This window comes from Asterias amurensis, chromosome 20 (genome assembly GCF_032118995.1).
Source record: "Asterias amurensis chromosome 20, ASM3211899v1".
Classification (NCBI taxonomy): Eukaryota; Metazoa; Echinodermata; class Asteroidea; order Forcipulatida; family Asteriidae; genus Asterias; species Asterias amurensis.
The window spans coordinates 8,628,724-8,885,117 of record NC_092667.1 but is presented as its reverse complement, the minus strand read 5'-3'; the positions used below and the strand labels follow the sequence as shown (position 1 = coordinate 8,885,117).

At 37.9% G+C, this 256,394-nt stretch overlaps 6 protein-coding genes across 9 annotated transcripts; 2 read left to right on the top strand and 4 right to left on the bottom strand.

The window, feature by feature from the left end:
• Positions 1-4,343: 4,343 nt before the first annotated feature.
• On the top strand, positions 4,344-13,514 carry LOC139952253 (coiled-coil domain-containing protein 25-like). The gene is made up of 7 exons (XM_071951328.1): positions 4,344-4,606; positions 9,583-9,618; positions 9,801-9,840; positions 10,325-10,452; positions 11,494-11,597; positions 12,127-12,329; positions 12,725-13,514. The coding sequence occupies exons 1-7, from the start codon at positions 4,582-4,584 to the stop codon at positions 12,804-12,806; spliced, it is 618 nt and encodes a 205-aa protein (XP_071807429.1). The 5' UTR covers positions 4,344-4,581; the 3' UTR covers positions 12,807-13,514.
• A 3,775-nt stretch (positions 13,515-17,289) lies between these two features.
• LOC139952290 (peptidyl-prolyl cis-trans isomerase FKBP1A-like) lies at positions 17,290-24,802 on the bottom strand. Its single transcript, XM_071951376.1, has 5 exons — positions 24,644-24,802; positions 22,896-22,943; positions 22,039-22,151; positions 21,656-21,729; positions 17,290-20,437 (listed from the first exon to the last, which is right to left on the bottom strand). Exons 1-5 carry the CDS (start codon positions 24,678-24,680, stop codon positions 20,383-20,385), a joined length of 327 nt encoding a protein of 108 aa, XP_071807477.1. The 5' UTR covers positions 24,681-24,802; the 3' UTR covers positions 17,290-20,382.
• Positions 24,803-30,085: 5,283 nt separating this feature from the next.
• Positions 30,086-64,840, top strand: LOC139952427 (probable ATP-dependent RNA helicase DDX43). The gene is made up of 20 exons (XM_071951553.1): positions 30,086-30,283; positions 35,825-35,880; positions 36,996-37,137; positions 37,911-37,935; positions 39,073-39,137; positions 40,821-40,902; positions 42,119-42,216; positions 48,573-48,628; positions 49,293-49,411; positions 49,910-50,020; positions 50,969-51,042; positions 51,418-51,485; positions 52,804-52,904; positions 53,750-53,837; positions 55,983-56,042; positions 57,374-57,441; positions 57,908-58,017; positions 58,541-58,679; positions 59,270-59,357; positions 61,083-64,840. The coding sequence occupies exons 1-20, from the start codon at positions 30,103-30,105 to the stop codon at positions 61,422-61,424; spliced, it is 2,073 nt and encodes a 690-aa protein (XP_071807654.1). The 5' UTR covers positions 30,086-30,102; the 3' UTR covers positions 61,425-64,840.
• A 5,851-nt stretch (positions 64,841-70,691) lies between these two features.
• LOC139952232 (E3 ubiquitin-protein ligase MIB1-like) lies at positions 70,692-213,296 on the bottom strand. 2 transcript variants are annotated; one of them, XM_071951296.1, is made up of 21 exons: positions 212,925-213,296; positions 209,443-209,614; positions 208,396-208,630; positions 207,620-207,686; positions 206,076-206,209; positions 205,128-205,204; positions 204,079-204,265; positions 202,666-202,807; positions 201,296-201,429; positions 196,674-196,781; positions 195,450-195,647; positions 180,740-180,891; positions 84,461-84,593; positions 80,294-80,380; positions 78,741-78,899; positions 76,750-76,931; positions 74,493-74,682; positions 73,511-73,589; positions 72,367-72,453; positions 71,462-71,565; positions 70,692-70,844 (listed from the first exon to the last, which is right to left on the bottom strand). In XM_071951296.1, exons 1-21 carry the CDS (start codon positions 213,175-213,177, stop codon positions 70,704-70,706), a joined length of 3,021 nt encoding a protein of 1,006 aa, XP_071807397.1. In that variant the 5' UTR covers positions 213,178-213,296; the 3' UTR covers positions 70,692-70,703. The 2 variants fall into 2 exon arrangements, with proteins under 2 accessions (XP_071807397.1, XP_071807398.1); XM_071951297.1 differs by having other exon boundaries at positions 78,771-78,899.
• A 3,471-nt stretch (positions 213,297-216,767) lies between these two features.
• LOC139952485 (uridylate-specific endoribonuclease B-like) lies at positions 216,768-229,070 on the bottom strand. 2 transcript variants are annotated; one of them, XM_071951625.1, is made up of 8 exons: positions 229,052-229,070; positions 225,662-225,746; positions 225,051-225,259; positions 224,081-224,193; positions 223,348-223,481; positions 222,155-222,302; positions 221,085-221,201; positions 216,768-220,378 (listed from the first exon to the last, which is right to left on the bottom strand). In XM_071951625.1, the coding sequence occupies exons 2-8, from the start codon at positions 225,673-225,675 to the stop codon at positions 220,226-220,228; spliced, it is 888 nt and encodes a 295-aa protein (XP_071807726.1). In that variant the 5' UTR covers positions 225,676-225,746; positions 229,052-229,070; the 3' UTR covers positions 216,768-220,225. The 2 variants fall into 2 exon arrangements, with proteins under 2 accessions (XP_071807726.1, XP_071807725.1); XM_071951624.1 differs by lacking the exon at positions 229,052-229,070 and adding an exon at positions 227,303-227,387.
• Positions 229,071-232,722: 3,652 nt separating this feature from the next.
• Positions 232,723-255,043, bottom strand: LOC139952314 (CDK5 and ABL1 enzyme substrate 1-like). 2 transcript variants are annotated; one of them, XM_071951411.1, is made up of 10 exons: positions 254,628-255,043; positions 251,955-252,230; positions 248,962-249,048; positions 248,241-248,355; positions 246,239-246,383; positions 244,190-244,314; positions 241,136-241,242; positions 239,902-240,038; positions 238,503-238,570; positions 232,723-237,467 (listed from the first exon to the last, which is right to left on the bottom strand). In XM_071951411.1, the coding sequence occupies exons 1-10, from the start codon at positions 255,041-255,043 to the stop codon at positions 237,327-237,329; spliced, it is 1,617 nt and encodes a 538-aa protein (XP_071807512.1). In that variant the 3' UTR covers positions 232,723-237,326. The 2 variants fall into 2 exon arrangements, with proteins under 2 accessions (XP_071807512.1, XP_071807514.1); XM_071951413.1 differs by lacking the exon at positions 251,955-252,230 and having other exon boundaries at positions 254,628-255,040.
• Positions 255,044-256,394: the final 1,351 nt, after the last annotated feature.

Here is a 256,394-nt window from a genome sequence, read left to right as displayed (position 1 = left end):
CTGCAAGACTTATATCAATTTGGCAACACTATTATTCTTTCCAGCTTTTCAACTGTTCAAAGATTTGCTAAAGATTGTATTTAATACCTAATTTCATAATATTGGTTAAAAAAGTTTACCATGTAGAAGTTTCATTGAAACACAGTTTAATAGGGAGACACAGACACATGAAAGAACTCAAATTTAGACAAATTAATAAGTTTTAATTCCATAACAAGAAAGCATCGGCTTTATTGAAAAATAACCAAAGGCACCCTACATTTTAATTTAAGAATAATGTTACAATAATTACAAAAAATGTACAGCATTTAAATAATGTAGAATCACCAAAATCAGAGCACACAGATTACAGAGTCAAGAACAATAGGAATTTGGTAAGGATCATGTTCATTAGGCATGGAATTGGGGGAGGGGGTGGTACAAACTTGTTATTTTTTTCCACTGCATGTTTCGAACACCACATCTATGCCCACAAATGCATGAAGTTCCTAAAGTTGGGCCTGCTCACATTAACAGAGCCTGCCGGATGACATTTGTATTGCTCCCGACTGTAACATGAACTGACCAATATTTATAATTGTAACTGTAAAGTTTAGTTGCCCTGATTTGAGCACTAACATTTGGAGGATTTGTGCTGTCAAAAAAGCTGGCAGAATGGCTGAACAGCTAGCTGGTGTGTTAAAGTTATTGTAACATGTATTGACACAATTAACTTCCCTTTTTTGGTTACATTATTAGTAGTTCACAACTTGTTTTAAAATCCTTGCTACTCTAATGCTTAAAGCTTTCTTTTGCAAACTTTTATCAAAACCCTTTAACTGTTCCTCTTGATCTTTTTATATTATGATATGAAAATTCTGTCTGCACTTTTCTCTAAAATTTGAAATAAAACCGCCACAATGGAGTTAAACAGTTAATTTAACATTTTTTTTCTTTTTTTCTGGTGTCCAATTTGTCAAAATTATGTAAAAATTATGTACACAAAAGCAGTTTCAAATTAAAAATGTTATTTTTTGTTTACCTTTTGTTTTTGCTGAATTTGTGCAATCTGAATGCAGTGAAATCGGTGTTGTCCCAACTCGGTCTGGTTTGATTTCAAGTTTCTGAATCTAGATTGTAGTGTTCGCTTGTTGCACGGGCCGAATATACATTTGTGTACAGTACACAATGTGGTTTCTGACAAGTAATTTAAATCCATCGGGACACATACATCACTTTGTAAAAAAAAAATTAAAAACCCTTAATTGGAAACATACTGTAAAGTATTTGTGCAAAAAGTGCTATTTAAGGTAAATTCACATTAAAGCCATTGGACACTTTCGGTACAGAAAAAGAAAAAAAAAGTTCACAGATTTACAAATAATTGACAGGGTTTACAGAAGGTAATGGTGAAAGACTTCTTTTGAAATATTATTCCATGAAATGCTTTACTTTTTGTGAAAACATTAAAACAATATCAATTCTCAATAGCGAGAATTTTATGTTGTGATACACGAAGTGTGGGACTTGGACAATAATAATGTTAATAATATTTGAGTTTATATAGCGCTTTTTCACTCCCACATGGGTGTCTCAAAGCACTTCAAATTATTACCCCTGGTCACTGGGCCTTAATTCACTCCTTAAACCATCTCAGCTCCCTGGGGAGTATACAGCCTTGTGCAACAAATGCGCTACTCGGCTAAATCAATCACAAGAACCATCTCTGCCCTCACAGGTCCCCATTTACCCCTGGGTGGAGAGAAGCAATAATAGTTAAGTGTCTTGCTTAGGGACACAAGTGTCGCGACCGGGATTCGAACCCACACACTGCTGAACAGAATCAGCAGAGCGTGAATTTGCTGCTCTTAACCGCTCGGCCACGACACCCCACAATACTATTTACCGAAAGTGTCCAATGGCTTTAAGGAAGGTGATCAAAAACTGTCTTAATTAACGGATAGTGCAACCAAACAAAAAACCCTTCTTTCTACATTAACTCTTGGGAAAATGGTGGCAAGTCGTCTTTAGGTATAAGGTGGCTATACTGTATCTTTCATACTCATACTAAAAGCTTGTAAAAAAATTCTGAAGTTAATTTTGAGAAATAATCACATCCTTTTTAAACAAGCAAGCCCTGAAACAAAATGAACGATTACACATAATGGAGCTATTCCTTCAAAAATCGATCCAAGATCTGGATTTGCACTTTGAAAACTGATCTACTTCATGGGAGTTATCCGACATAATTATACAGAATATGGACGCAACTAAAGCTGAAAATTTCTCATGATAAAGAGTCTCTTTCAGCATCTGCTTCATCAAACATGTCAAAGGCAACTGTACTGATGGGTTGGGTGGTGGGGACTGAGGGGAGATACATAAAATATACAAGTAAAAGAATTACTGAATAAAGAAATCTTATTTATGATCCAGGTCAGTAGATCAGCATATGTAGGATGTACATGTAGACGGCGGTTGTTCAAAAATCTTGGGATAAGGTATAATTCTACATGTTTACACAATCAAGCAGCATCCACTGACAGTGATACATTTGTACATGTGATACTAAGGGCCCAATTTCATAAAGCTGTTAAGCAGAAATGCTGCTTAGCAAATGTCTTGACTGAGAAAGAAATGGCTGTGGTACATGTACCAGTCGTAGCAAAGGTAGCTGTGTGGAATATATTTTTGCTAAGCAAGTGTTTTTGGTGCTAAGCAAAAATTATTTTGGTGCTAAGCAAGTGTTTGTGCTTGTAAACAGAGTTTATGAAATTTGGCCCAGGCAATCAAGTTCTACATCATGTATTTAACAAGTGAAGAGCCACTTGGTCTCAGTTCACATCATCTCCTGAGGCCATACTTCACTATTTTGTCCCCAAAAGGATGATATGGATGAATCAAGTTTGCTTGCTTCAGTCCTGAAATGTTTCTTGCTTCTTGAGATTTGCAGAAAATAAGATGTAGCGTTTCTTGGTAGCACAAATTCCCAGCATTATAGACACAATTAAAATGGTTATCTCACACTTGTGTCCAAACTGTCAGCTTGGGCTGCAGCTACTGCTCTGAGAAACATCCTTAGCAACACCAACACCAACAACCACGAATGAAGTTGATGAATCACAACAATCACAATATATTAGCCTATTTTTTGTCCTTTTCATTCAACTCATTAGAAGTACTGAGCTTTGATTCCTTGAAGAACTACAACTTCAATCAAGTGCAGCGTAACACCAACTTTGTCCAATTTGGTAGGTTGTTTGGCAATGTTCCATTATGGTGGATAGGTAAATTATAGTGAGATAAAGTGTTTTAGCTCCGAAGATGACAGGAAATCGAATTGCAAATGCATCCTAAAAGTTGATCCAATGCAACTTAATTTGAGGCAATAAAATGTATACTCTCTCAACTCATTTGTTATTTGATACAAGAATGATGCGTGATGATGCGTGAAGAAACGCCACGAGAATCACATTGCTAGTCAGTGCGAGGCAAATATACCCTCATTAGTCATACTCATTTATCTCATATATGGCAATGAGATAGTCAAGTCTAGTTTGAAAATGGGAAATGCAAGGATGTTTTTGTTGCCATGGTTGCATGTTTTCTTCTTTTCCGAACGGCGAAGATAACAAAAGTCAACTGTGGTTTTTAAGAGTTAGACTCGAAGAGAAAACCATTCCCGTTCCAAAACTTGTCGTCTCCAAACAGAAACAATCAATCACATGTGTCTCCACAGGAGTAAAAAATGCAATTTCCCGTACAGTTGTAGCAGATAAGAGTGAGTGCTACGAAGAACATGGCGCTACAAATGGTGCACGGTTTCCTTTCAAGAAAGAATCCCGCCAGATACAAAATCATGAACATGCTGTAATTGTGCAGCAGGCCCATGTTCATTGCTGACCGGGGTATTGGCATCAGCAACACCGGTAACAGCCACTGCAGACAGTACATGATGGCAGCTTGGAGGCAAGTAGGTAGCTTACAGAAGAAATTCACATGTTTGGTAGACACAATTCCAAACTCGTCTGGATTAGACCATCTTAGAACAGACGAACTTCACTCACTTCTTCAACTTGTTTTATGGCTACACAATCTGCTTAATCTGTTCTGCCGTCGTCACATTAATTTTAGTCTGACTTAGTGTTTTCATTGTTTACAAAAACCGTGCAACAACTTGTACAGAATTGTTGTGTGGAGTCTTGGTACCATTCTTGGCCCATAAAAGCAGAAAAGCAATGTAAAAATATCGTTTCATTGAGCAAATTGACATCGCATTTTTATACAAAATTTAACTTTTGTTTCTCCTTAGGTCAAGTGAGTTCGGAAATCACGTTTAATTGTGAATTTTAACCACTTTTTAGAGGATCAAAAATAATGTAGAACACAAAAACTGCCCTCAAGTAGAGGGCGCCCTCAAGTGTAGGAGATGTGACCACTTGCACTCTCGGAGATATCAGCCCGGCATCGCGACACGCGACACTTGACCGACGACACCTCTGATCGTCCTACATGTCGAAAACTGAACCTGACTGTGAGATAGATTGAAACGAAGAAGGGCAGTGCGTGTTGTGTGTGTTGGGTTTTTTTAAGAATCGCGAAATGGTTTTCTACTTCAAAACTGAAGGTAAATTGTGGCTTCTAGCCTTTGTTTGTCGAGTCTACTACACTTACACTACACATGGCCGGTTAGTTGCGATAACGTAACCCTCCTGCCGACGGCTACCGGCAGGAGGGTTACGTTATCATGGTTATCGCAACTAATGACCGGTCTAAGTACTACCTAGTACTAGTCTAGGGCTTAGCCCCACTTGTTTGTGTGGCTAAGGATAGCTTAGTTGCGATAATCGTAACCCTCCTCCCGACGGCCGCCCAGGCCGGAGGGTTACGAGACTCGTTCGAGCGTAAACGGTTGATCTGGTCCAACACGTACAATTTGGACAGCTAGTCACCAGATTTGCCCCATTTTTACCACTTTTAAAAATCATGACACAAATTCTGAGGGTACTACCTTAATCCGCAACGTCTAATGCAGCCTGCCATAATACTCAAAACACCATTGAGGAAATATTTCGAAGAAAAATGGACAAAAACTTACCAGAATCGGAGCGAATTCACAGGTTCAAATGTCGAACCTGCGTGGGGCGGAGCTTCGGCTGTATGTGTGGGATGTGTGGTTCAAAAGGTCGTGGCAGTGCGTGGGGTGCGTTGTGTAGCCCGGCAACTGTGCACATATGTGCGGTCCGAGGCTATTCCCGCTTGCGGACTCACATCACTACACGGGCGGACGGGATGTTATACTTATCAGCAACAACACAGTACATGTGTATGTACATTTACATGGTGTACAGTACTGTGGTGCATATCATATACATGTACAGTGCATTGTCCTATTTTATATACGGGCCCTGATGACATGTCTTTTGATTTCCTTTTTTTTTTCATCTGTATTTTCATCAATTATTTATTCGTTTGTCCAGTTCCATTTTAATCTTTTTGGATTTTATATAGTGTCTTTTTTTATTTAAGAAAGTGTTGTGAATACACCATGAACAGACCGATTGCGATACCAATGTTTACGTATGATCACGTGACCTACATGCCTTTCGATTTCATAATTGTTTTTATCATTTGTATTTTCATTAATATTTCTGCTTCGTTTGTCCAGTTCAATTTGTTCTTTTTGTAATTTATATAGTGCCCCTTTTTTATATAATATTTTTTAAAGAAAGTGTTGTGAACTGCCTGTTTGTTTATTTCTAATCGAGGCCTACTTTTGTAAATGTAAAGCGCCGTGAGCACGTGAGTAATAATAATACAATGTAAAAAGTACATCGGAAGAATAAATAAGGAATAGTAAACTTGCGGCAAGAACCGTAAGCCGACGCCATGGTTTCGAAATAAGGACCTCTAAGTTTCTGTGCTCGCTTTACTTTTAAAAAAGCTTCCTCGCTCTATGTCTATAGATATGAAAATGACCCGCTAAAACAATTGTATTATACAATCTTGTATTTTAAACTTATCTGTGTATATTTATGACATTTTTAAAGTCTGTGCTTGATCTCCGACAAGCTTATTTTTTTCTTGAGTGATTTCGTTTGACCATCCCAGGTACATGTATTGGGGTTGTGATCGAGTGCGTTGTAGAAGCTCTGTTTATTTAGGGTTTTAAAATATCGTTAAACGTCTACCAACCTAAGGTTGTTTTAATCAGTTTGGAGCCACTATAAACAACTAAATTTACATGCAATGATATGCAAGCAAGTATGTAGCAAAACGAAATCACAGCTATTGTTCCAGTCACTGCAGCATGGTTACCGAAAATTAAAATGGAAGCGGCATATGACAAGTTAAAAAAACAGTATCCCTTGACCCCTACTATCCTTTAAAAAAATAATATTAATGTGTGCATAACACCGTTGAATAAATATATGGAATTCTGGCTTTCCTTCCCTCCTTAGTTTTTGAAATGATCTTCCAATAGGGAATGTGCGACCGGCCTTACGGATAATGTATTTTTGTCGCAAAACAGGATACGCGATGTTGTCCAAAACCCTGGCCGTGGTGTAAAAACAATTCCGCCCGCTTATTGTTAGTTGTACAACGAAGATAATTAATACTGGTAGGACACTTATTTCGCGCACAGTTCCCTGTGCTCAAGGCGCTTTACAAAATAGGCCTAAATTATAAATAGTGAACCAATAATATAGACCAATTGCGCGCAACGTCACGTGACCTGTAAGAAAGTGTAATTTCTTAAAATCACTGAAGAATATTCAGGGCTTTGTAACATGCGACCTTACCGCGGTGGCTGAACAGTGATGGGTAAACACATTTTTCCACCAAGCTAGGAAATTCCACGAGAATGTTCACACGGTGTCAAGTGTTACCCTCATTGTAAAGAATTTGCTGCCAATACTTTCAATAAAATTCCTCTCCCGAAAAAGCTGCCAATCCCTTTATTTTAATCCTCATTTTTTTTTTTTAGAAGGGATAGCTTTCATCTAGAGTCGGACAACTTCGCTCACGGCACAGCCCGACTTCAGCCGTGCACAGCGCAAAATCTACGGCGCGTGAGCTTGCTCAAACATCAGTAGCTCACGTAGTTTATAATCTCAAAAGAAACCTATTTTTTAATAGAATACTGGAAATATAGAACAGCAAGTGTGATTTAAATTTATGTTACAACATTCAACTTTACAAAAAGGGTTTCGTTTTTAGCTAGACAAAGTTATATACGGCCGATTTCTTGTCCATTGGTACGAGTCTTCCCATCCTCCCGTGTCTTTGCTGTGTATCTGTCCTTTTCTTTGGGTACTGTAGGTCACGTGATCATACGTAAACATTGGTATCGCAATCGGTCTATTCATGGTGTATTCACAACACTTTCTTAAATAAAAAAAGACACTATATAAAATCCAAAAAGATTACAAATGGAACTGGACAAACGAATAAATAATTGATGAAAATACAGATGAAAAAAAAAAGGAAATCAAAAGACATGTCATCAGGGCCCGTTTGTAAAATAGGACAATGCACTGTACATGTATATGATATGCACCACAGTACTGTACACCATGTAAATGTACATACACGTGTACTGTGTTGTTGCTGATAAGTATAACATCCCGTCCGCCCGTGTAGTGATGTGAGTCCGCAAGCGGGAATAGCCTCGGACCGCACATATGTGCACAGTTTGCCGGGCTACACAACGCACCCCACGCACTGCCACGACCTTTTGAACCACACATCCCACACATACAGCCGAAGCTCCGCCCCACGCAGGTTCGACATTTGAACCTGTGAATTCGCTCCGATTCTGGTAAGTTTTTGTCCATTTTTCTTCGAAATATTTCCTCAATGGTGTTTTGAGTATTATGGCAGGCTGCATTAGACGTTGCGGATTAAGGTAGTACCCTCAGAATTTGTGTCATGATTTTTAAAAGTGGTAAAAATGGGGCAAATCTGGTGACTAGCTGTCCAAATTGTACGTGTTGGACCAGATCAACCGTTTACGCTCGAACGAGTCTCGTAACCCTCCGGCCTGGGCCGTCGGGAGGAGGGTTACGATTATCGCAACTAAGGATAGCTGACCTTGGCCACTCAAGTGGGGCTACTCTAGGGCTAGTAGGCTCTTTTTATATAAATAAAAAAAACCTGGAAAATGGCTGACATTATTCTTTACTAATTTGCTTTGCCCATCAATTATGCCCATGATGATGGAGCTATCCTTTTTATAGCTCCATCTGCTTTGGCATTTGTTGTGTGTGATTTTCATTCCAAATGCATCTATATTTTGTTTTTGTTTTTTTCCACTGACCTGAGCGCGCAAACTTGATGGCCTGATTTAAATTTGTGCACGCAGGTTTAAAGCCTGCGCACCAAAATATTCTCCGCAAATTTCGATCCTTGCGCAAATTTGGTGCTGTCAAAAACATTTTTTGGGGACCGGCATTTGCTGCATGTCCATTAGTTGTCATAACGTAACCCTCCTCCCGATGGCCGCTGCGGCCGTCGGGAGGAGGGTTACGTTATCGCAACTACATGTCCATTAATTAAGTGTTGAACCACGAATCAAAAGTAATTCCTGCGACTTTTATTCAACATCATACTTTTTCAAAAAGATTCCTTGAGAATTTAAATTAAAAAGGGTTCTTTATTAATAAAGACCGTAGTTGCGATAACGTAACCCTCCTCTCGAGCGCTTCGCCATCGGGAGGGGGCACGATATCGCAACTATAAAGGCCGAAACTAAAGTCCAAATGGCGATGTCCAGGATTTGGGCAAGCAAGCGTACATTACGCGGCACCCTATGGGATGGGTCATTTTATGCCATGCAGTTCATGACGAGCTTGACAAAATGTAGCGCGCAAACTTCATCCGCATGCACTTATTTGCTGCATGCAAATTTCACTCCCCAAAACATAAAGTTTGCATGGTCCATCTTGAAGATTGCACGTGCAAGCTTCAAGCTTGCACGGGCGGCTTGTTGGCGCCCACCACAGCTCTAGTCTTAGTCTAGCTAGCCCAGGTTGGACTTAGTCTAGACCAGGTTAGAGGTCTGTTACCGGGGCACTGCCTTTACTCCTTTTTTCGAAACTTGTCATCAGTCAGGCTAGTATGACAGATAATGACAAATATATTTTTTTTAAGGAGTACAGCGATCCATTAACTAGGTCTAGTCTAAGTCTTAACAATTGTACATTAACAACAAGTGAACAATTTACTAGAGTGTGATTTGAACGTGTGACCTCCCGATTAACGTACCAACTGAGCCATGTACCCCAATGTCGTTGGTCTCGCTATTCTGTCAAAATTATTGTTTGGAGTGCCAATCAGAAGCCATCCTGTAACCAAACTGCGGTATAACTAGGGATTGAATCACACCAAAGTTGACGATACAACCTGGTAATTAAGCGGCAACAGAAGGGTCACAAGACAAGGTCATACCTCTCCTGCTGCTTAAATCCGGAGGTCGTAGGTACAAATCAAGCTCTTGTCAAAAAATGTCTTTGTTCAACCCAAAATTAAATTAAATCTACCCAGTCATCAGGTGATTACTTTGCGACAATAATAAGTGTTCATGATTCTTTCACTTTTCAGGTTATGTCATCTATGTTGGACTGGACAAATATGAAAGTAAGTTCAGGCATGAAATATTATCAACTTTTGTAGTGGATTGAGAAGGCAAGGCTGACAGGGAATGTTAAATAAATAAAGACAAAAACTCTAACACTAACAACAGTGATGATTCTTATTGAACCTGGCAACAAAAACGATTGGTTGTTTAAAAAATGTTTGGTTAAATTTTGTGTTCACAGATGAAGAATTATTGAAGTATGGATTCCCTGAAGACATATGGTAAGTATTGTTGTGAAATTATTTTCAGTACAAATTTGTTATAGATTTATCAGCAGAAGGTAGAGATGCACGATGTAAAGAACATCGCGCACCTGTACATTCCGCGTGCACCCTCTGTTGATAAGTTACGTCCTGTGTTGTTATTAAAGGAACGTTACAGAATCGGTAAGAAAACAAATTGTAAAGATCACAGATTTACATAAAACTTACCTGGACTAATATGATGATAGTAGAAAACATCCCTCGAAATATTTCGGTCTGAAATGTCATATTTGATGAGAAATAAATAATCTAATCTTATGTTTTTTAAACCCACCATATGCTCAGTACAGTGTTGTCTATGCATCCCAATAACAACGATACCCTCAATCAGAAGCAGTAATAGTGTTTGAATTTAAGCCCAACTTGAAGCCTGGATTTCAACTATCCCTGAGTCTAAGTTATAAAGTTGTTCCTTTTTAACAAGATTCATGATTCTCCCCAGGTTCCATGTTGATAAGCATTCCTCAGCTCACGTGTACCTGAGACTACCTAAAGGTGAAAACATCAAAACAATCCCTGCTACTGTATTAGAGGATTGTGCTCAGCTGGTAAAGGCTAACAGCATTACAGGTCAGTAAGGGTTTTTATTATGTCTTTGCTTTCACAGTTTTATTCTCAAAGATATTAACCTGTTTTTAATTTTTTTTTAATTATTTTTATTGAATTGAAAGATAACGAAGGATTCCAAATGCATAACATGTTGACCAGGAACTAATTTTAAGGCTCTGCTTACCGCAATGTATGTGCTTATGGTAAGTAGAGCCATAAAATTGGGCCCAGAAGTCACCTATAATGGTGCTCTGACTAAAACTATGTACCTAAGTATGTCTGCAAACCACTGAGTGTACTTTGTAAGTTATGCAAGTGCTGAACAGAACTGTAGTTCAGTTTATATTTCGTTGTAAAAAGTCAACAACTAAAAAACAAGTGTTAGAAACAAACACTTCTGAATTTTGTCTATCAATTGTTGACACTGATAATTGTTTTTCTTCCTTGAATTATTTTTTTCTCCTAGGGCCAACTTTTTGCTCCATAGTATTCACCCTATACTTTATTGGGAGTCTTGTTACAAAATCATACTACTCAGTTAGCTCAGTTGGTAGAGCGCCGGCACGTTAATCTGGAGGTCGATGGTTCGAATCCCACTCTGGTCAATTCTTTGTTCAACCCCAAAAATCATTTCAAAATTTACCCAGTCAGTTTCCCTTGTGGTTTATATTGATATCTGAATGAAAAAGTCGCATCCCCTTAAGGTGATCCCCTGGCTGCCGCTTCCCAGGTTGTATCGTAATTTGGGTGTGATCCCTGGCTACACTGCAGTTAACGGTTGTATGGTTTCTGACTGGCACCCCCGAACAAAGATATTGACAAAATAGGGACACCGCCAATATAGGGCTAGATAGCTCAGTTGGTAGAGCGCCGGCATACTAATCCGGAATCCCACTCTAGTCAATTCTTTGTTCAACCTCCAAAACTTTACTACATGTAATAGTATACAGTGTTAACAGCAATGCCAGATGCAAACATATATCCAATGTAAAACCTTTCAAGGAGTTACTTATAAAATGGGTTTCATAATTCAACAAATCAGACTGTTTTCTTTGTGTTAAGGTAATAAAACAAATAACATCAACGTTGTATACACACCATGGAGCAACCTCAAGAAAACAGGGGACATGGATGTCGGCCAAGTAGGATTCCACAAACACAGGGAGGTATGTAGACAGGGCTCAAATGTTAACAGTGGACTGCAGGCCTGAGACCAATGACTCTAGCATCAGGACAGTAAACTCATGACTGGACAAGTCCAGAGTTCTTGTAGTAGCGGTGAATGTTGACTTTCAGTCTGATAAAAATAATTCTGTGGATCGTGGAAGAATCTACCCATATAAGTTGTAAAATTTGATTATAAATTTTTTTTTTTATTCATGTTGACTGGACAAACCTCAGTGTTCCTGATAATATGCAAAAATTTTCTGCGCTAACCATGTCTGTAAAACCCATTGAATTTGAGATTATCAATTTACAAGATTTTCTTACTTAGAAGTGGAAGAATATACCCATATAAATTGTAGAATTTGATTATAAAATATAAAGTTAATGTTGACTGGAAAAACCTTAGTGTTCCTGATATATGCAACATTTTTCTGTGCTTACCATGTCTGTAAAACCCTTTGAATTTGAGATAATTAATTTACAAGATTTTCTTTGTGTCATCCCTATTTTATTCTATTGTATAACCAGGTACTGAATGTCAAAGTTGATAAGAGAATCAATGAGATAGTAAATAGACTGAACAAGACGAAAGAAGAAAGGATGCCAGACCTACAGGCAGAGCGGGAAGAGAGGGACAGGGCAGAGCGAGAAGCAGCCAAGAAAGTCGCAAGAGAAAAGAAAGAGAATGAAAGGGAGGAAGCGCAGAGGAGGCGGAAAGAAGCAGAGGAAAAGTGAGGCTCAGTTGCAAATTTCTAAAGAATTACAAGACTTTTGTCACTTTGTCACAATTTTGGTTTATCTTTCTTCAATCGATATAGAACCACAGAGCCTGGAAGGAAATGAACAAACTTTCACTTATGTTTTTAATTTGATCATTGTTTTAAATTTGATCATTGTGGTATGAAAATCCATCGTTGACATATGAAAAATATCGTTGTCATATGAAATCTATTGTAATCACAACCACTGCCATTCAGAGAACCTGACAAAGGTTTTGAGAAAAACTGTGAAAAAGTTGTCCTTGTCTTATGATGGTTTTTGTCTGTGTGAGTACCAACATATACCAAGTGAGCTTTCATTTTAATAATTGTGTTGTGTCTCTTAATTTTTTTCATTTTTTTTTCAGGAGTTACTCTTCCTTGATGTCATCAGAGAACATGACATCTAATGCTGATATGGATTCAGATGCGTCGGATGACTTTATGTAGACAATGTAGTCCCATCTTAAAAAGAGCTTGAGAAAAGACTAACAAGATGGTACTGTTTAGTTAATCTCAAGATCTTCAGACTTTCTCCCTTCACTGATGTATGAAGAACTAGCAAAACATACTGATTATGTTTTTGTGATTTAGAAAAGATACCATATCTATCTATGTTAAGAGAACTTTGGCCCACAAAGCTTGGAAAGATGATGTGTATTGTCAGACTTTTGATTGCATGGTTTGGAATGCCGACTGGAATCTTCAAGGAAATTTGCCCTTGCCTGGAATGTCGGTCTCTGAAGGGTGTTGGAAAATTATCATTATTTTTTATAGAAAATAACCAATCAACTGCATCATTATGTGAATATCTAAAATATCTTCATTCTACTCACTGGTTTCACTGTGACTCTTATCAGCTGCTATCAGTGAAGTAGTTGTAATATCCATGGAACCCACTTCCCTAAAGCCAGTGATCCTGACCCACAAGCCTACTGCTGTTGTCAAATATCAACCAAAATGCTAAAAAGCAGAGAGAAAGTCCACTGTTTCTTATTCGATTACTCATGATATATTTGGTAGATTTTTATGATTCAAAGTCATTTTCATAGTAACATTTAACACTGTTTTCCAATATTTCACATTATAATAAACAAGCACCTGTAAAACTTTGTAGATAAATTGTGTCATTAAACTCTCATGCATTAACACCCTAAACCACATGTCTACGCCTCATAAACTTTTGATCAGATAAGAAAGATCCATTGAGAACTGCTTATTTTCACGGTGAGTACCAACCCGAGTTTGTCTTAAATAAACTTTGGTTTGCTTTTAATGGGTGGTTCACGTAAGGATAACCAGGTAGACTTGTTCTATCTGGTTGCTAAATGAAAGTCATCATGGAGATACATGTATATTCTTGTCTAAGCGTTCTTCCGTGATGTATACATTTAGTTATATGATTCTGGTTACACCTTCCGGAAAGGAAAGGGCAAGCTCCAATTGAAAAAAACAAGCTAAAATTAAACAGTTTGAAGTTGAACATATAAGACGAGTTGATTTGAGTGGAATTTAAACCAAGGACCTGCAGATTAGTGCGCCAGCACTCTACCAACCAAGCTATCTAGCTTTTATGTTAGGGTCTCCCTAAAATATCCTCGTTTAGGGGCGCCAGTCAGAAGCCATACAACCTTTAAGCGCTGAAACAAAGGGACCACCAGCAAAGGGCTAGATAGCTCAGTTTGCAGAGCGCCAGCACGCTAATCTAGGGGTCGTTATTAGTCTGTAGTGAAAGCTTTTCTTTCATTAACGGACCCCAAATTATTTTAAGATGTACCTATTGGGTATGTTCAGACAGCGTACTAACTTTTAGACCCGAACCGGTCTAACTTTTACGAGCAGCGGGGGGTGGTCGTAAAAATAAAAACCCATTGCGTTCAGACAGCACAGAGTTAAACCCGATCCGGTTTATCTTCGGTTTTAAGAGGTCAAAGTAGACGCGACCCCGTTGCTCTAACATCCGGTTTTATTCATCAGATTCACGCACCGAGTATGCCGATATACTGAGTGCCCCATACCCTGGATGATACAAATGGCTCAATCGAACGCGGTAACAGTTTTACCGTTAGGAGGATATGGGCACTTAAAACAAACATGAACACGACTCGAAATTATTTTTTTAAACAAACAAAATATTGATACAAACCGCCGAAAAAACTCACCAAAATATTGTCCATATTCCATGAAACAGAACACGTTTCATTTTTGTGTTTTGTTTTATACCACTGTTTCCGATTTAATAAATACTTTTAGTTTGTACTTCAATCGATTGGAAGTTGCGATCTCTCAAAAGCTGGTGCCGCGATTTTTATTCCGATTCGTTCATAAACACAACTACACACGTGCAAGTTACGACATGTACTTTGCAGTATTTTCCCAACTTCCCAACAACGTGGTGATATTGCTGGCGTAGGGAATTTCCCCTACACACAGCCTCGCGCCCACTGCAGTTCATTCTCCTAGATTGAAAGTACAGCACGCTAGTAACGGTGACGGCAATAGAAAGGCACATCCACGGGATCGGTGATGATAACTATGGGATATCAGAGAGTGATCACTATGGGATGGCAGCACTGTACATGTGAGAAGCAATACAAATAATATGCTTCTTCGCTGCGCTTGTAGTATACGCATGAAAAACAGTTTCAATATTGCAGGACACTCAACAAAAAAAGCTTGGGAAAATATAATTTTGTTTCAGAATTTAATAAATCATGGGCGTGGGCCTGTGTTAAACTGCATACACCGATGCGATCGAGAGGGTTTCGCCAACTCGGTAAGCGGCAAGAAAGTAATATAAATACTCGGTGCTTTTCAGCATCAGAGGCAACAGAAACCGTATACAAGCACTCCGGGTCCTGGGCGTGTGCATTGAACCACACAATGGGTCGTCCGTTGTGAGTTAAAACCGGATGTCATTCTGTCCACACGCAGTGTTAAAAGATAAACCCGAACCGGTTTAGACTTAGACCGCCTCGCTGGACGGTTTAAGTTTTGGGGTTTAAACCCGATCCGGTCTAACTTTATTTGCGTTCACACGCACAAAAGTTGAACCCGAACCGGTCTAAGTGGACTTAGTCGGTTTACTTTGTGGGTTATTACTTGATATTTGAAAGTAACCAAAATGTTTTTCTGGCGGGCAATGAAACCAAGGATGCCCTAAACGTAATCTTGAGAGCTTTAGGTTGCGTAAGGAAACTTGTAGACAAAGGTGCTAGCTATCTGTTAAAGCCATTGGACACTTCCGGTAAACAGTATTGTCCAAAGGCCCACACTTCGTGTATCACAACTTATATATAAAATAACAAACCTGTGAAAATTTAGGCTCAATCGGTCATCGGAGTCGGGAGAAAATAACGAGAAACCCACCCTTGTTTCTGCACATTTCGCCGTGTCATGACATGTGTTTACTATAATCCGTATTTACTCGATGTCGAGAATTGATAATTGTTTTAATGTTTTCTCAAAAAGTAAAGCATTTCATGGAATAATATTTAAAGAGAAGTCTTTTACCATTACCTTCTGTAAACCCTGTAAGTTATTTGTAAATCTGTGAACTTTTTTTTTCCTGTTCCGAAAGTGTATAATGGCTATTTTTAACCTGAAACAACTTTCTAACAAGAGCTGGTTAATAAACTGTCAATATTTGAGAAATACATTTCACGTCAGTGGTTTTTCAATCAAGTTATTCAATCTGTTTCTAAAAAATTAATGATAAAGGTTTACCCCCCATCATGCCAATACAGAAATTTATCCACAATTCGGATTTAGCAGGTGTGACAACGGTGTTTTTTCTTTCATTATATCTTGCAATTTTGACGACCAATTGAGCTCAAATTTCCACAGGTTTATTTTATGTATAATGTTGAGGTACACCCAAGCGAGAAGACTGGTCTTTGACAAGCGCTAATAGTGTCAAGTGTCTTTGAACTGATAAATACAAATATCTTCCATCAAGTATTTTAGTATTTACACCCACAAAATGATCAATCTTGTCTTAGTCTTTTAGTGCTTGATCAAAAAATGGGTCAATTATGCAATTGTGTAGATAGTGTTCTTCTCTTTTTTTTATTCCAGTCTTGAAACAAATTCCCTGGTCCATAACAGTTTGAAGCTACATGCCCTGCAGTCTTATGGATTTTCCCCCAAAAATCAAGCCCTGTATGTTTATAATACATTATAGAATCATTGAACTGCAGTTTGTACATGGACATGTATGTTTGAGAAGGTCCAAGACCAGGGCCAAATTTCATCTATGACATAGACCTGCTAAGCACAAAAGTTTGCTCAGCAAGTGATTTCTTCCTTGGTAAAAACAGGATTACCAACCAAATTTTAATTTGTTGCGTATTGATTGTTATTCTGTTATTCAGCTGTTTGCTTTCCTGAAAATCACGTGAAAATTTGGTGGGTAATCCTGTTTTTATCAAGGCAAACATAACATGCTAAGCAAATTTTTATGCTTAGCAGCTCTATGAAATTATACAGCCTGTAAGCACAAAAATTTGCTCAGCATGAAATTTCTTCCTTGATAAAAACAAGACTACCAACCAAATGTTAATTTGTTGCATATTGCTTGTTACTGGCATTCAGCTGTTGTTTGCTTATCCTGAAAATCACATGGAAATCTGGTTGGTAAAGCCTGGTTCATACTTCCTGCGAATGCGATTGTGATACAAATGTTGATGTCACAAATTCGCAACAAAATTCGCACTGAGTTGAGTTGTGCTAAACTCTCTTGCGAATATCGCAGCGAAAGAAGGGTTGTGACGTCAAATTCACATCAAATTCGATTCGCATTCGCAGGAAGTATGAACCTGGCTTAATTCTGTTTTTATCAATGAAGAAATTTCATGCTAAGCAATTTTTGTTGCTTACAGGCTTCATGAAATGGGGCCCAGTGGGGAGAATGAGAACACTAGTACTAACACTGCCATGCCTACATATCTTACTTTTATTGAACGTGCAGTTACTTTCTGTGAACTTCTGTGAATGACACTAGGAATAATTGACACTACACAAATTACACTTTGAGTTTCGAGTGTACTTGGTACAATGTACATGTGTATTACCAATTAAATTCTGGTGTAAACCAGATCACATAGGCACATGCTACTACCGTGCAAAAGTGTCTTGAATATAATTTGTACACCCGTTCTTTTGATTACACACAAAACAGAAACTAAAACATTTATTATGGTTTCTTACAAAAAATTCCACTACCAAACTACTCAATACATGTGTTTTACAAGGATTTATTGTTTTTAAGGTAACTGTAATAAAAACCAAGAATTATTTTGAAATCTTTATATTATTTCATGATGGCTTATGACAACTGTTTTTAGTTCATGTGTAACTAAACATACAAAGGAATTGATGTAATGCTTGCTATGATTACAAATCATTCTTAGATTAAGTTTTTTTCTGGTGGGTCGATTGTGAAAATAAATCAGTTCATTTAAATCATAGTTTTTTATGCACCATGGCAAGTTACATTTTCATTCACGATTCAGATTCTGTTGGCATAGCATTTAACCAAGACTGCATCGTGGTAATGAGGTTTGCAGTAGCACCAAGTGATTACCAGGGCCCAATTTCATAGAGCTGCTTAAGCGGCTAAACACAACAAAATTATGCTTACCAGAATAAGGTTACCAGTCAAACTACCATGTCACATATACAATTTGTGGCTGGTACCCTGCTCATTTCTGCTTAGCAGAAATGTGTCAAGCAACATTTTCTGTTTAATCAGCTCTATGAAATGGGGCCATGAATAATGCTGGCTTCTGGTGGAGATAATCAGAGCACGCTAGTTGAAACATTGAAGAAAACAACCAACTCTCCCAAGAGCCAGTATATACAGAGAATATCACAACGTGCTACTAAAAACCTTTACTCGGCATTTAAACAAGTATGTTCTACAGGACGGAGCCCAAACCAGATGTGAGGTGCAGGGATGGATGAATATTTATTCATAGTTTATTAAATACTCAAGTAGACCACAGTGACTAGAGCAGGAATTGAACTTACAACCTCCAGGTATACTACCAACTCACAGGGTTCAATATTTCCATGACAAATGCAGCCAAGACAAAGATACTGAAACAATCGAAAGATAAAGTACAGCTGCGTAGCGGACTCGTTAGACCTAAAACATCTTGACCTTGACTAGATAATCATGAATAATCCATGGTTGCAAACGATAAAACGTTTTCAGTCGCGCCTTATTGATGGTTGAAAGTGAAGCATTTCTGGCGATACGCTGAATACATCAATGAAAAGACCTACAGCTCCAATAGTTAAACAACACTATTCAGTCCTGACATAAAGACTAAAGACTCTTTCTTTAATTCACCAAAAACATTGACATTATGAAAGTGAAGTTTCTTTTACAAACGGGCAAAACATAATCTGGTTACCAATTATGAGCATTTAAAAAATCTTTGTGAACAGGGAACAATTCTAAGATTGTAAAGATGAGAATAAGGTGTATCATCATAATGACAACACTGAAACTTGAAAGATACATGTACTTTATATCAAAGCATACTACATATTAATTATCAATATTTATGTATTCAACATTCATGGTTACATTGCTTGCATTGCTTAACATATTGGAGTTAACCTTTCAACCATGTAAAACACAAGCAGCAATTAGAGAGTGGTATTTGATACAATGTTTTAACCTGCCATGCTCAGTCATGTCAATTTACAATCTTGAATTTGTCATCGAAACTGAGCTATAAAGAAACACTATTTATTCTCTACGGTTCCACATCATGTCGTATTTCTTGTCCACATGATCGTTAACTATAAACTTATGAAAATAAAGCATGATCTTTTCTGAGTGGCCATTAATTTGTTACATTATGTAAATGTTACACAAAGAACAAGAGCATTTAAGGGTAAGGAATTTCACACCACATATTAACCAGTTACTTGGTTATGTAATATAAATTGCATTTTAATAATTCCTTAAAACCCCAAATCTAACTATAACGTGCATCTGACTGAAACCTTGAAAAACCAACACCGAGTACTGAACAATCCTCATTGAATGTTCTGCAGAATTTGTAAACTCAAATATTTGTTTCGGTGACAATACACATACAAACCAGATGTCTATTCCAAGACAATAGAACTTGATTCCAAGACAATAGAACCATAAACCAAGAAGTCTACAACACAACTCAAAGACATGTTCTAAACGTTACAAAACACTTTTTGATTCGTTAAACAGGGGGGGGGAAATGAAAATAAAAAAATAAAGGAACAGTCGCTGTGGAATTTTTGGTTCAACAAAATACCTCAACTAACAGAGAAATAAATATTTCCACAGTGCAGATATTATGAGCTGACAAATACCATCCAGAATTCTGGTTTTGTATTCACTTTGATTTTGCTAAAACCTTGGACCAAACTACTGAAAGGTGTTAAGCATAAATAGCTACCAAGCCCAAATCCTTTATGGGAACCAGTCAATATAGTGTACATTCATTGACATTGTGGCTGGTAACCTTTTGTGCTTAGCAAGTTTATGTGCTTATCAGCTTAAAGCAATGGGACCCAGGGTTCACATCCATGACCCTGCTTAAAATGAGCAACTGCTTGAGGCATAATCATCGCCTTGTGGGCAATGATTGCAAACAAGGGATGGCTAAATGTCAGTATAACAAAAGCAACAACCAACACAGCGATTGATTACTGTGTCAATACAACATGGGTAGAAAACAGACTGCACACACTCGCATAGTCCTTCACGACCAATATTTTAAGATAGCAGTGTTACTGAATAATTGCTAACATGCCCATGGTAAGCATAAGTCATGATGGTTAGCCTCAACTGGGTTATAAAAGACAGAGATTGATCAAGAAAGAACAGAGAAGTATCAGACAAAGTGTATTTTGGTATTAACTATTAAATCTTGCTTTTAACTGCAATAACTACTTTTATTTGTCTATGTGTGAAGAGTTACGAAGCTGGGGTATGGGGGCAGTTAACTGTCGCCAGGAAAGAAACGTCTTACTCGATGCTGAGAAGCTCCACGTCAAAGACCAAAGTTGCATTGGGTGGGATAGTGCAAAGGAGTTAAGGAAACAACCATTAAGCAGTTATTTCAAATCATTATTTTGTACCATAAAATAAACTAAAAACAGAATTTAGAGACATTTCGTTATACCTATTGATGTTTAACAGTGGGCTACGTGGTCAAATTCATTTTTTTTCAAGTCTCTAACCTGGTCGTAAAATGGTGGGAAATGTCATTTTAAATGATATGCTTCGGAGCTAAATTATAAATATGACGTTATCTGACAGCATAAACAAATAGGTCTGTACATTCCAAAGAAGGAAATTGTGACAGTAAAAAAATCAAACTCCATGCTACATGAATTTTATTGAAAATCATCAAATTTCAGAGCTAAACAAAAAATTAATAGACCATAATTAAATAATTTTGTTAATCTAAAGTCATCGAACATATTTTAACCTTGACCAAAAACACACTTGAAGGGTATCAAACACAGTGGCATTTCACAATGAGGTGTTACTCGTTCCCCCCCCCCCCACCCCCATTTTTATGTAAAATGAGTGGATCACAAAAACTTAAGATTGAAGGGATGCTATACATTTGGAATTTACTCAAAAAAATCCATGACCACAAAAATTGACTTGGTAAGAAGCACTGCAGCTGTTGATTATGTATTGTGAGAAACAATCTCCCTCTAAGGAATCTGGTTTCGGAGAGAGGGATTCAAGATCATTTCAATCTGAGAAATGTTTCTGCATAAAACGTTTTTCAAATTGCGGTTTCCAATTACGGATCAGTCTTCCTCTTGTATCTTAAAAATATCTAAATATTTTTGTAGGTGCTGTGATTTAGTTTTCTAAGAAAGAAGAGCGTATTTAAAATGCCGTTTTTAATTATTGATTTTGGGTTGAACAAAGAATAAGTTTCCCTTGTGGTTTTTAATTATTATTAAAAACTCTACCACCTTTTGAAATAAAACTTTCACAGGTTAGTTTTCTAAGGGTAAAAAGGGCACCAAGGCATTTTCTCATTGGTAAAGGGCATCCTAGGCGGAAATTGTAAATTCCACTGGAGCAGTTTAAGGGCACCAGAGCAATGACCAGGGGTCACGGAGGCAATCGCCTTTGTTGCCTCCGTTAAGGAAATTCATGTATAATTAGAACAACCGCACCGTTTCAAAAACCAAAGGTATACTTGGCCTTCAGGTCATTTTAATGAAATACAAAGCAGAAAACTTCACATTAAGATTTTGATTTGAAAGGATATACTCCAGGATGTCCCTGAGCCCCATAGGCGAAGTCAGGAGAGCATGTCAACTTTGCTCGCTGTCCAATGCTCATCTGTAAAAGTTTATAACAAGAGCAAATTAGGTCAAACAAATTTAGCTAAAAAAGACATTGTAAATGAAACTTTCTAAGTACATTGTAATATACCACCACAAGGGAAACTGACGTGGTAAATTTGAAATCAACTCATAACTCATAAACAGGTTCTAGAAAAGGAGTTACACTTTAACTTTAAGTTTTTGTCTAATTTTAAAAAAATTGCCTAATGGCGATTCAAGTAAGGAGCGATGACACAAACAATTTTACTCTCAAAAGTGGGGGAGGGTATGAGGGTGAAACAAAATCTATTTTTCTTAAACTCACTTGTGCTACTCCTTCATCCCATCCACGAATGACTTGCCCCTTTCCGACAATGAACTTAAAAGGCTTCCCTCGATCCCTGGATGAGTCAAACTTCTTGCCATTTGTGAGAGTTCCTATCAAATAAAAGACAATTTTTCAATTTGTTTTATATGTTTAATAAAAACAAAAGTCAACATCAATTAGGGAGGTTTCACATGCGAATGGATACAGTTAGTGTGATGGATACGTCATCATTATGACGACATACGCTACTTGCTATCCGCTATACGTGCAAACGACACTGATATCCTGCGCTACAAGTAAGTAGGTTATGGATAGCTAAACGTATGCGTATCCGTTTGCGGGTGAAACCTCCCTATTATCACCTTACTACAACTCATCTTTGTATATAAATGACAACCTAAGAATCTTTTTAAAAAGCATGCGCACCTTCCAAAATTTTAACACTTCGGACAAGAGTGTACTACTTTTCCAAAAGTCATAATTATTTTGGGTATATAGACAGTTGATATTCTGAGGTAGAAAGACGAACAGACTGAATTTTCAAGACTCTCCAGAGTATCCTGTTCCAAGACCAGGAATAAACTAATTGTGCGCTCCATCATAGGCTGTGTTCCAACTTCCAGAGAGGCAAGACAGTTCTTTTCAGAACTGAGAAGTCTCCCGAGTTTCAGAAATCTACTCCAAGGTAGAATATTGAGCAATACAGGATCTCAAAAGAACATCTACATGTATGTACCTAGCAAGTACATGTACATGCACACACATGGTGTTACCACAAAAGAAATATATATCAATACCTTAGGATGCAATACCTAAAATCCCTAGTTTTAAACTGTAAATGAAGAATGTTCTACCTGTATAATGCACAACAGCTGTTTGACCTTTCTTAGGGAACGTCACACCTGTGGTACAAAAAAGAATAGTATAACAGCGTATAAAACAAAATTAAATTTCAAATTCTACATCATCGTGTATGCCTATTCTTTATTTTTATATATTTGTTTAATACTGACTGTCTGATAAAATATGTCTCAACACAACCAACTTCTTAAAATATATCAGAAAAAGAGTCACAAAGCTGATTAACTACGTATACTAGTTGTGATATTGAAACCCTCCTCCTGACGGTGAAGTCAAGAGGAGGGTTATGCACATACTTTGTTGTGGCATGAAGGGAGGAAGGAACATGATAGGGTGAGTTGAAATACATGTTTCTTTACTTGTAATATTACTAAATACTAGCCCATAGTATTATTATTAACTGTGATCAACAATTGTTGTTTGAGATGTCAAAGAAAGAGATTGAAACAACAAAAACTACAAGAGTTCAATTTTAACTGCAAAGTGATCCAGCCCAAGAACTGGTTTATGAAATGATTGTTCCATCCTACCCAAAAAAAGAAATTCAACCCAATTTAAAAAAAATCAATCAAACGAGACAGCCTCAAAAAATCTGAAGTGAAAGTGGGTGGTTGGGTTTTATAATACAAATAAACAAGACTATTCTGAAGAATGCTTCATCTCTATCTAATAATAAAAAACAATAAAAACTTATTATTAAAAGCAGACAAATCCATAAAAGTGCTCATGGCGCTAAATACACACAATCACATTAAAATTATATATCGTAGGACAATCTGTTTTCAAGGTGTCCCTAAAATCAAGGCAAATCTTGTACCTCTCTGCGCGCGGTGTAAACAGTCCCAAGATAAAATTTGTGTGGTTTGACTTGACAAGCAAAGAGTCTCCTCTCCCTTGACCAAAATTTAGAAACACGTAAGGCTCCACTGGTTACTTGCACTTGTAAATGCAAAAAAGTTTTGATATTTTAGGCATTTCTTCAAGGTACAAAAATATGTCATAATGTTGGGGCCATATAAAACAAAATTGCCCACCAAAAGAGTTTCACCAACAATTTTTTTAATTCACAATTCACGATGATCAAATGTGAACTGACTGAACATTCTGCTGAGCATTCTGAAAAAAATACAGAGGTTTTGAGAAGCCATGTGCCTTATATCATTTTCTAATAATCTGAAGATTTTTGTGGGTAACCCTCAATTATTAATATTAAAATTTAAACATCGGCTTGGTGGTTCAATTATCACTGTTTATTTATACGCTTTATTCTAAATGTTAAGAAAAACAAAGAGACACAAAACTAAATAAAAATCAGATTTGAAAGCCAATGAATATTTACACTTTTTTTAAATACTTTTTTTGCAAATTACCGTAGTAATTTTTAAAATTAAAATGTCATACAAAATATTTTGGATAAAATGAAGAAAACTGCTGGCTAGATATTAAGGCGCTGGAATGTTTTTATTTCTTAGCTGCATGACGAAATGGTGTGGACGTGTGGCTAAGCTATCCTTGGCCACACAAGTGGGGCTATAATCCGCCAAGCTTTACACCAAACAGAAAATCCACAACCCTCCCCTTGTGACAACTCGACCTGAACTAAATGGCCTGCCGACCGAGTTTGTGACTGTGAACATGGTGAATGTGTGACTGACTGTGTGATGAGTGAGGATATTGTTATCAATCATTACATTCACGATTAATTATATTCTTGAAAATAAAAATAGTCTGGAAATCTTACCGTCACCAGGAACTGTTGTCTCAACTTCTACACCCATTTTATTTTGCAGATTACTAAAAATACTACGTTTTAAACGATAAACACGATCTTTGGCGTTGTCGTTGAGATCGTAATGTGTGTTTGAGTGGACCTTGGCTGTGGTGTGTGACGTCAAAGATCGCGCATTATTCGACAAGGGAGGGCGCAATTGGACAGAGCCGTTTAGACCTTTTCGCAAATACTGGGGCGCGCGCGTAAAGCTTGGAATTAGGTGCATTGTGGTCTAGCTGATTACAAATTTGATTCATATATATCCCACAATGCACCTCATTCAACAGTCTGCGCTTGCGCATTGGCATTTGCGATAAGGTCTATGAGCTTCAAAGTCACCCCACAGAGACCGACCGTCACTGATGTGGGTTTTAATCAAAAAGCTATTTTGCTAATTATTCAAGTTCTCAGCCTGTTGAAATAAACCAGGTATATTTTCTGACAACTGAACTTCATTTTTCTGTTGAATTTCGGTATAGGTTAGCCTAGCCGATCGGCTTTTTACCCCCCCCCCCAACCCCAACCCCAACCCCCCCCCCAAAAAAAAAAAAAATAGATGGCATGTTTTTAGCGAAAGGGTACACCTAATTATTTTAAAAATACTTCAGGCCTTTTATTAGGCATCTGAAAGTTGTGCAACAAGGCCGTTTTTCTTCCATTATTCTCTTGCAACTTCGATCAACAATTGAGTCAAATTTTCACAAATTTTGCAAGGGCGTAATTGATAGGTGAGGACGCCACCCCCCCCCCCCCCCCCCCCATTTTTTAGACTGCAGAACACAGCATCAGACGTGCTCTCCACTTGTTGATGGACTGATCACTAGAAATATGCAACTGAGTACAATTTTGTACACACCATCATTTTCTGGAAAAGTCGGTTAAACTAATTATGACGTTATTCGAAAATATACTTTTTTTAGGTCGTGGATGGCAAACCATGGGCGTCAATCTGTCTTGAAAGATTTACGGCGTGGGGTCCAGGGCCCGCTTTTTAGCGGCCCGGGAACATTTGTGGCCGTATATGCTCTCCAGTGCAATCTAGGGAGTCTTAGGGGTGATGTGCCCCCTCTCAGATCAAGTTTTGATGCACCATTTGTTTTGCTATAAATCTTTAGCAAAAAAAAAAATGGTGCATCAAAAAACCAACTCAATTATAGTTTGCAATGCTCAGACGGCGCTTCATCCCAATCATCACCAGTATCATCGTCAAGGATGAATCCAGACAAGAAGTTTTAGGGGGTCTTTTAATAATAATAATATCGAAGTCTTATATAGCGCACGTATCTACCAAACAAGGTACTCAAGGCGCTGAGTAATTATACAAACTTTCAGAAAGATGAGGTTATTGCAGTGATTAATTTTGAGACCCAATAAGTTAGCACATTGGGTCGTATGAATAAAAAGTAGTATTTACTGACAAGTACTAGCAAAAAGTAAAAGCATAAACTTCCAAGTAGAAGCATTCAGTAAAAGCATCTTCTGAATTCCGTAAGAATAATCCTATTATTTTACTGCAAAGTATTCACTTAATACTTTCGAGTAAATACTTCTGATAAACCATGGCTGAATGGCTCTTAACAAAAGGTTTCCTTTGTATTACAACTCCCATTCGCGTCTACGTACGCGCTCACACACACAGCCAAAGCAGCATTTGATTTAATAGAAACATAGAAATCTTCAAGTCAGCCATGAGGTTTTTATTCTGACAACATTTTGATGAAGACGACTCATCTGGACACACAGAATAAAAACGTTTTTGTTAAGCTTTTGAAACTTGGAGTGCATGACAGCGCTGTATAGAGAAGATGAGAGCTGGATATGAGCATAGCTATTTAAATTAAACTTACAAGTTTAATAATAACACGAACAACATTCTATTGAAATGCATTTAATTGTTTAAAAAATTACTTCTTCTGATTTTATGAACAATAAGCCTTAATGATCGAGGCATTCATTTCTGAGTTGAAAAAATGCTTTATATCTTTTTAAAAAGCTTTTACTGTAATGATACAAAACGTTTTTTTTTTTACAAACGGTTTTATTTTATCCTCAGCATAATATATAAACAAGTTTGATTAAAAGCAGTTTGAGTCTGTGTGTATTGTTTCTGTTGTGAAACACTGTTTATGTGTCTATTTAATATTTCAGTGAAGTCTTTCCTTTGGACTAAAACAATTATCCTGTGAGGAACATTCATAAACACTGTCATTTCTTCGGACGAGCCTTTTACTTCTGTGCCCAAGGTAGCTGTGTAGCTACCTTGAAAAATCACTAGTATTTACTTGCATTTTGTAGTATATTCTCCGTTTTATTCATATGGAAGTAAGTAAGTGCTAAAATTAACTAAGAATTTACTTTTTGGTAAAAGTAGATACTTTTAGCATTTTAGTAAATACTTTTAAGTAACAGTTTTTACTTCCTTTTATTCATATGGATGGTAGTAAATACTTCAAATTTTCAAGTAAAAGTAAGTACTACTTTTTATTCATACGACCCAATGTAAGGGTTTACGAGGTGCTACGGCGCATACAGCAGCCACAACCAGAAACACCGGGGCGAACCCCGTCTCTTTTCGATAAGTGCACTGGGTTCTTTTCATGCGTTACACAACACATTGGACCAACGGCTTTACGTCCCATCCGAAGGACGAAGCAATGGTTAAGTGTCTTGCTTATAAAGGACACAAGTGTCACGGCACGGTCACTAACAGGCACAATGAATGCAACAGAAAGCCTCAAATATGTGCAACAATAGAACCTTTTGGATTAACAGCATTTTCACATGGTGTTGATGACTATGACTCGAATTTTAGGGGCAAATCTGTCAGAGTGAGTATGCGAGTGTAGAGCCTTACGGCGTGGGTCCGGGCCCGCATAAGGGCCGGGAAAGTTTTGCGTTCTACACTGCTCTGCGTAGTGCAATCTTGGGCCATTTATAGGCCAAATTGGAGAACAATAAGCCTTCAAAATTTGAGAAGAAGAATTAATTAGGCTATGGCAGACAGAGCTGCGCGTCACACAGTATGCAGTATAAACTAAACTAAAAAAAAGTATGGAAAGGACACGCACGTGCCCGTTAACACAAATTGGGGGAACACCCCACCCCAGGATTGACGCCAATGGCGGCAATTGGTACAGTGCAAAACTTGAGCCTCTAAAGATGGGCAAAAACAAGGACATTTGATATTCTGTCCGACAGCACCTCAAAAATGTACTATAGATTATTTATACACGGGACGCAGGGTTTGGTCTCTCTCTCTCTCTCTCTCTGGTCGACCGAGGTCGGAATCATGCTAAGTTTTGCCCATCCCTGTCGATCTCTCATTAAGTTGGGAAGATCTTCAGCTGGAAGCAACCCGATGTCCCTAGCAACTACATCTGTATAACTGAGCCATTGTCTTCCCCTGTTTCTCCTTCCATGTTTCGGTGACCAGGTGATTAGCTGAGAGACAGGTTCTTTTGTGCTTCTGTATGAATGCCATGCTAGGTCTCAGACGATGATGTTGTATTTTGGTGTAGTTTGGTCTCAATCACAGTGCAATACTTGAATTTCATGATAAAGATCCGTGGTCAGAGACAGAGACATGGGGGGGGGGGACACACATAGTGATATTGTGTCTCCCATCCCACCCTTCAAAAAGGGGGGGGGGGGGGGTTGGGATACTTGTCCCTCCCACTCTTAGGGGAGGTGCTCTGTGAACGTCGGATATTTGGCCGGTAGCTTTACGGTGCAATCTTCGGCCCGGCCAATTTTGAGGGGGCCATTTTGATAGTGTCCCTCACCCTTCAGCGGGTGTCCGTTTCCCCCAGGATTAATGCCCATGGCGGGACACAGTGCATAGTTGAGCTGGTCAACACTGCATGGGAGGGGTGGGGGCACTTGATATTGTGTCCCTCTGTGTCCCCCCCTTATTTGACGCCTATTAGTATGCAAACACTACGAATATATTAAGGCCTATCTCCATCTCCATCTCCATTGGTTCAGTCAGCAAAATATCCTGCCGGATACATCTACGCTATTTAAACTTGCGCACTGCGTGTGGAAACAGACTACAGCCGACGAGAGTGAGTTCCAGAGTTTAACAGTGTTGATACGAAGAATGAATCTTTGAAGGCCCGAGCTTTATGGCTGACTTGAGTGAATTTTTGGTTGTTTCCCCTTGTATCCCTGGTATTGTAGAGCATACATAATTTCTGTTGGTTTCTTCTGTGCTGTATAGTGTGTCCCATCCCAAGTCAGCTAGAAGTTTAGTAACAGTTCCCGTATCCATTTTGTAGTTTCCTGTGCAAAACCTCGCTGCTTGGCGTTGGACTCTTTCAAATGAGTTTATGTTCTGTTTTAAGAATGGTCTCACTAAGCTCAAATAAGCAGTTGATTTCACTTCACTGTTACAGCTCCACAAATTCCTGCGGATAACATTCTACACTCTTTGAGCTTTCTTGATGGACTCCTGAACATGGATGTTCCAGCTAAGGGTATTATGATATATGAACACCAATGTATTTTGAGATGAGACGCTGTCCAAAACTTGCTTGCACAATTTGTATTCATGCTGGGGTGGGTTTGGCCTTGCCTATGGTCATGGTGCAGCACTTGCTTGGATTAAAGTTCATTAACCAAGTGTCTTGCCAGGTTTCCAGGAGTTTCAGGTCATTCTGTAAAGTGCTGGTGTCCCCGTTGGTAGGAATTGGGGTGTAGAAGCAAGCAGTCATCTGCGAAAAGCCTGTTCTTGTGTTTGGCAGGTCGTTCATGTACAACAAAAACAAAAGTGGACCAGTGATAGTGCCTTGTGACACACCAGAAGTGACGGTTGCTGGGAGTGATGTATGTCCATTATTTACGACTTGTTGGGTGCGCCCTGTTGGCCTATAGGCCCTAGACCCAGTGACTATATGGGCGCTAGATTCCTTTTTTCGAAATTTTGACATTATCGGTCATAAATGTCAAAATTTCGAAAAAAGGAATGACCGATAATGTCAAAATTTCGAAAAATGGAATCTAGCGCCCCAGTCACTGGGTCTACCAGGCCCCATGAAGCACCTTTGAAAGGGGTTAGTACGTTTTGTAGCACACCACTTTATTATAAATCTGTACTACAAAAAGTACCCAAACCCTCTCAAAAGTGAAAATCTGTGGTCATTGTGTTTTATGCTACAAAAAGTACCCAGACCTTTTTTTATTATTATTTCGACTAGCCTCAACTTTTTGACTCTACTATAAAGAGTCCAAGTAATTAGAACTTATCTTATTAGCGGAAATCGGCCACTGAAAATCAACATCGTGTTTAGTCTGCGGCTCCTTTCCATTTCTCCCCTCATTATTGCACATCAGTAGATATCTGGTACCTAGAATCACCAAGTCCACGTGTTAGAAGCAACGTGATTGTTCAATCACACGATCACGTATCAACAGCAACACACGCAGCAAGCATGCAGCACACTGTCAATGTTCATGCGGCAAGCAAGATGTCGAACTTTGAAAGAAATGGATTTGAAAATCGCTTTCAAACTCAAGAATACCGGAGTAATGGCAGCGGCAGGAGTAGGACGGGATGGAATTCCAACACAGAGTCGATACCCGTTGACTCGAGGGATGTTGGTAGAATAATCGGTGAGACTGAGAGATAGAAACAAATTAATAGAAAATAGGGGTTTCCAAAAAGTTACCGAAAGATAATTTGGATAACTTTCCGTATGGCGCCACCACTTTTTCACTCATTTTTACAAAAAGGGATATATCAATCAGGTAAATTAGATACTATATTATTTTATTTCGAATGAAAAAGTGGTGGCGCCATACGGAAACTTTTCCCTGCCTGTAAGAATGTACCAAATTAGAGTGATACACCATCATACCAAACGAATAAATCCAAAATTTTAGTTTGCTGACGCTTTTGGTTTGGGAGTTATCAGTTATCAAAGTTTCGGCCAAAAAAACCTCGAGAAACGAATAGTACATTCCCTGTAAACACAAAAATGTGCGCCAAGGTCATCCCAACAAAAGTAAAACATTTTTTGAAACCTCCAGTTGGACTTATAACAAAAGTAAAAGAAAAATTTGGGATCTCGTTGGCGTGTCATGTTACGCGCACCTGAACCTTTGACGAACAGTGCCCTCGTATCATTTTCAACGCCTCATAACTCAACGCGCCTATAAGATCCCATGAATTAAACAAGTTCACATGAAAGAGCTTGCATCCCTAAAACAAATTGAAGTGCAAAGTGCATGGGATCTCGTTGGCGCAGAGAAATAATAGAGGTCAAAGTTCAAATTTTACCAATATACTGCGTTTTCGCACCTCCGTAACCTCGCGCGCCAACATCAAATTTTTTTTTAATGACAACCGGATGTTGGAACAGCTTTCATCTAATGACAAATGAAAAAAAGAATCTAGGGATCTCTGCAACTTGCATGTCAAAAGATTTTTTGAAAGTTTTCTAAAGTATTGCCATTCCACACATTTTGGCCTAAATTGGCGCAACAATCGCTTTTCTCATCACTGTAAGTATCTGTGCCAACAAGATCCCATCAATGTTTTCTTGTATTTGGTTAAGTTAAGTGTTCCTTAACAGATTTCAATTGAAAAATAATTGGGATCATGTTGGCCCACCAATATAACAAAGGTCAAAGGTCATATGAAACCACACTACTGCCTTATTCATGCGATTTTGCGTCGTCTAGAAATCCACGCGCCAATATGATCCCATTAAATTGTCTGCGTTTTATGGTTATATAGATTCTCAGCAACACATAAAAAGCAAAAACCAAATGGGATTTGAGTGGCGTTAAGAAATATTACAGACCAAAGGTCACAATATGTGCCTGCATGTCATTGCATTGCTGTGGCAACTGAAAGTGAGAAATATCCCCCAATTTCAAAATGTTGGCAAACCATTAAAGGGACACACCGGCTGAATTTGGCTATTTGGGCTACAAAATAGACTAAGAAATGTATTCAACGGGTTTCCAGGAATGAAGAAGAACAGTCCTTAAAATAAACCATCAAATTTGGCCGTTTTTGAGCATTTTAAAACAAAAACGAAGGTCTCGTGATTGTTCTAACCAAAAAGTGGTACAAACAATCACGTGACCTTCCGGGCTAGTTTTACTTCCAGCCGTCTAAAAGTAACTTACCAAACCAAATTTAAATCTTTTTTTTACAAAATTATTAACGAGTATTTGACGAAAAAGATCATGTATTCAAATTATCGCTACAAAATGTAAATAATGGTGAAAAATCTAACGTAAGATTCTCATTCAAAGAGTCCGCACATGCCGTGTCTCGTGGGGGGCTGGAGGTGTAATCCCGGGCGCTATGAACTCCCAGCTTGCGGGTCTCGCCGTGAGCTTGGAAGGGGTTGGGAGCCAGACATCAGAGTACATGTTTGTCATCGTGGGTTTGTCAGTCGGTACACCTCGTCTCAAATCCGTTATTTCTTATGATCGCAACGTTCCAATATTATACTCTGTTTTGTTTCATGGCTCCTAATTTCTTTTTGCTAGAAGTTTTCAGGAAACATTAAAAAAAGATTGACGATGTCAAAACGTAGGAATACCGCATTTTGTTATATTGACAGTGTTATGTGTCAGTAGCTCAAAAAATGTTTTATGAAGAAGAAAAAAAGGATTAAAAAAACCGGAGCCCCCGATCGAAAAAAGAACAGGTGAAAAATAATTTTGTATAAAAGGTTGAACAAAATATGATACAAAAATTTCCCTCAAAGCATAATTTTGTCAAATTTTTTTTTTTTAATTCTGTGAGTGAAGTGTTATTTTTGAGATTGTTGAGGTATTGTTTGGTTACGTTCCAAGCTACGCAGCTACTCAGCTACGCTTACGTTCCTTTAAGTTACGCTATAATATAAAAAGGTACGTTTTTCAAGCCCGAGTCAAGCTACGCTTACGTTCCATATGCAGCTACGTTTACATTCCAAGATATCCAGCTACGCTTATACCTTCCAAAATATGACGTTCCAAGCTACGCTTACATTCCAAGTTTTGCTTACGTTCCTTCTCAAGTTACGCTATATATACTGAGCCAATCCTGAGTCTATATACGCTTTCAATCCTGAGTCAAGTTACGCTTACGTTCCATACGCAGCTATGTTTACGTTCCAAGATACCCAGCTACGCTTACGTTCCAAGATATGCTTACGTTCCAAAAGATAAGATTACGTTCTAAGCTACACAGCGTCTCAGCTATGCTTACGATCCATACGCAGCTACGTTTACGTTCCAAGATACCCATCTATGCTTACGTTCCAAGATATGCTTACGTTCCAAAAGATGGTTACGTTCCAAGCTACGCAGCTACTCCATATCCATACAAGCCATATACATCATTTAAGTTTGTTACGCTAAAATCAAAAATTACGCTTTTAATCCCGAGTCAAGCTAGGCTTACGTTACAAGATTTGCAGCTACGCTTACATTTCAAAATACATTCTCACAAGGACGCTTTTGAATCCCTCACGATTCCCTCCCCCCCCAACACCCCCCAACCCCCATCCCCATACCCCCCCCCCCTGAGATTATAAAATGTTTCACTGTGAATAACAGGGCCCCTCAGTTTCATCTGTTTAACAGAAAATACTGCTCACAAAATTTCTTTACTATTCAAAAATTTAGTCGGCCACCAGCCACAAGTTCACCAGGAAGTTGGTGCCAGGAATGCTTTATTTACTTGTCACTTTCCCATCATATTCTGGGTTAGTTTTTTGTGTTCTTTGTGACGATCTTTGGATGTACGTCGAAGCACGACTACCTCCATCGTGGAAGGATTTGCCTGATCCGTATATGCTGGTTGTTTATACTTTATGGATAGACTGGATCCTTATGCTGCGTCGTAGTAAAACGTTGCTATAAACAAAGCACCAGTCTACTTGCAATATTGTGCGACGATGTCACGAAGACTTGACAGTTGCAACGGCTGGAAACACGTTTACGCCGGCCTTTTACCGCTTTTGGGTTTTTTAATCATTTTTCGCTAATTACGTGACATTTTGATGATTTCTTTTTACAGCAACCATCTATAAAAACATTTATGATTCTACAGCCCTAAACTGCGTACACGGTGAGCCGGTGTGTCCCTTTAAGGGGATGGGTCTCCAAAACAAATTTTGGTCAAGATATAGATTGGACTTGCTTTTACAAATGGTGTTAGTTTAATGTTGGATGGTAACTGTTGCCAAGGTCAAAGGTCACAAAGAACATGGGTGTTTTTGATATTTTCTGTCAAGAACCAACTTCAGAGCCTTTTTAAGATTTTATTTAAAGAACAAGGGCTCTATCCTTTCAGTTTGGGACAGCCACTTATAATACCTAGGCACATATGGTTGTCCCAAATTAATTATAGAGCCCTTGTTCATTTGATAAAATGTTGACAGGGCTTCGAGGTTGGTTCTTGACAGAAAATGTATTACAAAACACCAATATTTTCTGTAGAGACCCAACTTTGAAGTCGTGTGCCAATTTAGGCCAAAATGTGTGGAATGGCAATACTTTAGAAAACTTTCAAAAAATCTTTTGACATGCAAGTTGCAGTGATCCCAAGATTCTTTTTTCATTTGTCATTAGATGAAAACTGTTCCAACACCCGGTTGTCATTAAAAAAAATTTTTGATGTTGGCGCGTGAGGTTACGGAGGTGCGAAAACGCAGTATATTGGTAAAATTTGAACTTTGACCTCTATTATTTTTCTGCGCCAACGAGATTTCACGCACTTTGCACTTCAATTTGTTTTAGGGATGCAAGCTCTTTCATGTGAACTTGTTTAATTCATGGGATCTTATAGGCGCGTTGAGTTATGAGGCGTTGAAAATGGTTACGAGGGCACTGTTCGTCAAAGGTTCAGGTGCGCGTAACATGACACGCCAACGAGAAGCCCAACTGGTGGTTTCAAAAAATGTTTTAGTTTTGTTGGGATGACCTTGGCACACATTTTTGTGTTTACAGGGAATGTACTATTCATTTCACGAAGGCTTTTAGGCCGAAACTTTGATAACTGATAACTCCCAAACCGAAAGCGTCAGCAAACTAATATTTTGGATTTATTCGTTTGGTATGATAATGTATCACTCTAATTTTTTAGAAGAAGATCTGAGAACCCATGAATCACCACTTGGTACATTCTTACAGGCAGGGACTCTGAAGAAGCAAGGAGCCTAAGACCCATCAAACGTGCGAATAGCAGGACTCCCTTCGGGTCGCATTGGCACTGTTGATGGGGCTACATGGATCCTAGTCCTACTTGTGTAGTGGGGCTACATGGATCCTACCTGTCTCCATGGATGAAAGTTGTTGTAACATGGAGCTATAGACCACCCACAAGCTTTACTCCTTTAAAAAAGGTTGACATCTGCAAATACAATTTACAAAAAAACCCAAATGCAGACACCAACATTTTTTTTTAATAATGGGGGAAGGAGAATCCTTCTCCTTGATCTTGGTTATTCTGGAGAAGTATCCAAAAGAGTTTCAATTCTGGGCCATTTATTATTAAGCAACTGTAAAAAAACACCTACAAGCTTTGTTGATTTTGTACAATACTGATTGCAGACTGGCAGAAGGCGGTTAAGTGTAGAGTTCGTTTAGTTAGATTAACATTTCTTATTCTTTAAATATAAAAGGGAGGGGGGCTGCATTGTGGGAGCAACTTTGCGCTGATGGGGGGGGGGGGTGAGATTGAGATGAGATGACTGGCAAGGCAATCTGTCAGAGCATTGAGCTAGGACCAAGTTACTCCTAGAAATTATTATCATGAAACATTTCTTGATTACGAGTAACAGGGAGAGGTTGATAGTATTAAACATTGTGATAAACAGCTCCCTCTGAAGTGAAGTAGTTTTCGGGAACGAAGTAATTTTCCACAAATTTGATTTCGAGACCTCGGATTTAGAATTTGAGGTCTCAAAATCAAGCATCTGAAAGCACACAACTTCATGTGACCATGGTGCGACAAGGGTGTTTTTTTCTTTAATTTACATCCCTCAACTTCGCAATCGATTGAGCTAAAATTTTCACAGGTTTGTTATTTTATGCATATGTTGAGATACACCATGTGTGAAGACTAGTCTTTGACAATTACCAATAGTGTCCAGTGTCTGTAAGACACCTAATTAGAACATTTATCATGTTTATTATGAATTACAGGTAGACAGGGCAGCAAGATCCATGAGCTTCAAGATGAGAGTGGTGCTATGATCAAGGTGAGTAATTTCAACCCAGCCATGGGGTGCCTTCTTTCATCTTAACCACAAGTGTCAGATAATGTGTTTTCTGGACTGACCTCATCGTGGACCCAAACAACTCCGGAGCACCCTAATTTTTTTGCTGGCAGCGGTATGGCTGACAGAAATATCCACCCATTACATTGTGTAATGTAATAATAATACAATAATAAACAACGCTTGTAAAGCGCCTTACATCCATGACTGGAACCCAAGGCGCTGTACACATTAAAAATAGCTGCAAACGAGAGCAAAAATTACAAAAGAGCATAAACGATTTCTAAAAATATAAACCACAAAAATGGACTAGCCAATAATTAAAACCACAAACCGCGAAATGTACACCTTATCAGGTACTGGTAATCATGCCTTGTACATGTATTATCCCTTTATAAATTTGGGAATTGTAGTGCATTCTGCTTAACCAGCCAGGCTCCAAGTGGATAATACCCATGCCTACATCCTTACAGAATGTGAAGGGGGTAACCCTGTTCCAGCCTAAGGAGTAGGTGTCAACGTGCCCCTGGCATGCCTGGTGGCAGTGGATTTGGGTGGATAACCTAAATCAGTTAAAGGAACACGTTGCCTTGGATCGGTCGAGTTGGTCTTTGAAAAGCATCCTGTAACCGTTTGTTATAAAATCGATATGGTTAGAAAGATGTAAAAGTAGAAAAAAATGATCTACACAAATATGCCTCGAAATTGCGTGGTTTTCGTTTTACCTCAGCGACAAACACGGTCGGCCATTTATGGGAGTCAAAACTTTGACTCTCATAAATGACCGTGTTAGTTCGCGACGTAAAATGAAAACCGTGCAATTTTGAGTGATACTTGTGTGGATCATTATATTCTACTTTTAAAACATCTTTCTAACCAATGCATTTCATAACAAATGGTTTCACATGCTTTTCGTAGACCAACTCGTCCGATCCAAGGCAACTTGTTCCTTTAAGTGTAGTCAACACATTAAAGTGGCTGGCCGGCCTTGTCATAATAGGTGATATCCCTTAAAATAAAAACAATTGAGGTTGAAGGGAATTCCTTAGGGCTCTAAATCCAAACAACTTGATTTTTTTCCCCCCTTGTGAATACAGGTGACAAGAGATGTTACAAATGATGATGGGACAATCCCTGTGGAGCTACGAGGGACAGAGGAAGCTATCGAGAAAGCTAGATTAATGATTGAGGAGCTTCTAAAACCACCGGACAATTATCAACCGCCCATCGCCTTATCAGGTGCACCATTCAACTATAAATTCCTTCCATTCTAGTTTTATACTCACAGCTTAACTAATAAGGTGTACACAAAGTTGTATCAGTTTCACGATTAGTAATGATCCAAAGTATGAACTCATTTTAAGTCAAATCTGAGTTTTTATAAAAAATTTGAAACAGATATTCGCAATGCTTTAGTTGCTCTCTGCAATGGTGGGTCATATTGCAAAGATATGATGTAGTGCGTCTAACCTTGCAAGTATCGCCTTGAATACACACTGCCAACAGAGCTATGATATGTTTTTGACAATTTCTACAAGATTGATGCAGGGCTTGTAGAATATTAAGTGGACCAGAGTTTATTTTGCAAGACCAGATTAAAAATGAGTTGAGCAAGCACTAAGAGATGATCTATATCAAGCATTCATTGATACTCAACATGGATCATATACATTCATTGATGATATTTTGTTCATAAAGATTTTACACAATGAGTTTACTATTATCTTTCAATTCAAAAACACACGGATATCCGGATTTGTCCGGTCACAAGTCTGCTGGGTTGACACTAAAAACACTGGCTTCGGGCCTGCGGACCAGTGTTAATTTCAAGCCCTATGTACAGTTTATAAATAAGGAATCTGACATCTGACTCCAAATTAATGTCATAGCTAATATCCATTAAGATTGGTGATGATGTCCGGTGAATTGGTACTAACAGTTTGTTGATTCCATCAACTTGAAACTTGTAATTTTTAGCTAATTTATTTTTTTCTTCTTCTTTTAATATTCAGCTCCACCGGAAAACAAAGTGCGAAGGTAAGAAAGGTGTAACTAGGTTCATCCATGAATGGAGCAATTCCATTGGAACTCCCATCTTGACAATTTCGTGACGACAGACACCAGAAAGGTGGTTTTCAATGAATTTCAATTCGGTTTGAAAATTAGCTCAGAACTCTATAGATTGTTGATATCTGTGGCTAAGATAACGAGTACAGTCTTTGTAAATGTATCTTTTTTTAGGGTCAAGGTAATGTTTTCTTTGAAAAGGGAACTTTCACTGGAAGCACTTGCACTGGAAAGTCTTAAAGACAGTGTACACTATTGGTAATTGTCAAAGACCAGCCTTCACAGTTGGTGTATCTCAACATATGCATAAAATAACTAACCTGTGAAAATTTGAGCTCAATCGGTCATCGAATTTGCGAGATAATAATGAAAGAAAAAAACACCCTTGTCACACGAAGTTGTGTGCATTTAGATGGTTGATTTCGAGACCTCAAGTTCTAAATCTGAGGTCTTGAAATCAAATTCGTGGAAAATTACTTCTTTCTCGAAAACTATGGCACTTCAGAGGGAGCCATTTCTCACAATGTTTTATACCATCAACCTCTCCCCATTACTCGTCACCAAGAAAGGTTTTATGCTAATAATTATTTTGAGTAATTACCAATAGTGTCCACTGCCTTTAAAGCGCATTAGAATATCTGGGAGAGGCAATCAAGGCTATGGCCCTCTAGAACCTCAGTGTAATTTCAGGCCTTGAGTCATCATGAACTTGCCTAAAGATGGATTGCACATAGCATCATTGTCCACCATGTTTGATGATAAACATTAGAAAAGTTCACGCAAGTACGCAGTGCGCACAACTCTCGGCCAATGATAGCCTCTCAATGGTATTACGTTTAATCAAAGATGTGGTCAATTACGTTATGTGCAATCCACTTATTTACAGGAGTTCCTCCTAGAACCACAGTCGGCCCTTATTACCTATACTATAAACTATGGCAATATTTTAAAATAGTTGTGAGTATTCTGAATGTAGTTCATTCTGATGTCTTTCATACCGATGATAAACTGGCAAACAGCTTGTGCTATAAACTATGCCAATATTGTAAAATAGTTGTGAGTATTCTGAATGTAGTTCACCCTGATGATTCTATTGTTGTCTTTCAGACCGATGATAAACTGGCAAACAGCTTGTGCTAATGCTGCAATGAATGAAATGGAGAAATGGAAAGGTAACTAGAGGTTTGAGAGTCTAGTGCTACATGTAAACTGCTCACAAAAAGTAAGGAAACTTTTTTCAATCCAGTATATTTGTTATTATTTAATACTCTCTTTGTATATGGTATATATCAATGCAAAGCTGAACTGTTCCTCTTTAAAATGATACCACATTTGCAATGATTACATGTTGCTGGACTTGTCTACATGAACAACAATGAGGCAAAGTCACAAAATCAAATGTGCCAAAATTACCGTTGTCTGTGAATGGTGAATAGGTAATGCTCATTAATCAAACCGATCAAGCTTTTCAGAACCATTACACAGTGATTTTCACCAGTGAACTCATCAGACACAATTTACCCTCATTTCATGAAAAACACCTTGTTTGATGGGTATTTGCAAGACGATATTCTACAGCCGGATGCAGTCCCATACTTGCAGACTTTGGACCAAACTCCATCTTTCAAGATTACAACGCTCGCCCCTCTCGATCCCGACTGGTGACTGACTACCTGAAAAATGTTGGGGTGCACCGGATGGATTGGCCCGCTAACAGTCCAGACCTGGATCCCATGGAACATCTGTGGGACCAGCTTGGCCTCGCTGTCCGCGCCAGAACCACCAACACATCAACTGTGGCTGACCTAACCAGGTTCCTTAATAAAGAATGGAACGCCATCCCTCATCATCAGCGCATCACAAGACTTGTGTGCAGCATGAGAAGAAGGTGCCATGCTGTCATCAATGCTTCGGATCATCCACTCGTTACTGAACTTTTTTTTATAAATAAAGTGTATTAAGATCAGTAAGTTGTCTTGCTCTATACCAAATTTCTTGTCTCAATCAAGTGGATTAAGATCAGTAAGTTGTCTTGCTTGTTTGAATTACAGTGTCAATTCAATTCATACAGTAACACAAAAATATTGCTAATTTTGGCACATTTGATTTGTGACTTTGTCTCATTCTCATTAACGTGGTCAAGTCCAGCAACATGAAATCATTGCAATTGTGGTATCATTTTAAAGAGGAAGAGTTCAGCTTTGCAATGATACATACCATATACAAAAGGAGTATTAAATAATAACAAATATACCGGATTGAAAAAAGTTTCCTTACTTTTTGTGAGCAGTTTACATTGGTGTATCAGATTCTGGGTTTGAATCCTGGGGCCAATTTCACATAGAGCTAAGATTGATCGTAACTGCAATTATCAATCAGAGTTGCTAAGAAAATTGTGATGGCACAATACTGATCACTATTGTAATACTGACAATTTGTCTAATTGCGATGAATTGCTTTGTGAAATCAGCCCCTGGGCCCCAAGTTCCAAAGTTGGCTTCAAAATGGTTTATTGTTTGGAGTACAGATTTGTGACAGGGGAACAATTAGGCATGTAACTCATTTCATTTTTTGATTCAATTTGTTTGATCTAATGTATAATTTAAAAAAAGTTGTTTGATGATTTGCATAGAAAATGTGGGACACATAACACTATTTAGTATTGCTACAAACAAGTTGCCAACGATTTTGACTTGGTGTTTATGGCTTTCTATCTAATCAATGCACCCCCATCTAATCATTCTTATCCTGATGTGTTTTTAATAACTCTTCCCCTTTTTCATTTTCATTCTGTCATCTCAAATCAGTTTCTTTGTACCAACATTAATTTTGGATCGTTTATTTTTCTTCACCAGATTATCCAAAGCTCACCAAAGATTTTTACATTGAATCACCTGCTATAAGAAACATGAGCGAGAGTGAAGCGCAAGAAATTAGGTGAATAAGGGACTTTAACAATCTCAAGCACAGAATAATGTAGTTGAGGATATTCAAGTAGAATTTTGTTTCTTTCAAATGCTTCGAAAGACTTGAGATGCTGACATCTTGATTTGATTGTTTCTATTCAGTAGTCTGACTCATATTTAGTACAATGAGAATTAGTGTTTATCATTGGTATTGAAGACAAAGTGTATACCACTGGTCGAGCGGTTAAGAGCACCAGACTCAAGCTCATGTTGTTTCTGATCAGTAGATTGTGGGTTCGAGTCCCGTTTGTGACCTTGTGTCCTTGTGCAACACACTTCACCATTATTGCTGCATCCTTCAATTAGGACGTTGGTCCCACGTGTTGTGTAATGCATGTTCAAGAACCAAGTGCACTTATCGTAAAGAGAAGGGGTTCACCCCAGTGTTTCTGGTTTTATCGGTTGCATATTGCGCAAGAGCACTTTGTAAACCATTAGATGGTGCTATGTAAATTAATATTCATAAATACCTCAAGACAGTTTCGCTATTCCTATTGCTGGAGAGCGTGTCATGTGGGTGTGTATAAACCTTTGTTTATGACTGGTAAAGAGTGTTAATTCATGGGCGTGACACGCGACCTTGCACCTGTTCTTTTAAGACAGTTTCTTCATTCCTATTGGTCGAGAGCAACGGCTGAAACAGTTGTGCCACATCACGCGATACGCGCAACGCGCAAAGCATTCTCTTATAAGGAGTTGTTTACCCGAGGGCGACGGAGGGCTTTACCATTTCATAGCTGGAGGGGTGTTGTGTTGAAAGAAATCATTTAACAATTATAATTTTTGCATTTACTTTACTTTTTGACCAAAAAGTGATGATTTTTTTGACCGAAAAGGTTAATATGAATGGGAATCAAAGTGTGTTGAATCGGTTTTCAACTAGTGGTTTAATACCGCCAAGGCCTGGTTCTTGATAACTTACCTCGACTTCGTCTCGGTAAAATTATCAAGAACCAGGCCTCGTTGGGATTAAACCACTAGTTGAAAACCTCTTCACCACACATTGATTCCCTTAGTTCTCATATTTAAAAATTAGATACACAAACCTTGCAGGAAAAAAGGTGCTGTGATATGCCCATCGGGTGTGATAAAGCACTATTAGACGTGGTAATATAATAATATATACAATATTACTGGTTGGTGCATTATTTCTGATAAAGTAATGAAGGTTTCTTTTGTCATTTTAGAGAGATCATGGGTGTGACCATAACAGACGATTGTAAAGATAACTCCAGACCAGTCCCAAAACCTGTCAGAACATTTGAGGAAGCATTCCAGGACTATCGTAAGTGAACTGTTAATGAGCATCACGGCAGAGCAGTCTGGCCAAATTAATTTTGGTTTGGTTGATCTAAGAATACAAGCTCCATCCTTATGGGATGTTGGTCTTGTGTTCTTGAGCAAAAAAATCCATCATTGATTTGCCATATGGATAGAATTTAAAAAAAGTGAAGTTGTTGCGTTTCATGTTTGGCATGTCAAGACTGACCAGTCTGTTTTATTTGACCCAAGCTCTTGTTATATCAGCATCAGAGTGTGGGCTCAATTTTCAGTCATTTTCATGCTCCTTCGCTTCGCTCATACGCATGAAAAACAGTTTAATTCTATTGGAAGACCAATAATCACACTTGAAGACACAGGTTTATGATTCTAAGAAATTTAATGTTAGATGTATAGCATGGGAGAGGGCCGGCATTAGGCTGCTCTGTATTTTTACAACATTACAAATATTATTAATGTTAACTGTTATTATCTTTAAATGTAGAATCATCATTCTTAGAAAATGAAAATTTGGCACAATAATCTTTTCTCGTAACTTTCTATTGTTAACCACTCAGGGCTATTATCTTTAAATACAGAATCATCATTCTTAGAAAAGGAAAATTTGGCACAATAATCTTTTCTTGTAACTTTCTCTTGTTAACCTAACCGCTCTGGGTTATTATCTTGAAATACAGAATCATCATTCTGAGAAAAGGAAAACTTGGCACAATCTTTTCTCGTAACTTTCTCTTTAGTAATGGAGTGAAACAACAACTGAGAGATAATAGAAGCATCTTGCCCATCAAAACTAATACCACACTGACACGTATCCCTGAAGTGTACCCCGGTCACACATAGACGTCGCTTCTACTGCGATGGAAAAATGGCCAAAAGCGTGGCCAATCGCCCACCAATCGTGGACCAAACGTGGGAGGATCTCCATGAGCGGGGTGGGATCCCCTAGATCGAGAAGCTGCAAGCTCCCCCAAGGCTTATTTTGAACATGTTCAAAATAAGCGTAGCTGGGTCGTGCCCAAAAAATAAGCGGGGCAAAGTCTTTAGTAAGAACGTAGTGGGAACGCCATTATCGTACAAGCAGCGTGGTAGCAGCGTGGTAACATCTCTATGGTCGTAATAAAAACACAGCACCGTCGGCAACTATTTTGAGCCAACTCTTTGGAGCCTTCTGTCTTCAGCCAGCTACGGTCGTACCCTCCTCCTCCTCCTCCACCTCCTCCTTCTCTGTACTACCTCTTCCATCTGGATTTCAACCAGCATCTGTTCTTGTTGGAGCAGAGCCAGTTGAATCAAAAAATAAGCGGGGCAAAGTCTTTGGTAAGAACGTAGTGGGAACGCCATTATCGTACAAGCAGCGTGGTAGCAGCTTGGTAATATCTCTATGGTCGTAATAAAAACACAGCACCGTCGGCAACTATTTTGAGCCAACTCTTTGGAGCAGCTCGTCAAACATCTCTGGTTGCCTCCTCAAGATGTTAAAAAAGGAGGTGGTGTCTACCATTCTGAGTTCTTTCAGCAGTCTGTCATAGTGCCCAAACATGGAGCCTTCTGTCTTCAGCCAGCCGCGGTCGTACCCTCCTCCTCCTCCTCCACCTCCTCCTCCTCTGTACTACTTCTTCCATCTGGATTTCAACCAGCATCTGTTCTTGTTGGAGCAGAGCCAGTTGAATCATATCGGCATCAGGTCCATTAATTTTCGAAGTAGGGGAAGAACTGAACCAATGCTTGAACACACCCCCGACTTATTTCCCCGTTCACACATCGCTTCTACTACGATGGAAAAGTGGCTGAGAGCGTGACCAATCGCGGCCCAATCATGGGCCAAACGTGGGAGTATCTCCATGAGCGTGGTTTGTTCAGGGTGGGATCTTCTAGGGAAGCTGCAAGCTCTCTCTACGCTTATTTTGAACATGTTCAAAATAAGCATAGCCGGGTCTTGGCCAACAATAAGCGGGGCAAAGTTATCGTACCAGCAGCGTGGTAGCATCGTGGTGAGATCTCTGTGGTTGTAATATGAACGCAGCACCGTCTACAACAATTTCAAAGTAGACAACCGCTAGGTCGCCATTGGTATTGTTGTTTTCTTCAGTAATTGTAGTGACAGCGAGTCAGAAACACTTTTTACGTAGAAGCAGTCAAGTTGGGCGGAGTCTTCAATTTTCCAAATTGCTTGATTTTGACGGCGATCATACCCTGACTTTATAATTTTTTTTAGATCTCTATGGTCGTAATAAAAACACAGCACCGTCGGCAACTATTTTGAGCCAACTCTTTGGAGCCTTCTGTCTTCAGCCAGCTACGGTCGTACCCTCCTCCTCCTCCTCCACCTCCTCCTTCTCTGTACTACCTCTTCCATCTGGATTTCAACCAGCATCTGTTCTTGTTGGAGCAGAGCCAGTTGAATCAAAAAATAAGCGGGGCAAAGTCTTTGGTAAGAACGTAGTGGGAACGCCATTATCGTACAACCAGCGTGGTAGCAGCTTGGTAATATCTCTATGGTCGTAATAAAAACACAGCACCGTCGGCAACTATTTTGAGCCAACTCTTTGGAGCAGCTCGTCAAACATCTCTGGTTGCCTCCTCAAGATGTTAAAAAAGGAGGTGGTGTCTACCATTCTGAGTTCTTTCAGCAGTCTGTCATAGTGCCCAAACATGGAGCCTTCTGTCTTCAGCCAGCCACGGTCGTACCCTCCTCCTCCTCCTCCACCTCCTCCTCCTCCTCTGTACTACCTCTTCCATCTGGATTTCAACCAGCATCTGTTCTTGTTGGAGCAGAGCCAGTTGAATCATATCGGCATCAGGTCCATTAATTTTCGAAGTAGGGGAAGAACTGAACCAATGCTTGAACACACCCCCGACTTATTTCCCCGTTCACACGTCGCTTCTACTACGATGGAAAAGTGGCTGAGAGCGTGACCAATCGCGGCCCAATCATGGGCCAAACGTGGGAGTATCTCCATGAGCGTGGTTTGTTCAGGGTGGGATCTTCTAGGGAAGCTGCAAGCTCTCTCTACGCTTATTTTGAACATGTTCAAAATAAGCATAGCCGGGTCTTGGCCAACAATAAGCGGGGCAAAGTTATCGTACCAGCAGCGTGGTAGCATCGTGGTGAGATCTCTGTGGTTGTAATATGAACGCAGCACCGTCTACAACAATTTCAAAGTAGACAACCGCTAGGTCGCCATTGGTATTGTTGTTTTCTTCAGTAATTGTAGTGACAGCGAGTCAGAAACACTTTTTACGTAGAAGCAGTCAAGTTGGGCGGAGTCTTCAATTTTCCAAATTGCTTGATTTTGACGGCGATCATACCCTGACTTTATAATTTTTTTTAGATCGGGGTGATTGGCATGACCATCTCAAGGTCATAGTGCTGTGCAAATGAGGTAATAGACATCGCCACAAGTCGTTCTAGAAGCGTACTAGAGACGTATTATGGTCAGCACCAGCGTAGTGGTATCGTCCTACAGTCTTCTAGGTTTGTTTAACAACGTAGTATGATCCTGTACGTCGCAGCGGCAACGAAGTAGAAACGACTGCTTGGTCGGCATTGCTCTAAGTGTAACCGTAGTAGCATCGAGTCAGGAGCACTTTTGATGTAGAAGCATCGCAGTACAGTCTTGATTTAGTCTGTAATCTGCAAAATTGCTGGATTTTGACGGCGATTGTGCTCCGATGTGATAATTTTTTCAGATTGGGGTGATCGGCATGATCTTCGTAAGGTCGTAGTGCTGTGTGAACGGGGTACAAGAATGAATTATTTGTCCCGCCCTTGTTACAATGCTGTTGGATCTCTAACGTAAAGGAAACCAGTCATACTGTACATGGCTTGTAACATGACCTTAACAATGGCCAGAACACTGAAGAAGGCTACCAATAAAAAACAAGGGTTTCTTTTTCCCTTTGCATTTAATGGAGATGCCTAAGAACTCCAGGGATCAGGACAACTGGTGGACCTAACAAACAGTTTTCTCCTGGCCAGTTTTGCAAAAAGCATCAACCCTTAAGGTCCCCGATGAAGAAAGACGAGGTAGTTGTGAGTTATAGAAACAAGAAAAACAAAGAATGCTGTATTAGGGGACCCAAGTGTCACTACTTGTACTGAAAAGCGTTTGTGAAATCTTCCAGCCATCAGTGTCTATTAATCTACTAATCAAATCGGCCTGCTAGTTTTCATTACTCAGGATCCAGTGGACATCCAATCTAATGAATTTGTGTATGCAAGATGATTTGTTCTAGTGGTGCGTACTACCAACGTCTACAAGTCTCTCTGCAGGCTGTCAGTAAATACCTTGACCTCAGAGTCTTTAACAAAAGGCAGAAAGGAATTTAGTGCAAATAGAATTGTATTAAGTTCTCTCCAAGTGGAGCTTTCCAAACACTCTTCTGTTGTCCATAGTTTATGGGCAAAGTAAATATCATTACATACAACTGGCCCTAAAAACCCAGCTGTGCTTGTGTCGCAACATATGATTTTGTTTACATTAGGGGTGGAAAGAGCTTGACGCTTACTTAAAGCCATTATGCACTTTCGAGCAGAAAAATAAACTTCAAATGCTTTACTTTTTGAGAAAACATTAAAACAATTATCAATTCTCGACAACGAGAATTACGGATTAATAGTAAACACATGTCATGACACGGCGAAACGTGCGGAAACAAGGGTGGGTTTTCCCGTTATTTTCTCCCGACTTTGATGACCGTTTGAGCCTAAATTTTCACAGGTTTGGTATTTTATCTAAAGTTGTGATACACGAAGTGTGGGCTTTTGGACAATACTGTTTACCGAAAGTGTCCAATGGCTTTAAGAAACTACAGTATCTTACCAAAACATTAATTTAGATTTACATTGATTCTATTGCATCATCTTCGTCGACTGATTCAGCAATTCTAATCTGCCACTTCTGGTCATGAGTCTAGTTATATTACCACTGGCAGGCTGAGAGAGATTATTTGACCTACGAATGAGGGCAACATCCTGAAAGGCGAGAGCTGAATTACAGATATAGTTTTGTTGACTTAAACAATTGTTCTTTCTAGAACCTGAAGAGTACCTGCCTACTTGTCCCACGTCATACCTATAAACTAGCCCAGCAATAAGAATATCCATTCTGACTTATTTGGCTATAGTTTGAGCTACACGTAAGACATGAGACATAAGAAAAACTTAAATGATCTCCAAAAAGAAGAAATGGCATTGCAATGCATCGCATAAGTTCTAAAAAGCACCACAAACATCAAAAATAACAACAGGCAGATTTTATACAATGCACAAAGAGCTTTTACAAGGTTTGACTTTGTGTCGTTTGTTGACTTTGGAACAAAAATGAACCATCATCAAAATACAATGCTACTAAGATACCAGAGGTTCACCGATGTTTGATGAGAGGCTTCAGCATCTTCGTGAAAAGCAATGGGGCTTATTAATATTGGAACAAAAAGTGATCAAACAAAGTGATCAGTAAATTTGAAATATCTAAGGAATCCATCGATTATCCATGAGAAACCTATATATTGTTGATATTTGGGGGAATTATCGATATGATGATAACCTGATTTCAAGTCAAACGAAAACAAAAGGGCGTCTTGGAAACAGTATGGAGACCTCTTTTCTAGTCGTCCATTTTGAAATGTACTTTGTTTATGAATTTGTTGAGTTTACTTAGATCATGAATCAGTCTCTTCTGCCCAGGGGATTGGTAGGCTACATACAATGGACTAGATACAAAAAGATGGCGATTATGTTACAACGATTCTATCAGATGAATGCAGTCTAAAATAGATTCGGTAACAAAGGCACACTCTAACAATGCATTTTTTTGTTGTTATACCTTGGGGAGGCTCGATTTCAAATGGTATTTTGTACCCCTCATTTACAACAGACCTCACCCTTGGTGAGGCTCCAATGTCATATCAAAACTGAACGTTTCTTGTGTACACATTGCCATACCCAATAGCTGGACGAGCTCTCGGGCTAGGACTAAATTTGGGAAGTTAGTGCATTCTGCTCTAACAGCCAAGCTCCTAGTGGATGATACCCATGCTTACATCATTAAACCCTGTTTCAGCCCCAGGAAATTGCCCTTAATATGCCCCTGGTGGCAGTTGATTTGGGTCGACTTGAAGTACATGTTGCCCTCACCTTGAAGTAGCCGCCCATGGCATTGTGATATTAGTCGATCCCGCATTAAATAAAATAAATATTGTGTATGGAACTATTCTATTTAATTTGGTTGGTTGTTTTCCTCATTAACTGTGTCAAATAAAAATAAGGTTGTAGAATTGTAGAACAATGTCCCCAAAAGGAGGAAAAATTCCAATTATTTCTTAGTGTGGGATTGATTTTGCTCTGTTTTGTTTCAGCTGAAATCCTTCGTGAGATCCGCAAACAGAAATTCACAAAACCTTCAGTCATACAGGTAATTATTAGCAAAGAAATTATGTAATCTGTTTACAATGTACAAACTGACATGATTTTTTTTACATACAAACAATGTGATCTGTTTACAAATACATAATGTAATATGTTTACTTTGCTTATAGACCGCGTTCCCACTGGATCCACAATTGCGAGATCAGGATTCCGCAACAAGATTAGTTGCAGGCGTAAAATTGCGGTCGCGTTCCCTCTTGAGTATGATCGCATATTGATCCCCCTTTTTGGGAACAGAAGTGGGTTCAAAAGAACACTGTTTTGCTAGCAAATTGCGGGGTCTGATCGCCGTTTGCGTTCCCACTAGACTTTTGATCGCCCATTAATCCACAAGGGCGATCAGATCCCGCTTTAATCCTACTTCCGAGGAGGATCAAATGCATGGTCAGATCCTGATCACCCTCGCGTTCCCACTGGAGCTTATTTCTCTTTGATCGCCCTTTGATCGCCCTTTCGGGGTCTTGATTGGGAGATCAATGCGGGGTCCAGTGGGAACGGGGTCTTACTCAAAAAATTCTCAAATTCTCAATCAACTATTTGTTGAACTGGAAATTTAGTTTACACCACAATGCAGGGACTTGCACCATCTATGTCTGTAAGGTATTGTTGTTTGATTTTAAAATGTTGACCTTTTTGCTCTATATGAACAGTCTCAAGGATGGCCAGTAGCATTAAAGGGTCATGATCTGATTGGTATAGCTCAGACTGGAAGTGGTAAGACCCTCGCCTTCTTGCTTCCAGCTCTCATCCACACTGACCTTCAAGAAACGTAAGTCACTTTCACAACTGACACTCAAGTACATGTAAAGAAGATACGAGCCCTGCGAAAGTAATGGTTATGAAGCATGTATATTTCATTGCATCAATGCAACAATGTCTTGTTAAAGGGTTTGGGTACTTTCTGTTCGAAACAGGTTTACAGATTTACATTAAACTTACATGGTTTGAAGACAATTAGCCTTTTTGAGTAGGAGTGCACTGTTTGGTATGGGTGTACACTGGAAAATTTACCCAACCTTATTGTGTTGTAGCATTGTGTCCGCCATATCTCAAAAAGGCTTATGATGGTAGATTGCTTCTCTCAAAATATTACTTGCTGATGAGATGCTGTAGTTTTTTAGATATGAAAAAAAAATCGGGAAAAAAATCAAGAAAATAATTTTAGTCTCAGAGAGACATAAAATGTTCACCACTGACTTTCTCTTTGCTGTAGCTGCTGGATAATTGCAGGCATATGTTTTACTAAAAAAATTGTCTCCTTTTTCAGACCAAGAGAGCAGCGTGGAGGGCCAAATGTGTTGGTTCTCTCCCCAACTAGAGAGTTGGCCTTACAGATTAAAGAAGAAGTCAGCAAGTATTCATACAAGGGTATTAAAAGGTGAGTTGGCTCCACAGTTAACATTTGTTCTTATCTTAATTGGGTGTCGTGTGCCAATCTGGGCTTAATTTCATATAGCTGCTTAAGCAGACCATTTTGCTTACAAATTTTGTGCTTAGCAGAAATGTCTTCTGTTTTTGAAGACAAGACAACATCCATCTAAATCCATACCCTGGTTTTGCTGGAATTTGATCGATTCAGTAGTGCATACACAACCAAACTGATTCCAATCAACCATGTCGATGTTGAGTTCCCGTAGCCTGCAATACTTCAAATGGTTTATTAAAGGAACACGTTGCCTTGGATCGGTCAAGTGGGTCTTTGAAAATCGTTCTGTAACCGTTTGTTGTAAAATGTATATGGTTAGAAAGATATTGTAAAAGTAGAATACAATGATCTACACAAATATGCTTCGAAATTGCGTGGTTTTCTTTTAACCCTGTCGACTAACACGGTCGGGCATTTACATGTATGGGAGTCAAAATTTTGACTCCCATTTTGACTCCCATAAATGGCCGACCGTGATAGTTCGCGACGTAAAAGGAAAACCGTGCAATTTCGAGTGATACTTGTGTGGATCATTATATTCTACTTTTAAAACATCTTTCTAACCATATGCATTTCATAACAAACGGTTTCAAACGCTTTTAATAGACCAACTCGTCCGATCCAAGGCAACGTGTTCCTTTAAAGACAGCTCAATGACAAAAATGACTTATACAGAAGCAGAACATACTAAGTTGACGTTAATGTTTTGCACAGAGGGCTAGCTAGTGGGTGCTTTTGACTTCTCTGCTAATGCAGTAATTCTGGATGTACTCCTGTAAAATAAGGACAGACTGATGATTTTGTGTTGTGCACAAAACAATGCATTCAAAATTATGTCTATGAATGCTGTAATGTCGCCCTTTATAAATCTACCTTCATGTCTTTTATGCCATTTTTTAGTGTGTGTATATACGGTGGAGGCAGCAGAAAAGATCAGATAAATATTGTCCAGAAAGGAGTGGAGATAGTGATTGGTGAGTGCTGACAATTTATATTCTAAACGAAAAACATACAAAGTAAATAACCACAAGGGAAACTAACTGGGTAAATTTTAAAATAATTTATGGTTGAACAAAGTACATGTACCAACTAATTCCCAGATTGTATCAAAAAACTTGAGTGTGATCCCTCGCTTTGTGGCAGTTACAAGTTGAATGGCTGCTTACTGCCCCCCCAACAAAGATACTAACATAATATGGAGACCGATAAAAATTATTTTGATATCGTAAAAAAAAAACCTGATTTATGGCCTCTTATCCACATTTATCCTAATCCAAGATGGCTGCTACAGGAAAATAGAAATGATATTAAAATCTCAACCAATTTGTCTTCTTATTACTATTTTGTAGCAACTCCTGGCAGATTAAATGACCTCATCATGAATGGTATCATTGATGTGAAATCAGTCACATTTCTGGTAAGTTACATGTATGCAAGGACTTACTTGACTCAAACCAATTCAATTCAATTCAATGCCCATTTAGTGTTCATGTTGACAATAACAATTTAGCATACAGTTGAAACAAATAACAATGAGTATAATAATGAAATATGCAAGCCAGATAGTTTAACAGCAATACAATGTATAGATATTTCAAAGATAATAACGAGAGAAATTAACGTGCTACACTGTGGTCTACATGCAGGGAAAAAGGTTAACCATAATGCTTTTGTGCATTTCCCTGAGACAGGCAAAGACTTGGACACAACAAGGACAAGAAAACAACACAAAACAAAGAAAAAAAAACAAACAACAATGATACTGACCACACTAATCAATATAAATAATTATCAACACAACAGTCTTTGTACAATAAGTGTATATACTACAATTATCTACAAATACATCCTCAAGAGGTGCTGTTTCAATTTCTTTGAGAATGAATTAAGTGAACAAGACTTTTTAATATCAGAGTTGAGGTTGTTCCAGAAAAGGGTACCACAAGATACAATGTCATTTTTTAAAAACGTTATTCTGTCTTGTTTGTACATGTAACTCAGAACATCATGCAGGTGCAATATTGCTGCATGCACAATGGTCATGCTGTTTTTATCTTAAAAAGGTCGCATATGGTTGTGTATAATTTAACTCTTGATCATGTAGGATGTCATGGCCAAGTGGTTACTTTGTATGACTCTTAGTGTTATGTAACAATGAAAATCACTGGTACTGACAACAAAACTAAGATCTTAGTTTGGTCCCTTGCACATAATGCCTTAAAGCCATTATACACTTTCGGTACAGAAAAAAAATATAAAAGTTCACAGATTTACAAATAATTTACAGGGTTTACAGAAGGTAATGGTGAAAAACTTCTCTTGAAATATTATTCCATGAAATGCTTTACTTTTTGAGAAAACATTAAAACAACATCGATTCTCGATAGCGAGAATTACGGATTTATAGTACACATGTCATGACACAGCGAAACGCACGAAAACAAGAGTGGGTTTTCCTGTTATTTTCTCCCGACTCCATTGACCGATTGAGCCCAAACTTTCACAGGATTGTTATTTTATATATAAGTTGTGATACACGAAGTGTTGGACTTGGACAATACTGTTTACCGAAAGTGTATAATGGCTTTAACACGTGAATGAAACAAACTTGTACACTTTAGCGAGTCTCAATGTTCAAATACGTGCAAGACTTGCATGGGGTTGAATTTAGTCTTAAAGTTTTTGTTTGACAAAGAGTTAACCCAGTAAGGTGTCTTTGGAATTTGTTGTTGTAGATTTTGGATGAAGCAGATCGAATGTTGGACATGGGATTCGAACCTCAGATCATGAAGATTCTTCTAGATGTACGACCAGACAGGCAAACAATCATGACAAGGTACAGTAAGAAAAATAGCAACAGTGCAAAGTTACACACTGAAAATAACATTCCTATCTGGAACTAATATTTATTAAGGAACACTCAAATTGAAACTAAGTTGAAAACCCAGAAACCAATATTACACATATGCTTCATTAAAACTATATCTTAAGCTGACAAGTGATGGAAGTTTATTCCATAGACCTAGTAGAGCATGATTAAAAGATCAGCACCCCATCAGATTTAGTCTCGATGAGGATGGTTGGCCGTGTCCGAATTGGCGACTTTGGCTACAGCTACGGCTAGATCAGCGCGTCTGTCAGTGTTGAAGAATAGCAGACACGCGCGCCCTAGCAGTAGCTGTAGTCGAAGTTGCCAATTCGGACACGGCCTTAGAATTGCAAGAATGGAGTTTTGGAGGAGGATTGAAAAGTTCAAGGCAAATCATTAATATATGCAGGAGCACTGTTTGTGAGAGATTTAAACACAAAGAGCAATAGTTTGTACTTAGTCCTGCCACTAACTTGTATTGTAACTAGTGCAACTCCAGTGTGTAACACTGTAGATAATAATTATGATAATAGTAACAACTAATAATAATACAGTACATATACAGTACAAACATTCTTGAAAAAACAAGCTGTAAGGTGCTTCACACAAACTAACAAGTAAAGAATTCCATCCAAAAAGTACTGTTAAAAGCCACTCTTGGAACAATTTCAAATACCTCTATAGATATCTAAATATCTCCTATGTTGGCATAAAGTAGTTCCACCCAGGGACAATCGGGGCGTAATGTGTCGCTATTTTTGCTACCATGAAACATGTTGCTGATGGATAAGTCCGTCTGTTTTGGTTTACAGTGCAACGTGGCCAGATGGAGTACAAAGACTGGCTAGAAAATACATGAAGGATCCATTTCATGTTAATGTGGGATCACTAGACCTATCTGTAAGTATGCACAGACTCACTTTAATCATCAAATATTATAGTAATATAAACTGCTCACAAAAAGTAAGGAAACTTTTTCAATCCAGTATATTTGTTATTATTTAATACTCTCTTTGTATATGGTATATATCAATGCAAAGCTGAACTGTTCCTCTTTAAAATGATACCACATTTGCAAAGATTACATGTTGCTGAACTTGGCTACACAAATAACAATGAGGCAAAGTCACAAATCAAATGTGCCAAAATTACCGTTATCTGTGCTAAATGGTCAATGAGGTAAGCTCAATAATCAAACCGATCAAGCTTTCCAGAACAATTAATGGTTCACACAAAGATTTGCACCAGTGGGCTCACCAGACACAATTAACCCTCATCTCTTGAAAAACACCTTGTTTGATGGGTATATTTGCAAGACTGCGTTAACAATGACTCCAGATCAAGAAGGTAAGTGATGAAAGGTTCAGGCCTTGCTACAACTTGTCATTTTCCTGAAGCACGGTATAAGGCTTTTACAGTTTCAATATGCCGCGTTTAACAGATTTGGAGAGAGCCCGTGCCATTGGTCAACTTGAAGCTGGGGTACCTCAACATCAAGTTGCAACTGCTTTTGGAGATGCAAAAAGTTCCATCTCTAAATTAATGGCAAAGTACAGAGCCACCGGGTATGTCAAAGATCGACCTTGAATTGGACGTCCCAAGAAGACCACTCCCCGGGAGGACCGGTTTCTTGTCAGCATCGCTCTAAGAAATCGGCGTCTTTCTGCAACGATTCTTCAAGACGTTTCCGGAGAGATGTTTCTGTCCAGACAATCAGAAATCGGTTACATGCAGTAAATCTACAGGCACGGATGGCAGCTCGAAAGCTCGCTATGACAGCCCTGTATCGTGTCCATCGTCTTCGTTGGTGCCGCCAACATTGGCCATGGAACTTAAGAAGTTTGAGAAACGTTGTCTTCTCAGATGAATCTCGCTTTTGTTTGCTTGATTTGGATGTTCGGGTTAAAGTTTGGAGAAGACCTGGGGAACGGTATGTTGATTGTTGCATTGATAGAGTCACATCATTTGGAGGTGGAAGCGTGATGGTGTGGGGAGGCACATCCATGTTAGGGAAAACAAGACTTGTGGTCGTCGCTGGAAACCTGAAGGGTACCAAGTACAGAGACGATATTCTACAGCCGATTGCAGTCCCATACCTGCAGACTCTTGGACCCAATGCCATCTTTCAAGATGACAACGCTCGCCCCCATCAAGCCCGACTGGTGACTGATTACCTGAACAATGTTGGGGTGCACCGGATGGATTGGCCCACTAACAGTCCAGACCTGAATCCAATGGAACATCCAGCTTGGCTGTCTGCGCCAGAACCACCAACACATCAACTGTGGCTGACCTAAGAATGGAACGCCATCCCTCAGCAGCGCATCACCAGACTTGTTAGCAGTATGAGAAGAAGGTGCCAGGCTGTCATCAACGCCTTCGGATCAACTGTTCGTTACTGAACTTCTTGTATCAATTAAGTGTATTAAGATCAGTAAGTTGCCTTGCTTGTTTGAATTACAGTGTCAATTTTAGTGTCACACAGTAACACAAAATTGCTAATTATGGCTCATTTGATTTGTGACTTTGTCTCACCCTACAAGGCTGTCGGCCTGATGGCCGATGCATGCGGATAGTGTACGGGGGCATCTTGTCGTGTGATGTTACGCACAGTGCATACGGGTGGGTTTTTATACAGCGTCGGTCTTTTTTACATTCTACTTAATGTGGTCAAGTTCAGCAACATGTCATCATTGCAAATGTGGTATATATTTAAAGAGAAACAGTTCAGCTTTGTATTGATATATATACCATATACAAAGAGAGTATTAAATTATAACAAATATACTGGACCGAAAAAAAATGTACTTACTTTTTGTGAGCAGTTTAGTTGGGATTTTCCACGTTTTTTTTCACAGAACTCAGTATACAGTCTGAATATAAATCGGTGTTCGGTTAAGATGCAAAATTAATGATGCAAAATTAACATATATTGAATAATTAAGTGTTTTCATAGAAAAGTACTTTTTTCCTACATGTACATACTAAAAGATTACTTCAGAAATATGCTAACTCCTATCTCATGTTTTCTCTCTCATTGTGCAGGCTTGCCACAGTGTGACTCAGTTAATTGAGGTCATTGATGAAGAATACAAGAAAGAAAGGGTGAGATTAGAAAGTGTAGAATATTCTTATTACCTCTTAGCCATACCCAAGGGCACACTCCTTAATCCTCACTACTGAGGCACACCCCTAAGGCAATGAGGCACACCTCTGAGGGCACACCCTTAATCCACACTACTGAGGCACACCCTAAGGCAATGAGGCACACCTCTGAGGGCACACCCTTAATCCACACTACTGAGGCACACCCCTAAGGCAATGAGGCACACCTCTGAGGGCACACCCTTAATCCACACTACTGAGGCACACCCCTAAGGCAATGAGGCACACCTCTGAGGGCACACCCTTAATCCACACTACTGAGGCACACCCCTAAGCAATGAGGCACACCTCTGAGGGCACACCCTTAATCCACACTACTGAGGCACACCCCTAAGCATTGAGGCACACCTCTGAGGGCACACCCTTAATCCACACTACTGAGGCACACCCCTAAGCAAAACAACCGATGTAGAATATATGATCCTGCCCCAAGATCAGGGCTTGACCATCGGATCGCTGGCCTGAGACCAGCGATTTTTGCCTTTTGAGAAATCAGACAAAATGTGATTAAATATTATGTTAAATGCTGATTGACTGGTTCGCACAGTATTGTAATTTGAATCTTGGAACTCGAACCCCTGACCCTTACAATTCCAGAGCAGTGTCTTACCAAGTACACCACCGAGATTGCCAGGTAGCTAGGGAAGGTATAGACTTGGTTCAAGACTCTCCTGGATTTGTAACAAGAGAGCGCGCTATCGCCCCCAACGCGCTATCAACCACGAACCGCTATCACAGAAGAGTCTTGGCACATTAGTTAAATCTCCCCCCAAAATCGGGGGGGAACATAATGCGCGTGCGTAGGTTTCCCGCAGAGCCCGCCCCTTTTTTGGGGGGAGATTTAACGAATGTGCCAAGACTCTCCTGTGATAGCGGTTCTCGGGTGATAGCGGTTCGTGGTTGATAGCGCGTTGGGGGTGATAGCGCGCCCTGTTGTGACAAATCCAGGAGAGTCTTGAACCAAGACTAGGGAAGGTACTGAGAATGTAGTTACACATCGGTGTAAGGGTAAACCAAAATTAAAATTCTTTATCCCTGATGCAAATTGAACATCTAATATCTGATTAAATAGCCTGAGAAATCTATTAAAGTTGTCATCATGTGTACAGGTCAGCCCTTGTACTTGATAAAATGTTCCTTCTTTTGTTGCCAAGGGCCAGGTATCATGCCTCATATAATTTACAGCACATAATCTGAATTTTTCAACTCTTCCTTTTATCGTTTGTACCAATTATAACCATTTGTATTTGATGTTTCTGATCTTCTTGTAGCTGATTGAATTTATCGAGTGTCTGAGAGAGGATGAGAAATTACTTGTGTTTGTTGGACGGAAGTCAACGTAAGTCTTAGCTGATTCTTGTATTTATTCTTGACAATTAGAAATGGTTAACTATAGTCAGAGATATTCTGCAATTATAAAGTCAACACTATTTTGCTAGTGAAATCAAAGATATTCGATAGTTATAAAGTTAATGATGTTCTGCAGTTATAACCAACAATATTCTAGATTTATTTATAACAATCAAAGCTATTTTGTAGTTATATTCAAAGATATTTTGTAGTTATCAAGTCAACGATATTCTATAGTAATTTTCAAAGCTATTCATTCTGTATAGTCAACGATATTCTGCAGTTGTAATCAAAGATATTCTGTTTTTAAAATTGTTGTTTTCGTAGCAATTTATTGCCTGTAATTGTTTTTACAGATCTCTGGTAAAGTACTGAGTATACAGTACTAACACACATTGGTGTATAAGGTTAAAACCAAAATTAATATTATTTATTGTTTCTTCCGCAAAACACAGAGCAGATGAGATGTCGTCTGAGATGTCACTCTTAAATATATCTGTGCAGTGTATTCACGGTGGCAGAGAACAGTTTGACAGGGAACAAGCACTCAGCGATTTCAAAGAAGGTAATCTAAACCTGACCATCTCAACAACAACAAAATTGTCAATATACACAAACAAGCGTTTTTCAGTTGTCATTCAGAATAATCAGTGTTCAAAACTAACTAAAAATCAAATTCAGTTTTCAAAAACAAATAACAAATAAAAAAAAATTAAAGCCTGGTGAGCACAAAAACTTGTCAAGCATAGACAAGTATTGCTTAACAAAAACAGGTTACCAGCCCAAATTATATTAAGATTACACTGATGTGTAACATCGGCTTTATTTGAGAGGTTGTGAAGATGCAAAATGAGAGAAAGAGTGTGTGTGTAGCCAATTTGTATATACAATTGCATGGATTGAGTGAAGTTGATGAAAATTAGAATGCATGAGAGCCACCTGAGCAATTTAATGGAACAAAGAAAATTACTTAAAGTTTTACTACACAATGTTTTTCTCTATGGAACATTTTGTTCAAGTTTAGCTCTTTTGGTCCACTTTGTTCACTGGATGCTGGATAGTTCATTAAATCTTTCTATCATCAACAGGTATTGTGAGAATCCTTATAGCTACTGATGTAGCATCTCGTGGTCTGGATATTAAAGACATAACTCATGTACTCAACTATGACTGCCCAAGCCATATTGAAGAGTATGTTCACAGAGTCGGACGAACTGGACGAGCAGGGTAAGTGAGAGTTCATGTATACCTAACTTGGCACTTCATATGAAGTGACATATCTCTTTAAACCCTGCTGCCCATTTCATAATAACTAGCTGTACCGACTTGAACAATATTTTAGACAAGATTTGTCAGAGTTTATGCAAAATTCTGTAAAGTTCTTAACTTGCCTTTAAATTATGTTGTGCAAAGACTTGAGAATACTTTAAACATTAAAACATTTTTCTGGGACCACACATGGGATGATTAATCTTCTGAAAGTTGAAGCAAATGAGAATATCACTGTCAAAATAAAACAATGACTATCAAATAAAGACAACAATGACACCCGCCAAAAGATTTGTGTTCACAATCGCCAGGCTGGACCCTAACCATAAGCCACGGCTTACAATCAACCATGGCATACTGGAAGCTTAGACTTGTCTCATTGCTGAAAACAATTGGAAGCAAACGTTGCAGCCTAACAATCTGCTGTAGTGCTTGCTACTTTCATGCCTAGACGAACATTATCATGCATTGCGGAATGCCCATTTTATAGTGACTATTTTGAAAGTGCATATCTTGGATGGTCTAAAGAAACACTATTTTTTAAACAGGCGAACAGGTACATCATTGACCCTGATGACCCGTAGAGATTGGAGATGGGCTGCTGAAATTATGCACATCATGAATGAGGCTGGACAGGTAAGGAAACTCCCCTGTAATAGTTACTTCATTCATTAAAGCAGACATGCCAACTAGTACGTTTTTCCCGTATTTCGTACGGGTTTTTGTAAAAAATACGGGTGTACGGGTTTTGCAAAAATAATACGGTTTGAGCATCGCCACCGCAAAAATACAATTTTATCCCAGTTGGCCGTCGTGCTCTTTTTTAACTTAAGTTCAATATTTTTGTATTGACACAAATAAGTTTTCGGCCGACTACTTACGGCCGATAATGATTATCCAGTGAACTCTATTATTCCACGGGGGTATTCCTTATTCAACTTTCACCACACATTGAGCGAGCGCAACGGAGATTCCCTCGCATCCATCATTGCACGCACGCTAGTAGCACAAACCTGCATTGCTTACTACACGCCAGTTTATCTGACGTCCCGATTTCACAGGGAACCCGTCTAACACAATTCATTGAACAACAGAGGGCGCTGTTGTCTAATGCCCTTATATGGTATCGGTCGTTTTGTGAACAGACGAATCGAGTTTGCAAAAGAATTTTTTGCCAAAATAAAGACACAAAAGATATTGAGCGCCTGAAGCGAGATTTTTATAAGATAAATTTAAGAACTATGCCCCCAAATACAACAAACGAAACTTTTTGGGATGATTTGTGTTTTTTTTTGTCTTCTTCATTGAAATTAAATTGGTTTTGTTTTGTACTTGTCTTCTTTTGACAAAGGAAATGATATTTAATTAATTGACAAGGGTTTCTATATGAAATAGGATATGATTAATCAATGTCTTTAAGATATGATTTATCAATATCTTTTTTTCATACAAAACCTGTTCCATTGGGTTAACCACCCGTAGGGAAACCTCTGCCCAATTTAAAAAAAAATATGTATTTTTTTTTATTTTAATTTTTTTTATTCAAGTTTTAATTAACTGGTTTAATAAGGCTGTTTGATAACTTAATGGCCTTCACACCTTCTCTATTTTGCCTGTCTCGGGGCTTAAAACTACGGTTACGCGTGTTTAAAAAAAAAATACAGGTTTTTGATGCAAAATACAGGTTTTGGGGTTTCAGAATACAGTTTTGTGATCCCAGAGGTTGGCATGTCTGTCAAAGGCACTGGACACCCTGTATCCAAACATGCATAAAATAACAAATTTTTGAAATCGTCGACTAAGCTTGGGCGATATTGATTTATTTTATTCACGACATATCGCCGACAATATATCGCGATATTCGATATAATCGCGATTAATTAAATTTGACATCAGTCTTCAAACTCCAAGTGAAAGTTGTAGAAGAGACAGTCATAGCATAAGAGAGGTGTTCTAATGACCTATTCTTCTGGTTTTACTCCAAACCTATGGGGTGCGAGATGTCTCAGCTAGCAAATACATCGCGATATTTAATCGATATCGCGATATATCGCGATTATCGATATATCGATATTTCGATTAAAACCAAATCCATCCGATATCGAAATTGTTTCCAAATTAATATCGCGATATTCGATAATATCGTGATATCGCCCAAGCTTATCGTCAACTAAATTGGCCATCGAAGTTGCAAGAGAATGTTGAAAGAAAAAACACCATTGTTGCACCAGTTTGTGTGCTTTCAGATGCCTAAAAGATGCCTACAGAGTGAGAAGTGACCTCTTTATCAAAAACTATGTTGCTTCAGAGCCATTTCTCACAATCCATCATAAATTCTCTATTTTTTAAACACTCTTTCAGGAAATTCCAGAGGACTTGATTGAAATGTCTGAGAGATTTGAGCGCCATAAGGAGAAGAAAGAACAAGAGCGCTTGCAAGATCAAAAAGATGGCTTCAGGCAGGATCGAGGAAGGGGCAGGGGAGGTGGTGGAGGGCGAGGGAGAGGGGGCTCTGGTGGGGGTTATGGTGGAGGATATGGTGGGGGGTCTGTTGGGGGATTTGGTGGGGGGTCTGGTGGGGGATTCGGTGGGGGGTCTGGTGGGGGATTCGGTGGAGGGCGAGGAGGTAGGCGGGGTGGTGGGCGAGGTGGAAGGAAAGGCGGAAGTAGTTATGATGATTTTCAGGGTTTTTACCTCTCTTAGAGGTAGCCATTACTCATACCAAGGTTTGTATTCATCAAGTGCTTTACAAGTAAATGAAAAAAGCAGCAAAGGGTTTTGAACTGAGTCCCCAAAGATGAAAAGATGTCGGCTGTTATGACATTATTCATAGTAATAGGATTTGGGAAATGAGGCTTTTGATCAAGTTGACTGTGGCATAGTTTATCACATGTTTATCACATGATACCCACATGTGCCAAAATACTTACATGTACATGTAACTTCCCTTGTTAACATTCCATGGCTGTATATGTTTTATGCCACCAAGTTTCTTTCATTTTCACAGAATATTCCAGCACTTAATATTGAAGATTAAAAAAAAGAAATTAAAAATGGTTCGTCATCCAAGCGTGTTACACAATGCATAGTGGTTTTTCCAAGAAGCTGTGGTGAACATACATGTATGGCCATTTTAAAAACAGTTTCAACATCTGGGCCCAAATTCATAGCACAAAATTATGCTTACCAGAGTAAGCTTACCATCCAAAGTCTATTTAATCTGTACAATTTAAGACTGGTATCCTGCTCATTTCTGCTGAGCAGATAATTTGTAGCAATATTTTCTGCTTAAAGGCAGTGGACACTATTGGTAATTACTCAAAATAATTTTTAGCATAAAAACTTAACTTGGTAACAAGCAATGGTGAGCTGTTGATAGTATAAAACATTGTGAGAAACGGCTCCCCCTGAAGTCACATAGTGTTTGAGAAAGAGGTAATTTTCCACAAATTTGATTTTGAGATGGCCAGAATAAGGGAAAGTTCTGAGCATGAATTCCAGCAACCTTTGTCCCTCTGTGTCGCAGGAAAAATAAAGCCCAACACAGTGCGTGCAGGCACTGTTCACTTTTCCCGCTACACAATGGAAAGTCCAGGTGTGTTAACATGTCTACCAGTAAAATTCCCAGACATTTCTGGAAAATAGGTTTATCAGACTTCCAGTTGTGGGTTAATAAAAAATTTGTAAAAGTAAAACTATCTTTTGACATTAACTGGATAAACCTAACTACAACATGAAGTCAAAGTTGAAGGGAGTTTCTGCCTTTTGATATTTTGATACTGTTTTTTTTAAAGAAACATATTAACCAAAGATCACAAAACGGGTAAATTGATACAATTTTCTATATTTGTTTATTTTTGTCTTTATGCCTTATGTCTTCTTTTTATATTCCTTTTAAGTCTCTGTAACTAATGTAAAGTGTTTAAAGTTGTTTTGTAATGTATTTATTTGAAAGGCAGCACCAGTTGAACAATTCAATGACACTTAAATTGGGCAGGAAGTGGCTAGTAGTGATATAAGGGATTTTCCTCATACTTTGGTTATCTGTTACTTTTTATTGTGTTGTGTTCATGCAATAAAAGCATGAAGACCTCCGGGGTTTCTCTGGTTTTCCTCCTTCTGCCCAAATTTTCCCTACAGCATAACTCAAGATGCACGGGCCTGCTGCTATGAATTCACGAACTGCATCCAGATACTATACTGCACGGTACATAACAGTTAATGATACTGTGGGGTCGAAGCATGGTTTTTTAAGGTTGTTGTACCTCATACAACGAGGCCGCAAACTAACCTTGTTGATACCTCAAAAAAACCATGCTTCGACCCCACAGTATCAAGCACTGTTATGTTCAGTGCGGTATAGTATCTAGGCAGTTTGTGAATTCAGAGCGGGCCGGTGCTTGTGTAAAGAGGCTTGGACAAGGCTAAACTTGGCCTTGAAACTCATCAGACATTTGAACCTCAATATGAAGACTTCACAATGACGTCAACTTGTGTCAAATTACATTAAATCTTTTTGTAGCATTTGAAAGGTCTTCAAAAACTCAATAAATGCCACAGAGTGTGACCTCATTTGACCTTGGTTCTCACTGGAAGTTGAAAATTTGTCAATATTGAATCTCACGAAGAACTGATGATTTAATCTGTGGATGTTGAATGACATGTTGGCGTCATTATGGTATTGAATGACATTAAGACAAATTTAAATATTTGAAAAGAATCCTAACTCCTGAACCACACCTTGGATTTTTACAATCTATACTTCACCTGAAAAGTCTTAAGCAATTGAACAAATGCCACAAATATATAACCCCAATTCAAACTTTTCTTCCGGTTCACGATTTGATGAGTTGTTAAATGATGTCATTCTCGAACACTTTAATTTTTTGTAATGTAACAAAAACTGACTAGTATATTTTTCAGGATAAAAATTGGTGCTACCTACATTATTACTCATGTGCCATATGATTTGCCAGAGCTTTCATCAACCAAGTATGTATACATTGATGGTTAAATTTATCTATTTTATTATTGTTATGTTTGTCTTATTATTGTTACGTTTGTTATGTAAACAGTGGTTACTGAGTCTGTAAATTAACTATGGTGGAGTTAAATAGGAGACCAGTGCTCACATGATGTCAGGAACATTGACTTGTTTTGTCACAAGTGAATGCTGAGTATGATTTACTTAAACTCGCCCTTCAGTGTAGTCTGAATATCTGATGTCACACTTCAAGGCTCATGAATTATGCAAGAGATCTGCCTCAAGCCTGCATCAATCCCCGTCCATAATCACCTTCCACCTACATTCATTTCACATGGAGTCAAATCCAAGTACATGTGCTGTACCTAATACATAGTGTACACTACATGCAGCAGACGACCGAAAATAAGCTTTCCATCTCTGTGTTTTGATTGGTCCGAGATGATGTTTGTCAGCTGTATCCCCATCGCCTCGGACCAATCAGAACACAGATTTGGAAAGCTTATGTCACTGCTCATTTATCCAATGAAATCATTGTATCCAAGTATCCAATGAAATCACTGGTTCTGTTAAAGCAATACCTGTCTTTGCGGATAAAGACGGGGGCCAGTCTACATCCAGTGTTGATATGTCACAAGCTTTTGCAAAGTTACATAAGGAAAAAAGAATGGTCATTGCATTATAATGAACTGTGGTAAAAATGCAAACATGGTCATTGTCCGACGGTTGGAACCCTAGATGAGTTTGCCAGTAGAAAATGTAGCTAAGCAAATGTCTGCTAAGCAGCAACTTACAGGGGACCAGTCTCAATACATAAACACTTGGCATTGTGGCTGGTAACCCTTTTCATGTAAGCAAGGTGGGGTGTTCATGTTGTGCTATTTTTGTGGTTTAGACAGCTTAGGAAATTGGCCCATGGTACCTTCGGCTACTACTTTGGTTATTTTAAGTCAATATTTCCCAGTCGTGTGTAATTTACTTGGTATGAAAAGCTGTATCTTGCAATAAGTGACCATGTGCATGCAGCTGATGTATTATACAAAAGTGGTTATTATTACAAGTTACAAAGTGCTTATTATTGATTTTTGTTATTTTGTTTCATGAACAAATGTTTTGTATTTCATTAAAAACAATAAAGCGATTAAAGTTGAATAAATTGTTGTGTACTTTACTTGTGTGATACAATGAACTTATAAAGTGTCAGTTATTATATAAAAAACAGCAGTGAAATATCAACTGAAAAAGATGGACATGTTAAAGGGTCTGGGTGCTTTTTGTAGGGAAAACACAATGTCCACAGATTTGCATTAAACTCAAACAGTTGGAAGATAATGATGGTGGAAAGCTTCCCTTAAAATAATGTTACTTGCTGGGGTGCTGTAGTTTTTGAGAAATGAGTAAAACAAGTCACAACAATTATTTTAGCATTTAAAACATTTTTGTGACATTGTTTTACCCATTTCTCAAAACTATAGCACCTTAGCTAGTAAAGCGTACCACCATACCAACACAAACACATTTTTGTGGGCCACCAACACATCTTTAATAGTTTTTTTAAAACTCTGAATTTGTACATTCCGCTGGACAAAGAACATAGATTCACTTTGTTATAAAATATGATAAATGTGACCCGCTCTGTGAAAATGAGTCAGATGTAGGCAATTTCAGGAGTTGAGTTATATGCATGGCTGGAAAGAACACATCAGCAGCAGTAATTTGGTATGTGTCTAAGCTTTGGGGTGTATCGCGTTGCTGAGTTATTCCTGTTTGAAATTAGCCACTACACCATTTTTTTTTTAACGAATTACAAGTAAAATGATATTTTAAACTACTATTGTGTGCAAAAGGATACAAATTAGACATAAGTATGATCACAAAATTGTTGTATTCATAGCTTTATTGCCTAGAAGTAAGTGTTCTAAAGGTTAACCATGCAACTAAAGATCTTAAAAAGAAAAACAGATTTTTATATTTTTGTATTATTTTTTTAAAACATTTTCCACATTAAACTGTCCACAACTTAATATTGTATTGGGCGACATGTGACTCATTTTCACAGAGTGGGTCACAAATTTTGCACTGTATAATATAAGTATACAGGTATAATGCTCGGTGTCTTACAAACTACCATGCACAGAGGTTCCTATATTTTAGCAGCAAGTACACTAACGTTTTTAGTATGTGTAGATGTTAAATTTGCATCGGGCTAAATATTAAGTTCACTTTGTTAGCTACATATGTACATGTACATGAGACTCTGAAAGTCTTGCATATCTACATGTACATACATGTAGTACATATATATTGGAAAGCGTGCAGTAGGCTTCAATCGTGCAAAGCCTCATGTAGGCCTACATGTATGTATATACACATTTTTAAAGTCACAAAAGCGTACACACTTCAGTCTAGCGAAGTCATGTTATCGTGTTGATTCAGCTGAAGTTGTAATTGCAAACAGCTTTTATAGTCACGGGGAAGTCTCAAATCCTAAATAAAATTGTCAGAGGCTTATTCCCAGACTTTAACTGATCAGAAACTGACTGTAGACTAACCAAGAGTCTGCCTATAGATGGATTGCACATATAGCGTCATCGAATGCCATAATGGATGATAAACAATGGAAAAGTGCACGTGTGTGGGTGAGTGCGCACAACTCTCGGCCAATAATTGGGGAGGTTAATTGTGCTTTCTGCTCTACCTACAGCCAGGCTTCTGATGAGTGATACCCAAGCTTACATCCGTATGGACTGTAAAGGGGGTAACCCCTTTTCAGCCCCAGGAGTAGGTGGCAACAGCCCCCAAAAAAATAGTTGTAGCCCACACCTAGAAGTGGCCTTCAGGACTTGTGTGTCTGGCGACTTCAGAAAAATAGATAGCCTTTCACGAGTGCACATTTCACCGAAGATGGTGGTCAATGACGTCATGTGCAATCAACAAAACACATAAAATGTTACCAATATCAACAGTCAATTGACATCAAATACACAATGCATTGTGAATCATGAATTTTATTTTCAAATTACAAGAACTAAACCAAAATACAGATACATGTACTTGCTGCCATATTATGCAAATAATACTGAAATGCTTCGATAGGCTATTTTAACATTACAAGGGTCAATTTCATAAAACTACAAAGCATAACAAAATATATGCTAGTACATAAATATCTTTCTTTGGGGTTTATAAAACAAACTACTCTCATCACACTGTTGTAATTAACCCTTTTCTATATTGGTGCTACTAGTTTTGTTGAAGGAACACGTTGCCTTGGATCGGACGAGTTGGTCATTGAAAAGCGTTTGAGCCATTTATGGAGTCAAAAATTTGACTCAATAAATGGCCTACCTTGTTAGTGGCGAGGTAAAAAGAAAACCACAGAATTTCAAGGCATATTTGTGTAGATCATTGTATTCTACTTTTACAACATCTTTCTACTCATATGCATTTATAACAAATGGTTACTGAACGCTTTTCAAAGACCAACTTGACCGATCCAAGGCAACGTGTTTCTTTAACAGCTTGATGAAATTGGGCCGAGCTTCTATTAGTTTAATAAACATTCCTCGTGTTCCTAGACTTATTTCTGTAGAATTCAACTACAAGAACACTTCTTTACATTATTTTGTGGGAAAGGTTACGGACCAAACATGTAGGATGGTTACAGGGACATGATTAGGTCAAAGGTCATGATGAATTTGTCACTCCCTAGAATCTAGTACTATTGTTGAACCTGGGTAACAACTTGAGATGAAAGAACATTGGTTAGTTCCTTACATTTTGACGTTATCGCTCCCAGTGTATTACAAAGAAGTCATTTGAGTACCAGTTCGGCTTTTGATGTCACAAATTCGCAAAGAACAATTCGGAGGTTGGTTTGTAACAAGCATCTATTTAACTACTTTCTGCTAGCAAAAAAAGCAGAGTACCAGTTACATGTATTGTACGTAATATTGTGTTTTGGCTGTTAACCTTATTCTGGTAGGCAATATTTTGTTGTGCTTATGTACTTCTTTTGCTTAATGTAAAAGGTGATGATTCATAAATATATTAATTTTTTCGTGGAGGGTTCTTCCACAGAGTTGTGCCCCGCAATAGCAAAAACTTATAAAGTGACGAACACACTATCAACATTCTTTTTTATTAATTTTCAATACATGTGTTTTTCAATGCATTTGTTTTTAAAACTTAACCAAACCCTGGCCATTTTTCTTTTTCTAAGACACATGATGAAAATGATATAGTGATGGTGAAAGTTTTTATTACTAAACTGAAAAACAAAACAAAATCTGCTAAATTAAAAATGGCGGCATAAACGAAGGGTCAGAGTTCATAATACATTAGAGGTGTCTAAATACATATTTATAATTCTATGTACCTATACAAATGTTCAAAACATTCTATCATACATGTACATGCAATATTTGGTGGAGAGTTGACATATGATTTGGAGTCGTTTTCCCATAGTTTGTATTGACAATAGTTTGCTTGTTTTCGTTTGTACAAGTTTCAAAATTCAAATTGAGGATTTACAAGTTGAGGGAAAAATACCACAGTAGAGATAGATCTACCCTCATCTGCCACCACAATAGAGGTTGACAATAGGAAATCGTTGGTTTAACATCAAGAACAAAGTTTTGTGTGTTTAAAGGCCTGGACACTATTGGTAATTACTCAAAATAATTGTTAGCATAAAAATTTGAATTTGATTTCGAGACTTCAAAATTAGATTCTGAGGTCTCGAATTTAAGCATCTGAAAGCACACAACTTCGTGTTAAAGGGTGTTTTTTCTTCCATAACTCGCAACTTTGACGACCAATTGAGTTCATATTTTCACATGTTTGTTATTTTGTGCATTTATGAGGAGATACACCAAGTGAGAAGACTGGTCTTTGACAATTACCAATAGTGTCCAGTGTCTTTAAGGCTTTTACAAAAATCAAGCCGTTTTGTCACATCCTTTGAAACTTTTTGATGCAAAAGTGATCAATGAATACAATTTGCATAAATTCTGTGTTTGTAGCCCCCTTTTTACACTTTACGATTTGCTTTCACAACTTTCATATGTACAATTTCACATATAAAAAACCATCACAATTCTCCTTTCATAATTTTTTATAAAGTTTAAATATTTATTCACAGCCCCAGTCCATGCAATCTTGACTGATGTCCAAGGATTAAATTCAGCTATTTTACCTGTTAGAACATCCATAAAACATAAAATTTTGCTTTTCATCAAACTGCTCTTAGTTTATAAAAGATAATTTCTCCTGCTCATGATTTGAATAAAGAATCCTCTATCATTATGAAGGTGTACAATCAAGAGCATGGACATTAATTTTGCAAGAATGATAAATCTGAATACTTTTAAACGAATGTTGTAACGTACAGAAAACATTGAACATTGGTTTAGAAGCTTCCAAGAAAATAACACATTTCTTAGTAACATTATTAATTACTCATAAGTGTGTTTCCTATGATAACATTACTAGTTATCACAATAAGGAGAAATATAACGCTTCCGCATCTAATATCCAATAAGACCAAAGGACAAGTTAAATATGCGACGCGCAAGAGTGCGATAACAAATTTATCTTAAAGCAAACTTGACGCACAGATAAACCTAAATACATTGTTTTGGAACAGCTCTACAATTTGCAGATACTAAGCTTCTGATCGACCAATCAGAACTGAGGATTCAAGTTTGCTTGAAGATAAGTGAGGAGGGTGCACTGTAGCAATTTACAACTGAGCGTAGTACACTATCCACTGTTGATCACTGATGTCTTGGGCCAAGACTATGTGTTGACATGAATTGATGCATAGGCTGCACTTACCAACACCCTCAGCATTAGTTGCAACAATAGCCGTTGCTGCTAAAGCGAATAGTTTGCGACTTGAAAGTAATGAAAGTAATGACACAATTTGCAGACCAAGCACAAATGCAGGGCACCTTTTCAAACAACTGTCAGTACATGTACTCTGCAATTTATTTAATACATTACATAATTTATAAATTATAAATCCTACCTAAACAAAATTAAAATTCTATCGCTGATTATAAACAATTCCCTCTCAAACATTTTGATAAACTGAATCAAATAAAGCCTAGCCCATCATGCATGACAGAGCCCTTGTTGTCATTCAGTGACTCGTACGTGTAAATACAATAAATATAAATTGGAATCCCCTTCGATGTACAAACTCTGGAACAATTTAAACGCCTTATCACCCCCCCCCCTGTTAAAACTTTGACTAAATGTTTCTTTTGACTCTATTGATTGTGTAAAGCGCATTGGGATTCAGTGTAAGAATTATTTTGCTTGTCATATGTTTGCTTGTGCGCATGTGAACTCTATAGTACAAAGCATTCTTCGATAACGTAACACAGCTAGTGCAGATATTTTGCGCTTGCACATAGTACAGTAGTAAGCAGAAAATGGTGATAACTTCATTCAGTTTATCATGAGCTGAGAATGTTACTGCCAGATGTAACTGATGGGAACCGTGACATCACTTAATTACAAAAGAGTCGAATGGGTCAAATACTGACAGGCACAAAGTGTATGGAAGAAAATATAACATCTTAACATCTTGCATGAGAATCAAATGCCAGTGTACATTATCACATTTTCAGTATGAAATAAGGGCAAATCTCAAATCATATTCAGATGTTATTTTACAATATTGTAATAAAACAATAACAGCAGTTAAAGGGCATTTGTATAAAAGCGCAACTTACTATTATCACCCAATATGTTGTGGAAATCGGTGTAAAACAAATGTGCAAACTCCAATGCAATACACAGAAGTTTGCCTGCCACAAAATAAACAGGTCACCCTTTTTGCATCTGCATCTGTTTGCTACTGTGCAACCTGCAATAGGCTGGATATCTCTCGAACAAGGATGAACAGTGTGGACTGCCTTTAGTACAGTAAGATTCATTTCTCTATATCCCTGGAACAGGGAAACGCTGCGGTGTACTGTGGACTACCTTTAGTAAAGTAAGATTCGTTTCTCTACAGACTTTCTACATATGGGACATTCAGACATTCTATCTCCACACAGCTGGCATGTTCCATGGCCGCACAGGAAGATCATGTTCTTGATTCGATCCAAACACACAGGACAAATAGTCTGCAAAAAGAAAAAGCAGGAAATAATGAGTAAGGCATTCCTGCATGGATAAAGTACAATTTGACTGATGTTTAACAAAGAACTTAGACCTGTGGACAAGTCATTAATGGTCTGCCGCGGTGAGATAGTCGAGTTGTGGCGATGCTCTCGCGAGATCACTGCTCTCGCGGGAACTGCTGGTTGCCGACTTCTACAGCCCGTAAATGGGACCCTAGTCGTGAGAGCAGTAGTCTTGCTGACCAGCAGTCTCGCAAGAATACCGCGGGAATCATGGGGAGATACGAAATAGAGTCAGAACGCTATCGCCGCGACAGACATTTAATGAGTTGTCCACAAGTCTACAAAGAACTGTGTACTCGAAGCTTTCACAGTCCTGCAAGGATGGAAACAACAATCGGAGTAGTCACTGCTCATTCTATAAATCAGCCAGCAGGTTTGGGTGTCACAACCTACATAGGGTACACACCCATGACATAGGCCATTTTAGAAATGTACATGTAGGATACATACATTAAATGACCTGTATCAGATACAATCCCATGACCTCTGGATAACGATGAGTAACTTATTGAGATAGCGATGAGTAAGTAAAAGAGATGAGTTACATGTACACTCACCTGCTCTTTGATATCCTGCAGTTGCTGCTCAAGTTTGTTAACTTCACTGTTAGCATTATTCATTTTCTGTGGTTTGGCTGTGTTGTTAGAGGCCACAGTAGGAGCTGGAAATAAAAAATATATAAAAGGGTTACCACAAATCTCATGGAAAATACAATTATTATAACAAAATAAAATGTATATATTTGGTTTGCGGTAACATAATGTGTGTATCTTATTGCTACATGTACATGTACATGTAGGTAAATTATGCTCTTTTGAGAACTTGTCTTGCGTTATATTCTACTACAGAGTAGATAAAATAAAATGTCACAGCAGTTTGACAACAATAGGGCCAAGATACCTTCACATACTGAGGCAGCCTTAATTGATGACATTTTCTGGTAATAATTTGGGAGAGCCATATTGAATCACAATATGTGCACAAAATAGTAATAGTAGATGTAAGTAGGTATTGTTTGAAGCTTTGCATGGTGTGGAGAAATAAGAAGAAACTATAAATGAATAGTAAACTTGCGGGTACAACCATGTGTAAATCTGTTTTGTGGGAGTATTGGCTCTGAGAAGAGTCGGTTTGGTCTCGACGTTTCGAACAGTACATGTATACTCTGCTCGTCTCACTTCTCCTGAAGACGAGTAGAGTATACTGTTCCAAACGTCAACATCGAACCGGCTCTTTTCGGAGCCAACACTCACACAAAAGAGATTTACAAATGGTTGTACCCGCAAGTTTACTATTTATTTATAGTTTCTTGCAAGCAGATGTAGTGTTTTAACATTGGCAAAACTCATTGCTGAGCGTTGCTACAAACACTCAATCTCCAACTTGTCAGTTTTATATCGTTATTCACGACATAGTGCTATAAAAGAAGTCAAAATAGAAAGGTTGAATGGTTATCCCTCACCTTTTCCTCCGCAGCAAACAACAAAGGGGATCAATTTATCAATCTGGCATCTACACTGTACACACTTCTTCATTAGGCTGGCACAACCTGTCAACAACAACAACAACATGAAGATAGAAATTTATAGCATTCGTTTTGAATGTGAGACTTCAAGTAACAAACCTTAAAACCAACCAATGTGTTTGCTAAAAACCAGCAGCACCAAGACTGTTGTTGGGATTCAGGGTGGTTACAGTGCTAAGTCAATATCTATGAGATGTCAGGTTTTTTTTCAGTTCAGTACAACATTTATTTCCAATTCCTCAATCAATATAAATACAATGTTAGCAAAGTATTCAATCCAACTTAAAGGCACTGTAGCCGATTTCACGAAATGCTAGGATTAATCATATCTCGAGTTAGGGCGAGTAACTCGTCCTAACTTAGGATGGGTTCAATGCTTCCTAACATCTTCGGATACGAAACTGAACCCGTCCTAAGTCCTAAGATTAATCCTAAGTCAGGAAGAGTTTGGTGAAACCGATGGCTGGACACCTTTGGTAATTGTCAAAGATGCGAGATTATAATAGAAGGAAAAACACCCTTTTCACAAGTTGTGTGCTTTCAGATGCTTGATTTCGGGACCTCAAAATCTAAATCTGAGGTCTTGAAATCAAATTCAAATATTGTAGTTGTAAACTACTTCTTTCTCAAAAACTACGTTAAAAAACTACGTTACTTCAGAGGGAGCCATTTCTCACTTGCTTGTTACCAAGTAAGTTTTTATGTTAACAATTATTTTGAGTAATAACCAATAGTGTCCAGTGCCTTTAACTGAAATAGAGTTTTCTGTTAGACTCTGGGCCCAATTTCATAGCGCTGCTTAACGGTAAGCAAATTTGCGTGCTTACTGTAGCAGAAAAACTTGCAAAAGCCTCACTGGTTAGCAGAAAAATTGGGCGACCATATTGCGTGTTTACCGTGGATTTGCATTGTGACGTCATGTATTTTCGTGCGGTAAGCACCGGAAGGTTAGCATGCCTTTTAGTGTGCTTAGGGTCAGCAGCGCTATGAAATAGAAATCGCACAGTGAGCAAAAAATTGGCCGCTAAGCAGCGCTATGGAATTGGGCCCTGGTTGACTTGTTAAAGTGAGAGTTACTTACCATCACATGCACACATGTGACCACAAGGCTGAAATAACGTAGAAGCCTTCTTGTCTGAACAGACTACACATTCCTCAATCTAAAAGAAAACCAACAAACACACGATTGTTATAATGTCACAGAGAAATTCTCCCGCAACAAATTTCACTACTCTTATCATCAATGAGCGGTCGCATCGAGATTCCATGCACAACGTCACGCCAGAGGTGGTTATTCATCATCATGTTTGGAAGGTCCACGATTTCACTACTCAACAAATCATTGATAAAATATAAATGTAAGACAGACTTAAAGCTTAAACCTTAAAGAAAATGCAGGACTAGTCCTTGCTTTCTAGTTGAATACTTGTAATTGTTTGAGTCTTACAAATGTTGCTTCTCATTCCAATGTTATATTTTAGGTTTGTGAAACACCATGTGTGTATCTACCTGCTGGGTAGATTTTGTTCTCTTGAGAAATTGTCTTGCTTAATATTCTACAACCGTGGAGTAGATTTTTCAGAATTGGGGAGACTTCTCAGTTCTAAACTGAAATGTCCTACCTTAGTGAAAGGTAGGATAAGCGGTCGGGACTACTACTTTAGCTTTAGTGGATCGAGGGGACTTTTCGTTATTTACTTCACTATTACAGAGTGAGTTCTTAATTGGTCTCAACATTTCGACTAGTTTGCTCTAAGTCATTGTCAGGAGATGCTCCATTGTTGTTTACAAGTGTATACTCAAACAATGAAGATCTGGGCCCAATTTCATGAATAAAAACAAATCAATGCTTAGGTTTATGGATACAGAAATATCATCGTTTCCGAAATTACATTTTTCATGTGACAGATATTGCTTTTTGCAATGAGAATTTGCTTGCACACTACACATTTCTAAAGCCAGATCTAGGACTCCAGGCCTCCAGAGTGAAAATCAGAAGCACAAAAATACCACAGGAAGACGCATCCTGTTTGAGGCATATCTGTTGGTTTTGCTGAACTTACCTTAGTCCTGGACTGCACCTGGTCTTTACATATCAAACACTTCTTAACCCTTGGTGAGCAGAGAGAACAGGTAGCAATGTGACCACAGGGTCCAAATAAAGTATCTCTCTTCATATCGGAACAAACCATGCATTCCTCCAGAGATTCTTGCTCCATGGTTGGTATGATTCGGAGGTTAGAGTTCATTTGACTATGGAGAAGAACAATGAGATTTTCAGAAGTGCTGTTTGCTTGTTCAATTTTAATTAAGTCTGGAACAATTATTTCATTAGGGATACGGTTGGTGCGATGGATACGTCATCATTTTTACGTCATACGCTACTCGCTATCCGCTATAGATGCAGACGACACTGATATCCTGCTTGCTACATAAAAAACACGCAGGAAACTCAAACTTCTAGTAATTCTCCTGTTTTTGTTTTCAAATATGTATGAATAGTATCAAAATAAATGAATCACTAAACATGTTACATATGTGTCATTTTGTTGAGTACCAGTACCGGATTTGAGTAAACAATGCACGGTTTCTTCGTCATTTTCCTCTAAAACTATGAACATAATCTCATCTATGGAGGCGCCATTATGAACAGCGCCAGCAAGTGCTGTGCTTGAACAGCAAACTGCACCACCAAAACGCTGGGATTGCAAAACAACAGAAAGGCTGCTAAAGGTTAAAGATAGCTTAACATTTGCGTATGCGTATCCGTTCCAGTTGTTTCAAGTTGCTTGTCTGATCGGCAGCATTACGCTACAGCACCTTGTAAACCATATTACATGATGCTATAAAGGAATAGGTCTAATGCGTAGATTCACAAACCTTGCAGGAAGAAATATTGAGCTCTTTGATATGCCCCTAGGGGTGTGATAAAGTGCTATATAACAACTCAGTGTTATTATTATTATTTTTATTTAATCATCTGCTTACCAACTTAATAAGATTGAGCCCTAATGTTTATGAAACATGTTTACTGTAGCAACAATGTGTACAATGTAGCAATTACATGTATGTCAAAGCTTGTTAAAAAAAAACCAAAAACTGAAGATATACATGTAAGAAGATGTTTTTATCATATAATGAAATATACTAAATCTAATGTGTACAAGGTTTGGGTTTTGAGTGCCTAATTGATACATTGAACCTATAATGAAATGATGCATGGTTAATATAATCAGATCATGAATGCAATTATCAAGCAATCAACTTGTTTAGCTACTTGCCGCACACAAGGTTCCTTTCTGGGAAAAACCTTACTAGAGTCAAATTGAAATGACAAGCGAACAACCTACAGGTTTTAAATGGACTGTTTATGTTTAGCATTGGGATTTATCCAAAATGTTTTATGCCTTGACAACTCAGAAAATGATACCAAATTTCAACAAGATCTTGATGTAATTGGTGCTTTGAAAATTATCACCATCAGGCTAGCGATTTTATTTAACCATTTCACATTGAGTTTTCGAGAAACATATTCTTGAACAAACTTTCAATAAATATTAACAGACGGTTAAATTCAAATCTGATGTAATACATAAACAGCGCTTCTTTGATGAGATGTCCTAGCCCATGATACTGAAATGCCGATGGCTTAATCATCAGAGTTTGGGATTGATGCCAAGTCATGGCACTTAATAATAATAATACTAGGTTCTTAGAGCACTTTATCACAACCCTAAGGGGCGTATCAAAGCACTCAGTATAATGTCCTGTAAGGTTTATGGAGCAATGTTTGAAGTATGGATGAGGTCTATTCCTTTTAAGCATCCTGTAATGGTTTACAAGGTGCTGTGGTGCACTATGCAGCCAATCAAACCAGGAACACCAGGGTGAACCCCTTCTCTTTTTGATAAACGTACTTAGTTCTTTTACATGCGTTTTATACACAACACACAGCTGCTCTCAGCTTAAAATGTTAGAAGAAAAACAACCAAAAACCACAAACCCCAAACCCCTCTATTTTAGTACCAGTGTGTAACACAGGTACCTGATCATTATGCAAAGCTGGTTTGTGTTATTAACAAAATGCTGTGCATAAATAGCCTATTGACTCCTTGCACATACGTCATACGCGGCGACTGTGCAATGCTCACTATTTTGGTGGGCAATGGGTTTACATGTAAACGATGCATCGCCTAAAATGTGCACTTCACTGAATAACGCACAGTGACATCGCCCACCAGTATGGCGCATCCAAGATTATTCTGATGATGACGTCAGGTGAATTGGGTCAATAATTATTATCTTCAACCTAAAACTTACCAGTTGTTGTCTGAGTGGCATTTAGCTAAAACTCTGCAGAGGTTGGGATCAGGGCATAGGTCCATCGGTGATTGACCCTTCTTATTCTTAGCATTAAGGTCAGCTCCATTTGCAGCTAGGAAGCACGCTATGGAGGCGCTACTCTTCTTATCTCCTGATTGGTTGCCTAGACCCATCAGCAGCTGGTGGTTTCAATGAGAGAGAGAAAGTAATCAACTGTAATAATAACAATAATAATAGATAAATCTTATATAGCGCAAAACATAACTGGGAAAAATCTCGATGCTTTTGAAAAAACTGAAAATTACAAAGAACAAGAGAAAGAAATGGTGGAGTTTTGTGGTTGGATTTGTACGGTGTGTTTTGAATGTCCCGTAGGTCAGATAACTATTGTATATTTCCAGGCAGGAGGCTCTAAGTCCCATTCATTCTAGTTGATGGTCATGAGCAATAAATTGGTTTTCCAAATGATGGTCAATATCATAAGGGCATCTTGTACAAAGACTACCACGGATACCTGGTTGATTTTCTTCTGCTGGACACCCAACAACAACCCCAAAAGAAGTGTCATCACACTAATTAGAGAACATTTTGATTGCTGGACCCAATTTCATGAATCTGCTTACGTAAGCACAGAATCGGCGCTTACGGAAACAGGTAATTCTGTGCTTACGGCACAGCGGCAAATTTTGGCTTCTGCGTGTGTATAATCCGCGTTACTAGGCATTCTACGCTAACAAGGCTACTGCAGAAATTCGGGATCGTATGCGCAGAATTCGGTGGTAAGCAGAGCCATGAAATTGGGCCCAGGTTGTGTCATGTTTGAGATTTGTGGCTTAGCAAAATTTTCTGCTCAGCAAGCTCTTTTAGTTTGACTCACAAACACCTGTTGATTCAATGACTCACTTATAAACAATGACTCAATACACAGATTGTACAAACATTGGCTTGATACTCTCTTACCATGACTTGTGGCTCACTTACAGAGTACCAACAACTACAATACTCACTTATCAATACTAATACTAATAATAATAATAATAATAATAATAATAAGACTTGTAATGCGCACATATCCACCCTGCTGGGTGTTCAAGGCGCAGTAAAACCAAAAACAAAACAAAAACAAAACATAGAAAAACAGACACAACAAAATTAGTCCTTGAAAACCTGTGACATAAGATAATTTTTGAGAAGAAATTTGAATTTTGTGGTACAAAGACAAGATCTAAAATTAAGTGGTAGAGAGTTCCAGATGCGTGGCGCGGCTGAAGAAAAAGACCTGTCACCCCATGAGTGTCGAGTGTCGGTTCAATGAGGAGAAGCATGGAACTTGATCGAAGATTCCTTGATGAAGTGTAAACTTGAAGCAGTTCAGAAATATAATGGGAAGCCTTGCCATTAAGAGCTTTGTGGACAATGAGCATCAGCTTGAAGATTATTCATAGAGAGAGAGGGAGCCAGTGTAGTTGTTACTGACTTAAAGGAACACGTTGCCTTGGATCGGACGAGTTGGTCAAAACAAAAGCGTTTGTAACCGTTTTTTATAAAATGCATATGATTGGAAAGATGTTTTAAAAGTAGAATACAATGATCCAAACAAGTTTGCCTCGAAATTGCGTGGTTTTCCTTCTACTGTGCGAACTAACATGGTCGGCCATTTATGGGAGTCAAAATTTTGACCCCCATAAATGGCCGACGTGTTAGTCGACGAGGTAAAAGGAAAACCATGCAATTTCGAGGCATGTTTGTGTGGATCATTGTATTCTACTTTTACAACATCTTTCTACCCATATGCATTTTATAAAAAACGGTTACAAACGCTTTTCAAAGACCAACTCGACCGATCCAAGGCAACGTGTTCCTTTAATACTCACTCACCTACAATGGTTCAATATTCAATTATCAACAATGACTCACTACTCATTTGTCATAAATGACTCAATACTCACTTATGAACAATGACTCAATACTAACTAATCAACACTCACTTGGTTCTTTTTAACAATCCTTGTGCTCACCTTGCCAACATCTTGCATGTCCTGCAGTTGACGCAGTTGTGACAAGGTGTGATGCCTAAGAGCCTCATGTAGTGGTGTGTCGCCATCCTTGTCTGGGATGTCTAGTTTAGCACCAGCCCTCACTAACAACTGCGGCAGAACAAACAGAGGAATGGAGTTAGTAAGTTTGCTATTTCTAAAAGCCTAGCCCCTGTCCTCATGGTCCTACACATTTGAACTAAAGCCTAGCTATTTGAAATGAACACTCATTCATTTCCTTCAAGCTCATTGCAATGCTGAAGAAGCTTCATTTTTCAATTATGATAGAAAAACAAAATTCGTTGTTTTTTTATATATAGACCTTATGCGTTGACGTCATCAAGCTGCCCTCTTGGAGGTAAAACAATGACAGAACAATCGCAACACACAGATTTGTACGCGCAGCGCACAGGATTGGCCAATGATCAACCTTCTTTTGACCTCAAATGACATCATGTGCATAAGGTCTATACACTCAGTTCTCAACTCAGTTCTAAAGGCTACCCTGGGATTCCCACCGTTGAGGCTGTTGCCAAAAGGACTGACAAAGACGATAGTTGGGTTTAGGGCTGAGAAAGACTATTTGAGGCCTCGGATACAAATATTAATCTTTACCCATACATGCCTCTTTGAGGCACAATTTGGTTGAGGGTTGCCTTTTAGTACAAAGCCAAACCCAACAGCACCCTCCTACTGGTCCATCAGTGGCTATAGTCTGATAGTGCAGAGTCAGTCTAGTGCATGCAAACTGGTGGTGAGGCACTGTACTGTTCACTCAAATTGCAGTTGGATTCAATGTGCATCTGTGTAGTGCCTAAGTTTTGCAGGTTGGTCAATTTCTTTTTTAATAACCACTTTCACTTCACCACACTGCTCAAGTCACCAGCCAGTGACAATAACGCCTTTTAGTTTGTGAGATGAACTGATTAAGCTCCACCCTCCCCCTAAATACATTGTTGGGATGACAACCAAAACAGCATGCCCAAACGTCCGACAATGACTGACAGGTGGATTGTGGATTGCTGCTATGTGCATTATTTACTGAGGCGTAGTGCACCAGAATGTTACAGAAAAAGATGCACAAGTTGTCTGCACTGACTGTGCATAAAGGCACCACTGACACAAAGTTGCTTTGGTGGGCGGGGCTTAATCTACTACTTTTGGTGTTTTGTTTTTCCCTCAGATTTGCTAACACATCTGTTCGAATTTGTGTCTGTCAGAGGTCTTAACACTGTAATTGGCTGACCTTATTTACAACTAAGTTTCCCAGCATACGAAGGAAGTGAGCCCTCTAGAGTTTGACAATATTTTAATCTTCCTACAGAGACTGAGTGTTTTATGTACATGGGGAAGGGGTTAAGCATTTCCAACAAGAACACCAATGGTTTGTTTTGGAAGGTTAAGATGGAGGGAAGGGTGATGGAAAGGGGTTCATTCTGATTAGCTACATGTATAGGCATATAGGTAGACTAACTCCATGCTATAGGTAAGAGTCTGCTACTCACCCTAACAATCTGAGTATGTTGTCTCTCCACAGCTAGATGCAAAGCTGTCTGTTGATTCACATTCTGAATGTCCAGGTTAGCATGACCCTGTTATAATAAAGCAATCCAATACATCAGTACATTGCACTACAACAATCACTTTCTGGTTATAAGAACCACAAATCCTGATCAAAACACTGTGCTTAGAGGTGTGAGGAGAACTCATAAAGCTGTTAAGCAGAAAATACTGCTTAGTAAATACTTTGCTAAGCAAAACCTTAGTGGTGCATTAGTTGCAACAACTTAAACTTTATGGAGTTTTAGCTGGTAACCAGTTTCTGTGGCAAGATTTGTCTGTGTTGCTTACCAATTTTTTTTTTTTAATGCTTACAGGCTTTATGAAATTGAGCCCAGAAGACAAGTTTTTAGTATGCAACCAGAAACACTACAATAATATACCTCTGCTCCTTCAAGATCGTTGTTTTACCTGGCAGTGTCTTACCCAACGACAACAGTACCTCAAATAGTCACACCAGAATTCCAGCCCTCATTCTATGACAGAACATGAACACATCACACTAGACCATTCCACTACAAAATTAACTTATCTTTCTGCAAAAACTGTGTCCTGGTTTCTGATTGGCCAACTGTCTTGGAATACAAACCAATCATACATGTAGCTTCAAATCGCACAGTGAAAATTTGATGCTTTATTCACATAAATCAACACAAACACCCTGCAAATCAACGTCTTGGATGTCAAAGTACATTTCTGATTGATAATTTGAGCTTCATACACAACATGAACAATTCTTCACAATAAGACCCCGACAATAAACATGTTTCAAAAATTCTACTAGAGGTTCAATGAAACTTGGTTGTTACATTATATGGATGCATTTTGAGGTATTTGACCAGAGTTCTTAAACTGGATATTCATGTATGCATCAGTATCGGACTATCAACAGTCATTTGTATTCAGGCTGAGCTAGAATGGTCTGCATGTAAAGGTGTTAGGATGATGTGGTGTCATCGTCAGGAGTTTGACTTTGCCTTATATTTATGTTTTTTTTCTTGTTTCTTCTCAGGGTTCCCTTGCAATCCCCTCCGGGCTGTCTTGTAGTTACATCAGACAGGCAGACTATACTTGGGATCATCTTACCATTCCTTTTTAATGATACAATGATAGCTGAATTTGTTGTGTGTTACTTTTGCCGAAGGCAGTACATGTATGTTATTCATGGTGTGAAGATCAAGTTCAAAGTTCACACAGCTGCTAACCAGTTAACATTGCCTTACAAATTTGCTTTCTGCAGTAGTTAAGCAGGAAACCAGTCATATACAATAATACTAAGAATAATAATACCAAGCAATTATAAGGCGCAATACAAAATACAGACCGCCTAACAAAGGGAGGGAAACAAAAGAAGAAAACAATCAAAAAAGGAAGCAAGTTAGGAAGGTTGTTGAAACAAAAAATGTTGTTAACTGTGTGTGAACATAGAAACACACCAAACTGTAATATTAAAGACTGTCTTAAAGGCAGTGGACACTATTGGTCATTCCCTCAAAATAAATATTAGCATAAAACCTTACTTGGTAACGAGTAATGGGGAGAGGTTGGTAGTATAAAACATTGTGAGAAACAGCTCCCTCTGAAGTGACGTAGTTTTTGAGAAAGAAGTATTTTTCCACCAATTTGATTTCGAGACCTCAGATTTACAATTTGAGGTCTCGAAATCAAGCATCTGAAAGCACAGAACTTCGTGTGACAAGGGTGTTTTTTCTTTTGAAGTTATCTTGCAACTATTGAGCTAAAATTTTTATAGGTTTGTTATTTTATGCAGATGTTGAGATACACCAAGTGAGAAGACTGGTCTTTGACTATTACCAATAGTGTCCACTGTCTTTAAAGCTAGAAAGATGAATACAGGGAACCCAGTTAAGGCCCAGCTCTACTGAAGGAAAACTGTGCCACCACTACCTTCAAAGTTCAAGGCTTGGAATACAGGGAACCCAGTTTAGGCCCAGCTTTACTGAAGGAAAACTGTGCCACCACTACCTACAAAGTTCAAGGCTTGGAATACAAGGAACCCAGTTTAGGCCCAGCTCTACTGAAGGAAAACTGTGCCACCACTACCTACAAAGTTCAAGGCTTGGAATACAGGGAACCCAGTTCAGGCCCAGCTCTACTGAAGGAAAACTGTGCCACCACTACCTTCAAAGTTCAAGGCTTGGAATACAGGGAACCCAGTTTAGGCCCTGAGCTCAACTGAAGGAAATCTCTGCCACCACTACCTACAAAGTTCAAGGCTTGGAATACAGGGAACCCAGTTTAGGCCCTGAGCTCAACTGAAGGAAAACTCTGCCACCACTACCTACAAAGTTCAAGGCTTGGAATACAGGGAACCCAGTTTAGGCCCTGAGCTCAACTGAAGGAAAACTCTGCCACCACTACCTACAAAGTTCAAGGCTTGGAATACAGGGAACTCAGTTTAGGCCCTGAGCTCAACTGAAGGAAAACTCTGCCACCACTACCTACAAAGTTCAAGGCTTGGAATACAGGGAACCCAGTTTAGGCCCTGAGCTCAACTGAAGGAAAATTCTGCCACCAGTACCTTCAAAGTTCAAGGCTTGGAATACAGGGAACCCAGTTTAGGCCCTGAGCTCAACTGAAGGAAAACTCTGCCACCACTACCTACAAAGTTCAAGGCTTGGAATACAGGGAACCCAGTTTAGGCCCTGAGCTCAACTGAAGGAAAACTCTGCCACCACTACCTACAAAGTTCAAGGCTTGGAATACAGGGAACCCAGTTTAGGCCCTGAGCTCAACTGAAGGAAAACTCTGCCACCACTACCTACAAAGTTCAAGGCTTGGAATACAGGGAACCCAGTTTAGGCCCTGAGTTCAACTGAAGGAAAACTCTTCCACCAGTACCTTCAAAGTTCAAGGCTTGGATTACATTTTCATGTATTTGATAATTTCATTACAGCTTCTACTATCCCAGTAAAATGACTTCCAACTTAAAGGACATGAGAAATTATTACATTAAGTTGATCAGCAATTTGTGACAACGTCAACCATTCTGTTTTGATTAGTATTGGATTCTTGGAAGAACATGGGGTCTTGACTCATGTTAACAACGCCCCTTTCCTTAGAACTGTGACTTAATATAAAATCACCTGCATAAAAGGTAGTAGAAATCATTTTCTTTTCCAATCAGCAAACATTACATTTCTGATAGACCTCTTGCACAACATGAAACACGTGAACAATACACATCAACCATTTCTGTCTTTTTGGGAGTCAATTCCTTTGTGCACATATTGACTCACAAATTGACTCCCAAAAAGGCAAAGAGGATGAGCGCATGCATGTGGATGCGTTGTGAGTTATGCAAGGGGTCTAAAAACACACCAGAAAGAGACCCCAATCCAGTAGCGTTAATCCTAAGAATCAATGTGCTTCCCGACTGCACATTATCTTAGTAGGGTTCTCCAAACAAGGATATTAAAACGGTTCATCATCTTGACACTCTTAGGTAATTCACCAACTGACTGCCATCGTTGAGGTCAAACAATGGAAACATGCACTTGCAGCGCAATCTCAATTGGAATAAAATTTTACCCTGATCCTGATCGGAACCCATTCTTCCAAAACATTTATGAACTGTTACTAATCAAGACCCTTTTTGAGTGACAATCGCTTGTCATGTTCGCTTTATGTCGCTGTCTTAATGGCACTCATAGTTCTTCAAAATGTTTCATTTTTTTGTCAATGAATTTCCTGCAATTAGGAATGTACATCCAGCAGAGACAATGCTGCAGTAGCATTGAGGTATGAATGCTTGATTCAAACTAGCCAAATCAGAATACAACAGAATAGGTGCTAAAATGCAGCAACTGTCTCAAATCTGTACATTATTCATAGCAGATGAGTAAATATAAAAACACTGAGGTTCCAAGAGGGTAGAGCCGACAGGCTGGTATACTTTACAATGTACGCCAACGCAACCGCCGAGTGAATAATGACGCAAAACCTAGAGATTACCATATCAATATTTTGTCACAGTTGAACCACGGATCCAACCTACACAAAATTGTTGACGTCAAATTTCCCCCTCCACATTTGCGTAAAAGTATAAATCATACAAGATGGTGATGTAATGTGTGGTATTTGGGACCCACCTGGTTCACTAATAGCTCAGCCACCTCTACATGGTTGTTTAAGGCAGCCAGGTGAAGCGCCGTGTACCCATCATCTTTCTTCTCATCCACAATCCATGGTCTCGGCAAACAGGTCAGCAGGATTTTCATAGCACTAAACAAAAGAGAAGAAGCAAAAAGATAAACAAGTGAATGACATGACAAGATTGGATAAAAAAGCTGAAGTTGGTACAGGTCAATATTTGGATCTGAGACGACTTTTGAGAATAATCTGCTCTTGAAGGCCTCTCGCATAAATGTTTTTTTGACGATGATATCATGAGCATAAGAGAGTATACTAAAAAACTCCTAAAAGGCGGTGGCTCTGTTTTGAGCCATCCTTCTACCCCCCCTCCCCCCACCCCCGACAAAAGGTCTTTACACAGTGCACTTTTTAAAATTTTAACCAAAATATCTATCTCACTTATTCAAAAGGTCTCACTCCATCAAGCAACAAAACTAAAATGGCTTACTTCTTGTTATTTCTTCAAAAACAAGGAGTTATTTTGGTACAAATTGTCATAAATTTCCTTTTTAAAACCATACGATTTAATCACACATCTATATGCTTTACTTTTTCTTTATGGTATATGAAGTAAATTCAGTTCACATTACAGTTCAGATAGTTATTCTCATTCTTTTTAAAGTAAGACTGTAAAATGGATTTTCAAATTCTCAATGAAAGATGGCCAAAAAAGGACAACAACAAAACGTCAAAACAAATTTATCAGAAAAAGAAAGATTTACATGTACAATAATAACTGGGCATGATTGTCAGACAGCCAAAGCTGGTAAGAAATTGCACAAGATCACATCACAGTGACAAAATATGTTCCTAAGACACTTTTAGAGCAGAATATCGTTTCTGTTGGAATAAAAACTCCAGTCTTAAAATTTCAGGAGAATTTCTTTTCACAATTTTTTTTTCAATTATGTTATTTTCTTTCATCTTGCATGCTTCAATTTGGTGTGTGTTACATGTACATTGTAGCTATTACATTAGAAAACACTTCAACCAATAAACATCTGTAGTAAGTAAAATGAAAAAGTACATAGTTCTTAATAGTATAGTTTCAATATAATACTGACTCTCTGCACTCAAAACAAAACCTTCTACAGGGTACAAGTGAGACACACACTACCCACAGCAAGCTATACACCAGGTACGACAGTGCTCCTCGATGGAGAAAAAATGTGAAGGAAAAAAAAGAAAGAAAAAAAACCCCGTCACAATCCAATGGCAATTTCCTTCATACAAATCCGACTGAATTTCCCATTAACACGACAACAAAAGTCCACTCAGGGGAAATTTATTCTCACAAGAGAAAGAGACAAGCCTTGGAGGCCTTGAACTAGCATTTATATGGAGATAATAACACAACATCGGTTTGGACTGATTGTAAGCGCTAAGAACGTAAATGCAAGACAATATTACTGTAGGAACTGAATGTGACAGCAAAGGGGGATATTGAACCAGGCTGAATATTCAATTCAAGATACTGATTTTCTAGACATGTACATACTACACTGACATTCTCTACTTTCATCCTAAGCTTTCTTCAAAATTATGGCTTCAAAAAGCAATTCTCATGAAACTATTTTGGGTGATCTCGGTGTGAGTTTTATGACTGCCATTCTAAGTCAGAGGAAACTGGAAGTGGAGAGGCAGTTTATTTTGAGGCCACAAATCCGACGTCGTTAATTAATTTAAGATGGAATTTCTAAATTAGAAAATGTAATTTTAGAATGTCTGATTGCAGACATTTCTGAGATCTAAAATGTTAATGATGTCTAGATGGTATGCCGAGTGTTAATAAGATGCACAACGTGCTCTAATAACCCCCCCCCCTGCATTGTTCTGTACTGTATGTACGCGCGAAGTTACTGGACGCGTGAAGTTACTGGACTGTGACATCACAAAGGACGCCTGCACTCAATCACAAAGTCACTACACGCTCGCGCTTTGAACGTGACGTCACAAACAACACATGCCCCAACCCATGGGTACCCCAAAATTTACCCCAGGATGCATCATTTTAGCAGGGTGCGGGCACCACTTGCCAAACAACAATGGCGGCACCCATGTGATTTAAGCGCTTTTATAATATAGATGTCTAGATGGTATGCCGAGTGTTAATAAGATGCACAAAATCAATCCAACAATAAAGCATAACTCATTGTTCAAAAAGCCATTTTTTCCTTCAACAAACAAACATTTCACATCAAGATTCTTCTAAGACTTCTTCAGAGACATAAATTAATAAAGAATTCATAACTGACTGGAATTCACAATCTTTATAATTGATGAATAGTGAAGGTAAAATATAAAAAAAAACTGTGTGCTTTGCCATGGAAACCAAACACAATAAAACACATAATTGAATTATGGTAGAAAATATTTTGTTAAACAAAATCTATATTTATATATATATAGTGGTGGTGATGGGGTTGTGGACTATGACGACAATGAAACCAACGCACAACTCAACTCACATATGGCCCCGACCGGGAATCGAAGCGGGGTCACCTTAGTGAGAGGCGAGCGCTTTACGCACAAGCCAACCGTGCCACCCAAAATAATCACACAGGGTATCCTGTGGCTTCTTCAACCCATTTAATAATTTAGTACAATAAGGACTTATAAGAATTTTAAAAACTTGATCAGTACTTTAAAATTAGACCTTCTATCAAATTATCAACATCAAAGGTATCCCTGTGTGATTATTTTGTTTAAAGACACTGGACACTATTGGTAATTGTCAAAAACTAGTCTTCGCAGTTGGTGTATCTCAACATATGCATAAAATAACAAACCTGTAAAAATTTGAGCTCAATCGGTCGTCGAAAGTTGCGAGATATTAACAAAAGAAAAAACACCCTTGTCGCACCATGGTCATGCGAAGTTGTGTGCTTTCAGATGCTTGATTTCGAGACCTCAATTTGTAAACTTGAGGTCTCGAAATCAAATTCATGGAAAATTACTTCTTTCTCAAAAACTATGTCACTTCAGAGGGAGCTGTTTCGCACAATGTTTTATACCATCAACCTCTTCCAATTACTCGTAATCAGGAAAGGTTTTATGATAATAATTATTTTGAGTAATTACCAATAGTGTCCACTTCCTTTAACATATGTGGGCACATGCCTGGATTCTGTGGTAGCTTAAACACACAAACAGTCAAATACCATCTCGCATTGACATTTACGTCATCAAGCGTTGGGTAAATACTATGTTTGGTATCGTATAGAATATCTACATTAAAGAGCTGGATGGGTATGAATGGCTAACTTGCAATAACTTGTTGTGATGAAATGGATAAAAACACAGCCATGGCGGGAAATAACATCTCTCCCATGAAATCACTGTTGCTTTATTTCAAATAAACAAAATAAGCCCATATGGCACACACAAAACATTGACTATTTTGAGTTTGTTTTGACCAAAACAACTGGGCCCATTTCATAGACCTGATTCAGCATAAAAGAAGCTAAGCACAACAAACTATGCTTACCAGAATAAGGTTACCAGGTAAACTACCACGCCACATGCACAAGTTGTGACTGGTATCCTGCTAACTTTTGCTAAGCAAAACATGTAGTAAGCAATAGTTTCTGCTTCAGCAGCTGTATGAAGTAGGGCACAGGTTTGATGCACGGTTTGTTTATTAACTAGAGGATATTAATTAATTGTGAGAGATGGTGGAGTTCTTTGACTAATTACCAATGTACCAACCATATCTTAAAAAGGCTTTTGAACTGTCTGTGTTTGTACAGCATTCATGTAAATGGATGTCCAGGTGTATGCTTGCTTGCTTTCTTACATGGTGTAGAAGATAATGAAATATCTTTGGTTAATCCATAAGGGTGTTTCAACATGTCAATAACAATATGACATGAAAGTGCTTTAAAGAGTCAATCACTTAGCTGAAAAATTTGAAGTTCAAAAGGTTGCTTGATTGTGCATATATTGCTTGACAGGCATCAAACCCTTCTCGTTTAATGGTTAGCAAGTATCGGAATAAACAAAAACAAATTAGACTTAACTGTTAACCGCAGACAAACTGTTAATTTTGAGTAAAAATGAGTACCCATACACCATAAAACAAACTTTTTACAAGGTTGATTTCAATACATATTGATGACACAATCTTTTTGAAAGTTTGAATCACTGTGTAATTGTGTTGAACAGTTCACATAACTAGATACGGCCAATCTGCCATCAACTAATTTCATAGCTTTTTTTTAAAGAGGGTCGTCCATTAAAAGGCCAATAAAAGTAAAAGGCTTCAAGAAAGATGGAGGGAGAGCAATAGGAATATTATAAAAGATTAAAAACTAAACATTGAAACTTGCTGGAATAAACTGAAGATGAGGTTGTGTGTTAAAGAGTAGAGAAGCAAAAACACTAAATTCAAGGTTACAAATCAATATATCATGAAGCATTTTATTCTGACTGATCCAATGGTTATATGTGAAATATTTGAATATAGACTTGGCAGCAGTTCACAAAATGCCATGTACTAATATGGCACTGTCTCACACTGTGCGTAGGGCAGGCATGGGATGAAACAGGGCTTTAGAGAAAACAGCTATATTTAGTCCCAACAATCCTTTAAGAGAAGCTTTGGTCGGTGAAGGGACACGATATACATGACCTCAGGAAATATTCAATTTTACACAAAGAGTAAAACATTGCAGATGGAGAGGGCTGTAAGTGCTATAAAGTACAATCTCATGTAATATATTTGACTGTGTGTGGTTTATGTGTGTAATTTTGTCCACTACACAAATCTGTTCTTCAAATCTCTAATTGCAAATTTCATGAAGATGTAGCTTATGCTCAAACCCGTTATATTTTTGACATTTGAGGCTTACATCAAACGGGGCAGCCTACAAGTGATTTTATTTCTAGATAAATCTTTCAAAATATTCTTACTATTCTTTCGTTCATTTGTCTTATATTAAAAAACAAAATATTCTTGAATAGTTAGCATTGAATGTTATTAGCTATATGTTGGTACCTGGGTTTGTGGTTGTAATAGTAGTAATTACCAAAAATGCTAATTGTTTTTACGCCATAAATGACAATGAAATTAATTATCAGCAGAAATTATTCTAATTGCCAACAGTGTCAATTAACATGCATAGTATACATGTTATTGCACTGTTACCAAACTTGTTATAGTCCATAATAAGTAACACTGGCCAGTAGCAGAAACAGTAGGCTTATGATGTGTAGTAACATTTGAAGAAAACAATTGGATTCACAGATGAGCCTTATTTAAATTGTAACGTCTGGTGTACAACGACTTTCTTGATTAAAAGTGACTGTTTTGATTGGGAAGCTTTTTAAACTTTGAATCGTTCACAATCAGACCACAATAAAGACAGTAGTGCTGCCCTGAACATGTATTTTTGGTATGGGACAAGCAACCTTCAGATTGTGGAAAAATCAAGTGTTTTTTTGTCACATGCCTTGTGACAAAGCAAAATAATCTTAAGAAAGAGAAATTCAAATTTATCTTGGATTTGTCTCAATAAATAACAGTACCGTTCTTGTTAAAATATTGATCGCTTACAACTCAATCTTGAAAATAACATAAAATATAGCAAATTGCGCCACAGCATCTTGTAAAGCATTACATGGTGCTATCAGAATTAGGTCTCATAATTCAAATGTAGTCCCACATCTGGCAGGAAATACTGTATGTTACAGCGCCAGGAGAGCCACTGGGTGACGTTCATGTGCGCTTTATAAGAAGCCAAAATTATTATTAAAACTTCCCCCATCTCTGGACATACATGTAGCTTCCCACGTAGGAAAACACATGTTAATTTGACAATTGTATGTCTATCTTCCAACTAATCTGCATGAAACAACATTATCCATCAGGAAAAAAATTTGATCCAAATTGCCAAACTATGAATGTCAAACTAGAAAACAGTTTTTAAAAAACCCTCAAATGTTTGATTGCAGTGATCAGGATGTTTTGAACATGCACAAATTCTATAGCGAAATATAAACCGCTTGTTTTTGTTTATTGCTAAAATGTGACCATATGTTTGTTGACGACAGACGGATATAAATGTTTGCTTCAATGCTTCCAAATTAATGTATTATCCCTTTAAGTAAGTCAACTCATGTGAAATGAAAAAGACATAAATTATGACTCTGGAGGATTGGTTTAGTATGATCGTGAGCTTTCAGATTGAAACTAATAATTTCTCTCCCCTCTGCGATTCACAATCCTATCATTCCTCTTCATAGACGCTATTCTTAAGGTCAACATGAATGTATTGACAACTATAACATAAAGGCACATGCATGTCTAATGTAAAGGAAGACACTAAAACTTGTTTAAAGCTAAATTGTAACACAATTGTGTGCAATGACTTGCTTGTTTTGGTGTGAATGTTTATTAGGTATTATAAATACCTAATAATTGGCAGATAATAATTGGCGATAATAATTGGCGATTTATTAGGTATTATAAATCATCTCAGTTGCTTCTCCTTTGAGTTTTGTGTAAAGTCATTGCTGCCCTTACCTTTGACATTAACTCATTCTCATGGATCTTCACGAGTTCCAATCTTTTAAAATTTTGCTTTTTAAATTTTCAGTATACTTTTATCATGTGTTAATGTATTCTTCTGCTCGGTAACCTACTTTAAAAACAGCAATTCTGTCTTGTAGAATATTTCTAAGCAATAAACTTCGTACAAGGCATAAGTTGCTAGAATTACTCTCAAGTTTACAATGTTTATGCTGAAACTACATTTCATACTGTCTGATAATTCTTTTCACCACTTGACAATTTCAAAACACAATTTTGCACCATTGGAGATTGCAATGACCTTCTCTCAGCTACTCAATGATGTACATTTATCATTGTCGGTATGACTATCAAAAATAAGTATTAAGACACACTGATCACATCCACTTCTCTATGTAATTTTTAGTAGCACTTGAATTCACACAGAAAACAGTTTGTTACACTTTCTCATTCCATCCAGAGCCAAGAACCCCCAATATGCACAGAAGTTGGGAAGGACGTGAGCTATTTATATGGCTGTTGCCTATATTTAGCCAACACCGAGAGCGTTGACTGGCCTAATTTTATGCAGGGTCCCTAGTAAGGTATTGGTATTATGCTGATGGGACCCTTATGTGAGCGAACTTCTGGAATGCATGGTATTAATGATAAACCAATTTAAGACGGCTCCTTGTTGGGTCTGCCATCAGGTCTGGAAAATAATTCAGACTTTCACTTTTTGATTCAGATTTTGAAATGATCACGTTAAGTATGGATGTTTCAAAATAATGCTTTAGCTATTGTGATGAAATATTATTAAATTACAAGTAATAAAGAAGAGGACATTTTAAAGACAATAGTTATTAATTGATACATTAGGAAGACTGCCAACAAGGGGCTAGATAGCTCAGTTGGTAGAGCGCCAGCACGTTAATCCAGAGGTCGTTATTCAAATCCCGCTCTAGTAACATTTTCTTTGTTCAACCCCAAATTATTTACAATTTACCCATTAAGTTTCCCTTTTTGGATATCTGAAATAAAAACTTGCATCTCTTTAAAGTAACCACCTGGATGCCCCTTCCCAGGTTGCATAGGAAACTTGGATATGACCCCTGGCTACACAGCAGCTCATGATTGTAAGGCTTCTGACTGGCTCTCGAACAAACCCTGTTCGCCAATGTCAAACGTGAAATTACATTTACATCATAAGTTTAATAATATGGCATAAATTTTATAATTGCATGGTAAAATGTCCCACAGGATCACAGCTAAAAAGATGAAACAAAAAGAAACCCCATCTAAACAGACCCTTCAAATTTGAGATTGAGAAAAAAAGTTTGTTTATTATTTATTTTAATTCTTCAGACAAAAAAATAAAACAAGCACAGGCCGTCCAGGGAAGGGCAAAAGTAAACAAAACAACTGTCATCAAAAAAGATGTGCCCTCCAAGTTAAGATTTTTGGCCTGAAGGTTTACACAATTCTTACATCCTTACATTATATCATTGCAGAACTGGATAACAAACATATTTCAATCCTGACAAAATAAAAAAATAAACAAAAAGACACAAAGCAAAATGGGGTTTCTCCATTAACAAAATGGTGGTTGACTTGCCTTAGCCATACACCTTATCTTGCATTTAGCCGTGTATGGAATGAACATGTCTTAGACGCTACAAGATGCTGAGTGCAAGGATGAATCAAGCGAGGTTGTCTCTGGTTGGACTTCATTAACAGCAGCAATTATACAGCTCCTCAATATAGCTCTAGACAATGACATAACAACATGCCAACAATCACCTGCTAGGTCGCTACCCCCATTTGTTAATATATGCCAAGGCTTTAACACCGAACCCGCCTCATTAATAACACCGACCAATCACAGCCATGAAACCCTGGCTGCGCTATAAATAGACCGCTCGCGAGGCAATCAAGTGCTCTGTGCCCTGGGCCCGGCTATATATAGCAACTGGATGTCTATTTTAGGATGAGTAGATACACGCCTATCTGGCTTGTATACGTGCATGTGTGGCTAGGTCTTCAGGTACAAGGGTTGTGTGTTAGACCACTAGGTGGTTGCCGTGGTATTTAAAGAAGGGGGGGGGGGTTAGACTAGGGTTACCATCGGGTACCACCACCACCACGTGTGAGAGGATGTCACCGATGGAATAGAAGAAACACAATGGCAATAACTACATCTATCATGGAGCGCTAATTGACAGTGAGTGAATTGAAGCTGCAATCCCCTTGTTTGGGGGATGGTGAGTGTGAGCGGGGAGGAAGGGTGCGGTTTATCAATGCATCGCTGCCCGTTTATTTAACAGGATGATTTGATCACAGTCCACAGACTATCACACTGCATACTATGACATATACACACGTAGCGTATGCATAGGTAAGTTAAACGCATATTCTCCTGTGAGTTGTTAAAGCTACATTGAAATTACTTTCTTTGTTTCTTTGAATAATATTTTATTTAAAAAAAGAAATCCAACTATTTGTTGCAGTTTAAAATCACAAATGTTGGTTATTAAGTTATTAATTTTATTATGAAATCTTGCTATTTCATTATATTTAAAGTCTCTGTAATTAATAAGAAAACATAAAATTTCAATCATCTTAATGGAAGACATAAAGCTAACATATTGCCAAGCTTGACAAATCAACTGCTCTTCAAATCTTGCAATATGTTCCCATCCATATATGGGTTTTTTTCATTTCAATTAGCTTTAATCATTAAATTTTCAGCAATGAAAAAGGCTCATAAAATAAAATTAAATGAATAAAATATATAATTTATATCAGATAGATGTATTAAGAATAAAGTACAATATTATTTTCCCTGCACCATAATATTTTGTTTTTAAATTGGAAATTAAAATAACAGGTTGTTTTGTTTGATAACATCTTCAAGTGTTAAGGGAAACACACTTTAATTAGTGTCAAAGATTTACATTTGTTGTTTTCAACTATTTGTTCAGCGCCTTGATCCTAGTGCCTAGGATATGTGCGCTTTATAACAACTTTGTTTAATTATTTTTATTATTATAATTATCAATAACACAAATGATTAATTTTTAATAATTCTTCCTAGAAAATTCACACTTAAGATCAAATGTAACTCCACCATCACATGAAAGATTGTTATGTTATACCAAAATTCCAAGGTTTTAGTTGTAGTCAGTTGAATAAAAATGCTGTAATATTATTCATCTCGCCTCTTTCAAACTTGAACAAAGCAAATTTAAACAGAGCTGCTCAGAGAGTGAGATTATAACTTAATTGACTTAATTTGATGATGAAAACTCCATGTATAAGTAAAAAAATATATCACAAGGATTGGTGGCTTTTCAGTTCTTGATATAAATAAAGATTAAAAGAACAATACAGAATTGGTTTTGCTAACAAAACAATTGCTGGCAGTGTACGCACCCTATGTAATCCACCATATACATAAACTGACAAACCTGTAAAAGTTTGAGATCGATCGGCCATCTGGGTCACGAGAGAATAGTGAAAACCGATTACAAATTTTGCATTGCATCAATGCCAAAACAAAAACAAATAAAACGCTCACTGAGCGATGAACTCCAAATGCAAAGTTAAATTATATATTTCTCATCAAATATGACATTTCAGACAGAAATATTTCAAGGGATGTTTTCTATCATCATCATTAGACCTTCTAAGCTTGATGTAAATCTGAGATCATCACGATTTTGTTTTCTTAACAATTCTGTAACGTTCTTTTAAAGGATTTGGGTACTTTTTCAAAAGATTTACATTAAACTTACAGGGTTTGAAGATAATGATAGTGGAAAGCTTCCCTTCAAATATTACTTACTGAGGTGCTGTAGTTTTTGAGAAATGAGTAAAAGAATGTCATGAAAATACTATGAATTTCATATTTGTGTGGTAGGACATTGATACCATATTGAGGTAAATATTGAGACCTGTAGCCACAGTTCTAGTCACAGCCAATCTTCATCATCAGATGATTGTCCTAATATTAAACTGATTGCAAAGCCCTCTGTACTTGGCTACCCGAACATCTGACGTAATCACTTTGTGAGCCTTCCAAACCCACGTCCAAACTTGCTTATCTTCAATGATAACATTCCAAGTGCGCACACATGTGTGTGTAGTACGCTCAACGTTTTTTAAAAGACGTCATTGGTGCATTATGCAACACTTGCACATGCGTGTGCAAGCAATAATATCTCACCATATGAAACTATTGAACCTATCCTGACAGATAAAATCTATGTACTCAGTTGACTATTGTTTACCAATAGAGGGCCACAGTCTGTACACACTCTATCAAGTCCATTCTACACCCACCCTTCTTATTTATAGCAAATCTCCCCAGGGTCCAGATATGAAAGGCTGTCCTTTACACCCTTCTAGCAAACATGTTCTTAAGCAATACAAAAATTCTGGCCGATCTCTCATAAGCATAAATATTCCACCCAAAATATACCAAGCAACTATTTGGAATATGTGTTATTATTGGAAAGAGCAAGAAAGCACAGGATGCAGGAGTTCATCTGTGCCTTGCCATACATATAAGGGATTAAAAGCCCTGACTGCATCATCAGCAGATGGTCTTTCCCCCTTACTGGAATAAACAGAAGAGTGAACCATTTATCATTCTTCTAACGTGATGCGTTCCAAGTCTTGTACATGTACATACACGCTAAAGTGACAATCTGCACTTTTTTTAACCTGGCCAAACCATCACATTGAATCCAATGCTTGTTTCTTTAGAAGTGTATTTAAATAATTGTACCTTCACCACACAGATAGTACTCTGGGCTGCCATTTTTGTTTTCTCCAATTAAGGTTAATGAGAACAAGACAAGAAACCAAGATAAGAAGGGTTAAAATAGTCAGATCCCTCTTTAGTGTGACGACAATCAGCATTCATTATTGTTAAAGAACAGAGGAAGCATGACAGAGGTGTAGTATAAGAACAAGATAACAAGTAATTGTTTTGAGAACAAATAAAACCGGCGGTAAAAAATTATTTTTACTTTTTATGTTTGGTAAGGTTTAGAAATCATGATCTTCAGCGTAGTCTAAAACAAAAACTGAAATCCTTTGCAAAACATCTCACCAACCGCAAAGTCAATATTACGGGGGAAGTCAGCGGACAAGCTGACGTTAAGTTTTGTCCCATCCCAGACCGTATAACACTCTAAATTCCAAGCAGTGCTAAGACTTGCTCTGGAATTTTCCTGTAAAATAAATTGTAAAAGAGCAGCAGACTGGAGACACGGCTCGCTTGAGCGGGTAGCTATATTAATGTGGCATTATGAATACATATGCATTAATATAATCATATGGTGTGTGTGGTGTGACTAATGATGGACTGCCATGGTCCACAATCTGGGAGTTCGGAAAAGTAAATTTATGGAAAATGAGTACATTATGAATGGGAATTATATGAATGTTAACTTATCTTGGCAATTAATTTTTTTTCAAAGATCATCAAGAACCTGAATTATGTTGATCAACAAATTAAAAGGGACCGTTGTTTCATGTCCCACTATATTCTTACAAATGTAGCGAAACCCGCCAAAGCTACGTGCATGTCTCTGTGTGTGCAGTATCAGTGTGCGCGTGCTTGTGTGAGCTGTGTACGTGTCCACTGGTTGTCGGTCCCCGTATGCGGACAGTTATATGAGTGCGGATAACCTGCGCACACAAGTAGTACGAGCGTGCGCACACAAGTAGTACGAGCGTGCGCACACAAGTAGTACGAGCGTGCGCACACAAGTAGTACGAGCGTGCGCACACAAGTAGTACGAGCGTGCGCACACAAGTAGTACGAGCGTGCGCACACAAGTAGTACGAGCGTGCGCACACAAGTAGTACGAGCGTGCGCACACAAGTAGTACGAGCGTGCGCACACAAGTAGTACGAGCGTGCGCACACAAGTAGTACGAGCGTGCGCACACAAGTAGTACGAGCGTGCGCGCACAAGTAGTACGAGCGTGCGCACACAAGTAGTACGAGCGTGCGCGCACAAGTAGTACGAGCGTGCGCGCACAAGTAGTACGAGCGTGCGCGCACAAGTAGTACGAGCGTGCGCACACAAGTAGTACGAGCGTGCGCACACAAGTAGTACGAGCGTGCGCACACAAGTAGTACGAGCGTGCGCGCACAAGTAGTACGAGCGTGCGCGCACAAGTAGTACGAGCGTGCGCACACAAGTAGTACGAGCGTGCGCACACAAGTAGTACGAGCGTGCGCACACAAGTAGTACGAGCGTGCGCACACAAGTAGTACGAGCGTGCGCACACAAGTAGTACGAGCGTGCGCACACAAGTAGTACGAGCGTGCGCACACAAGTAGTACGAGCGTGCGCGCACAAGTAGTACGAGCGTGCGCGCACAAGTAGTACGAGCGTGCGCACACAAGTAGTACGAGCGTGCGCACACAAGTAGTACGAGCGTGCGCACACAAGTAGTACGAGCGTGCGCGCACAAGTAGTACGAGCGTGCGCGCACAAGTAGTACGAGCGTGCGCACACAAGTAGTACGAGCGTGCGCACACAAGAAGTACGAGGGTGCGCACACAAGAAGTACAAGGGTTGTGCGGTGTGATACACACTACACAAGGATGCATCCAAATGTGAAAATAGAAGCAATAATGACAACACATTCCAGAATCAAAAACATTCTTGTTAAAATTTATATTCCTGAATAATTCACAATATAGCAATCCTGGGGATCAGTACTACAATACTCTGAATTTCATTAACGGTAATTTCGCCTTTTTAATTTAGTTCATGGTGGGCAAAGCTCAGTGATGCACGACGCAGGACACTGGGAGTTGAATAATAAATGCCACGGTCCAACGATCATGTGGGGTATCTTGATTTTTATTACATGGAAATATTCTCCACCATCTTATTAGCAATATAGCAGGGTAAAGGGTCTCAACATGAGTGCTGTTTCTTCACAGGCCTGTTTAGTTCATTTTTAAAAGGGTAAGGGCACCGAAGGCATTTTTCTCTACGGTAGAGGTAATTGTAAAAGTTCTACCATAGCATTTCAAGGGCATCGAGGCAATGACCAGGGGCACAGAGGCAATTGCCTATCAGGTCTGTCTCATTCACACTCATATGAATGTCATTCTGCTTCCTTTTTATTACAAACTTGGGAGAGTTCTGACATTTGGGAACTTCTTATCATCTAAGTTATCATAGAGGGATGGCACATGATTGGTGGGGAAAAGTACATTCCTCACATTTTATTTTTATATTTCATAAAATGTATATCATTGCAATCCTCAAGTTTTAAAGAATAACAGAGGATGGGACCTCAAAGGGCTACAATATTGCAAGACTAGCAAGACATTTCAAACAAACTTTGTATGGTGTTTCCATAGGCCTAGCCTTTTTACAAAAGTGAAAACATTTGGCTACACTACCAGACGTAGTGACTATGGGTAAATCCATCAGTGTTAAATTAATCTAGTAATCGTTTTTTAAAAAACATTTTCCCCCCAAATATTTCCAAGTTCTGTTTTACCCCCACAGTTTACCCTTAAATAGTGCCCTCTTGTGTTGGTGCAGGTCCACTCAGGTTCAATGAAGTCACATCCATCTCCAAGTATGGAATGATTTCATCCAGCAGTTTTGCACAGCAATTTTACAGTGAACATGTTTGGTTTTGCTTAGAATAGTGAATAGCAAATGATGATTTTTTAGCAGCAACTAAGATGTGTAGAATTTTGCTTTGCTGTACAAGACTAATCACTTACTGAATGTTTATAGGATTTGAGGCATTGCATGGTGAGGTATCAATGTATATTTGGTTTGCGGCAACACCATGTGTGTATCTACTTGCCAGGTAGAGTTGTTCTTAGGGAACTGTCTCCTGACGATGACTAGAGCAAGCTAGTCGAAACGTTGAGACTAATTCAGAACTGACTCCGCGGCAGTACAGTTAATTACGATCATATAAGCTAAAGTAGTAGTCCAGTCTAATTTCTATACCATCCGCCCTGGTAATAGTTAAAAAGCAGGACAGTTCTTTTCAGAACTGAGAAGTCTCCCGAACCTCCGTTTATCTACTCCGCGGCAGTAGAATAAAGCAAGACAGTTCCCTAAGAACAACTCTACCTGGCAAGTAGATACACACATGGTGTTACCGCAAACCAAATATACATTACTGAATGTTATTCCTTCCTCTATGGTTATTCTCAGCTAATAAATAATGGACACTACAGCTCATTAGTGGTTGGTTGACCTATTTCTATGCATGCATTGTATTCTTATGCAAGGTTACCATAATGGAAAGGCAGACGTACCTGTGATAATTGGCACTCAAAGCGTACCTAGGGACAAATTTGATGGTGCCAGCTTAGAATATTTAGCCATGATTTTCCGTACAATAATACAGATTTAGTTCTCATTAAGCAAACTATGTCTGACCACTAAATTCTCACTTTTATCCATAAGTGTACCTTGCACTAGACACTATTGGTAATTACTCTAAATAATTGTTGGATAAAAGCAAGCAAATTTAGCTCTTGATAGGATAATACAGTGTGGGAAACGTAGATTTTGAGAAAAAGTCATATTGAAAGACTTCAGGCCTGAAGCCTTTTTTAAGGCATCTGAAAGCACACATATTTGTGCCACAAGGTTTATTATTCTCTTGCAACGTTGAGTGCAAATTTTCACAGTTTTTTTATTTGATGCATATGTTGGGATTCACCAAGTGAGAATACTAGTCTTTGACAACTATCAAAGGTGTCCAGTTTAACACTTTCAGGGTTACACAAAATGGGCACAAAATGACAAAAGTGCCCTCTGGAGGAAGTTTTGGGAAAATTCCTATTATTACACCGAAAGACAGTTTTCATGAAAATCGGCAATTAACTTCATTAAGTACAAACAAAAGCATAATTGCCCAAATGGTTTCCAACAAACTGTAACTAAATCACCACAGCCTCCAATCATTCATAAATCTATAAAGTTGTAAAACTCACACAATCTGTAAATACCCTACACAACCAGCTGCAGTGACCTATAACTTTAAATGCTCTATTTATTATTACTGAATGATAACATGGATCAGAGTTTCCCTGTCTCCATTCAAACGTGAAGGAGGCCCAGATACTAATTTCAACAGAAAACTATAAAATAGATTTAAAGTAACATAATAAACACCAAACTGCTAAAAATATTCCATTAAAAATGACAAAATTTACTTTCAATAGGCACTTATATGGGTGTTGTGTTACAGTTAAGAGATAACCTTGTTGCAATCACTTAACAATTCATGAAGGTCGAATCTTTTAAAATGCCATAAAATTCAGCCATCAGTGATAATGACAAAATACGGTTGTACCTTGACATACATGATATCATGAAAATTCTTGTATGAATGTATACAGGGCTAGGAGGCAGACTTGTAAATCCATTGTTCTGTTGACAATGGATAATTACCCTGTATATCTGCCACTCCATTTCACCCATTTCATATTGGCAAGTGTAAAATTAGGCCCAAACCAAGCTAGACAGGGTTAAAGGCATTACCGGTATTAAACAGCTATCTTGAGTGCATATCTTTGTACCAGGAATACTATTTAAATTTGTTTATAGTGCTTGCTGGCCATTCGTTGTAATTTTAATATTCGTACACATCAATATTTTCGTTATATTATCGATAACAAAATTAGGCTCCAACCTCGCAGTTTTGAAAAAAAAAAGCTTCAGTTCTGCCGTTGACGGCGTGCATTAAAATGACAATACTTTGCCGTCATTTGTGGGAGGTTGCTTTGCTATACTCTAAAAGCAGTATAATTGGAATACACAATCCGAGAAACGTTTCATACAGAAACATTTCTCATTTGAGGTGTTTTTGAATCTAAAACCACACTCCTTACAAGGGAATTGATCCTCAAATAGATTACCAAGAACAAGTGCTTCTTACCAAGTACGTTTTTATGGACATTATGCCATTGACTAATTACCAAAGGTATACACTCCCTTCAAGACTTGTAAATTTGAAATGAAATATTCCTTGCTTTCTTTCTTTGCATTCCTGCAAACATCCCAGTGAAGTGTCATAGATTAACCTTCACTTAACCTCACCAAGAATCAAAGACCACTGACCTGTCTCGAGAGTCTTCTGAACTTTCAGGCTAATAAAAGACCTATAACTCTTTGAATGGTGCATGCCTTTACCACCCTGAACCCAAGGTGAACTCAAAGTGGGACACACAAATATAACAACTTCAACTGGGTGGTTTAAAGGGATTATGCATCATTGGTCTTAAGAGTAACCTCAATCCAAATCTCCAGTTTTCAATAATGCTCTAACAACTCTATGAAACAACCAACCCTGTGAAAAGTTCATCATGCTTATTTGGAAATAATGAGAAACAGTTTCAGCGTGAGCAAAGCTGGTTCCTAAATATCTGCATTGCTGGAATCAAACTACAACTTTGATTTTCAAGGTTTTCAGATTTTCTTTTTTTTAAAGAGATTTTTTTAGATTGAAAGTATTTCTCTGGAGGAATTCATGGTTCCCATATGAAATGTCTAATCATAGGCCTCCGACATTGAAAATAATCTTGTTTTGGTGATTATCAATACTCAATTCCTACCCCCATGGTTCTACCTTTAAACCAATAGAGCTATATATAAACCATGGCTGCCCATAGTTTGTTCCCAAAGGGCACTCCATACTTTAAGGCTGTGGGAACTGGTTACCATACCTTTGGAATGGTAAGAATGCAGGGGTAACATAATGACTGGCAATTGTGTGGCCATGGTGGTGGTTTGTGAAAAAAAAGTGAACAGAAATTGAGATAAGAACAGAAAGTGAAAGAGAGGTGGTTGGGTCCATATACCTACATAGCTTTTTGTCATGACCACTGACACTGTGGGTGGTAGCTATGTATTATGCAGTGAGGTGGTGGTTGCAGCATTCTGGTCTGTGAGGTTTCTCTGCAAGTGCAGTTAGTTGCACATGCTGTTGGAGTTTCTAGTACAGTGGTTCAATGAACATGAGTATGATCTTTAAAAACACCACTCTTTCAAGACTGTGAAAGTTACTGAGTGAGAAACTTTGCATGAGTTGCTGACCAATCCAGGAGCCGGATACTTCTTTGTGAAGCAAGTTCCATCAGCAAAACTTGTTCACTGGAAGTAGATCTCCAAGCGAGCTTAGTGGTTCTTCAGAAAAAGGCAGGAAACATAAGTATGTATTGATGTGCTGGAAGCCCCATTAGCTGTGGATTGTGGAATGTGTAGACTGCCACTCCATATAAATATTACTTGTGCATTTTTCCCCAATAATTTGACAGGATTGTGTTTGCGAGTTTTACCAATGTTTCCTAACAGATGTGATATTGCTTGCATTTTTTTACTCTTGCAAATGGGCTGTTTGTAATTTCCGATAAATGATTCCACCAAAACATTATAGAAAAAAGCTGACTTTCCACATGCAAATTTTGCTGCTGTACAAAATCGTTTAATCTTTCTTTGTTCTTAACATAAAAAGGGAGCAATTTGCTTTTCATATTAACTTTTAAATATTTTAAAAGTGAAATAGGAAGATTTCAACAACTTTATCCTTTGATAGTAATGAAACTTGAGATTAGTTATAAATGAGCGTTACAAAAAGACTTTTATTTGACAGGTAGACTTGAACCTTATTCTACTAAATGTGCGTTAACCCTTGTTTGAGGTTTTTAAATGCACGATTGTAAAACAGTTTTCTATTTTTTTTTGCTTTAGGCTCAGCTCAAACTAAATTTTAACAAGATTACTTACACCTAATCAAAATAACACAATTCCAGTTTGTTTTGAGTTTAGTTCCTATACATTACTGTTGCTAAACGGTAAAAGCTAAAGAAAACCTCCCGAGTGTCATCTTACCAGAGGTTAGTATAAATAGTGGTGGTCTAGCGTGGCCTTGCATAAGTGTCTAAACTACATGGTGGTTCTTTGTGTTGAAGGTAACATGTAGGCTACTGTGCCAAGTTCACATGTGTTCACCTTGTAGACAAGTGGGTAGAATCAATCCAGTTTAAGAATCTTAGTTGATGAGTGACAAGTCAGTCAGGTGCTTAATTAAAAAAAAAAACTTGAAAACGCACAGAAGTTCACCCATAAAGAAGCACCTTTTTGTAAGATAACAAGCTGAACGTAATCTACATTGTAATTTTCACCCATGAACAGAAATCTTACCAACTTATCTTACAAATTTCCCTGGTAAAATTCTTAATTATGAAAGTCCCTTTGGTTCCAACGGGAGACATATTGAGACGCTGGCGGCACCAGACTACAGTCCTTTTGCGCGTACATGCTCAGTATTGCACGCATATAGGTCTGAACACGTGCACTACTGGTGAGAACTGTTAAAAAAGGATCGTCCAAAAGTTTCCCATTCCACACCCTCTCCCACCATAGGACTACGGGTACTAGTCCTTGCTCTTAGTACCCTTAAAGGGCCCACTTTATTGCCCCTCTTTTCTCAATCTCAGGGACTCACTCTACATTCCCACTCCCAGGGCTGGTAAGTTTCCTATAGCCTGACCTCCACAGCTCTTACAGCCTTTTGTTGCTAGTTACACTGGGACCTTTATGACTAGGTATAATCCCTGCAGTATTTAGCCAACAATGCTCCATTTCCTTTCCTGACTCTTACTTTTGTTCAGTGGTTTCTTTACAGGTTGAAAGCTCTGATTTACTCCAGTAGTTCTCTCACACAAAAATGTGGCTATTACAAGTAAAATTTCTGTAGTTTCAGTTTTCCTTCAACAGTGGGTAGAGTACAGTGTAGTCTGCTAGGCTGTACACTATAGTAAACCTATACGTGATGACTGAAGTCATGCTGAAGCAGTGACAATTTAAATGCTGTGTTTTGTATTTTACTAGTAACTCACGGAAAAATATTAATTTTGTCCCACATTCCTTTAACTCAGACCCAGACAAACAAACAAGACTTTATTTCCATGTGGCCTGATGACCTTGTGTGACCTGGCATGGGTAAGCAACCCGAGGCAATGGGATTGGCCCAAAGTTGTCCCTGCACTAACCACAGGGTCATGGGAAAGGCTTAGTTGAGACATTAGTTTGGATACACCACATGGAGGAAGGAAATACTTAAACATGTACATGTGCACTATGTAGACTATGCATAATCTACATCATGGATAACACACCTTATGTACACTGTACATGTATGTATGTACACCACATGTTACACAGGCCTAGAAATAACCCACAGCACCCACAGCAACTGCGGTGCTCTTTGTAAGGTTTCAATATAAATACAAAATTTCATCATAGAAGCGCCTCTTACCACAGTAAAATTGCTGTGCCCCTTTTAAGTTCAAGGCCTACATGTACATGTACATGTAACCTTATGTACATGTAGCCTACATTTGGGTTGTGTAACATGTTACAGCCCCCCAAAAGGTCTTGTAACCTTACATGCTGCTAATGCTAGACTTGTTTTAGTAATAATAAAAATGAACATTGATTATGTGCCGTATATCCATCCAGAGATGATCAGAGAGTAGTGTTTGTATCAATCAGTAATTAAGAGCGAAGTTTGGAGTGAAGCCACTGATGTAGAAAGTTAATATGTTGTGGCAATTTGTTCCTTGATGAAAGAGCGGCAGATGCAGATGATCTTTTTCCCCATGATGTATTGGATTAGGTTTCCTCGCATGATGCTTCAAGTACTGGATTGGTAATCATCAGGTAAAAGCTTGTTGGCTATAGTTCGTACCAGTAAAGATAGTCCTGAAAATATCTGTCCAATATTATGCTGTCAAAGACAACAACATATTAATAAGACAAAATACATTTGTAGTAACCCTCCCCCAAAAAGAATTACCAAATAAATAAAATCACCTCAGTTAATACATGACATAATTAATTTAACACAATCAAATAACACTGTCAAAGGTTGTTTGGATGCTGTGTTTATTGAAAAAGAATTGTCTCGTCAAAAAAAAAGCCAAAGATATATAATATACAATGTATATTAGACATTTATTATTAGTTTAGCAGGAAACAGGTTACCTGGCAAATTTTAACGTTGTTTGGATGACCATACATTTGTAATTTGTTGATGTATCAATAAGCCATGATACATGATTTCCTGAATGACAAACTTTCACTTTTCGAGGAAAATGGCAGACTTACAAGGACACTTGGTGGCAGCAGACTGGCCAGGTAAATCTTTATGGCCCATTTCCGAATTGGCAGTTTCGGCTACAGCTATTACTGTTGCCAAGGATGTTGCTAAGGATGTCCTATACTACATATGATGTGGCAACCCAGCCACAGCCGCTCATTCGGACTCGGCTTATCTTAAAACATTTTCAGCTCTTCATAAGATTCATTTTACCTTATTTATCTATCTAGATAATGAATAAATTATTTATTTTGTTTGTTTTATTTTACCTACGCTCATTTTGTTGTTTTAGTAAAATATATATTTTCTCAATGTTTTATTGATTTATAAATGTATGTATTTTACTGAAGTTTGAATGAGCAGACTTTTGAGTCGCTGTGTCCGAGTACACTTTTGCTAATCCTGGCCAACCTTTTCTTTTTCTTTCTTTTTCAAACAGATTGTTTATACACTAGGTCCTTAATTGTCTTAAATGACAAAATGGGTATTTATAATAAATAAAGATTAACAAATGTATTTTCTACAGGGGGAACCGGTCACATGATCATCCAAATCACATAAGTAGTTAAAGTATGACAGGTAACCTGTTTCCGGATAAGCTAAGTGATAATGTTCAACTGGCCTATTTAATTGATCCCCTGATGAGGGTGTGTGTATTACACAAACTTAGTTTGAATGCTATGGCTGACAAAGGACAATCACATGCAACACTCAATTTGTACCTAGCCCCAACAAAAAATGGTTTCAATTTTCAAATTGCCTTGACTACAGCCAACTGGAACTTTAGGCTGGGTTTGGAGATACAGAAGATTTGGGTTCAATTTCATGGTAACCATAGCAACACATAATTAGGTCAATGTTTTGTGTGAACTTGAGACAGGCTGGCCAGGCAGTGGGCGGTAGGTATTTGTGGGGGTCAGTGAAAGGTTGTCAGTTGGCTAAGTTTATGTTGAGGGAAATGGGTAGGCCTATATCTTTGTACTGCTTAAAGGGTTATTTAAATTTCAGAAATCCTTGCTCTATAATTTACTTTTATACACCTATGTTCCGACACACCTAGTGTATTTTCCTATTCCTAACTCTAACCCTAACCCTAAATCCCAACCCTAGCATGTAAACTACATGGTGGACTAGGGATAGGGTTGTCGGAACAAAGGGGTGTCAGAATATAGAGCAGTCACCATAATTTACCACGAAGGAGCATCTTGGGAGATGTAACATCTAAAAGTTGCCGTGGTTTAGGGTAGTGTTGGTATTCAGCCAGATATGATAAATGGACAATTTGAAGAAAACATGGAACATGGAGAAGAGCAAAATGTGTTTAACAAAAAAGAAAAGATAATGTTGTCATTCATTGGAAATAGATAAGAATTAGAAAAGCTGAAATTTGAAACATTTGATCAAAGATATGCCAACTTACCAAATTAAGTCACATAACATAGGAACTGTACGTCAACCTTTGTCAGTTCTTGCATAGGAGTCAACTTAATTAGCTTATTTAAGTTTAACATTAGCCTAATCAGTACAATGGTAGTCAAATCATTCTAAAAGAAACACAAGTTTGTTTTCATCTTTGAGTAGATAACAGCTGTACTAATATATTGATTACCACCCATTTAAAGCTACACCTCAGCTTTTCTCTTAAATCTGTCACTCATTGTGAAGAAATTGTTGCAGTTTGATTAAGGTGAAAACACCCCCCCCCAAAAAAAAAAAAACAACAAAAAAACAAAACAATAATAATCAATTTGATTACTCCTTTAAGAATGAAAATGAGCCACACATAAATTGAATACCATTTAAAGACATCTATCTATAATGTGTTGTAAGATCACAGATGACTTTCTTATAGAACGCTTCCTTCATAAATACTTGCATAATGGGATTCACTGATACCCAAGCTGATTTTGACATCTGACTAAATTAAATAGTTCCCATGGTCACCGACTGCCTCCTCTGTCCTAAGACAGACAACCCAAGATGCAAGCCAATGCCTTATTTGAATATGCAAGCTCATATACCTAAAATTCCTCTAATATTGAGAACACATGAACCAAGGAAGGGCTTTCCATGGGCTGACCCCGATGCCTGGTCCATGAAGCACCATATTAGGGTGTGACGTTCAACGACCTGGGCCTTGCATACATGCCAAGCAACACTCATTATAAAAACGCTATGTAGGGATCCAGCCTCAATCCAAACTGACCAGTCTCCTTTATCAAAGCCCAAATATGAACATACAACCCTTCAGATGCAACAAGAATTTCTCAGGAAGTAAAAAATAGTTTATTTTAAGGTTAAAGTATAAACATTTCTTAAAATTAACAAAGTGATTTTTTTTTCCACTCGGACCGTTTAAGAAAACATACTGACCAAGAGACCATCCTTCTTTATCAAAGACCAAATATGAACATATCCGCACTTCAATAATTGATAGGGGGAAAATGATATTAAACCATTTCTTATGATTTTAAGGCTTAGGCTTCAAAAAAGAAACACCTTTTCAAGATTCTTGTGAACTTTACTTGCCAAAGAACAGCTAAAACTGTTCAGCTAAAACTAAATATAGACCAAACTGACCATGCAAAGAAAATTGACACTTAATGCATCATAAATGACTTTTAGAAAGTGAAAATAGAAATGATGATTTCAAGGTTGAGGAAAATTGTTAAAGATACCCAAGTTATATTAGCCTAGCATGAGCTATTTTGATAGGCGTACATAATGTGCTTGTGTATTTTATGAAGATGAAAAATATAAATATTAAATATAAAATAAACCCCATTCCGTGCCCATTTACACCATATGTCTTTTGATATTTTGAAGAACTTATTTTGGGAAATTTTCTTTTAAAGTACTCAAAGGTTCTTATTCAATTTGTATGAATTTCCTAAAATAAAGTTTGCATATTTAAAAGCTCCCTTTAAATCAAATTTATTACACCAGTGACAGTTTGTTTGGCAAAAAGAAACTTACATTTTATAAAAGGAAAACTGTTGTATTTTTATCTCCTAATTTGTAAATATTTGTGGTTCAAGGCCCGAGTGTTCAATGCAATATAGTCTGGTACCTCTTACTGTAATGAGAATCATTACCATTTTATACACAGGGTACCAGATGCATGCAAAATCTAAGAATAATCTTATTAGCAGAGATATAATATGTTTGTTAACGCACGTTATCTGTTACACTTGGGTATCAATGTAGTAGGACTTTCATTCTTAATCACAAATATGTCATGGCCATCGAGATGGCTCTACTGCAAAAAATATCAGAAAACATCCTCCAAGCAGTCGCTTTAGCTTGATAAATATCATCTGCATTGTAATTGAAGTGTAAATTGTCAATGGTCCTTGAAAGTCTCATGCAAATATCTGGGACCATTGTGGTCCCAACCAGAAGATTTTGTTTTTAGCTAACGTAGTTTGTGACAATAAAAATTATTTGTTGGGAATGTAATAACATTCAATAGAATAATATAGGCCAGAATTTGTTTTTAGAAGTAAATTCATCAAATGTCAGCTTATTTTATTTCACAATTTTCTACAAAGATAACTGATGACAAGTATTTTTTTTAAAACGTGTTTACAAGTTGACATGGAAGTTCAACTTATTGTTCATTTTAGATTTAGTACACATACATTGTTCGCTTTGTTTTGATTGCAAAACAACAAATCAGAACAAACTGTCATATTGCATATTAAGTAGAGTAGGTTAACAAAGAAAACGTGTACTTTGCATTTTAGACAAAAACTTGCTAGGTTAAAAATGTTTGGCAAGTAAAAATTTATCTTTGAATGGTGTACCCAAGTATAGTGTTTGTATCACACTTTTTTGTAATTTTGATCAGTTTGAAAGTTCAGCGTATTCTTGATATTTTTTTACAATCAAAGTTGCACACTAACTGAGAATTCAATTTGAAAAAATTTACAAGTTAAATGCTTCATTGATATCAAATAATAAATCACAAGGAAAAAAATTACTTCATTGGGTCAGAATTTCTGACGATGCCAGTAATGTTTCTCTGGATGGAAAGAGAAAATGAATCTACACAAAAGTTCCAGGTTTTGATTGATCTCCAAGGGCAACATAAAAAGCAAGGATTTGAGTTTTTATTGGTGTAGTTATTTGCGTAGTCATGAGCACTGTGTTATAAACTGTGTTATACCATTACCAGGATTTACTGCATACCATATATGTCTCAAAGCATATCATAAACGAAATAGAAAAAATGCATTGAGGTCTTGACTGCTATGTCTAAAATAAGTTCCCACTTTGGAAACCTAGGGTTGCTGTCTGAATGTGTGAAGAGTTTCACTACTGGATTTACATGTATATTGCACTGTTGTGAGATGCATGGGCTATAAGTATAGCATATGGAAGTTGCACTGCAATGAGTGATAGGGCCCCTGTGAATATTCCATATAAGTCCACTCCCACTGTGAATGGGGCCCATGCAAGAGGAGAGGTTTGCACTCAGGAATTCCAGAGTTGTGACATCATCACAACCTCAGCAGGCCCCTCACTGCATTCTACACATAACATGGTGTACTGCCAATCATGAAATGACCCTATGGCCAGCCATGGGCCAGCCCACTAGAGGGGGAAAAACCAATACCACACTAGTCTTTTTAAGGCCACATTCCATAGGAATGTCCCTTCCATCAGCATCACTGTCTGGCGGCTTGGGGCTTTGTGTTACTAAAAAGGGCAAAAGGGAGGCATTGGTAAGGGGGAGAATTGGGCCTTTAAGAGACCCAGCAGTTGTGGATCAGTGGTCAGTTTTCATCAGGTTAGCCCACAGTTGACACTGCTGGGACCATGGTTTAGGGGATGTACTTGGTGAATGGGTATATAGGACCAGATAATGTGTATCACTCTGTGTTTACCCAGCAGTAGACACCTCATCACAGAGCCTGGGTGTGCACCACTTCTCAGCGAACTCATAAGTTCAACTTGAACAACCCTTTGAGTGGTACCATCGGCATACATCACTACCAAGAAGTGAACAACAACATCGTATTCCGTATAACAGTATTCCTACCACAGCATTGGCAGGCTTAACCAACTCAACTTCAGAGAGACATCCAGTGTGGGAACATTTATTATCCCAACTCTGTAAGAAGCCGGTACCCTGGAATGACTGTATACTCACAGAGGCCTGTATTCACCCAGATTCACCCAACCCAGTTTTGCCATTGTAAGTACATGTAGCAGTTGTGTAGTAGGGGCTTAGTGGTCCACAGGAAACAAGGTGCAGTATTATGAATATAGACTAAAATTGTGTGTTCAAAACCGAATAGATATTTACTCTTCCAAATGAACAAACTTTTACTGACTAAGACCTCAGTGGGAATGCCCCTCACTGAATTGATTAACTTACTGAAGAATGTGTCACACAGAGTATGGAGGTAGAAATAGAGTTTAAAGTTTGAATTGTATGCAAGTTACATCATATGGCATAGGCCTAACGACCTAAAAAACTTCTCACATTGATGTCGAGGAAACCCTTTTTCTAGTCTTAACGTTTCTTGTACATTCTGTAATACAATACTTGCTGCAACTTACATTGCACATGAAAATTTACAGACAAAATCTCTGAAAACTTATATTTGTGAATGTTGTGCTTGTTCTTGTTTTCTAAATTCTTACCAAGATATATTTCAAGCATTTATGTAGCGTATGAAAGGCAAAACTTTTGTTTGTTTGATGGACAATAAGTTGCAGTACAGTGTAAGTGCACTAACCATGATTACATACAAATGTTAAAATACAGCAGCAACAGAAAACTAAGCAAGGCTTAATGGAAATGTTACTCGCCAAATGACAGTATCGTTCACAATGTTTGGCTTTGTACCCATGTTTTTCATGTTTTTTTTTTTTGCCAAGCTGCATTTCTGCATCATCATAGTTTGTTCAAATTGGGTCCAGACTATGTAGTTTTCATGGCACCCAAATTCAACACTGCATTGTTAAAATGTGAATGAGAAATATGTGCAAATTTTGCAAAGAGGATCACACAAAACCTTGATTACAATTATAGTGCAAAATAACCATGCTCAATGAAAAGACCATGTTAAGTTAATCTGCTTGACATAATGTACTTTGGAAAGAAACATGCATCACGCCAAGGGAACCGTTTCAACGAGAGAATGTGCACAAACCAATGGTGTTGTTTTTTTCACCGAAAAAATTGTACAATGACATGAGCTTAAATTTTAACAGTTATTGCTTCTTGCATTTTAAGTATTATGAGGTATAAATGAATACCCAGACATCTTACTAAGGAGGTAAACTCCCTTTAAGTTCCTAGAGACCATTCCACACATGCTAATGTACACATCAGTCTTGGTGTGGTATGCACTTCCCAATATGTCCATGAATCTATACTCTGGTATGCTGGGCTGGGCCATAGGCCACATCTACATGGGCTGGTAGTTATATAAACCTGCACTGATAATCTTACAATATTTGGTATTCTGTGGATATAGCACATGCTGGTATCAATGCTGGAGTGGCTAAAACTAGTGCGGGACTTGTGCTGGGATTTCATTCATCAAGGTAAACAAAACTCATTTTTAAATTTCTTTAGATTTTTTTGTAGATGTTGTTTGGTGTCAATGAATAGATTACAAGTGATGATACTGCTAACTCTGAGTGAGATATTTCAATGGACATTACATAAACAAAAAGGTATTTTGGTTTAGTGTCTAGTTTTTTTCCCCCATCAAGTTTTTCCGAAAAACTTCCATAAAGATTCGCAGTCAATGAATGTGTTACACAATGTTTATCTGTAAAATGTGACATGAATTTAGTATTTCTTTGATTCATTGTAAACGCACTGTAAACGCTATGTTATTGGCAGAGATACACCAATATTCTGGTTACATATTTCAACCATACTTTGTACAGGATATCTTTACCATTCCTGTTGTTTCCAATGAATGGGGTTGCTTGATTGGATGCAATTCTTCAAATACTTTTGGATAATTCTAAAACTTTTTAATTTAAGTTCTTGGACATACAATCTCAACAATAACAAATTATCTGTACTATGCATAAAATACAATTTCATAAATTCAAAAAAGTCAGTTGAGAATAGAGGGGGGGGGGTAAATTACTGGACATGCACAGCTTTTCCCATGACATGTCTGCATAGGATATTGGAGACTAATGAACAGTAATCAATGGTCCCAACTCCTGCATGAGTACCAAGGAAGTGTTGAGGGGCTGATAGTGAAGGGGTTATATCCCGATCGCTTCAGACGTGACGTTAGTCCTGGGGAAACTTGCTAATTCTTGGTTTCGTTTGCCAATTAAGGTATAATTAGGGGTCTACTGCAAGCTTGGGTGTCTAGGGAGGTTACTGATTATAAAGGTACAGCAGTTTTATTAAAAGCTCTGTGGAGACTGGATCCACGAGCTGTTGATAATACAAACTGTTTCTACTCATCCATCCATATAGGAGAATACATTACGCCTAAAATTAAAGCACTCGTCTACAGAGATATAAGATTAGGTTAATAACTGTCCTGGAAAAGGAGTTTAAAATACATGCTTACTGAAAATGAGACCACATAGACTATTGGAGTAAACGCAAATTACAAATGATTGACAAATTTCACTCTGCCTTTGTTAAATAGTAACCAGATGACTCCAAACTTTTACTCTCATCTAACTCTGAAGGCTTGAGCTGATGCTACCAATGTCATGTTCCCTGTCTATTGACAGGACATATAAATATGTACAACTATAGGGGGACAGACTAATGTCCCTCTCGGCCTCAGTATGGTGACAGCAATTTAATTGGACAAAGCAACAACAACAACAACCAAAGATAACTGAACCAAGTCTGAGAAGTCCCTACTCACTCATGAGGGTTTCCCTTGAAAAATTACCCAAATCTGCTTACACTGGCAAGAGCCATTGTTCGCTGTGAACCTGTAAAAAGGAACACATGTTCTCTTTTTTTTTCTCATGACCTCTGGGTCAGAAACTGGTGACTGCTAATAAGGGTAGTCCAGATTTGCAGATCAGGGGGATATGTTTTGTTAACAATGTAGGCTTTGTTGTGTCTAAAGCAAGGCATGAATGTGAAGGGTTTTCCCACATGGGTAAGGCATGGGATCAGTTTTAAATAATGGGTACCTTATTGGGCATCTTCCGGGATACTGGGTTCTTTTAAATAACCCCAACAAACTTAGGTGAAAACAAAGTGTTGTAATCTAAACATTTTAACTCTTGCTGAAATCTTTGTAAAATCTCTGCAGTTGGAGTTTAATTTCAGAATATTTTGTCTTCCTCATTCGGTTATCCGAGTAAGTTATCCACTTGGGTTTATTGACATGAATCTCTACAATGGAGTAGTATTCCTGAAAACTACCCTTACAGAGGTAGCATCAATATGGCACAACGCATTTTTTTTTGAAATTCTGTGGCTGCTGAAGCCATAAACCGAAGTCCTAACTGAAGACCATTGCTAGTAGCGTAAATGACAATGAGAATGTCCAGATTATTACAAACTACTGAACTATTCCTTCCATTAATGACAGATGTCACCCTGACTGCCGTTTAAAGAAAGGAAGTCAAAATAATGACTAGCAGCGCTTTGGTGTAATAGCTCTGATTTCACCAAATGAGCCAATAATCTAAGATGTCACATTTGCCTAACATGAGGAAGACTCAGGGCTAGGAGTATGGTGTTGATTTGCTGAGTTACATTACCTCAGGCGATCCCTGTCCCTGTCAGCCACAGGGGGTTGGCCAGGGGGGAAATCAGCAGCCAAGAGACAGTTGTACTGATGGGAAGGCTCCAACAACCAATAACCACTTATTGTCATTTCCCGCCAAATTTCTCTCCTCCGCTTTGGCTTAGCAACCACCAGCAAAAGATGGCTGCTGCGATGGGGGCAAAAGTGTCAAGGTGTGCGTGGTGGGGACACGCTCAGGGGTTACTAAGTAAACCGGGGGTAGGGGGGGATGAGAAGCCAGGATGGGTGGAGGGGGAAGACAGGACTAAAAGTAGACCGACACAACGCTTCCCTGGGTGTGGGTTTTTTTCTCTTCATCTATAACAGGTTGCACCGATGTTTGAGTCATTTGGGATTGATCGGCTTGTCATTCTGGATGGTTGCTGGCGCTCTATCACTGAGGCTGGGTTAATACTCAAGGGAGTAACAAGTAATTGGCACTGGGAATGGGGAAGGTGTCGCTTAAGGTGAGTGTTGCAAACAATAATCCCTCGGCTTGTTCTTGTAATAGAAACAGCTTGAGCATTATACCCCTGAGATTTTCTCAAATGTTCCCTATTTCCATATGATGTCAAGAATCATTCGATTGTTGAATAAATCTTAAGCCAATTTGGGCATGCGCATTTTGTTATAAGCATTTTACCTCGAGCGAGCTTAAAAAAGAATGGTTTGTGGAAGTTTTTTACTTGGAATTTGTATGGAAAATTGCAAAAGAATTTGACAACCCTTGTTCATGCTCAAATCACATTGTTACTTTTGTAGATTTCTAACTATTTTTAACTGCCTTTTGATCTTGTTTCTAACAGAATATTTCAGCATCTTGCAACATAAGATGTATTTCTATCTTTGCATACTAATTCTTGTAGACACCAAGCAGCATGGAGGCAACTTCTTCGTTTAAAGTGCAATTTGGGTTTATCACCAGTAAACTTCCTCGATAACTGGTCCTTTTCAACAAGACATGCTTCCCTACTATTCCATAGTCAAGTTTAGATACTTTATGGAATGTAAAGAAGTATGTATTGTTACTGGGATGATAACATCTATACCAGCAACAAGAAATCCACCAAGAAACCTGAAACAGAGCTCTTACACCATGTGTCAACCAGCCTACAAGCAAACAATAACTAGGGTTTCATGCACTTCACAGCAAACCAACAAGTCAGAGCGTGTTTCTATTACTGCCCCTTATCATTCGGCCATACACATTCCTGAGCCCATCTTAACTTCTCGTGCAGCACTGGTAACATCTTGACTCATACACTTGTACATATACATGTACACATTGTATGAAGCAACATCTACACAGCTTCCAATTGACACAAATTTATTTAGCGATTTGTACAGCTAAGTGTGTCACTCGCAGGCACAAGTTTCTTGAGTGGGATTCGAACCCACAGTGTCCTGTACGCATCCAGCAGAACTCAGTCTGACGTATTACACAGCTTAGCAGTGCACTCAGCAGTGCACTCAGAATGGCAGTTGAGAATTAGCATGCCATTTAAATCCCCAAAACAGTTACTGCTGCATCTGACAATCCCTTATAGCAAAAATGAATAACTACTGCATACTAGTGTGTGGTTGTTTCCTTTTCAAGCTTGCCCTGACCCAGCCTTGAAATGTGGCACTCCTAATCTCAAGAATTTACTCAACACTTTTATTGATACCGAACAAAAATCCTGCTTATATTTTAGCAAAAGCTAATTACTGAAAAGTAAATACTTTTAGATTCGGCAATGTTTTTTCTAGTGAAAGCAATTGCTAGAAAAATTCTAGCTATAATTCTATTTATACAGATCCGATTAAATGATTGGGAATTTGTAATAAAGCAAATGCTATAGTTTGTCTCCATATATTCGACCCAATGTCCACTATTAAAAACCAGAGTTTCTAACACAACAATCTAATTTTGATTGATGACTTTTCAACAGAGTACAAATTTTGAGGGTTCAAAACATGATGTTTTGAGATTTACTTATTGACCAGAAGAAACACAATGTGGGAAGCAAAAATAGTTTCCCATGATGAGTAAAATAAAAAAACAGTAAACAGATTGAACAAGACAAAGAGCCGTTTCAGCAAGCTGTTTTACTATTCATATTTTACTTAATTCTCTCATGCTTGTTACATACTTTCAATTATTGGACTTGTTCACGATGAGACGTTAAACAAATGGTTTTTTTTTTCAATGAGTACATGTTATACTTGTAAAATGTATGCCTTCACGCCAACAGACAGTCAGTTATCCAATAAAACAATAATTTGGCAATTGTCTCTAACAACCCATCATCTTCCAACTTGAATGACCATGACTTAAAGTCATGCTCTCCATGCCTGATGTAAACAACTCTTTCACAATGCATATTTTTTAAAGGTTCAAAATACACACAAAATTCCCCATGATGAAAAAAAGAGTTCAAGTGGGCCATTCACAGCTATCAACATTTTCACAAGCGTACAAACCGTATGCTGCACTGTTAGATAAGTGTTTTTTGAGCTACCTTTTAAAAGTCAGGAAATTACGGCCTGTATTATACATCTGTTTAAGATGGGTAAAATAATAATAATATAGGTATTTATATAGGGCCTTTAACACAGATCAAAGCGCTGGGTACATTCTTTTTAAAAAAAATTTTATATATATTTCTTATATCTGTGCTCCTAATAAACAGATTTGCATGTAATTCACATTCAAGTATCTCTTTGTTGAACAGTGTGAAGAAAAAAACCCTTCTTCAGGCACTTTTGGGGGGAGGGAGGGAGGCATTGAATAGGTGTGCAGTTTGTACGCTTGCTAAAATGTTGATATTTATGAGCAGCCCCTAAGAAATGTGTACCCAGTAGTATTACATCGTACTTCTTTAGATGTGCAAAATTGGGTTTCAAGTGACAAAGTTTGATTGCTTTTAAGTCACTATAGGAAAGTTATTGCAGACATGGAAAATGCATGGCTTGGGAGATATGCACTGACAATTATTATTATTATTTTATTTATTATTTATAAGGTCACCCTTACGAATATTCACACAACAACCATATGGCTGATTTACATACCAAATCACCACAGGCTGTCCAACCAACCAAACATCAACCAATCAACCAGCCAACCACCATAAACCAAGCAACCATCAACCAGAACCAACCAACCCATCAACTCATCAGGTTCACTATCATATTTCTCCCAAATATGGTTGTAATTTCACAGAGACAAATTCCAAAAGTTGTCAGCAGGTCTCGGTCTTACCCTAAGCGGGAGGATCAAGCCACTTTGGTCCCAACATGAACCTTCTGGATGTAACATTACAGCAGATTTAAAGACAACATACATCACCACAAAATGGTTGGTTCGTGTCTTCCTTTAGGCAAGAGGATGAAACCCCTGTTGATGTTACATTTCATAGGATTTTACAGACTCGTTAAACAGTGCTGAAAACATCCAACCAACAAACATCCAAACATGCCAAAACAATCTTTGAGAAACACAGGTCTTGAAAGACCGAGTCAAAACAGAAAATCATTTCTGAAATCAAACTAAAGAGCTTTTCCAATGCAACCAGAGTCAACCCTGCCAGAGATTCAATTGACACATCATTGATAATAAGAGTGAGCCCTCTTTTGACCAAAATCAAGAAGTTCTCAAAATAAAAAATAAAATGAAAAAGTTTCAATGATGAAAATGTCATTGTAAAACTATAACACATATTTATGTGTTTGTACAAATTATGAGTAATTCTGTTTGATAAAAAGGGAAAAAAGGTTCAGAGGTGAGAATGTTTCAAATAAAAACAGTTCTCTTGATACTTCAAACTAGCAGAAGACTTTAGATGTAGAAGATGTTGATAGAAAAAAGATAATCTTTTTGGTCTTGAACTTCAATCCCAAATGTTTTAATGAAGTATGTTACACTGTATTTATGCCTGATAGAAACAGTAATTTAATTCTATTTTTAGTTCATGTCATCAGTTAGTGTGTCTCGTATTGTTTGTTTCTTGTTTTGTATTGTTATGATGACCAGTAAATATCAATAAAAGTAATAATAATAATACAAATAATAATAATAGTGAAACTAGTAAGCCTTTTAGTCGTAAACTTTCAATTACTGCAATCCAACCTTTTATAGTAGATGAAACCCCAATTAGCAAAGTCAAGTTGTTATTCATTATAGAAATTGTTCACATGTCATTGGCAGTGGCTGTTTATGACTTTGTGTTCTTTATGGTTACTATGGTAACAAACTGAATATCAATGATTTGAATTTATGTCTATAAATAGCCAAAAAGGCTGTGTAATAAGTCCTCACAAAATGTCAAACTGGCAAAAGACTCACTGAGTACTCAAGTACTCAAATCAATTTCATAGAGTCACTTGTATAAACATACTGTAATATAAATTTACTGATAACCATAGACCAATGTCCTAGCTCTATCAATAACCATAGAGCAAGGACCTATGTAATAACCAGTAGTAATAATCAGTAGTATGAATATATACATGTACTACTAACCTAGTATCAGTAGTATTATTGTACTTTAAATGTAGTATAACAATATGAGTGTATCATAAATATATTAGAATCACAGTATGAACTGATGAATGTACTATGACCGTAACACATGCAGTATCACTAATTAATCTGCTATGAAAAATATTATGTATAAACATTGTAGTATGAATGTACTAGTATAAAACATATAAAAAAAAACTCAAAACACACACAAAAAGAGTCCACAGTATTATTGCTGATAGAAGCTTTCTCCCTAATATTATATATGTTTGGTTTTAACTGAAAGGGATCTCCAAAGAGAGCCCTCTATTGGTCAAATTGTGCCAATGTTTTGGAAAACCCACGTAGATTTGGATGACGTAGTAGCCAACACAAAAGGCCTACAACGTGTCAAGTGGATTTATGCATGATGAATGGCTCACGCTGAATGTTAAGTCGCTGTCGTCATATTCAGAAGGATTTCCATGTGTATTGATTACACACTCGTTACAATGGTGAGCCAGAAGCTTCTTTTGAGTTGGAGTCACAATGCCTGAGCCAAGACGTAATCAGCGCTGGGCCCCCGTGTTTACATGTACACAAGATATGCCAGAATGATGACGTTATCTACCAGGGACTCCCTCCATCTCTTGCAAATAACAATAATATTTAAACTAAAATTATGTAGTTAACACATGTTTGTAAATATGTGTGGCCAATGAAAGAAGAAAAGCGAAACTTGATCAACCACTTTCTCTATGCTGAAAAGTTTTGTTATGATGACAGAACAAGTCAATATTAACCATCCTAGTTGTGGAGAACCTTTCATGATGTAATCGCTGAACTTTTATGACATCGATAACAACAAAGAATCAAAGTTCGAGATTTACAAGAAGTTTTCATTCGATTTTAAAACACTCAAATGAAACCTGGGGAAGGACTGTAAAGCAAAAAAAAGTCAATAACATTTTCTAAACCTCCAAACATAAAACAAGCAACACAAATCTAACTAACATGGTTTTTCAGAAAACGTCATTGCTTGTACTTCTCTGTCCTTGCATATATGCTTGTACACACCCTGATAGTTTCCACGTGATGAAAACAACAAGCTGTCTTTCATTTTCATAACTGAATGGCACAATGGTGATATAACTATAACTTCAAAGTATCATCTTGTGCAATAAAGTGTGTAATTCATTCACCAAACTCCATCTGATGTTTCATCACCATTAATGACTGACATTAAATATAACGCTTGTAATATGTAATTATTACACACACCTACCAAAAGCAAACAAGTCCTTGCCCAAACCCCTCATCCTCTCATTAATTGAAGGGATATCAATTCTTGAAAACCGCCCACAGAGGGCTTCAGTTTCAGCACTCTCGCATCTCGCAGGAGAAATCTTTCACAATTGCTAATTAACTTCACACAGTACATTTAACACTAAACATAGTTATAACATTCAGGAAACTACATTGTAAACCCCTGTTACATGTAAGTAAGATTTGAATCTCTGCATGGTGAAAGTGTAACTACAGAGGTTTGCAGTAACACCATGTGATTATCTCTTTTTGAGAAGTGTTGCTTCTGAGTGTCTTCACTACTCTGTTACAGCAAAACTCTTTAACTCTCTTAGTTTAACCGCAGTTAACCAACCTACAATGTGACACATAAACTCAAATAAATGACATTTTCAAAGGGATTAAAAAAAAAAAAATCCTTTTTCTATTTAAGTTTTTAAAAACAGACAGTTTTTGTTTTAGTGGGTTCTGTCCGTTTTTTTTGTTAAGGGAAGGGGGAGGGAGTTTTATGTTTACACACAGCTATAAAAAGCAAGTGGTTCATTTAATTTGTGAAACCATGTGTTCGTTTTGCATTGTGTGGGATTTTGTTCCCAGTTACTGGAGTCAACCATATGGTCCCCACCCACAAGGGGGTGGGATGGGGGTGGATGTTGTACGTGTACTGTAACGATATCAGCCAATATGTTGTCCCCATTTCTTTCAGTATGGATTTAAATGCAGTATCAGGCACAGTATTCGACTTCTAAAAACTGGGAGGGGGAGGGGACACACCTTCTATGGTATATAGACTTTTCAAGCCACTTAATTACAATTCTATTGGTTTTATTCAGGAAACACAATCGGAAAACAGATTGGGAAAATTAATGTCATGCCTGGGTATCCAACTCCAATGTTATGGCGGAAGGTGGGTTATGGTTGGTTTGTTATTACTAACACCACCAGTCAATGGAAGTGAGTAAACATGGCATGATTAGTAGAACTTGGTAGAAACCATTGGCTGAAAAATACTTAAATAGTATGACAGAGTTGGAAAAGAGTTAGTGGTGTCCCAACATTACATTACGGATGGTAAAGGCCTAGTTGGGGCAAAATTAATCAACATTATGGAGAGCAGCTTGCTAAGTGCTATGACATTTCGTCAGCGGTTTCACGAAGTAGCACTTACTGCTAAACCAGCAACAAATAACAATCACAGAAAACGGCCTCTGAAGTTGAACACTTTTTAGAAATCCGCCTCCCTTCAAAACTTCAAAGTATTTCCATTTAAATTTCTCAATGTAGTTACTTGACGACTTGAACTTAACAATTAATCTAATTTAGACTCATTTGCATATTAAATTATGAAACTACACACGACAGAAGATCCGTGCTACTTCAAGAAACAAAAAAAGTGCGAAATATGTCTTTTTGCATTTTCACGAAGTAGCACTCGCCTATAGTACAACACAGCATTTTGTATTACTTTATGAAACTAGGTCAGCGCGCGCACGCTCACAAAACTTACGTGCTACTTCGAGAAAAATGTTTTTACCTCACTTTGACTTGAGTGTGTGCAATGCATTACAACGGTAAAAAGAGGTTCGGGTGCTAAGGGCATGAACTGAGGGCATGATACAAGTGGTGTTCACAACCTTATTGATACACAGTGAAGAATGAATCACCATTGAAGTAATTGTACACTGAATGCCTGTCATTGGACAATTAAAACAAATCATTGGTTCCAACTATTGACAACTACAACCATCTGTGCATGTTCACATGATACCAGCACTTCCGTTTCCGGTTTGGATTCATAACAACAAAGTGTTTTCAACGTGACAAATTAATAATGTGAGAAATAAACAATTCAGAAAAGTTTTAGCCTTGTGAAAGATGTTATTCATTTGGTGAGTTTTAAAGCAGTTTGATTGCAATTATTTGACACCTTTTCAAGATCATTTATTTCTGATCCTTTTGTTTGGAAATGCTAATCACAGAACAGTTTTCAACAATGACAACATGTTTTATGAGTTAAATAGTTTTTACAAATAATTCAAATTTAATAGAAAAGTTTAACTCTTTCTTTTATGCAGTAATTTGTTTTGAAGTATATCTTGTTTTGTGTTCACCAATTCCAATATTCTAACCACTGAATTACTATGTTATATGTTATAATTGTGTGTGCTGTTATTATTTTGAAAATATTTCAAAACATTTGTATTACCTTACAATTAATTTGGTAAAATTTACATCAGAATGATCAACTAATACCAGAATACAGCTGGTTTAAATATCATTTTTTAATTTTGTGAATTTTATGTGTAAAAATTAAAAAAGTATGTATAAATTCTTTTTGAGGTGATATTCAAAAGTTTACATAATAGTTACCTTGAAGCGTTGAAAATGCTAATATTAACAAATGAGGCTATCAGTAAAATGTGGCAATTTTACATTTTGTTTTGTTTTTTACATTAATTTTTTGTTATCTTGTTAAAGCAAGATAATTTTTGTCAAATTTGACACACTGAAGATGTTAAAACACATTTCTAGAATTGATGATTAAGCCATGTTTGGCATGGGAGTCGCTGAGGCAATAGATATGAAACCCTGATATGAATTGGTTAATTATGCTCCAACCATCGTAACACATACAAACATACCCGGCCTACATCTGGAGATTCTACACACATGATATAGCCAACAACCAGTGCTATACCTCTTATGTAAATTTATACAGTCCCACTACTGTGATGTCATCCACCAAGCCGTGACATCACAGCACGTCAAACGAATACTAACGTTTGGTCGCTCAGAAACAATTATGATATGGGTGCTGTTTTTTTATGTATTTTCAGTCTGACTGTGCTGAACGCAGTGGTTGTGAACAACACAGTTGGCTGAATTCATGGTGGAAGGGTTGAAACCATGGGGGTGGGGAAACTGGACATTTTTGAGGGAAAGAAAGCTGGAAATATTGGAGGGAAAGAAATCTGGAATTTGAGATTTTGTTGTGGGAAAATTTTAAGAAGAATACTGGAGTTAAGGGGGGGGGGAGCATGCCACAAATGTCAGGGATTTTGTGGATCACAAAAAGCACTTGTTGTTCATCTATTAATTTGCTTGTGCATTATCAAATTTCCAGTGGATTTTCATATAGGCGACAACGAATATATTTTGACAAAAGGGCAACCTCTGTATCGTGTCTGACTTAGGGAAGGTGCGGTGTGCAAGCAAAGGTGGGCACAAGTAGGATTAGTTGCTACTACAAAAACAAATTGTTTTGTCATCATGAAGTGTCATTATCATAACTAAAAAACAATGTTGGTAATCTTGAAATGAAGTGACTTTCTTTTGACTGCTGTATTTAAGACAAAAATACAAAGTGACGTTTCCGGGAATCAGCAGATTTTGTGTTGACAACAATTGACACAAACAACCAGAAAGCGTGGAAATTCCACTGAATGTAGGCTTATCAATAATAAGGCAATTACCACATTGTAACTTTTGGTCATATATGTAGTGTAAACAAAAGTAAATGTTTAGCTACAGGCAAAAGCTGGCAGGGTATTATCCTTTGGTAAAAACAAAATGTAAAACCTTCCTGTTGTTGCCCTTCCACAAGTTACAGGGAAGGTCCAAATAGAGGTTATTACATGGGTGATGGGAAAAGGGGTGAGGGGCTAGGGGGAAGGGGGGAGGGGGAAGGGGGAAGGGCACAATGAGGGGTTGGAGTGAGGGTTGTGAGATAATTAAGAAAAGGTATGGGCTGAGGGTTGTGAGGGGTACATGTAAGTATTGCCCTGTGGGTGTGTCATAGGGGCCAATATCAGAACTTCTCTACCATGCACATACGTGCTACAGAAATGTCCTATGTTCCAGCCAATTAAAGCGAAATTTGAATTGTTTATAACTGGATTCCATTAAATTGTAATTAAAGAGAACAAAATGTGTTTGATTCAAATAAAAGTTAACTTTAAACAACAATGTCTACGGCTATACGCTCCTCACCATTAAGTCACACAACAAAAACCAGTTTATTCTTGCAATTTAAAGTCATCGTTTTGAAGGGATATCTTGGTGGACCTTTTTCCAAACCTGGAGAAATATTTTCCAAGATTATATCGACTTTCTCATCACCATTAGTTTTTCAGATATATAATGAAAAGTCACACACTCAGGTCTCATAAATTAACATGGAGAGAATTAAGACATAAATTAATGGAGCGAATACTTATAATTACTAAGTCACCCTCCATCCTCAAAGCAAACACCCCTTTTGGGCACCAATGGTATAACCCATACCCTTGTGATACATGTACGTTTCCCTACTAGTTCCTTGTGCAAATTGGTAGCGTGAATTATTTTACTACATCATGGTGGTTGGGGGGGGGGGGGGTGTCCTGACGGCCACAGGGCCGAGGTGTTGAATTGAAACACAGCAAGAAGACGGTACAGCCACACGGCTGAATATAATCAAATGACTACAACCGAATGACGTAGGTACTATGTCAATTGTCCTGATAGAGGTCAACCAAGGTGACTAGCGGGGGAAACCCAGATGACTTGTTCAAAGGATGCTACAGAATTGATTACTCATGAATAAAAAAGGTTGCGCAAAAAACACTCAAGCATGGATAAAATTTATGCAAAACTGAAGAGGTTTCAATGAAAAAGATGGGAAATTTTTTACAAAATATGTAAAAAGTTGAAATACATATATTGTAAGTGTTTTTAAATTATTAAACATGTAGGCCTATATCGTAGATATTCCGGTAATGTTTTAACATTTTGTTTCATGAAATACACATTGTAAGTGTTTTTAAATTATAAAACATGTAGGCCTATATCGTAGGATGCACTCCAACAATGGCATATACCCTGAAAATCAGAAAATTTGAATTAATGTGACCTTAAAAACATTTAATGACAATGCTGTATCATGCTTTTATAAACTAACAACTTCAAAACTGGAGAATATGTTTCCTACTAGCACAATGACATACATAGTACCAGTCCACCAAAATGCTTCTCCTTACAAAACAAGAGGTTTGCAATTAATGTACATGTACTCTTTGACAATATAGCGCCCCCTTTATTTAAAGATAAAAACAAGAGCCCATCTGATTATAATAATAATAATAATAATAATAATAATAATAATAATAATAATAATAATAATAATAATAATAATAATGATAATGATAATGATAATGATATTGATATTGATATTGATATTGATATTGATATTGATATTGATATTGATATTGATATTGATATTGATATTGATATTGATATTGATATTGATATTGATATTGATATTGATATTGATATTGATATTGATATTGATATTGATGATGATGATGATGATGATGATGATGATGATGATGATGATGATGATGATGATGATGATGATGATGATGATGATGATGATGATGATGATGATGATGATGATAATGATAATGATAATGATAATGATAATGATAATGATAATGATAATGATAATGATAATGATAATGATAATGATGATAATAATAATAATAATAATAATAATAATAATAACTATGATGGGGTCCCTTTAACCTTTGGACAATCCAGCTGCTAAATTTTCTATGTTTATGAATGAAACCTTTGCGATTAATTGCGTCATTGTTTCCCATGAATGGGATGGCCCACACTCTTTATGAATGAAGCTGGTAGCTACGCCACGTGGTATAACCCACTGTTATTAATAAATATTTTATTGATGTAAAAGCGGATGTTGTGGGATGCATGGTTTAAAGTCCAATTTGTCAAGTATTTTGATTATTACAGATAATGGCGCTCCTTCACAAATGCTTATCATTGAACCTACATGTACATGTGGCATCATCTTGTGGTAGGCAAACTTATACGTATTGAGGTGAGCAAACGTATGTACTGCGTAAGTCTGTATTTTTCCACAGAGTAACTGCCAACCATCAGAAACAATCTGATAAAAAAACAACAACATGATTTTGAGGTTTTTTTTTCATACCACAAAGGAGTTTGTTTTTCCTGAACTTTGACCTGGTCCACAAGTGATGTCAACAATTCAATCACAGAGCCTCCATCAAGTACTGTTTAAATTAGTTTATTTAATTTCAATCGTCATTTGGACTTTTTAAAAATTTGCTCTTAGATATTGTGCAAAATTGTGAGGTTGTTGGTATAAGACAATAAATGCAGTGCTATCATTACCATTTAAATGGCATATACACCCTCTTAATGCACCAATTATCATTCAGAATGACTATATTGTCAGCATGAATTAATTTTCATTCAAGTCATGATTGACCATGTACAAAATGACCATCAATGTGTTCCCAACACACCACACACAAATGAATATGAGCAATTGTTTCCTAAGATCATGTATTTCCAGATTTGAAGATTATCTAAAGATTACCAGACAGAGTTTTCATCAGACTGTATTCTAAAAAAACATTGATGAATTGTCTGACAATTAAAATTGGTAAACAATACCTATTCTGACTAACAAGCATGATAGGTGGAAAAAATAACAAGCACATGCATATTGGCACATGTTCTGTACCTCTTTAATGTTACAAAAGCTACATTATTATAAACACCTTTGATGAACGTCTAAAATGGGTGCAAGAGCACAAAGTTTAAAAACACAAGGTCAATTCCCAAGACTCGAATATGCTGACCAAAATTTGTAAAAATCAAAATGCTTTCAAAAAAGACAATTCAAGATTCATTAACAGGATATAATAAAAATACATTAATGTCACATGTTCAGATTCCTGAAGGGGAATCCCCTCTCCCGAATGACAACAAGGAAGATTCAAAACACGCTAAGATTTCCTTCTTATCATTCTATAAATACATATAGGGGTCATGTGGTTAGATTCAATTTACAAAATACGATCCTCTTCAAATTGAACATTTGGGAACTAATTTCAAATTCTCAACAAGAATTTCTCTTGTTCACCTCTCTCCCTAGTAATGTTTTCTTGGGTTTGGACATCCCCCTCCTCACTACCTAAGCAATTCATTTGACATTTTCTCCACACCCCGGCAGACTGGACAATTACTCTTGGTATTCGGTTTATAATTTCATTTATCAAATGTAATTCAAGAATGAATTAGATGAAGTATTAAGGATGATACAAGTTATATGCATTTCCTTAAATTTGCTCACTCGACCCGTGGTTACCAATGTGTTTCAACACTACTCTATAAACACAACAAAAGTCAAAAGTTTAGAATAAAAAGGGAATTTTCTGTAACACAACAGGTGGTTTTCCCTCCTTTGTACATTATCCCAAAGTTGTTTTATTGGCAATGGGATATGAGATGTTTTTCTTCAAGATGAGACAGTTTCAACAGGACATGAATATTTCTACTTCTCCGCTCTCATTGTTTCAAAATAAGGATGTTGAGATAAATCTGGTTTTACATTTGCAATGTCACAATCATGTGAGACAACTTCAAAAACCATCACTTGATAACTACGTTACTTCCTCCTAAAATATGTAATCATGTATTAATAGGCATTACAGTCACGCTCATCATGAGGAATTAAACACAATCATCACTTGAAAAGAAAACAGGGGGAGGGAAGGGGGTGCTTGTACACTATGGTTGGATGTATTAAGCAGTAGGCATACACAGAGTAGCTTTGCAGTGCCCGCCAAGCTGTGATGAAGTAAGCCAGCCAGTAGCAAACAAGTGAGTGGGCGTATGGCAGCTGAAAGCAGTATATACAGTCAACCAGGTAGAGTCCACCTATATAACAGTAGTCAGGGATACAGCTAGGTAGATGGGAAGAGCCCACAGCCCAGCGAATACATCGCACATGTTATGGCTCGTTTTTTTTTTCTTCTCCAGATTTTCGGGGGGATGGGTGATGTTGCAAATTTGCCGCCCCCATATGATTTGTTTCGGCTTTTTTTCCCAGTTTTTTTTAGCTTCTCTTGATAAAACTGATTAATAAATTATTGCGGCTCGGTCGGTGCTTGCAGTCACTTGGTCATCCACCAGCCACCTTGCTATCAGTACAGTCAGTAGTCACTCCACTACGCCCACACACTTTTTTTGCCTCTTTTTTTTTGACGATATTGCTGAAACGCATGCCATGGTCTTCTCATTTGGCATGAGGAGAGCTCGTCGGGAAAGTTCACACCACGCAGTCCTCAAGAAGTCTCATTTGTTCACAATGAGCAACCAATTTTTTCCAGCTTCAGGCTTTTGTAGGACAACATGGCGACTGGATGGATCATACACCTTGGTGGCTGCCATGATGCTTCATATACTACAACATGGTGGATCAAGCAGTACATTGGACCCCATTCCTGTACACAGGTATGCTTCAAACTTATGCCTATATCTATCTATCCATACCATAATGTATAAGGGTTAATGGTTTAGCGTTCATTCAGTAGAACCTAACCTTTCCAGCAAAATATAATCGCTTGAAAGGTATAGCAAGCATACAGGGGTGAACTTAGAAATTGTACACTACAATTGAACATCAAGCAGCTCCACTGTACCATATGTAGGTTTAACACGTAGATATTCTCTAATATGAACGGGTTTGATTCAACACATACGGGATGTGCTGCCTACTGCAACACAACGGCACTCACATGTAAAGCTTCTTCTACGATAACGATCAACCAGCAGTAGCCATACAAACCAGCTGTCTGCAAAATGCATACATATCAGTGCTTGTGATTAGCGGGACAGTCGAAAAACCTTTCATTTAGTCCAAAATATTCCTCAGATTGTCATAAAAGTGAGTTCCAGCTGTGGAGTGTAATGTCACGCAGCTGACGTGTCACAGTTTTGTAAATAAATTTAGAAGCAAGAATAAGGAAAACAAGTGTACTGTTGGGTGTTGATCTACAGTGTCAGCACTTTGTTATTATATCATAACACTGTTGTCTTGTTGAAACAAAAAGTAATTTTAAATTGAACATTTTTCTAAATGAGATAAATGAATGAGATAGATGAATGATGCAAAATAACAAGTATCTGCTACTGTATGAAGGAAAGGCTCATAAAAACAAACATTCTACCAGGATAAAAAAAACATACCTATATTTTACAGGATAATTTGTATTGTTATTTTCTACTGGGAGAGCATGTAGGCAACTGAAAACTGGTTTAAAATAATATCACTCATAATACTTCAGTCTTACATAGTGTATGTATCAATCATTTATAAGTGATCAAGGCACTTTAATTGAGAGAAACACTTTAAAGACAGGTTTTTGACAATTTGAAGTATGCGACCGATTTATATAGTATTTTATAAGGGTTTACAAGGTTCTGCGGTGCATTTAGCAACCACTGCCAGAAACACCAAGCAAACCCCTTCTCTTATTAGCAATAATAAGTGTACTGGGTTCTTTTACATGCATTACACAACACATGGGACCTACGACTTTACGTCCCATATGTAGGACGAAGCAATAATAAAGGTTGAGTGTCTTGCCTAAGGACACAAGTGTCACAACCGGGACTCGAACCCACAATCTAATGATCAGAACCGCCAGAACTTGAGTTCAGTGCACTTGACTGCTCAACCACAACACGATTTACGACTGAGCACCATTGTAAATGAAAGAACAGATGATGTAATGTGATTTGTGTCCAACTAATGACATAACAGACTCCGAGATAGACTATAGCTTTATATACCGTTACCAAACAAAGTTGCATAATGCAGTGTACCTTGTGGAGTGCAGTTTGCATCGAATGCAGAGACATCCAAACCCAATCAAAAAATAATGCCAAGGATTTGCTGGATTTAAACAATGAATAATTAGAATACAGGTAAATATACCGGTAATGAATATCACTGTCCAACAACAATTACTATTTAAATTACAAAAATCAATGTAACATGGTTTTAAGCATCCTTATTTTCTGCTTAGCATAAATTTTGGCTTAGCCGAATTTATGTTGTGAAGTAAAAAATTAGCAGCAAACCACTCGCAAACAGTTTCTCAATGTGATTTGGTTGATAACCCGTTAGATGTTGTCATTTAGGCTGAGCTTGACATAGTCGGTAATACTTTCGTTGAATTCAGCTAAGTCTCCAACATTGCAGTTCTGTTACAGCTGAAATCAAGGATTGCTTCGTAAAATACAACATTAGCAATGTGCAGTTAACTTGCTTATAAATCTCAAATTCAAATAAAGGTGCTTAAAACCAAGGCTTGAAGGGAAAACAGTCTGGTCCCTTTTTAGTGTAATGAGAATCATTATTCATTAATGTGTACTTGCATCCAAGGTACATGCTAAAGATGGTGGTAGCATGATAAAGGTGTATTAACATGAACCATATGCATTCTCGATTTGGAGAACATGACAAAAATACACACATAAATAAAATGTTTGGATAATTTGGGCAAAAAACTTGTCCCACACCCTATTAGGTTGCAGACAACAGGTTGCAGTTATTAATGCAAGAAGTAATGTAAAAAAAATATTTTAATGACTTCAAAATGTGCTTTTATATAAAAATAAAAAATACAAAAATAAATAAAAAAAACCTCACGAGAATCACTTCAATGAACAGCTAAAACTAAAATAAAGGATGATATCACATTTTTGTGTACAATGGAGGGACAAAATTGTTGTAAAAGTGTTGTCTGTACCTGCTCAACGTATCAACATCATCTATAATATAAACAATGGTACCTGCTGAATTCACAGCCTAATCCTTTTTTAAAGTGTTTCCACCTGGGTACTTAATCAAAGAGACACCCACTAGTTGCCCGTACCACACACCCACCAGGACCAGCACAAGCAAATATCAAGCAGCACCCTGTATATCAAACTGCCTGGGGTGTGGTCACTATTACCAGCCCACTCAGTTTGCTGCCTCAGTGGGCTCAACTTGTACAACCTTGACTTTGCCTTATCCATCCACCAAGTAGAAAAATACTTGAAGGTGAAGAAAAAGTGTTGAAGTGATGGGTAAAGAGGTTTACTGTGAAGCATGACGTCAAACTGTGTTTGTTTTAAACAGAATGGTACGCTACATGTACAGCATCATGATTTGAGATAAATTTGATGAATCTCAAATCATGATGCTGTTCTTATAGTGACAAGCTTATAACAATTTAACAAACAATATTCACTGACTGGTAAACCCAGAGTATGTTTGAAGATAAATAATATTAATAGATAGATAATGATGGAAGTGGAATCAGAAATGGGCACATAGAGGGCTTACGTTCTGAAGTTTAAAAACCCACACACCCAAAGTACAATATTCAGGCGAGTCAACAAGAAATTTAACAGAAAATATTGGCAATCAAGTTGAGCAATCTCCCACCATTTAATAGGAACCTGTTACAAATAAATAGCATAAACATAATATATTTGCTGGTAACAGGGTTCTGCTGAGCAAAACTTCTCTGTGTTAAGGTTAGTTGATGGTGGAGAGCCTACAGTTGTATTACTTTACAATTGTCTTAGATGTGAAAGACAGAATACTCCAGGAGGATGCCTGGCAGTGCAAATAACATTAAGGCCCGAGTCCCTAGTGGACTTTTCTGTATACAGTGCTCACTGCTCCTGATAAATAATTACAATGATTTACGTCGTGTCCTGCTTGTTTTTACCTGGGGATCGCTCCTGCCAGGTCTTTGTTTCTAAGAAATCTCAAAAAGGAAATTCAAATAGTCTCCACAATGAAACTCAAGTAGCCTCCGTAAGTAAAATCAAATAGAGTCCAGAAGGAAACTCAAATAGTCTCAAAGAAACTCAAATAGAGTCCAGAAGGAAACTCATACAGATTCCAGAGGGAAACTCAAATAGCCTTAACAAGGGAACTCAGAAAGCCTGCAAAAGGAAAATCAATAGCCTCCGCAAGGAAACTCAAATAGTCTCCACAAGGAAACTCAAAATCTCAAATACTCTCCACAAGGAAACTCAAATAGCCTTAGTAAAGAAACTCAAATAGCCTTAATAAGGAAACTCAAAAAGCCTTCGCAAGCAAACTGAGATAGCCTCAATGGGGCGGGACCTTTTGGGAAATAAAAAGCGTAACGTGGAACAGGCTTAGGTAGTGCTTTTAAGGCTTAAAGGAGTGTTTAAGATTATGTACTACACAACATGAAGGGATCCTGAAAACTGATTAAGAATGAATGCCCTTGGCAGCACTGCAAAGCCAACATTTCTAGGGGAACTGATCGCAAAAAGTATAAGGCCATGTCTGAAACAGTGACTTCGGCTACAGCTACGGCTAGATCAGCGCGTCTGCCAGTGTTAAAGATTAGGCAGAAGCGCGCGATCTAGCCGGCCGAAGCTGTAACCGAAAATTGCTTTTCGGATATGGCCTTAAGTACCTCAAGGAACAAATGTATTTTGATTTATAAATTTGAGTAGTTAAGCAGCTGGGGTGGCAATATATTTTTTCTCTTTTTGGGGACATTCTAGTTTTCTGTTTTGTTCCCAAAGTATACACTCTTTACTGTTATTAACAAGGCAGAGAATTGTGGTGTAGCATGATGTATGAGCAGACTCTGTATGGCAAAACCTTGTAATGGTATACTTGTAACACTAGCTAGTAAATTATGAAAAAGACAGTTAACCTTTACAGTACTGACAATTGAACACTCAGTGTGTACATGTGTATATAGAAAACACTATGACAATAACTCTACACAATTAAAGTGTAATTCCTCAGTAGTTCTTCTTTTTATCTGCTCTAAAAGACAATACGTCTTCTTCCTCTCAAAACAGCTTCTTAAAGACACTGAACACTATAGGTAACTGTCAAAGACCAGTCTTCTCACTTGGTGTATTGAAACATATGCATAAAATAACAAACCCAAGAAAATTTGAGCTCAATTGGTGGTTGAAGTTGCGAGATAATAATGAAAGAAAAAACACCCTTGTCACATGAAGTTGTGTGCTTTCAGATGCTTGATTTCGTGACCTCAAGGTCTTGAAATCAAATTCGTGGAAAACTACTTCTTTCTCGAAAAACTAGTTACTTCAGAGGGAGCCATCTCTCACATTGTTCTATACTATCCACAGCTCCCAATTACTCGTTACTAAGTAAGGTTTTATGCTAATAATGTCCACTAGAGTGTTCACTGCATTTAACTTTTAAAGCGGAAAGGCACTGCCTAGGACCTGAACCTCTTTTAAAACTGATTTAAAGTAGCCTCTAACAGAGAAAGGAGGACAGGGGTTCGAATCCCATCCAAGGTGCCTGTAGGTTTTTTAAACCTGATTTGGAAAGCAATATGTATATATAGTGCTCAATACACATAAATAAAAGAAACCTTGTAGGAAACAACTAAAAGTGGAAACAACCTCCTGACAAATATTTATGTTGAAAATGCGGTCACGTGTCAACCAAATAGTGTTGAGTATAATACGACAAATGTTCAAAGATAATGTATTTGGCATAAAGACTTAAACACACAAACAAAAACTACATATCCTTTCCATACTTCACTTTCAAAAAAATGTATAACATGTTTCGGGTGAAAGAAATGAAAAAATACTTTGTAGAAATAAAATGTTACATCAAATTACAAAACAAAACTGTTTAACGGCAATCCAACAAAATCATTTAACTGTTTTAAAAAGGTGTACATCCGAACTGCTTCAGGATAAAAAATAATAATTAAAAAAACAGTTTTGGAAAAAGTAGGACGATTAAAAATCGTCTTTAAAGAAAAGTGTTATAATGGCAACGTCTTTTTGAAATGCACTTTCCCATGAAATAGAGAGAAAAGGAAATAAAGCGGATGTTACAAAAATTCTTCCCAGTGGTCCGGAGAAACTCTTGAGATACGACTCTTCAGGCATGATCACTGCTAGCTTCTAAGAAACAGGGAAGCATTACAATGATATAAATATACACAGACAAGAAGGAGGAAGGTAAAAGAAAAAAAACCTTTTCTTCTTGTTCACCGTATCTTTGGAGTTTGCAGGAACCGACTTTGTCAAGTAAATTATGAGTTGGATGACGTTATTGCCGGAGAGCAGTATGTTCAACAAGGGACTAACCCCCTTCCGACCGAGATTCAATCATAGTAGGAAAAAACACCTGTTTTCTCTATTAGATCATAAAGAGTTTTTTTTTTTCCCCACAGGAATACAAATGGACCTTGAGTTAGAGTCAGTTATATTGAAACCATAATGCTGGCCTCTCTTTGAGATAAACTCAACATAAGTTTGTCTACTTCCGGAAATGTTCAACAGGCTGGGGGTATCTGTAGCGAATCATATTGTCCTAGCTATAGAACATGTAGAAACTTATTCATTAGTTATATGCTGCTTTGTACATGTAGCAAGGCAATAAGATTTTGAGACTTTTCTTTCAAGTGGCAGACAAATTTGCTGACCTGAAATACTTTAAAAGTCTTGCATTGAAATAAAATAAAATCTTGTGGTTAATGCCAGGCTGGTCTCGGCCTTGGTTGCCCCTTCAAATGTTTCCTATTCACTTAAAGATTTTCCAATGGAAGTGCCCCTTGCAAAATGAAAATGACCTTGCCTTGTCCAAGATGAAATTCCATATCTGTTGTTCAAAGTACTTTTCAAAGTCTGGTCAGGTACAAATACTAGCATTTCTGACCTCGTTTTGTACAGGCATGATACTTCATGCATGTACTTGCGGCCCTTAGAAAAAGGTAGAACAATTTTGGGGCTGACCTACATATCATGGCATACAAGAGATTTCTCGGTTATTTCAGAAGGAAGAGTATCATGTGTACTTCTTACCATGAAAAGAGAAGAAATTTTATGTCAAAAAAAAAAATTGATAGCCGATGAATGTCATAATTAAAAGAACATATAAGGTTTGTTCAATTTTGTTGATGGTTTAGGTAGGATTCAGGCTGTTATTTTAACAAAATTGCAAGCAAAGTTTATTATGAATGTTGACAATCTTTAAAGTGAATATTCACGCGACAGTAATGAACTTCAACATGGAGAAACAATAAAAGGAGAAGTCACTTGTCATAAACTTAAATCTTGACTTGAAACTCTCCTCAATGGGTCAAAACTTGACTTGGGAAATGTCTTTCAAAGCTTGAGATTAAGTTAAGACTTTCTTAAAGACTTTCTTAAAATAAATATCGCTGGGATATCCAAATACCATGGGTATTAATTCTTTGATTTTTTAAAAATTTAAATTGTGCATTATTGAGAGTTGCAAACAGATAATTTGTTAAATACGTTGGGACAACGTAGCACAGATTTGAAACCTTGAAGTTCATCAAAGTTGGAGAGGTGTAGTATAGACATCATTGGAATCAGTGATTACATAATACCAGTCAATCACATGATCTATTGGTACCAGTTTATGAAGCTCCTATCTCTATACACAAATCTTAAGGGACTTGAAGCTCTAAGGGATCCTTCTACACAGGTCTGCTTTAAAATAAGAAAGTAAAGAAATACCTAACAAGGAGAGAAGAGGGGGGGGGGGAAGTAGACAATTTTTGCCAGCAGAGCAATAGTAAGAAGCCACCCACGCATTATTTGCAGGCAACGTTGTCTGAGGCGTAGGGCCATTCACACATGATGCACGTGTATGTGTATGTATATGAGCCGGTTGAGAATGCACACTATGGTTAATCTGTCTCCATCCATATGGTCTGTTGCCGTGGCAACCCAGGATTGCGTCATCAACTCCTGTCACATGGGTACTCTCTCCGGTCGACGAAATGGGGACAAAATGTGACAAGTCCGTTTCAGGATCGGCAAACACATGGACATATATGGAATGAATTTATGTGCTGTGAAAATGTAAAAGAGGTCTACAACGTGACATGTGACACTGTAGCATTGGGCCATGAGAATATATTGTGCACTATTAAAATATAGCTTCTTTAGGAATCTTATTGCTTTATAAATGTTATCATTTGAAGTACATTCAATTTAATTGAAAGATTCCAGATCACATTAATTCACCCTAAAGACTAAAATGGTACTACATGTAGTTCATAATTTGTTGATATCTCTTAAGAAGTGAAATGACTTTAAGGTCAACTCCTTTTTCGGAAGCTGATCAGAGCATACTGATCGAAACGTCAAGTTGAAACCAACGGTTTTCCTCAGAACCGGCCCTACTCATTTAGAGAGTATCATTACATGGTGTTACCGCAATCCTTTCTTACAAGTACTATTGATGCATATTAAAGACAGTGTACACTATTGGTAATTACTCAAAATAATTATTAGCATAAAACCTTACTTGGTAACGAGTAATGGGGAGAGGTTGATGGTATAAAACATTGTGAGAAACGGCTCCCTCTGAAGTGACGTAGTTTTCGAGAAAGAAGTCAGTTTCAACGTATTTGATTTCGAGACCTCAAGTTTAGAATTTGAGGTCTCGAAATCAAGCATGGAAGCACACAACTTCGTGTGACAATGGGTTGTTTCCTTTCATTATTATCTTGCAACTTTGACGACCGATTGAGCTCAAATTTCTACAGGTTGGTTATTTTATGTATATGTTGAGATACACCAAGTGAGAAGATTGGTCTTTGACAATTACCAATAGTGTCCACTGTCTTTAAGCACTGTACCCTCCCAGTACTTTCCCAATGCAAAATTAAAGGATCACGTTGCCTTAGATCGGTCGAGTTGGTCTTTGAAAAGCGTTCTGTAACTATTTGTTATAAAAATGCATATGAGTAGAAAGATGTTGTAAAAGTACAATACAATGATCTACACAAAATAATATGCCACGAAATTGCGTGGTTTTCTTTTTACCTCATCGACTAACACGGTTGGCCATTAATGGGAGTCAAATTTTTGACTCCCATAAAGGGCCAACCGTGTTAGTTCGCGACGTAAAAGGAAAACCGTGCATTTGTGAGTGATACTTGTGTGGATCATTATATTCTAATTTTAAAACATCTTTCTAACCATATGCGTTTCATAACAAATGGTTTCAAACGCTTTTTATAGACCAACTCGTCCGATCCAAGGCAACGTGTTCCTTTAACGTCTATTAAAAAGTAACTTTTTTCTTGATTCAATATACAAATATTTTTACAAATATTGAAATTGTATTTCAAGTTGCAAAGCTGAATATAACTATGTAACTATGCACAGTTACACAACATACTACCAAGAAAACTAAGAGAAATGTGTGCATCTGCAAAAAAGTTGATATCAATAAATTACATTGATAAATACCTGGAAACGCAAGAGTAATCTTGAGCCATGGCACTAGATTCTATGTACTGGCAACATTGGACAACCCCTAATAGTGAGTTCTTTTTACCATATATTACCTTAACATAAAAATGAGACAGGAGCAGACATTCCAGTTTTAGCAGATTTGTTTCTTTATCCCCAATGCAAACTTAACATCTATTAAATCGTTTGCAGTACCCGCAGCTAAAACATAAGATTCGAACTGCCAAAGGAATTTCCCTTGCAGGGACAATAAAGGTTTATTGTATTGTATTGTATTGTATAGCTACGGGGCAATCTCAGTGGTCTAGTTGGTATGACACTGCTCTAGAATTGCAAAGGTCGTGGGTTTGAATCCCACCAGAGTAATTGCTGTGATTTTTTTTCACAGAACTCGGGTAAGTACTGAGTAGACATGCAGTGCTAACACACATCGGTGTATATGGGTAAAAACCAAAATGAATGTTTCTGTTGTGCGTACACAGCACAGAAATACCAATTGACATTACCAATTGTCTAATTCCTGTTCATCTTTGGGGAGCTAAATTTCTAAATTATATTGTTTAAATTGTATTTCAATCATTCTTGTTGCACCTTTGTAATTTATACAAAATTTAACAGTTTATTTACTTAAGGTGTGATTCAACAGGCTAGTCTGAGCTTGTAATATGACCTTGCTCTGTGTGTTATTTCCTATAAAATCTGTATTAAAAAAAACTTTCAATAGGCCAGATTTGGCTCTCCTAGATTGCAACTGGGAACGCCAACAGCACTTAGCAATTCAACTCACTTTACCCACAGGTGACGTAGAACAGGTCAACTCTAGTGAAATGCACGTGGACAATAAACAAGCAACCACGTGCTTTGTGTTGAGCTTTGTAAAAGGGTAGACACATTACAAGGGTGAAGCTAGGGACAAGGAGAACTATAAACGATAAATTTGTTTAATTTACTTTTAAAAGGGGTTTGACCATCACAGAAATAAACGACTGCTTGAGATCGAGTGAGCAACCAAATTACAATGGGTTCCATAGTCACTTAAATACCCAAGAGAAATGCCAAACCAAAAGAAAATGTGGCAATTATACCTATGACCAAAATGCCCCCCCCCCCCACTTCACTCCTACATGTACATTGTAGCTTGTCCAAAGGTACCATGGCAACTAACCTCATGTACCAAAATGGTCCCCCTCCTCTCACAGCTACAAATAGCTTGGACTGTCGTACTATAAAAGTAGCACGATAACTCTCTAGGAGTAAAAATAGCTCCTCCAATTACAGCTACATTAAGCTTTGCTTCTAATAAGTCGTGAATGCTTGAGTTTTCAATGCCATATGTAGAGTTGAAATCTGAGATATCATTTGACTTATACTAAAAAGGAAACATCAAATGAATTAATATATGCTCGATAATGTATAGCCATTGAATATTCTCATACATCAAACTTAACTAATGCCCATACATCTAGCTGAACTGTCAAGACCAACAAAACTACCAAGTACCATGTTCAAACCCCATGGCAGATGGTCCAAGATTTTCCACTAAAAAGGGAGGGATTTTTTTTCTCAAGCAAATTCAGTCGCCCACACATGAAACTTCAACTACACCCCCAAAAGGCAAAGCTCAACCCTGTCTTAAGCCTAACCTTTATGAGCAACCAAAAGTCCAAACAACCCCATCCTAACCTTCAGCCACCTCCCCAAGTAAAAGATTACGCAGAAAATAGCCTCAGGATTTGAACAGTTTATGTAACACTCCAGTTGGTGTAACCTGTGCCCTGCAACTGTTTCATTCACTCTCTTTCTTCTTCTGTTATTGAATACACCCAAAGTTTTTCTTGGAGTGGGTGGCCGGGTCAGGCCGGTGGAAAGGCCAACTTTTAAAGTCTTTTTCTGGCCCAGGTTATCCCTTGTTCGACTAACAATAGGTGCCCTAGAATCAGTAGAAAAACAAGCCTCCATTCAGGGACAATTTCAGCTGAGCCAGGCCCCTATTTTTCTCAGGCATAATGTCAAGTAATGTCAGAGCTGTACGGTGAATTCTGTGGCGCAAAGGGTGTTGGAGGACAACTGTTGTGATCTTTGCCCCTTTTGTACCTATGAACGTTGGCCGTGTTAAACTACGCTTACATCGTTCACCACATTCTGCTAAGCACCATTGTCTATACTCAACATGGCAATAATATAAAGCCACACATGTAGTCCTGTGAGGTTTTCAATGAAGACATGCCCTCCGACATTTTGCAATAAGAAAACATGACACATGCACCGCACTGGATTGAATAGAAGCGGTTGCCAGTTGGGACGAGGTATTCATTATGTCCCTTTGATGACACTACTTAATACAGGGACAAGAAGCTCTGAATAGCACGGCGTCCAGGGTAGCCGTAACGAAACCTCCACGCCAGTGATCTGGCTATAGTTTCTCTGATCCAGGATTTAGAATTGGAGATTGCCAAGATGATGACGTTATTCTTGACAACCTTCAACAGGGCTGAATTAAACGATCCGCTAAGTAAAGTATTGGTTAGTAACAGAGGCCTTATTACAAAATCTTTGTGTCACTTGACCACCGCCCCCCCTTAAAAAAATTTTAAAAATTGAAAGAACAAAGGAAGAAAAGCTAAGAAACAATGATTAAATATTTTGAGAAAAAAGGAACAAAAACACTCCAGCAACATAAACCACAACAACACAATAGCCCAAAACTTGTTAAGACTAACAACACAATGATAACAACAAGTTTGAATACAACGACAAGGAGCAGTTGACTGCATATGTTACAAAATATTATAAAGATAGATGCCCATTGGATGGGTGCTTATAGGCTAACAATGCTGATTTGTCAATGTTTAAATATTGCAAATTGTTTTAAAATTGTGGGTGTGAAAAATTTAATTTCAGTTTTTATTAAAATTATATATATAAAAGCAACGCAAAAGAAAAAAAGAGCTGACCAAGATTGTCAATAGCATACCTGATTTATTTACAAAGTATTATTGTAAACTACTGATGTTAGAGACCTCTGATCTCGAATATCTGGTTCGGTTGGGGCATTACCGTGTTTTTCAGCTTCAAGATAATATCATTTATATTATGACGCCATACAATATTTAAAAATAAAAATTTATAGGGGATGAGTCAGTCAAAACAATTTAAAACTAATATTTTTGTATCAACATTTTTTATATTTTGAAAGGCCCCCTACATTGGCATGTAACTATATCAGTTCAGAAAACTAAATTAGAGTTAAATGGTCAAAGTCGTGGGTCGAGCAACAAACTGACGTATGGGACACCAGGGCCAAAACTGTGTTTAGAGAAAATCGCATTGACAACTAAATACTTGGTACTCTCTCAAACTTTGACTAGGATACCTTTTTGGTGGTTCACTTTTCCCGCCATGTTTCTGTTCATGCTTTGCACATTATTCTCCCATAATATTTCCTTACTGTTTACGGGGGACCTTGTGATGGCTCACCCAATGGGAAATTCATTAAGGTTCACGCTTGAACACCAGCAAGCCATTATGATTGTACCAACGACGAGACACAATCACGTCATCCGTAGCTACAGCCGCTTTCCCCTCCATAGGGGTCAATGCACTTTGGTTGCTATGACGTCAATTGCCATTAGTGAGATGGGCGAGCGACCCAATCTCTATTTGAGGTGCATTGAGGGTGCATTATGTGAGAGGCATCTACACATGAGGATGGTCTTTATCAATGAGTGCTAGCTGCTTCTATAAGGAGAATCATCCATGGCCAATAAATTAATACATTTCCCATTAAATTTCACTTCTTAAAGATGTGTGTTGGGCGGTGGCAGTCAGGCAGGGGGTAGTTAACATACCCACCATAGATAATCCAGGGTCCTTTCTCTATAGGTGATACAATATAAGCAGGTCAGGATTGCATAGAAAATTTCTGATGGCTTGACATTTAGTTCTGTAGTTATCTTTCACTCAAATCAAATCATCTGCTGATGAACAGAGAGCCCAATTTCATAAAGCTGGCTAGTATTCAAAATAGATAGTTTGCTTAGCAGAAACAAAAGCCCCGTCAAAATTCTATGTGCGTGCAGAGTTTGCTTTATAGTGAGTACATTTTTAAGCAGCATTTCCTGCTGGTCACTTCTAATAAAGAACAATCTCCTTAACAAACAAGTAAACTGTTTACATATTTTTGAATTCAGCTTACCTATATTTTTTTAACTTAAAACTGGCAGAATCAAGCCTTGTATTCTTAGGAACTCGGCCACAAACATGCCCCGACAAAACACACAGAAGAAAGCCCTGAATGTTCTTGGAAAATAAGGTACCTTGATAAGAAATGGAAACAGAGATGCTTACCAGCCCCTGGTTATAAACACTGTGTTTCTTACTACACATAAACATGGGACGAGCAATTGTTCACACTGCCAGCTCAATCCTCCAAAGTATCTCCAAAAAGGTCATGCTTGGTTTGAAAAAAGAGACAGGCCGAAAAACAAGGAGCTGGAAAATTTCAATAATAACAAACGAGGGATTGCCTATTGATGTAGTGCCTGGCTGCTATTGTTATGAAAGATGTACATAATGAGTCTAGCATAGAGAAGTAGCTGTTATTAAGGGTGAATTTTAAATGCCACTATGAGGTGGTATGGCAAACTTTAAAGACTGTGTGATTACCACAGGGTAGATCAACAAGAGGGAAAACAGTGTGTCCCCCCCCCCCCTCAGCTCAATCACTTGGGGAGGGAGGGTGAAGAGTGTTTTTCTGTATTGGATATACATCATAACAGCAAAGCATGACGTATTGTACTTTACACTATTTGTGTGATTAGAATTCTGAGGGAACATTGTACATTTTTTGTATGGGATTGATGGTCCTGTGATGCATGCAGGCTTCTGCATGTGCCTAGTGTACAACTCTATGAAGTTTGTCGACCAATGTACGCATGCATGAATGTAACTTGCATGTTTGATTGGAAGGGCTAACTATCTGAGACAGTATCAATACTGTCTTGTCTTGAATATCAGTATTGAATTATAATCAAACATTCTAACCCTCCTGTTTCTCTAAGGAAGAAAACTTTTATTAAATCATCTAGATTCTAAGAAATGTATCATAGGCTAACAGGGGTGGTACACCGTTGATTTTTAGGAAAGTACATGTACATTCATTCCAGAATAGTTTCCAGGAATTCTGTCATAAAGGGATTGTGCCTGTCTGTAATTGGCTTCTTGAAATAGTGTTCATTCCTTCAGTTTCAAAGAAACATATATAAATAAATTGTGTAAAATGTCACTGGAAAAAAATCCATATATATACATGCTCTGTTATATTTCTCTAGCGTCAACTTAAATTAAAGTGAATTCTAGCACATGATCTCAAACTGTACCACCATCTCAGAATGGTCATTCAAGTTAGGAAGTTAGATCACTTTAGTCTGTCTAACCATCCCAAATCACGAACTGATTTTGATGTGTTGTGAGAGACACTAGCCTGAACACCTGACGCCAAACTTCTAATGAACAAGGCCAGAGAGTGGCCTCTAGCCTTCGTCAGTCCCTGTCCATATTCACCTTTCACCTACATTCATTTCACATTTAGATAAGTAGTCAAATCCTAAATACCAACATAACATGCATGTACAACTATGCCTTATACACATGTGGACTCTGCATGCAGACAACCGAAAGTACATTACGTGTAAGCTTTCCATATCTGTGTCCTGATTGGTCTGAGGTGATGTTTGTCAGCTGCACACACATCACCTTAGACCAATCAAAACACAGATATGGATTGCTTACCTCACTGCACGTTTATCCAATGGATATTGTGTCCAATGAAATCACTGGTCCTGAAAAGCAAGTACCTGTCTTTATCCTTGCAGATAAAGACAAGGGAGTAGTAAAACTAAGCAGCATTTTTTCACAAGAGGGCCCCCTTTGTGTCCACCATAAAAATAGTAGGTAGTTGGTATGTTTGACATATCTCTTACAGTATTGAGTATATTGTGTATTAAGTAATCAGCAGAGGGAAAACCAGAGTAACCCACAATGCCCATGTATTGAATCTGTAGTCGGCTCTTATTGTTCGATCGGACAGAGAAGTTGATGTCCACATTCTTGAAGGGAACATCACGGCCATAAAGCAAAAGGGTCATTTCAAAAGGCAAAGTTAACAGGGTCATTTTCTGTGGGCAAAAAGGCCAAGGCCAAGACCAGGGCCCAATTTCATGGCTCTGCTTACCGCCGAATTCTGCGCTTATGATCACAATTCCCCGCTTACGTGCAAGCACCGAATTTCTGCGCTAGCCTTGTAAGCCTAGAATGCCTAGTAACGGGGAGTACGCATGCGCAGAAGCCCAAATTCGCCGCTAACCTGTGAAATACGCTTGCCTTAAGCACATAATTCCCTGCTTTCGTAAGCGCCGATTCTGTGCTTACAGTAAGCAGAGCCATGAAATTGGGCCCTGGGCAACAACAGATGAGGGGTGATGGCCTCTGTGTAACAGAGTCATATTACAGAATCTTTAGAACTTGTTAAGAGGAGAAAACTGGCGAGGCTCTATTTATATTAGTCAAAATGCAATGTAAAGATGCCAAAAGCACTGTAGGTAATAGCTACCACCAAAGTGCACTACACAGTCTTTGAACATGTTGCAACAAACTGCACCTATTGAGTTGAGAGTGTGCTCATTAGTAAGAACACTTTAGGTGTTTAATCATGTGTACAATATGAAGTGGGCATGCAAACATCTCACTAAGGTGTTAATGTTTTTAGTGTTTATTTTGAGAGCCTCTTGATCTAGTTGGTTTGATGTCTCAATCAATTGGAAGACTAAAGTTCAAGATACTGACTGAAAACATTTAGTTTGGCCACTCCCTATTCCTTGTTGCCGCTTCCTTGCCCTCCCCCAACCAATCAAAAAAGAAAAGAAAAAGAAAAAAGGGCTGTGCAATGAATGCAATACAACAGAACAAGCCGTGGGTTAATGTGGCAAAGTGACTAAGCATTCAGCCCAATATTACTGCCTTTCGAAAATCACAAGGATAGAAAATACTGAATGGTTAGAGCAAAATAAGGTAAATTTTTCTTGCTGTGCTTTTACCCAAAATCCCAAAAGGGACGCCCAATGTTACCTCAGAAATAAACCTGAAACTGACATCTTGGACTTCACACAGAAAATATATCTGAAGGTTATGGCCCCAGGTTAGTAATAGAAATAGAGTTTTAAAATTCTCCAATAATTGCCACTACCCTTGATGTAAGACACAAGAATACTCTGTATGTAAATGTTTTCATCAAAGCCGAAAGTCGCTCGTGTGAAGTGTTAATTACTAATCAAGTTCCTAGATCAATGTTTGACTTCAACTCTTTCTGACGTAGATAGGAATTCCCCTGCTGCCCACTCACTGTACAGCTATTGCATTTTTTCCAATGGAATAGTAAGTTGAGCGAGTGAATTGAAGCTGGATTGAAAAGGGGGGCATTGGGAGGTCATCTGGATGAGACGGGGCAGTTGGCTTGCCCCGGCAGCCTGTAGCCAACCAGCCCCAGCCCACCAGTGGATCCAGCAGACACCATTCCTATTTATATTGCTCCGATGTAAATCACTGGTAAATTGGCCCAGGGATGACGTTATTAAGGTACTAATTGGGTGTGTGCTCCACGGGTTGGAGACTGCTTGCTGGGGAAGAAATGCATTTTGTCCCGCCCTGTTACAAGATGATGCTACTCTGCTAATGGGTTACTGATTTAAATAGGATTGGTAAAGATCAGTTTAAGGGTCAGAGAGAGGGCAGAATATGGCGCAAAAAAACTTAATTTCATTGTCACTCCCTTAAAAAATCCTACACAACAAAACCAGAAACCAAAGATGGTACTTAAATAATGAAAGAGTTATAATCAAAGTAGAACTAGTGCAATAAAAAGGAATGAAACTTAAAACAGAAATTAGTAATCTTGGCAAAAGTATTTTGGGCATAGAATCATGGAATCCTACCCAACAAAACCAGAAAACCAAAGATAGTAACTAAACAGAGAAAGAAATGTAAGAGTTATGATCAAAGCAGAATTAGTGCAATAAAAAGTAATGAAACTTGCAACAGAAACCAGTAATCTTGGCAAAAAAGTTAAGTTTTGGGGCATTACACACTTCTACTACTTCTTGTCTTCTCCAATACCCTATTAACAACCAAATTCTTTATACTGATCACCTACCATGTATATAGATTTGATGCACGGATCCCATAGGCTTACCAGCTCTAAAAACAATGTTGTCTCAGCAATAATTTTTTACATTTCATTCTGTCAAATAAAAATATTCAACACTCAAGAGGACCCATCGCTTATACTTGAACTTCCCAACCTTGTGATATTTTCCCTCGCCAAAAAAAGGAGAGAAAATAAATAAATAAATAAATAAATACAAATTCAAAACCCCTTAAATTCAAACAAAGAAATGAAGAATCAAATTCAAAAAGTATTTGACTCAAGATTCAGAGTAAATTGGATGAATTCTCAAGGGCTGATCATATGACGTCACAAAGCAAGCAATACTGACTGTGATGACGTACATATTCAGCAGCAATAAAGACTAGAGGTACACACTGTAGTTCTCTTTTCTAATCAAATTGGGCATCATTTTGGAGAGTTGTTACAACTCCTTGTTGAATGGGTGACTATTAACCTCAAGCCATGCAGGCCATAGTGAACACTAACTGACCATTTAATGAGATAGAGAACGTGTAAGCATGCTGTACTATTGATAAGCAACGAGGGCCCCATCACCCGTAGTCTATCCTTTTACAGCGGGGGGTGGGGGGGGGGTGACTACAATTATACATGTACATGTAAGATGAGCGGCCAACATGGGCCAAGGTGGCAGCAGTGTAAACAACCTTTTTACTGAATCAAAATATTTGTATAGAAATTGTAAGCTAATAATATTTACTTCACTATCAGAAGAGAGGGGCCTATAGCACCCATTTACGTAGTGCCCCTCCGTTTACACTGGATAACAGACAGGGCACTTTTAGGCTTACATAAATTTGCCCAAAATGGAGAGCCATAATGTATAATATTGAGTTTCCTTAAACCAAATTAATAAAAGGCAATATATATGTAATGTTGACCAGCAACTTCTGATTTAAACAGAGAGAGGGCAATATAATATAACCAGCAAAGAGTGCACTAGGCTAGGGACAGCACTTTCCCTAAATAGTCAATACTAAAAATTTACCATAGTTTTAAAAAGGATTTACATTGGTAACTGACTGTGTCATAAGTCATTATGACATATTTATGGAGCTGTGGTCTAGTGGTAAGACATCTGCTCTAATGCAAAGGTTGGGGTTTGAATCCCACCTGAGTAATTTGCCTGTGGATTTTGTTTCACACAACTTGGGAATGTACCGAGTATACAGTGTTTCATACATGTACACATCGATGTAAAGGTAAAAACCAAATTAGACAATATTTCACTGTAACCATGGGAAATATTTCCACCTCCTTGTGTAACAAACAACATAACGAATAACGGAATAGAGGGAGGGGAGGCAGGGGGTCATGATGGCAGTTAGGAGGGGTATTAGAGGACAGGGGTATACATGGTTCTTACTCTAGTCACACTCAGTTGAACTTGAACCCTGACCCTTTCATTTAAACATTAAAGTTTACCCCAAGGTACTGCTCTAGCAATGTCAATTGCTGTAACATACATAGTTCATGTTCTTTGGTATTTTGGGGTTGTGTTTTGGTTTGGTTATTGGCATATTCACTCATTACTCTACTAAGCAATACACTAACTAAACCATGATTCAAGAATGAATATAAATGGTTTGTGTGACAACAGTCAAGTCAGCCTGCCAATCCAAAAATTAACGAACTTGACCGTCAAGCTGATACCAATCATACATCCTCCCTTTAAATAATGTCACCATAACTAGGCCAGACACCAAACCGTGATTTTCAGTTTTCCAATTTGAGGGAAGGGTGGCAGAGACGCAACTGATTGCAGCTGGTTTAAAATAACCCTGGACTAATCAACTGCTGAGTAGTCCCACAGAGAGGCACGTGCCTTCAATGATTCCACTTATCCTGAGGGATGGTGCTGCTTTAGCAATGAGCAATGTGTAACAGAACAAAGACAATGTTACATCGAATTGTGATTTGGGCCTTTTTTATTTAGATATTCATTCCACACTTGAATATGTTTAAAGGCGCTGTACATGTTTGGTAATTGTCAAAGACCAGTTTTCTCAATTGGTGTATTCCATCATAAGCATAAAATAACAAGCCTGTGAAAATTTGGGCTCAATTGGTCATCGTAGTTGCGAGAAAATGATGGGGGGGGGGAACACCCTTTTTATGAATTTGTGTGCTTTCACATAGGATAAAAGACTTCTAGCTAGAAGTCTTTTAATATTTTAGTGAGAAATTACCTCTTTCTCAAAAACTATGTTACTTCACAGGAAGTCGTTTCCCACAATGTTTTATACTATTAACAGCTCTCCATTGCTTGTTATCAAGTCAGTTTTTAAGTTAATATTTGTTTTGAGTAATTACCAAACGTGTACCTTCCCTTTAAAGGCAAAGTATACCTTTGGTTTTTGGAACCGTTCGATTGTTTTTAATCCTATAGAAATGTAGATACATGTGTATACATGTATACAAGAAAACTAACTAAATTTCATTCTGAAAGGTGGAAGCATTTTTGCGATATCGCTGAAAATCTGAGGTAATTATGTCCGCTTAGGAAGAATAATCCATACATGTGGACCCAGAAAACACAATTTGAGAAACAATTCATGCAAAAACACTTCTCATATTGAAATCTGTTTGAATCTTTTCTCTGTAAAACTACATTCCTTTTGAGGGAATTGCCTCTCAAAATGTTATACATTATTAGCAGCTGCATTGCTTCTTTATCAAGTCAGCTTTTAAGGTCATTACTTTTTAGAGTAATTATCAAAAGTAAATCCCCCTTTAACATTGTGCAATTAAAACAGTCTGTAAATGTCAAAGGCAGCTAAATTCTATTTTGAACTAGATATTAAAAGGTAAACTGTTTTTTAAATAGTTACACATTTTTAACAGTTAACAGTTTTGAATAGCTATAGTTCTTGAATCAAAGTTTTGATTACGATCCTAATATGATATGGAAAGGTTTACGGTAACAAACCGTAAACCTTTCATATCGTATTTCCACCATGTAAGGTTTCAAATCCTACTGATCTTGATGTGGGTAATTTTGATTGGATTCAATGGGTCTGAATAGTAGTTAACCTCAGTTTTTGAAACCTTAAAGAAAGATGGGAACAGGAACTCAATGCATAAAGCTTTGAACAGGAATTTAATCTGCAAAGCGAGATCAGCAAGAAACCAGCCAAAAACAATACACAATACTGTATGTGGTGAGCTGGCAGGTAACCTCATTCTGCTAAGCAATTTGAGTCCAAGCCGCTAGATTTAAATGCATTTACTATACTGTACTAATAAGGTGCAGTAAGCTCTGATAGAGCCATTGCAATCTTTAGAAAGAAGTACTTTATTCCATCAGAAATTCTTCATTGTGTTTACTAACATGTACTCGACACGCAGGACGCATGCCAAGTAACACTAAATGAAAGAATTGACATGAACTGCACGTACACAAGAATCACAAGAATAGCCTCAAAAGTCTTAGACAAAGTTATTGGGAAAGCTCTTTCCATTTGATACAACCCAAACATATTGAAGACAAATTTGGCGATTCAATCAGATATCGGTGCAGTTTGGTCTCCAAGCAGCCGGTCACTTTCTATACCGTAATGCTTCTACTCAAGAGTCCTTATAAAACCACTCCACAAAGTCGGTCCGAGTATCAGACCTTTGTGGCCCCTCTGTCAGATCATCCGCAATTCGCTTCGCCTTTGTACGACTCGGGTGTTACGCAAGGGGCCTTGACGTTTAAGACTTTCTTCGAAATCCTGACGGCACTGCTCTCTCAGGCAGGCATGGTTAAACAATGACGTATTTTTAGCATGTGCTCGATGAGCCGTAGCCTAGTCAATGGGCAGCCATCTTGAGGACGAGGAGGGTTGTGATTCTGGGAAGGAGCATTGCTATGGCAACCAAGGGATGTTTGAGGGATGAAATGTTGTTAAAGAGACTTTCGAGAGAGTAAAGTGTATTCAGAGATGTTAAATTCAACTGGTCATCAAGACAAAGGAACAACGTCACAAATGAAACAGGAAACCAGATAAAATATGACAGTGCGTAAAGGATTGGAATTTACTGTTTGAAATGTAAATTATTGATTTTTATTTTATTCTGAGAGCTTACTTGGTAAAAAAGTCGGCATTAACTTCACTTATTATCACGTGATATACTTTTGTCTGCCACAACTGTAAAATAACCCGCTAGTTCTTAAGTTAGAATTAAGTTTATAAAAACGGTAAAATAAAACATTTTATCATTTGTTGCTGTTTCCTTGAACTTCAAGAAAACTCAACATATCAATGGAAACATGTTTTGTAGGCACCTTTTAAATGAAATTCATTTTGCAAGTTATTAATTTCCTTCTTGAAAAGTAAATGAAAACCAGAGAATAGGAATGAATAAACTCTTTCAAAACCAATAATGTTCCACACTTCACATGTTTTTCACAGGACTCGGGAAAGTACTGAGTATACAGTGCTAACACACATGGTGTATGGGTAAAAACCAAAATTAATATACTTCACATGTTTCTTGAGTAATGGAGAACAGATTCTTCTAAAAATCCATGCTATTGATGTAGAGATCTTAATTTTCAAAGTTGTTAATGAGATTAACAAAAGATTCAATTCCAAATGACCCCTTGTTGATAACACTGTCATTTTTTTTTCTTCACCTGAGGCCATTCCAATTAATAAATGTTGGGTCAACTCAATAGAGGGCGCCGTCCAATCTGTTGAGTTTTATTTTCTGATGGTTCACACCTGTGATGCAATGTGGAAGTTGCTGCAATTTGTCTGTGGTTTCTAGGGACTTTAATATTGTGTCGAAGGATATAAAATATTTCAATATTGGTTTGGAAGGGAGGTGTGACCTAGTGGGAACAAGAATGTTAACAAGCTGTGATTGACAATACTTGGTGTTTACATGTTTCTTGCTCAATATTGTGGGTCTATGGTTACCACCCTTTCCTTTAACCCTAAAAGAAAAATAATTTAATAAAAAGTTTTTTGAAGAAAGCAGTTCCCATCTCTTATATTATAACAAAATGCAAAGAAAATCTTGGTTGTTGTCTCCCCACATCTTTGTTTCATTATTTTCAGTGACTGCTTCACCCACTTTCACTGATATCTTGCTTTTGCTTCTGGGATTCACCTTTGATAAATAACACTTGAAAGTAAAGGTTAATTTGTAATAATAATAATAATAATAATAATAATAATAATAATAATAATAATAATGGCTTCTTATATAGTGCTCATATTGGTCATAGTGATGCTCAAAGCATTTCAACATTCAGTATTTTCCTGCAAGGTATTGTGGAGCTACACTTTTGAAGTATAAGACATTCCTTTAGATACATTAGAACCATGTAAAGGTTTACAAGGTGCTGTGGGGCAATATGCAGCCAATTAAACCAGGAACACCTTACGACAATTAGTGCACTAGGTTCTTTTACAAGCTTAAAGGAACACGTTGCCTTGGATTGGTCGAGTTGGTCTTTGAAAAGCGTCTGTAACCGTTTTTTTATAAACTGCATATGGGTAGAAAGATGTTGCAAAAGTATATTTAAAACATATTTCCAACCATATGCATTATATACAAAACGGTTACAAACGCTTTTGTTTTGACCAACTCGTCCGATCCAAGGCAACGTGTTCCTTTAATACGACAGGACCGACAGATTTATGCCAATAGGAGGGATGAAACAATGGCTAAGTGTCTTGCTTAAGACACAAGTGTTGCAATCGGGACTCAAACCCACACTCTGCTGATCAGAAACACTAGAGCTTGGTGCTCTCATCCGCTCAGCCACAAAAAAACACCAGAGTTTATGTATGATATGTTTTGTGAATGATTGAATGAAAGCTGAGTGTTCCGGGGGACAATGTTTACGGTCAGGGCCAATTGGTTGTGGTAGTATGTTTATGCAAACTCAGTTTTGAGAAAAAAATGAATCAAATTGTTTTTATTAAATACATTTAAACAGAGTGTACTGATGTTAAATAATACAATTGCAGTTTTGAATTTAAAGACCAACAGTTATGTTATCCATTACAAAAATAAATAGATTCCATTTGACATTTCAATGCCATTTAAGGAGTGAAATCAACAAAGTGTGGATTGAGACTCAACTACTGTACGTGTAGGCTACATTGTACATGTTACACCAGTATTGGTTTCATTTGTGTTATATTTAATTTTCATTCAGTCATTTCTCATGGGTGTTGTTTCCAAATCATCTGATTTTATTCTTACTTTCTTACACATCTTATATCAGAAATCCATTTCAACACCATTTATGGACTCAAACCAAACAAAGATTTAAACTATTCCAAACCATGACCACGAAACATCGGAGTATGATCTTCCTGTTTCGCAATTCGCCCAATCTGACAGCGTCTTGATCGAACACTACATCTGCAGCCCAATCCAAGATAGCAGTGACGCAATGCTCAAGTTAGTTTGTCATAACATATGTATGATTTAATTGCTACATGTCCAGGTGAGACTAGGCATAGTTGGTGAACCCGAGGAGACCAAACTTAATCACAAACCAATTTCTACTTTCACTTTGAAGACTATTATAGTACAAGACTAACCAGTCAAATATTGAGACCACAACATACATCAGCAGGGCTCAAATTTAAGGGAAAAATCTACAAGACCACAGGGCTTACAGTTTTTACTAGACCAGCTTTTATTTTTCAAGACCGGAATGTAATGAGACAGAACTTTCTACACAGTGTAAAATGTACATGATATAAACTATTTTAATATAAACAGGCATTAAAGGCTGTGGACACTATTGGTAGTTTTTAAAGACCAGTCTTCTCACTTGCTGTATCTTAACATTTGCATAAAATAACAAACCTGTGAAAATTTGAGCTTAATCGGTCATCGAAGTTGCGAGATATTAATGAAAGAAAAACCAAAACACCCTTGTCGCGCCATGGTCACACAAAGTTGTGTGCTTTCAGATGCTTGATTTCGAGACCTCAAATTCTAAATCTGAGGTCTCAAAATCAAACTCTTGAAAAATTACTTCTTTCTCTAAACACTACGTTGTTTTATACTACCAACCTCTCCCCATGACTTGTAACCAAGTAAGGTTTTATGAATATCTCATTAATGTGGTCTTAATAAATTAAGTAAATGTTTTAACAATATACATATAAATAAAAACAAAACAAATAATATATAGATTTTTTTCCAATTATACTATAATAATAATTATATTATAATTGAAAGATATTTACCATGCTCAAAGGCAACATTGCACATAATTTTCTTATTTATTGTTACACAGTGAAGTACTTTGGTCAATGAAAAACACAAGACCACCAGACTTTGCTAGCCCAAGGCTAAAATCACTGGCCTCCTGCCTGTGTTCCAGTGTTAAATTTGAGCCCTGCATCAATATTTTAAGCCTTGATGGCAAAACCTATCATGTAAATAATGCCACTGTGTGTGACCTCTAAGAAACTCTTAGAGAAAAAAATGGGAAAAGGTTTTTCTGTCAGTAATGAGGAAAAAGCACAGTTCTAAAAGTAGAAACGAAATATGTCATTTGGTATAAACAAACACTGTTCTTGTATACTAGAGATGTTTGAACATATTGCTTCATGGATGAACTTCTGTTCACATTTGAAAAAATGCTTCTCACTACGCAAAGGTCCTGGAAAGAGTGATGAAATCATGACTCATAATTTCATATTTTAATATCAGTTAGTATATTTTGTTAATATGTGATTAAAAAAAAAAAACTAATGAACGAACCACACCTCAAGAAATTCCAAGCCCAAAACATTTGAAATGAGATTTGAAGAAAATTTTGTTATGCAAAGTTGTGTTACAGAAGCCACTATGAGCAGTTTATCACAAATGGCCCTCCCTCTTAGAGGAGTGCTCAGCTGGTTACCAAAATCTCACCCATGATGGTATTCATTATAGTTACGAAAGAGGAAACATGGATGATAGGGAACCAGTAGAATTAAGAATTCAGTCAATAGTTAGGATTATTGAATGCATGAGACCTTTGTGTATGAAAGGAACATTTCCTGCCATAAATATGGGAAACGGTTGTGCAAAAAAACTGGACAAAACCAAGAAATGTAAAGAAACATGTTGGGTATCTCTACGTCTGAGTCATCTGTCATCACATTCAAAGTAAGCAATAACTGAATTACAATAAACAAGGTTCCAGCCTCACAACTGTCTATTTCACTGACCAACTCTTAAATAAATTATTTGAAGTTTGCGTGTATGCCAAACAATGTCGTACATTATTTCAGATGGGGCACATGTTGTTTGAGTTCAACCATGGGCTATGGAACTAGCAGGGAGCACACATCTTGTATCCTGCAGATAACTGTGTTAGCTTCTGTTACATCAATCGATCCATGTACAGCACTTTACAATTACTCTTGGTGTTTTCCTAACATTGTGTACAGTTGCAGAGGTTGTAATCCTCCCCTTAGGTTTGGCAGTTCAGTTCCCCCCTTAGTTAAAAAAAGTACAGACATTGGAACAGCTGATGGGTTAGGGAACAGGCCACCAGCAGGGGGGCAGACCTTTTGAAAGGGGTGTCATATTTGGGCAGCTGCTGGACCTCCGACTGGCTAAGAAACTGACCCCTGTTTTTGCCGAGATGGGGCACCCATCCTCCCCTTCTTACATGATACTGGTCATGCGATCATTATGACATTTATTATTATGATAAGGCTTAGCATGAAAGTACAGGTGTACATGGTGCAACTGGACATCTTGCCATGTTGGAATAGGTCAACTTTATTTCAATGGAGAGGACAATGTTCTACATCCAAAAGTTTCAAGAAGTGGGTTACAAAACCAAATTGGTAAAAATGTCATTACTTTATGTTCAATATAAATAAATAAAAAATTGTTTAAACCCCCGTATAACGAGAACCCCAAAACACAAAAAGTTAAGGCTGCTTTTTTTCACTAAAGTATTGTTTTTCCTGAACATCTTCACTGTTAAACCACATGTCAAGAAAAACAACACTTCAGTGAAATCTAAAACCTTTACAAACTCCAGTCCAAAAGTTACCCATCGGCTAACACTATAGTTCAAGCATTACCACATGTTTGTGCACATGTATGACCAAATTCTTCACATTTTAGGCCTTGTTTTTAAAACATGTTTCTTAAACAGGTCACTGTTGGTAAAAGAAAAAAGCAACAATGCCAGCCATCCCGCTGGGAAAGTCCCCGCTGCAATCAGTTTACTGATTTTCACTAAACTGTCAGCTTAAAGGGAAGGCACATGATTGAAACGAAAAAGAAAAAAACAAAATTTAACAATAATTATAAATCTGAAACATTTTTTCTAAAAAAATTGATATTAGAATGACCAGTTGTCTGGAGAAGTCTTTCCCTTTTAAATACCATAAGAGAGAGAAACCCCCCCCCAACCAATTTGTTTATATATTAAGTTTAAGGTTGTTAATAGTTAACAAAATATTTACATATTATTAGGGCAGTTGGGTTGGCATTTTATAGTGTTTTCTTTCTTCGTCTTCCACCTCTCTGACCCTGATTTGAATCCTGGCAGTGACACTTTGGGAATTGGGTTTTCATTCCCTACATGATTTTTCTTTGAAATAAGTCTCTGGGGTTTTCCTCCTGCATTTGAAATTAAAACATCCTTCCTTGTCTTCTCTATCATGAGGTTCTTGGCTAGTGTAGAGATTAATGTCACTTTTCCGAGAATCCTTTGCCTCACAAATAAATAAAGTAAATAATTAGAGAAATAACATTGTCAAAACCATGAATCATTGTTGCATTGTAACATGTTTTCTTGCACAGGTTGATTGTGAAGTATTTATTGATAATACGTAGATCCAATTGAATGTACTCTTTCAAGAACCAATGATACGCAATACCCGAGACGTTGTACAAAGTGTGTGGGGTGATTGGCCTCTAGAGCAAGGACACTTTAACTGCATGTTGATGGAGATTATATTTAGAACAATTCAGAAGTTAAGACCAATTCATAAGTTATTTTGATGGATCACATCGTGAGCAAACAAGAATAACACAATTGTGGTTTACAAAAAGGTTAAAAGATACCATTTTTTGTCTTGTTTTAAAGTACATTGTAGCTTATTGGAAAAGTATACCTTTGGTTTTTTGGAACCATTTTAAACAATAAAATTAACCTGGAAAATTTGCATATTTTAAAAGGTGGCAGCTTTTTTTTCAAAATCTGAAGCAGTATGAAGGAGGAATAATCCGTACTTGGAAATACACAATACAGAATTGTTTTTTAGATTGAAATGTTTTTGAATCTTTCTCTCTCTAAAAACCACATTTTTTTGAAGGGAATTGTTTCTCAAAATGTTAACAGCTGCAGTGCTTCTAAGGTTTTGATTCCTATAGGGCATTGGTGAATGGATTACAGTTAACAATCTTTGTAGCTTCTTATAGCAGCATATTGCGTCACAGCACCTTGTATGTACCATTACATTAGTTCTAATAACTCAAACTTCGTCCCACTCATCTTGCAATAAATACCTGCCGCTCTGTATCCTTTGGAAAAAGGCACGTTATAAATACGGTTATTAGGTGTTCGGGCCAACAGCCCGGAACACCTCTTATTTTTGTTCGGTTTTTTTTTTTTATTGATACTTCTTCTTCTTCTTCTTCTTCTTCTTCTGTACGTCCCTTGTCCCCCTACAAAAACATCTTTCCAAACATCGTATGAACTTGAAACTTCACACATAGTTAGATATTTATTAGGAGAAGAAACCGTGTGAGTTATGTCATGATGACGTCATCAATTCTTGAGTTATGAATATTCAAAGTTTATTAATTCAAAAAATCATAACTTTTGATCTACATGAGGGATTCTTACAATCGAAACATCATCGGAATTGTTATTGAAAACTCCGTAAATGCCCCACAGACATGACCACATTTCGTTGTTTCTTCTGGCTCAAAAAAGAGGTTGAAAATTTCAAAATTCACGTCTAAAGAACAGAACGTAAATCCCCATTGGTATGTGCATTAAACATTGCACGTAGGCATACACACAACGTGTAGTGTATTAGCGGTGCAGCAGAGTCACGCTCCAGTGATTATCCATAGAGCGCGAAAAAGCTTCATGAAGAATAGTCTTCGTTCAAGGCGGTTAAAACATACATGCCCATTACAATCTTTTCTACAGTAGTCAATATTTCCTAAGTTCATAAATTATTTTCTAAACTACATAAGCTATTTTGACAATCTATACATCATATGAAAAGGCTTTACGTACTTTACAGAAATGGATATGTTGGTGAAATTTCGTTGACCTTTTGACCTGTTTAAACCAGAAGTGACTGTGAAATGATTTGAAAGGGCGTTGTTTATTGCCTTTTAGGTTGAAATCATGGAGGAATAAACAAATACATCCTTTGATGCTTTACCATCACAGCATACAAGTCTGGCAAAGGTCTGGTTTAAAACAAATATTACCGACGACGTCACCAAACATCTTTTACTAGAGTAATCATGTTGTTTTGACAGTTTTTGCAATTTGAATAATTTATTACAAATCTTGAGATCAAAGCAAGGTGTAATATTTGTTTTTTAATCCAGGCTTTTACTCCCGGAAACCGAACACCTTGAGTTTGTTCACAAACTCTCAATCTCTAGTTATTGTTGTTATTATTACATGTATATATCTATTTACCTGCTTCAAAATATCATCTATTATTAAATTGTGTGAAAAGTATTCTTGACCAACATTGAAGGCAACAAAAGGTTTTTCGTCGCTTCTTTTGTGACTCATAATGTAACATAAATTCCGGCACTACCAACTGGAATTTGAAAAATTCATGCTAAAAAATAGTTTCACTATAAAGTTAACTTGAAACTTTTAGCAAATTTTTACAAATTGAAGAGTTTAATCAGAATTATATAAGTGTGACCATGGCATTTACTAGGGAGAGTGTATTTTTGTGTGTGGATCTTATAACCTAAAATAATATCAAGGATAAAATTGATATAAATTAAAGCAACAGAGACTTCAATCAAGGTGTGACGATAACAATCTGATTAACACTGACCAAGGTGGCCAAGGCCAAACCAACAAATATTTTCATCAAACAGAGCACTGGGGACAGTTCTCTAATGATACGGTCATCTGGTAGTCTGGCCACTTGGATAATACAACTTGACATAGGGTCAGCCACAGGAAACCAAGAAGTTGATAACAACCAGCACAAACCCCAGGAACAAGAGTTGACCAGTGTGTGCCCTGTCAGCTTGCCTTAAGGTTGGGTTCATGGTAGCAGTATGTGCCAGCTCATAGCCCCAAAAGAGAAAGACAAGTTAGCATGCTGAGGAGAGAGAATTACAAACATGCTTCTGCCGCTTCAAATGACATACCAGCCATACCTAGCCTGCCACAAATGCCAGCACATGGCAGGCCGACTCCCTATCTTGCTGGAGAAATAGAATCTTAGCAATCTGCACAGTATCAATTTGAGTATACAACCCACTTTCATAAAGGTGTAAAGCAGAAAATTGTACAAAGCAAACTTAAACAATATTACTTGGTAATTTGGCTGAGTGTGCATCAACGCTAAATTTGACAAATTTTAAGCCAATTACTTGTTAGTGATACATGTAGGCAAGCAATGCTTAACACAGCAAAACCACCTATACTGTTTTTTTACAGCAATTTTTCCAGTTCTATGGATATCAACTCCATCAATCATGCATCCAGTCAATCTGCGATGCCTAAATATACTCACAAGTTTCTCAATATAATCATTTCATATTTTATATCGAAAAAATCACTTCAGCCAGCGTGTTAGAAACTATTCCCACTAATAAACTGCTTTCTGTAAAAAGTCTAATCATCGATTAAAATTGTTGCATGGCAAGTAACTTTGTCAGCACAAAACTTTAACTAAAAAAGAATTGCTTTTAAAAACTTCACACAGAACTTGATAAATTATGCATTAAAAAGTAAAGTTTTTCTTCATGTTTTCAGAGTGTGGTAGCAACCACTTGAATGGACATGTAAAAACAGGACTTTCAGTTTTAAAAAACCAAAGTCCAGTCAAACTTTAACACCAATAACTTAGGGGGCCTCATTATGATGTCATCACAACAAAGATGAAACATCCTCAACCTAATGTCTCCAAGGACAATCCTCATGAACGGCCAATCAGCAAACACCTTAAAAAGCTAGCTGCAGACCTCTCCAGCTCATTGACCAATCGGGCATCTTCTTATATATAGAACCCGAAACCCTGTGCCAGGCACGTGCCATGAATTAGCCTCCTGCCAATAGGCAAGGCCAGTTTCCGCTGAACTAAGTTTCACTGGTTATCTGAGAACATTATTGGGTGAACAAGTTCAGCAAGACTTGATTGTAATTCATCTTGACGATACCCACCGCGGGACGGTCAAATAAAAAAAAAGGAGGGAAAGCTTAAAATCGGGAAGCAGACGACAGCATGGAGCACACGTGGGTTGGCTCTTTATTTCTCCAGTCAAGCCATCTGGTCAGGAGAAGACTTAGGCATTGTTTTAATCACAACTTACACTTAGGTTGATCATCTTCAATCATTCCCAAGCTTAAACTTTAATACTGTATGGTGGATTCTGAATCAGGATGTGTGAAGGCTTGGATGGAATGAGCAAGCAGCCTCGGAATTTGATGGGTAAGAGTTGAGTTTTGAATTTTGTGTGGCGCTTCTCTCTTTATTCATAAAAATTGCATAGTGTTATTGTAATGGTTTTATTCTTCAAAAACATATCAAAAACATCTGCTTTGATATGGTAGCAAAACATAGATCTGTGGTTAATACAACCCTTGTATTACATGTATTGCAGTTTTGTTTTGAAAAAGTCTGATTTGCTGATTTAATAGCAAAGTTCACATTTTGCAATTTAAGTTCAGTGACTGCTTCTCTTTGAAACTCATGTGGGGACTTTTAGCCTTTGAGAAAGACTCTCCTAGGGTCGAAATGTCAGGCCACTATTCAGTTTTGTGTATTTATACCATTTGGTAGGTAAGCAACAGCTAATATAATATTCTTCACTTTTAAAATAGTACGATAAAAGCAGAATAGATTCAGTGTGCAGTATCTGGAAACCCTTTCAAATGATAACCACTGTAGATTGAACGACAAGAGTCAAACAAGTTCACATTTTTAAACGATAACTTAAATCAATAAATGCGCACTTGGTGTATGAGTGTACCAACACCACCAGCAGTGAAGATTGGAAATACAAATAACTTCACAGACTTTTCTATATGTAGTAATAAACTTAAGTGCCACCATAGAATTGTCAATAACTTTCAACTGCAAGTTTCCACACATTATCAGCTCTTTATAGAGCCATGCACCATCAACTATAAAGTAACATTGAATTGCACTTGATTGACAGTAGCAAGTTTTGAAGTTCAACCTATCTTTTCATGTGGGCGGATAGGGGGGGGGAGTTGGGTTTACATTTCTGGTATGGGTGGACTCTGCACAATGTGGGCTGAGGAGTTTTGAGAAGGACGTAGAGCGAGGATTTTAAGTGCTGATTAATGTGTGATCTCCTAACATCATCGACAGCCTTTATCACAAATCTTCTATATTGGGTACAAACCGAGCCCACGAATTGACCCTGCCTGGGTGGATTAGCACTGGGGTTTGTAGTGGGTGGAAGGCACCCTCTGGGTGAAAAAAAGGGTCTCCCATTAAAAAATCCAGGAGATATTTATCTTGTTGATCTACACTTGTCCCTTGACAGTTATGGATTTGTGCACCTTGGCTTGAGGGCATGAGTATAAGGAAAGAATGGGTGGGTGGGTTTGGGCTTTGGACTCGGAGGAAACAGAGCTTGGTTGTTTGGGGAGTTTTTCAGGATGTCAGTTTCAGGCTGTATCAAGATAGTCATCGGGAAATTGTCCATTTGTGTTGTTTTTGAAGGACTGCTGAGATTTCACATGTCATTGGGGTGGTGGGTGGATTGGAAACATATGGGTTCATTGCCAGATAATGCTAACTGTATGTTACTGCCAACATTGGTCCTTATGATATGCATATTGGATAAAGACTACATTATAACAAGCTCGTAATAGGCAATTAAACTGTACATTCTCACCCTGTTCCAACCCCGATGGTTTAAAAGAACTCTGTGATTTTCAACAAAGTAATTGCTAGAGATAACGATTCCGAAAGTTCTCAACAAAAACGCCTGTCAAATTTTTAGTAGTTAGCAACCAAACATTACACAAAGAGTAACATATTTAAATTCACAGGAAAACAACTGCATAAAATAACACAGCTTCTTTTAAGTTCGAGAGGGAAACATTATAGTCTCCAATGTTCTATGTTTCAATGGATGAAAGACAGATTTCACTGAGCATGATTAAAAAAGATAATAAACTTACAAGGGAAATATCTGCTCTGTTGTGAAATAAATAAGCCCAATATTGGTCCTAGGGAAATAGTAGGACTATTTGATCCATGTTCAAGGGCTGACCCACATATTGGACACTTGACAATTTGTCAGATTTTTCCAATGGCCAAGAATATCAAGCCTGAATATATTTATAAAAAAAATTAAAAAATTGTTAAAATCAAGCAACAAAGTGCAATACACAATGCAGTTAAAGCAAAACTAAATACAATTGTCTGGGTTTTGCTTGAAAGTGTTTGACAGTTTTTCGAGTAAATTACTGAGTGCAATATTAATAAACTTTATTTGCTTGCAGCACTGAAAGTATTGATATTATCAACCAACTTAACAAGCAATGACATGTGATTGGCATTTACATACATGTACATGTAGGCGTATGGGCGTAAAAAGGGGCAATCCGTTGAGTGCTGAATGGGTTGACTAGGTTTGCACCCAGTCAACAATAAGTTATATTGGTGAATGATTACCAGCGCACAAACAACTACAAACCAGTTGGCATTTAGATGTTTTGGTAAAGAGGAACCTACACATGCACTTGCAGCGACATTTATGTTTGATTACAACATGACGAGTGTTTATTACAACTTGTGCACCCAGTTGACATTTTGTTGTTTTGAGCACCCAGGAATCCTAAATATTGAATAGTCAAAGGCCACCCAGTCCGGGTATGTGTCCCAGGGCGACATTCTAGGTACACTGGGGTGAATAATGGGTTCATTCACCACCCAATGAGCCCATCAGTAGGTGACATTTTGTCAGTTGCTGACCCTGTGTGGGTGTTTTGTAGGAGGTGATAATGCTAAAAGGCATATGATCGTACACACCTAGTTAATACCCAGGCTGGGTTTCTGGGTACACTGACCCCATTGGGTATTTGGCAATAGCGGGATAGCCTTTACTCTTCTGATGTTTATGGATTTTTGTGTGGAGAAAACGCCAACATGTTTTTCCTGTCTCTATTGACGGAGCTAGTGTTGTCTAGCCATATGGTTGGCCAGGTAGCTTGGTATTCAACGCAATGCAGTTGTCCATTCATTTTTAAGCCCATCACTTCCCCATATGCTCTTGAGCTGTGTACACTGTCTGCATTGGTTGACTCTCTTACTCTTAGTATAGGGCAAGTACTCTTCTGTAACTAGCATCTGTGGTGATAACTTATTCAAGCCAAAAGTATCACTAAAGGGTAGAAATATCAATAATCAATCTACGGCCAGACTTTCTGGCCTTGAACTTCATACTTGAAGAGGCGAAAATGTTTGCGATGATGAAGGGCATTATCAGGAGAATCTTCATTTCCTAAGATTATTCCAAAGGACACTGAGGCACTTACCCTTGTAGAAATCACTTCTGTCCCCAAACAAAATACAGTATAGAGGAGCCAAAGATGTAATTGTCAAAGAACTATGTGGTTGGTTGAAAAGTTGTGCAACACAAATTTCTTTAAAGTGATAGCATGAAAGATAGAAACATTCCCTTAGGATGATTGTTCCATCTCAACAAAGCTTGCAGACCATCAATCACTTTACTCATCCTAAACTATTTTTAAATAAGTAACACAGCTAAAACCTTTGCACAATGTCAGAGGACTGGCATCAAAGTTAAAACAGAACACCAAATTCCTTAAATTTTACACCTCAAATAAAAATGATGGACCCTATCAATGACTTGCCACCATTCCTCCCACCCCCAATAGAACTGCCTCTTTAGTTATTACTCCCACATAAATGTTGAGCATGCCATGTTATGAATCATTATATTAGATTTAGCTACACGTACAGTGTACACCTCCTCTATGAGCGGAGATGTTTCCCTAACCCTTAACTATGCTACCTATTTAGGATAAACCAGCCTTGACGAGGCCCTAATTTGACCAACTGGATCCCGTCCATCTTAACTAGTTCACCATCCACCAAGGTGGCACTTCTCTGGTGGCACTGTATCCATTTTTAAACACAAGTGAACGCTGATGACGCTCGTCTTCATGACCCCTTTCACTGTCTTACAAAAAAAGCTAGGAGGTATAAAGGAGAGGAAGGAACTTTGTGGAATCCAGGGTAAGTGACTGAAAGAGGAGATTCAGAATGCTTAAATAGGTATACCAGGAATAGATGGTCTCTGAGTGACCCTGGTATTACAAGTTACTGGTAGCAGAATGTGATGGCTTTAAGGTCCTACACTCTGACTCAACTTGTAACATCTCACTGGATCGGTGGCTAGCCTCTTCAAAAAGAATATCACAAAAAGAAATCTGTAGCCTTTCAAATAAGACTCTGTCAGGATTAAAGTGCAGGCCATTAATTCTTTTTGGCATTTATTATAGGTTCTTTTGGTTGGTAAGCAGTTTGCAACAGCTAACCCTATTTTCTCAAATAAAAAAATTTAAAAAACATTTCTACAATTGTTAAAGTCAACTAAGTCATACTCATACTATCCTACAACAGGTTGCATTCGAAGTAATTTGTATTAAATCTCAATATTTCTGTTAAAAATTACATTTTAGGAGAAAAAAAAAACATACAAAAGCTTGTTAAAAATTCGACAAAAGGGTTAGTTCTATGATAATGTAAACAAAAAGCGTACACTCCAATAAGGCATTTGCTTCTTTTTAAAAATCTCACTGCAAAGGAAATTTACATCATTGTAAAAATGCACTAAGTACAACAAAGGCAACCTTCTCTAAAAACTTTATGAAGTAAGCCATCCTTTTTGATGACGTACTTTTAAATAATGAAACAGGAAGTAATATTCTGTTTCAATTTGAAAAACAAAATAATTCCTACTCTGTATCACAGATTTATACTACCATCAAAATTTTACACCACCATTTGTCTTCAGTTTGAATCTTTATCAAGAAAAAAAAATTCCCTTAAAATGTGTTATTTTTTTAAATTACAATACTCAAACTAAGAGAGCAAGAGAGAGAAAATGAACAACAATTAAGCAAATTAAATAACTCATACAGCAACATGCACTATCTCAACACAGTCTTGTGATTTAGCTGAGGAGTTAACAACCAGAACATAATTTCTGTAGCCAATTTTGTCTGAGAAGGAAAGCACGGAGAGTAGCAGTTGAATGTGGGAGGATAAACAGCGCATAGAGTGCCGCTGTACTGTGCCGTGTGAAAGCACGACTCCCAGGTACAGCAAGGCTAGAGTCAGAGGGAGCGGCTGTGGCGGTCTGTCCCCAGACAAGCCATTAGAGCTAGGCCTGCTTGTCAACAACTCATGGCTTGGCGTAGTGCGATACCTGCTTAAATCTAGCCTGATGACAGTCTCAATTGCCCCTCTTACCAAATGGAACTCAAATCTCCATCAGTTCAACTGGTGTTAAAGACTTGAAAATAGATAACTCTATACAGCTGTTAAAGTATCTCCTACAACTAACATTTTTGAAGTGTATTTACTTGTTTTCAATTTAACAAAGGTTGCATACATAAAAAAACAAAACCTGAATTTGTATAATTTTTTGAGTGAATTTGTTTATTCTCGTCAAACTAAGAGGTCTAAATTCTTTAAGATACACAAGTTGATAGATTCTTCATTGCAAGTTATACCACTGAGAATGAACTTTTTAGGTATCATCAAATGCAGAGTCGTCAACTCCTTCTATTCTGTATTTAATCTGATGTCGGTCTTTTAGGTTGGTAATCATTTTACAATTGCAAATCCTTTAAACACTCTGTATTAGTTGTAAACAAACATAATTTGCCTTTTTCTGTCAAACAAATAGTATTTTGTTGTAGACAGGTAATTACTAGCAATCCCCTAAACGATCTAACAGACATTTTTGGGGGTTCATAAAAAACGTATTTTTCAGTTGTCTGAGGAATACTTTTAACTTCAATATCAGATTCTCATACTGGATTTGGAATCTAGAGTAATTCTTCGGGTTTACACAAAAGTCTTGGCCTCGCCTCTAAATAATCCAAACCTGTCGAGCCATGTGGGGAATTAATTACCAAAATGTCAACCTGTTTTAATTTTCTGAGCTTGATCAACAACTGATAAAAACTTAATCAAAAGATAACCTTTCTTAGAAAGAAAGAATACTTGTTATTTGAAGTATTTTGCAGTATTTTCAATGATAACATTCAACACAGTTTATGGGTTGTTACAATGTTAATTTTTGAAATTTATGTTTCAATTCACCTATTTTATAAGTAAGAAACTTGTCTTAGAAAAGGCCCTCGTCTTTTTTGGAAACAGATGCATCATTTTGTTGTTCTGATTTAAAATACTTTAAAAAAAAAAGTACAACAAAATTCTTAATTTTAACATGTCCAGTTGTTTTTTTAATTTTGTAAATTAAAATATGTCAACCGTGGCCACAACTCAAAGAACTGCTTAGCAGCCAATTATTGCTAGCTATCCAACAAAATCTGTGAACAAACTCCACAGGCAAATCATTTGGGTGGGATTAGAACCCATGAACTTTGCATTGGTAGAGCAGATGTCTTGCCACTAGACCACCAAAGTTAGCCCTATGGCTAGAGGCAGTTCAAATCTTCAACAGTGGGTGAATTTTTCTTGGCTTTATGGGACATGGTCAGGGATGACACAAGGCAACACTTGACTCATTAATTGTCTCTTAGCCTTACATTAACCGGGGATGTGTCATGGCCTTACAACATTAAGACAGTTGTTGTCAAGCACTCTAATTTTAAATCTTGATGAGAAGTAAGCAAATAAGCTAGCAGGGGTATCAAGTCATACATCTTTACACATCCAGCAGAGAACTGTACAAGCCAGGTAGGAAAAATGATTGGCGTCCTGCCATCATACCCTGGACAGCTGATGTAGTCCCATCGGACAGACAGGGGTACCGGTAAAGTCTCACAGCTAACCCAAACTCCTTCTGGGTTGGATATGGCCGCAGGCAAATACCCCCATACCCCCTCTACTCCCGAAAAGGTTAAATTTTTCACAAAGCAACATTATCAGTTTGAATGAAGATGACCGAGACAACTTTGTGAAGCATCCCAATTATCTAATGTCATTTACTGCAAATGGCAAACGGGTGTAATTTCCAACACTGATATTTTCTTGACTTTTCAGGAAATGAGTTTATTTGTAATTACGGGGGTTGTTCACCTTTGTATCCAGCTTAAATTAATTTCAGTTTCTGTTTGTAACTGAAAATGTTGAACATTTTCAATGAATTAAGATCAGCTGGTTTAGATGGAGAGTTCTAAATTAACTTGTGCATAGCAGGTACAACTATAAGGGCAAAAAACAGCTTGACTAGACTTAGAAATATATCAAATCTTCCATTTGTCAACTTATATAGTTCACTCTGCTATCAAATAGAACAAGATGTTAACGATGTTACCAATACATCGCATACTGTAAATATCAAATCAATGACAAACACTGAAATAATTTAAATCCATTACATGAGCTGAAATAAGAATAGAAATTCTGCAATTCGAATGTGGTCATAATAAACCAACTCTAACAAATGCATTAACTTCACACCGATGGCAAAGGCTAGGAAATTACCTTAGAAAAACAGGGCCTGCATGACAGTGCAACCAGCTGTCTGGTATATGTAACCACTCAAAGTACACTCTTAAGCATCATGCTGGGTGTAACCAGAGGCCCCCCCTGGATGAGAATACACCAAACATTGAACTGATGTGGGTCTCTTACCCAAGGCCTTTTTTCAAATACCGCTCTGTCTGAAGTTATCAAAATCCCATGGCAGCCCGACTCGGAGCGACACGCGACACACTGCCGCTCGCTTGCATGCCTGGCAGGGGATCAATTGGTAGGGAGCCCTAAGAACAGTGTGCCGTGACTCCCGGGCTATAACCGGCAACAGGGGCGACGCGGATCGTTTGCCAAGTGGTGTGCGGCTCGACAGAAACAAAATCAAATATCAGAACCTGTCCTTTGGTTGCCCCCGTATCCATTGCTTTTAGATTCTTGTCAGGAATTTGGGGCATATTTTTGGCTCTGAACCTACTTTGAGAGATGGGATTAAATGTAATTAAATTGATAGCGGGTCTTGGAGGGGTGTTTGGGATGGGGCCGGATGTAAGGGAAATGGGTTTCAAAGAGGAAGAACTCGGAGCTGGATATTTGGTGGCCCTTGATTGCCCTTTGATCCTAGCTGGAGATATATTAGGCAGGAATTCAGTAGCAATTTGGACTGTGTGGTATTTGCTTCTAGTAATGTTAATATCCGTTTCTTCACAAGGTATAAATTGTCTCAAATTATTCTAAGAGTGAAACATTAAGACGTATAAAACTAGTGAACAAATAATTTAGAAAACACTGTAAAAAATGTTCACATAATACTTCATCTTAATCAGTCTCTGTGAAAAAAAAACAGTATAAATTATAGTCAGCTGCTGGCAGTGAAACTAAATGTAGAAGTCCACAATAAGTTATACCAATAATAATGAACTCTAGCAGATAAAAGGGACAACTATAGTGTGTCTTGGAAGAGGTGTTATGAAGGAAGACTGGTGTTCACCATAGATGTAAAGTTCTCAATATAACAGAGGCTGAGTGTATTAACCTATTACTTTGCGCTAGACCATTTCAAATTGAAATTTCGTATCGCCAATTAACAGCTCGTGTAAAACTGTGACCAGTTTGAGCCAAAAGTATCTGCACAGCTGTTAGCGGTATTTCTTGCTATGGACTCAACTAATGTAATTAAATACTGTATTGCATCTTAACATTGTTATTGTCTTGTTTTAATCTGCCCAGCACAAAGAATTAAAATTAACCAATGATCACGACCCTAGTGATTTGGATAACAGGCCTTTGGAAATACAGAGTCTTAACTTAGTCTTGAACACAGCTCTTCATTATCAAAAGATCGTTAGAACAAAACCGAACTGAGTCACTGAAAGATATTTGAGTACTGGTAAAGTTCAGAAATTCCGCAAAAAGTTCAAGCATTCCTTTTCCCCCCTCCTAAAATAAAAGAAGAAAAAAAGAAAAAAGAAAAGTACCGGCAACAACAGAAGGGAAAGTGAAGACCTTTGGTAAAATAATTAAAAGTATATATATTTCTTCTGAAGAGATTCATGTGTTTTTATCAGTTCTGAAAAATGAGAGGTGGACAAAAATTAAATCAGAGACTAAAAAAGGCCAAAAAATAAGTAAGAAACTTCTTAACAGTTGAGCTATCTACATCTAGCCCTATGTTGGCGGTCTTCCTATTTTGTCAATACCTTTGTATGGGGTCAATGACTTAATCTTATGGGGAGGGGAGAGTGTGTTTTCAGAAAATGTTTCAATTCATTTCATGACTTTAATATGTTTTTTGGGGAAAAGTCACCAATAAATCTAGCCCACAAATGATGGTTGAAAGTATATTGTACATAAATGTACTATACAATGTATATAAACATTGCACATAAGAATTAGGAACATGGGGGATTACTACTTGTACTTGTACATGCCCTGCCAGTGCGGCAGTTAGTAAAGACAAGTACAAATTGGTATGGAATGTTCGCAAACTTGTCTTAAAAAGTATTTCGCAAGATGCACAATGTTGCTTTATAGTGTACTTTGCAGTTACTGTGCAGTACAAACTACAGATTAAAAACAAGCTAATTTCAATGAAAACTGACATAAGAAATAGTTATTAAAATTTGTTTTTAAAGGTTAATTAAAATGGAAAGATGGGCATTTTTTTTACAGTGATGGAAATATCCAGCATTCTGTAGGTTGCTGGAACAATCACTGTTTAACTGTAGGTCAGGGTTCACAAGGCATGAGTAAGAGAGAGAGATAGGTTTGTATGATTCAGCTCATCACCGATGCTGTAAAGGCATCCAGACAGTGTGGGCGGAGGGATATCTCACACCGGTTCACTAACAGGTCTGATAGGTAGCCAGCAGGCGGGGGGCCAAAATAGCACAGAGTGTGGATACACAGCCCCGAGATTGCAGAGCCGAGTCCGCAGTTGGCCGGCCAGCAGTGAGGCTGATGCAAGCAGGCCGTACGCACTAAGCTCACTTCTTGACCATCACTACCCTGCTCCATCTCCATCTCTCTCTCTCTTCAACATCGTCTGACTTTGCTCTATGTATCCATTTTTGATTTCAATGAAGATCACCATGTTCCAGCCAGGAGACAATGTTGTGATGTCAAACTTGAACCTCTGACGAGCTTGCATGTTTGTTTCACGAATCCTCTCGTGGGGTGCAGTTTGGGGAACAACTCAGCGGTGGTGCAAGGGGGTAAAACAGTTGAGATAACGCAAGATGACGATGGTACTGCGTCGATAACAAGGTCAAGTACTGTGAGGAGAAAAACACGACCACAACAGTGGGGAAACATGCAGCATCAGCATCTGACTTCCACTGATATGTAGAGGATACCAGAAGAAGAAAAAAGATGAAATGAAACTCGTGGATGACGAACAAGGGCAAATGATGATGAAGAAACCAGATGGAAGATGCAGAAAAAACCAAATTGGGATGGGTTACATAGTGATCACTCAATGCTTATGTGCCACGACTTTGCGCGCTGTAAGACGCCCACACATTATTTGGGGCTAAATCTACAAGTAAAAAAAAAACAAGGGAAAAAACAAAAAACAAAACCCTAACCATCTAAGAAGATGCAAAGAGGGACAAGCATTAAGCCTGGCAATAAGATTGAGCAATGAAATGATGGCACTGCCCTTTTCGTATGAGTCAAGCAAGAATAGAGAAACATTATAATTCAGGTGTTATTGTCGGCCTGCTCAACAGTTTGGACGTTCTCTGCGGCAACGGTGCCCATCTGAATTGGCTCCTGAGCGGTGGTCAGAGACATTACACAGAGGTATGTGGGTGTTTAAGTACTGTTACGTGTAAGTCATTTCACCGTGTTTTTGTTTCAAAGACATTGTACGCATTTTAACAATATATTCTGCTGATGATTAATGCCACTGAATGAAATGAGTTTTGTTATTAACTTTTCGATGAAATCAAGTCTTCGTATATCCATTATGGGGGCACGTTGTTTCAAAGTTTAATTAAGAGCGATCGTAGCACTCCAAATATACAAACTTTTCTTAACCATGTGAATGGTCATCATTTGTTGCACAAACGAGCGCAATATATTTTTTCATGAAGCCTGGACTTTCAGCTTTAAAAGGAAAGGGACGATTTCATTTTGCAAAGGGCACTTCCATTAGAAAATCTTGAAAGTCTTAATGGGAAACTTTTGAAGGGCACTTGGGCTAAGACCAGGGCAACAGAATTATGGTGCCACTGTATAATTCCTTGCCTGTTTCACTCAATACTTTTCAAGCAACTGTGCTTTTGTAATGTACAGTATTTTCTCGATGTTTTTGGGGTTTCGAAGCGTAAGGCAATAATCATGCAATTAAGAACTAAGATGAACATTTATGAAAGTCAAACAATTTACTCTATATGAAACATAAGTTGTGATGAATAATTCAACAGACGTTGTGAAGCTAACTTGCACAATCTTGGAGTGACTTTGTCCGAGGTTGTAGTTTAGCTAGTCTGTACACAGGGTGTCATACACTTCACATTCCAACTTTTATGTCCAAACACAATACTTACATTGGCACTGAGAAGGAAATGAGTTTGTTATGCTGTTACTGTTAGAGAACTGTTCATAATTTTGTACAGTAAAAACAACACCAAAAAGCTATATATTATGCTGTAAATTTGGTACTTATAGTTAATCAACATGTTTGATGCAATGCAATGTCCCTGACTTGAAAGCTTTTGCACACAGTACGTTCAAATAAAAGAGGAAAACTGATGAATGCAACAAATACAAATATGTGTGTATATAAACTAATTGGGATTCAACAGGAAACTTTATTTTGGATTGTAATGTCAAGTTATTTTCCCTCATTTAGTTTTGAGGCCAATATAACCGTTTCCTTTGACACAGATTCAAACAACCGGGCAAATATGTATCTGGACCAATGTTAACTTTATCTGAGCAAATACTGTGTTCTTGGGGGCAAGTAGGCCCAAAACCTAGGCCAGAATACAAACTCTAGGCCACTGTTCAATCATGAGGGCCAATATATCAATTTCTTATAGGGCCTTTGTAACAATGATGTACTTAGGAGGATAAAAAAATCCATATTTATATAAGATGTGCACAAAGATGTACAGGTATCAAAGTTAAAAACATGACACAATCTGCTAAGCTTCACAAATATCTTGATGGTAAGTGTTTGAACAGATGAACTAAACTGAAGTTTCAATCAGTTTTTTTAAGTCACACAGTCCATGTGTGAATGAAGACAAACCATGAGTTAATTTGAACCCTGTACTAATCCATTAAATGTTAATCAATTACAAGACATAAAATATCATGAGTTACTTGATTTTTTGTTACAAGATTTATCTGAAGATGTCGCCACAAAAGTAAACACAACAATCCCTTAAATTTAGTACTTCTTGTGAGCATGTAGAAAGTTCATCGAGAAACTGGACACATGAGCTTTGTTCTTCTTCTTTTTGTCTGCACTATTCCTGTAATAAACCAATTTGGTGCATTTATAAGGTCATGTTAGGAACTTCTTGCCCAAAAAGATCAGCGTATAATTATAGCTGTTGCAAGAACATCTACCCTTTTTCGTAGGGGGGTCATTCTCCAAAGTGTAAGATCTGCATCAATACTTTTGATGTAAACCCAGTCGAGGCATTTAAGAGTAGGTCACCTCTATAAGGCCAGGGTGTGAACCCATTCAAAGCACCCAGTAGCCCCATTCATGAGCCCAGTCTCGGGTAATAATTCACCCAGTTCCGGGTTCTTTGGTTAGCTCCGCAGTAAGATTTCAATGTTTATAGAGGTATGTCCGTGTGATCAAAGAAATGTCATTCAGCCCACACACTAGCGTAGGTACACAATAGCCAACAACATATGGCAGTGTGGGGATTGTATTGGTTGCCCGTTAGGAGACCTTTACTGCCAGAATAGTCCGTCGTGTGTCTCTGTGTCCGCTACTGTCTTGACGGACCTCTCACAGGAACTCTTTCACTGCCGGGGCTATTTAAACCGCTGCAAGCCGGGACGTGAGCTCATTCCGGAATATCCCCGTAGTGGGAGGGTTGCAACATCGCAGTAGGCAAGAGATGCGGACAGCAACATCTCGTCCCGCTACTTCAAAGAATATAAAAAATCTGCTGCTTTCAAAATCTCTCTTTCAAGGGGACATTTGATGATGCAATGACAGCAAATCCATCCGGCGATTAATAACCAAGAAATATACAATGAATTCCTGGACACAAACTGTTACATGATATGGATATGATGGATGTTCAACTTGGAAGATGGTTCATCATAACACGGTAGAAAAATCATCTTCATAAATGATGGGCAAGTTATGAATGCATTCTCATCTGAAGTGACATGGTCGTCAACAAAAGATCCATCCAAAAAGTATTACAAACTTCTTCAGTGAACCACAGATTGTTGTACTTTGTATTTTCAACTTTTAAATTAGAAACAGAGGCACCTGGAAACAGCGAAAAATAATGGAACTTTAAATCGTATCATCATTTTCCTTGACTTTGAATGCATACTTCTTGTGACTCATTTTTAAACCATCATCAGAAAGGTTTCACACACTGGACATGGGATAATTCTTCATATGTTCTACATTTAATGTTCTTCTATTTACTCTAAAACTGTGATTTGGAGTTTCTTTTGATGTTCATTTGTCTACCCATCTGAACAGCGAGGTTAGGATGTTGAGGAGTACAGTGCAACAGTCCAGGAGGCAGAGCAACTGACAACTTACAGGCGCTTGACACACGGGTTGTATTAAACACCTAATGATCACATTCTTTGTTATAACTTGTTAAACTGTGAATGTTGAACTTATGAAGCATCTATTACTATTGTATTTTGATGTACCTGCATTGTATCTGTAAATATTAACCATCCTGTCTATGCAATAACATTATAATGGTTGCAAAACTGATTTGTTGATTACACATTATGCAAAATATAACTTGAAACCCAATGAATTGTAAACCTTTCTTTACACAGATTCGAGTATATCTGATAATGAAACATGTTTTGTAGATATTTTATGACTTGTGATTGAACTTTTAACTTTAAGACAAACATTTCATTTGTTTCAATCTGTAATATTTTATGAGATTTTTATGAGATTTTTGCTTGTCTTAAAGCACATAATCCTTGAAAATTTCTGTGGGTAATTTTTTTTTTTTTTACCTAATTAAAATGTATTTATACAACATATTATTTTCATGACAAATGGACATTATTTTCATTGTACTTAAGGCTGTTTCAAAGTTTATACAAATACAATTAGTAATTTTAGCTATAGGCACTTAATTTGCCTCATCTTCTAGTGCAACGTTCATAATAAGCTTTTAACATTCTAGTGTTAAAAACATGAGTATGAAATCCTTAAGCTAAATTACAAAAATATTGTTTCAAATAAACAATTTTTGAAAAACAAAACATGTGACAAACCCAACAGCTCTTGTGATCTTCCTGTTTTCTTACATGCTAATCAAGGGGTTCCATTGAATTAACATACAAACAAGCTGACGTCAGTGAATGGAGATAGCAAACAAAACACCAAACAACAACAAATTCAAGTCGTTGTGCTAAAGCTTTCTCAAGTTATCGGCACGTCATTAGTAACGACTTGATATGGTTAGGATCATGCATACATGAACCTATGGTTATAATGCTTGAGTCACGGTCCTTGTAAACATACACTGTATAATCAAGCTGGGTAGTGATGTCATAGCACAATGCATATTTTAACACGTACACTAGTGTCTACTTTTCCCATCTTTCTCACCTCAGGTGAGATTCAAACCATATTTTCTCCAAAATTAAAACTTCAGCCAACTTTGTACAGTAAAAACCCTTTCATCATTCTGATACATGCAGTCTGCAACAGGTATTGTCTTCAATGGGAATGCCTGTGAATCACAAACAACATGCAAATCCTTGTTCCTATTAAATCATCCCTAAAATCATGATTCTTGATTGCAGCTCCATCACATTGCAACATCAAGCCAACCAGTTCTTCTTGGGACCAACCAGTTCTTCTTGGGACAGTTGTTCAACTATGTCATCTATAAGTCTCTGGTGGCCTCAACAATCTGAAGGTGTGTAGTGACTCAATGATGTGTGCTTTCATTATAGCCATTAAACATTTTCAGGTAAGATTGTAATTTCTTCATTTTCTCTCATATTTCAATCTGTACACCCAGAATTTAAAGGAAAAGTAGCACAATGTTTTTAAAGAAAGGTACTTCCATTTCGATCTTTTTTGAAGAACCTATCTTCAACAGCATGGTACACCAATGGTCCATTTCTCTATCTACTTGTTTGTTCGATTGATTTAGTAAGAACATCGAATGTCTTCAAACATGTTCAGATTTAGTATATAATTCTATCAATCCTCTACTTAGTCTTTTAGGTCATTATAGCCTAAGCTACATTAATGTAGTTTTAAAAAAGGTTGGTGGTTCTTTAAAAAAGATACTTCTATCCGCTTTCAAAATATCATCCCATCATAAGAATTCAACCCATATTAGATTGTTTACAGCGTTAACCTAAATTCACCTCACCAAACTTGTGCTTATTGAATTTATAGAAAATAAAACCCTTGTAAAAAGTGACTCAAACTATCTCAACAGTGCACAAATTATATTCTTCAAGATAACTTTTTGCAAGACACTCACCCGGAAGACATTCTGTGCAGAGAAACGACTTTGACAAGAAAAAGTAGGACAGAGAATTCAAGTAAATTAGAACCATAGGACTTGGATGACATAGCAGATGCCAAACGCATGAGTCCCACCAAGGGAATGTGAACATGTTGAGGGCAAGATGCTTTGTATCTCATTCTCTACATCATTTGCATTCTGACCTCATGTTTGTCTGGTTCCCTATAAGCAGCAATGATCTTTTGGTGCTGACAACAGAAAGGAGCCAGGCTATTTACCCTTCCAGTCTCGGTTTGGTACTGGGTTTTTTCTTTTAAAACAGAACTCTCAGACAAGGTTGTTTAACAAGTTATTCCTCAAAATCCAAAACATAAACCAGACTTTTAATCGGTAAGAAAAGTATGTAAAGTTGATTAATTATGGGTTTTTGGAAGTAAATTACTTGTATAAAGTGTTTGGATGATAAGACTGACAATTTAAGTTGTACGGGTCAGGACACAAGTATAGAAACTACAACTTACATAAATATAAATACTTCTACGTAGTTTTACTAGTTGCTTCATGCTTGTCTATGTTTAGAAATCACACAAGTAAATTGCCCAAGATTATAGATTGCACTCCAAAAAGGAATGATGCCACATTTTTAGTAAAATTAAACACAAAGTTACTTCGTAACACCAGCAGCAAGATAATGCAACTGGAAGAGTTAAATTAATTATTTCAAAGGTTGAGATATCTGTTAATATACTTAGGACATTCTACATAGCAGTCATTGACCTTAAGATGGTCAACTGATGTGTTTAATATCTTATCAATCTGCTGAAATACTTCTAACTGTAGTCACAGTATTTGTTTGCTCTAGCCATGTCATTAGATCGATGTATTACTTAGAAGTAATACAGAATCAAGATTCAAAGAAGTAAAGAGCACACACGGAACACAGACAACTTTGAGTTTCTATCAATCTGTGGGTTTTTTTAAAGTAAGATTTCTATTTTGTTGTCTCACATTGATGAATAATAAAGCACTGTAGGCCAATACATGTATAGCCAATAACTGTATACAATAAAAGTCACCATCTCCACAATGCAATAATTCCAGGTTTTTACAGTATCAGGCATGGCAGTGTTCATGATGGAAGACAAATCTTTCTAAGCAAATGCCTATGATTGTTGATAGTTTCCTAAGCACTATACATTCTGCTTAGAAGGTTTACACAAACAGGTAATAAGACTGTTTAGCCCATAGTTGTCAACAGATGAGAAAGTGTCAAGTCAGCAAGACCACATAGGAGAAAGCAGTCACTTCATAAGGGATGTGTACACAATTACTTCAACATGGCTGGCAATAACGTCAAGAGAAGTTCATCATTTTACTGCGCTTTAGCTGGTAAACGGGAACCAAATCGTGGCCTTGTGTGGATTTGGTCCCCTTCAACCAGCCGTAGCACAGCATTCTTGCATCTTAGGATACCAGTGAAACCCGTAGGACTACCAGTGAAACCGCCAGGATACCAGTGAAAAACCAGTGAAATCGGCACAGAGATTTATACAGTTTATGAATATCATGTTTTGTACATAACTTTGACGACCATGATAATCTTACTTGAGTGTAGGTGTGTTTTGTATAAGTCTTTGGAAATAAATTATTAGTTTTATATAATTTGTGATTTGTTCAAACAATTGTAGAGTTGCCAATTCGTGTTTAACATAAAAAAAGACTGCATAGCTTTATGGTTCTCTGGAATTCATTACCATAATATAGCATTCAGGCTACGACTACAATGTAAGTGTACATTGGTATCATCACTTTTATCAAATACTAAACCACAGGGAAACAGACTTCGTAAATTTTGAAAGATTTGGAGTTGAACAAAGACAAATTGACTAGAGTGGGATTTGAACAAAGACAAATTGACTAGAGTGGGATTTGAACCAACGACCTCCAGATTAAAGTGCCAGCGCTCTACCAACTGAGCTATGTAAAAATGTATAGCTATTTGTTCAACCCAAATTATCATTACCTTTACTACATGTAATGAAAACAACAATTGCATCTTACATGTCTTAAGTTTAAAATAAAAAAACAAATTTTGTTTAATAGTTGATGCTAAGTACATAGATCTGCTCGTAAGGAAATGTATGTATGATATTGGTTTTCTGCAGAGTATCATCATGTTCATCTTGCAGCATCTACATGTATTTTTCAAAGAAATAACCTGTTGATATTACATTATTAACTTGGGTTTCTTTCATTTGAATGGCTACTGTATTATAGGGTTCAATGTTCATGTATGTTTGTGTTCATCTACGATGCGACCTTGTTCAAACGTTCAAAGTTTTGTTTTATAAAATAGGACTGAACATCAGTGTTATAAATTTTTTTTAACATAATTATTACAATAATCTTTGAATGATGGAGAAACATTGAGGCATCAGGCACTGTTCAGCTTCTGCCATTTTTAGCTCCAAAATGACCTGCTTTTGGGATATCTTCCAAGGTTAATTCCAAAGAGATTTGAGATTACTGCTTATTCTTCTGCTGTTTTTAGCTCCAAAATGACCTGCTTTTGGGATGTCTTCCAAGGTTAATTCCAAAGAGATTTGAGATTACTGCTTATTCTTCTGCTGGTTTTATGAAGCACCTCCTTTTTTACCTTTCTGTCATGTGTACCATTTGAAGACATCACAGAGGGACTTTATTGTTTTTGGAGCAAGCCCATGAGTATTTTTGTGGATACCAGCGCCATAGAAGGCGTCATTATTATTATACTAAACTAGACAAATCGTTGGATGTTGTATTCATGCAAATTCATGTAATTGAGTATTATACTTTAAGAAAGCTTAACCAATGCACTTGTTGGTTCCCTGTAACCATTACTTAACATTATCCAAATATATTTTATGCACTGCTTAAGAAATAACTATCTTCAAGAGTAACACCATACAATTATGTAAAAAACAAACCAAAAAAGCTTTCACCTCCCCAGAATTTTAGTTTGAAAATGTGAGTGAGTGTTAAGATACATGTTTTAGGTTGTAATTCACATATTTTGCTAGCCGGATGGCGATTGCTCAGAATACTTGGATATCTTGAATAATGTGTAATACACATTCATCGGTGAAGAAGAACGACAGAGCTATGAAATATACAATGATGTATGAGTTGGTCAGTTACTAAAGAGATAATGACTTCCGGGGTTGTGGCATTCATCCCAAATTCTATATCCCAGTGTCTGATTTCGGACTTCGTTTAGATCATTTTCAAAGCTGTCGATTGTCAATAACATGTCCCCCGTGCCAGTCTAATCTCTAAACTGATAATTCAGCTAGTGTTTTCGTCTCGTGTTCGGCCTGTTCTAGTCAAGTCTTCACTGCATTCTCTTTGTGTAATGTTGGTAAGGGAGCCAGTACACAGCCGAGTCTTCAATATGTAGTCAGGGCTATTTTTATGACTTGGCAAAATGAGTTTCTCTTTTCATTCTTTAAAATTTTACTTTATTGAGCTGGAAACCAACTGTGGGATTCAATGCGTATGTTGTCATGCCCCAGAGTCAAGCCAAGAACGTTACCTTTGCAGTCAGACAGCTTTATTACTATGCAGGTAGCTTTCATACATGTATCTCTTGTAAAAAGTAAGTCCTAAAAAACGAAAATCCTCATGACAAGCTGAAAATTTCCCCCCTTCTAGGCCTCAATATTTTCCCTAGGATTTGAAGAGAGGGAAGTCCAGACTCCTGACGGCCACAGACATTTTACATTTCTAAACAAAACCATAAAATACTTTAAACATCAATGTATTTCATATCCCCAAAGTCAAAGTCATTCAGATTCAACAAACAAATTGACATGCGTTAAACACCTTCAAGTTACGGTCAATTCCATGGTTACTCAAATAACCACAGAAATTTGAAATCTGATTTTACGATTGACTGTTGCGACTCGTTCAATACTTTTAATACACAATATCAATAAACGATATTTATAAAATCTGAATAAAATCGACAATGTTAACTGGAAGTTTTAGCGAAAATACGGTGCAGTTTTTAAGAGTGTCCTACAGAGACCATTGTGTTATACTGTCATTTGTTTTATTTCTTTAAGCTCTTCTCTGCAAGAAATCGAGTGTGACCTCTTCAACAAGTAGCATCATCATCATCAAATTGAACAGCGCCCTCTGTTATTAGTTTTGTTTACTATTGTATACCTGTTGATGTGTGTTGCGTTGTGTTGTCATTTAGCCTTCGAGAAAGACTTTGCGAGGATCAAAACATCAGACCATTTACTATTTTTTGCAGGTTTAAAAAAAAACTAAAGAATTCTAAAGAATTTCTCTGTGGGGTCCAAACTGAACAAAGACAAACTTTTGTTTTTTGTTCCATTGTAATACCCCACATAGGCACTTTTGTGCCCACACATCTACATCCTATCTGTGAAATTGTCTTGTTTTACTTTATATTTTAGAAAAGAAAAAACCTAAGATAAAGGTTAATGTTTTGGCAGGGATTTTGAGTTTATTTGAAAATATTTCTCAGGGCATTGGTATAATTTTGTTTAAATGTAATGTAAGCTTTCAGATTAAGGAATTAATCATGTGTGATAGCTTTTAGTAATATCATTTCATACACATTTGCTATTTAAAGAAGTTTTCCTGTAGATCTGTCATCAAAATAGGATTTGTGTATAATTAAAATAATGTTTAAACGATGTACTCCTTTCAAGTCAGTTAATCTGAGGTTCATCAATAAAATAATTTACATACATGTACTTTACCTCGGCCTATTTGAGACAATATTAAATAAGAGTTGTGTCACACATTTGTTTCTTCTTCAGAAGTTTGTCAACCAATTTGTTACATATAAAATGAAGCCAGCCTTGAATGAACCTCAGGGTACCCACAGCAAAGTTTCAATAACACTAACATTTATCACATTTAAGTGGCACTTTAAATAAAGGGGGGACATTGCTGTGCCCCTTCAAGAGCCTGATGCACGTACATGTAGAATTCTAACAACCATGCTTACAAAATGAGCAGCTAAAAAACAGCACTAAAAACAGCACTGGCCTCCATTTCCCAATTGAGGGCTCACTTCAAGTTCAAGTATTACATTGATGTCCTCAGTTTTCTGTAGATGACATTACAATTCATTCAGTTTGTTTGAACGTTTGCGTCATGCATAGACCAAGGGATATTAAGGGTTGAATGCTTGGTGAAGGAATGATAATTGTTTTTATGTGGGATTCATTATCATGAGTATAAAGTAATTACAAGATCTACAGCAACTGAATTGATATTCTCTATACTTCAACAACCCTTAACTACAGTTGGATTTTGTTCTTCATGCACCTGGAGCTCAGCTGACTAGGGTGCAGATTTTTTTAGCAAGCGCTATGAGCGCCTGCATTGGCGGATACCGGCACTATACAAGACTTTGATTATTATTATTAATATTATTATTGTTATGTATGTAGAATTTCAATAATGCTTTGTGGTTTCTAAGCCCTACCAGAAAACAAAACAAATCAACATCAACCACGACATCAGATAAATGAGGCATTAAAGGTTACGAGGATCATAGACTGTTTGTTCAACCAAGTGCTGATTTACCAGCCACTTTGTCATTAAAGATACAAGAAAAGTCATGTGAGAAAGTTTCAACTGAATACAGTGTCTACTTGTTGAAAAAAGAGCAAAAACTGTCACAATATTTACACAAGAATGTTGAATCCCTCCCTGTTTAGCGAGGTGACAAAAGGTACCAACCGCATCTGCGGCTGCAGCAGTTCTTCACAACCAAACACCACAGAAATTTGAATCCCTGAAACTTGACATGAGGTGAGATATTTGGAGATTCAAAATTTTGACAAACTGTTACTTATTCCTAATCAACGGGGGGGGGGGGGGGGGGCATTTCAGACAAAATAATTTTGCAGAATGCTCAATAGAGCCAGTTTCTGAATAGAAATGACACAATTGTTGGGGGGGGGGGTTCATTGCCTAAGAATGACCCAAAATTTAAACGACAGGGTCTGCCAATTCCGACACCCAGTTGAAAAACATTCCTTTTTACAACAGCGTACACAGTTTGCAAATGACTTTGCACATGGTACAACATTTCTGTTTTCCAGTAAGCAGGGAAGTTCCAGTCCTTACAAATATCTTTTTCGTATTAATGAAATGATGCTGACGCACGGTCAGCATTTTTCTACTTAATTAAGCGTCAATATTCTCCAGCTAAGCAGATATATGAACTCATATCAGCAAAGGTCCGAACTCTGTGGATGTGCGGATGTGCCACAGTTGGCTTGTCACTGAAATAGAAAGTAACTTGTCTTTCCCTGGCGGGTGCTTTTAAAAACACTGCTCTCCTGCGTAGCCTGCAGGGTCTTAAAAACAGCTCAGGCACGTAACAGGCAAATACCCCTAGAATGACATGCTGGTAGCCTGCCAATCTAAGTGACGACGCTGTACAAGTGACGACATTGGTTGAGCTCAGCAGCTGTGTAATATAACTGATAGGACGAGGCTGGGGAACGTAATAACAACAACTTAACTTGAATAAAACAAAACAGCACATACCTGGGGTTGCCACGCAGCGCTGCATGGTGCAGAGCGTTGAAGCCATTGTTGTTTGTGACGCAGATGTCGGCATTGTTGTCCAGAAGCAGTGATAGGATGTCATCTCTCTTCTTGCTGATTGCATCATGAAGTGCTGTGTCCCCTTCTGAATCCTGAAATACAATCAAAGACAAATATCAATCAATAAATACCAAGAGTAGATCTTCATTATGCCCGGTTCATACTTCCTGCGAATGGCGCGAATATTGACGTCACATGGCTGTTTTCGTTTTGAATGTTTTGCAGGAGTTGAGCACATTTCAACTGATGAGAATTATTTATTGCTTATTCGTGTTCGCATTCGCAGTCACATGTATGAACCAAACTTCACACTGTTCCTGTCCTTCCAGCCTCACTTTGGTTACATGCACTAGCATAGAAGAAACCCATCATGGCCTCTATGCAGAAACAGCTATTCCTCTTAGAAAGCCTACAATCCTGATCAGAACTTAATGAGACAAAAGAATGGAATATTATCAAATTGAAACAATAAATATAATCCCTGCAGTTACATCAAGATTAAGAAGACACTTTTGAGGATATTAAGTTCAATAGTTCTGTATTGTTGCACGTTCCCTGAATGATTCCTTGTCAAAACTTTGATCTTTGACCTTCAGTACATCTGGCTGCATACAATGTACTTAATGAGTTCATACCGAAAAAAAAACAACCCAATCGCTGACGCTCTATTCCATTTGCTTTATTTATTTAAAAAGAAGGTTACATTTTGAATTTAACTCGACTAATAAACCATGTAAGTCTCGCACATATTCAAACATTTTAAGACCACTTTTGGTCCAACGAATACTGCCTTAACACATCAAGAAACAATTTAACTTGCAATGCTTAACGAGTCCCAATGTTTGAATACACGCAAGAATTGCACTCTGGGGTATCCCTTCTGATAAAGCTGGAATATTTACTCTTAAAGGCAGTGGACACTATTGGTAATTACTCGAAATAATTATTAGCATAAAAACTTACTTGGTAACGAGTAATGGGGAGAGGTTGGTAGTATAAAACATTGTGAGAAACGGCTCCCTCTGAAGTGACATAGTTTTCGAGAAAGAAGTTAATTTCCACGAACTTGATTTCGAGACCTCATATTTAAAATTTGAAGTCTCAAAATCAAGCATCTAAAAGTACACAACTTCGTGTGACAAGGGTGTTTTTTCTTTCATTATTATCTCGCAACTTCGACGACCAATTGAGCTAAAATTTTCACAGGTTTGTTATTTTATGCATATGTTGAGATACACCAAGTGAGAAGACTGGTCTTTGACATTACCAATAGTGTCCACTGTCTTTAAAAGCTGGAGCCATTATGGCTCCATTTCAAAGAATATGGTTTCAAAGTAGTGGGTTATATGTACAAAAACACATAATAATTTTTAACCCCACACTCCAATCAAATCTACAAAAAGGTCTTACTCTGAAACTTGCGAACTTCAAAGAAGCTCAATGTTGTTACTTAATGTTTTTTAACGCTACATACAAAAGATCCCACATTAAATGTGTCCAGCTACTCCTGGGGGCTGAAACAGGGTTACCCCCCCTTCACAGTCCATAAGGATGTAGGCATTGGTATCATCCACTACGAGCCTGACTGGTAGAGCAGAATGGACAACCTTCCCAACTTTCAACAAAGCAATTATAGTTAAGTGCCATGTTAACGGGCACAAGTGTCACAACCAGGATTCGAACCCACATTCTGCTGAGTTTGCATTCAGTGTACTAGACCTTTTAGCAAAGATAGGCTACAAGACAAGTAGTGGTGGGTTTAAAACTGGAGCACAAACTTACAGCATAAACTTTACAGCATGTAACTCATCCAATTTGCTAAGCATTGCAGTATTTTGCTTAGTACATGTAGTTGAACAACCAAAATGCGTAATGTACATGTATCTACAGTATGTATATGACTGGTATATCCTGCTAATTTTGCTTAGCTGTTCTAAATCATCATTCTGGAATCCAGGTCTTACAACGTAGGTCATCTTAAAGAGAGAGACACATGGTGACCTCAGAGCAGGGTTCCAGGACACCTCACTTGCCACTCACCAGCCTGTTCCCCTGGATCATGTCCTTTAATCTCTCTAAGCATTAAATAGATCCACAGCCCCCTTGATAATCTGGGAATGTAGTTTGCATGCAAGATGACACCATCAAGTATTGGTATCCTGACCTTATTAATCCTTACACCAGAGTCAACTATTCCTGGTTGGGAGACGAGTCTGGGCCCCAAACACGAGTCATGGCAGGTAGGAGACCAGATCAACTTAAATGGATTGACACATGACCAGGACAGACATGTAGTTTATGGTGCTGCTTAATATGGGTTAGCAATTTAGGGCATTTAGTTCACGAATGCAGCAATGGGTGCATGGGAATACGAACATACAAATATAAGTAAACACATTCGCTAAACACATAACTTTTTGCTAAATAGAGAAGTGAGTTACCAGTTGAGATGTAATGTCACTCATGTGACTTGTTCTTTGCTAATGTTTGCTGATCAGCTCTTCGAAACTGGGCCATGGACGTGTGCTGTTTTGTTGAAGACCCAACTTACAGAGTACACAAATTCTAATTTCATTTTCAAATTTCAAAATGCTTTTGAAGCTTATAAATAAAGTAAAGTAAAATCTTATAGCAGAAACATTTTACAACATACATGTAAAATGCTTTTTATCTGATATTGCTTATAAATTCTGTCCAACAGAATTGCTATGATATATTTAAAGTCTTTTGCTCAAATTAAACTGTATTTAAGTGACGCAGCTCTGGCAAAGGGAATAAAAAAAAATGCAGTTTTTGCCAATCACCGATGAGTGTAACTTTCACTGAATACATAGTGTTAAATGAGTACTGGAAAAAATTTACTCTGGAGGTATCAAGTGGATTCAAAGTAGTGATTGAATGTAAAGCGCATTGATACGGTTATTGTGAAGTGCGCTATATAAAAGTTGTTATTATTATTATTTATTAACACAAAGTAGAGCAGAGATCCTAGCCTTGAGCGCTACATGTAGCCAGGTGATCAGTACCCAGTGTGAATCCTATGAATAATCAGCAGGAATACAGAGTGTCACAGGTTGGTAACTATAGGTTCAATTTCATAGAAGCTGGTTAAGCACAAAAAAATTGTTCAGCACAGAAAAATCCTTAAAAAAACACAGGATTACCAGACAAAACAGCATGTGATTAACACTCTTACTTAGAGTACATTAAAATCTTTATAAATGTTGGTCAAGGTCCAGCGAATCGGAATATTTTAGTGCTTAGCATTTCTTATGCTTAATATGCTTAGTTTCATCAATTTATTTGGCCTAGGGTGTGTTCAAATGATGGTGTCTATAGTTTTTTAGCCCCGAATTCAAGTCGAGTTAAAGTGCTAAGCGTAAATATTAACTTGATTCAGTATCAACTCTATACACTTTCAAAAGTGCTTTTGGAAATGCATATATCCAGCCCAGGAATCTGTTATGTGCGGAATTCTTCAATGCCTGTTCGAGATCATCAGAGGTACTGCCATTCCAAAGTGTCACTGACGCTCTGGGCTAACAAGGCATGATGCGTCGTAACATCAACATATCGTATTCTTAGCTATTACAGTAGTGATACCAGCTGATGTAACGTCTCAGGCTACTGAGGGCCGGGCGGACGATCCATGACCCAGACAAGAAAAGGTCACGCTGGGGCCTCTTTGGAGGAGCAACCAACCAGGGTTTTCAACTTCTACAAGAGATTTAACTCAACAAATTGCTAACAGTTAGTTAATACAATATCTGGGAAATAATCAATTGTAATTTTAATGCAGGTTTTTGCCATTTTCCTTCTATAGAGTTAATTATGAAGGAAGACAAATGAGCAGACGACACCTTGGCATGCATGATGTACATACACACAGGTACATATGAACCTCATAGAAACATAACGTTTTGTAGTCATTAAAAAAATGAAATGGAAATAAATACAATGTGAACAATCAACCCTGCCATTAAGACACATTTCTCCCCCTTACATCTCTGTTTGCTGAGCCAATTTAATTTATGCTTTTAAAATCATTTTGGAAAAATTCCACTGGAACCAACGAACCCAAATGTTACAAATACAAGATTATGTCAATTAGGCCCTACATGTACATGTATATTGTTTAATAGGATTGGACATGCTCAGTGTTCTAGCGGTTTAGACATGTCCTCTTAATTGCGAGGGTCATGGGTTCGAGTCCCAGCCTGTGGATTTTTTCTGCATAAGTCCGTTCATACTGAATCATGACACATCAAGATTGGGATGAACTCAAAGTAACTTTCTAACCCTCGCACAACTATGCACATAATCTAACCAGTTCACTTCGGAGGACGCAATAACCTGAAAACAGGCAAAACTTTATACACACAGAGGCGGTCCTAGCAACTGTCAATCAAGTTTCTGGGCAGGTTTGGCGATAGCCATGTCAACACACATCATGGTATGGGAAGATACTTTGGCGGGATGTGCGTATGAAGGTAATAGACCAATGCATTGACATCATCCAGCCTCCATCTCAGAGATAAACCGATGATAAAAAACAATGGAAACGCACATACGCGCGGCACACAGGATAAGCCAACAATCTTTCAGTCTTTTGTCCCCTAGGCGAGGACGACCTACTCAAATTTTATCACATGCATAAGGTCTTATTTTACGGATTTCCTTTGGTCATAGTTTCGTGGCTTCGTTGAACAGGCAGTCTTGGTAAGAGAAAATGCTCATGATTAGAGGAAGGGCAGCTCTCATGATTAGAGGAGGAGATAGCTCTCATGGTTAAAAAGGAGGCAGCTCTCATGGTTAGAGGAGGGGCAGCTCTCATTGTTAGAGAAGGGAGCATCTCTCATGGTCAGAGGAGGAGCAGCTCTCATGGTTAGAGAGGAGGTAGCTCTCATGATTAGATGAGTAGACAACTCTTATGGCTAGAGGAGGGGCAACTCTCATGGTTAGAAAAGGAAGCAGCTCTTATGGTTAGATGATGGAGGAGGAAGTTCTTATAGTTGGAGAAGGGGCAGCTCTCATTGTTAGAGCAAGAGAGCAGCTCTGATGGTTAGAAAAAGAAGCAGCTCTTATGGTTAGAGGATGCAGGAGAAAGCTCTTATAGTTAGAGGAGGGGCAGCTCTCATTGTTAGAGCAAGAGCAGCTCTCATTGTTAGAGGAGGAAGCATCTCTCATGGTCAGAGGAGGAGCAGCTCTCATGGTTAGATGAGTAGACAACTCTTATGGCTAGAGGAGGGGCAACTCTCATGGTTAGAAAAGGAAGCAGCTCTTATGGTTACATGTAGATGATTCAGGAGGAAGCTCTTATAGTTAGAGGAGGGGCAGCTCTCATTGTTAGAGCAAGAGCAGCTCTCATGGTTAGAAAAGGAAGCAGCTCTTATGGTTAGATGAGTAGACAACTCTTATGGCTAAAGGAGGGGCAACTCTCATGGTTAAAAAAGGGAGCAGATCTTATGGTTAGATGATGGAGGAGGAAGCTCTTATAGTTAGAGGAGGGGCAGCTCTCTTTGTTAGAGCAAGAGCAGCTCTCATGGTTAGAAAAGGAAGCAGCTCTTATGGTTAGAGGATGGAGGAGGAAGTTCTTATAGTTAGAGTAGGGACAGCTCTCATGGTTAGAAAAGGAAGCAGCTCTTATGGTTACAGGGGGAAGCATCTTTCATAGTTAGATGAGCAGACAACTCTTATGGCTAAAGGATGGGCAGCTCTCATGGTTAGAAGAGGAGGCAGCTCATATGGTTAGAGAAAGAGCAGCTCATATGGTTAGATAAGGAGCAGCTCTCATGGTAAGAAGAGGAAGCAGCTCTTATGGCTAGAAGATGCAGGAGGAAGCTCTTAACAAAAGACCCTGTCTATGATGAGCTAACCCCCCCCCCCCAGATTCAGCTCATACAGCTCATTGTAGACAGGGTCTTTTGTTATTGACTAACGCTGGCTTGTTGGTCGGGGCACCATACCCACAAAAAACAGCGTGCTGCTGCATCAATGGATGATGTCATCGTCAGCCATTCACCGTGCAGGAAAACCATGCTGTTTATGGTTGATTTTTTCGTAACGGGAGTTTTGGACTACTGGTGGAAATCGTTGTATCCTGACTGGACTAGCTCGTATCCGGTCTCGCTTTTAACATTTCCGGGAAGAACATGAAGTATTTTATCCATTGTACTAATTGGGGGACTGTTGCCGACATTCATAACGGGAAAATTTTCCGTGTTTTTGTGACTTGTTTTCTTTCTTTTTGAAGCCTTTTTTTGCGTACAATTTTCTCTTTTTAAAATTTGAGTTGCACCGATTTTTTTATACATAACGACAGATATGCTCAGCGTTTCAATTTACTGGTACATTATTTTGGTTGAGACTTTTCAGAAAAGGCCGAAAATTACCGATTTCCAGAAGCCCTTTTGACTAATTAAATATTCACACAGAGGTTACGCACGTAAAACGATGAATAATTTGCAGATAAAAGGAAACGAAATTTAGTGACCTGCGGGTTGACTGTGTATGCAGAGCAGAAGTTAGCAAGGCACCACCTGTCACAACCAACTCACATTATTTAGCATTTTGGCAGGTAACATTTATGTGCTTGCCAAGATTTGGTCAAAATGATCTTTGGCCATGGTGCCCTTTCAAGGCATCCCTACAATGACTTTCTGATATTATAATTAGGTGCCCTTTATTCAACCAAAATATTTTGCCCTTCCAGGAATAATTTTCATTGTCGCAAAAAAAACTTTCACAACCCAAACCCAACATCCTATATTTGAGTTCACAAAACATCAATCTCTATTAATGTATGTTAGAATAAACTACGAGGGAATTGTTTACATTGGCTCACGGAAAATACAGCTTTGGTTCTCTCGTACAAATGTTTGAATGAATCAAAATAGACTGGTGCCATTACAATTGTTCTAAGGAGAATGCAGGAAATTGTCTAGAAAGACAGTGGATTTCCCTCAGGCTTTGTGTTTTTTGTGATCAATTGACAAAGGTACCGTACCTTGCAGATTTATTGTGTTATTAGTGAGCAACTAATCAGCTGGAAAAACTGTCATCTTTCTCCATTATTTGTAGCTTCTTAAATTGGTTGTCAGGGAACCAGATATTGATTTATTGTTTGAAGTGGTGACTGATTGGCTGAAAAGACTGGTGCCTACTCTCAGCATTTGCAGCTTTTTAAATTGGTTTTCAGAGTACCAGATATTGACTTATTGTTAAAGTAGGCCACTGATTATCTGCAAAGGCTGGTGTGTACTCGAACTACATTGTAGTTATAGTTTTTGAAACTGGTTTTCAAGGGTACTGGACAGTGGTTTCCTTTTTGGTAGTGGGGTGCTGATTATCTGGAAAGACTGGTGCCCCCACTCAGTATGTAGCTTTTGTGATTAGATGTCAGGGTACCGAGTACTGATTGATTGTTGCAAGTGGGCTACAACTGGTCATCTTGGAAAAAACTTGTGCCTAGTTTTAGAATGTGTAGCTTTTGTAATTGGTTGTCAGTGTACACAAGAACCAGATATTGATTTATTGTTGGAAGATGGCTAGTGATTGTTTGGGAAGACTAGTACCCTTCTTCAGAATGTTATGGTTAAATGATTGGTTAGTCAGGGTACCAGATACGGATTCAGTGTACAGCTGGAGGTCTGTTACTCATCAAATAGCCATCCAAGAAAAGATGTGTCTGCCCGCTCTGTTATACAACAGTAAGGTCACACACTGAGAATGGGAGGTAAAAGGATGTTTAATGTGACCATAAAGCATGTTACCCTGGATAAGGTTGGTCACATTATGGGGTCTGATTGCCGATAACATGGGGAGCATGCTGAGTTCACTACGTGTAACCGCCAAGTGAAATGTCATGACTTTATGCCAACGGGTTGCATTACATCTCAAACATAGCCACCACAAATCATCCTCAGCTTGCTGCCTATAAATAAACAATATCATTTCTGTTGTGGTTTAAATGGAGAGGAATACAGAACACAAGTTTAGGTGTGAACTATTTGGCTATAATACAAGTATCTGTTCAGCGCCATGTACATGTAGTGCAAGATTTCTAAATTCACACACAAATCATAACTATTAATCAACTGTGATATAACAGTGACTGGTTTCTACTTTTTACAATACTTTTGGCTTAATATTTGATTTGCCTGAACTGAGAAAAATACTGAATATGGGGAGTGCTTGATTCAGATCAGTTAAGGGTTATGACCAAATTATAAAGTTATAGTCCATTTAAATAATTTTTGATACTTTGATACACACACTTAACACAATGAACCCCCAGTTTAATACATGTACAACAAACCCACAGTTTAAAGGAACACGTTGCCTTGGATCGGACGAGTTGGTCAAAACAAAAGCGTTTGTAACCGTTTTTTATAAAATGCATATGGTTGGAAAGATGTTTTAAAAGTAGAATACAATGATCCACATAAGTTTGCCTCGAAATTGCGTGGTTTTCCTTCTACTGTGCGAACTAACATGGTCGGCCATTTATGGGAGTCAAAATTTTGACCCCCATAAATGGCCGACGTGTTAGTCATCGAGGTAAAAGGAAAACCACGCAATTTCGAGGCATGTTTGTGTGGATCATTGTATTCTACTTTTACAACATCTTTCTACCCATATGCATTTTATAAAAAACGATTACAAACGCTTTTCAAAGACCAACTCGACCGATCCAAGGCAACGTGTTCCTTTAATACTATAGTCACCACTTTGATACTATGGTAGTACTCATTATGATTATGTGATTATATGATATTATTTTGCTGACCTGATGATTTAGAAAGAGTAAAAACTTTGAGAGCGGCATCAGTCACTGGTCTAGACATCACTAAAAAATTGAAGATTTAGGCCAAGTCTGCCTTGCCTTGGTTACAACCGCATTCTAAGAAATTTTGGAGGTTCACAAATGTTTGACAGTGACACACCCTTAAATCAAGGATTTGTTGGCGAATCACAGGTTTGCATCACCAGTATGCAAGTACATCACTTGTCTCCTTTATTTGAATGAAGACACTATCAAATAATATGAAAAACATCACACCTGCATAAGAATGTATCAGAACTGAAACAACATCAAAAGCAAAACCTGTGCATGGTATTGAGACAATGCTGGCTGAATAAATTATGCCCCGGTTCGCTGAAAGTTTGAAAAGAAAACCTGGGGTGCGCTGGCAGGCTCTTAACTTCCCAATCATATTGTTATCTTGGGTGTGCGTTCCAGTTCCTACCGAACATCCCATACATGTACAGTGTGTGTTTCATTTCACAAAACCAATTAACTCAATGTGGATCACATTACCTTACATTTCTTTAGCTGATAAGCACGCAAATTTGATTAGCACAGAAAATTTTGATTAGCAGAAATAGGTAACCAGCCAGCATTCCATGGAATTCACAGGTGAAACTACTGTGACTGGTGCTTTGCATTTATTTTGCTTACTTAATAAATCTGCTATAAGAAATATGTTTTTGGAAGTCGATTGAACCTAGAGATAACATGGCACGCTCAACATAATGTCCTGTCCTACCTGGAGTAGATAACATTTCAGCCACGCCCCACTGCGAAAACAATTAATCCTTAATTGGATGATTTCAAGATTCAATTAAAAACCCATTAATGATACAGTGGAGGTATATTAAAGATAATTGGTATTAATACCGACTAATGGGTACCAATGTGCACAGAGAAAGTTCAGCACGTTAGGAAAGATTATCTGAAGTAATTTAAGTTTGCTGCGTAGAATGACGTCATCTACATGTAACCTACATTTAATATGGACTCTGGATGACACGTCACATAACATGTGTACATAAAGTACATGTACAATGTAGCTTCATTTCCACCAGGTTAGGAGAAAAAGTAAAGATGGGGTAAAAGACACTGGACACTATTGGTAATTGTCAAAGCCCAGTCTTCTCACTTGGTGTATCTCAACATGCATAAAATAACAAACCTGTGAAAATTTGAGCTCAATTGATGGTCGAAGTTGCGAGATAATAATGAAAGAAAAAACACCCTTTTCACACAAAGTTGTGTGCTTTTCAGATGCTTGATTTCTGGACCTCAAAATCTAATTCTGAGGTCTCAAAATCAAATTCATGGAAAATTACTTCTTTCTCAAAAACTATGTTACTTCAGAGGGAGCCGTTTTTCCCAATGTTTTATACTATCAACAACTATACATTGCTAGATAACAAGTAAGCTTTTTATGCTAACAATTATTTTGAGTAATTCCCAATAATGTGCAGTGCCTTTAAGTCTGCTGTGTAGAATGACGTCATGTACAATGTTCATGTACATGTACATGTAACCTACATTCAGTATGGACTCTGGATGACACGTTACAAACATGTAGCTACATAACCTTTCCACCAGGTTATGACAAAAAGTACAGATGGGGTTAGGAGTTGACTAAGGGCAGTCTTGCTGAGCAGAACACTTCTGGGGACTGCGGTTCAAATCCTACCTCGAATCAAAGCCACAGATCACCCCAAGACTGGATGGGTTCTGGCAATATCTATATTGGTCTTGGTTTTCTGTTGGATGTCTTCAAATATCTGCTATTTGCAGGTGACAAAGTGGAAGGCAATTTTGGGTACTGATTTGGGTGCTTATTTGCTGATGATAGGAAATAAGTAATGACTAAGTATAAACAATATTACATTTGCAGTCAAGGAACAAGACTTCATATGGCAGTCACAAGGTCCATCACAAACAAACCACTTTCCATTCAGAAAAGCCACAACAGTTTGTACATGAACCTGCTAGCCACTCAAAATGAGCAATATCGATGAACCTTTTCTCTTAAAAAAACCCTCAACAATTTCAATACCAAATAAATTGCAAACAAAACTTAACCATAGCTCAAGGCTTTGAATTTCCTCTTTGAGTGGGCGAGGCCTTTTTCATATTCCATAAGGCACTTCAATTGGCAAGGCCAAGACTAGGGCAACAAAGGACATTGGTTACATGGCCTCTACATGTATGTCATTCCAGGCCTGTAGTCCTTTGTGTTTATGTCTGAAAACGTGTTGTTTTCACTCAAAAACTGAATTGAGGTGTTTAGTACTGATCTGGGCCAAATCTTATAATAGTGAATGCATATCATAATTAGCTTTGGAATTTTATCTGTGTACGTGTACAATGCAGGTGCGACGCCACTTTCATTTGACAGATATGAATTCTTTGAAAAATCTTAAAGTTAACAAATCTTTTGAAGAGGCACCAAGGCAGCGATCAAGAGCAACAAAAGCCATGGCGTCAGCAAAATTACAGACGTGGTTAGTAATGTAATGTTAGCTAAGCACAATCTGTACAGAGTAACAGTAGCTGCTTAGCTAGGTTCAGAGTATCGGATGGTTAATTAATATAACGAAGTCGTTGGCAAGCAACTGGGCAAGCACCTGTCTATAGGCACTGAGTTCATGGTAAAATGCCAGCCATGGAAACATTCCACACACTGGTAATGATATCAGAGGTGGACACCCATCCCATCAAAGTATAACACACCAACCCAGGACCGCCAACACCGAATGCTTCGTGTCGGACCTTATTAGCCAGGGCTTCGATTGGCCCGCGCAAAAAAAAGCGAAGTTCCAAGTGTTATGGGCGAGGAAAGCTCCCTGCAAACCATTTGGGGAATTCTGAAACAGGAATTCATGTGGTAATTAACCACAAAATCAACCCAATTGGTGGTAACACTGGCAGTGAAGGGTTAAACAGACCTGGCGGCGATTAGTGACACATGTCACGCTCTGGGCTTTTGGTAGAGTGCAGGCAGATTGCTTTGGTTAATTAACTCTGATGGCACCCATGTTTCTTGGGCTTCTTCTCCCATTACCCAAGGTAATTGGATGGGGATTTGTCACATTGGTACACACTTTGGGAATATCTTACAAAACATTGAAGTATAAACTTCCCTTTTGACCTTTATAAAAAGAGGGGCAAGGTTTGCATTTTACATGACTGTAAAAAAATAATAAATAAAATCTCATTTTGATACCAAGATTCCTACAAATGTAATAAATTGAAGATTTACAAAGAGGGACTTTATTGATGTACAAATTGGCTTTGACAAACTCTCAACCGTAGTATGACGTTTGGTAATTGTCAACGACCAATATTCTCACTTGGTGTATCCCAACAAATGCATAAAATAACAAACCTGTGTAAGTTTGGGCTCAACTGGTCATCAAATTTGCCAAGAGAATAATGTAAAAAAAAAAACCAACGTATATTGCATTACTTTGTATTATTTCAAATGCATCATAAAAGGCTTCAGCTGAAGTCTTTTATTATTTGAGTGAGAAATTACTTCTTTCTCAAAAACTATGTTACGTGTACTTCAGAGGGAGCTGTTTCTCACAATGTTTTATACTATCAACAGCTCTCCATTGCTCTTTACCAAGTAAGTTTTTATGTTAATTATTTTGATTAATTACAAATAGCATCTAGTGCCTTTAGTATGCAACGGCCCCATAGCAATAAAAAAAGACATCTTCCTTCATCATCTGATCATGGGGACATTTTTTTAGTATATTTATACATTCAGTATGAAGAAGTGAAATCCCTGTGAGGTAGAGTATGCCTTTCCTCCCTCTATTGGCAGCGCATCAGTTTTTAAAATGTCGAAAGGCAATGGGATGACATTTCATGACAAGTCTGAGCTTGTCCAGTACATCACTTGTAATGGTGTACTTTTGGTTAATAAATAATAGAAACATTAGTGCTCCTGGATGGAAGTTGTTAAAAAAACCAGGAAAAATGCTGTGCACTAACGAGTCACTTACAGTACACATGACAATGTATTTTAGCCAATACGATGGCCATAATTTGTGTGCTTGAGCAGCTCTGTGAGATTGGTCTATAATCAACTACACACAGCTATGCTTCTCTTAATTACTTAAATAATAATAACAGCTCTTATATAGCACAAAGCCTTTATTCATGCTCAAGCGTTCTTATACACTTTGCCTGTCATACACCATGTCCGTTGATATGGTCACCACTATTAACACATTCTCAGGACTTGGCTATTTTCATTCAGGTAACTAGTGAGTCCTTGATAATGTACAGCACCAGAATAAACTCAATATTGATGAGATACATCTGAGTATCGACAACCGACGTAAAACATCCAGCAGTACCTGACCTCCGACTTCCTGCTGTTTTTTGAAAATAATTTATGCAAGTTTGCCCCAAAAGCCACGACTGGGGCTACAAGAAGAAAAATATTAAAGATGAAAATAACTCAGATGAGCTGAAGGTAGGAATTGATATTCCTCTTAAAACAGTCTAGATCGTAGGATAGAGGAAAACATGCAAGGAGTTCCAAAGAGATGCAGTACGTGGAATAAAGCTGTTGAAATGGTTCTTTGTTCTACATCTCAGCAAAGCAAGAGCGTATGGGTGAGAACAGCAGACAGCCTGATTCCATACTCAAACATTCTTATTGGAAGAACTATGTCAGACACACCAATGGCACATTTACCATGTTCATTAACTTGTATAAGTATTTTTATATGTGTTAAGCGTCTTGCTTAACGACTGACAGGGACTCAAACGCCTATTTTGAGTATCAGAAGCTTGTGTCTGGTGCTCTTATCTGCTCAGCCTTGACACACGTAAAGATTGGTTTAAAATAACTTTTTGTATAACACTTAAAATAGTGTGTTAAAATAGTGATGTCTCTGAAATTCTGTTAGAAAAACAAATCATTGAAGTCAGTACAAATGTGTACATTGTTAAATCGTTCAGGGAAAATAGATTCCTACGGCTGACCTACAAATAAACATAGCTGACGGTAGCTCGCAAGTAGGGCAGTCCACACTATGAAAGGGGACTGGATTTTAAAGTGCGTAAAAACTTGGATAGCTGCCTGGTACATAATACTAGCTTGACACTTTGCAGCACAGTTGGATTTCTAAGATGTACCATTTGGGATTATCACAGTCATATCACTAAATACAAGGGGGTGTCAGTCTATTTGCAATTTGTTATTGACAAAAAATACCAGCTCAAGTTAACTAACATAAGAAGTTTTGTTAAATTGTGTTGTGGTGCCATCATATCCTTTGAAGTGTTTACAGTCAATGTAAACTGTACTACCTTTGACATCAAACCAGATTGTAAAAGAAATGTGTAGTGTTTGGTGTAGTGTGTATTTCAGAAGTTACACAAATTGCATCAGCGTACATTAGTTAGGTTAACTTTGCCATATACATGTAGGTCGAGGTAAGGGGTTCAATAAGGGAATGGAATGAGGGGGCTGATGTTCTTAGGGCAAACACGTAAGATTGAGCTTGTTTAGCATCCTGTCTTCAGCTGTAACGGATCAGGGTAATGATAACAACCGAGGAATGAAAAAAGGAAGATGGGTAATCTATTCAATTCAAATACACATTTATCTAACCCATCTTTTGTTGTTGCTACACCACAGGGATTAAAGGAGCGAAGATTAGGATCAGGCTTAAGGAATAGCTTATGGAAGGCGAGTTTTTAGGGTGTACCTGTATTTGGCAACCTAGTTCTAGTGATGTATTGATGGCATCACTAACAGCAAAGTTGCCATGTGCAGCTAAGGATGAGATATAAGACATGAACAGAGAAATAGAGTTTCTTAGGATGTACCTGTAAGCTTGGATGGCAACCCAATTCCAGTAATGTCTTGACTACGCCATAGTGACCTTTGTTGACCCCGATGTGAATAGCGGTCTGCCGCCGTTTGTTGCGAGCATTCAGGTCAGCGTTATCACGGTGAAGTAGCTCAATGACGGCAGGCTCATCACCGAATGCTGCATGATGGATTGCACGGTCTCCATCCTTGTCCTGAACAAACGGGGAAGTCAGATTGGAATTATAGAAAGAAAAAGAAAGAGATGAAGAAAATATGTACAATTGGAGAAAAAAAATGTATTCATTCAGAATGGTTGTTTGCAAAATGCACTATTCTTTCCTATGGTTATGAAAACTCACAGAGCCTGGACTTACATTAATGTACTTTAGGGACAAAGTGTACACAGCTTAAATGAAACAGTACAAAACCATACAGTATATATGGCAAGGCATAAGTTCTACGAACTTCGGTTTAAGAGAAGGAAAAACAAATCCAAACTTGTTTTGGTCTTGTTTTAACAGTACTGCTTTAAAGTTGAAATAATTGTGAAAGTTTATTATGTAAACAATGTAATATCTTGCCTCCTACGATATCCCCCAAAATTCTCAAGGTCACTTTTATAATAACAATATGACATGCGCTAGGTAATAAAACAATATTAGATGTACATGTAGCGCATGCAAAACAATATGCTGATTCAAGGGAAAGTCATTTCCTTGTTTCAAAAGATTGTATTTTTATATAATTATAACCCAAGGTAATAAGGTTTTGACTAGTCACTCTCCAATGTGCATTGTATTTTTAATAGACAACTTAAAGGCAGTGGACGCTATCGGTAATTACTCAAAATAATAATTAGCATAAAACCTTACTTGGTAACGAGTAATGGGGAGCTGTCGATAGTATAAAACATTGTGAGAAACGGCTCCCTCTGAAGTAACGTAGTTTTTGGAGAAAGAAGTAATTTTCCACGAATTTGATTTCGAGACTTTAGAATCAGATTTTGAGGTCTCAAAATCAAGCAACTGAAAGCACACAACTTCGTGTGACAAGGTTTTTTGTCTTCTTTCATTATTATCTCGCAACTTCAACGACAAATTAAGCTCAATTTTTTAACAGGTTTGGTATTTAATGCATATGTTGACATACTCCAAGTGAGAAAACTGGTCTTTGACAATTACCAATAGTGTCCAGTGACTTTGAAAGAAACCCATTGAGTTGAACTACAGATTACTGACCTCCATCTCCACATCTACACTGTGTCTAATCAGTACTTTAATGACATCAGTGTGGCCATTCTGACTAGCTGCTTGTAATGCAGTGTGACCAGCGAACTGTACATTGACCTGTTGACAGATAAATACAAGTTGTAAAGCAATAATTAGTCTTCTACTGTAAATCATTAGTTCATTTACTCTGCAAGAACTTGCCATCCGCTTAAATAGTCAAACTAAAACTTTAGTTTGGTTTTAACAACAAGTAAAGATACCAAGTTCTTTTATAGCGCTTTACGGGTGTATCAAAGCACTCAGTATTTTTGTCTTGCAAGGTATGTGGAGCTAAGTTTTGATCTGTAAGACCTTTATGATCACAAGGTGATTAGGAGCAATATGCTGCCGATCAGACCAGGAATACAGGGGCAAACCCCTTCTCTACACAACACACAGGACCTACAGCTTTTTGTCCCATCCAAAACGCAGCAATAATGGTTTATAAGCGTCTTGCTTGATGACACAAGTTTCATGACCGGGACTCGAACCCACACTCTTCTGAACAGAAACATCAGAGCTTGAGTCCGGTGCTCTCATCCACTTGGCCACAACACGCCCGACATATCAACAAGCGTCAGTTGCAGAGATGGTTCTGACATACTAAATTTGAACTTGAGCATTTTAGCACCAAGTAACATTTGAAACTTTACAAAGTGTTCATACAATAACAAGCAAGCATCTTGAACGAAAATGCAGCTTGAAAAGGACAACACACCATACAACTTGAAATTTCAAATTGCAATTTTGAAATAAAAACAATAAAAGAGGTTTATGTTTTGTGAGAGATTTTGTGGATACGTTCATATCAGTCTTATTTTGATAGAGGCAATTGAAATAATAATTGTTAATTTATGCAGACATCAAATGCTATTTTACTGATAATGACAGTATGGCGGACAGGCAATTTTCTCTAAAAAATTAGTACAGTATACACTTTATAATCTATGACTTTCAAATTGAACTTAAACAAAATTGGCGACCAATTCTGCACTTAAAATATGAGCGCTTGATGTACAATTAATGACTATTAATATTGATCAACTCATTTATGCTCAAAGAAGATTAGACTAAACTGATCAAAACTAAGCATCGTTTCACCATCACCTACTTTCAGTTCAATCACAACTCTCAAAAGAGATATTTTATGGTGGTAGGCCAACCTCTCAAGGATGGTTGGACAGTGTATGTAGACCTACACAACTGTACATGTACATGTTATATTTATGCAATTTAAACAAATATAAACTTCCACTGTCATCAAAACAGGAATAGCACAGCTGGCTCAAAAATGGGTTGACAAAACAGAAGAAGACAGTAATGAAATTGAAGACGTCTATCAACAAACCAGTTGAAAAATTGGGGTCGAGTCTGGGACAAGTAGAGTGTCTTCAGGAAGAAGCCTGTGACCCGTTAGCATCCTCTTTTAATTGGGCTTTCTGACATACCTCCTACTGGAGATAGACCGGAAACAAGAGGTTATTCCAGTGATCTATGGCTCTACAAATAACAACTAACAAGCAGTGTCTTAGCCAGGAATTTGGAAAGTGGGAGTGCAACCTGAAAAACATAAAATCACTACAGAAAAATAGAAACATTGAGTGCGTAGCACACAACACGAACGCGCAGCGCCAAGTCTGTCTCACCCCCCCCCCCCCCCCTCTTAAGGGCTCTGGAAGCTCTGACTACTGTAGGTGCTCTCTGGTGGTTTCTGATGCATTTCTGGTACCTATTTCTGTTACAAGTAAACTATTTTGATTTAATTTTCGTTTTGTTTTCAACTCGAAAATGAGAGGCTTTAAAGCACAGATATTGTAAAGGTGATCGACGTCCACTATACATTATTAAACTCAATAAAATGTTTCTGTGTCAATATTAGGCCAGTTCAAAGCAGTTACTTAAACCATGGAGCTTGGACCCATTTAGCCTGAAATGATTCAAAAGCGATCAAATAATGCAGTACAAGTTTGCTGTCAACAAAATATTTTTGGGCATGTGTTACTCTTCATACAAATTTTTGCTTAAAGACTAAAAAAAAAGTAGAGGTATTGAAGAAATTAAGAGTTATCATTTACTATTGTTAATTTTCAGAACTATAGGCCTAAGGTCATGAAGCTGATAATAGTTTTTCTATTTATTTTAAACAAATCAATTAATTAATGTAAAATAATGATTCACACAAGTATTTGCAACCAATAAAAATGCTAAGAGTGATTTACATGTACCATAATTGTTTGCTTAATTTAACCTGACTGATCATGGTAATTAATATTTTCCTTAGTATTTGTTTAGGTTTCATAACTTTTAAGTCTTATAGCTTGTTTAATTGTTGAAACTGGGTCAAAGGCAATTTGTAAACATTCTGCGGAGAATAAAGAACAAACAGTTACGAAAGACAGTGCCATTTAAGTAGTTCCACTGGGCAAAAAAACGTACCATGCATTGAAAAATAAATTTGGGAGGTCTACAGCAAAACCGACTTGAGATTTGAAAAGAAACATGAACCAGTTTTTGAACCTTTCGAGCGGAAAATAAACATCGTTTTGTCAACTGCATTAACACCCAAGAGACGCAAACATTGAAATCCAAAAAAGTCTTGATGTTTCATACAAACTCTAAAACCAACAAACGATGTGCCCTTGAATTTCTAGAAGGAAAAAAGATCGTCGTGTTTGCCGCCGTCGAGTTGGAAAAAACTGTGTAACCAATCTACCAAGCAACTGCAGATGGATGCGGTAAAAGGTGCACTGCGCCGCGTGTCACTCAGTTACCGATACTGACGTCATAGTAGAAAAGTCCAGTGCGCGATGGTTTGTAGGATCGTGGATATGAGATTGGTACCTAAAATAATCTGAACGAAAACGCGTGTGAATTCGCCTCTATCATACCACGCGTGCATGGAGTTCATGTGCCTGCTGATGACAGTCGACGACTGACTGTTAAAACGAAGTCTGCGTGTCTCGCTTGCATTGTGTAATTTGCACGTGAGTTGTGTAATGTGTGGTTTGTGCGTTGTGTTTTGTGTGGTGGCAATGTGGTCAGCGTTTTCGAGGCAACTTCGAGTGATTGTTTTATGGTTGCGTCGTTGAAATTTTAAAAAGAAGAAGGAAATCTGGTAAAACCAAATCTAATTTTACTCACTGCTGTTTTTAAAAACAAAAAATAAGTTCAGTAATTTTCACTGAAATTATTAGACAGCACGGCTTCACCCAAGCCGTACATCAAATTTTTGCCCGTGTTTTCAGCCCAACTGGCCGTGCTAACACGGCGTGCACGGCTCGCTAGCTAACACATTGCTAACAAGTTTCTATTACTAAAAGTTGTTACTGTAAATGCTTTTTAATTTGATGTAAAAAAAAATATATATTTGAATGTTTAGGTAAAGGGACGACAAAAATGTCATAAATCAGGGACTGTGTTACAACTATGGAACCTGTGACTGGTCATCAAAAATAATTGTTTTGTTCTTGTCAGGAGAGACACAGTGAATAAATAAAACAATATTTCAGATATATTGTTTCATTCTTTTTTCTAATAGTAAACAGACGTCAGAAACCATATTTTGGGGATCAGGTTTCCTAAAATGTAATAAATTTGCAGGATTCACAATACAGTGCAGTTAAGTCACCCAGGAGAGAATGTTTTTGTTTACGGATGGCAGTCAAATTGCCGAATTTACAAAACACTTCAAATTGGATAGCAGTCCAATTGCCGAATTAACAAAACACTTCAAATTAAGCTCTTTGTAAAAAAAAAGAGTATCTACAAGCCTTGCATCATTACCCACTGAATTCCAATAAAATATCTTCATTGTATACAAAATAAAAAGAACCTCATGTGGAAAATATATACAGTGGAGTGCGGTTAAAAAGCTGAATGCCTGTAGGCTAAGCTAGATGATGCCTTCCCTCTCCCAGCGTCACCTTAGAGGCATTAAGTGTTCCAAAGTCACTAGGATCCTTCTTCAAAGCAAACACTTAGTGGCTCACTGTATTGTCAGGGCTCGCCCTTAACACTAGCCAGACATAAATATTGACTGCTATGAGGGGTGCGATAAAAATATAGGCCCTAGGTGATGTCGAGCTTAGAGCATAGTCATGGGTTTACATCACAAAGGGCATATCATTTTAACTGTGCCCCGAATATTAAGCAATCAATATTTCCTTTATATACCTAATAGTATAGATTCTTCTTATCTGATTAGTTCAAAGATTTCCTGAACTGACAAGGCAAGAGTAAAAGCACATTGATGTTTTGTAAAATGGGCCATATAAGAACTAGTTATTGATGTTATTATTATTATCTATTTGTTTTCTATTTTTAAGGTGAATAGCTTGAATATATACAAATCTAATAAGGCCGAGTCACACCGCAGTGATAACGAAAACGATAACAATCACGACGCAAAGAGAATGCCCTATTAGAATGTATTCTCTTTGCGTCATGATCGTTATCGTTTTTGTTACAGTGTAACTCGGCCTTTATACAGTATTTTAATTAAAATTGTTAGTTGTGTGTAACACATTTTATGCCAATAAAATACAAAAGTAAATGAAAGTTATGGCTGTGAATGTTGTTGGCAAAGCACTTACATTAGCATCTGGTCTTGCCAGGATCTCTTCAGATTTGACTCCGTCTCCATTTGCTGCTGCTTTAACTAACTCCTCATTGATGTCTCCAGTAATATGGGTCTCAAATAGTTTCTTCAGAAGAGCTGATAACCTCTCTAAAAATATCATTTACAAAATATAAAAATAATAATGAAATTAGTATAGCACCTTTAATAAGATTAAAGTATTTCATAGTGGTTGGGTTGGCGTTTCTTTCATCACCTCCCACTTCTAGGACCCGGTTTGAATCACACTGGGGGTACTATGTGGATTGGGTTTTCAATCCCTACCTAACTGCATGGATTTTCTCTGGAATATTCCTCTGGGGTTTTCCGTCAACATCTAAAACTGAAACTTCCTTCCTTGTCTTCTCTCCATTGGCTATTGGCTAGTACAGTGAATAAGTTTGCTTTGCTGAGAGTCTTTTGCTCCACAACCAGAATAAATAAAATGAAATGTAACCATGGCAATTGCAATGGGTTATTTTGTGGCCTGCATACACCATTGGTAATGGAGTACAACACCATAGAAGGGTAGTACAAAATTGCTTCACAGAAAAACAAATGCATTCATTGATTTGTTGGGTGTCATGGCCGAGTGGTCTAGAGCATCAAATTCCAGTTCTGGTGGTTAAGTCAGCAGAGTGTGGGTTCGAGTCCCGGTCATGACACTTGACTCCATGAGCAAGATGCTTCACTTTACTTGCTTCTCTCTACCCAGAGGTATAAATTTGTGCCTGTGATATTGTGTTTGAAAAAACAACTGGAGTGCCACGGAAGCTCGGGGCTGTATACTACCCAGAGAGCTGAGAAATGAATGTTAATGACCTGATGACCAGCAGCCGATTTCACGAAACTTTACGCAACTGCGTAAGTCCACTTGCGCAACGTTTATGGCGCCACTTACGCCATAAACGTTGCACAATTGGAATTACGCAGTTGCGTAAAGTTTCGTGAAATTGGCCCCAGGGCACTTATGTAAAGCGGATTGAGACGTTATTTCAAAATGCCTAAAATAATAACCAGCTCTTATTTTGTCTTATTATTATAGATATGCATGTTTTATCTGACTTCCACTTTGAGTATTAGACACTACACCATCCAAACAAAACCCAAACACAGAGGGAGAGAATAGCGCCCTCTGTAGTTGACAGTAAGAGCTGGAGAAATACCTGATGATATAGTAAGGTTTGCGGTAACACCATGTAATGAAAATCTCTAATTGAGTTGGGGTGGTTCTGAAAAGAACGGTTGGTTTTCTGAACCACCCCATCTCATTTAGAGATTATCATTACACTGTGTTACCGCAAACCTGTACTACTTTGTATTTTCACCATGCAAAGTTTCAAATACCTGATGAGTTGCTGAGTCCACCACTGTCTGATGCTACTTTAGTGACAGCAGTGGGATTGTATGTCCAGGACGTACCACACACCTCTACCTTCAGATCGTTGTCATGATAAATCTGTTGCACACGGCCGATCTTACCCAATGTCTGTAAACAGATAAACAAGAAATTCAGTTCAAAATTAATTCTTATCATTTCAGCCCCAAGTTCTTTGGACATAAACAGTCTGGTGCCCACATTGTTTGACCATTGAACCATGACACACACATTATCACACAACTGGAAGCTTGTGTTCAAAGTTCGACTTTACAAACTCTATTACTACCATAAAGATTTAATTTAAGACCATAATTAGTTATAAAGAGAGACAGCATGTACCAAAACCAATGCTGTGCCTAATTTAATTAAATAATTGCAAGCATATAAAAATCAGTTTGCCATGATTACCACTGTTGAATCTTATGTTGATTCAAAGAAGGTAAGCACAACAGTAGCAACTGTTGTCATTTTGGATTCATACAAATAATGTACGCATAACCAATTCTGTACCGTATCTTGAAAAATCAAGCATTTCTGTTGCAATAGGTTTTAGCATTTATTATCCCAAACTATAATTGCTTTTAATGGGGTGTCATTGCCGATAGGCTTAGAACATCAAATTCAAAATCTGGTGGTTTAGTCATCGAGGTGTTAGCCTTTAGTCAAGGCCTTCAAGGCTTAGACAGCTTTGTAAACAGGAAGCGACTGGAACGAGAGACACGTGCATGAGTTGAGTGGCAAAGCCACAAAAGCCTTTTCCAACTTGTTTGCGTTTTTGAATGAATTATTCAAGCATGAAACATGCATAATTTTTTATTTTTCCCTACATTTTAGCCCATATGTTAAGGATTGAGTTACAGAAATACTTAAAAAAAAAAAAATCATACATCATGGGAGTGAGTATATGGTGAAATAAGTTTGGAAAATACCTTTGTAAAATATTTAAGAGAATAGAGGATAAAATTACGTGGACATAATCTGGAAAAAGGTAGCGTGAATGCGACAGAAAAGAATGCATCATATCCATAGTCCAAACCATTTTATAAACGAATCCAAGGTAGATGATTCTTGTTTTCCAAAGCAGTATGCATAATTTGTTAATGTAGCTGACCCGCTAACCCCCATTGCTATGATTGGTTTGGAATTTTGCTACCCTTTAGAGTAACAAAAATCAAGATGTAAAAAAAAACCATTAAAAACCATAAACAAGGCCCTCGTACATGTAGCTTCATCACTTGCGTATGATCTCGGTCTCCCATTCCAGTTGCTATGGATCGCGGCTCTACAAAGCTGTCCAAGCCATAAAGGCCTTGACAAAAGGCCATACTTCATGGGAAAGGTCTATTGTCTGCTTCTTTCTACAGTTAACTCTTATTTACCGGCAGCATAGCTTCAGCCCATTCTCCATGACCACGTTGAAGTGCCTTGATACGTTCCAGATCGCTACAAATCTGGACTAGATCTCCCACTTGGAACTGGGAAGGGGTAGGTGTGTCTCCGCTAGCTGACCCTGATACTGAGCTGGCTGTATTCACTTTGGTCAACACGGCAGGGTTAAATGTCCACCTGAGGGAAAGTCAAAAACAAAAGCTTTCTCTGAGGCACAGTGTCAAATAAAAGAACCTAGATTCACTGCAGGGAGAGTGTGGAGATATTGTTGTTTTTACATTATATATTAATGGTTTATTTTAATCTGAATAAAAAACAACCAAAAGGTTGACAACATTCAAATTTACAAAGTTTTTACAGAATTAAGAAAAATGGAATTAACAATAAACAGGCATTATGGGTAGTCCTGCCTGTGTGTGGAGAATTTGAAATGCATGTACACATTGTGTATTGTAATATTGTGTACAAACCGCCTGCCTGATAGAGCCTTGCGTGCGGATTGGGTTTTCAGTTCCTATCTAATTGGGTTCTCCCTAATTTACCATTTTCTTTAGAACCACAGGTCATAGTGGACACATAAGGTCATAAGGACCCTTTGATGTAATTATCAGAACAAAATGTTACTAATAAGGCAAGGTTTAAGGCAAGGTTTTACAGCCACCTGAGGATAGCAAAAAACAACAGCTCTCTTAGGTCATTTCCAGAGATCCATAGAAGAAATGGTGAGCTGGACTTAGTACTGGAACTGGTTGAAGAATAGGGGGCTGAAGAAGGAAACCAAGGGCTTGCTTACTGCGGCACAAGACCAGTCTCTATTACATTTGCTGATAATTAGTTCTTCTGTGTTACAAATTCTACAGATAGGAGAAATGTTTTCTTTCTTATCCTTGCCTTCATAAAGGATTTTATGAAGCAAGGATAAGAAAGCAAACATCTCTGTTTACTATTTCCGCTATGATTTGACAGTCTACAGTACTAAAACCCAGCTTTTGGCTTTAAGCATGTCAGGTAGAAAACCTCATCAATTATTGATATTCACCTGTTACCACTAGGGTATGACACCACTACGTCATGGTCTTCATCTATCCCCACCACAGTGCCGGTTGCTCCAAGGGTCTACAAGGATAAAGAATTACTCAAGAATATCAATTAGGAAAAAGGAAAATTAATTTTGCATTTAATTTGTAGATCTGGTCTTCCTTTCACTCCTTTACTTTTGCTCAATGCTGCTTGAAAACAATTGGTCCATTCATTTACCAAGTCCCAACTTCATAAAACTGGTAAAGCAAACAATATGGCTAATCATCAAAAATGCTACCAACCAAAATGACATGTACCTTAAAAGATTTGGGTACTTTTTGTAATACATAACCCACAGATTTACACTAACTCACACCTTTTGAAGATAACGGTAGTAGGGATAGAAAGCTTACCTTAAAATATTACTTGCTGAGGTGCTGTAGTTTTTGAGAAAATAGTAAAACAATGTCACGAAAATGCATTTCACTTGCTAAAATAATTGTTGTAACTTGTTTTACTCATTTCTCAAAAACTACAGTACCTCAGCACGTAATATTTTAAGGGAAGCTTTCAACCATCATTATCTTCAAACTGTGTGAGTTTAACGTAAACATGTAGACCATGTGTTTGTGTCCTACACAAAGTACCAAGACCCTCTAAACATTTCTACTCAAACAACTGATGATCTTTTCAAACGGTAACTGTTGCGAACTGTCTGGACATCATAGTGGTTATTTTCAGGTTGAAAACAATCGGTGTCTGATATGTCCTTGATGGTCTTATACTATAGCTCAGGCGCAGCACTATTATGAAAAGTCAGTTGCCGACGACCTGAGGTTGGCTTTATATATGTATAGTAACAAATCGATAAAAATATGCCCCTTAATTTAAGGGCCTAAATTCATGGGCCATTAGCACAGGACACCGTGGTAAGCAGAGGATTTGGGTTGAGTTTTACCATGGTTACCTCAAACATGCCATCAGTCCATCCTCCATGTCCATGTTGGAGACTCTGTACAATCTCTAGGTCTAGATCCACATTCACCTGATCACCAAGGGCATATAAACCATGGACACCTCGACTTCCTGGTCCTTGCTCACCTGAAAGTAATGGCATCCAGAAAATGTCAAGGTTAAAAGTTGTACTCTAATCAAACAAGTTTCTTTAAAGACACTGGACACTATTGGTAATGACTCAAAATAACTGTTAGCATAAAAACTTACTTGGTAATGACTTATGGAGAGCTGTTGATAGTATAAAACATTGTGAGAAACAGGGGTGTCCAGTGCCTTTAAAGCTTTGGATTTTTGAGTAAGTACATTTTGGGATGTCGTGGCTGAGCTGTCTAGGGCGGTGGACCCAAGTTGTTTACAGAATGTGGGTTTGAAACCTGGCCTGGTCAGTCGCAACACTTGAGCAAGGCACTTAATCATAATTGCTTCTGTCCACCCAGGAGAACAAATGGGTACCAGCAAGAGCTCGCAATGAACTGGCATCCTGTTCATAGGGGAAAAGAAGTATTTGATATAATAGATGTTAAATTTGCATCGGGGATAAAGAATATTAATTTTGGTTTTACCCATACACCGCTGTCTGTCAGCACTGTATACTCGGTACTTTCCCCGAGTCCAGTGAAAAAATATCACAGGCATGTTACTTGGGTTGCATTCGAACCCACGACCCTTGCATTGCTAGAGCAGTGTCTTACCAACTAGACTACCAAGGTTGCCCAGTAGCTAGAGGCAGTTCGAATCCTATGTTTTGGCAGGGAGTACCACAACGATATTAGAGATGTTAAATTAATATTCTTTATCCCCAATGCAAATTTAGCATCTCTTATATCGTTGCGGTACCCCCTGCCAAAACATAGGATTCAGGCTGCCTCTAGCTACCGGGCAACCTCGGTAGTCTAGTTCGTAAGACACTGCTGTAGAACTGTAAGGGTCGTGGGTTCAAGAAAGTACTGGGTATACAGTGCTAACACACATCAGTATATGGGTCAAACCAAAATAAATATTTGATAGAACCTAGCCAATTGATACATGCAGCAATCTGATGTGAGGCAAAATTTTGTGCGGCTTTTTTGGATGTTAAAGCACAATACAGTTTTCTAGATGGTTAATGCAATAAATTTGAATGGAAGTATGTGTCATGTATTGATATTCTTTGTTCATTTTGTAGCATGTCGTGGCTGAGCAGTCAAGCACACTGGTCTCTAGCTCTGGAGTTTCCAGTCAGCCGAGTGTGGGTTCAAGTCCTGGTCTTGACATTTGTGTCCTTGAAAAAGAAGCTGTTTCTTGCAGAAGCTGCTGATTGTGACGCAGCCCCTCGACCAAGACTCGTACCCACACTCTGCTAAATGAATGAATAATGTTTTATTGTCACTTGTAAAAAAAAAAAAAATATTTGTACAGTGAAATGCTGATCAAAAACACATGCGCTCGAGTCCAACTCAGCCATGACACTGACACCAAATGTTAATACAGGGAAAGAATACAGAATTGACCTACCAAGGCAGGGCAGATGATCTCGGTAGAACGTTCCTCCCTTTGCATCACTAACTACCTTCAAATCAGACTGAAAGAAACAAACAATAAAACTTGAATTCTCTATAAACCATAACTGTTATTATTGTTACAGGATAATACACCATCCCATTCTTTCAACATGAAGCTTGTTTGTATACCCTAGATTCCAGATAAACACATTTATTTAAAACTACAATCTAAATTTTGAAATTACATAAATCGATGATGTGTTTTTGAAAACAACTTATGTTTAAAGGGAGGGTGTATCTGTGGTCAAGTTGGTGTTGGTAACTCCAAAAAGTGATGACCATAAAAACTTACTTGGTGAGAATAACTGCTGCTGTCGATGATTAATTTCTATAAAATTTCAAGAATGACTCCCTTCTAAGGAATGTGGTTTAAGAGAAAGGATTCAAATAAAATATAAATCTGAGGAACATTTCATGCATGAATACTTCTCAGATTTTGAATTTCAATTTCGGATTATTCTTCCCGCGTGATCCCGGTAGGTTTACAGCGCGGTGCTGTTCCCATTGGACTTTATAGCGGCCCTGTTAAGTTACCGTGGCTGCACAAAAGTCTTCCATGACCTCTTTTGGCCCGTTAGTTTTACATCAAGGTCGCGGTAGGTTGACAGGGAGGTCAGTTTACCATGCCTCCCCGTTAGATTTAAATTTTGTCATTCTACAGAAAAGTTGCGATACTTTAATACAAAAAGTTCCAATGGCATGAATGGGAACACAAAAACACAATCTTACCATTCCTTCATATCCAACACGATACAGATTCTTAGCTCCGTTGTCCCAGAGTACATACGCAGCACTGCGTGGACTTGTTGAACTCCAATCTTGTATCTCAGTGACCTTCCCTCGACGACTGCTACCACCATCCTGATCTTCCCACTCCCAATCTACCCCTCGGACCACCCTGGCACCCGGAAAGATTCCCCTAGCCATAATCTTTTTACTTTTACGCCTAGGCTCAAGGGCAAACCTGTGGGGGAAACAAGTGTGGCAAGTTAGCAAGCATTTGGTTTAAAAACTACTAAATACATTTTGTGGAGGCTGCTGGAGTTGGTCAAGTTAGTTCCCAGGTACTTGTATAGTATGTAAGTTAAATTATCCATATTTTCCCATTGAAGAATTACTCATTGTTAGTTTTATTATCTGTGATGCATGATTATAGGGCACTTTATACAGTGTAGACCATACATGGGATGAGACGATGGTCCTCATTGGGATTTGAACCCATGACCCCTGACACTCCGGGCAGATGCTCTACCAACTGAGCTAAAGGCACAGTGCGTGGTATACTCCCTCAGGCTTGCCCTTAAAAACGCCTTTTTTTCTTCTCTTGGTGTTGCATGGATGTGGGATGCGAAACTGGGCAAAGTAACAAACACATTACTTGATTTGGTATGGTGCCCAATCACCCTAGAAGTGTACTGTAGACCATACAAGTCTCATCTGTATTCAAACAAATTGGGGGTCCCAATTGCTTCACATGGAAGGAAATGGAATCATGGGCCCAGTAGGTAATGTAACCATTGTGTAATGTAAACTTTAAGGCTTTTAATTCAGCCACTTTAAATCTAGAGCTTCCAATGGGAGTTGGAACTGTTCCTCTGGTTAAAAGAGGTTTGAAAAACAAATATTTGTCAAACACAATAGACACACTAAACAAGTTCTTTAAAGTTATTTCTTCATACAGTGAAATCAAATTCTTATGATTTGATTTGTTGAAGCAAATGTTCAAGACTGACTATTGCCTTGAGCATCAAGCATTTAAGAGTCTATCATACCAACCTATCACTTGATGAAGTATTAATGCGGTAAAAACGATGTCTGAGATGATGCTTGTCGCCGTGGTAACAGGCTGTGCAGAGGTCATAGTTCTGACACTCGGCACATTTCCAGCGAATGCCATAGATTGGTTGCATACGACATGTATCACACATCGTACCATCATGCTTAACACCTGTGGGAATAGTTAACAATAATCAAAAATACTACTTTCATTTTCTATTTATGAGCTGTTTATAAAAAATAGAAAATGTTGAAAATAAAATTTTCTGTTTCCTAGTTCAAGCATCGAGGAAGGAAGGGAAGGAGTTCGAACGGCGAGACTAACAAAAGAAAACCCTGACAATGCCCCTGTCTGACCAGTGGGAAAAGATAGGAGACCTCCAGCAGGATGGCCGATTAACGAGCGGGATTAGATCCCTTTGTACAGAAGGAGTGTTACCGCCACTCTGCTACATGTTGCCTGCTGTAAAGATGAATCATTGGAGACAAGAATTGCGAAAATACAAAGTTTTCGCATGCGCAGTGTGTTTTGTTTGTCTTTTATGGGTGCGCACATGGTAGTAAAGATTGCATTGTTTTTTTTTCACACAAAAAACGGAGTTGTAGAAGGTGAGTTGTGATTGACTTCTTCACTTACCGTTTGTGGTGTTTTCATGGAAATATCATAGCATATTTTTACATTTTTTGCGACTTTCCTGTCACTAGCGGTGGATGAAAATTTGGGTATAAGCACACATGGGTGGTTTATTCAATTGTGTTTTTCGTTTTGGTGGGCGAAAGCATACACAATTTTTTATCAGGTCTCAAAAAAGTAGTTTTTTCTTTATTATATCCATTCGACATACGACGCCATAGTGTGAAGAACCAAGTGCGCACGCACAAACTCACATACGCCAGGTCGCCCATTGTTTGTATTTAAGGTATGTGGGTGATTACGAGGTGTCGTTAAGCGACCACAGTACCACGGGTTCAGCTTTTGAAGTCCCTTCGTTCGAACTCCTTCTCTTCCTTCCTCCATGGTTCAATTGACACTCAAACGTTATCACCAGTTTCAAAAGGCTTTGGTATTTTGTTATTTACTAGTGATTAAACTGATTTTGTGTAAACAATCGTCAATTGGTTCAAACATAAGTTTCATCTGTTGGTAGATGAATAAAAGTATCTTTCAGTAGAAATATGTAGTTCACATCACACTTGTTTTTTTAAATTACATTGCCAATCAAAAAGCAAAAGAGCCACCAACTATAGGAGATTTATTAAAGAATAAAAAGTTGAAAACATGTAAACAGTTATTGCAGAGACACCTTACAATTAATAACTCTCTTTATATCTGTTGAGTGGCTCTACAAAGAACCAGTGGTCATGGTATTTACAACTCCGGAGTTGTATTTAAAAACTAATGTTTTTTTTCTCAGAACCAATTCAATTCAATTGACCCACCATGGGTCAAGTTACTCCTACTACATGTACTGACTTAGCGCATGGGCCTCCCCCGGGATGGGGGTGGTGGTATTTTCTAGGCCATCCGTCAAGTTGTCTCAAAGTCGAATTGTCTGAAATGTCGAGTTGTCCGAACGGTCGAGTTGTCAGAACGAACGGTCAAGTTGTCCGACGGACAAGTTGTCTGACGGACGAGTTGTCTGTTAGTGTTAGCACTACAACAGCACCACAGAAAATGCTTAAATGCTTTTACTTGCACAGTATGTGTATATTTTTATGCCTTGAGTTTATATCTGCACCTGCTAGTTTGCACCTCAACGTGCGAGTATATCGTAGGAGGTCCTGTTTTCGAGGTGTCCCTAATATCGTGGCAAATCTTTTACCTCTCTGTGCGCGATGTAAACAGTCCCTAGATAAAAATTGTGTGGTTTTATTTGCCAAGCAAAGAGTCTCCTCTTCTTTGACCAAAACTTAGAAACACGTAAGGCTCCACTGGTCATTTGCACTTGTAAATGCAAAAAAGTTGGTATTTTAGGCATTTCTACAAGGTACAAAAATATGTCATAATGTTGAGGCCATAAAAAAATATTTGCCCACCGAAAAAGTTTCGTCAAACGCTATTTCAATTCACAATTCATGATGATCAAAATCATGTGACTGAATGTTTTGCTGAGCATTCTTAAAGAAAAATACAGAGGCTTAAAGAAGCCATGTGCCTTATATCATTTTCTAATATTTTTTGAGATTTTTATTTTGTAACCCTCGTATCAATACTATTATTTATATTAAAATTTAAACATCAGCTTGTTGATTCAATTATCACTGTTTATTAATAAGCTTTACTATAAATATTAAGAAAAAAAGTAGAAACAAAATAAATAGAAATCAGATTTTGAAGCCAGTAATTATTCACACTTTTTATTTTTGTTTTATTTTTTTAAATTTTTTGCAAGTTACCATGGTAATTTTAAAAATTTAATAAAAAAATATTTTGAATAAAATGAAGGCAACTGCTGGCTATACAGTCATACACAGAGTCTCAAAGAACACTTGTAGTCACTGCAGATGTTTCTTCCATAATAATAATAATAATAATATCGAAGTCTTATATAGCGCACGTATCCACCAAACAAGGTGCTCAAGGCGCTGAGTATATATACAAACTTTCAGAAAGATAGGTTATTGCAGTGATGAATTCTGAGACCCAATTATTTAGCACCTTATAAGGGTTTACAAGGCGCTACGGCGCATTAAGCAGCCACAACCAGGAACACCGGGGCGAACCCCTTCTCTTTTCGATAAGTGCACTGGGTTCTTTTACATGCGTTACACAACACATGGGACCAACGGCTTTACGTCCCTTCCGAAGGACGAAGCAATGGTTAAGTGTCTTGCTCAAGGACACAGTGTCACGGCTGGGGATTCGAACCCACACTCTGCTGATCAGAAACACCAGAGTTTGAATTCGGTGTTCTTAACCGCTTGGCCACGACACTTCCACCATGTATCACTTGTATCACCATGTATCGCTTCACCGGGAAACCATACTTTCTTGTTTGCCGTGAAAATAGGAAAAACTCAAAACAAATGGGGCCAGTTGAAGTCATCCAAGATCGGTGTGTGGTGTGAACATTTCAATGTCCATCAAGTTTTAATATATGTTTGCATACTTCGTATTAACAAATGAAGATAATTAGGGCATCGGTTGATATATTGCATCATTATTTTTTTCCCAATTCAAAGAAAAAGGCATAATAGCGTGATAACTGGTAAGCAGAGGATACTCCAGAGGTTTCTGCACAGTATAGGAAGATGATGAGATGATGATGATGACTCAAGCTCAACTGTGTTTACCAGCAGAGGGAACTTTATTATTTATGAAATTATTTAATGTATTTTTTTCTTCAAAAATGATTTCATCCAGCAACCTTTGAATAAATGAAACAAGTTGTGTGCACAGTGAAAGCTAAACTAGTTTAGTATTTGAGAAGCAAAATTATAATTTTTGAGGAAAATCGTTCAGTGTGTTTTATAACACAAACCTGTTGGAGCACTGTCGATAATCCTGAGATCATAAGCCCCAGCACAGCGATAGTTAGCTGCTGTTCCATTGTCCCATACAACAACAACCTCCTCCGGTGATTCGAAGCTTCTCACGGTACCAACATGCCCCTCGCCGCCGTCCTGTTTGCCCCATTTCCAGTCGGGCCCACGGACAACTCTCGCTCCTACACCTTCCATCATATTCACACGCACATTCGTGTTTCGGCCAGGCCGGATATCCATGTTGGCCATCGTGTGTTTTTGAGTTATGGAAATTAATTAAAAAGCATATAAATTTCCCGTATTTGCAACCATTTTAGTTCCCTAACCCTGACTGACAATGACCCATTGACATTCAACTTTGGGTTATGAATTCCACGGCTCCTCTGACAATTGGGATTTCAACCGTGTAGTTGGTGTAAAGTTCACAAGTGCTAAAATTGTAATCTCCATTGACTTCCTGAAATTATTTGAAATTTTTCTAAATTTCTTTCAAATCATTCAATCTCACAAACAAATGGAATTAATAATCAACAATAATTAGAAGTATGAATTGCAGATCGATTTGTACGAAAAAAACACCAACTACACTTTTGAAATACACATTATCTAATGCTACACACCATAATAGAGCCAGTTATGCTATCACATACTTTTATTAAGTTGACTCTACACTTGCACACAAAAGTGTCATGAATTACATTGCACTGCTACAAATTGTATTGTTTTTAGTTTGGGCTGGCGTCAACAATAATGTATATTGTATAAAACACCATAATCATACAAACTGAGCATATATAGAGCTCTGCCTTGCTCTCTATGGACTGAGCAAGGACACTGCACTTAAAGGAACACGTTGCCTTTGATCGGACGAGTTGGTCAAAACAAAAGCGTTTGTAACCGTTTTTTATAAAATGCATATGGTTGGAAATATGTTTTAAAAGTAGAATACAATGATCCACACAAGTTTGCCTCGAAATTGCGTGGTTTTCCTTCTACTGTGCGAACTAACATGGTCGGCCATTTATGGGAGTCAAAATTTTGACCCCCATAAATGGCCGACGTGTTAGTCGACGAGGTAAAAGGAAAACCACGCAATTTCGAGGCATGTCTGTGTGGATCATTGTATTCTACTTTTACAACATCTTTCTACCCATATGCATTTTATAAAAAACGGTTACAAACGCTTTTCAAAGACCAACTCGACCGATCCAAGGCAATGTGTCCCTTTAACTTGTTCATTGAAAAGTGCCCTCTACGGCCGGAGACCATGTTGCCTTTTTGGCCGGCAATCACTTTTATTTTATCACACAGCAAGGAATAATGTTTATCACAGATGTTTTTTTTATCGCCCGTTTCGTCAGATGATCTTGATTGAACTGAAAATAAGTACAGCATAATTTGTTTTAGTTTTTCGAGCATTTTAAACCAGTCACTGTACTCTCATACTCATCAACATCAGGATCCCCGAGGAGGGAGGGGGTGCAGCTTAGGGGGGGGGGGGGGGCACGTGCCTCCTTGTAACATATGAAGAAGCAAAGTAACAAGTCTTATTCCCCCAGTGGTAGGATGAATTTCTCATCATATTAAGCCTTTCACATTTTCTTCCCCTACCAAAAATGAATCTTTCATGATGTCACTTGAAAAATCATATGAAACCCGAGATTTGTCAGGGATGCGATCCGATGTGGCAGGATGTTCTGTGTACAAACTACTTCCGGTAGCGCCCTCCTTTGAAAATCCTCCTTCAGCCCACGTTAATATCCAATAATTATGAGGGACATATTTCCCTGTGACATCACAGCTTTCAAGTGTATTTTACACCAAGCTTGAATGTGAAACGTCAATTTTACCCACCTATAAGCTTTTAAAGTATGAACCAGGGAATCAACCAGATCCAAACGCAAGATTTTTTGAGTTTTTTTTCACCTCTCAACACGCCAAAAGTTCAGTGTGATCACACTGTGCTGTCCCCTCTTTGGATGTTACATAAATGTTTCCAATAAATTTATTGATATTATTCAGGAAGTCATCCAACATTTTTATTTGCTGTGCTTAAAGGCAGTGGACACTATTGGTAATTATTCAAATAGTTATTAGCATATAACCTTTCTTGGTGACGAGTAATGGGGAGAGGTTGATGGTATACAACATTGTGCGAAACGGCTCCCTCTGAAGTGCCATAGTTTTCGAGAAAGAAGTAATTTTCCACGAATTTGGTTTCGAGACCTCAGGTTTAGAACTTGAGGTCTCGAAATCAACCATCTAAATGCACACAATTTTGTGTGACAAGGGTGTTTTTTCTTTCATTATTATCTCGCAAGTGCGATGACCGATTGAGCTCAAATTTTCACAGGTTTGTTATTTTATGCATATGTTGAGATACACCAACTGTGAAGGCTAGTCTTTACCAATAGTGTCCACTGCCTTTAAAGGAACACGTTGCCTTGGATCGGACGAGTTGGTATATAAAAAGCGTTTGTAACCCTTTTTTATAAAATGCATATGGTTTGAAAGATGTTTTAAAAGTAGAATACAATGATCCACACAAGTTTGCCTCGAAATTGCATGGTTTTCCTTTTACTGTGCGAACTAACACGGTCGGCCATTTATGGGAGTCAACAATTTGACTCCCATAAATGGCCGACCGTGTTAGTCGACGAGGTAAAAGGAAAACCGTACAATTTCGAGGCATGTTTGTGTGGATCATTGTATTCTACTTTTACAACATCTTTCTACCCATATGCATTTAATAAAAAACGGTTACAAACGCTTTTCAAAGACCAACTCGACCGATCCAAGGCAACGTGTTCCTTTAAGCACACTGAGACCTGGTTTTTCATTCATCAAACCCCTATTTAGCTCAGAGCTTCCATCGATGTTACAAAATGTTTACTAAAATTGAGAAGATATGGTATGTTGTTTATGTTAGAAAGGCACCACGAGCCCTGTGTTTATTCGTTTTTATAATAGACTATATCTAGATTGCCTAGAAGTGTGTGTGTTCCTCTGCACATGGAGGCTGGACTGTTCCCCTCGAGGCCTACAAGAGCTCCGTAAAGTCTGGCTCACATACAGTAGCGGCAAACCCTACGGAAGGTGACGCAACGTGAAAATCCCAAAACGTTGGCGGCAAAGCGAATGCAAAAGGGGGAAACCTAAAGTTCGCTGACGGCGGGAACGTCCTTCAGCGACAATACCATGATGGCAAGGGACGATCGAACGGCTGCGGCAGGGAACTGCATGGTTCTATAAGCGAGCAAGATTGGACGTTTTCTGTGCGGCGTCGAGTGACGATCGGTGTCCTTGACGAAGCCCGACAACAAGGAACGAGATCAGTCGGCTGACGGTGGGTTACGGCGACGAAGACGTGACTCATTTGCCGACAAAACCTCTGTTGTGTGTGCAGGTCGTATACATAGTTGAGTTTTCCACTCATATAGATTTCACGACTACCAACCGAGGAAATGGTGACGCCCTCAAAACGACAAGAGACTGAATCCCACGGCATGGAAACGCCAAGCGATGATTTCGGCCGTATGCGTCAAGGAAATGAGGGTTGCGTTCTCAAACGAAATCACAACGGTTTTCTTTTTGCCGTCACAAATTTTTAAACATGTTGAAAATTTGCCGACGGACGCGACTGATAATTTCGACCGTCTGCGGTCGCTAGCGGATTCGTCAGCGACAATTGACGGCAAAACAGATGGTTGGCGGCAAATTCATTTCATAGTAGCTTGCCGTACCCCCCTGAACCATAGTGTGATCATTGTGTGAGCCAGCCTATTAGTAAGTTTTTATAATCAAAGATATACCATCACACAGTACAATTGACACCCATCTTAAACTCACAAATTGATTATTTTATTGCTTCAAACCCTGTTGTTTGAACTTTGTAACAAAGACGGAAGAATGTAACAAAGACGGAATAATATAGTCACAATGGCAAGTGTCCTTTCAAGAAGTATTGGACCACATCTCAGGAGAGATTTTCTCTTTGTATGTACATGACGTTGTAATCACTTGGGATTCGTCATTACACGTAAGAAACTTAAACATGTTTTTATTTTTCTATCTGTAAGAAAAGAAAAAAAGGTGCTATTAATCCATTGGTTGTATTTGAGGGGCTGGTGTATGTTAATCCTTCCTTGTTATCGAAAATCTCAATTGGTTAGGTTTCCATATGAAAAGAAACACACCCTTATAAGGGTGTGTTTCTTTTCATATGGAAACCTAATCAGTTGAGATTTTAAGGGTGTGTTTCTTTTCATATGGAAACCTAACCAATTGAGATTTTCGATAACAAGGAAGGATTAACATACACCAGCCCCTCAAATACAACCAATGGATTAATAGCACCTTTTTTTCTTTTAGAACTCCACTGAAATAAGCGATTCAGTCGTTTCAATTTTAAAGACACTGGCATTATTGGTAATTGTCGTCACAGACCAGTCTTCTCACTTGGTGTATCTCAACAATATGCATGAAATAACAAACCCGTGAAAATTTGAACTCAATTGGTCGTCGAAGTTGCGAGATAATAATGAAAGAAAAAAACACCCTTTACTCAAAATAATTGTTAAAACAAAAACTTATTTGGTAACGAGCAATGAAGAGAGCTGTTGATAGTATAAATGAAACGGCTCCCTCTGAAGTTTTCGAAAAAGAATTAGTTTTCCCACGAATTTGATTTCGAGACCTCAACATTAGGTTTTGAGGTCCCGAAGTCAAGCATCTGAAAGCACGTGTGACTTCGTGTGACAAGGGTGTTTTTTTCTTCAATTACTATCTCGTAACTTTGACGACCAATTGAGTTCAAATGTTCACAGGTTTCTTAAATTTTTGCATATGTTGAGATACACTTAGTGAGAAGACTGGTCTCTGACAATTACCAAAAGTGTCCAGTAAACTGCAGCTCAAAAAATCATATACCAGTACAGACCACAACTTTTGAAGTTGCACAAAATGAGCTACTCTAGCCAAGTTTCTACATTTTTTAAACATCAGGACAAATAAAATTCCCCTTTCTTACATATTATGTTATCTCATTTATTTAAGCCATGTCCGACTGACAATGGATGAAGCTCTTTTGAGTTGACATTCTTTCTAGCACAATTCAATACTCTATAAAGGGCCACCCTATAAATCGTTTGACACAAGTTTATCACATGAGGGTGGTTGGCAACTTCCAATATTAACCTAGGCTAAATTTTAAACTGTAATAATACAATGATGAACACAATAAACCTTCACTTAAAAATACCCATTAAATCAAATAATATAGTTAGTTATTTTACCTCAATAAACGTGATAGATTTATACACAAGTAGGCAACAAGTGTTTGTTTAATTTAATTAAAATTTACGTTTCCATATCACCAAAACTCCATTCCAGTTAACAGTTCACCAATTAAACAAGAGCCAATTTCAAACACCTTTTCTCTCTAAAATACATGTATGCATAGTATAGTATAGAAAGTTTTGCTTTGCATAAAGAGTAAGATTATAAGCTAAAAAGCTATGATAATTAGCCCTTCTTTAGATTAGTTCCTCAAAGAACACTGTCTGGTATGACAAAGCAGCATAAAAGAGTTGGTACATGGTTTATTAGTTTAAGGTCAAAACATTGCATAGATGCTGTTGTAATCAGTACCAACTTGATGTTGAAGATATCATAGTTTTACTCTGCATGAAACAGAGCCATGTATATGAGTTGTAATCAATTTAAAATCCCCCTATCAGGATACAAATTGTCTGCTGAAATGTTCTACCATTTTCTTGTGTCGCCCCATGATCAGGACAAACACAACAAAATGATAAGCATTACAGAAGACATTTTTTATTGAAAACAGGATGCTTCAAATCTCTGGTGTCTGTTATGTTAAAGCTTTCTCTGAACAACTTTTGGTGTTTCATTTAATGTCTTTATTTATAGTTTAGTTACCCACCAACCCACCAAGGCATACATTTAATGTACCTTATTACACCATAGAAAAGATAAAATTTTAGAATGTTGATCCCAATTTACCCATACACATTAGATTATATAAAAAAATATAGTTATTAGTTCTTAATCTACAATCCACAGAAAGTTTTAACAAAGCGTATAAAGGTTCATACAAAATTTCAATTCTGACCTGATCTGAATTACAAAAGGAGCTGGAAAAAGTTGCATTAAGTTAAACAATGATGGTGAATCATTGCTGGTTTTTTGAGTGCATTTCGAAGAAATGTATCATTAAACAAATCTAATGGCTGAACAAAGAAGAATTGTCTGGAGTGGGACTTAATTCTGCGACCTATGCATTAACTGCCTGCGCTCTACCAACTGAGCTAGCTAGCCCTGATGTTGGTCCCTATTTTGTCAAAATCTTTGTTCAGGAATGCCATTTAGAAGCCAATTGTAGCCAGGGATATGCTATGTTGGGCGCCGGCACATTCATACGAAAGCTGTAGGTTTATGTCCTCCTCCTCTAGTCAACTTGTCTTTGTTCAACCCAAAATTAGAAGATTTACCATTACTATATATTAAACAAACCAGTGAGGTTCCGTTACATGTAGGCATTAATCTTGTTAATGCTCATATCCCTAAGAGATCAATAGCATCTTTTGCTGCATTTTTATAAAAGTTAAGAAAGCTTTACAATTACTGGCACTCAAACTTTGTTAATAGTTTGGTCTATTCAAACATGGTTTAAATCAGCAATTCAAGCACTTTGAATCAACAATATTTTTTTGAGAGGATGATAATACTTCCAGTTTCTGAATACTCGTTTGAATGATGAACCAAGTTATTCAATTAGCATATTTGCTGCAATTTAATGATCAAGTAAAACAATGTTAAACTTAACTTCTGATGACCGCTTTAAGAAGTGATTCTCAGATGAACAAATTGTCAGGGTTATTCCTCCTTCTTGACACTTTTTTCCTTCGGAATTCAGAGCAGAATTATATTGAAAGCTAATAAAGGCTCCAGAATAATATAAAATACAAAGGCTTTGAGTACCAAATCAAGGCTGTCTATTAACAACACATTTATATCGAATGACTCCCGTCACCTATAGATAGCTTTGATAACAATTCAAATAGTAGAGTTCAGATGTGCTACAGCCTGTCATAAGATTTAAATAGGAATTTCAGTTTAGAAAAGAGCGCCTCCTAAAATTGTATTGGATGCAAGTTTGATATTATTAACCCCTTTTCTCATAATTCAGGGAGAAAAGTAATGAGTTGCTGTAGTAATTTGAAGACACCTCTTAATTTTGACTACTAATGATTTGATTATTATGTGTGATACAGCTCTATTCTGTGTTGATAATAGTAGGATAGCAGCTACTAAGAAGATCTAGTGGTTTTCTTGAGAATTTATGAACCGTCACCTCCAAATCATACTCGTCAATCTCAACCATGTTGCTTTTACCACCAACAAAGTATAGCACTGTGTACAACGCTACCTGTAAATCAAGAATCAGAAAACACAACACATGGTAGGTTCAATATTAATAATAGTAACAATAATATCAAACTCTTATATAGTGCACATATCTACCATCAAGGCACTCAAGGCGCTTAGTATATATATTTTTTCAGAAAAATAGGTTATTGCAGTGATGAATTCCGAGACCCAATTATAAGGTGCAACAGCGCATTCAGCAGCCACTGCCAGGAACACCGAGGTGAACTTCTTCTCATAGCATGAAGTGTTACTAGAATCCTTTACATGCATAACGCAACTCACGGGACCAACGGCTTTACGTCCCAATCGAAGAACATAAAGCTGATACAAGCTGTTGAGCTGATCCAAGAATGGTTGGTTAACTTTCAGACACTAGCATGTCAACGGTCTATAGCAAATGCCATCAACTGTCATTTATATGGAACTGGAATGGGAGACTTTGGAACACTAGGTGGCAGCAGATATACCAGGTATGTTTCCATTGTTTAGGTTGGTCTGCACCAAGAACAATGAATTTAACCTGGTAAGTCTCCTGCCACCTAGCGTCCCTCACTAACAGTCCCTCATTATGTAGCTACATTGTACATGGTTGACAATAAACTAGCAGGATTTCACTTCGATTTACTTTAGTAAGTTTTTTACTGACCCTCATGTTTTTCTTTTAAAACATAAGAAATAAAAAAATATAAATGTTATATTCTTACCTCAAATTCTGGACTAACACCAATAAAGGAGCTGCCAGCTGGCTTGACGACACCTTTCCACTCAAACTGAAGACTCATCAATCGTTTGTTCTCATGAGATTCTCCTCTCTTGGCTCGCTGTTAGGACAAGGAGTAGTAACAAGTCACTCAAAAGTGAGTCTCGAATTGACATTTGACAGAAAATTGTAAGCAACAGTGCTTGCTAGGGTTAGGTTATAGATTGTTTTTTTGTCACAGCTATGTTGATTTTTATTTATAAATATGATAATATCCCTTACAAAGATTCTGCCTTTTGATTGGTTTAGAGCGCGTCACATGATATGTCTTATTTGATTAGGAAGGCTGCTTGTACGTGACATGCAATCACAGCAAACAAGGTACATGTATGTGTACTACCATTAACAACCAATGAACTACCTCTGCAGGGCCTGGCAACCAATGTACTATACCCAGAAGCAACAGCAGATTCTTGGATCCGTTCTTGCGTCATAGTTTTAACCATAGCAGTCAATATTTGTATACTATCAACAGCTGCAGTGCTTCTCACCATGGAGCAAGTATTTATGGTGATTCATTTTTAGGAGTACTTGCCAAAGTATGCCCATATACCTTTGAAGGCTATGGACACCTTTGGTAATTGTCAATAACCAGTCTTCTCAATTAGTGTATCTCAAAATGAGCATGAAGTAACAAACCTGTTAAAATTTGAAATCAATCGGTCGTCGAAGTTGCGAGAGGATAACCTTTGTCGTGTGCTTTCAGATGCTTGAATTTGAGACCCGAGGTCTCAATTTCAATCCAAATGCATTGCTCGTTACCGAGTAAGTTTTTATGCTAACAATTATTTTGAGTAATTACCAATAGTGTCCAATGCCTTTAACATCTGAACAATGAGAACAATGACCTAAACTAGTCCAACCGTGAAATAAAAGGGTAAAACTTGAGAGAAGTACACATAACTGATGAAGGCAGGCTAACCAGGCTTATGAATGACTGTTTTTGTGATACTATTTTCAAGTTTTGATTATTCTTTTTGATCGGAAGTTTTCATGCCATATAAACTGACTTACCTTTCCTTTGGGTGGGAGCCAGCCTTTGTAGTCAATATGACCTGCCTTCTCCTGCAGGTAAAACTGGATCCAATTGTGGAATCCACTCACTTGTTTGTTTTTGGTCTCGCCAACAAAAACATGCTCAAAACCAGATGAATCTCCTGGCCTATTGTTAAACAAAACAAGTAGACAAAAAAGAGGTTGTTTGTAAGAAACAAAATAAGAACAGTGTACAACTTAAAGTGTTTTCATGACAAGAATTTACAAGGGACACTGGACAGTACATAAAACTGTTGTCCTTTCACACGAGGTACATTTTGTAAAATTGTACAACCATGCTACAATTTAGCAAGGTACCCTTGCTAACTCGCTCGTGTGAAAGAGGCTGTGTAGAGACTTCAACACAGGTTAAACATAATTCAATGTGAAAAACCTCAAGCTAAAGATTCTTAATAGTGTCAAGTACTAAAAGATAAAACAAAGGTCTCTATTCTCAACTGCCTTCAACAAATTTCAAAAGTCTACATAATTATTAGTTGGATGCATTGAGCATTTTGAGTTGAATGTAAAGTATACCTTTGGTTTTTGGAATGAATACCTTGGTTGGTTTAAATCTATATTAATGTAGATTATACAATAAAACTAACCTGTGATTATTTCATTTCAAAAGGCGGTAGCTTTGTTGAGATATCAATTAAAAGCCTTTCATGAGTGGTTATGCCGACGTAGGAAGAATAATCCAGAATTGGAATACACAATCAGAGAAATGTATCTGACAGTAACATTTCTCAGACTCAAATTTTGGGGGATCAAAACTGATACGTTTTTCCATAACCACATTACTTCGAACTGAAACAATTCTCAAGTTTGTTTTATACTATGGAAAGCTGCTGTACTTCTAAGTAAATTTTATTGCCATTAAGTTTAAGAGTGATTACCAACCGTCTACCTTTCCTTTAATCTGTTCATTGAAAACCAAAGTCTGCTCCACTACTGAACATAATAGACCTTTATCACAGAGTGGCCATCTTGATTTTACTCCATTCCAACTAATTGTAACTGAGGCTGGACGAAATAACAGTCTAGTGCCATGTTTGCGCAATGAATGTTAGCATTCATTACTGTTATGGAAACAGGGAACATGCCCAAGATGGTGACAGCGTGATAAAGTTCTATACAATGCCAACCTCTTTCTCTTTGTCCATACTTACTGTCCACCCATTCCAGCTGTTCTAGGATATAGGTCAAACCACACTTTGTAGAGTAACTTTTTAAATTCAAGTTCATCCGATGGGATTTTTGCCGGCAACTTCTTTAGAAGATAACGATGGGCCTCCTTCATGACCTGATTGAGGAAGTTTCAAAAGAGAAAATGCAACTAAATAAAAACAAGAATCAGAAACTCAGATTTTGGTTGTTCACAACGAAGCTAGGCCTTTGTAGACCTTATGCACATGATGTCATATCACAAGGGCAGGGGTCAAACTGAGGCTGGTGATTGGCCAAACCTTTGCACTGTGCATTGTTTTGTCATAGTTTTATCTCTAAGGTGGCGGCTGGATGATGTTAATGCATAAGGTCTATTGACCATTTTAACCAAGTATCAAAGCTCTAAATGGCCCAGCGGTTAAGTGCACCAGATTCAAGCTCAGGTGTTTCTAATCAGCAGAGTGTAGGTTCGAGTCCCAGTCGTGACACCTGAGCCCAAAACAATATCTACCCTCAAAGGTACCTTTGCATACCTTGGTAGTGAGCATTGGTGAAATTTAAAACCAGACACAGTCCTGTAGATTGCTTGCTTTGGTGCTTGACTAGTATGTAATAAATAAACCCTCTTTAATTATACAGCAGCAGTGCCATTTTTTGCACCAGGCTGATGTGTGATGATTGCATGCTTTTTCGTTTATTAACTTGTTAGTATAACGCAAATTACATAAAGCTTACCTTTGTCTTCATGATTTCATTTAGAAATCTTTTATTCTCAGCAACCTCTTGAGGCGTCACTACTTCAGAAGTACCTGTCGCGGACTCGTAATTATCAAGGAGTGCTTTGAAACCTGTGAGATGAAAACAAACAATTAGATCAAATTTCAATACATAAAGGATACTTCATAAGTTTCAAGACATGTATTTCTGAGCATTTCTAACCCTTGAGGATCCAGGTGTTTCAGGGTTCAAATTTTAAACCGTACAGTTTGTAGCTCAAAATGTTTAGCAGCCCGAATTTTATTTTATTTTACAAGACCAGTACTGAGTTTACCTACATGTCACCTGTAAACTGTTGTTATTTGAAGATTTGTCCCATTCGTCTTATGGGTAAAACATTTTGATACTGAACTGAATTGTAGGCCCTTTTAATTTACCAGACACAAAGTCACCAAGTGAACTTCATCTTTTCTGTTTAAGATATCACACAGTAAGGTGTAGTATTCAATTGTTAAACACAAGACTGCCTGACTTGTCCAGTCACAAGTTTACCGGCGCAGGGCTAAAACAACTGCCCTGGTGCCTTTAGTCCAGTGTACAATTTGAGCACAGTGTTTTAAAACCAAGGTCAAAACAAACTGGTTTAGGTAATCACTACAAACAACACAAACTCGTTACCAGTTTACTGTGTCTACGAAATGTGTGTATGTAATACAAAGACCACAAGAGCACTCAAAGTAACCAATCTAATGGCTCCATCCAAATATAAACTTGAAAACAAGAAGACAAAAAAGAAGATTTTTTACAGCACAAATCTTTTTTCAATTTCTCCAAGTCATAAATTCTTTTTTTGGGCCAAATGTTAGATAAAAGTTGAGGCCTGGAATTCCATATACTTTAAGATTTCCAATGGAAGTGCCCATTTCAAAACGAAATGGCCTTGCCCTCTCAAAGATGAAATTCTGGGCCTGAAAATTTGTGATCTTACACTGATAGGTTGGTTTCTCCAATGCCTCCTCTGTCACCCACTCAAACAGTGGTTTCTTAGCTCGATCTGTTTGGCCCATGTTACTGTAGAACGTATATCCCTGAGGGTCAATCTTGTAGTCTACACCAGGGCTCAGAAAATTCTCATCACTGTCCCATAATTTCTGGCAGATGGTGGAAAGGTCTCGGTTTGGTCTAAACGGGGGTTGTCTACAAGGAGAAAAATAGTTCGGATTACAATTACCCTCATCCATTCGCATTCCTGTACAAAACACAACAAATTCACATAATTGACATCCACATGTCCAAGTACATTTTAAAAAAAAGAGTGGTTTATGTTCCATTTTCAAAAAGAAAGACGCAGGATAGTGATTCTGTAAATTAATATGGAATTGCAGGTAACAGTGTTGATTACCCTTTTGTTTGCTTCACAACGTTCCCTAATCACAACCTTGCTTTGCTTTTGCCTTTACTTGTTTGTCTGTGCTCTCTGTTTTGTTAAAGTATGATTTAAAGATGAGAACTGGGATCTGTTAAAACTTATTAAAGGGAATCTGCTGGTTTGAGTTGTAAATTGACTCAATGAATTGCTTTATAATTTGAATGATTTACCCTTTTCCAGCCATATTGAAGTCTCTCTTGCGCTGTTCCTCCTTTCTTGTTTATTCTAGTCTAGTAGTAGCAGCAAAAAGGTTTCCTGCAAAATTAAAAACAATATGAGTAACCGTTCATATTATGTGTCCCTAATACCTTTTTGATGAGTTAACTGACAAACATACCCATGGATGACATTATTTTTTTCAAAATAGGGCCTTAGTCAGATTTATGCACTGTCGTTGCAATCGTCTTGTACCAAAATGCCCATAGCAGCGGCAAACAAAATATTGACCAACCTTTGCTGAAACAAGATGGTCAAAGAAAAGGTGTGAGTACCAAGTAGAAATTGTACAAATCTAAAACAAAACCACGTTTACTATTTCTGTTTTTCCTGAAAATAACCGGGCAAAAAATCAACAAGATTAGTAATGTCTGGGTGTATGGTGATAATTATACACAGAAGTTAATGGTGTCTAAAGGGTAAACTAAAAAAAAACGAAACCTCACCACTCAGCCAATTAATGCATAGAATGCTGTCCCTTCGCCATTCGATTCAGACGTAATATAATTAATGAAAGCAATTGACCCCTTTAGTGATAGTCCTAAACCTCCCTCGTCTGCAACCATCCCTTGGGAGGATGGAGGGTTACAATCATCACTTCTATCTAGTTCGTCTGCCGTCGGCAGGAGGGTTACGTTATCGCAACTAGGATCGCATAAATCAGTCCAATCCACTCCGTACCCTTGGCCCCAGCATGTCTGGTATCAAAATCTTTCGCTTTCTTGAAAAACCATCTGCAACGATCTGCATCATGCAACTTACCGATCTAGTGCTTCAGAAGTTGCAGATAGCCCTACACAAGGAATTGTTCAAGTATGTATCACAGGTTTTGAGTAAAAATCAAATGAATTTTGAGTGTGAATTTTCTCAACTACCGCTCTTTTACTGCTACATTACTAATGCGTACAAACATATGGAAACGCGTCTGGGAACTATTCTTTGTAAGATTTGGAGTGGATTGGACAGATTTATGGTGCTAGGATCGCACTAGCACTCGCCGCCCTGTGCTTTCTGGAATTTGGGTTCTCCCAACTTGACAATCGTCCCAGCCATAGTTGGGACTGGTTCCCCGTGTTAATACTGCGATCCCAATCTGTAGTTGCAATGCTGTACTCGTTTTTTCTAATTTTTTTATTACAAATTTGTCATTATCAGTCGTATTTGTGACCGATAATGACAAATTTTGAGGAAAAAAAAGGAAACAGGAGGGTTAAGTTATCGTTTAACAAGGGACTTCGAAACAAGAAGCCATGCAAGAAGTAACACATCGTACTCTACATGCTACCCCCAGTGAAAAAGTAGTTCAGTATCACTATCAGTCACTATTACATGTATTATCAGCAGTATAATCACACGTGAGCTACGCTGACTTAGTAACCCTTTGCCAATTGGGCCTCTACTGACTGGAGTCTGTACACGTATGGATGCAGTGTGAGTGTGTGTTGATGACAAACTCGTTCAGCAGCAGCAGATCACACGAAACCTCAGACTAGTTCAGAATGGTTCAGAGAAGTACCGTACTACAGCAACAACAATCGCAAGACTAAAACCGTATCTCACATTCATTCAAGTCTTAAATTTGGTTTCATACTCACAATGATTGTTAGTTGTTCAAAACAGAAGACGGCAAACGTGAACAGCATACAAAATTGCCGCACCCACTCAACAGTAAAGTGTGCGAGTGTCTTTAAATATGGAGAGCCCTTGAGTTATTCATTTTTCATTGCTCAATCAAGAAGTTTATAACACAGGCAATGGCAAGTAAACAAATCGAAAAAGTACATCATGCAAATTTTAAATAATTAGTTAGATATAATATAGTACTTTTTTGTCAAATAAAGTATAATTTGTTCATGGAAGTGATTAAAAACACCATAAACGATTTAGCAAAAACAGTTGCGTATGTATTGATGCATTTGGCTTTTCATACCAAATTGATCTGCTAGCGCTAGCAGAACTACTGACCTGCTGGAACGTTAGACTTTACTCAGTTGACTCATGAAGTCGGACTTTCTTCTTTCCAGCACATTTTTTTTTATCATAATAATATCACAAAGTGTGCCACCTGGCACAATTTGATGGCTAACCGTCTCTGCAAAACTATTATTATCACATTAGAATGTACACAATAAGGCCCGGCATTGCATTGACAAAGAAAAGGCTAAAGCTAGAGAGACTGTGGCCAGTCCATGGTATTTCTTCCACATTCTGGATTCGCTTGAGTTGGAGGTCGGGGCGGGGGGGGGGGGGACTCAGGACACGAGATGGTGAAAATATGTATTTTAATAATAGTTGAAGGATGTGAATAAACAAATTAAAGTATGGTGAATTGTCCTTTTTGAAAAAAAATACACAAACAGTTTTTTGAGGGGGTCCAATAATGTGCGGCAAATGGTTTTCGAATCGACTTTTGGGGTTTTAATTCATGTACGACACGCTTAAAAGGAAATTGCGTACAGTTTGTAAACTTTTGTTTTTAAATATATTTATATTGAGAACTTCAAAAGAAATTAAAAGGTTTGGCTGGGAAGAACATTAAAGAGTTTTTTGTTCGGGACTGATTTAAAAAAAAAATTGTTTAGTGTACATCCCTCCTTGCCAAAAATATATGAAAGGGGTGTGTAGTAGTGATTGTGTTTAGGTGCATTGCCAAAACCACCCAAGCGAGTCTGCCTCAAAATGCAGCCGGACGTGTTTCGCACTCCTGGCCCCCAAGCCACCCCACTGGAATACCACACTCGGAGATGAGGCAAATCTTCGTGAGTATAACAATAAATATTTATCATATTTAACCTCAAATTTAAATGGTAGTTTTGCAATTATACAGACTCATAGCGGATAACTTTCCGTATGGCGCCACCACTTTTTCACTCATTTTTACAAAAAGGGATATATCAGTCAGGTAAATTAGATACTATATTATTTTATTTCGAATGAAAAAGTGGTGGCGCCATGCAGAAACTTTTCCCTAATAGCAAATACAAAATGGAGTAGTGAAACTTATAATATAATTTTCCCTTGGTTGATAAATCCAGGCGTTTGCTGGTGAGGCACAAAAGCCACATATTCTGTGACACTAAGTGTATACTCATTTTTGTCTTCTTAACAATACTGCAAAATCAGTGTCGTCTAAAAAAGGGGTCCAATATTGTGACTTTTATATTACCCGACCTTCAAACTATAAACTGCATGAATCTTTCTAGGCGCCGATCAGAAACACACTAGCAATATCTCATTACTAGGGATATCTCATTACGGTAAATTAGATACTCAATACTTCACATCGAATGAAAAGTGTTGGCGTGATACGGAAACTTTTCCAACTGGGCTATTAACGAACTGACCGCAAATTCCGACAGAATTCAATTAATTTGGCAAACCTCCATCCAGCCCCAGACGACATAATTGAAAATTCCCGCCTCACAACAATGCACGAAGCCATCAACGCTAACCTTTCAAGACCAGGACAATGTGTCAATACAACACAAACAGGCGACACAATTAAAATAGATGCCACTAAAGACCATTCAGAGTAAAGCCCCGCCCAACTTTCTTAACTTTCCAATCGCTGAAGATGAACAAAAGCCAATTGACGCTGAAGGCATTTGCCCCCCCACCCCTGTGGAGCATCCGTTCGATTTCCCCATCCAATATCAGCAGGGCAAACTAAACAAAGTATTTGGACTTCACAATCTTCACAATCGCAAATAACACTAGCTGCAGCAATTATGAATGCAAACTGGCAATGAATGGTTCGACTGATTTCGATTTGCATTCGCGACTAAGTTCGATATAACAATAGATGTGATGCCTCTCGAACATCAAGGGTGAGTATACACATTATACACAGTTGAGTTTAGCCGGAAAGAAAGCAAAACAATACTCAAGATTTATCTATTAAATCTTGGTTCAAGCGTGTGCATGTTGTTTGTGTATTACCATTAATATCTTTTATTATTTTTCTTTTCTGATTAGCATGATACGGATGAAGATGAGGACGTCAATGCCCAACCAGTTGCAACTGCACGAGCCCCGAAACTACCCCATCCCTGTAATCCCGGTAGTTGTTGCGACCGAAAATTGTTTCGTGCTAGGGTTGTTTCAAAACCTTCACTTGAAAGGACAACTTGAAGCGCCACAAGAAGAAAAGTTATGCTGTCACTTTTCAACTATAACCTTATTCATAATTAAGCAATGTCGCAACACGTCGATGTCACGCATCATCCCCATGCGACAAAACCTTCAAACACAATATTGGACACTTAAAAGCGACACTTGAAGGTCAATACCAGATCAGCCGGCCGGCCCACAAAAACCACTACCCATCGTGGTGCCGGATGAGGTGATGGCGTCCACACACACCGCTACAACCTCCCCAACACACATACAAGTGCCCCATGTGTCCAAAGACTTTTACCCGATGTCATGACAACCGTGTAGAAAAATCTTCATAAAACGGCCAGTAAGATGATGATTATGGAGTCATTCCTCCCACACCCGACCACCAACCTGCTGATGAGATCGCTCACACAGAACCTTTGGAACACCCCGTCATGGATCAGCCACGAGTCCATCCTCTTCAGGAGGACCCAGTCGAATTGCCAGATGCCCCCGAAGACAAGTGGGTTTCTGTAACGCACCATCTAAGTGGTCGAACATTACAAGACACTTACGATTTTCGAATGGTCCAGGGTGCCGAAGCTCTTAATCCAAGGATCAATGAAGAGGATGCGATCGTGCTTTGTGGTTCGGTACAGTAGTTTGGACGTGGTTCCATTTTTGAGCGCCGTTGCCAAATTGTGTGGGTTATACGAACAACGCAGCATGGATATGTTAAAGTGCGCCATACCTGGTCTTTCACTGCGCTACTTATTTCTGACTTTGTCCGACGACACACATTTTTCCCTCATTGACAGCAAAAACAGAGATTTGTACTATCTGATGAAAAAGAATATCTTTGGTGGCCCTTTTATAGTTTTTCATAGGTAACATAAAAAAAAAAAAAAAACACATTATATAATTGGGGGCGACAAATTATGCAAAAAAGGTAATTGGCTTTGATGCCAATGCTTAATATTTGTTGGCGATAATATACAAAATATTCCAACTGGTGCCTTTATTAGACGAAAAGCCGAGGAAAATTAGAGCTGACACGGAGTCAAAACTATGGGATAAAGACCATTATGTTAAGGAGAAAGGACGATAAAGTGTAGATTTGTGAATAGAATGTACGCGCCGAAGCTTCGCGAAGGCGAGTACATTGTATTCACGAATCTACACTTTATTTCTCTGACTTAAACTATTTCACACAGTTTCAATGAATTGGGTTTCTCATTAGTAACAAAACTAGTGAGTCTAAAGACGGTTGGTCACATTATAAATACTTTACAACATGTACAGACATTCTTTAGTGCTTGCAAAATAATCGAGTACAACGTCAGCTTGCTCAGCTAACAACAATTATTGTGTTACTGTGAAATTATTGTGATTTTTCTGAACTGGAAAAAAGGTTTTTGTAAATTGAAAGATATATTCAGCTAGCCAATGTTTTGTTGCACTTCATCCTACCTTTCAGGTACAGTCAATTTTAAAGTTGAACTATTGTAACGAATACTGTAGATTATGTTTCGAATCTACACTTAAAGGCAGTGGACACTCAAAATAATTATTAGCATAAAACCTTTCTTGGTGACGAGTAATGGAGAGAGGTTGATGGTACAAAACATTGTGAGAAACGGCTCCCTCTGAAGTGCCATAGTTTTTTAGAAAGAAGCAATTTTCCACGAATTTGATTTCGAGACCTCAGATGTAGAACTTGAGGTCTCGAAATCAACCATATAGACGCACACAACTTCGTGTGACAAGGGTGTTTTCTTCTTTCATTATTATCTCGCAACTTTGATGACCGATTGAGCTCAAATTTTAACAGGTTAGTTATTTTATGCATATGTTGAGATACACCAACTGTGAAGGCTTGTCTTTGACAATGTTACCAATAGTGCCTTTAAGTGTAGATTCGTAAAAATAACCTACACTTTCTACAATAGAGTGACGTCACAGAAATAGTTAAACCTACACAAATTCAATTGAAAAGAAAAACGAGTAGGGGCAGGAAACATTCACATGGACGGTTTTTGTCAACAGACTCGAACCGTCTTCCAATTTCATCGTTGCTTCTGTCATAGACACAACTGCTTCCTCAACAAAACAGATTATAATGAGATGAAACAAAAGAGCTATTTACAGCTGCAAGATGAGAAAAAACCATAATATCTTACATCAAGTACCAGGGATATATAACCACATTGAGATAACTGAATGCCAATGGGACACAGAAAAGAGGGGAAACTTAGATTTGAGAAAATACTTTAAGGCAATGGACACTATTGGTAATATTGTTCAAAATAATTATTAGCATAAAACCTTACTTGGTAACGAATAATGGAGAGAGGTTGATAGTATAAAACATTTTGAGAAACGGCTTCCTCTGAAGTAAAGTAGTTTTTGAGAAAGAAGTTGATTTCGAGACCTCGGATTCAGAATTAATTGAGGTCTCGAAAACAAACATCTGAAAGCAGTTCATTGCTGAGGGATCGATGTTTGGGCTGGTAGAATGCGATTTGCATGTTCATCCAGCATTAAAAGAGGTGTTTCAAGAAATGACACAAATCTTAAAAAAAAAGCTTATACCAGTCAAAATTATATCGGTGATCATATATATGCGAGATTATGCAGAGCAGGAAGGTCTCATGGGCAGCCGCTTTTCTCCTTTGGTACTTATTGTCTGATTTTCTTTGTTAATTATGTTAAATTGATTTTAATTCAATGTTATTTATGGATGAATTTTACATTCCCAATAATTTTTGTTTGTTTTTCTGTTAAAGATAAAATAAACAATACTTTATTTTCATGAAAACAAAATTTAAATAAAAAGGTACGTGATAGTTGATTGTTTGTACGAAAGGTTTAAGGAATAACACAATAAACAATTAATACTGAAATAAGCAAATTGGTTTTCAGCTTATCTGCATTTTATTTACTGCCTTTTACCAAATACCTATATATAATACAGCTTCATCGTGGCATTCATTATGTATAGATTTCTTGGAGCTAATTCTAATGGCTCATTTATAAACCAGGGTATAAAGTCCAATTTATCAAAGTTGAGGAAACATATTCCACAGTTTTAAATTCGGTACACCTTGCTCATATCAATTACAGCAAATACGAAATTGATAAGTTACCACTCTTGCATTGGAACACGGAGATCTGCTCATTTTCTAAAATGTGAGCTTTGTCTATTTTAAGAGGAGATTTATTATTATTATAGTAAGGTCAAATAAAATAGCATACAAAACTATTAAATCAGTTACCCTCTTCTTATTGCATCGTCAATTAAGACTTATCTTCAGCTTGGACTTTAGAAACCTAAATACAGTAAAGAAGTACATTGAGAAGAGCATCAAGCAAAGCTGAGCTGAAAAGAAACGCATATGCTCATCAGAACTTATCTGAAAACATTTCAAACTTGACCATGAATAAAAAATACTATAAACCATCATTTACAACGTTTTACATATTCTGTCATGAACATACTTTAATATATAACTTTATTTAATCTGTTACTTTAAAATGAGAGTTGTAATACTGTACTGATATAAGTTTCCACCGAAAAGAGGAGAAGTCAGATATACATTTCAACCAGAAAAAAATATATCGTCGAAATAATAGTCTTTGGCAATATTTAAATTAAGGGATGGGGCTTCATGGAAGACTGCATAACAGAAGCGTCTACATAGTCACAAAATATGAACACTTTGGGGAAACTGTATAAATACTCCAAAACAATTAATACATTTTATAAAACAAAATAAAGAAAATCATTGTGTTCAACAATAACATCAAATAGATCATACTCAAAGGATTGTATAAAGAAGCTGTTATAGCTATTAAAATATTGTCAACTTGGATACATAAAAAGTACAACTACAACCTTCAACTAAAAGATAAGATGTAAATTAATTGCTGGAAGCGAAACAAAAAGTTGAAGTTACAACAACAAAAATAACTAAAAAGCTGAAAGGGGCAGCATATGTTTTATGCTTTTTGACTGACTCTGAAATCAAACAATCAAGTATTATATACATATATATTTTACCAATACACCGATGTATTTATTGGTTTTCATGAGAAAGATTTTGGTTCATGGATTACAATTTTTACCAATTCTAGATTAAGAAACAGATTAAAAGGAATGTTCTTTGTTGGTGATTTGTACATTATGTATTCCAGATTTTAGTATTCAAGAACCACAATATAAAAGACTGTACAGCATTGGGTTTTTGAAGTGTACGCCTTTATTCATTTAAGTTGTCTAAGTTTCATGAAACTTTCTTAAAGAGGATGATATTGAAACGGTCAAAGTACATGTACATAATTATATTAACTGCCAGTGCCTTAAACACTATGACAAAACTATACGTGGGGGGAGGGGGGGGGGGGGAATTCAAGTATTTGGCCCAGAACTTGGAACTAGTTATTTTCAAAGTAATTTTTTTTAAATCAGGCTGCAAATTTGCCATTAGAAGGATACTGGTAAAAACTTCAGTCATGATGACATCATCAATTATTAAGTTACATGAAATCCAAGTGTAAGATTTAAAACAAATGTAACCCCTGAACAACACAATTTTTCACAATATTGTTGAAACAAACTGCATGTAATTTCTTTCAAAAACTTGAACAACTATTTAACAAGCTTAATTTCACTTATTCTGCTGGGGGAAACGGGAATAAGGAAAGTTTATAAGGGCATGGATACATGAAATTAATTTCTTCCAGGTAAATTACAATTATTACAATACGTGGTCACTATGGTTAGACTGCAAGACTTGCAATCACAGGGTTGTCATGGTTGTAGGTTTGAATCCTACTAAACTACCCACTGATTTCACAATGACTAGAACAAATATTGTCGTCTAGTTACTAAATCACAATTTCTTGATTTGTGCTATTCATAATCATAAATGCTAAACCAATGTTTGTATGAGACTGTTGCCAACTTGGTGTTTATATCCCTTGTGGGAGTTTGCTGAGTTCCTTTGACAGACAGATCGTTCAAAAAATAAGAACAAAACAATAAACCACCAAGAATTCACCTCAAAGAAGTCTTTTCACAGAGTTCATAAAAGCATTAAATTTTACAAATTTTAGCAATGTTCTAGAAGAGTTTTCGAAATGGGTGTGTTTGTAAAATTAATGGCTATTAATTTTAAATGCATTGTTTTGAATTGTTTGTATCATAACTTAACATGTACGTCATGCATTGACAATCCTCTATGCCGACTCCCTCTTAACTAAATGGTCAATCAATAGACCTTTATCACGCTGTCACCATCTTGGTCATGTTCCCTCTTTCCAATAACAGTAATGAATGCTAACATTCATTGCGCATGGCGCCAGACTATTTATTCGTCCAGCCTTAGTTTGGTTACAATGAGTTGGAATGGAGTGACCACACCATAATAAAGGTCTATTGTAGTAATATTAATAATAATATGCATTTATATAGCGCTTAATACCAGGTTTCTAGTAGTTTATATTAGATCACATAGGTTTATACTTTTAAAACAAAGTATGTTGCTCCATGAGCGGAATGAATAAATCCTTTCAAAAACATAGTTGCTGGACCATCCTGTTGAGTATTAGCTAGCTTTTTTACATATTGCACACTGCATGGTTCTTGTTATAATCTTACATCATAATAATACATAGGATTTTTCTGACCATGCATTTCCTGCACCAAATTTACATATCATTGAATGCTCATGCTTAACTCTATAATAATAACCAAGTAATACAATAATCATTAGATGATTAGTAAATATTAGTAAAGTGTTTTTATTTTTGCCTGAATATTTGAGACTATGTAAAACAAAGCTAAGGAAAGAGTCAAGTTTGCTTTTTGCTGATTGTTATTGGAAAGTACCACAAAGCTTATGTATTTCTACCCAACAACACTCTTAAAAAAATTATTGGTTGCGCTTTTGGGAGTCATTGTCCCTGTGTATAACGTGCAGCAAGCATTTTTTCATGTACATACTATTTAACTTTAAGAATGGCATGCTATACATAGCTATATGTGACATCAATGAACGAGCTCTACGGATATGGACTGGCTGATCAAATCATGTCCATAATATAATTAGGCTGTATCTGAATGGGAGATTTTGAAACGTTAGGTGGCAGCAGACTTCCCAGGTAATTTTCCATTGTTTACGTTGTTCTGTACACGCGCACATTACCGAGGACAATGAATTTTACCCGGTAAAAGTCTGCTGCCACCTAGAGTCCCCAAAGTCTCACATTGGTGGCTACAGCTACAACAACAATTGTTGTTAAGGTAGCCTGAACATCTGACACCACACTTTGAGGCTCATGAATAACGCCAGAGACCGACCTCCATATGCACCTTTGACTTAAGAAAAATTCAACTGACAAAGATCTTTCTGTGAGATATAAAATATAGTATCTGGAATGCATTTTAGTCATGAATTGTCGCAGAATATAATCACTCTGTGAAATCTGGCCTCCCTTGCTCCTGAAATGGAATAGTCCAGCTTTCACATTGTAATTATCCTCTGGAACAATGAACTCATATCCATAAAATAGTTGTATAAATATATGAAGTGGTCTTTAGATATGTGTCAGGAATACATGAAATGGTGTCAGCATCAAACTAAACTAAAGAGGACTGGGAGGGTAAACAAAGAAAGAAGAAATTTGGTTCTACTGCCATGATATTTGTCCTTTTCAAAGCAAATGTTTTTGTTATACCTCGGTAACAAACTGTGAAGTTTGATTGGTCGAGAACCAATCATTTGACGCGCAACAAAAACGCATGTTACATGGCTCGACGGGCCGGGTAACATGAAAAGTGATGTACACCGGTGTACATCACCTTGATCGTTCCCAACGTTGGTCGATTTTCAGCGCTGTGTACGAAACAACCGCGGGTTCGAGGGAATTGTTTCTTGTTCGTCTGCTTATTAAACAATGAGTAGTCCGTTGTAATAATGTTTTGAAGATGACAACAGAACTTTGAGAAGAGGAATAACAGTTATACAAAGGTATAACAAAACAATTGTTGCACGCTGTGACTGGGGTCCATGAGTTTTGTAAACCCTCGAGGGAAAATGGCACCCTCGGCTTCGCCTCGGGTGCCATTTTCACCCTTGAGTGTACAAAACGCCATGGATCCCGTCACAGCATGCAACAATTGTATAATGGAGTACAAGGGCCTGACCTAATTATAGGGCTGTGATATGTTTGGTGTTAGAGCATTTCATGGTTGCACATGTTATAACCCATAGTCTACAGGCATAATTGTGTGTAGACATTGTGAACATCATAGCTTATTTTTTTAATGAAAAAAACAAAAAAACATAGGTATAAAATGGCACATAAACAAAAAGATATGGCAAAAATATTAATGCTTTTCTGATGATAATTTTTTTTTTTTAAATCTGACTAAAGTAGGAAGAATATAATGCCTTTGTTTACATGTGTACTAATTGTAGCGTTACCCTTTGTGGACTCAAGAAGGGCAGTGTACCTGGGTCACGTCATCTGAGAGATCCGTCTGTAGTGAGGAAGAACAATATTCTCTGGTAGGTGTAAACTAAACTCCAATGCCACTAAGATGGGAAACTCCAGCTGAAGAAACTCCTTGCGGTTCTCTCGGAATGTATCCTCAATCTCCTGCAGGAGTAAAATCAAAGATAGTTTTCAAACCCAGCTTATTTTCTATACATACTGTACAAACAACAGAGCATTCATAGAGCGCCTTTTTAACAAGATCAAAGCGCTATAAAGTAAGCAAACCAATGGAACTTTTCTACAAGGTATTACATTTAGTACAGATAAGTTTTAGGAGATTTATTGAAAAATGGCTAAGAGTACAATTTTTAATGGATACTGGGAGGTTGTTCCACATTATTTTGTGGAGCAGCAATGGTGAGAGTCTGTTGTGAGCAGATACAAGTGTTCTGATGGTTGAGTGTTTAGTTTAGGCGTGTTTAATCAGTAGCAAAATGTATGATACACATTTCACAAATCATTCTTGAATTTCCAAGCACCCCTCCCTCCAAGTGCTACTTGACTGTTTGTATAAATAACAATGGCTTCTTAAATAGCATTAATAAATACCTTGGACAGTTTCGCTATTTCTACTGGTGGAGAGCGCGTCACGTGGGTATGTAGAAACCTTTGTTTATGACCGGTAAAAAGTGTTGAAAAATGGGCGTGATGCGCGATTTTGCACCTGTGATTTTAAGACAGTTTCTTCATTCCAATTGGCCGAGAGCAACGGCCGGGACAGTTGTGCCACATCACGCGATACGCGCAACGTCCACAGCATTCCCTTATAAGGAGTTGTTTAACTGAGGGCGGCGGAGGGCCTTACCATTTCATAGCTGGAGGGGTGTTGTGTTGAAAGAAATCATTGAACAGTTATAATTTATTTTACCTTTTGACCAAAAAGTGTTGATGTTTTTTGACCGAAAAGGTATTTATGAATGGGAATCAAAGTGTGTTGAATCGGTTTTCAACTTGTGGTTTAAAACCGCCAAGGCCTGGTTCTTGATAATTTACCTCGACTTCGTCTCAGTAAAATTATCAAGAACCAGGCCTCGTTGGGATTAAACCACTAGTTAAAAACCTCTTCACCGCACATTGATTCCCTTATTCATATCCATCACTTAATGATGCTCAAGGCGCTGGAGCATTTAACTATACCTTAATGAGATTCTGCAAGTCTGCACCTTTGTTGTCATTCAATTTGGCAGCTAAAGTCAGACACGCACCTGAGGGGAAGATAGATCAATTCATTAAATAATTGCTGGTTTTAGCAATTTCTTAACTGCTATCTGATTGAACAGCAAACCTGCCAGGAGACAAATTGGTCTGCGTGATACATATACATGTGAATGGCAGAGGAATTATGCACAAATTTACATAACCGAGCAAGTCACTGGACAATACATTATTTATATTTAAATCATAAACTGTTTGTTGCCTCTTCTTCAAGTACTTCTCCTGGTCAAGCTAAATTTATTTAAATTTTTACTTGTTTAACTGTTTGCATCCACAGGACAATTATACTTGCCGTTCAAAAGAATATGGCTTAAAGGCAGTGGACACTTGGTAATTACTCAAAATAATTATTAGCATAAAACCTTTCTTGGTGACGAGTAATGGGGAGAGGTTGATGGTATAAAACATTGTGAGAAACGGCTCCCTCTGAAGTGCCGTAGTTTTCGAGAAAGAAGTAATTTCCCACAAATTTGATTTAGAGACCTCAGATTTAGAACTTGAGGTCTCTAAATCAAGCATCCAAACGCACACAACTTCGTGTGACAAGGGTGTTTTTTCTTTCATTATTATCTCGCAAGTTCGATGACCAATTGAGCTCAAACTTTCACAGGTTTGTTATTTTATGCATATGTTGAGATACACCAACTGTGAAGGTTAGTCTTTGACAATTACCAATAGTAAATAATAAATATCAGTTTTGAATGAATTGAATGAATGAATAGTGTCCATTGTCTTTAATTGAGAGCACTAATTATTAGATTTGTTACAATTATTAGGACTTCAAATTAGAGAGACACAGAGGAACTGTTTTTGTCATAGGACATGGTTCACCCTGGCGTTTTAACAATTTAATCTACTACTAGGATTTAACATGGCAGTGTATTTTTACAGCTTACACAGTGACTTCCTATGGGCATGTTAGGTAAACCTGGGCGACTGGTGCGACTAGTGTCAAGGTCACAACTTTTGTTTGTTAAGTTGTTTTTCAACTACTCGGTTAATCGCTCGACACGACTCCTTCAAAAGTAGTCGTGACTACCTGTTTGGTGAACCAATTGTGTCGCTCACAACTATTCATGACAACATCTATATCTACTTACGAAACACAATCAGACATCAGTGACACAATCCTTCAATTCTTTCAGCAAGAACTTTACTATTGCACCTGCCACAAACATTATGCTACAATGCATCTTTCGAATTAAAAATTAGTCGCATTTAGTGTTGAGGTTGCGACTACTTGAGGCGCGACTAGTCGAGTAGTAAATTTCGCTAGTCGCCCTGGCCTATTGTTAAGTTAAATGCTGAGTATCAAACTCACCTGCACACAGTTTTCTGTTTTCTTTATTAATCTTTCCATAAAGGACTAGTTTCTCAAAGTACACATAGGCATGAGCCAGTGTGATCAGCTCCATATTGCATTCATCAACAGCTATCTTTCTCATCTCCTTCTTAATGCTGAGGGAAAACAAACAGAAAAAACCATCAGTAATATACAAATTATTGCTAGAGAAACAGAGTATTTCATTTGATAAGTGTATGTACTTTTTCATTTCAGAAAATAGACTAGCATCATGGTGTGGTCATCCGTGGCAGTTCCCTATACGTTATCACACAAGCCTGAGTGGAGTTCAAAAAAATTGCCCTATGTCCAACAAGGTCAAAGGCCAAGTTGGACATTGGATGCTGACATGCTATATTTTACATTCTGCAAGCCTGTGTGTGATAATGAATTTATCTCAAGGTAACTTGTCGCGTAGATTAATGCAATACGTGGTGTTGGAAGACCTGTACATTTTGCGTATATTTAGCTTACACTATAGCACAATACGGAGATAGGAGTTGACAGATCAGAATCAAGGATTTTTGTCTTCAAGCAAACTTACTCTCTGTTCATAAAAGAACCAGACTACCAGAACGAAAACGAGAACGTTAAAAATGCACGCCCTCGATTGGTTGAATAAACGTGGGCGTATTCTGCGTGGAGTATTTCAACCAGTAGATTGCGTTCTCTTTGCATCGTTATCGTAATCGTTTTCATATCGCTGCAGTGTGACTTGGCCTTTAGAATGAGTTTAATTAGAGGACAGCAAGATGGCTGTACCAGATGATAACACACTGCTATCAGGGCCCAATTTCATAAAGCTGTTAAGCATAAAATACTGCTTGACTAATTCCTTTGCTAAGCAAAAATTGAGTGGGGCACCAGCCACAACAATGCAAACTCAATGTAACTTTGGCTGGTAAACTGTTTCTGCTAAGCAATACTATTCTGTGCTTCGCAAGTTTTTGTGCTTACACGCTTAACACTTTTGCTCTCAGAGCAGATTTGACCAAGGGAGTAGTCACCACGATTTCATCACATGACATTGAGGTTGGTTATCCAGCAAATATTGTCTGAGCTTAGCTACTTTGTGTGCTTCAGCTGTAGTTATTCACAGAGCCTTATTATTTGGTGGTTTAAAACTACTAAATGGCATTTTCTGAACTACGGAATAATGTTGTCTACAGACAAAAATGAAGAATTCAACTTTGAATAAGAAAAATTTAAATACCTTCTAAGCTTGCTTAGAGACAAGTCTATACTTGGGAAACGTTCTTTGAACTTCTGGTTGATGTCCTTCTTGAGCTCAGAGGGTTTAGTGTAATCCAAGACAGATACCTTCAAAATCAATGAAAACAAATCCCAAATAATTGTATTGTATTGTATTATATTCATGAATTGGAACAGACCCCATTAGGGTTGCAACAGTAACAAATAATGCATTGTGTGCATAAAGTAGTATGCAAAGCGTAAAAAATGAAAATACACGCATATTACACAATGTGCTTTCCAGGATGTGCATTGTTTAGTGTGCACATTTATTTTTAAGGATGCGCCATATGCCTTTAACGCACAGCGTATCAGGGTAACATGAGTGATGTATCCCTGTGGAGATGCATCACCTTGTTTAAACCCACCGTTGGTCCATTTCCAGCGCCTTGTCAAATTAGAAATATGCCCAAGTTTGAGGGGAAATTGGCAAATGGCCCCTTGGGTGTACACCAAACCATGGATACCCCAATAGCAACAATCTTTAACTGTACACTTCCATGTAGAAACCCTAGGAGTACCGTATTTTCCTGCGGATAAGACGCGCCTTATCTGACTTTTTAGACCCCAAAAACATTGATGCGTCTTATCTTTCGGTGCGCCTTGTCTGCTGACGATTGATTTCTTTTTGATGATCACTGCGTGAAATAAAATACCTTCATGTCCAGTTCAAATCAACGATCTTTGTGTGAAGAATCCTCACTCAATAATGCGGTCGAACAAGGCTATTCAGACACTGAGACCGTATTTTCGTTCGAACAATGCCGCAATCCCCCAGACGGTCCAATTATTCCAACAATGCTGCAACGTGTTTATTCCCCATGACCGTGCTTTCATTCCATTAATGCCGCAATGCGTCTAGCTTTCGGTCCAACAGACGTCGGCGGTGTACAAACGTTTTTCTGTGTGGCCGGGTATTCGTTCCGAAAACGATTGACAGTCAATAACTTCATACAAACGTCATTCAACGAACCGCTATTGTGTGGTAAACTTTGAGGGTTTTTATTGTAGAGAATAGAACAACGATCTCTGAAGTGTGCTTTAGGCTGCACGTATTTTAAAAGGATGGGGTAATAAATTATTTTTGTATTTGCCCCTTTTTAGACCTTTGTGATTGATAAGTGCTTTGGGAACTTAACTGTCATATTTGGTAGGACAAGAGATTGATATTATTGTTACAATAAACGTTCAAACCATATTAATATTTATTGCCTCTTTTTAGACGTTTGCTTTTAAAAAGTATTATGGGAACGTAGCATTATCTTACTAGGATATGATTTGTATTTGTTTGTAAGGCCAAATAAAATAATACAACACTAGCCAACAAAATTAGGGAAGAAACCACATTTTATTTTATTGAATTATTTTATTGCTTGAAAACTTCGGGTAGGAACGGTTGTTAAAATCATGTTTGCTCTTGCATGAAACTTGCCTGTAAAATCAACGACGTCCAAGTTCAGACTCGAAAAATCTCTCAAAATGACACAGAAAATTAGCCCAAAAACGCAACTGTTCCGAGGTCTGTAAATTTAATCACGCAACACAAAAGTGCAAGCAGATATCATGCCTATAGTAGTTGTTACTGTGCGTGTGACAATAAAAAAAATTTATACAAGAAACATTGAACGCTAGAGGGCGTTTTGGAACAATGTAATAGCGTGAGGTTAAACGCCCTCTATTGGTAAAAATTACGTGAACCAGCAATAAACGCATTGAGGCAAGACTCAACGTGTCTGGGCATGCTTGGGATCCGCACAGTCACGTGGGAATTTTGGCGCATTTTCAGGCAGCGCAAATGCGAGGGTGTAGCGCAACCCGTCGGCGTACATCGCTCAATACGGTGCCCACATGTCTCCAACATCTGTTGTGCAATCTCGAGATTGAGCAGCACAATCCACAGTGTACATGTGCATATTAATGTGCATGCAGCGACATCCCGGCCGGAGGATACATTACTACACACACACGCTATGTCCGTCTGTCGTTGCAATGTATCTGTACCATGATTGTGGGACGTCGGATGTCCAGGGAGGCATTGTGTTCATGTTGCAAATAAAATTAACTTCAGACAGTGCGTGGACCATGGTTTCTGCCCGCTGATTGGGCCGAACTTTATGTTATTTACAATATACAACGTTGGCTGATTGGATAAAGGTCGGTATACGTAGGTTCTCAAAGGCAACAAATTAGGTCTTTGTGTCAATGTACCGACACCGGGTGGCGCCAGGTGTTCTTTTGTGTGCGGTTAAACGTGCGCCTTGTGCGGCGGTGCGCCTTGTCTGCTGACATTTGAATTTTTTTGGGTCATTTTAGCGTCCTGCGCCTTTTCCGCCGAGCGTCTTATCCGCAGGAAAATACGGTAGTTTCATAGGTCGATGTGTGTTAGCACTGTGTACTCATTACTTTCCTGAGTCCTGTGAACAAATATCGGAGGCATCTTACTCGGGTGGGATTCAAATCCATGACCTTTGCAGTTCTAGAGCAGTGTCTTACCAATTAGACTACCGAGGTTGGCCGGTAGCTAGAGGCAGTTCGAATCCTATGTTTTGGCAGCGGGTACCGCAACGATATCATAAATGTGACCCACTCTGTGAAATCTTTGGTTTGGTTAACCATTAGAACACTTACTTTTAGGCAATAAAGCTATGAATACAAAAATTTTGTGATCATACTTACGTCTGATTTGTAACCTTTTGCACACACTGGTAGTTTAAAATATCAGTTTACTTGTAACTCGTTTTTCAAACAAAATGGTGTAGTGGCTAATTTCAAACGGGAGTAACTCAGCAACGCGATACACCCCAAAGCTTAAAGACACATCCCAAATTACTGCTGCTGATGTGTTCTTTCCAGCCATGCATATAACTCAATTCCTGAAATTGCTTACATCTGACTCATTTTCACAGAGCGGGTCACAAATATTAAATTTGCATCGGGGATAAAGAAGTTAAATTTGCATCGGGTGATGCAAATTTAACATCTACATGTATTATAGTTTCCTAGGGTTATTACTCACCATATATGAGGTAAATGTCATGACCTTTCTATGTTTGCCTGTATGTAGTTCTGGATTATCTAACTCCATAGGGTCATATGGAAGGATACTGGGTGTGTGGTCTAAGAGAGATAGCTCAGAGTCACCTATTAAAAAGAAATACACCAATTAGATTATAGACACCAATAATGTTTTATTGTCTGGAATGGATTACAACATTTGATTTAATCTGGCAGTTAAATTAAATTCTTGAATATTTTACACCAAACTCAGTCTCAAAACCCTCGAACCCGTCCTTAAATATTGTAAAGAGGGTTTGGACTGGCTAGATTGTAATAGCTTTGGCCAGAATGTCTATGAACACGTTGCCTTGGATCGGCGAGTTGGTCCTTGAAAATCGTTTGTAACCCTTTGTTATAAATTGCATATGGTCAAAAAGATGTTTTAAAAGTAGAATACAATGATCCACACAAATTTGCCTTATTCCTTTTTCTTTAAGATCTAACACGGTCGGCCATTTATGGGAGTCAAATTTTTGACTCCCATAAATTGCTGACCGTGTTAGTCGACGAGGTAAAAGGAAAACCACGCAATTTCAAAGCATGTTTGTGTGGCTCATTCTATTCTACTTTTACAACATCTTTCTATCAGTATGCATGTTAAAACAAACGGTTACAAACGCTTTTCAAAGACCAACTCGACCGATCCAAGGCATTGTGTTCCTATAAATACTGGTTATGAGTTGGGTCTGTCTGTGAACGGGTAGCCTTGGGATGGTGGTGATTGGGTGGTTTTGATTAGGGTGGTGGTGATTGGGGTTGTGGTGATTGGAGTGGTTGGGATGGTGGTGATTGGGTGGTTTTGATTAGGGTGGTGGTGATTGGGGTTGTGGTGATTGGGGTTGTGGTGATTGGAGTGGTTGAGATGGTGGTGATTGGGTGGTTTTGATTAGGGTGGTGGTGATTGGGGTTGTGGTGATTGGAGTGGTTGAGATGGTGGTGATTGGGTGGTTTTGATTAGGGTGGTGGTGATTGGGGTTGTGGTGATTGGAGTGGTTGGGATGGTGGTGATTGAATGGTTTTGATTAGGGTGGTGGTGATTGGAGTTGTGGTGATTGGAGTGGTTGGGATGGTGGTGATTGGGTGGTTTTGATTAGGGTTGTGGTGATTGGGGTTGAGGTGATTGGAGTGGTTGAGATGGTGGTGATTGGGTGGTTTTGATTAGGGTGGTGGTGATTGGGGTTGTGGTGATTGGGGTTGTGGTGATTGGAGTGGTTGAGATGGTGGTGATTGGGTGGTTTTGATTAGGGTGGTGGTGATTGGGGTGGTGGTGATCGGTATGGTAGTGATTGGGGTGGTGGTGATTGGGGTGGTGGTGATTGGGGTGGTGGTGATCGGTATGGTAGTGATTGGGGTGGTGGTGATTGGGGTGGTGGTGATTGGGGTGGTGGTGATTGGGGTGGTGGTGATTAGGGTGGTGGTGATTGGGGTTGTGGTGATTGGAGTGGTTGAGATGGTGGTGATTGGGTGGTTTTGATTAGGGTGGTGGTGATTGGGGTTGTGGTGATTGGAGTGGTTGGGATGGTGGTGATTGAATGGTTTTGATTAGGGTGGTGGTGATTGGAGTTGTGGTGATTGGAGTGGTTGGGATGGTGGTGATTGGGTGGTTTTGATTAGGGTTGTGGTGATTGGGGTTGAGGTGATTGGAGTGGTTGAGATGGTGGTGATTGGGTGGTTTTGATTAGGGTGGTGGTGATTGGGGTTGTGGTGATTGGGGTTGTGGTGATTGGAGTGGTTGAGATGGTGGTGATTGGGTGGTTTTGATTAGGGTGGTGGTGATTGGGGTTGTGATGATTGGGGTTGTGGTGATTGGAGTGGTTGAGATGGTGGTGATTGGGTGGTTTTGATTAGGGTGGTGGTGATTGGGGTGGTGGTGATCGGTATGGTAGTGATTGGGGTGGTGGTGATTGGGGTGGTGGTGATTGGGGTGGTGGTGATTGGGGTGGTGGTGATTGGGGTGATGGTGATTGGGGTGGTGGTGGTGATTGGGGCTGGGTACTAGGTGTTTTACCTCTATCCCACTGTATGCCAAGAGGATGGCCAGGGATCTTCCTGACTGCTGGAGAGTGAGGAGAATTCAGGATATCTAGACTTTGCTGTCTGCGATACGCAGCTTGCTCCCTCGTTGGTATCAAGAGATGACTAAACGATGTTTCCTGTAGACAACATTGAAAAATCGTTACAGAGAAATAAGACCATGAACAACAATCCATCCTCAGTGATTTAAGGCCGGTTCATACTCGCTGCGACTGCGTGCACACACCCGACATTTCGAAATGGGACTTAACGTTCATACTTCATCAAAACAAAAAAATAGATACGCACTAAATTTGCGTTCGCGTGCGGAAACGAACGCGTCAACTTCTGTTCATACATTCGTCAGGTGCAAGGATTTGTCATAAAATAAAATGCCTTCCGTTCAAATCTTTATCGCAAATTTTCCCAATTTCCTTCCATGAGGTCACTGTCCTCTTTACATCTCGGTATTCTTTCAAGCTTGTGTTACACATATTTGCAAAAAGAAGCACAGTTTTTATCTTTTCGTATCAGGTTCTTGCCATTATTCACTGAAATTGCGTCTACGCATCCGACAAAATGTTAAAATATTTCAATACTTCCGACTACGCATCCGATTAGTCTGTACATCCTAATTTTTAATTTTGAAAAATTCATACGCATTTGCGAAAACCGATGTCGCACTGCGCTTCCTTTTACGCACTGCGGACTTTAAAAAATGGGTCTGGCTGCGTACGCAGTGAATACGCAGCGAGTATGAACCGGCCTTTATGCTCTAACTATCCACCGAAACACAATCTTCAGCTCAGCAGTCTTACATGTACATGTAATACCAATAATAGCATAGTCTTATATAGCATACATGTATGCATCCACCAATACAGATAGTGATAGGCTTATTTATGTAGCACCTTATAATAAGGGTTTACAAGGTGCTGCAGCAGTGCACTCGGCAGTCACTGCCAGAAACACCGGGGGTGAACCCCTTTGATTATTGATTTATAAGTGAACTGGGCTATTTTATGTGCACACTGGAATGACAGCTTCAACAAGTCCTATTCGAAGGACGAAGCAACAATGGTCAAGTTTCTGGCTTAAGGACAAAATGTGTCAGAACCAGGGCTTGAACTAACACCCTGCTGATCACAAACACATTGTGCTTGACCACTCGGCCACGACCATGTGGCATTGGACCAGTAGCCGTAACAGGCATCAGTGCATCAGCAGTCTTGTTGTTCCCCTCACATAGTTCAATTGTTTTAGTTGGGTTTCCAACTTAAATCCACTCTTACCATGGTTGGTGGATCATGTCAGGTGCAGTAAAGAAACTCACTTTCGTTTCATAAAAACCCCAGTTGTGGTCAGTTATAAAGTACAGAGCTCTTTAGTGGTCTTAGAGCAGAGTGTCCTTAAAATTCAAGCCGCAGGTACCTTTAGATGTATGTACTGGCTTTTGGTTTTAGAGATAGTAGGGCACCTCCACCTCCATTTCAGCAAAGGTACATGTAGCAAGATATGGTGTGTCATGGCAAAGCTGTCTGGTTCACCAGACAAAAGCTCTGGTTTTGTCAGCAGCTGGGTCTGGGTTCTTATCCCCATCATGACACTTGTGCTCTTGATCAAGGCACTTAACCCCAATTGCTCCATAACAAATTAGGCAAGGTATACCTTCCCTAATTTGTTATGGAGCCATTGGGGTAGTGCATTCTGCTCTACAAACCAGGCTTCTAATGGATGATACCCATGCCTACATCCTTACAGACTGTGAAGGTGGTAACCCCGTTTTAGCCCCAGGAGTAGGTGGAAAGGTGCCCCTGGCGACCCATACCGCTAACCCATATCATTTAATTTTTAAGACCTTACCTTCAAGTGGCCAACCATGGCCAACATATGAGACAATCTGTCATAAACACATTTGTTTAATAAATATTCAGTAACCCCCCTCCCTCCCTTCTTTGCAGTCAATCACTGGGTTCTACTAAAACAAGTTTACATACCTTTCCTTCACCCAGTTCCCCACCACCAAAGGTAGGGAGGTAGGATTCAGAACCAATTCCTCTATTCCCTGAACTTTTCCTGGTCCGGCCTGACGTAACACAATCAGAGTCATTTCTAGAGAGAAATAATTGAAGTGTTTGTAAATGTTAGTCTTTTTTTAGCCAGTTGACCTGTAAGTGTTCGTTCAGAAAACATTCAAAAAGCTACTTTGCCTGAATCTTTTTTTTCATTTTTTTTCAAAAGCTGCCTCACAGTGATGCTTTGAGGTGGAGCAATTTTGCTCTTGTGATGTTTCTGACTCGCAGAAAGAAACCTTAGTTACAAGTTTCCCCAGGCTTCGTTTTTGGGGCATCTTTATGTTGTTTTAAAGCAGTGATTGTTGTGTCAATGTAGAGATTGATAATATCATTGTATCTTACAAATGTATGTGTCTGAGAGCCTTGGAGAAAAATTATGCATCTAGTGATATCACTCTAGTGATATTGCTCTCTGCCGTCTAAAATCAATGTTATTGACAAAATAATTTGTTTTTTACATTGATGTGTATTTTATTACACATCGATGAAAAGCACTGCATGCTTATACAGAAACTACATGTAACATCTATTAAATCCTTGCAGTACCTGCTGCCACCATCTTTGATGAAAGTCAATGCAAAAGTGGTGCAAGGGTTCTATTCCCAATGCAAAACAAACTAATGTTAAACAATGATAATTTTACCTTAGAAGACCATGCTGACTGCGTCTACTATACGGCAAGACTGAAAACAGCGCAAATGGAACCTTGCGAGGGGAGACCAGAAGCACTCTAAAACATAATCAAGTTAAAATTACATGTAAATATAGGTTACTGCATTTGTAGTGTACATGTTGGCAAAACTGCTTACTCCTGACATGCCTAAGGCAAGAAAATTAAAGATTGATTATTTTCTGATTCAGTAGCTCTATGAAAACTGGGCCAAGTAATACAAAATCAAACTCTGATCATTGAAACTATCATCTGATGAAAACTGGGCCAAGTAATACAAAATCAAACTCTGATCATTGAAACTATCATCTGATGAAAACTGGGCCAAGTAATACAAAATCAAACTCTGATCATTGAAACTATCATCTGATGAAAACTGGGCCAAGTAATACAAAATCAAACTCTGATCATTGAAACTATCATCTGATGAAAACTGGGCCAAGTAATACAAAACCAAACCCTGAACATTGATACTATCATCTGAACAAATTGATTAAAATAAAATGTGTATACGTGTAGCTTCAGTTGAAAACGATGATTGACATGTAGGTCTATGACTTACCAACATTTCCTTGAACATTATGACAAGCGAGCAGAGTATACTGTTAAAAACGTCTATACCAAACCGGCTATTTTCAAAACCCTAACTCCAACAAAAGAGATTTTAAACATGGTTGTACCAGCAAGTTTACTAATATTATTTATAGTTAATTCTTATTATTCACACCATGCAAAGCTTCAATTATCACTTACATGAGTAACATGTATACACAAGGTTAGTACAAATTATCCTGGCTTTACAATTTTCATAGCTTTTGCAGGAATGTAGTTTATAGAGAACACGATTTCATGTTTAAATTTTTGACTGAAAAGCTTTTTATTTAACTAAATTTCAAATTTAGATGCAGCTCCCCCCCCCAAAAAAAAAAAGTGTTACAAAGAAATCAACTCCAATCACTAGGAAAACATCCTCAAGCTAGCCCCGAAAATCAAACAAAATATATTGGAAGAGTACATTGTGTATTGCATACTTTTTCATAATGTGAGCATCTTTCTGAAACAAAATATCTACATACTGCTCAATTTAATTCTATTGAAACAAGATTTTGTTACCCGACTTGATCGACAACCACTGGTCAGAGTGTGGAAACTCTAAGTATCTTAAAACAAGGCTGTATAAATATACGTCTAATCTACCAATGAAATGCATCTATGCAATCTCGCCCACAAAACATTACGTAAGTAAAACAAATATAGACCGCTTAAACAGAATACGTACATTTATGCACAACACGTCTCCTTGAAAGTTTTTAAGACAGGGAATGTCAAAGACCAGTATTCTCACATGCATAAAATAACAAACCTGTGAAAAATTGAGCTCAATTGGTCGTCGAAGTTGGGAGATAATAATGAAAGAAAAGAACACACCCTTATCACACGAAGTTGTTTTCTTTCACATGCTTGATTTCGAGACCTCAAATTCTAAATCTGAGGTCTCAAAATCAAATTCGTGGAAAACTACTTCTTTCTTGAAAACTATGTTACTTCAGCTGTTTCTCACAATGTTTTATACTATCAACCACTCCCCATTGCCCGTTACCAAGTAAGGTTTTATGCTAATAATTATTTTGACTAATAACCAATAGTGTCCACTGCCTTTAAACGTGATTGTAGTTAATTGTTTCATCTTGCAAAGTTTTATCCACTGCGAAATGAAAATCAAAACGACCTATAGAACATAAAACTATGTATATTTGTGTTTTCAGTTTCAATGGTACAAGAAAAGCAACAAAAAGGAGGAAAGCATCTGATAAGTGACATTGCGGCCTTGCAGCCCTGCATTGCGTAAAAAGGAACAATTAGTACAAGGAGGAGTGAATGGGTATTTCACAGGTAGGGGGTGGGGGGGGGGGCCCAAATTTTATGGCTCTGCCTACCACCGAATACTACACCAATCACCATCCCCCCTTACTGTGTAGCGCCAACTTTTAGCACTAGCTGCAGGCCTGATATTTTACGGAGGCAACAAAGGCGATTGCCTCCGTGCCCCCATGTCATTGCCTTGGTGCCCTTGAAATACTCAAAGTATAAAATTTACCATTTCCTCATAGGGTGCTGTTTACCAAAGAGAAAATGCCTTGGCGCCCTTGCCCTTTTCAAAAATGAATCATACATGCTTCCATGAGCACTGATTCTTTATGGTAAGCATAGCCATAAAATTGGGCCCTTCTTGTTTGAAAACAAATGTAGGGCAAAAGCTTAGGCTATGATTTGTGCTCATTCTCGGTACCTCATGGAGATCAAGAACAAATCAAAGGAGGGAAAACAAAAGGAACCCACAAGGGAATAATAAAGACAGGGGTACTCCACATAAATTGTGTACAAAATCAGCAAAATTAGCCAGACAGAGAAAAGAAAGATGATGGGTTAATGTTGATGGTGGATAGATGGTGCAGTTAACCTTTGTTGACCTTTTTCCCAGTGTGTGACCTATTTTGTCATTTGTGTTTATTTTATGATTCCTGCAAGAATTTACAGCAATGTGTTCTGGCATGGGCCACACAAATTAGCTTCCATTCCAGGTTTAGTTCAATGGCAGAGATAATGTTTGACAGCATTAACCAGTAATCATTAAGTACATCTTGTAAACCAGTGTACGCAGGGAATAATGTTATCCAGAAATATTTGGTGAATATTAAGTAGCAACTGATACATTTTATGCCGCTATCTATGAACAACAGAAATCACTCACAAATTCTACATTGTACAACATAGCATTGTGTGATGTTCAATGTCGGTGCTTACTGCTTAGCAAAACAAAACATGCTGTGTCTATGATTGATTGCAACATGCAGGATGCCCTGTGTGAAACAAAGTGCAAGTGTGGCACAGCAAACCAGTGCGTCTGAATTTCACAGACCGCCAAGGTGCATTATTAAATCAGTCAGTAAGTTTGCAATGTCTACCTGCTTGGCTTGTGGGCAGGTGGCGGTAATGATTGCACGTGTATGATATGTGCACTAAGACATTGCAACCTCTCCTTGGGTGAACTGATGACTGTGTCGGTATCAGTGACCAGGGTCTGGGCACTAAACACAGTATGTGGAAAAGCAGAGTGATGGCGATGGTGGTGAAGATGAGACTTGTAAACAGCGCCCTCAATGTTGGGAGAATCGTTTGCCAGCCCGTGATAGGGGCGGCGTTTGGCGAGGTCAGCAGCAGATGTAACCTGGGTCTGAGCACTGAGAGGCAAAGTTAACTGTTTTTTTTGCAGTGTTAAAAATTTGAAAACAATTATTGTGTCTTTGTTAGCTTGATGTTGATAAGTGTTGCTTTATTAAATAAAACAGACTGTCAGTTTTCAATCAAGCATTAGTTTAGAGGTTAATTCCAGACAGCTATTGGTAAGAAGAATCAAGTTTTGAACATTTAATCACACCATAATTAAGATACAATGTTCTTGAAACACTGAAAACACATGGTTGGCCAACAAATTGTTTGTGTTTCCATAAATAAGGGACCCAGCTCTTGAAAGTTGAAACTTGCATCCTTTTACTTTGCAATTATTCTATAGCAGCGCTGTGTATTGATGGAGAGTTTTTGAAAGACTTGTTATATTACATGTATATTATTTCTAACACGAGTATTAACAGAACCATGGGACAGACTCGAGCAAGGCATTTAAGGTTTTCTATCGAATCAAAATGTCTGTTCATAGTATACTATGAACAGACATTAGTAGTCTCTTTCTAGTTCTGAGGAATGTAACCATGTCAAGAGCTGAATAAGTTCAATGAATTTCAGCAAACATTAAAAAGATAAAAAACAAAATAAACACGCAACTCTTTTTTTATTTTTTATTTTGTTTAGGCCTGTCAGTGTCAGTATCACCAGTGTGGATAAATTTCCGTATGGCACCACCACTTTTTACTCATTTTTACAAAAAGGGATATCTCGTTGAGGTTAGTTAGATACTATATTATTTCATATCAAATGAAAAAGTGGTGGCCCCATACAGAAACTTTTCTACCAGTGTTACTGGGCTGGAAGTTACAGTAAACACTGTCCAGTCAGTCACTGTTACGTTATGGCTGTCTTAGGTTACTTCTAGAAACTATAAGGCTACCCTGTGAGCCTTTTAGGGGTCTAATATTTTGGGCCTCCCTAACGGCAGAAAGACAACAGTGAATACCGAGCAGAAAATTGCATTTTCTTACGATGTTTATAATTTCATTCAACAAAAAGGAAATACAAGCATTATAAATATATTGAGTATGTGGGGAAAGTTTTGGTAGTGTAGTACAAAAGAAACTTCAGTTATTGCTGGCTAACGGTCGTAAAATTTTCACATATCAACGCTGATTTTAAAAACGTATAGCCTAGCGTTAATAAGGAGGCCCAAAATATTAGACCCCTATTAAGGCTCACAGGGGAGCCTTATATATCCTGGTCTCATGTGTTTTCAGTAGGATAACAGGAAAATTGTTCACAATCAAAAACTAATTTTTTTTTTCTTTCAAATAATCTATCCAATTTTTTAACAATAACCATTTCACTTCATAGTGTGTTGAAATTTTTAAAGTTTTGGTTTTACGTTGCGAGAGACAGTCCGCCATTAACAGTGCTTATGCATGCACGACATTGGAGCAACGTCATATTGTTTTCACACCTTTCATTGCTTGGTATTTTATTGAATATTCAGAAGCTAGTATGGCGTGCAAAATAAATCAAAAATATTATTCAATTACTATTTAACAAATTTAATTACATTTTTGCCCTAAGGCATTATGGCTACTATATTAGAATCCAGAGATATCATAAGGCATGAAAGTAAAACACCCCCCACCCCTTGAAGCAGTCACACTTCATAACAATCCATTTTCCCCCATTTCAGACCAGTAATGTTTGGTTTCAGGAGATAAGAAACCAATCTATGATATTTTCTCTTTAATGTAGACTTAATATTTATTACGTTTATCAGAATTTGTTACAGCATGCAGTATATAAACAAAAAAAAAGTTGTCATTTTCACTTAAAATATTTTAATATTTTCCCCACATTTGCACACCATAGAATCCCAAATAGTAACCACCTCATGTGATCCATCTAGTGACTAAAACAGAATGAATGAAACTCAATCTAGCAGATAGTAATTTTGGCATGAATGTTGGCATAATAATGCACTAGTGATTAGTACCAAAAATCAATCATTTTATAAATGTTTGAGCATAACCAACGACAGGAAACTTTATTCTCAGCATGATTAAGCCTGATGAAAATACAGACCGTGAATAAACTGCATAGCTTCTGTCACCAGTGCAGCTTGCACAATTTCGCAGTAAACGGGAATCAAAGTTGGGGACCGAAAACATATGAGATTAGGGTCGATAACGTATGACGCTACGATATAGTTTCTAGAAGTAGTCTTAGGTGAGCCTGAGTCAAATATACCCACTGCACTAGTATAATCCATTAAAACCTTTTTTTTCATTTACGAAATCACTACGCCCTACGATTCAGAAGAAAACACACAAAAGCAAACATGCCCGTTCTCTCGGCGTTCGAATTCGATACATTATTATTTTAATAATATATGTTAAAAAACTAAATAAAAACAAAACAATTCAATTACGACTAACCGTGGTCTTGATGCTGGATCGAATTTACCCACCAAAAGTGGCGACCCTTTAGCAGACATTGACTTGTTGAGTCTTGTGCTGCCCGACATACTTAAAGACGCCTTGGAGTTTGACCGTGTTCTCACTCGAACGTCGGGGGTAATCGCCACCTCTGTGCCCCCGGTGCTCATCGCCACCTCGCTGGCCGAAAAGTCAATCTCTGTACGTACATCTTGCGCGTCGAGATTGGGTTCCGAAGAGTGTTTTTCGGCAGACCTTTTGCCGGTTTTTCTCTCCCCTTGGCTGTCATGCTTGCCCTCTAGTTTCACGGGAGTGAATTCACCACCGTCAAGAGAGATATTGGCCAGAAAATGGATAGCATCTGATCGTCTCTTGGCACTTCTCAAATATCTTCGCCTACCAACATCCGCCATCATCCAGGTTAAAATGAATCATTCAGCAGTATTTTTAACGTCGAGTCTGTAGAGCGCCACCAAGTGTTCGAATGACACCAACTGGAAAAAACAACTTTTGGGAAATTATTTCAGTACAGGAGGCCTAAAAATAATAAATAAATCCATTCTGTTCGATTCGCATAATTTACTCAAACTTGAGGTAGGTTCGGTCAGCGAACGCAGGACTGTATGTCTAAGATACAGTCATGGTTGACCAGCAACAACTTCCCAAAATTCAATGGAAAAAAAGTGTTTCTACTCATCGACCCAGATCCTTGGGTGTGTGGATCAACAGTCTTCATAGTTGTGAGTCACACTTCTTTAAGTGGAGGTCAAGAGTTGCGTGACCGAGACAGTTCGTGATCTGGGAGTTAATCTCGATACTAGACCAAGTTACGAATTTTTTAGGACCGATAATTAACATATATTTAAAAAAAAAAGAATTACTGCGCACCAGAACTGGGTCTTAAGATCTAGTTAAAAAATACAAAAGAGAGATAACCACTTGCAAATTTTCCTCTGCACAACACAATAATTGCACAATCAAGTAATTGCAACAATTTATAATGCTCCACCTGCCGCGCATATCAACCATGGGCGTCAATCCGGGGGGGGGGGGGGGGACACAGGGGGACATGATTGTCCCCCCACCTTTTGGAGGGTGGGGGACACAATATCAAATGCCCCCCACCTTTTTGACCACCTTTATCATGAAGCCCAAGTTTTGCACTGTGTAAGACGAAACCATGTGTCCCTGTTTGGGCATTAATCCTGTGGGCAAAGGATGACGCAATATCCCCCCTAAAAATTGGCCCTAGATTGCATCACAGAGCGTCTAAAATGCAGAATTTTCCCGGGCCCTTAATATATGGGCCCGCACCCCAAGCCGTAAAGGCTTCTCACACGCATGCTCCATCGTTGACAGATTTGCATCTCCCCCTTGAAAGAGTGGAAGGGACGTGTACCCCACCCCACCCCATTTTCGAAGGGTGGGGGACACAGTATCAAATGTTCCCCGTGTCGTTTGACCACCTTTATCATCAAAATCGTGTTTTGCACTGTGGAACTGTGGAGCACTGGAACACAATATTCACACAGCTCATTGTTCTGTTTCGTTTGCCATTTGGCCGCTAAATGGCCTAAAGATTGCACCACATAGCATCTAAAAATACAAAATTTTCCCGGGCCCTTGAGCGGGCCCGGACCCATGCCGTAAAGGTGTCACACTCACGTGCTCACTCTTTGACAGTATTTCCCCCTAAAACTTGGTTCATAGATCCGCACTTGAATATGCTGTCAAACCAAAAGTTTCTACTGCTGCTCACATTTTACA

Bases quoted from the DNA above. Each gene is read 5' to 3' on its own strand.
- LOC139952253 (XM_071951328.1), top strand. From the start codon at position 4,582: ATGGTTTTCTACTTCAAAACTGAAG. The intron at 9,619-9,800 runs GTAAGTTCAGGC...TTGTGTTCACAG, and splicing joins TGGACTGGACAAATATGAAA to ATGAAGAATTATTGAAGTAT. The intron at 11,598-12,126 runs GTATGTAGACAG...TTGTATAACCAG, and splicing joins GATTCCACAAACACAGGGAG to GTACTGAATGTCAAAGTTGA.
- LOC139952290 (XM_071951376.1), bottom strand. From the start codon at position 24,680: ATGGGTGTAGAAGTTGAGACAACAGTTCCTGGTGACG. The intron at 22,944-24,643 runs GTAAGATTTCCA...TTTGTACCACAG, and splicing joins GACAACAGTTCCTGGTGACG to GTGTGACGTTCCCTAAGAAA. The intron at 20,438-21,655 runs ATATCCTTTCAA...ACTCCTTTGCAC, and splicing joins GCTCAGGGACATCCTGGAGT to TATCCCACCCAATGCAACTT.
- LOC139952427 (XM_071951553.1), top strand. From the start codon at position 30,103: ATGCAGCACACTGTCAATGTTCATGCGGCAAGCAAGATGTCGAACTTT. The intron at 42,217-48,572 runs GTAAGTGAACTG...GTTTTGTTTCAG, and splicing joins GGAAGCATTCCAGGACTATC to CTGAAATCCTTCGTGAGATC. The intron at 52,905-53,749 runs GTACAGTAAGAA...TTTGGTTTACAG, and splicing joins AGGCAAACAATCATGACAAG to TGCAACGTGGCCAGATGGAG.
- LOC139952232 (XM_071951296.1), bottom strand. From the start codon at position 213,177: ATGGCCAACATGGATATCCGGCCTGGCCGAAACACGAATGTGCGTGTG. The intron at 195,648-196,673 runs GTCAGTAATCTG...CCGTTTGTTCAG, and splicing joins GTGTAGATGTGGAGATGGAG to GACAAGGATGGAGACCGTGC. The intron at 73,590-74,492 runs GTAAGTTCAGCA...GTTTTCTTTTAG, and splicing joins AGGTGCAGTCCAGGACTAAG to ATTGAGGAATGTGTAGTCTG.
- LOC139952485 (XM_071951625.1), bottom strand. The intron at 222,303-223,347 runs GTAAGTATGGAC...GTTTAACAATAG, and splicing joins ACAGCTGGAATGGGTGGACA to GCCAGGAGATTCATCTGGTT. The intron at 220,379-221,084 runs GTAAGAATATAA...CTTGATTTACAG, and splicing joins GTGTTAGTCCAGAATTTGAG to GTAGCGTTGTACACAGTGCT.
- LOC139952314 (XM_071951411.1), bottom strand. From the start codon at position 255,043: ATGATGGCGGATGTTGGTAGGCGAAGATATTTGAGAAGTGCCAAGAGA. The intron at 244,315-246,238 runs GTAAAACACCTA...TCTTTTTAATAG, and splicing joins TGGCATACAGTGGGATAGAG to GTGACTCTGAGCTATCTCTC. The intron at 237,468-238,502 runs GTATAGTTAAAT...TTACTCCTGCAG, and splicing joins ACTTGCAGAATCTCATTAAG to GAGATTGAGGATACATTCCG.